The sequence below is a fragment of the Acanthopagrus latus genome, chromosome 1 (assembly GCF_904848185.1).
Source record: "Acanthopagrus latus isolate v.2019 chromosome 1, fAcaLat1.1, whole genome shotgun sequence".
In the NCBI taxonomy this organism is placed as follows: domain Eukaryota; kingdom Metazoa; phylum Chordata; class Actinopteri; order Spariformes; family Sparidae; genus Acanthopagrus; species Acanthopagrus latus.
The window spans coordinates 9,323,922-9,607,802 of record NC_051039.1 but is presented as its reverse complement, the minus strand read 5'-3'; the positions used below and the strand labels follow the sequence as shown (position 1 = coordinate 9,607,802).

Genomic DNA, 283,881 nt, shown 5'->3' with positions numbered 1-283,881 from the left:
GTATACACACATGGGAGTGGGGTGGGGGGTCTTTTCAGATGAGTGACTGCTATGATTAGGAGCAGGCCTCCACTCCGGTTTAGACACTCAGCAGACAACTACAGTAGCTGAGAAGGGTCAAAGGCACAGCAGAGAGGTGTGTGGTGTGCCTCGTGGGAACAGGTGAATTGGAGCATGTTAACTCCGAAACAAAACACTCGTCAACTCAGCAGAAGACCCTGTCTGTCCCCGTCGTGTGTTGTAATTACAGAGGTAGTTTTAATCAGGGAAGAAGTCCGTCACCAAACATCCTCCCTCAGCTGCTTATTGTTCCAGTTTAGAAGTCATTCACGAGGGCCATTCACATATAAAGTGATAATGAAGCTGCGTCAGAAGCGAGCCACTCGACTGCCATTCCCTCTTCTTTGTTCCAGCTTTTGATTAGCCTGGTTAAAATGTTCAAGCGTTGCCTCTAACTAAGTCATTCTCACAACATATTTTAATTGTTGCTGCGGCTCTTTTTTGTTTCATGTTCTCGCTTTTGGAGCTAGTCTCATGTGACCATTTGAGGAACTACAGTTGTCTGCATTGGCTTCATTTGACTGTAAACCACTGACTGTAAGAAATACGGATTGAGTTTTCTGTCAATGTCTTAAACCTGCACTCTTTTCAACGGCCAGCAGGAGGGGACCCAACTGGTTTCAAAAGTAAGCATGACTGTCTGTAAGCTTATGAAGAAATGACCTATTTCTCAGTTGATTTAGTACCTCAGCAGAGTCTTCTCATAGGTTTTAATTTTGAAAACATCATGGTCCCATGTAGAGTAAAATAGATGATAAAGATACTTTAAGGCATGACTACTTGTGACTGGCAGTCCACCACCACTTCATGTCTTTGAGTTGTCAGTCAGATCCAATCAGGATATCCTCCCAGACTCCACCCTTTCGTTTAAGTTTGGTCGATTCTGGCTCAGGAAAAAACAAGATGTGCATAATGCCAAACTGGAGGCTTCAAAATGGCCGTCCAAAAAATAAAACAATGGGTGACATCTAAGTGGGTTTAAACAAGTTGATACAATGAACCTGATAACAAACTTCACAAATCCAGCAGATAGAGAGCAACATTTGCATTCATGAAGAGTCGCACATCTCCCGATGACTGCAAGTTCAAAATTCACTCTTGTTTCCTATCCACCACCAGATTGTACAATCTTTCCTTGTAGCTGCTAACCATGTTTACCAGCTAGTAGCTTTCCTGTCTGTTGTGCGGTGCTGCCTAGGTTGCCTACTGTGTGTAACAAAGCTTTGTCTTGAATCTGACAATGGTGGTGAGAGTGAACGATATCAGTAAGGCTGCAGGCTGAAAGACAAAAACAACAAGCGAGATGCTAAAACTCTCGCTGTAGCGGTGAGGGGAAACTGCAGAACAAGTGATAACTCTCAGAAGGTTCATCCCTAACTATCATGCACGGTTGCTGTGATTAAAATATTGATTTATAAGCAGCTTCGACAAAACGTTTAAATCACAGCTCGTTTCGTGACACATCCCTGATTTGAATCCCTTATTGAACTGTGTTGGCCGACTGTCCAGTAACATGGACGATTGCTGGAGTGAGATCAAGACACACACACACATCATCACCACCGACCCCCTGCCTCTCTGGCCTGCACGTTTTTTTGTTGCTGCATGTGGTACATTTCATGCCTATTTGTGGCAACTTTGAGCCCATCTGTGCAAGCATCTCTGGCCTGCTTTCATTAAATGTGTCTATCTGAAATAATAAACCATTTTTTTCTAGTCTGCTAGTATTTGATGAGAAACCCGCTCTCGCTCTGTTCGCCTGAGACAGTCTTTAGCATGGCCAGAGTACGCTGAAGTGAGCGGCACACGGAGTGAATAACCCCGCAATTGGATGACAAGACTCTTGGCTGTGAAGGTCAGGGATGGGGATATTTCTATTGAGTTCTACCGAGGGTTACTATGGGAACTGGCCTGTTGTGACACCTGAACTCTGGTCAGTGTGGGCAGATTGCATATAGCCTGGAGCCGTAGCAAATGTTAATAAAAATGTAAGTGATTATTGTAAAGGAACTCCCTCACATTCAGCGTTCATCGGAGATCGTATGCAAAAGGAAACAAAATCTCTTTTGCTATCATGATCTGTTTTTCAGATATGATCAGATATTATAGCTTCTGATGTCCTTGGTAAATTAAATAGTCTCCAAAGCTACAAATTGCACTGCATCTGTTAATCCAAGTCAGGTACTTATTACATGATCTAAAATAACAGATGGTGATAATGTTAGGTATGTTTGTCGGTACAAAGTCAAATAAATAGAAAGAGTTGCACAGCCAATCACACTTATGGGTTTAATAACAGATATTTGAGTGTGACTGCATCAGTGTGAAAATGTACACACTTATACATTTCAAATAAAGGCATATTTAGCTGACTTCAGATTAGGAAATGAATATATTAATCCAATTTCCTTGAGGGAGTCATCTCAAAAGGATCAATGAAGAGAAGTCTTTTATAATATTATAATCATAGGCAAAAATATGCATATACAACTGCTAACAGAAAGCATTATTGATAACATTCAGACACTAAATGTGACATTCTGTCTTCCCCCGTCCCCTGCATTCATGCCACAGCACGGCTGTTGTTCAAATCATCTGCCCCCTTAAGTGGTTGCCAGGTTGTTGTATTGGCTAACGTTGCCAATGGTAGCTTGCAAACATTAATGTTATATGGGACAGTATATGATGCTTGTGGCACACCTCAGAAATCAGCCATTTTTTTCTTTTTTCTCCCACAAGCTGGCAACTACCAAGACTCTCGATCGCTGACAAAACACACATACCACGTGACACCGCTGACTTTATACTATTGGCTCACAATCCTTGTTAGAAAATGGTACCAAGCACTGGAGTTCTTACACAGAGATAAACAAAACAAATAATTACTCACAATGCACAATGATATTATGGATAAAATACTTGTATTCTACACCTTTTTATAAGCTCTGTGCTCAAGATAACAGTTAATAAACAGCATGTTATGCAAAGTCGTTGTGTGTCCCTCGTGAGACCCCAACAACATAAATAAGTCCTCCTTCCTGTCTCACATTTGACACAGATTGCCGTTCACCTTAAGCTGCCCTACTGCACGGCTGGCACGTAACTTTAAATGCTGAATGATATGCATTCAGCCTGCCTCCCTGCAGAAAGTCTCTCATACTATGAGTACACCACCTGGGGTTTGTTCATCCTACTTAAGCAATGACGAATGAAAACATGTTGATGATTAAATAACATGTTTATCCTCCGTGCAGTCAGAAATACATATTCAGTGGGAACACTGCGTATAGGCTACAGCCTGGCTTCAGATCAGATTATTAACATGCAGAGAATTATCACTAAATGATGTGTTGTTCAACAAAACTGTGTCAAGTACATTATGAATTGATATTCCCGGTGTCTGCTCGCAAACCCTCTCCCCGTCTAGATGCCAAGGTAGTGTGCGCTTAAAGCAAACAATCCGATTGCATTTTGCACATCTAGGGATGTTTTGATGATGAAATGTGACTGCATTTCATTTTGTTGCTCGCAAAGTTTGGAACAGCTTGAGAGCACACTTTTTATGAATGTGTTGCAGGTTATTCGCTCAAACTTCTTTTAACTTCTGTCAAATCAACCTGCTCGGATGGTGTAATCGTTGGCAGCCTGTGTATGTTTTAAATCAAAGATGGTATGAAAAGTATAGCTACAAGAGTTCGACTTCACTGGGTTCGAGTTTAGGCGGCTAAGCTTTGGTAGATAGATTAAAACTTAAATCAGTGCAGATGTTGTGCCAAGCGAAGGGACTGATCTGAATGCACACAATTTGCTTGAGCAGCCTCAATATTTCTGTCAGTTGGCACCTACTGGAAAATAACACCACTGCATTTATCCAACAGCTATTGTTTCTATTGACTTTCAGGTGTTGTTATTCACATTTGATGCCTTTCTGTAAATTAAACTACTCATCAATATACATGGTTGTTAAATTTAGCCCAATCTGACCAGTTACAACATTAAAATACTGCCTCGATGTTAATACATCTGTAAAAATGGCCAATACACAATATTCCAAAATACAAGAATGCAGTGCACTGAAGAGAGCCGTGCAAACTTTGATTTAAGCAGTGGTAGATGATACATTAACTTCAAGAAACAAGTTTTCGACACATGTCATTGTTACGATGATATGACTTTTGTTAATGACGGTTGGGGGCCAACTAAGAGACAAACAAATAAGTAGCCATTTTCATACTGGGCAGCGAGCCGCCAATTTGGCTGTGCTGTTTGTGGCTAGGTCCGCGGATTTAAGCCTGAAACACACCGGGCCAACCGTTGGCCACCTGAAGCGTTTAGGGAGACTCGGACAGGTTCGGGAGCAAATCTGAAACGTACTGTACCAGTGTTACCTAAGCATAATGTACATTATGAACATGACATATCTTCACTACATAAGTGAGTAATAAGAACTTTACATTTGCTCCTGGTTTCACATGCGAACAGTGTTCTCCTGAAGGAAAGTTCTCTTCACAGACTTTTTCCTCCTCAAACTTTCATCCTCACTTCCTCCTTTGCAGCTGTAATAATTACTGCAGCCGCAATAATCGTTGTAATAAGCTGCTTTAATGTTGTAGATTTCCTGACGTTTTTTTTGGTGAGGACCGGTTCACTCCCGGGTAACAAGGCGTTGACAAAACACCAAAGTGTAGCCTGTTAGCGTGTTAGCAAACAGTTACCTATTTACACATCCAGCTGACACAGAAGAAAAACACAGTGTTCACTAGAGTTTATGTTTATGGACACTTGACCCCACTCTCCTTTTTTTTTAGCTCTGCTTTGGTCTCCACCAGCTCTAACGCTGCTGTAACGTCATCAGCTGCTCCCTTGAATTCACTAGCTTGTTGCTAACATCGTCTGTGCCTGTCTGCTCACAGCAGCTGGAAGCATTATGAGAGAGAGTGAACCAAAACAGTATAACAGAGCTGAGTGATAATTCTCTGTGGGTTTATCACAGCAAGACACCACTTTGACACTACACATCATCATCACTTGATCCATTGTTTGTAGAAAGTATCGATTAAAGCAGCTTTAAAGAAATGGTCAGGAGGCTTCCCCCACTGCTGATACGCCAACATTTCAGCAGCGGCCTTTTTTTTTTTCTTCTTCTTCTTTTTTTTTTCTTGAAGCATCCTTCAATATAGTCATCTTGAGCTGAAAGAGAGAGGCAGGTGAGAGACAAACAGAACGTCAGAACAGTAGCCAGAGAGACAGCCAAGCTCAATGTGTCACTCTGCCAGGGATGAAATGTAGCGATACAGTAGAAAAGAGACCAGACAACAGGAGGGGAGAGGATTAGAAGAGCCACCTTTACTCTGATGCACTGTCTAGCTGTTTGTGTGTCATTTATAAAGGTTACCTTCTGCTCCTCTGTCTGTCACATACGGTACACACATCAGCGTGTACATGGGTACAATCTCGCCAGGAGATAAAATAGATTTTAATTTTTTTTTTTTTTTTAGTATAGACAGCGAAGCAATATGAATCCCATCTGAAGCTTTGATCTAGTTTTAAGCGTCTGGGCTCTGCATATGGATCAACTGTGGTGTATAATAGTGGGTCTCTGGTGACTTTCAGTGTGTGTGTGTGTGTGTGTGTGTGTGTGTGTGTGTGGTTTATGGTGTTTGCACATATGGGTCTGGGCTGATAATTTGTGAAAACATATTCAGGTCTATTTTCCAGCTCCTTTTTTTTCTGCAACGTGTTCCGTGTGACCTTTGGTCAAACAGACTGATAAAAATGTTTACATGATCATCTGGACCTTTCAAATGCTTCTTCTTTTGTGTGACAGCTTCCGTTATCTTTATTTGTTTTTGTCTTTTCCTGGGATGCAGGTCTTATATATTTAGTGTACAGACAGTACATAACTAATACAACCTGAGCATTTAAAAGACATTTTCCATGGGAAAACCGTTTTACCTACCAGTATAACCAAATCACACATTTTGCATCCTATCTCCTGAACTAAACATGATAACACTGAAGAGGGGATGTCAGCCACTATGATTTGATGGTCAAGTATTATAAAACACCATAAACTGTTCTGATGAACATTCAGTGGTGAATTCAATGATGTTGCACGATGGGGGAAAAAAAAAATCACAGTATTTGAGAACCTAGACCAAACCTTAGACCATCCTGTTTGTTGGCATGCATGTCATGTTTTTTTGAAAAGCTTAAGGATCATTTCACCCCAAAAATGATAATTCAGTCATCATCTATTCCCCGCAACGCAGATGGAAAGTCGAGTGACATCCTTCACAGCAAAACAGAGTTGCAGCATTCTCCCTAAACAACAGAAGGAGATGGGGACTTGTTTATGAAATTGAAAGATCCACCTGAAAAAAACATAAAATGACCCCGGATGGCTCGTCCAGGTCTCCAGAAGCCCAGAGATCCAAATATTTTAGACTTCAACTATGCCCTTTAAAAAGCTAAATCTTCACTGTAGTGGCTAAGATAAAGATTCAAGATTCAAGATTCAAGAGTTTTTATTATCATTGGACATTCACATGTCAATCAATGAAATTGTCTTTGCAACCCCCGTGCATAAGGTAATAAAATAGTAAAAATATAGAAGAGCATGCAATAAAAATAGAAATATTTGTAAATATAAAGCATGCTCATTGTTCGAAGTGGGTGCACTTGCTCAATTGAGGGTGTGAATGTAGTCTTTGCAAATCAATTGAGTATCTCGTGGGCCTCTGGAGACTTGGATCACACCAGACTAGCTGCCCGGAGCCATTTTATCGGTCCCCATGGTCCCCATATGTTTTACCTTCTTACAATCATTAATAAACATACTAAATGTTGTCATTGTGAGCTCCACTTTTATGTTTGGGAACAGTTTAAAGGCAGAAATTGTAAGATTTTATTGTTGAGTCTCATTCCCAACTCATCACATGCTGACACTTTGGGTTGGTCAACAACTATCTTACCAATTGGACCTTTAATAATATGATAACAAAACAGGGAAATACAAATAAATCATTTAAAAGCAAACAGGGGGCATCTTGGTGGACTTTTGGTGGTTTAAGATGCTGACCATGTATTTGCCACCCTCCCCCGAGTTGGAGTCTGGCTGAGGGACCTTCGCTTCAAGTCCTCTCTCCCCTCATTTCCTGTTATCTCGCTACTGTCTGCTATGAAAATAAAAGGCAAAACGCCTGAAAAAATACAACGAGTAAGTAAAAGAGGGAAATGTTTAAATAGAAAAGAGAGAACAACCTCTGTTCATTATTCTCTCTCTCAGTACTCTTTGACTGCTCTGCAGTTTCCGTCTCCAGGTGCACTCAGTGACCCGCCACAGCCTGAGAGCTGTTGGGAGGACTCGGCTTTGGAGAGCAGCTGAAGCCAAGTTGCAAAGGAGCCTGCAATGATATACGTACAGATCATAACTGCTCCCAGAATAGCTTAATGGTACACTTTGCAAGGAATGCATAAAAAAACACTTCCGCACCAATTAAAAACTACAGGAGCCCTGACACTATTCATAGTTCTGTTGTTTCTGGAAAAAAAAAAAGAAAGAAAAACATATGTCTCAAATGGGAAACAAGTTTTCTTTGTGTTTTCCAAATGAACAAATTCGTATACATTGCACTTTGAAGGCGGCACAAGATCAAAGCTAATCACAAGTGCGCGGCGGGAAGAAAAAATATGGCTTTACGAGAGGTAAACAGTATCCGAATCTGATTTCAACAGAAAAAAAAAATAAAAAGCAAGTCGTCAAATCAATTTGCCTGCGTCTTGTCCCAAACTGTCTGCCCTGTGATCATTCGCCACCGAGGAAAAAGACTCTAGAAAACGAGTGCGCGCCTCTTGTAGAGGTTTGCGTTCTGATGAGCTGCATGTCACATTAATTATGCCAGATATGGGTGGGCTGTGTTTTTCTGGAGTCTCACTTCATCTATTTGTAATAATAAAGTAACGAGCGAGGTTTTTTTTTTTTTTCCCTCCTGCTAACTGAAAAGCAACTGTTTATGTTATGCATGACTGGACATACTGTAAGCGCTTTCCAGTACAATGCTATGATTTATAAATAGCAGTGTGGCCCACTAAGAGCCACTGTGGACCCACTGCTGTTCAGAATTTGTACATAATGTAGATGCATTCATTTCAGATGAAACTGTCTTTCATTATCTTTTTTCTATTCTAGTCCACAGCTCATCAAACTCCAAACTCCAAACAGCCTAATAGTAAGAAAAAATAATTTGTTCCAATTTCTCCCCCTGCACTGACTTTTCCTCCTCTTATCTCTTCTCCGCGGCACCTGGCATTGCTTTTAAGGGTTTGCCTGGTTATTATTAAGACATCAGTGTCGGCGTCTAATCAGTATTTGTGTGCATTTGGTTTATTAATTACATCGGCTGGTACGAACTCAGAGCACTTGGCGAAAAATATCAAAAGCTGACGCCTGTGTCATGATTAATTTCACAGTGAACAGTCTCCGCGATGTCAGTGGTAATTAGGCATCACCCATTGCATAACACACCATGTGTCAGGGTGGGTGGCATGTGTGTGCATGCGTGCGTGCTTGTGTGCTTGTGTGTGTGTGTGTGTGTGTGTGTGTGTGTGTAAGTGTGTGTGAGTGAGAGAGAGAGAGAGAGAGGAAGAGGAGGGGGGGGAATGGGACGAAACAAATAGAGATATGACTTTAAATACTTCCGTAGCTGCAGTAAACTAAGAGGAAGTTTAGAAGTAATGGAGCTCTAGAGATGAACTCTGTTGTCACACCATGTAATTGAATGTAGTGTCTATACATTTGTCTTTATCTTTGAGGGCTTAATATCTAAGCTCCAGATTGGTTTCTGTGCAGAAGGGTAGCTGTGATGGAGATAATGGGGATCTGAAAAAAAAAAAAAAAACAACTATAAACATCAATGGGAGCCTTTGGCGGCCCAAATGTTTCCGCCAGGTGGTAGAAACAAACACAGCACGATTACTTTTATCTGCGCAGCGTGATCGCTGGCCTACATAGTATTCTATTTTATTTATAAAAATGTTCCATTTATGCGTCTCTCCGTCGTTCCAGCAGCATCCACGAAGTCTTGTTGTCTGGTAGCTATATTAAATCTTCATTTTGCCAGGTTAGACACATCTAATTTTCAGCAGTGACCCGCAGTGTGCCTGGCATGGCAGCACGTCTGCAAAAAAAAAAAAAAAAAGAAAAAAAACAAACTTTGGTTTCAAACTTTGCTTCAGAATTAACTACAAAAGGGTTTATTAATCCTGCAAGTGAGGCTTTCTTTCCCCCCTCTCTCTCTCCCTCTTTTTTTTTCTTTTTTTTTTTTCAAAAACAAACAATGGCCCTTAACACTCAAATTAACACAGATTGGGATTTGATGTGCTGTGCAGCCAGATGGCTTGCTCACTCACTCTCTGGCGGGCTGGCAGTGCAGCTGAGGACGAAGGCACTTCCAGAGCGGATTTGAAAGAATCTAGGCCAGAGAGAGTGGGGCTGCTCTCGGAGACTAGCCGCCAGAGCTGTCATGTTTTAGTGCACATTTTCTATTTGAGGAAGAAGCCGCTACATAGAGAGATGTGCTCTGTGTGTGTGTGTGTGCGCGCTTGTGTGTGTGTGCGTGTGCGTGTGTGTGTGTGTGTGTGTGTGTGAGCAGTCACTGGAAGAGGAGGAATGCCTTGATAAAAATGAAGGGAAAGAGGACTCATCTTAGAGCTTGTGTAAACAAGCGTGTGGAGAAAAAAAAAAAAAAAAAGAATTCCATCCAGTATTTTCCTCCTGTCCACCTACAGTCTACAGTATCTACATACATCACTGTAGATTTGACACAGTGATGCTTTGAGGGAGTCAAATATATTCAATTAACCGAGGGTGATGGATAATAGAGGTAGCTCCAGTGATTCTGAACAACAAATTACATGAAAATAGCTGACAGAATCCTGATCTTTGGACCCAAACCTATATTCAGTGAAATGTAAATGTGCCTGTGATTGATGTGAGAGACAGTGCATTGTATGCACAGCATGCATCGGTGCACCGGTGTGGAGATCAGCACATTTGTAAACAGTGTAGCGCAGACATTCAGATGCAACTTTTCAGAGCGAGTCATTATTCAAAAGCCTAGCCTCCATCTGGAAAGTGGCAAACTTGGCTGTTTTCCTGGTGTTGCTGTGGAGGAAAACTGGGTCTGTGTGAAATTGCAGGACTCATGATACTTTGCTAAGGTGTAAATTTGTCTGGCTTTGATGATCATTTTCTTCGCAGCGTCGCTTTTGCCAATGGGGAAGGGTTAAAGTTGTTACAAGACTTAGAAACTTTTCAGGTTTGTGAACACGAATCCTTCAGCAGCCGATTGTAAAAGAGGGAGAGCAGAGAAAAAGGGGGGAAGATTAGGAGAAGTAATATCACACAGGCCCGACAAACTGCAGACTGCACCGAGCAAATGTCAAGATTTAAGACTGTTTGACCGTCGCACATTTCCTGATAGCAGAAGAAATTATTTTTCTAAAGCAGTCATGGGTGGATTTGAAATATCCTGAACATCGCTCCTGGTGTCAAACTGGCATGTTTTTTTTTTTGTTTTTTTTTGTTGAACACGAAAGAATTCTGTTATTCTCATTTTCAATAACACCGTTTATTATTTTCTGACCGGGTCGCCACAATCACGGATGGAAATGGCTCAAGGTGTCCTTAAGAATATTCACAGGTCTGACTCTGTAGCTTTCGGTCGGCTGCTTTGGCTTGTTGTAACGCCACCACCATCCTCTCCACCTCCTGATGTGAAGCCTCAGCTAATAAGCACGTAATGTGAGCATGATATGCCACGTTTGGCACAGATGTCAACCTTGAACTTATCTGTGGATTGCAGAAACGCTCGCTGCCAGCATTACGTCCTGGCGACCGGCCTGATCAATTAAATCTACGATGTGTTTTGAGCCTCATCATCCTATGTAGTGATCAGATTCATGGAGAGATACTTTTATATTCACAGGGCAAACCCGAGTGAACACACACGTGGCTCGAGGATTAAATGAAAGCATTTTTGCAGAGAGTAAACATATTTCTGTGTGACATTTCATACAGTGAGCGCAGACTAAATGTGCTGAAAACGAGAGATCACATATGAAAAAAAAAAAGACACACAAGGTACACACGAAAACATTAAAGAGCGCAATGAACAGTCACAGGATATGGAAGCGTGCTCCTGTAGGATTATGGCGAAACATCCTAGATAAAACTATATCTAAGTCTCTCTAAAGGGTGGAAATCTATAAAGAACATTTAACGCCTGTCCTATCATGAGGTCCTTTTGTCTTCAGAGAAAATATTCCTGCAACATGTCAAAATGGCTCCACAACCGTAAAAACAGGGCACATTAAGCTCAACAGCAGATTCACATTAATTACAAACTGGCAAAGTTGTTAATATAACTCTGCACTCAAAGCCAGGAGTCTGTGTGAATGGCCTGAAGTGCCAGACAACACCTTCTGTTTCGATCGATGGCCATCAGCATGCACACCCCCTTACACCATCGAGGCTGCTCTGCTATATATACACACACCAGCCTCGACTGCCTGAGAGGAATCTCCTCTCATAAACTAACTTTTTTCTTTCTTTTCTTATTTTTCTATTCTTTTAGCAACCTCATTATCTCCCTGTGTGTTAAGGGCTGCAGATGTGCTCGCAGCCTCTCAGAGGGATTTCGTTTATTTTTAAGATTAGAATTAAGACAAAGTAAGAGGGGGGGGCGGGGGGAATGCTCCAGCGCAAAGTAACAAAGGCGAAGCTCGCATGTGTCTGTTTGTTTTTTTGAGGCAAATGAAGTGAAACTGTGATGCGAAGGATAAATTAGGAACATATGTGTGTCCTGACGGTGTGAGTATCAAACGCGATTGAATTGGGTTATCTGTAATGAGTAAACACACTTCCCCCCAACACAGAACAATAGCTATACTTAACTGAGCTGTAGCTGCTTGTTTTGGCGTTTCATGTGAAATAAGGGAGTAGTGGTTAGGCTATAAAACTGTTCATTAGCTGACCACATCACAAGACTGTCTCCGTTGGCACTCTATCTTAAAAAAACAAGCTCGGTCGGGTTTCCTGCGCACTGACACTGCGAATAGCGCATTATAAATACTATCAAAGGTTGACCAAAAAATCCCACCTCATTCCCTTCTTACAAGCTTTTTTCAGTTGTTTGTTTTTTTTTTTTTTTATCAGTCAAACATCCTCATCAGTGGAGCTGGTAAAGTTAGAGGCATTGCCGACACGCACGGTACAGAATAAACTTTTACCCTTCATTTCCTTAAATAAGAACAGCTCCTGATCCACTTTGTCTGCTCGTGAAGACTGCGCTGTATGACTGGAAGCGCTGAACAAAGCAAGTACACCTGGTAAATACACGTAGTTGTGATTGATTCCATTTCTAGCTTACAGTATGTTCAGTGTTAAAAGACAAAAATCGTATTCTTGAAAAGGAAATTGCAGAAAGTTAGATGAGAGGATCGGGCCCAATCTTCTTGACATGAGCATAGCAACATGCCTAGATACTAAGCAACAGTCATTGGCCGCTTAGCTTAGCTTAGCATCAGAATGGTTTTTAGCCAAGAATGCAACCAATAATAATGACTGAATTCAAATAAAGGTAATACTTTGTTTTACATGGCAAGAAAGTAAATACCAAGTAACATTCTTGACATTTCTATGAAATTACCTGGTTACCACAATAATTACCTTGAAATTCTTTGAAAATTACCCCGTCCTGCTGAGGGGAAGTTAGACGGAAACTAGTTGGACGTTAAGCTGCCATGACAAGCAGATGGTAAGCAGAAACCAGCTGGAAGTTTCTTGTTTGTTGGAAAAAAGAAGAAAATGTATTATTAGATAATATTGGTGTAATTTTTAAGGAATCATTAGCTAAGCATGTGTCATGGTTTGGATTGTGTTTCCTGTTTTAATTTGTAGTGTGTCATAATTTGCCTTCCACTTCCTCTCTTTTTCTGTTTTCCTGCCCCGTTTCTACATTCACTTGTGTCTCATTAATTAGCCCCTGTCTTCCCATTGTGTTTTGCTTCATGCCTGATGTTATTCTGGTATATAATTTGTTTTTATTTTTTTGGCTGTTGATTACTCTTGTTTTATCATCTACTTTTCACCTGCCATTTTTTGCTTCAGTGTCCATGTTTGGGTCCCTTTGTGTGAAACCTGACAGTAGTGTAGTCAGTTGAGGCTTATTTTAAGCAACTTTTGATCATACAAATGTTTGATGATTCCCACCTACCGCACCTGTTTCTGAATATTATTATCATTATTTTCAATCTAGAATGTATTTACAGGCAGTTTTAAAATTGATTTTACAAGTTAACAAATTAAACATGGACTGTGCTGTGGAAAAAGAAGTGAGTTGTTCGTTATATAACAAAGCTGCAAGAACAAAAGTTGGATGACATCTGCAACAATAATTAAATTGTTTACCAGCTGAGTTGGAAGCTATTGTAAAATGTTAGGACCAGTTAGATAGCATATGTGAAATTAAAAAGTACAAAGAGGGATGCTGAACCAGTAAGATAATTGTATAACCATGGAGGTAGAATGTAATGTGTAATGCAGCTTACAAAACTTCTGAATGCAGACTGTGAGCAGGGGGAGCAGCTAGCGAACTTAAGATCTCTAAAATTGACAAGTTCATGTTATATCTTGTTTGTCTGATTCTGCACTAAACCTTTTTTCGTTCCACTTTCTTGACCTCCTGCCAGTTTTGTTACCTTTAAACATAGTCAGGCAATCTGTTCCCCTTTACTTCCAGTGTTTATGCTAAGCTAAGCTAACCAGATGATGGCTGCACTTTCATTATAAACTGATGTGTTATCAATCTTTCACTCTGAGCAGGTCTCCGAACAAGACAGCAAATAAGAATATTTCCCAATTAGCAGTTTTTGACTTACTTTATTATAGTTTTGTGAACGTATAAAGGAAATTGCTTAATATATATATATATATATAGCAGTTGCTTTACCATCACAGAAAAGACGAAATCTTTACGTTTTCTTCTTCAGATTGTTTTTTTCTCCACATGTCCTCATTTTTAAAATAGTATTCCCTTCATCCAAGTGGTTACTGTTTATGTTTACTGAGCAACATGCTTTACTAATACCATGTTATCTGAGGATTAGAAAACCTGGCAAACTCAGACATCTCTACTTTTATTATTAAGTATTTCCTTAAAGCCCCTGAACAGTCTGCTGGGTTTGTTTGATCAGACAGTGGTGTAAATGTGTGCCATAAAGAACAAAGCGAGAGGGTCCCTTTGAAAAACAGTTACCCTTTCATTCTCTCGACTGTACAAACCCGGCACTGGCGGAGTTAGCAGACGGGAAAGGATGAAAGTTTTTTTCACTTTTATGTTGATTGTTTGGTTGGTGAAATCCACAGAGGGCCGGGCATGGCTGCCGATGCTGATATTGAACATATATTGTGTTCAGTGAACAACATAAAGGAATACTTTTGTGAGAAAGTTTTAAAAAGTAGAATAGACTTCCTCCTTTGGTGGAAGCTGTCCATCTACTCCACTCTCAGTTCAGCTCAACTTTCCCACAGGCAGGCACTGTTGATTAGAGGAGGTGGAAGCTCTGAGGGGAAAAATTGTACCACTGGTGTCTATTAGCAAACATAATTCACGGGGCCGGGCCTCAAGTCCTCCCAGCAGGGAACACTTGTTGTGATTTGTGGAGAGAGTTTGGTGGAGTGAGAGTAACAGACTCATCAGTTGAAGTGAAACTCTCGCTAAATTGCAACCCAGGGTCTTTTTGTGAATGTACCCGAGTCAAACGTTCGTTTAAAAGCATAATTACAACGAAAGCACCACTGTTAAGATTGACCGTATTCATTTTCAATGGAGTGCTAGGGGCAAATGCTATGTTTGCATCAAACATAACATTTGCCCCAGCAACGAATGTTTGACTCAAGTACATTCACAAAAAGACTCTGGGTTGCATTTTGGCGAGAGTTTCACTTTAAAGTCACCGCTCTACCAGAAATAGTCTAACTCGAGAGTGCACCTTGTACTGTAATGTGCTTGTTAAAGGATCTGTTTGCACAAAAATTACGAGAATTAAAGAACCTCCAGAAGCCGAAATTGCCTTTATTTGGCACAAGTTGGACTTTAAAGAGCTTCAGTAAATGGTGTTTCTTATATATGCTGCAGAAAAGTAGAACCATAGGGATTTAAACACATTTTCTGTGCAATGCTCAGTGTTCACCATTTCAAAATGCAAGTACAGTGTAGATATAGTGCAACTCATTAGATTGAATTTTTTAATATATCTTAAAAAATTGGATTTTCTGAAGTCTTGAGTGGATCAAAGGGATTTCAGCCCAACCCTGAGTATTTTTCACACTGCATCTATAGTTGTATGGAGCCAGGCATTTAATTTTGGATTTATTTGTCCAGGTTTTTGAGATATATGTCTCTCAGGTGTCTTCTTGCATCCCAATACAATGGAGATGAAGGCAATTTAATGATGCTGGAGGCCTCTGCATCCAGCGTTTTCAGAAAGAAAGAACATTCTACCAAAGAAATAGTTTGGGACAACATTCGGCACCAAAGCAATAGTCAGGACATCTCCAGTCGTGTGTGGCGACCAAAACAGGTATTTAAAGCCAAAATGGGATCTTCTCCTGACCCTAATTAAGTTATTTATGTGCCTTAAATTAACCAGACGATATGAACAGTGCTGTTACAACATAAGATTGAAAACTGGACCTGAGTAAATGTAAAACTGCAACATATAGAAATGTCAAGTTTGAACATGTGTTGTGCAGAAACGTACATTACTAGCCTTTTATCTGCTTATTGGGTTAACTAATGGTGAGTGAGCATTCAAAGTGAACTGTCCCTTTAAAGCCACCACTCTACCAGAATTACTAGGGTCTCTAATTCACACACTTTCAGTTTTCTTATGACACATACTGCAGCACTTGTAGACCCGCGGCCAAGAATGCAGCACTTACAAATACAAGAGCCTCTTTTTTTGTTGTTGGTGTTGATGAGAGATTTTGAAGGTGCATTATTTTACATCATTCACAGTTTTGTATCTTATACTGTACTTTCTTCATCTTCTTCAGTAACAAAAGAAAGGCCTCCTCCTCTTCCACATTTTGTGCATCTTCAGTCCCTTTCTGACCTACAGGAGCATATTGCTGTGTGAATTATCTCTTTGATTGCCTGTGTAGGAGGAACATTTACAGTAACGAGGAACCTGGGAACAGGATTTACTGTTCCATATGCCCTCCAATGACATTACTTGAAGTGATGATGATGACAGTCATAAATTGGTCCTGATGGCCCACAACAGATAAAACCTGCATGGGATGTGTTTTGCACACTGCAGGCCCACCAAAGGCCTGCTTAATGCACAATTTCATCACTTTCAATTACACAATTTGCCCTGTTCCTTCTGTGATTTCAAAAACTACAGCAAATTGCATCAAATGATTTCGACACTGATTTTGCCAGCATGCGCTGTCAGGGGTTCCATGTTGAATCCTCTCTAAATATTTGGGAGGAATATTCATGGGAATATCCCCCTGCTCTACTACGTTGTGTTCAGCCTGTCACTCTCCATCTCCTGTAGAGGCATCGCTCCTCATCTACACTGTCATCCCGGCACATGTTCCATTTACCACACATTAATCTCACTCAGCTTCACATCATTCTCTCCTGTCTCGTCCCTCGGGATGCAGCGACAGAAAAACATGTTCTGCTTGCCAAAATGCGCCGTGGCTGCGCTGCTAAATGGGAACTTATAACAGCAATCAACATTTTTTTGTATCGCACAAATCAGCACTCCGAAATGTGGTGTGGTCTACCCCGAGTCCAGTGTAGCTGTGTCCCAGCAAGGCCTTTATAAACTCGTCCCAGTGCTCCTGAGCTAACCTTTTGATAAGCCCTCGAGACACTGTAAATTAAAGGCGTTAAATCATGATTTGGTGGTGTGTGAGGGTGCTCATGGAGACATCCCCTTCACAGTCTAGTGGTCAGGGTGGAGGTGTGTGGTGGTCAGTGCAGACAGGTCATCCCACAGCAGTGACGGATGGCTTTCATCAAGGGGCCCATGGACTCACTGGGGAAATGTGCATGGAGGCTGCTGCCAAAGGAGCTGATATTTATCTACCAGCAGCCCCGCCAGCTAGCCAGGGCGCAGGAAGAGAGAAGCCGAGATGTAGACGAAACACGGTCAGAAACTTGTATTCCTACAACGCGCCTCACAGCAGTCCCAACAGTGACATACTGAGATTGAAATGAAGCCAATTAGCAGAGGCACAGCTGATTTTAAACTGCAGACTAGCTTCAGATGTGCAGGCGCTGTGGTTCTGAGATCTATTCCCTCATTGCAGACCTGCTTCGGCTTGGGCTGCCATTAATATCCCATGAGGCATTGGGGCATGCTCCTGGCCAGCAGCCAGATTCCCAGTTATCTGTTTAAACAATTTTGCAGGCTATTTCAGGAAGAGGGAACTTGCTGGCCATGCCTCTTGGCGCTGTTATGGCAACAGCCCAGTTCATCTTAAGCATTACATAGCTGGGTATCCAAAGCCCTGCTTGGTCAATACTTTGCAAGAGAAGTTAGATATTTTGTGTTTATTGCCGGTTCATGATATTGTATTTGCAGTATGGCCTTGAACTAAGCTCGTGGCAGTAATGACAAGAACCCAAAACATACATCACCTAAAGCTAAAGATCCTAAACAGGTGCTCTGTAATACAATATCTATCATTTTATCTATTAGCAGGCTTCAACATGATCAAGCTGTTGTTTTATCTACCTCAAACTGCACCACTGCAAGTATTCTGCTGTCAGTCTGATAGAATAGAATCATATGGTCATTAGGAAAGAGGTTTGCACGAGTGACTCTAATTTGAATTTGTTCAATCCTAAAAATAATTGCTTATCTCTGTAACCGCTCCTAAATATAGGATCCCTTAATCCTTGATAACTGTGTAATTGTTGCAGGACTGGAAATGCTGGGAGTCCAATATAGAAATGCATATGAATAATGTGATGTTAATGAATGGCACCTAGGTTAATAAGACGTTTTCAGGCTGCACAGCCCACAGTCGTGTGAAACTTAAAGGAGACAGAGACTCGACTCTTATCATTCATTTCATTCACTTTTGTAATTGCACAAAGTTTGTTTGGTTGCGTCATTAAATGGTGATTTACGGATACGATTTATGATGGAAAGAGAATCATTATTTATGAGCCAAGGTGTTCGTACCAATGTTATGTCCAAGATAAGACATACCTCTATTCAGTGTATCAATGTGTGCTACTGTCAGGTCAAACACTTATGTTGTCCAATACTTTGGTTTATGACCAAATGCCAGCAAAAATAATGAGATTCCCATCAGCCTCAACTGCCAACTGCACTTTGTGTTTGGTGCCCATTAGCTCGTTTACATGCTAACATAATAAAACTAAGTAGACAGTGAACGCGGTAAAGGTTATACTTGCTAAACGTCCATTTTCATTGTGAGCATGTTAGCGTGCTTACATTAACATTCAACTCAAAGCATAACTTTGCCTGAGAGAGCTGCCAGTCTGCCAGTAGATTCTTTGTCTTGCTGCTTTAACAAAGGCAAAGAAAATGTGCTTTTGTGTAAACGTATACGGGAACCATGTTGGTGCCCATCTCTCCCTGGCTGTCAACCTTTACACCTAATAACTGTTATTCTTTGCTGTTGCAGTTTGTCATTTGATAATTGAGAGTCACGCTGCTTTAAATACTTTTGTAGTTCTTGTAATTGATGTGCCTGCAATTCAGGCACAGGCTCTGTGACCACTTTTGAACTCCATTAGTCGTTTCGTGTTGCTTTGAAAAGTCACATAAAAGTGGCAATTGTCAGACCTCTTTTAAAGCTGACCCATAATGCTAATTGACTTCCATCTTAAAATGACACACCAGTGTAGCTGACTCTGTGATTGGGATTTAATTGCTTCAAAGTCCATTTTACATTTGGTGCTCACAATATTTTGTCCAGACGCTGCATCTAATCTGATCTATCGTGAATGTTGCTTGACAAGCCCTGAAATGAAGATGCACAGTAAGTAAAAAACAATGTAATTGATGCCAAACATCTTTTTCATATTCGCTTAAGGACGGCTGGTAGTCTAATCATGTCATGATGTTATTTAGATTGACTAAAGAGGAAGACAGGTCTCAGATCATTCCAGTTTGATATTCTGCACTTTGCTGTTTCCCGAGGCATCGCTTACAGCTGTATATGTTCTACGCTTTTTTCTGCAACCAGTGTGAAAAGTTGCACCTTACAAAAGCTATTAAAATGGATATGTCACTAATTAGCTCCCAGCAATACACAACCTGTGAGCAAACAAAGTTGAGAACCACTGTGTAATCAGCGGATGAATATTTCATTTGTTTTAAAGCAAAAAAAAAGGTAAGAATATTGAGAGCTTGAATACAAAATGCCTCTTGATGAATGTGTTGATAAAGAAATGCTCTCAGTTCACTGTGCGGTGTAGCCGACACATGATATTTTCACAGTATAAGACTTGTTTTTGCAACGCTCAAACAAACAGTAGGAGAACAAAACAAAAATGTAAAATCAGTATAAGCACAGAGATGTCTTCACTCTGTAATGATATGGGGAGTGATAAGGGGGAGTGCATATTCTTGCAGAGATTATGCATAGTTATTGTAATGCTAACATTAGGAGACACACTTTGCGATGCTGCTGTGCCCTCGAGAGAGTTAACATTAATGCAAATGTAATGTGATGATGAATATTGTATCAACGTCTTTTTAAACCAAATGAAAATGGAGAGATGTTCGCAGTGCCAGAAATCTGAGCCCGGCTACCCAGACAGAGCAGGCGATGGATTTTTTTTTTTTTTTTTTTTCAATTCACTCTCTATCGCTATAGCTGAGTTCCAGCAGCCCACACATGCAGAGGAATACAGTAGTAGACACACAAATACACAAGCACATCACACACACACACACACACACACACACACACACACACACACACACACACACAGCAATGGAGAATAAGAAGCTACCTTGATATTGGGACACACACAGAAAGACAGATAGAGCAGACAACGTGCACGTCTTGTTCTGAAACAGATTCAGAGGCAGTTTTCTTTTTCTTCCCTTTGAAGACATTCTTTTCTAATGTGGGGCCAAAAGAAAAAGCTCAGCCTCATAGGTTTAAACATTTGTGAGGATAAACACTTTGTTTAAAAGTTTAGGTAAGAGCTTATGACAAGGGTCAAATAAGATCAATCCTTCGGGGTCCTCACAAGCATACTTGGGCAGGTTTTGTGTGTGTGTGTGTGTGTGTGTGTGTGCGCGCGTGTGCGTACCGCGCTTTAATATGCTGGCTGGTGTGTGTACTGTACGCGTCCATGCTGGTGGGTGGCAAGTTCCGCATTCGAAGCCAGAGAGTCTGCGTGCCCACTAACATGATCACTTGACAGGACATGCAAATTTTATCTTCAAAGGGACGTTAAGATCCTCTGAATCACTATTAAGTCGTGTTTTTCTCCACTAATTATGTCATCAGTGCCAACACGGTGAGGTTCAGTGTGGCTCCGAAAAAGATTAGAAAAGACGCCGGGAACTTTTCACAAAATAGCTGCCGTTGTTAGATCTATAATTATATTCAAAACATGGGAATATATTAAGCAGCAATTTGCTTTAAATTGACTTCACCGCATACCATCAATTTACCTCAAAGGACACGGACGTTTCCGTATAAGAGGAATGAGAAAAGGACTCAGCTGCTTTTATGGAAGCAGTGTGATCATCTCAATACCCTCACAACCTGCCATGGCCTTTGGAGTTTGATTTTTCTTACTCAAGATCAAGTATTTCCTGTATTAGCGTCTTCCTTTACTTCCTTTCTGTTTGTCTCTGTTGGTCGGTGCAGTGAGTTTAGCCAAACTTAGCAGAATTCGTGGATACCAGTGGGATCAGTAACACACCTCTGGAAGAAACGGCAACTTTTTCAGCAGACCGACGACTCCCTAAATCCCCGTCTTGGAGAACAATTGTCCAGTCATAGCCAAGTAGCCATTAGCTAGGAAATGACTGAATGCCAGCTTTAGCCAACAGGCTAGCAAATATGTTGTTTTACCCTGAAATATGGTGCAATGTTGCTCCAGATTTTCACTATCCATCATCCTTTCAGTCGCTGATCAATCAGGAAGCTGCGATATTATAATACTATGTCAAACAAAGCAGCAGCATAACATTGTTCCGGCATTCCTGAACGTGACGTCAGGGGAGAATGGCCATAAAGCATCTGTCCAGTAGGAAACTGAGATCACAGAAGGTTCAGTCAGAGGTTATAGGTTGAAATTGGTTGATTCAAGCTCACACAAGCACACATGATATTTAGTTTGAGGTAGACATTATGACTGGCTTTTGATATAAAACACAAAGAAATCTATTTATTTACTGGCATATACTGTATTGTTAAGCAGGTGAACAATATGACTGTGGATGGGATCTGAAAGGGTTGAGAGGGCTTTTTCTCAACTCAACTCGACTTTAAGTTAAGATAGGACAAGTGTTTAGAATGTTTTTCTGTAATGATATATCATTTAAGAATTATAAAACTCATAAATTCTACCATACAAAAAACTGATGTTCATTTTGGGTTAGTATAACCATCATTCAGTTCAAACACTAACAAGCTACAAAAGTGTTTACATCCGAAGTCTGTGGTGTATCACAGACACACATCTGATCATCACTTGCCGCGTTATTGACTCTCTCATGTTACCCCTTGCTGTCTCAGTGAGACCTTGAACGGACTCGCCCAATAACAGGAGGCCATCTCCATAATTACAGTAAAGAGGAAGAAAAACCTGTGATGCATCAAACTCCCAGCCCTCAGATTGTTAAAGCACATATGTCAGCTGTTGAATTTGACTCGGATCCAAGGCTTGCCGGTAATGAAACGGGGGGATGAGGGGTGAGTCAGCCACTGGCCTTTGTTAATTGCATGTCTCACATCGTCCTGGCTGGGACAGTTAATTGGAAAAGATCAAGGGGATTTGCAGTGTTAATGAGCTTCCCGTGAACCTAAGTCATACTTTGGATACCAGAGGAGCCTTTTACTATCTCCCACATTCCACCGACCCTTCTGTTAGAGCAAAACTTTTCATATCTGGAGCGACGTGGTCGCGTCTGACTACTGCCTCATCTCCTGTGCTCGGTAGCGTCGGCTCAGAGGGGAATAGATGGTCTATTATCAGCACAGCGCCGTTTAAGCAGAAGTAATCAGTCATTCATCTCTATCTTGATCATGTTGTGTTCCAAGGTGCTATATGACTTAGAATACAGGATATTCTTGTATACTTTGTAAGGGTGTAAGCTTATAATAACGATATTTGTCATGTTTATTCTTGTCATATGATGCTGAAATACCATTAAACACAATGTGCTTCCTGGAAACCCTAATTTAAGTTTCCTCCCAGTGCTGCTCTTACCATTAAGAACCCCTCCTCGGTGTGTTTTGGTCATACATTTGTCTGCTGTGATACAGAGACCACATCACAGATAATGAAGCATATCATTTCAGTGGCCGAACAAAAGGGAGAGAGAGAAAAATGCTTACCCGTACTTTCCCAGCGAATAATTGCGCTTGTGTCTCGAATTGTTTTTTGTAGCACCTCGTGTCACAGCCATTTTTTTTTCCTTGACATCGCCTGACACTTTCCAAACGAGTACTTGTTTCTAAAATAAAATCTTTGCAAGAAATCACAATTATTATTCACACTGAGACACCTTATCTTAATTATTATGCAACACAAAAATTACCAGAGGAGAAAATTGGCACATGCAGTGTAAAGAACAATGCAATTCAAGTGCATCTACAGTAAAAAAAAATAAAAAATAAAAAATTTGATGATCGCTGCTACATTACTTTGGTTTTTCATATCAGGGGAAATAACTCAAATGTGACACTCACAAACAGGACAACTACAGTTTTCTCTCAGTCTAATATACAATCTGTAGGTCAGGGTATGGCTGCATATCCAGGTATAAGAATGCCATTGCTCCACACTGCCCTGAGGGAGACACAGTGGTAATATGCAGTTGGCCCTATAAATCATACAGCGCTCTGACTATACAATCAATCCACAGCTCAGTGTTTACTCAAACTATCACCTCCATGCTGAGGCCCACTGTATCAAACAAGGTATCAGGGACAGGTCTGCTTGATTTTGGTATGCAGTAGAGTAAAATACTCACATCGATGTTCAAATTACAGGCTGAAATGATTCTTTACATCTATAATATATAGCATTCCACTCTACTTTTTGCTCTTTTCTTTTATGTCGGAATCAAACAAAGAAAACAAACTTTATCTATTTATCTGTGTTTGCGTGAAAGCCTAAATGTTCGACTAATAATCTGCATAATAGCCCGTTTAGACTAAAAAAGCCTCATGTTACCACATTAATCAGACGAAAGTGATCCAATCTGAATGACTAACCCTGATTGTTACCCACGGTTTGGGATAAATATATTCTTTCTGCACATGTTAACCTCACGTTGGGGTGACAGCAACTATGTTATCTGGAAGGAAGGCAGACGGAAAGTAATCTGGGCATATCGTTTCAACTGGTTTATGAAAAGTTTTGAACTACCCCTCTGCAATCGATTTTCATTTTGTTTGTTTTGGGTCTGTTGTTTATTCTGATTGAGGTGTTTATATGGAGCATTTTTATTCTGTTTGGCCTTTTACACCAAGTGTAATCAGAATATGAGGCCACATGTAAATGCAACAAGTGCCTCTGAGAGGGGGAGAAACATAGTGGTGGAGAAACAGACCTGGCCTGAGGCCAAAACAACTTTTGTGTTGGAGATCTTAGAAGATTTAAGGATTTGATGCCTCAGTGGTCGAAAGGCTCGAAACAATAAGTTATCCAAACAAGTGTTTGAAAAGATCAACAGAGCCGGAATCCACTGAACCGGTAATGCAAATGCTGTTCACACATGATGTGGGCTGATCTTGAAGACTGTATGAATATGTATGAATGAGTTAGTGAATTAATGAATACATTTAATTTTCTCTATAAAGTTGGAACAAAATGTCGTAGTCTTGTTCTATTATTCTATTTCCAGCAGATTAGTCCCTTTACAGTGTGCTGAACCACTTTGCACATGTCATAAAAGTAAAATATTAGGATGAAATGATTTGAAAACACATCTCATGTCAGATCCCCTTGTTGAGCTTCTATGTAAACAGCTAAACTGGAATTTCTTATTGGAATGGTTTCGATCTGGTTGAAGAAATATTGTGACCCTAGCTGGTGTTGTCAGGGCCTTAATGCTAGATTTGGGTCAAACTAGCGAACCAGATTCATCCTGCTGTCTATAACTCAAGTCCAACTGAAATAACAAGTGTGGGTGGCTATCTGTCATGCAAAAAAAAAAAAAAGCAAGAAAGCTAAACAGGCCAAACATTTAGCAGGAATCTTCGAGATGAAGGTCCACAAATCGAGCCTCACTGAAGTAAAACCTAAATCTTGTGAGCTCAGCTTTCGTGTTGAGATGTAGGCCGGCTTTGCAAGGCTGCAGCAAATTAGTCCTTGGTGTAAATAGCAGTGCTCCGAGCAAGACGTGGAAATCTCTCCCCAGCACTCCAAAATAAGAGCCATAAAACTCTGGCAGCACCTTGACAAAGCTGACCATAAGTCTGTCAAACATAAAGCTTTATTCAGCAACACCACATCTCCTAATAAAAACACTCTAACTCAATTTGCTTTGCATGTAAAAAACAATGCTGACATCAGACACCCGGACAATAACTCACTAGCACAACAACAATGAGAGGCATTGTGTTGAATTGCAGAATTTACCACAAAATTACAAGACAAACAAGGATGTATTACACCCAACAACATCCAAAAATATATATTTAGCCCATTCTTTGTAACAAACTTGTAGTTTTATCTGTGGCAGTGGCGCTGCAGAGCAATGTTGTTACCATTTTCTTCTGTCTGCACACACATAAAGATGCATATATGTTAACAAGTTTGGGGATGGTCATCAGAAACAATTTGGCTAACTGCACTGGGCAGTAATTTAAATAAACTGTGAGTCATGTTACACAGAGGTAAAGGTGACATTGCCACTTAGGAATAAGAAGACGATCATAGGTTGATGCAAAAGGTCTAACTCCTAGTGATGAACTAACAGAGAATTACTATTTACCTCTGCACTTACCCTCGGTTCCACAAAGTGTTTAAGCTCCTTGTTTTAGTTTTACAGACTGGACCGTGACTGTGTCATTTGAACCCAATGTACATTATTTTCCAGCACTGCAGACAAAGTTCACAACAAGCTTGTGGACAAAGCGAAGCAGTCAGCAAGTGAAAGGCAATCATGAAGTCAATTATAAAAATACGGTGGAGGTCGCTACACTGCAAATGAATACAGTAATGCAATGGTTTGATAGCATTTTTGTCATATCAACCCCAAAAGGCAATGAGATTTCAAATGGGTGTGTGATCATCAGTCTTCCCTTCTTGTAGACAAAAAGTGTGTCACCTTTTTCTTTTCTTTTTTTTTTTCTTTTTTAAAAATGTATTATTCACAGCTGTTACGTGTTTGGTCACTTGTTAAACAAGCTAAGGTGCAGGACAAGACATGTTTTCATGTTCTACTGTAAGACGGAGACATTAGCAGGAGAGCTAACATGAGTTGTTGTGAAAGTGTGAGGCTAGCAGCTGTTGTCTGTCTCTTGGCTGTAGCTAAAGTCAAGGCAAGGAAAGATTTGATTGGCTGGGTCTTGAGGCAAGGCAAGGAAAGTTTTGATTGGCTCTGTCTCAAGGCAAGGAGAGATTTGATTGGCTGTATCTAAAGGCAAGGCAAGGCAAGATTTGATGGGCTGTGTCAGAGGGCAAGGTAGCTTTATATATATATATATATATATAGCATATTACAAGCACACAGGCAAATCAAAGCGCTTGACAAAGACAAGGTCTCCGTCTGCGTAGACGGACGGTGAGTTATATTCCACGAAATCCATGCAAAACAAGGAGGCAGCGCCACGAAGCAAAAAAAAATGGAACATACAAAATGTTACATTCCAGTCACCAGTCTGCCTAAATGTTGGCAGTAAACATTTCTGCAAAGTGCTGATATTTTCACATTTGTACATGACATAGGGCTATGTACCATATTCTTATAAACCATACCACTTTCATAGCAGGAGGTGGATGGGATGGCACTAGAGTTAATGTGAGGCCAGTGACTATAGTTTGGGACTGTGTTTCAACACTTCTAAGTGTTGGATGATTGATATTTTTAAGGAGACCTTCGGGGCGACAAAAAAGATATTTTTTGATGGTAAGTCGTGACATCTCAAGCTGTGTTTGTGGCTACACAACAGGTATTTTAAGCTGAAACTGGATCTTTTCCTCACCTTAACCAAGTTTTCGTGCCTTTACCTAACTACACCAAAAGCACAACCAAAATAACAGTCTTCATGTTAAAACATTTTAACAATGAATACTTTCAGTGTAACGATAAGGACGGTCACATGAATCCCATCTGCGCCCTTGATCTACATGGATGTAGCATTTATTGCTTTAACTTCATTATTTAGCCTTCACTGATCCATAAGATATCAGCCCAAAAGAAATATTTCCCACTTTTTATGAAACCACAGTGACTCTGATCTCGAAGCCAACTTTTCCAGGGGAACTCACACTCACGATATTTCCATTAGTTTAAAAACCACCTATTGTAGAAACTGCTCAGTAGACAATGTGCGTCTGTTTGCCTGCCTACAGTGGAGCGCAGAGGTGAACATCAGACAGAGAGTGACACAGAAACTATTGATACAAAGTCCTTTTCAAAATTTGGTTCGTCTCTGCCCACGGTAATATAACCCGCGGAAAGTCAGCTGCCTGTGAGGAAACACTGTCGGCTGAGATTGCCAAGACAGAACTGTACTCCGCTTGGTGCCGCTGCCCTGGGGATGGCTGTAGTGGAGAACATAGCTCTAATGGATCGCAGCGCACAGGCTTGGACAGTCATACCGTACAGCCTCTCTGATTTGAAATATTCAAGCCAGCGCTCATGCCTGACTATTAATATTTACTTCGGCAAGCGCTACACACAGTCTGCTCGCGGTGCTCTGGGGATGCATGTGACTTTTACTGTTGTTGGCTCATTCAGATCCAAGATGGCAACAAAAGAAAAGGTACAGTAGAAATAAATCATATGGCTTAATGAGATACATAGACAGCAAACAGTTTTCCCCATAGTTGCACTGTGTGATCTTACATTATGTGAATGGCAACGGATAATTAGTTGTAGAACTCGGAAGATTAAAGGGCTGTTCCACCTAACGCGCATTTGATAACTAGTATGTTATTGCAATTCATTAAACATGTTAAGAATTCAGTTTGGAGCTGTTGTAACTCAACCGCTGTGAAAAATGGAGGCCATGGGTTACCTGGCAGCATTTCTGGACTGCCTGTCCCACTTCCATTATGCTGACATGGGTGACAGATGCCAGCTCTCCTGCCAAAGGCCACATCACTCCTTGCAACCCCCCCTCATAACTGCCAACCAACCATTACTGCTGCTGAAAATGCAGCGTACATGAATCACGCCGCAGCTGTCACAGCTCCCTGGCCCCAACCTAATTAAACAATTAGGGCATTTGGTTAACAATCATTCACCGTCGAAGGACAAATGTGGGCTAAACGGAGTCAGTCATGTGGCCGTGCAGTGAACGGGAGGAAATTTATTTCAGATAAGATGAGGGAAAAGAGGTCAAACGTTTTTTTTTTTTTTTTAAACAATCTGACCATGTGATGCTGCTGTTTCTGCTCCAAACAACCCCTAATGGCTGAGACATTAAACAGGATATAGGCATCATTACGTCTAAAGTAAATCCTGAACTATTTGCACACTGTTTACAACCACTGGCAAATTGACAAAGTGAATTAGCTAACGTGGGATGGCAGACTTCTGCGCAGATTTGTACATCTGCTATACTGTTATTTTTCAAAACCACATTTTCAAGTTGTTAGAAAATAAACGCTTTACAACAAGAGGGCACAGGTTTTGTCAATCTCCCAAGTTAGCTGATGCTTCCTGAGTCAATATTGTACCACAAAATTTGGAGGGAAAAAAAAACGTAATAAAGCAGCTAAAATGTGGCCTGATGGCGCTGACAGTGGAAAAGGTCGTGAGGCCACCAAAACCATTAAGTATCCTCCTCTCAGGAATGCAGAGGTGTACAGCAAAAGGGTGTGTGCTTATGACTGAGGGGTCAGGAGATACACGTGTTTGAAAAAATTGAAATGAAGGCCCAGTGGGAAGGTCAACAGAATCGATATGTCTCTCTTGTCAGGAGCTTGAATGTGCACGGCAAAATTTGGACCAGTCATGTCGGAAGTTGTCGAAATATCTTAGTCGGGGTCAAGTAAAGCACAGAGGGGTGGAGGTGATCGCACGGCCTCCACTCCCCGGCAGGAGTGATGAATAAAGTCCAATGATGTAGACATGCCATTTGACATAAAAATTACAATTATTCGGTGTGACTTCAATTCAAGACGTTCACAAGTGCTTTAACCGGACTGTTGTCCTTACCACACGGGCCTGAACTCAGTGACCCATGTTTCCCTGTGTGTAGGTCAGCAGAGGTAAGGAGTGGGTGAGAAGGAGAATGACGATGGAGGCAGAGAGGCAAACAGTGATAGTGTGGGAGGGGGAGAGAGAGAGACAGAGAGAGAGACAGAGAGAGAGAGAGAGTCAGAGCCGCAGAGAGAGAGATTTTTTTTTACTGCAAACAGGCCTGGGGGATTTAATCACAGTAAAACACTGAACTCTTATTGGGGGTATCAAAACATTTTATGAGAGCAGCTGTGCCAAACTGTAGCACCACAACAGTGTCCCAGTCCAAGATAAATCAGCAGTAGTCCTCCAGATCACCTTATGTGCCTCATTTAAACTCCTTGTCCTGTGCAAGCAGCGGGAAATATTTATTAGATCATCAGAAGTAAAGAATCAGTTACTGTGCAGCATACGGCCTCGTGGGTAAATGCTTAAAGGGTCACTTCATTCAAATTGCAAAATAACATATTCCCTCACTCACTTGAGTCAAGTTGTATTTGTACAACCCAAATCACACATTTGCTCCGAAGGCCTCTGCAATATACAGCATACAACACACTCAGTCCTTTTACTCTCGATTAGGGTAAAGAAAGGCACCCAGAGAATGAGAGCAAATCAGATCCAGACAGACAGTAAGAACAGGGGAAGAAAAAAAACCTTATCTTAGATGCATCTTAATTCTCTCCTGTGAGATTATGTCTCCATGCAGAAAAGTCATTGGAAACTTAAAACCCCTATCCTAGACATTATGACCAGTAACGTTTTTTGCAAAGGGGGGTACGTTGCTTACAGCTGAACCAACTGAATGGTGAATTGTTACCTGACATAAACATGTACAGTATGTCTTGTTTTTTTGATGAGGATAAGCCCGTCCTCATCAGAAATGAAGCAGCCATACAGCCATTGGGTTAAGTGCAACTAAGTGGTTTTAGTACCTAAACCTGACCTAACCAAACGTCAACCATACCATGAAGGCCAGGTGTGCCTGTCGGTGCTACGCTACCCGTTTTGAGGGGCGCTGGCAACCGACCTATTCAATCGCTTTTATATGAGAATGTGTTGTGAGGGCGGCTCAGAACGAGCAAAGATAATAGGAATAAATTAATCTGTTTCTTTCAATTATGAATCATCACAAATATTGTATGTTAAGTAGCAGGTCGTCATTTAGTGAGAACAAATAAATCATGGAGGCAATCGTGCAATATATATATAAATGTTGTATGTACAGAACTACAGTAAAAAAATAACAGTGGTAATATTGAACCACAATATGAAATATCTGGATGAGAATATTATAGATGGAATGCAAACACATATGGGTGTCGAGCAAAGAAGAGGAGACGATGAAGCCGTAGACGGACAGGGAGAGCGAGGCGAGGGGTGAGGCTGAATCTCCTGGAAGAAGACAAAGAACATTCAAAACTTCTGGAATGAGGCACCAAGCCACGAGAGACAAAGACATCCTGGCAACATCTCACTTAGAAAATATCTCTTTCCAGACACAATGTTGCCATTGCCATTGGGTGGATAATCCACAGGTCTCACAATTGTCACTGGACTTCCTGCTAGAGAAACAGCCCCTAAGAAAAGTGCTCACAGTGTGAACTGGACTGCATGGTGACACATTCTGGAAAGAGGTGAAGTCACTGGGCTGGATTCATGCTATTTTCTATGTTGTGTACAACAAAAGTTTGATCCTGTTCTCCTCCACTGTGAAGTGGTGATGGCAGAACTTTCAGAGACAGATGTCTGAAAAATCTGGGCAACATTGGGCCTGCATACCGCTGGAGAAAAAGTGAGAAATGTGTTTGGGGGGAGCGAACCCTTTGAATTTGCAGCGCTACGAACTCTTGTGGCATTTGTGCAACTTCCGTCGAATTACTTTCTAAAATGGTGGCACCGCTTAATATTCTGTGATGGCTGATTATGGCAAACTTGCATTCGAAATGGATAAATGAATATTTCTAACACTGATACGAAGCTTCCAATCTTGCAAGGGTTCCAGGGCCAAACTCAGATGGACAGATATGAAATGAGCAACAGATGGCTGGAATTGATGAGGAGAGGAAAAACGACACTATTGAGTGGAGCTGGAGAGGCCATCATAATAAACCATTCATTTCACTATTCAGAGGAGAGCACTGCTCAAAAATAAGAGCCAATATCTGCTCATCACAGAGAGATTTACCACAGATTATATATCCTTTTACACACACATACTCACATCATGTTCACTTCACAGATACTAAGGAGCTCAACTGACTGCATTCCTCTCCTAAAAGATGAAAGCAACGAAAGCCTTGTCTTTATAAGTACATGGCTTAAAGCCGAGCGATGTAAAAAGGTGTCGCTTCCGCTTCCAGTGACAAACCCAAAGAGAACTGTCACCCAACTGTGCAGTTACACTCAGTTTTATGGAGCATTTTTAGCAGCTTTCAGCATATTGTTTTGACCTGCATACGTATTGTTCTGCTTCGGTCTCTGCGTTCTCATCAGCAGTGTTTTCCACATGCAGTCAGCAGCTGCAAAAACAAAAATCTCTGATAAACTGGCTGTATGGCCTCAGTCCACAGCAGACGGACAAAGTTAGCACCTAGCTGCTGGATAAAGCGGCTAAAGAGCTAGGTCTTTCTTTTTGGCAGCAGTATAAGAGGTTTTCAGATGCTTTACTCAAGTAAAAGCACACTGCTGTTTTTAAGACGTCAAAAGACAAAAAAACAATGGAAACCACTGGCCTACTCTTTGGAAATGTGTTGTATTTTAAAATCTTGTCACATTATCCGTTGCGAAAAACATCTGTCTTACAAGTTGCTAGTGTAAAACAAAAGTGTCAGATAGATGGAGAAGAAAGTATGACATAGAGTTCAAGTATAAAGTAGCAGCACAAGTACAAGTACTGGAGTTAATGTACTTTACTTTATTGTCCATGCAGACTTTTAGGTGTTGGTAGAGATCAAGAAGTCCAGCCGCCAGAATGAAATGTACATACACACCATATTGACATTTCTACACTACATGTCGTGCCAGGTTGATAATACATGTATATGAGCTAACTTTTAATGTCAGGGGGGTGGAGAGGAACCACTGTAGAGTGTTAAACGAGACAGGATGTTTTTGTAGCAGGTATTATTAACATCATCAAAACATCATCTTTTCCTAACCCTAACCAAGTGGGTGTTGCGCCTAATAATAAACCAGGCCATGAAAACAGTTTCACTAAGAATATGACAGATTTAAATCATTGCTAATGTTGCCTGCTTGATGGTTAAAAAAAATGTAGTGTGAACTGGTTAAATGTCTGAACACTGGGCGATTTTACTGCAGCAGGTCTTTTTCACAGCGGATAATTTGACTCGCCTCGTCATAGCGCAAGTGTTGTCAATGGCATTGACAGTGGCTCTGTTTGCTTCGAGCGTTCCCAGTGAGGCAGCGCGCACAAAACCGGGAAAAACTGAAAGGAAAGCAGCGAGATGGAATTCAGCCATTTCTTTCACGAGATGAACGTGTGACATGTCAAAATGGCTTCCGTGGGAGAGGACTGCAAGTATTAAAATATAACTTTACACTCAATAAAACCCCAAGGACACACACAGATACACACACACACACACACACACACACACACACACACACACACACACACACACACACACACACACACACACACACTGTATCTCGACTGTATATGGTCCACTCATTGTCATACTCACTCTCGCATCAAGTGTAGGGAATGATTCACTGAGCAAAGCTCGGTTCTCTGGAAGCTCACAGCAGAGACCATGAGGAGACCCGTTACCTAGCAACCACTGTGATTGTCTCATGCTCCAGGTGTAACTTCCGCGAAGAAGGTAGCCCCATGTGAACCAAGTGGGTGCTACGCTATTTGAAACCCCTGTTATTCTTGTATTTCAAGAAAAACAGTCAGGAACAAAAGGACGCTGGAACACGCACACACACACACACACACAAAAAAAAAAAAAAACAGCTGGTGAGCTTCAAGGTTTAAGAGAGAATATCATGAGCCCGAGTGGTATCACACTGACTCATCAATCAAGCTTCTGTCTGTCTCTCTCCGCGCACTTTCACATCCTGTGATCAATGTTATAATTAATCAAACGGCATCACACAGCGCTCTAATTAATCTTATTTCGTACTGTAAGTGTCAAGCCAGACATCTTTGCAGCGAAACAGCCAATCATCTGCAGGGAGATCAGCTTATCTTCTATACAATTTCATTGACAATGTGCATTGCTTATTTAGACTCAAAAATATGGTTCTTAGAAAATCATGTGTGCTTCTCTCTCCTCCTGTTCTCGTATCACAGTCATGATTACATAAGAAAATTATGCTTTTTAAGACAGTTTACGAATGTTAGCGAGGGCCACAAACTGAGAGCTTCTATTAGATCAGTTAAACTTTTATAATATTGTTTCACCAGACAGGAAATATGGCTCCCAAATACTCACTTTCATATGCTTTCTATCCCTCCCTCTGTACTCGTGTGACACCCAAAACTGCATTTGAAAATGGCCTTTTTTAAGTAAGATCTCTGTTCATTTACGAATAGTTAGCTAATGCCACAAGGGCTCCTGTTAAAGTAGTTAATGCTTCATAATGTTTCATCTGGTACCTTTTGTAACTTATTTTTGAATTATTACAAAAAAAAAAAAAAAAAAGTAATTACATATCAAGCTGGCCGTGACAGCAGACGTGTCATATTGGGTTGGCTGCCTTGCATGTAGCGGTGTGAGTTCTCAAAGCGCCAGGTCCGTACCCACGTGAAGAACCAATTTAAGTCAGGATCATGGTGAGAGAGTTTACTGCAACCAGTCATTCACGATATGTGACATTGCTGCAGATTATTGTCTGCAAGCGTGAGTATATGTAGGCCACAGCAGAAGGTAGAATGCGCTGTGAGTGTTCTGCATGTTTGGAAACGTGTCATCTAGCATTATGTCTCATCCCCATAATGCAAAATCACACATTTTCACTGCAAAGCCCGCCTAATCTTACATATATACGTTTCTTTATATTTTGACTCCCACCATCTGTCTCATCCCGGTTATCACATCCTCAGTTATACTTTGATACAGTAAGCCCGATGATGTTTGATTCTCACGGGGATTCTGCTTGAAGTGGCTCCAGGTATACTTTGGCCAAGAGTCTGTTCAACATTTAAGTGAAGTGGGTTCTAGACAGAGCAACTATAGGCTCCCCAGAGGGGAAGTAAAGAAGGGGGTGGGTGGGGGAGGTGGGGTGTTGAAGTGGTGCTAGGCGAGAGGATGAGGGCCAAGGCCTGGGAAACAGTGCCATCTATTGATTACACTTCCTGCCTACTAAAATGCTGCAGCGATGTGTGCTTGTTTATCAACACACATGTCTGCAAAGGTTTAACCGAAGCCTGTCATTCCCCGGACATCGTGTGTGTACGTCCTCCTGTGTGTGATTCCTCTCAGACACAAGGGTCACTCAGCGTCACTGCAGGTGCTGTGGGTTCGTTCAGCACAGGTTTCAGGATGGTGATAAACAGCTCAAGGTCGATGTTGGTCGACACATATCTATGTATATATTGATACGTGAGGACACTTAAACAATACTGACAATATCTGCCACAACGCATCAAAATTGGTTATTTGCATTTGTATCACTACTCTGAATATGCAAACTGAATGTAGTGAATTAAAAGGTACAATTCTTCACTCTGAGATAGTGTGGGGTAGGAGAATAATGCAGCATAAGATAAAAATACTCTTAGTGAAGTACAAGTACTTGATAATTGTACATTGATGGTCTTTTTACTGTTATTATTTTGTATTATGATTACTTCATCAGGGAGTTTTGTTTAGCATTCCTGCTTTGTGTTTGGTGCTTGATGTCTAAACTAAAAACTCTTCTATGCCGACAGTGTTGAGCTTCGGGAATGTTTTCCATGATCATATGTGGCAGCGTGTGAACCGCATAAACTGGAAATGTAATGTATGAATGTTTACTTTTATAATATTTATTTTATGTATGTATACGGAGGACTAAATATACCCCATGCACACAACAGTGCCTCTCTCCTCGGTGCAGCTGGTTCAGGGTTATCTTGAGGATGTTTATGTACTTGATAGATATATTCATGATATCTTATTGAATTGTATGCATTCCAATTTGTTCTCATATACGTTCTCCTGTTTTCAATCAGTTTGATATGTGTCTGGTGATATCATGTACTCTGTACGCTCGTAGAGACGTATAGATGATATCCTCAGGAACTGTCTGTGGTCTGTATCTATTAGTCCTCTGTAGTAATGTGAATAGTTGCGTAGTTCAATCCTTGGTGTTTTGAATATAATTCTGATTGAAATGGTTTTAATCGTTTTTATCCTCCTGTAATATTGATTTGTTTTGTCCACCGAAATATAGTTTGTTATTAAATGGTTTGTAACACTCTGTTATCTGATTGCATGCTGGTATATCTTAACCTGTAAAGACACTTTTTTGTGTTATTACACTTGTGTTATACTAGATTGCGTCCATCATCCATTTATACACAAACCTGAATGTACTGGTGTCCACAGAAAGAATTACTATTGTTGACAACTACATTAATAAATACTTACATCTGCTTAGAAATGCTTTTTAATGTGTTGTTAATGATTCAAGAAATGTTTTAGGCTACTTGTAAGGGTATATGTATATGCTACATATTTTCTGTAAACTGTTTATTTCTCTTTTCTTTCATTTGTTTATTTATTTATTCAATGATGCTCTGTTTGTATTTGTTCTTGTATTTTATGCTGAGCTCCATGACCTAAAGTATAGGTTATTTTATTTTATTTTTTCTACACTGGTGGACAATAAAGTTATATTTTTTCTGTTTGCAGTCCAGATAGAGGTATCCAAGTCTGCAGCAGAACTTTTTTTTTTTTTGTAATGTTTTCCAAAAACCTAGACAACAACTGACCCCAAGCCAAATGCATTTGACTTCTCTAATCTGTCATAACCAGATAAACATAAACCTCAGATCTGTAAGATACAAGCACCACTTCACAATAACATCACGCTGGTATTAATATGTGCCCATTTGTACATGTTTGTTTTTTAGATGACATTTCAAAAAAAAGAAAATATTTAGTTCAGAAACTGTTGAATGATGGAGGGAGGATTATTCAGCAGGTCATCTACTCCCTTTTTAAAAAACCGAGAGCAGAGGGAAAAATGTGTCATCAAAGCTCGCTCACACCACACAGTCGTGGAATATTACCGTGGCGATTCATTCATCAACTGCTACTGCTGCCCACTGGATCAGCGGGTTTACTGGGAGCCTTTCAGTCCGGCAGCTGTATATTCAGCAGCAGACACGCTCATATGGCAGCGTGAACTTACAGACTGGCTCTGACATCACAGCGGTCTGTGGGAGTTTGTGACAAGATTGGATGAGAAAGGACTTATTCACCAGTGCCGTGGTTGATATTCACAGTGAAAGACATCCGTCAATGCCCAACTGCTCACAATGCTAATTTCTGACACATCTCTGTGAATTATATGCCGGATCTTTGGTGACATGCAAGTGACCGGTGTGACTGCATCATAGTTCACATCAGATGAATGCCGTATAGAAGGTGGTAAAAAGCACAGTTCACACTTGCGATGGAGTCACCAGCATGTAAACACGCTTACCTCGCCACACGGATAATCAAATTTACAAATTTATAGTTTGTATTGAGTGTTTGTGACTCATTTCACACCTGAAACATATCGTCACCAGCCGATAAAAACCATGTAGTGTCATCTTTTCATGAGCTATGAGAATAAGCCGATTTTAGCTTTATAACACTGCATTTTTTTCAGATAAACCAACGTGGTTTTAAAAGGTTTATTTCGACACAGCATCACAGCAGCATGTGAATAATCTATAATCTATATAATATAATCTACAGGATTCCCGACACACATTTTATAATGTCAGGGTGGGTGGCTGTCCAGAATCCAGGTGTTTCGCAACCAGTTTGTGGTTAGGTTTAGGTAATAAAGCAGTAGTTAAGGTTAAGAAAAAAATATTTTGTCATGCTGAAACAGACACAAAATGTAGCCTATAGTAATCACTTTTCTTAAGGTAAGGGTAAGCCGGTCATTTCAGTTATATGTCTGTAAATCCCTTTGAAATTCATCCTGAGTGTCCAAAAAGGGACAGACTGTGAAGGAAATGTTATCTAAAAAAAAGAAAAATAATAAGATAAAAAAAGATGGATTTCACTGGTCAGTGATGACATAAACATTCTGGTACAACTTTCTAATATTGCATTCCCTATTCAGGATTTATAAGTCGCTTTATTGATGGATAATAAAGAAGTTACTTATGATTCATAAATGAGCTTTTGACACTAACCTGTTGACGTGTCTAGTTTGGTTAACGCAAGCTGCTAACAAAAGTCAGATACCCAGAGAAAATGCCAAATGCCCACTTCCCTCACCATGGAAAAAGTACACGAAAGTCAATCACAACTGTGTTATTGTTAAAAAAAAAAAAAAGGAAAGAGAAACCAGGCAACCAGGCAAATCTGGCAACCCAAACCTTACAATTGTCAACAGTTTATAGCTGATATGTAAAGCCTTAGTTGACGATTACTAGAAAGTGGAACGAAAGCATGCTTCTTGTATCAATTTTTTTGCGTCAGAGGATGATGAGGAGTGAATAATAATAACATCTAAACGTATTTTCACCCCCCATCGCCACTTTAGCACCACCATGAAGCGCAGTAATGTTGTCAGATAAGCTAATCCCTTTTAATAGCGGCAGATCAATGCCGTGTGTACAGTACTTGTGCTCTTTGATGGGTTAGTGTGTGCTGCTTCCTTCAAAGATAAGGCCACGGGGGCCACAGATCTCTCCGGGGAGGAGCAGGATGTCTTGGATGAGATCAGGCCCGAGCAATGCCTCGCTCTGACATGTGTCAGCCTCCATTAGTTTTGACTGTTCAATGCGATGACCTCTCCAACTGTAATCTACCAGGAACCAGCTCTGACAGATTAACAGTGCTATTAATGTCTAGATGTTTGTTGCCCCCTGCAGAGGACTCATACAGAGTATGTTATTGATCGGAGATGTGTCTTTCTGCCATCGGAACTCCTCGACAAGAGTGTGTTTCATGTCACGTCAAGGCCATGAGGTGGACTGACACATGAGAGCATGAGGGTGGTGGTCCGAAGTTGGGCATTGTGATAGAATCAATTTTGGGAGAGTATACAGAGAAACACGCCTTGGTTGCAAACTCCGCGACTTTTCAAAGAAGAAACATCTCTTCTACAGTTGTCTACTTTTTTGAGCAATAATTCAGCTCTCTCTTCTCTGCAGTCTGTTCATCACCCCACGTAGACTGAGCTGCTCTCCATTCCTGCTCTTTTCCCTGATGGCAGGGAGATTTTTTTTTTTTTTTTTTTTTACCTCTCCAGTTGCTCCTCACTTTCTTTTGGAGTCTGAAAACTCATCTCTTCAAGAAATACCTCATGTCATCCTCGCCTCACTGAATCATATCCCCCTTCCACACACGCTCTACCTTCTTCCTCCTGTACACTCTAATTTGTGCTCCAAAGAGAATCCCTTCCCCTTCCCCCTCGCTTTTATTTTTGTCTCCGTTCACATTGCTTCCCTCCCACATGTGTCTTATTCTCTGGTCGCCATAATGGACATATGCCTCTGAATCAACCACTCCCATGTTTATGGTAATGAAGTTGCTGGTGCTCATCACACTGATGCAATTTATTTAAAGTCAAACTCAGCAAATCAGCTAAAAACTAAAAGACAACTATTTTTTCTCGATTACCTGAAGTACATAAACTAACTCTCTGAATGATAAGGATGTTTAAGATGAAAAATAATTCACCCATTTTTAAGCAAGCAGGGCAGCTGCACTGAAAGTAAGTGTATGAGCCCCATCTAGTGGTCCCATGTGCATAGTGGTGCTTAACAGGACTACTATAACAATATAACACTATTCCTTGGCTTTTTTGTACTATTTGTTTTAAACTATTTCAACTTATTTCTAATTGAATTGTATGTGTGTCTTTTGCTGCATGGTGTTTTTACCTACACCGCTTTCAATTTAGTTTCATTTCTCATCAACAACCTGCTAGGACACCGTGAAAAAGTGACACTGTTTCCCCATGTTTTTTTTGTTTGTTTTTTTTTCACACTCACTGACACAGAAATATTTTTTTAATCTTTACACTTTGAGCTGTGATTTTTAGCTGACACTCGTGGCCTCTAAGCAGAAGCGCACCACCACACCCATTCTTCTTTGTGCACTGACTTACCACAAATGACACTGATGGAACAATAGTGGCGATGGTGTGTTAAAAAAGTAACACAACACACCAACGTGCGCATATCTCTGAGCTGGGAAACCACGTATTTTTAAAGCAATCTTGAAATGCACAAATATGTAAAACAAGAACTTATAACTTGTTTAACTGGACTGTGTAACTTTAGTGAGAGGGTAGGATCACTGAGTTACGTGCTTGTTTACTTCAACATACAAGTTTTCAGACACATAACACTGCTCTGACGTAACAAGTTTAGCCCCTACATTACATCTGACAAAGTGATTACAATAGTGGTGTTGCACTCAGAAACTGTAGGCGACACCAAAGCTCACGGAAACACCCATTTCTACGTAATGTTGCTTTAAATATGAACGTATCACACTCAAAAAGAACACAAAGGCAACACAAAGACTGAACTCAAATACCCCAATTAAGATCAAAAAACGAAGACACTACATGGTTTGCCATTTTGTAGGCAGGTCTTGTGCAGGTTCAACTCAGTTATATTCTGCCATTGATTAAGATGTGTGTCCGCCGGCTACCCCTGGACTTTCTCATTCATCGCCGTGAGCTATTTCACTTGACCGATGAAAACATCCCTCCGGAGTTTTAGTTTCCCTCCTCATGTGTGCTACACATTTGATAGTTATGGCTGCTACATTAAATCAACTGGATTGACACTGCAAAATATGGAGCATGGATGTGAGATTAAAGCTTCCTGATCAAAATCCTTCCTCCTCCTTCTCGATGCAGCCTCTGCTCACTTACAGCATCATGCTAGCTGACCTGGCAGCAATACCGGCTCCTCTACCTTTAACAGAATGTGAGAGAATTGGGTCACTCTGGGAAAACATGGCCCCTCCGAGTCACCGCTGCCAAACGGTGTAAAACCTGAAGTGACCTGTTATAATTCAATTTGTCTTTGTACTGGAGGAAGTGCTAGGTTCACATCATAAGGTTTCCAGCCAAGCTGTGGCGTGCCCACATCGTCTGGCACCTATAACACCCTTGTCTTTGATCAGGCCAAGGCTTGTGAATCCCTGCTGTGTGGATACAGTATATATCTTGCTGTGGGCAAAACCACCTGGTTAAGAATAAAAAGCAGAATGTGTTTTGCGGCTGCTCATTTTGTGGAGAGCTTGGAAGCTGTGGCAAAAGGGTTGCTTGGTGAAATTACAATGGCAGTGTGTGACTCTCATTTTTATTATCCTCATAAAAGTTGTCGGGGGGGGGTCACTGCTGAGAATGATTGCAGTCGGTTTATGGTTGTCGCATTTTTGTGCACCTTTCCTCAGACAAATGCATGGAATTGTGCTTCATGTTTCATTCAGAGAGTTTCTGAAACACAACAGTTTCTTATGGCATCGGTCATCAACATGTGTTTATCTTTTTAAAAAACCCCACCTTAACCTCTGATGAATCATAGATACTGTATTGGAAGACATCATAGTCCTAACAGAGGTGATGGCATCTGTGTAGAAAAGGTCCAAACTTTCAATCCTATGAAAAACATGGGACAAAAATGCAGTCTGATAGCTTTGGACTTTTAATTATACGGCACACTGCCAACTTTCAAATCAAACCCTGAAACGTAATTATTCTAGTTTTTACTGCATTTCATGCTTTGCTGATTTGCACATATTTGTTTGTCATAACTTCCTGAATTGTATTCCTGGTGCTTGTAAAAGCTGCTAATTGGCCTTTGTCCTTTTGGTGTCTCTGCACCCCTCTGAGACCTTATTATAGTCAGTGGGTTTCCATGCCCCTGTTATCCAGAGAGGTGTGTTGTCAGAGGCAACAGCCCCTGAGAGTCCCCCCCAAGGCAAATTAGTCCCAGGTGAGGGGCCAGACTACAAGCAGCAGTGTCTTCAGAAAAAAGCCGCCCCTGCCAGGACTAAGCATGCATACAGCACCAAGGCCTCCTCGCAGAGCCCGGCCCAGGAAGGCAAAGGTGTGAGGATGCTGCTTGGGGACTCCATGGTGGTGTTCAGGGACTGGTGCATGCTACTCAGAAATGTAGGAATAGGATGACTGAGAGGCAAATATGATTCAGTCGTTTGGTCCAAGTCTCAAGCAAGTCATTTTTTCTCGGGTAAGTCCAAGTCACAGATTGTCTCAAGTTGAGCTCTTAGTTCAGGCAATTCAAGTCCCAAGTTAGATCAAGATATCGGTCATTATGAGGCTAATGTTAGCTAGCTGACAAGTTGCAAGAGAGCAGATTGCATCTGGCTTGTCATTCAGGTGGAGACATTTTTTTGAATCTCGGGAGACGACTCTTGGCACAGGCATGAAGATGATCTGATTTATTCCGTGGACAATCAGGTAGCACTGTGAGGAGTTTGAGTGACAGGTGTAGTCATCCAGTCATGACCAGGCCATTTCCAGCCTACACTTACATACTGGGTAACATTCCACAGACACTTGCCATGTCAACACTGATGACTTTTTTGAATATTTTGAATTATCTATATTTGATTTTCTGACATAAAACAAACAGAGACAAGTCATTTGAGTCATCATGTCACAGTTCAAAGCACCACTCTTTAAATCCCAAGTACAAGTCAAGAGTCAAGTCTTTTATTTTCTCGCAGTTCTTCTCAGTTCACATCTCTGTTGGAGGCGACGGAGGACGGAGCTATTCATTCACTTGTGTTGCAAATTAAGATTCTTGATAATTGTACATAATACCAGAACACCGACAAGTGTTCGCTCAGCTTTTTTCCGCTGCACTTTTTTTTTTTTTTTTTTTTTAGCTCTGCAATCATATGTTTTGGTCACATGCATACACAAACAGCTGATCACCATCTGGTGTTGAGTTGGATCACATGTTGGGAAAATTTGCTGGACAAATGCAGTAAACCCATATGTGCAGCGAGGATGAAGGGGAACATCTGGCCCCTCCACAGGATTGTTCCCCCTGCATCCCAGTGATTATGGAGGACATGGAATCCCAGTTGATTTCGTACGAGCCTCCACTGCAGAGGTGGTTGCTCTGAGTCGTGGTCAGAAAGTCCTTGCAGTTCTTGGGTCATTAATATGAGCCACACGGTCTTGTATAACCTGAGTTATAGCTGTGCGCTGGCACTGGGTCCAGGGTTGTGCTTTGTCACCAATTCTGTTTGTGATTTTCTTAGTCAGAGTCTCGAGGTGCAGCCGGAGAGGAGTGGAGAGTCTCCGGTTGGCTGAGCTCAGGACTGCACGTCTGCTTTTTTTTGCCACCAATGTTGTTTTGTTGGCAGTTTACAGCCAAGTGTGAAGCAGCTGAGACCCGAGTCGGCACCCGTCGAGTCTGTAGGTGATGACATTCTGCCACCGTCACGGGTTACTGTCCCAAGTGATGGGGTTCAAGTATTTCGGGGTCTTGTATCACATGTGAGTGCAACTGTTGTGCTGCCTCTTCATCAGCACTTATTTCTTAAACTTATACTTTTCATTATATTGCATTCATTATTTTGAATGTTATTGGTCAGTTTCTGCGCAGTGGCCAAAATGCAGGTCTATATATCTCTGCACTTTTTCCTCATTAATGAAACATAGCCTTTCTGAAACACTGCCTGGTTAAAAAGTTTTGTTTCGGGGCAGTCAGCACTGTGCACACAGCGTCCGCATCAACACTAGAGGGCGTTGGAGTATTCTTTTTTTTTTCTGTCATATCTTCACCGGAGCCGCAGGCATTACTTTGAATTTGACCTCATGCAAAAACACAAAAGAGTCATTTATAGATTTAAAAGATGATTATTTGTACTTATACTCATTATTTAGTGAAATATCTACAACGATTGTATGCTTGTGCTTTGTCTTGAACGCAGCTCTCTTTTTAACAGATTTTAAACATCTGCTCACAAACTGGGGTTTAAAACATTCTCTACATCTGTGACTGCAGTGCCTACAAGATGTGATAGGAGAGCTGTACTACATCGCCTTTACTTAAACTGCTGCCTTTTCCTCTCTCCCTTGACCTTTGACCCCAAAGCCATATCCTCATCTTTATTGACACGTTCATCTGAAATTGTGTCCGGGTTGTGGCACCTGGTGCCTCACACAAAAATGATCCAGAGACCTACACATGCTGGAGCTACATCCTATGGAGACTTGTTTTACAGCGTGTGTAAACTGTTGAATTTCCATCCCACATAATAAATTGTAAAAATGCAGAGATTACAGCAACGTGTTTACATTTTAAGACACAGATATGTAAACCACTTGAGTCAAAACACTGTACTTTCAATTCTCAAAATAAGTAGCTTATAATACTCAAAAGGCATGTGATTTGGTCCTGAAACCAGCGACGCTTGTGCAGCCGATCACATGCTTTGTATTGTCGCCTCAAGAGTGGATTGTTTTGCTAAGTGATTTTCACACAAACGCCTGAGGAGAATTATTCCACAAATCCCTGAAAAACTGCATTATATTAGTAGCTTAGCAGAAGTACCAGAGGAAAGAGTCAGGGGAGGCTTAAGCCTTATCGCCAACCTGATTGTTATTTTTATTTTAGAGCGAAGGATTCTTGTCATTGAGGGATTTTCTGCTTTGTCATTCCGTACAGGATTTCCCTCTGCCGGGGGGGGGAAGAGTACTCCTGTTTGCTTTCTGCTAAAGCAGCTTCCTCCCTCAAAGGCCGCTCAAACAATGCATCCAACACAGGTGGCTTTTCAGTTTGAAGACTTCCTGAGACGCCGCTGTAAGCTCACTGGTTGAACTGAAATAGATTTTAAAGAAATGATGAGATCAATAATTCGTCAGTGCACAGATGAGGTCACTTCCATTAACGTGTTTCTATTCAGTGAAAATGTCATTTCCTTCCTCAGATACACAGTCTGTGACAGTGTAAACACAAGGGACTGCCCGCTGCCAAAATAAAAGAAGAAGAAGGTCTAAGATTGACTGACAAATCTTCTTTTGGCTTTCCCTGTCCTATTAATACTTCTGATTCTGTATCATATTATCATCATCTCTATAATTATCATCATTGTTATTGTGGAGCCCAGAAAAAAGTTGCGAACATTTATGTGAAAGCAAATTGTCATCCATATATATAAGATAAGGAATGAGTAAACAAAATAGCTCTGCTGCAAGGTTATTATTAGTTGTTCTGATGTTTTGTCTATATAAGTCAGGTTCATTAAAACAGGCAAAAGTGGCTTAATCAGTTCTAATTTACATGCGACTTTGCCTGTAGATTTTTAATGGTCAAAAGTTACTGAAGGGCCTTTCAAAACTAGCTCGTCCCTAATGAAGTGCGACAAAGATAGAATCAGTGGTTTCAGTTGCGTTGGCTTCAGGAATTAGGCTATTGAGTTGAAAAGTGGGTTAACTCATCCCCAATCTGCCCATACTACTGTTTGCCCTGCTTTCTGACAGGCCGCAGTGACAGAGTGGCTCAGGTCTGAGCTGTGCTGCGCCAGCTGGTGACGCAGGAAGGTAAGAGCCTGGCAGGGAATGGTGGTGAGGAACCCACCAGGCGGTCAGTAAAACTGGCATCGCCCCGTTTATAATCCAGGCTCGCTATTTGGCAGTCGTGGAGAGTCCATCTTAGCAGGCCTATTTGCTGCACTGTGCAACACGGACATCCTGTATTTATGTCCTCAGAGACTACTGTCTATCTCTATGTTTATCTTTCTCTGTGCGATGAAGGCTACTGTTTTCATATAGGTTACTGTGTGCCAGGGCAAGTGATTAATATAGCACAATACAGACACAAGGCAACCCAAAGTGCTTTACAGGGCCATAGAATTACATTACATTACAAAAGACAAGTAGGAAGACATCAAGAAACAAAACATTGAAACAAGTTAAAAAAAATAATTTGTTTTAAAGACTAAAGAATAAAAGTAACAGTGCAGTTCAAAGACTTAAAATAGTTTCAATGAAAGACAGTATCTTACAGAACAGTGAAGAAGTCCATCTAGCAATTATTGCAATCCATCTGATTTGTCAGCTGACAGAAATCAGTTTCATTGTAGGGCAAACTATTCTTTAGACTCACCTATGTTTTATTTCAGCTGTTAGAGTCGGCCTGTAAAGACGGACAATGATGATTGTTTGATGTCCATGTAGTTTCATTCAGCCACTTGTCAGCAACTCCTGTTTTTAAGACGCTTAAGCGATTCATAATTAAACTGTGAAAAATGTAATGATGTGTTTTATGTTGTAGAACAAAACTTTATAGTGTAAATGTGTAAATATCTTAAGCCTGTGGAACACAGACCTAATTTCAGGCATTTAACCGAGAAAACAATTAAAAAGACTTCGAGACAAAAGAACTGGATGTGCAAAAATGCTAAGTGATTTCTGTACACCTGTACCTCATAAAGTAAACAGGCTGTTTCCATGGAAATAAGTCAGGAGATCAAGAGATGTCCATATATCAGAAGTTAAATGACACCCTCCAGCCAATCAGAATCGAATATTCACCCAGAGTATGGCACAATAGTGATTTTCATACTGGTATACCTACAGCCTCTGATATTGGCATACCTAATAATAAAAACCATAATTAAAATAATGTCATTTTTCATTTATGTGTGCTGGAAAAAAGCCCCTGCAGAATAAATGAATGTACGCTGGCTAACCTAGCATGCTAAATTTAATATCTGCTAATGTAAAATATTGCTAATTGTCCTATAATATTCTTACTCAGGGTAACTGTGTTGTTTCTAAACCTTGTTTTGTTGACCCAGGATCAACAAATCTAGAAGTGTTGATCATTAAAGGCACACTATGTCATTCACAGTCAGAATTTTAATATTTACAATAATAATGAGGTGATAATACAAACTCAGATATATACATAATTGCCATAACTGAATAAACAAGCTGTTCTCAGAGGAAAATAAAAGGTTCTCAGGAGACTGTTTGAAGCTAGAAAGGTGGCAGGGTCCGCCACATGCAAACAAAGTGAAAAAGTATGAAATTGTGTTGAACTTTAAGGTCTGTTATTTTATTCAGTCATGAAAAACGAAGAGATTTTGTTTATTTAGTTTGTTCACGCATTTAAACAAATTCAGTCAATCGTTAGTCGATTTTTCTCGTCTGATTAAAAGGTTATAAAATTCCTACCTAAATCTACATAACGCACCTTTAACGCACCAAATAAGTTTCTCTGGTGTTTTTCCTACAGTTTGAACACATTATTGGGTCACTGAGGATGAGTGTCAACTTCATTGTTTCCGGACCCTGAATAAATCGGCGGAACAATAGAGAGCATTAGGACCCTGGGGCGGGGAGGGCTTCCCCGCTCTCATTATCCATTGATTTGACAGCTCGAGCTGCGGACCAGTCACGGAGAGGATGTGAGGTGGAGAAGGCGGCGGCTTGCGGTCTCTGGTGCGGTGCGCCGAAGTTTTGCGAAATTTCTCCTCTGTTTGAATCCCGACGGCAGGTCCAGTGCGATGTCTGTCAAGCACAGCTGCTCATCATCCGACACGTTTTCGTCCGGATAAACCCGAGCCGGCGTTTGGATTTACCCGCTCCTCCTCCTCCTGCTGCTGCTGCGCGTTTGTAAGGTAGACGGATCGATTCACCGGATCAGTCAGGCAGGACGCGGAATCGGTTCCTCTGTGGACTTTCAAGATTATTCCCGGACTTGTTTCTTATTTTCTGGGAGCTGTACCGGTGCAGCGAGTAGTCCCTCTCTGGACTTGGAAGTGAAGGAGGCTGGGGACGCACACGTGTTACCCTCTCTGTCATCCTCCTGCGCTCTCTGGATAAAAAGAAAAGTTGCCTCTTCTGTTTTGGGATTTAGTTTGAGGCGTACAGAGAAATAGTGACCGACAACATGTCGCTCAGCAGAAGTATTGAGTTTGAACACTTCGAGGAGCGAGAGAAGCCGCACCGGACGCCGAGGACCAACTCCGTGTCCGGGTCCCACTCGGGCTCCAGGGGGAACGGTCTGGTCCCCAGCCCGGCGCACAGCGCGCACTGCAGCTTCTACCGCACACGCACCCTCCAGTCCCTCACGTCCGAGAAGAAAGCCCGAAAAGTGCGCTTTTACCGCAACGGGGACAAATACTTTAAAGGTCTGGTGTACGCCGTGTCCAGCGACCGGTTCAGGTCCCTGGATGCTCTGCTCATGGAGCTCACCAGGTCCCTGTCGGACAATGTCAACCTCCCTCAGGGAGTCCGGGCGTTATACGCGTTGGACGGAGGCAAGAAGATCACCAGTCTGGATGAGTTAGTGGAGGGTAAGGGTGATGATGGATGCAATAAATCACCACCTTGTGTGACCACAGAGCACGAGAGAGGCTCAGCACTTGATTGTATTGCTGACAGATAATGTGCATTGATTCAGACATGCAATTGATTTCATAAAAGCTTGATATTTGCCTTGAGCGTTGGCTAAATGACCCATGCAAATATGCACGACTCCAGCCTCAAGGCCAGTTACACCAAAAAAAGTCACTCAGAACATAGTCACAGGCACATAATGGCTCTGGATGCTGTCTGCTTTGTGCGTTTTTAATATTTATGTCCAGACAAAAAAGTTACTCTGACATCACTGAGATCCTCTCTGTCCATTAAACTCTGGAGGGCATCACAGTGTAATGGATGCAATGCACGGCTTCCCTTGCACCGGTTCACATCATTTGCATCATTGACATAACTGCTCTGACATGTTTGACCCAGTGCCATGGACCCCCTCCTCACACAGGCTTCTGTTAATGTGCATCATTGATCTCAGCTGGACTCTCGTCTTCCACTCTCCCCCTCTTTAGTATGCATTTGTTAGCCAGGTCTGCGTGGGCTGGAAGGTGCCTTGAGTACCTTTTAAGACCTCTGGTTTGATGTGTGTGTGTGTGTTTTGTTGTAGGGTCAATTTGTGGTGCATTGACTGTCTTTAAAAGGATTTCCCCCTCGGGACTCGAAAGATGGAAGCTCCCCTCCCCAATCCAGTATCTCTTTATTGCTTGCAGGATAGGAGGTGGCTTGAAACACATAACGGGTTAAAGTCAATGTGATAAAAGTTTGGAAACTAATATGATAAAGTCGTCAATTATAAACTGACAGCTTGATGTGGAAAAACAAAACAAAAGAAGCTACTTAGGAACATCCCCCGCAGTCACAGCTGTATGGTTTAGTCATCGTAAGGGAATCTTACAGAATCTCTAAACAAGTTTACTGTATTCATTTTTTCAACCCACAGTCTCAAAGGCAGTGACACAATAGGGCACAGTCCTCTCCTCCCCTCTCACTTTCCTGCAGTGTTATTCACCCTGCAGGGACAGTGACCTCTCAGTAATAAGTTAATCTTCATGTTCAGCCTCTGTGTGTGTCTGTCTGTCTGCACTGTGACCTGCCTGCAATCCTCTTTTAACACGATAAGTTACTCCTCTGCCACGCACACTCAGGATCCACTGACCTCTCGCTGCAGACATTATTCTCGTACACTGGTCTATTTTCATCTCACATCCTCCTAAAAAACTTCAGACTCCGTGCTACGCTCATTTCCTATGGCTCCCATCCCCCTGAGTGAGCGGGGAAGATTTAGGCCAGCGCATGATCTGAATTCTGTAGCAACGCTAGTTTAGGCAGTTTGAGCAAAAAAGTTTGTTTTGGTGCATTGGATCTGGTTCAAAACACTCTGCCACTGCACTTCTGCACTTACATGAACGGGACGTTGTTGTTGGATGAGGATCCTGGGCATTCATTAAAAAATCATTAGTGGGGTCCAGAGTACTATGCTTCAAGGACCCATTTAGCTATTGATTTGTTGTTGTTGTTGTAGGAGTTGTTGTTTTTAAAGGGTCAGTTCACATTAATATTTCAATGCAGATGTCTGCAGATGTTGTGTTTAGCGTCATATCAAAGTTAATGTAATTACCAGTGTTTGGATTGTTAATGGCATACAGGTCAACATCCAAGTCTCGGGAAGTGGCAACACTGACTATTCTGACAGTTTCAATATGTCCGACTTGGCACATGATGGTATGAAAGTGCCTAAAGAGCAAACAAACATGGCCGTCTAAAGTCAGCCAGCCCAGCATTCAAGGTGATTGAGACCAACTTTAATACTTACACTCTTGTATTGTCAGTTCCCAATGATTTTTTAACCATTACACTACCAACTCTGCAATCACAAGTCTTGAGTTGACCAATGACTTGATCTCAGGGAAGTTACAAACATGGGAATGTTTTTCTTCCCCCCACCTACCATCCAACTCATCTGACATGAACATAGCATCTCCTTCACCTTTCCTTCATAAACGTCCAGTTTGTAAGACAATTGATTTTTGAGGTTTGATTCCAGCCCCTCAAATACTGATGCTTAGGGATTACTGGTCGGGTCGGCTGCCATACAAAGTGAGTTAGGAATTCATACAAATTGGACCTTTTTGAAACACTGAGAAATTACCTTTAAAACCAACAGCAATTATTTTTTCTTCCCAGAGAGAATGTCTCAGTTGCTTTGGATTCTTCACTGACCTGAGAGGTTTTGCCATTTTTGTCCTTCATTAAATGCTTCTTGACAATAGACGGTTTGTGGATGATCCTGAGTTACCTGAGTGTCTGGAAGGTTACAGTTGTATTGTGGTAGTTGCAGGAGTCTCAGAGGTAGATTAAACAAACTACCTGCATGGCTTTCAAACATGAGGGGTATAGTAGAAAAGTGCTTTCGTGATAAACTCATATGAGATGTACTGCAGGTGGGCCAGGCGCTGGTGTCTTCTCCTTGTGTACTCACCCCTCTAATGGACAGAGAGTGGGAACATTACTGCACAGCTCAGCAGCCTGCAGCCCATTGATTGAAGCCTGCTGGGGCTCTTTTGTGTGGAAACCTAATAAGCGCCATTCACATATGTGCCCCTTATGGCTGGATGGGATTACTGAGCCGACCGGACAACATGTAGGGTCTTTCCATAGTGGGGGAGGAAGTAGCACTGAGCGTGCTTTGAATGGCTGTCAGTTGCAAATGTTGTCCCACTGCACAGCACAGTACGGTAGAGCTGTCGACCATGATGACATGTTGGAGGTACGCAGACCGCCCAAAGCACAGAAAGAGCCTGGCATAGAACTTGTCCATATCTAGGTGATTAGGCCTGTTTTCATTGGAGGATAGCTGCTAATGACGCTCTGCTATATTGGTGATCAACACGATGCATTTCCTCTTCTTCACAATAAAAGCATCCTAATCGTTTTGCAATAGCAGCGACTTAACACACAGCTCCAAATTAAGTAAAATATCACTAAACAGTAAAATGAATGTATAAACAGGAACACAGACTTAAACTATAACAGGCTGACCTGGGGCCCATTAGAAAAGCCTTGAACTGCTGTGCTTGTGGAAAACTACACAGGGAGGTAGCAGATACGGAACTGGGTTTAGAAAGAGCTTTGTAGTTTAGCATGTCTATACGTGGGGGTGAGTAACATGCTGACACAGGGACTCTTGTCAGGACAATAGTGAGTGTGCAAGCCAAAGGGTGTATTAGCAACATGGTGAAATTAAGCCTTTCAAGGTTGAAAATGGAATATATGAAAGCCTTAGATCAGAAATGTTGTGTATGTTTACTGATCAAAGTTCGGAGGAAACCTCTCGTATTCGGATTTCATTGCTCATGGAGTTTCTTTAACTCATTCTCAAAAGGGTAAAAGTCTTAGTGATGTAACAAACAGAACTTCCTCTAAAGAAATGTAGTGCTTTATAGTAGCATTGCACTTTCATTAAGTCGGGGGACATCCATTAGCATATGATTCTGTTTGACCCTCTCTGGCTGGTATATGGCCTCATCTTTCACACTCAATACCTCCAGTCATGTAAGCATTATTGTATCATTTATTTAGCTTCCAAAACTATACAACACTGATCTCTATCAGCAGATATCTGCATGTGAATGATATCAAAAGCAGTCGAATTGACCAGTGAGGTTTGAGCAGGCTTTGGCTGCATGCACGATAACAGTAAAAGAAGCAGAATGCATTGGCCGAAATGAGGAGAAACATCGACTATCATGCTGTTAATTGGACTGTAAGTGATGGCCGGTGTGCAAAAGAGAAAGACTCTGCCTAGATATGTTATTCATTTATATCCCTGGGCTATGCTGGAAAAAACATTGGCTGTTGGCCGTAGAGGCTAAATTCTCGGTAGACAAGAGCCATCGGGTTCAAAGATTGATGCCCTGCTAACTCTAATGGCATCATTCTCAGCCACAGTCGAGCACTGGTCAGTGTTGGCCAGAAGCTATATGACAATAGTATTCGCTCCTATATTATTATTGTCGTAAACTAGTTTATAGGGTTAGCTGACAGTTGAGCTCTTGAAGCTGACAACTGTTTTGATAGAAATACCTAATAAACTGAAAAGATCAGGGTTTCAGTGTCTTTACAGATTCACTGTGTTTCGGTAATTACCAAGATTTGTTAGTGCTGGGAGAATTTCCACTTTATACCATCAATTATCTTTGATTAATACATTAACAGTTTTAGAAGCCACTAAGCCATAAGGCCTGTACATTTTTTTCAGATGGAGGAACTAACAGGACAATGACAAATTTGACATTTTTCTGTACCAATTTTGCATTGCGGTAGACCATCAAACATTTCACTTACAGTACTGCATAGGCTGCCCAATTGCTTTGACTATAGTGTTGAGTATGATGTCAGCAGGACAGCCATACAGATGCGTCATGATGAGAGAATACTTTGGATCACGGAGTCACTTCATTGTTTTGGTGATGATAGGTTTTATATGGTCTTATGTTTAGCACTACTGTACGATTGCTGTTTACTGCCATTCCTTGGGTTTTGGATTGGTGACAGCTGTGTGACTACTGCAGTTAATAGCTGCTGCCGGTTAGACAGCTCTGTTAAGGTCGACCTCATCTGTCGTCCACATGGGGACCAGTGGCGGGGTGGCTGGGGCTCCCCTTCACATCGCTGACGGATGTTGCACCTGAGATCTCTGGACCTCGGGGAATAGACTTGTCACCAGTCACCATCTGAGGGCATCTCAGTATTCTGCCGTCGTCCCCCGGATTAATGACAAGCCCCCGTTTTTTATTTTGGTTTAGTTTTCAGCCGTAGCTCATTCCTCCCAGCTGTGGCCTAGCCTTTTTAATTAGCCTTTGGTTAATTGCAGGCTTAATAAATCCAGGTATCGTGGGACGCACCGTCTCATCTGGCCTTCTTACCCTGCAGCGCGATTCATTTTTCTTGACACACATCAGGTAACTAGAATGTTTTATAGATTGGATTTGATTCTCAGTAAATAAAAACAACTATTTACCAACAGAAATGTAAGTGTCACCAATGAAATTTACAGGATGTAAAGTGTGTAATGTGTTTCCTGAAGTTGATCCCGAGAAATGTTTTTGTGTTCGCGGATCCTTGAATTTTCAAGTATTGGATGTAGCGTGAAAAGCAAAGCATCCGTCACTCTCCGTCTCTGACTCATTTGAGCTTCTCATCCGGCCTTCGCAAAAATCACCAGACATTCTTTGCTGCGGTTTTCATCTACCGGCCAAGCCCCTGTAAATGTCAAATGACTTTGTTCTTAAGGGGAAACGTTTGCGTGTTAACTGTTCAAATGGAATGCTGGCAGATAAAACAAAATGCTTTGTGTTGGAGGGAGGCCAACGCAGCAGCTCAACAGCTGAAAAGGGAGAGAGGACAGTGTTACACTGGCCCGGCCTCTCAATGTGCCTTTTTGTTTCAGCCGAGGAGTGTTAACTCTTTGCTGTTACACTGCTTCCCCTGGTGTGGATGAAATATGTTGTGGTGCCTTCTGTATGTGTGGGCTGGACGGATCCTTGTGTATCGCATGTGCAGCGCGCGTTTCATATTAAATAGCTATTTATGACCGATATTCACACAGTGGCCATTTTCCTCTGACGTCAATCGGGGTGAAAGCTCAGGGTGGCAAGCTCAAATTCTTGGATAGTGTTATGATCCTTGGATAGTGCGTTCCACTTAGAGGTTTGAATAATAAATGTTTACAACATTCTAGCATAAACTCGCTGCTTTCCTGTCATATTGTGTGACACTATTGAATGACAATGTTTGCTAGGACCTGGGTGAGTACTATCTTAAGCTTTTGTGTAACGGTAGCAAACGGTAGCTGTCACATACGAGTTTTACCTCAAAACATGGCCCATGTCCCTCAGGATTTTCACCATTCATTGTCTTTTCAGCTGCTAATCAATCGGGAAGTGGTCCAATTATGATAATGTGTCAAATTCTCTATCATTATAGGGTTTGCAACCTAGACAACAGCAGTATAACATTTGAGCCTTCCAACTTCAGGTTGTGATATCAGGGGGAAATTGGCTGCTGTGTGAAAATGGGCTTTAGATGTGGATACGGTTTGCAAAGGATGATGTTGTCAGTGTCTATTCTACTGGGCTGGGCTGGATGATATGGACTTACAATAATATTGCAATATTTTTAGGTTACATCAGCACACACAATACATTTTTCCTAATATTCTGATGCCTCCGTCAGAGCACTTCATAAATGTTAGAACAAGGAAAAGAAGATGCTTATGCTACAACATGATATAATGCTATCCAAAATTAAACACAATATCTCATCTCATATCATGATAACGATATATATATCGTATTGCCCAGACCTAATTCTACCAACCAATTTCTTTCTCCAGGCGAGAGTTACGTCTGCGCCTCGAATGAACCCTTCCGACGGGTGGACTACACCAAGAACGTCAACCCCAACTGGTCGGTGGGCTGCAAGACCGGCACGTCGCGCTCCCTCTCCTCCCTCATCCCGCTGAAGAACGAGCTGCAGCGCGAGTCCAAGGACTTCATCAAACCCAAGCTCGTCACCGTCATCCGCAGCGGCGTCAAGCCCCGCAAGGCGGTGCGGATACTGCTCAATAAGAAGACGGCGCACTCCTTCGACCAGGTGCTCACCGACATCACAGACGCCATCAAGTTGGACTCCGGAGCTGTGAGGAGATTGTACACTTTGGAGGGCAAGCAGGTGAGTCTTTAATGACGCATGCACCTTTTTTTTTTTTTTGTTTTTGTTTTTTTTTGTTTAGTTTTGAAGGGTGATGCAAGCTCATGCAAAACCAGTCCAGTGTAAGAAGGGGATTCTTTTTCTTGCCAATAGCCCTAAACTCACTGACTGAAATGACACAACATGACAGTTGGAGGGAGTTAACTGTATTGTTTTCAGGGAGATGAGATGGGATGATGTGCATATGAAAACCAGATGGAACGGCTAGCCTGAGCTCTTCAGCTGAAGGTTTTATCTCCCAAAAAACGCTGTGATTTATAGGCTTCAGCTGTGTCAGCAGTCTAGGTAATTACACCCCATTTAATCATCCATACATAATTACACACCACAATCATTTCAACAAGGCACTAATGAATACATTTTACAGTTCAGGCCTTTTTTTTTCCATATCCATCAGTTTAGCTCCTTTCCCAATTCATCCACCTCTATTGAGCCGCGTGAGCCTGTTTTTGCTATAATCCTATCCATCTGGGACACATATATAGTAATGTTTCCATCTGAAAATCTCATTGAGGGTCCCGGGTGTTGTGAGATGAGGTGAACTTGAGCATATGGTGCCCCCTAATCAAAAAGATTTATATGACATTGTCTCATCTGGGGGAGGTCTTAGACCATTATTATCACTTACAATGTTTTCATTTTTTTGTCTCTACAGCATTATTCAACTTTGCTGATTAAAATAATGGGATTAAAATAAAAAAGACAGAAAAAATCCTGTCTACTTAAATAAGTTCCCCTGAAGTTTTTAACAGCTTGACAGGAGCATTAATGCTAAAGCTGGGTCACCTCAAATCTGAGGGTTGATGGCTTGAAACATGCAGTTAAATGGCTGCAGCATGTGATTTAGTCAAACAGAATCATTATTTTGAAAATACAAAAAGGTGACCCTGAACAGATCACTGCAAAGGTAAATAAACTGAGGCAATTTTCCATCCGTTGAAGGTTTAACCCAAGACATTTTACAGACCCCAGCCTGCTCACAGGCTAAAGGTTTGAGGTTGTTTAAGAACACAGAAAATAAGCATGAATTACTTTGTCTTGATCTGTAAATAATAACACATTTTCTTTTGTCCAAATAAAAAAACAAGTGATTGTACTATTTACAAGTAAAAATAAAAGATTTCGCCCCTATGTTTCAGGCAGCTTGCCTCAAATGGGCTTATATGACTTCTGATTTGTTTCACTTCAGACGCAGCTGACTGTGACAAACTTCACATTATTGAAACATTTCTGAAAACCCTTCATGCTGTTTTAGCGCTTATTTGCCCATTTAGCGTAGCAGTGAAGGCCTTGTGGTTATGATGTCAACACAAATGCCAGAAGACATAACTCTGTATATATAGAGTATTGGTAGGGGTGAGGAATTTCAAGAACTCGGTGTGTTCCAGTGTCAATGAGGTGGAAAATTGCTTTCATTGTCTTTGAGTGTCAAACGACTGCACTAAAATTAAATCCATTTGCTTTGGTTGCTTGTATGGTTTTTATGAGGGCAGTCTCTTTGGTATGCCGTTGCACCAAGCACAGCTGTAGCTGCACAAATAATGTCGTGTTTATTCATAAAATCATCAAAAAGTGTTTGCAGAAGTTGGAAATAAGTTTTTAGAGAGTTTGTGACTCAAATATGTTTTCATTTTCGGTTGGATTAAACTTTTCAGTTTAAGTGATGAGGTGAATTTCCTAACAGTGACAGCTGATGTGAGGCTATAATAACCGAGAGATCTTTGCGTCTCTGTTAAATGTTTAAGTTGAGATCTCAAATCTGACAACCGGACTAGCTGATGTTTGCTCCCTGTGAGCTGACGGGGAATCTTTCTAGACAGTCCGAACCAAATGACTCATCAGAATACTGATCACCTCTGACGGGGCCAGGCCAGCACCCTTTCTGTCAAATCAGCACTGTACAGGACGCAAATTCGTAAGGACGTGTTAGGATTATATAAGAGTTTGCAGCACGGTACACCCTCTTATTTATTTACATTGTCTTAGCTTAAAAGTTTTCCTGTGACAGATGCTTTTCAGAATTGTCCACTGTGATTAAGTTCTGTCCCGTTTGTGACGTAAAGCCTTGATGCGTCTCTATTTCCATCACTTAGTAGATTCCAAGTAGATCAACCATGCAGACCAGCTGCTCCTTCCAGGAATTATACCCTCTGGAATGCCATGAGGAATGTAGCATTACATGTTATGGGCTACATTTAAGTACAGTAACTCTGGAGCCTGAGGAACATCTGTCCTCCCAGCTACCCAGCTTGTGTGTCTGTAGGGAGTTAACAGTTTGACTAATCATTTGAAGTGACCAAAGGCTGGCATATTGTTAGACCGATTGATAGAGAGGACCTCCTTACTGAAGGGGTTTTTGTTAAAGGTTGTAAAGTCTCTGGAAAGTTAACTGAGTGCTGAACTCAAAGCTGAGTGTTTGAGTGTCAGCGGTGCTTTACTTGCCAACAACACTCTCATTCAACACCTGTACCTGCAAAGATATACTCTTATTTAGCTCTTACAATATGATTGGTGTGATACCTGAATATTGAATGACCCGCAGGAATATCTTACGGGAAAAAAAACAGCCTCATAAAAGGTTTGAATCCTTGACTTGGTTTGTTGTTACATGAGTTGTGTTACAGTTCATACAACATGCATAATTTGTAGTTAAAAGTAGTTATTTAAACTGTTTTACAGCAAATAATCCCATTATTCAAGCTATATTTTTGATTTAAATAAAAAAAAAACATTATGCCTACAGTCACCAATCACTGTACTGTTGTGCTTTCAGGCCAGCCTAACTCTTTGTTATTGGATTAAAGATGGATGCCGGTCAGTTAAACCTCCAACATCATGCCAATATTTATGCCACAGGGATTCACCGAGTTCACCGAGTGATTTCTTTGTAGATGTTTGTTTTCGAAAATCATAAATTTGTCATTTTTTTTAGTCGTGATTTAGGAAATGTACCACACAGCCTTTCGGAACACATTGCAGATGTCACATTACATCTGTCACGCTGACAACTGTGTCGTTTAGCTCCCATAGATATTCACCAAAGAGTCCTTAATGACAAACACATCAGCCATTAGTTTCAGCAGCCACCGCTTCTTTTTCTTTCTTTTTTTTTAAGCTTCCTTTGATAGATGATTTGTTGTCTCATCTATGTGTGCATCCATCCCCGTAAACTTCCTCTCCATCAGATGAGCAGATGAATGCTGAAAGACATTAGAGCGTCTTTTATAAACGAGCTGTGTTACAGCGTGTCCTGACCTCTAAAGAATGTCTTTTGGATCAAAATCAAAAAGCTCCCTTCTCAGTTTTGGTGGTTAATGTGTATTTGTTTTTTTTTTAATTATTTATCAGCTAAGACAGCGATGATGACATAATGTGGCAGCCGTGGTTTATCATTTTAAGCACAGAAATCGTGTCAGAACAAGCCTGTTTGGGGTTTTTACTCCAGTTGTTTCAATATTTCCAAGGCAGTCATAGGCAAGAGAAATGTTGCTTTCATGCATCTAATTTGAAACATTAAGTTTGACACGTGTTGACATTCTTTCCAGAAATATCCTGTACAGTGGTGTCTTTATGGACAACACCAGTGTAATTTGGTTAGATCGTGTTTCAGAAATCAAATTATGTTTTAGGTTTTCGACTCGCTCTTTTAACCTAATCTGGGTTTGCAGAGTAAAATCAAGATCAGGCTTTCTTTGAAGTGATCGAATGTCAGATAAATCAAACATCTACAATGATTTTATTGATTTCTAGAGCAAATGACATCATCATTGTTAAGGACAGTATTTTCAGGAACTGCTAATTATCACCTAACAGCATTTGGAGTTTTAGTCCCATCTGCCAGGCCCTGGAAAAACCAGCCAGCGTGTTCTTGACATAGTGTCTGATTCCCAGTCTGACAAAAGGACTATTTGCTATGGACTTGTGTTTCTCTCTTGGCTTCAACAGGACTGTCTCGGAATTAAATTAAGAGACTAATTCAGAGGTTGAACCCATTAAGCCTGTAACCTGATCCTAAGACCAGAGCTGGACACCTGACAACATCCTGTCCATGATAGCAGAAGTCAGCTCAGTTTGAATGTCAAAGTCAATCTGGGCTTTGTTTAAATTGCCAGTGCGGAAAAACTTATACTCGACATATTCATCTTGAAATACTGACTTCTTGGGAGAATCGAATGGAAAAGCATTAGCTCTAATCATCTCACTTTCTCCTGCCCCCCTCTGCTGCGGAGAGGAGGCAACCCTCTCCCAGACCAAACACGTCCCCATAATCTGACAGCTTGACTTGTTGGAGCCCTCCGTCATGCAGCCTCTCTACCCTGATAAGCCTCTTTTCACATCCTGAGTGGTGCCATACTGGTGGCTCAACAAAAACTGTTTCCCATATTGTCTCTTCTGTGTGAAACTCATGTATCTCATTCAATTTCTCTGCTCTTCCAGTTGATATCTGAACAGTTTACTTAGCGTGGCGATACGGATCATTTCCTCAAAAACGTTTTTATATATATATATATAATATATATTTGTTCTTTACATACTGAATGGAGCAGTGTTTATGTGATAAATAGATTAATACAATTTCCCTAAAGTCAGTTCCTTCCAAAAGAACACTAATATTTGTGGCAGCTTGTTTGCTTTCAAACCATTAATCCACACCAGAGGATCGATAGCAATTTCAAGTTCCAGGGGATAGTTAGCATACAGCACATTGGACTGGAGGCGAGAGGGAGAGTCACCATTTAAAATTTGCTGTCCAGCAACTCTGTCCAGTCCGTTATCAAACAAACTGGGAGTTCCTAAAATGAGCATCAGACGTTAACACTTCAGTTTGAACAAAGCCCGGTCGACTCTATAAGCTTTACTTTTCATTCCTAATGAGTGGGCCCCATCACTCAGTCACTTACACACCCATCAACACACAAACACACACCGCTAACACACACACACACGCACACACACACACACACACACAAACGTGCTCCAAATGCCTTCCAGCAGCATCCTGCCATCTGCTACTCCAAAATCAAATCGCATGTCCCAGCCACCCGGTCTGCAGGCGATGAAGCCCCCTCCCACTGATATGCATGTGCGCGCGCGCACACACACACACACACACACAGTGTTGCTCACACACAGCGTCACACACGTGCACTCAGAGGCCCCCCACCAGGGCCTGGCCACCACTGAATAATTAGACCTACAAGCTGGAAGGGAGGGTTAAAGTGCAGCTGTCAGGTGTGTGCGTGTGTGTGTGTATGTGTGTGTGTTCAGGGTCGTGCTCGTGTGAATGAGTGTGCTCACTAAATACATCTCTGTCCACTCTCCCTCCTCGATCCAAAGCTGCTCTTCAGGCTGAATGTTAATTGCAGATCTTGGTTATCAGGGCCAGAAGAATCAGCTGCTGCCTTTGAGCGAGGACCCTGTTTTACATCTCAAAGCTGACTGGGCAGGCAGAAAATAAGATTTCTCTAGTTTTTATTGTTTAATCGATGCATTCATTAGTTTCAGGGAACAGTCAGAGGCCCGGTACGTGCTAAGTTGTCTTTTTTTATGTAGAAATCATTGATAAAAGATTCAAGGGAGCCATAGAAATTGTGACAAAGAGGAAGAGGGTCCATTTGATAAACAGAAGGAGAGAGAGAGAAGTTCCAACCCTTTACTCTTGTCTTACTCTCTCACAGCTGCCCAATCACAGTGTGAGGGAGGTGAGACTGTACAGAGACGTGCACTGTGTTATACCTGCTGTTTTTGAATTGCAGCATTAGCCTCACTTTAGCTGTTATAGTCATATCCAGATCCAATAATTGCACCATCAAGAGTAAGTGACCTCTCTTACTTTCACCAGTGCAGTTTTGTGGAACTGGATGTGATCCAGGGTTCCTCTCTGCCTTTTTTTTTTTTTTTTTTACCCAACGTAGCCTTCAGCCCACTCTGACCCTGACACATCATATGTGGGAGAAGACAGTCGGCGTGTGTGGCACTGCTATTAAAACACTAGTGATCGATGAGGCACATAGAGATAAGTGGAAATCCCATTTTTCCATGGATAAATACTCAGTGGGTGGTGTGAGCAGATGATCAATTATATTTGATCTGACATTCACAATGTTCGAGGGCAAAAAAAAACAAACTTGAATGCAAAGGTGGTGCATTATGTCTTATTATAGGTATTTAGATTAAAAAATCCCACTATTGGTACTGATCCTCAATACATTGTTTTTATTAGTAGCTCTCCCAACAATGGTTTCTTTCAATTTCCTATGTTTCAAGTATATTTATTGTATATTAAAGCTCGTTAAGGACTACAATTTTTAGTAGTACAGTTCTTGGTATACATTTCTTACACTCATTTACGACCCAAATGTTCATGTAGAACAAATGTTTGGTAGATTCAGTCCGTATGTCCGAGCTGTCAGCTCCCACAGTCCGTATGAACTTAAAGGATAAGATTGTTTAGAAGATGACGTCTGTTTATTTTGGCCCGCATTCATCATTTTGTTAAATTAGAGCTTGTCATACTCATTTTTGAGCTCCGTTTCATATGTGAATTGGCAGACTTCATACATGTGCATTGGTTTTCAGAGACAGCATGTAGAGATTAGCTATAGGTCTCTGCTCCAAACTGGATTCAAGTTTAAATGAGCTGAAAATTGTTGTCTCTCTCTCCAAACAAAAAAAAAACATCTGCCAAAGAATCCTGAAATGCGTTGGCTCTACACAATCCTGTGCACTCTGTGATGTTATCGGGATGACAGTCAGTCTGCCCATTAACCAGGGGCTGGAAACCCAGACCCAGACCATTAAGACCGCTGAGCTGCAAGGGCTCAGATGCTCGTCTCTCGGACATCTCTAAAGGCCTCTCGGTGTGCACAGACAGAAAAGCTGCAGGAATGAGAGGGATGGAACTCCCTGATAACTGGGCGGTCTGCTCTGATGTAATGTTTTTGCTGAAGGCTTAGCAGCAGTTAAGTTAATGTGCCGTTTCCTCTGTGACGAATTGAGGACACTCACTGTATATCTTTAATAAAACAACATAAGCCGTGTTTTTTTTTTTTTCTTATTTTCTTTCTTTATCTTCTAATTTTGGCAATGTCCTCTGTCTGAAATTCTTAAAAGTGCTTCTGCATTCATACAGGGTGCATAATAAAAAAAAAAAGAAGAAAAGTTGAAGGTCACTCACAGGCCTCAACACTTGCGGCAGCTTATCGGGGCACGAATAATTTGATGCCATGCTGTGGAGAAAGGCAGCAGGCGGGCAGACTGGGACTGCTCCCAACAAACTCCACTTTTAGAGAGGTAAAATTGCAATTTTTTTCTCCCTCACGGTACGTTTCTTTCTGCAGATAACAGTGCAGTAAATGGAAAAATGCGCACCAACCATTAGCATTTGTAACAACAAGCTCCTTTCTGTGAAATTGTTTTTCTAACCCTTTCACTTTATAAATCCAGCTTAATTCCCATGATTAAATAATCAACTCACGGGCAATTACTGCAAGTGCTGAAGCTCCCCACCCAGGACAACACATATACAAACAAACAAATCAATTATGAAGTCAGATAAATGGAGGATACAACTTGAACACTCAGTGCAGAGGGGGATACAAAATTCTGAATAACAATTACTTTTGCAAACAGTTTCCACAGACATCTTGAAGGTTATGTCTGCTCAGTCTGGCTCAGTGTGATATCATTTTTTTCTATGGTGGTTTCTGAAAAATAGTCAGTTCTGGTGTCCTTCTCATTTTTAAAAGACATATGATCATTTTTTTGCTTTGAAATGTCACAAACGATTAGACCTTGTTACATTCCGCCTGTCGCAACTCCTGGGAGAGAGTCAGCGAGTGAGGAAGGAAGTTGGCGAATGAGACTAAACACAATGCGATCAAAGCATTCAAAAGTGGCTGCTTGAATCACGTACATAGATCATCATTGGCAACAGTGCTTGTTGGACAGTGAAAACAACGACACACTCATGACCCACGCAACTTACTGTACATCTTTTGTTTTGTTTGGATTGAAAGAAAGACCCCTAGTGGTATAAATGACATACATCGGTGAACACAGCAACAACATTTGCTCTTCCTAAACTTGTGGACATGTGGAACAGCAAATATGAATTGATCACAAACAGGACAAGATAATAGCCAGCTCGGTCATAGTTCCTGGATCACTGATTTTTGGGGACACACACACGCGTCTGACAGAGCGGAGGATTGTTGTTAGCGTGACACCGATTCACATGATGCGCTCCAGCACTCTAAACCAGCCCCGGTCGTACAATACATGTGTTTAGCGGGGGGGCGTGCCGCTCTGCTATCTGGTGCCAAGAGTTAAAAGGTTTACATTCGTTAATGTGTCTGATTTCTGCCCACCATGTGATCATCCTGATGGGGATGATACCTTGTCATCTGGGCGCCCTCCTGGCAGGACGGTGAAACCTGCCCTGGCAGTTTCAGACAGATTAATGAAACTGTCTCCCTCCTCGACTAGCTGGGGTCAAGGCCACACGAGGGCTCCGGCTGATTGTCAGACACGAGCTGTTTTCGGGGCCAAGTCTGGATTAAACACCGTCAATTAGGTCAACAGCCATGAAATTTGCATGCCCACCTATTGTTCTGCACCATCATTAGCATGCAGCGCCAGCTGACAGCCGTGCAACCACACCATCCAACCGGGCACCAGATTCACTAACATGCTATTGTTTAATCTGATCTCATTTATGAATGAAACTTGTGTTCTGAATTCCTGGTAGAGTTGGCGATGTTCCAGGTATATAATACTTTGGGTTAGTAGTATTACCACTCTTTTAATTCGCTTGTTAAATCATATTAATCTTATCGGGTTATACTGTACTACTGCTAAAAATGTATCCACACCTTCCAGCTGATACCGAGTAAGAATCTGAAGTTAAACTAGGAAACTTCTTCTATTAATTGATTTTGTTCTGTATGGAACCTTTTGCATGTCCGTCCATCCTGGAACTTTCCCCTATTGTTCTGATGTTTCGTCAGATTTTTGTTTAGTTCGGTTTGTGTTTATCCTATTCAGGGTCTAAAGCAATGCAGGGCGTATCACATATTGTAATGTAAAGCCCTTAAAAACAACTTTTGTGATATTTGATTGACTTCAAAGCTTTTGCAATTATTCCTTTTTATTAAAATAAGTGTTAAGTAGCTTTATATTCCAACAGCAATCAACGTTACAGGGTATTTGTTCAGTAACCCATGTATTCTTTCCACCTGTAAGTAAAAAAAAAAAGTGGTCATTTTAAGGTATCCCTGCCCACTTTCTCCAATCAGGACAGAGAACCCTGCACTTTCATGTGGTGACACAGAGATGCAGGAGGTTACTGAAACGGTCAGGAAGTGAGCTAAAACAACTACAATACTCACAGCGGCTCTAATCAACTTCACAGATTGAAAGCAAATGTCTGCAAGTGACAGTATAATGTAGTGGTTGTCTGTCCTCTGGAGATAAAAACCTACAAATCCAGACCCCCTCTTTCTTGTCGTAGCAGATGGCTTACACACATGCGCGCGCACACACACACACACACACACACACACACACACACACACACACACACACACACACACACACACACACACACACACACACACACCATCAGTGCTTTCCCCCAGCCTTGGTCTGCCATACTTCATTTCGTATATAAAGCAAAAGTGCCTCTTCCTCCGTTTCCCGCGTGCTGCCATGATACCTGCACTGGGGACAGGACAACAAAAAGCCGGCAGACGACAGAGAGCGGGGGTGTCATGAGGGGACACGGAGCTGTCGGCTGTGCGGAACGTGTGAAGGCCACAGACGGGGGCGGGCGTCCATTGTGTGCCGTGTGATCTCAACTACTTGTTTTGTTTCCTTTGTCCCGGCCTGGCCCTCATCCATTCTTTGCAGCAGGCCTTTCACTCTCCCCGCAGGAGAGTTGACATCATGCTATGGATAAACTCCAGCCCACACACTATTGTTTGTCTACTTGAGTTTAATCATGCCAGCGAAGCTCAGATTGCCTCAGCATGTTCTGGCAGATTGATGTGATGAATGTTTTTTTTTTTTTTTTGCACAGGGCAGATCTGGAGCTGTATGTCTAAACGATCCTGACAACCGTAGCACGTATCTGAGTCTGAGGGGTTGAGTTTAATTTGCACATCACACAGTGTCTATTCTTCAAGTGTCTTGAAGTGTATCCTGGATTAACAGTGTTGATGTTTATGTAAGTGGACAGCTTTATTCTTGTTTATTATTTATTTATTTATTTATTTATTGGAACAGAGCAACCATGAAACATTCAGCCCAGTTGCCAGAATAAAATGCTAAGAATTTCCATTTCTTCAAACCATGGATAGTTTACATTTTACGGTCATTCACATTTTTATAATATGTGTCATATCACAGTCTCCAGTCCATGTATATAAGCTTGCCGGTTGATGGAGGTGATGGTGGTGCCATTACAGCTGAGCGAATTGGCTGCAAATTCATGTTTGAGATGACGACAACATCTGTATGTGTAGAACTAGTAGGTATTTTTAACGTTGTTTCAATAATTTTAAGTGTTAAGCTGCTGAATATTTTTATAGAGATGCTGGGACATTTTCCAGTCATGTTTGTGGCAGCGAAACTTGATCCAAAACCAGATATTGTTGATGAGACGTCAGGACATTTTGTGACAACAAAAACAGGTATTTGAAGCTAAAAGATGATCTTTTCCAAAAGCTTACTAAATGTATTCGGGGACTAAACCTAATCAGGCCATAAGCACGAAAGCATGAAATTGATAACTGAACCCACAGAAACATAAAGCCAACTTTTATTCTATCGACAGGGATTGAAGACATTAATGTGTGACTCCAGGGACTCGTCCTGGAACTGCAATATTATAATTTGAGCATTTATTGCCTAGTAGCCACTTTAGGTGCAATAATATGTTGATTTTTAATTGAAGACTGAGTATTATGCTAATTGACAACAAAAAACAACATTTTATGCATCTCCTGTGTGCCCCAGAGCTCCTCAGCAATTCTCTCCCTTTTCTAAATGACTCGGGTAATCTGCTGAGGCTCATTTGAGCTAAAAAGTTGTGTGTGCATGTCGAGGCTCACGCTCCCACTCTCTTCATTCCTTCTTGCACGGCTCCGATTGAGTTTAAAGAGCCCGGCGCTGATGTACGTTCAGGCAGCCCGAGGTTATGTGCCGCAACAGCGCTCTGTCTGTTCGTGAATATGTATCGCAGTGAAGGAGACAGAGAGAGCCAGGCGGCTGTGTAACGTGTTGTAGAGAAAGCTGCCACTGGCGGGTGCGAGGCAGTTTCCTTGAATTGATCTAAGCATTTTGGGAAACTGTCAATTTGAATGTGTGCTTCTTTTCGCTCTGAAGTGCTTTAGCCTTCAGTGTCTCCAGTTAAAAATGTGCCTCATGAATTAATGAAATCCTTTTTATAAAATAATCTCGTTTCTCCTTCAGTTCCTTCAGTGAGCGGTGGTTTGGTGGTTCTTTTACATCCGCGTGGCTGCTGTCGAAAGTTTAAGCGACTGAAAGCAGCTTGATTTCTTAGTAAAGCTCTGTATTCAGTAGCGAACGGTTAATGCAGCTAATGCAATGAATCCACAGCAGTGAGTTAATTATGAGACTTAGCTTTCTCATTGCTCTTTTTTTTTTATGCCGCCGCCATCGCCTTGTCTTGGCTGTCACATGTGCCTGAGATTTACCGCTCTAATCAGGAAGAATTAAAATGTCTCGGGAAGCGGCCTCTGTCTGCGAGTAAGAGTTCAACTCGAGCTAATAACCTGGTTGGCTTTAGCTTAAGCATCGCCCTGACAAACTTAATTGGCGTCTAGCTTTCTGAACGTTTAAGTGAGAGTTTAAGCTTGTGTAAGGAATGCACATCTACTCCGCCATCCAAGGTTATTTTTCCTTTGCAGCAGCAGGGGTGCTGTGGAGGCTGACCTTCCCTGAGGCAAGATGCAGGGATCTCATTGTTTGGTTTTTATTTTCTTCCCCTCAGGACTCCAAACATCTTCTCTGCCTCTTGCACATTTGGCTCTAAGTGATGAGCAGCAATGAGGGGTTTGGTGACGCACAGGGGCCGACGGTACCCAGCGATTACTTTGATCATTGTCCTGTCAGCCGTTAAAAGAAGAGCCTTTACTTTCTTGGGTATTTCCACTACCCTAAATTCTTAACACCTGCTGTTGTGTGACATTGTATCTTTGGAACAGAGCCCTGATAAGAGCATTTCCTCCCCCCCTAAAAAACCTAGAGCAGTGTATTCATACTGTATATGTTGGTGGCATATTTATATAATCAATATTTTGTTGGTTACATGTCTTGAAAATCAGAACCACCAGGATTTTCCTTAAAAAATAAAAAAAACTAAGTAATCCACCTCAGTCATCACTTATAACCCAGTAGAAGTGTGTGGCAGTGTCTATCTGCAGAGACTCCGCCCTCGACCTGTTATTGTCAGGACATTGTAGAGATGATTCTGGGCATCATCCATTCTGTCAGAAAATAGCTTATCTTTTAGAATGATCAACTGTCCAGTGCTTTCACCAACCCAAAGCGTCAGTATTTGAATTTTGCAGCAAACAACAGATCCTGAGTAACATGCCTGTAAGGGATCCACAACCTTGACTTACTGCCAGTTTTTTTGTTTCCATGAATTTCGTGAAAAGTGTGATCAGTTTTTGGTGGGCACGTTCATTTCGCACTTAGCATTTTAATGTTAAAAAGGTGGGGGTTCTGTCGTTGGTCTAAGAAACGGATTCCCTTTGATTCTGTCATATACAAGCTCGAAGCCCTCGGCCTGTATCTCCCTCTGTTGCTGAGCCTAGCAGGGCAGAAAAGTACAGCAGGCAACACCGAGAACACAGACGGATGGTGAGTGCAATAGAAGGTCAGACGTACAAGAGGAAGTGGGGGTGGGGGTGGGTGGGATTGTCGCTTCGTGGAGGGCAAACTTCAGTTTACCCTCAAGACACGTCACCCGGCCAATGCAGAACCCCTGTGAACAGTTCACTTCACTGATTGGCCGAGACAAGGCCTAGCAGGACGGGTGCTGGCGATGGAGTGCCATTGGCTGTTGATCCTGGCAGTGGCTGACAAGAGCAAGGAAAAACACGGACAATGCGGACTGACATTCATACACCCCTTTTACATCTTTGCTCCAAGTAATGTGCTTTCTTTTGAAGGAAAACACCCTGCTGCGGTCACATTTTTCTCATAAAAAATACACGTTTCAAGTTTCAAAAGCAGCGTCATGATTTGTCTTTTATCAGAGGATATGGATCAATTACAGCGTGAGCATGCATGTGTAAACCTTTCATACGTCGACTTTGTAGAACATTCTCCAACACACACACATTTCGGTGAGATGCAGGCTTGTGCTAACGAGATGCTGTTGTTGGATAAGGCAATAACAAACCAGAGCAGCGGGAGAGCGGGCCGACGGAGGGAGAAATCAATCCTCACAGCCAGCACAGCAGCCAGTAGCTGGAGGGATCAAATCATAACCATCAGCGGTGACATGATGAGCAAGCGAGCTGGTGAGTGAGGGAGAGCTTGGCAGATTGTCAGGACCTCATCATCGTCACCGTGAATGTTACTGGTGAATATGACCGGAGGTTAGTTGGTGGCAATAGGCGATCTGAAAGCCACGATGTGCAAAGGTTTTCGCGTCACTGTAACGCCTGTGTGTGGTCGGACCTTGTGACTCGTGAGGCCGGAGATATATTTGCTTTTTAATAATGCTTTCTCGTGATGGTGTTCTGTAAGATGCAGTACTCCCATGAGCAGTAGGGGCAGTGTGGTGCCAGAATGTGATGGGGGCCAGGGGTCAGGTAGCATGTCCATAGCATCGGGGTCTACGATGACGGACTGAGTTCTCTTGCGTTCTCTTTTGAGTTCTAACCTCTAGTAACACACCTAGTATACAGGCAAATATGTCAGCAACTACATTCATGTTATCTTTGTAAACGCAGAACTAAAAATAGTGACATCAGAATCGATTGAAGGTGAGAATTTAAACCAGAAAAAAAAAAAAAAACAAGATTTCCAACTGCAGTCTGGTTCTGCTATCAGTGATTCTTGTGGTAGAACCTGTTAACCCTGTTAGATAATGGTACTGTAATATGTGCGTAGTGTTGCTTCAGCAAAATGTAAAATTCACTGATAAGACTTCCTCTCTTACCCCACATACTTCCCCCTCATTCAGTTCAGGAATGTTTCCTTTGTTTAAATATAAAGCTATTTCAAACAGGGCATTGTCAATAGTGCCACTTTAAAAGTACATCCAAGTTATAACGCCGTGATTTAACGGACTTTGTCATTTAACGTAATTTCTCAACCACTTGACCTCCTTTCAATTTTTGCCTTTTTAAAACCTGTGTCCATGCAGGCGCCATTCGTCTCCATTTCCCCACATTCCCCTGGGTGTCACAGGCCGGCTGAAAAGTACTTTATCACAGGCCACAGCAGTGCTAACCTTGCAGAGAGGGAGGCGTGTGTAGGGGTGAAAGTAAATGAGAATACAGCCGGGGGCCTTCTCGACAAGGATATATAATATCCCAGCCACGAGTTCCCCTTTTCTTCACAGTGAGCCTGTTGCCTCAGGTGGAGCCAGGGCAAGTGTGTCCCGGGGCAACAGGAAGATAACTCGGTGATGATGGCGCATGAATCAAAAATGGAAATTAAATGAAAGTAATTTAGTTAATGTGAGCGCCGTAGCTTGTTTGGGGCTGAAGTGGTCATCTCACAGTGTAACATGACTTAAATCAAAAATTGGGCTTTCTGGGAATATTGCTTGCTTGTTAGGTTTCTGGCAAAGAGATCAAAGAAGATTGATATCACTGTTGTGTCCTCTTAAGTCAAGAGATGCACTGTTAATGTAGGCTACTATTTTAGATCTTAGAATGGTCTTAGTCTTCAGGCAAAGTCTTAGTCTACATGTTAGCTTTAGTCACAATTGCAACCAGAAAAAAAACACATATTTTGTATATATATTTTGGGTCATCACTGTTTCATCTTAGTCATGACAAAAAGGGGTTCATCAAACATTTTTCATCATAGGTTGTTTAAATTAAGTTAATATCAAGGCGATGGTAAGCTGAGCTTAGCACAAAGACTAGAGACGGGGAAAAGTCACTCCGGCTCTGTCGGAAACAAAATCATGCCGCTGGCCCCAGATTATTGTGTTATGTCACCTTTGTTTAATCCAAACACAGGAAAAAAATGCAAATACAACAATTCAGCATGTTACAAAAAAAGGCTGGACTGTTGATGTTGTCAGTGAGGAGTTGCTAAGCTAAGCTAGCCTTGTATTTAATGGACAGGTATGAGACAGGTATCTTCACATCTGCTTTGCTTTTCCCTCCAACCTGTCACCAGTGTCCTCTGACTGCTGATGTCATCACTGTTGGTGGCTTCCCTGCAGGGGACAGCACTCACTTAGGGCAGCGTCTGTGCTGATGTCTGACATTGTACCTCAAACAAGTGACCGAGCACGCTCCACACACGTCCTGCTGAGTGGATGGAAAAACACAACGCCGAGCTCTCAGTTATAATGTCCACACGCCAGAGGGACCAGAGCGTGGATTAAGGTTAGGGGTCAACGAGAAGTCGCATCTTATATCTGTGCGTAATCGTCTCTCACCGTCACAGCTCGGCACCACAGTCCATTTCTATCACATACATCGGACTACGGCTATCCACGTGGGCCGTTGCTATAGTGATTCTACCGCCTGGGTCCTTACAGTATGGTGTGATGATCAGCTGCCAAATTCCAGAGTGAGAGCTCATGTAAAGAATCCACTCCAGCTATGTCAAACCTTTGATAACCAGCCACAGCTCAGCGTGGACAAATATGACACCCACCCACTCAGATTCTTTTCATGTAACTCCATGTAAAGACGAGTTTGCTTCAGCGATTGGACAAAAAAAAAGGGGGGGGGGGGATTAAGGAGGGTGAAATACTGTTTTTGATTATTTATGGGTATGTTACAGATACTGCATCCAGTTTCATTTTTAATTCATGCCGTCTGTATGTAGGACATGCAGAAGTGTCATGTGAAGTGTCTCATTTATTATTAATGGATGTGTAACTATATATTTGTTGTGTGTTAAATACTCCACTTCTGCTAATTTAGCTGTGAGATGTCTCACTCCTGCTCCACTCCTCTCCGCCTCCAGCTCTTCTTTTTTACCGCGCAGCATCATTTTTTTGTTGTTGTTTTTTTTCTTTTGCGTTCGTGTTCAGTAGCCATTTAGCTTTTCTGGACCACCGGTTCTTCTAATACCCATCTTAGACACACACACACACACACACACACACACACACACACACACACACACACACACACACACACACATACACACACTTTCCCCCACTGTGTCAGCCCCCAATCTCCCCCAGAGGATCCATCTGCCCACAATCTTCAGCCATCCACTACTCCTCCTCCTACTCTTGTTTCAAGTGTGTGTGTGTGTGTGTGTGTGTGTGTGTGTGTGTGTGTGTGTGTGTGTGTGTGTGTGTGTGTGTGTGCATATACTGTGCATATGCCAGACAGGCAGTGTGTGGGTGCACTTGTGTGTGTGTGTGTGTGTTGGTGGGGAGATAATGAGTGGATCTTTACCTCCTTTGTCTTCCTACTTGTCCACCTACAGCAACAGAGGGGTAATCTGAGTGTGTGTGTGTGTGTGGGCACAACTCACCATATTTTAAAAGTAACTCCTATTTCCATCTCCAGGGGTGGGTCGTGGGTGGAGAAGTAAAATCGGTCGGATCTGCAGAGAAAATGACGATCACAGCGTGAGACAGAATAGGAAAATAGGCAAGATAAATGACCCTGCGGCACGGACGCCACACGCTCTCCTCCCGTGACTCCACACTGACTCTGCAGTATTCTGGACGTCGCAGTGTGTTGACCTTGTGCTCTGTGCTGTACATTCAAACACACGTGTGAGGCGCACGGTTACACTCCTCACCGCACCGCGCGCATCACACAGACTGATTTTAATTGGCCTATTTCACTGAGCAATTATTTCACATCCAGAAATACCGCGGTGACATGAATGAAATGAAATGAAAGTCGGTAGAATCGTGCTGCAGGATCATGCGAGATCCCTGGAAGTGGAAGGGACGGTGATGAACCAGACTCCATCCTGCATACCCTCTGAAAGAAACCTCTAAAAGTTACAAAAGCTTTAATATTAAGTAAATAAAGAGCGGATGGGACCTTCTACCTCCGAGTATTCACAATAAGTGATTGCAGCCTTGAGCAGTGCTACTTTTTGTCTACATGAAGGATCGGGTGACTTTTTTTACCTCTGCTTCTGAGTACTGAAACAAGTAAACGAGTATCATACCCGTCTGAATACTCTCCATCTCTCTCCCCACCTGTCTTCCTACAGATTACCTGCCTGCAGGACTTCTTCGGGGACGACGATGTATTCATAGCGTGCGGCCCGGAGAAGTACCGCTATGCCCAGGACGACTTTGTGTTGGATCACAGCGGTAAGGCTTCCACAGCCTTTATGACTGGTAGGCCTGACTAAGACTAACTTAACATCTGTGTGTGTGTTTGTGTGTTTATGTGTGTGTTCTTCTCAGTGTCCTTCCTCGCCATTCTTCTCTGACTTTTGTTCGCATCCCTCTTTTCCCTTTGGAGAGTTGACAGCAGAATACTGTTACCTCTCAGGATTCTCTTCCTAATTTAATTCTGACTATTTAACAGTTTCAAAGTGTGCTTTTATATTAACATAAAGTGGATTTAGTTGCACGTACAACATCTCACCATGTTAGTTTTACACATTTCCACACACATACTCTTGCTGTCGGGTGAAGACGGGAAGCGGCGCTCCTGTTTGTGTGAAATTCAGTTCTTGTTTTTGAATGTTTTTGTATTCATGTTCTGTCCTGTACATGCTGTACATACAGTATAATAGTCACACCCTCTGTTTTCTATTTATCGTGTTGAAAGTGTTGGAGAGCACACAGGCAGGATGTGACCTCTGTAAACCAGCAGATCCATTCGCAGTCAAAGCTGCAGCACGGAGGACTTCACCCAACTCTGGATGACCTTGTGGGAAGGAAAAGCAGTTTATTATAGTAACAGTCCAACGCATTGACATCCGGCTTCATTTTTTTTCTGTGTGTGTGTTGTTTTGTCAGGTTAGGTAACAACGGGGAGGCCTTTCCTAACACACACTGCGTTTGAGGACGAGCGATGGTTGGATCGGCCGTATTCAGAGATAGTTCAGAGCCCCCGTCCCACTTGCGCTCCTGTGCTCTACTTTTAAGAATTAGGTCTTTGAAGGAACAAAAAAGGCACACTGCACTCTCTGTTGAGGGGACTGAAGCTGCTCTTGCTCTTGCGAAAAATGGGTCCAGACACTCAACTGTTGAAACATGGAAAGAATAAAAACGGCCTGCACGATAGATCAGTAGAGCCCATCACCACCACCGCTGTTGGTTAGTGTTAAAGGTTCCAGTCTTTGTTGAAAAATACCGCGTTTGTTTGCTTTTCACACATGCAGCAGGGAAGAAGTTGTATTATATTCGAACCCCATTTTTTTAATCAGTCAATGAAATATGTATGTGGTGATAAACAGCACTGGGAACACATTAGGAATGCGCTGTGGGTGTGCTTCTGCGGGCCAGGTTCTGTCATTACGTTATACCTCTCTCCGCCTACACCCTCATTAACACAACCCCGACAAGTTTACCACCAAGCCTTCATTACTGCATCTGCGCTTACAGCAACGCCACTAAATCAGCGGCGGCGTGGAGCGACCCATATATAAAAATTTAAAAAAAAAACAAAGCCTGCGACTTGTCTTTCATGTGTTCAAAGTGTGCTGTGATCATTTCAGTCCATACGTTTCATTCCAGTGGAAAACACGAGCCGTTATTGCCTTTGCTTTGCTTTGACAAACACAAGATCATCACCGATGTGTAGCAAGTCTCGATATGAGGGTCTATAATTAAATCTTAAGGTGGGCCGTGTAGTTATGGGGGAACTGACCTACTGTTTTAAGCCTAAAGAAACTAAATAAACTCTCTTTGTTTTTCATGACTGAAGATGCAAACAAAGAACAACACAGTTTCACACTGTTTTACATACTTTAGATTTAGATATTACATTACATTTATTGTTACAGTAGGTACAAACTGAGTTTGGTATCAAACCTCTGTGCGTGATTCTCTGTCAAAGTTATTTTTTGTAAGGCTGCTTGATTAATATACTTAAGATCGGAGAAGTTTGTCCTCTTTCTTTATTGAATGTTATTGTATCCAAAAAGTATATTTATTTGTTCTTCTGTGCTTCTCAATCCGTTTTGACTAAACACCGTCCACCTGTGTGTTGCTGCCTCTCTGTCCTCATAAACAGCTCTCACCAGCGTTCATGAACTCACGCCTCATGAATAACATTACCTGTGGGCCGCGCTCCTCCCTGTGCAGCAGCTTGCCGGGCATAATTTTTATGCCACTTAAACTCCGACTGAGAAGAGAGGAGAAGTTGTGTTGATAGAGGAAGGTTAATATATTCGACAGTGACCCTGAGTGTGGTTGTCTCCCCAGAATGCAGAGCGCTGAAGTCGTCCCACAGCCGCTCCGCCACTCCGAACCGGTCTGCTAAGAGCCCCGCGCGACGCAGCAAGTCTCCCGGCGCAGGTAGGACACATGACGGCACTTTGCTGCACATAGTCTAGAAACTGTTGAGTGATATTCATGGATATTTAGCATATTAACTCCTAAATAGACAATTTGAAAAGTCTGACCCTGCAAATTATTTCTTTATATGTGTGAAAACATGTTGCTCAAATATATATTTAAAGAGAAAATCCTGTATATCTGATGTCAAAGTAACACTGTAAGCACATTTGTGGTTGACAGGCCGAATTATGGCCTTTTTAACGCGTCAGCCTCGTCCTCAGCGCTCAGCAGCTGTGATGAGTGACTAAGCAATTTGCGTGGTGCATTGAGAGACGGTGACATTCAGCTGAGTAATTGGTGCTCCACAAGGCGCTACGTCGAGACGAGGTCATTCAGAGGTTGCCAGTTTCGGAGAGCTCGCAGTCTTCATTCTTCAGTTTCACAGTGGCGTTGTGCTGCGATTTCTAGCGAATCGCATCTGCCACATCTGACTGTTCTTTGTTTTGCTCCCGACGCATGCAGCGAGGCAGCCCGTCCACTACTCCACCAGCCAGTCTCCAATCAAATCCCCAGGTGAGGCTGGAGATGGACGTCACACGGTTTGCTTAATGAAACACCTGTCGTGTTAACGCACGCCGGCAAGTCGGGGTGAGGTGGCCAAGAAAAAACGAGCTTCGTGCAGCGTTGGGGTTCTCTTTGTCTCTCATCTGTTAGGGCTGACTCAAGAGTTGCCACTTAAACACCATGAGTCAGTGGGTCGATGAGTCCAGCCCGGTCCAGATAGAAGAACATGATGGATTTTAGATTCTGTGCTGATATACTTAGTCCCCAGGTTATGAAATGATATTGATTTGGAGGTGAAACGCCTTCAGTGACATGCTGCTGAAGCTCTTAAACAATCTCATTTTCGTTGTTACATAATGTTTCGCCTTCTCTTTTGGCTTATTTCCTTCCTTCCCTCTCTCTTTCTCTCTCCCCCCCCTCCTCACTCTCTGACTCAGACTTTACCACAGGATACCATTTATTATACACATTTATGTGATTTTGAAAGCCAGCTGCCGCAGAATCCACTGACTCAAAAGCCACGAACTGATTAGGCTCACTCCTCAGCTGTGTTAATTAAATCCCGCTCTCGCCCCGCAGCTGAATCGCGCTCCTCTGCATCTGCAGTAACCGAGGTACAAAGTTAAAGCCATACTTTGAAAACATGAACAGCTAATGTCACGCACCGAAGCGTGTTTGAGTTTTTCCCCCCCTAACGTTGCTTCAAACATTCCTTTATGAAAACAAGTTAAATACCCAGAGGAGGGAGAAGAAAAGAAAAAAACTCTCAGTGATTTGTACAATGGAACAAAACTCTGAAACAGGAGTGCAAAGACGCAGCCTGTAGGCAGTGTGAAGTGATTTTCTTTCAGCTCAGCTGGGTTTATGCAGATGAAGAGACTTTGAGTTGAAGTTTGACGCATTATGTCTCTGTATTTGTGCCAGAAAACCAGGAGAGCAGGAGGCAGAAATAGTCTCTTCCTCAGAATGAATCACTGAAACAACAGAAGCCCTCGTTCCTGCTGTGTTCCTTTGCACCTTGTGTTACAGTCTTGTGGATAAATGTCGCGCAGTGGCACAGAGGAATTGCTCTTTTATTTGGATGTTTACAGTGACAGCAAAACCCTTTGTGATGTAAACTGAACCAAAGAATATTTGAGTCATACTGGTACAGGCCTGTAAATATAGCCAACGGGGACTTTTTTTGTCTAATGGCGTTGTGCACCTGGAACACTTGGAAGCTAGAAGCTGGAATTTCTGACCTCAGTTTAAATATTGCATTGTTTGCCTACAAGTGGCATATAAAGTCTGAAATGATCATACAGCTGCCTCTTTGGAAGAATCTTTAACTTGCTAAACTTGAATTTGAGAAATACTAAAGTGTATCTGGAACAGTAAAGGAGGCGACCTTTGAACTATCAGGTCTCAAACAACGAGTCTTTCCCATGTTCTTACACATTCCCCACGTTTTTTTTTCCTCCCGTGTAGTAAACGGTGTCTCAAACAGCCAGATCTCGACTCCAAGATCCACCAAGTCCTCCACCCCCTCTCCCACCAGCCCGCGACCCCTCCCTACTTTTAAGGTAAGACGGTACATCACATCCACGCGTGTCCCCGAGTTAAATGCTGCAGATGAAGTGCACACAGACCAAATGCACCATAGCACCATCTATATAGTGCAGTATATGTGTTATACAGTGTATAGTGTTTCGGGTCTGCTAAATGCCCTAAATGTAAATATACTGTAGGTATGTATTCACATTGAAAATCCATCTCATACAGACGAAGGAGCAAAATAAACACACCAGACGCAGACAGCAACAGAGACTGTACACTTCTATTAACAGATTTCTGTGAATTGGGCTCCATTTGTAAGTTTTCCATTACAAGCTGTCTCACTAAGACGTAACAAACATGTTGAATTTCCTCCCGTAGAAAAACTTTGCAGAACCTTTTTTCTTTTATTCAATTTTGAAATCTACATTGTTTACTTCCTTGTTTGCTCACTAACTTCCCTTTGCCGTGTTTCTGCCACCTCTTGATTATTGGAGGAGCAGGACGTCTTGGCAGGAATAGAGTATATTGTGTCACCTGTGTGCTAAGGTTGCCTTTGAGGTTTTGTGGTCGGACGCCAGGCAGCATCTGGCCTCTTAAAAATGTCCCAGCTGTACTGGACTTTGCTTTGATGGCTGACTTGATAAAGTGCAGGTCTGCCGCCTCGGAGACCCCGCAAGCATAAATTTAGGCAGTACATTACGGTGGGGGGGAGAAGGCCAAATCTTATTGACCTACTAACCACAAGATGATGAAATAAATCTATGTCAAGTCACCGACTGACAGCCCTGTCTGACCTGCAGGTCTGTGTTCAGCCCATGTTTCAGTTATGTGATGTATTTTCCTGCCGGAGTTTGAGATACTAATCTGATTTATCGATGGATTCTTCTGTAAGCTGCGTGTTAGTCCTGAACTACAGTTTCTAACTGCTCCAGCCAGCTGGCAGTCCTCCTCGATGAGTGCCACTGTCCCTCTCTAAGCCCAGTCAAAGACTTATCCATCCACATTCATTTGGCAGGATGTTAGAATTTTATGATTTACTGACAGCTTTAGAATTAACTGGCAAAGAGTGCTGAGAAGAGCGATGTGTTTTGAAAAACTAGATGAGGAAGCACAAAGATGTTGCTGGCATCTCATCTCTCAGCCGTCACATGGAAGACGTCAGGTAAACTAAAGTTATTTATCAGAGGGAAAAGCTTTTTTATGTATCCAGTTGTAAAAGAAGAACTAGAAGGTGTCGCCTTTCTATTTTGGTGCCGAGGGCTGCCCTTTTTAGACTGAATAATAGATCCTTACTGTAAAGTGACGAATGTTAAGGTACAGAACACCACTGCACATGATGGAAGAGATCACTGCTCTGATTTTAAAGCTGGTGTTGCGCATTTAAAGTGTACATTTCCCTAAATATAGCCAAAAAAGTAGCTGCGCTCTGCAGAAATGGCGCTCTTGAGAAATGAATCATTCATCTGTGGCCATAAAGGTTTTATGTGCATCGATGATAAGTGGGCGTGGACGAGGAGATCTGTTGCAGCAGCTCTGACACCTTGTACACGTTGAAGGACAGAGACCTAGTTCACTATTTTTACAGATTATTATTGGGTTGAGGTTTTTATTGGTATGTCTTGATAAAAAAGAAGAAGCAAATAAAAAAAAAACTGTTGAACATTTTCAAATCTTAACTCTTCACTTCAGTCAAAGCCACTCAAACACGAGTTGACCCACCGATGATAAACCATCGATGTTTCGTCCGTGCACAGGGTGTTTTTGAGGGCGCCTAAAAATGTCCACGGTTGCTATGGCGACTCGTCCGTGGGTTTTGTTTCAGGCCAGGCGCCTCATCTCTGTTTTTTTGTTTGTGTTTGCAGATCCCCGCGTCACATCACGTCTCGTCGCCAAATGTAAACGGCTCGTTGAACAACCACCAGGAGCAAACCAACCGACTGAGTCCAGAGGGTACGTCCTCCCTTCTCCTCCCCTCTCCTCCCCTGTCCTCCCTTCTCCTCCCCTCTCCTCCCCTGTCCTCCCCTGTCCTCCCTTCTCCTCCCCTCTCCTCCCCTGTCCTCCCTTCTCCTCCCCTCTCCTCCCCTGTCCTCCCTTCTCCTCCCCTGTCCTCCCTTCTCCTCCTCTCTCCTCCCCTCTCCCCTGTCCTCCCTTCTCCTCCCCTCTCCTCCCTTCCCTTCTCCTCCCGTCCTCCCTTCTCTCCTCTCCTCTCCTCCCCTGTCCTCCCCTGTCCTCTCCTCCCCTCCTCCCTCTCCTCCCTCTCCTCCCCTGTCCTCCCTGTCCTCTCCTCTCCTCCCCTGTCCTCCCTTCTCCTCCCTCTCCTCCCCTGTCCTCCCTTCTCCTCCCCTCTCCTCCCCTGTCCTCCCTTCTCCTCCCCCCTCCTCCCTTCTCCTCCCTTCTCCTCCCCTCTCCTCCCCTGTCCTCCCTTCTCCTCCCCCCTCCTCCCCTTCCCTGTCCTCTGTTCCACTTTTATGTCCGAGTCATTCTACTGATCTGCCAACTAAGACAAACACTGCTGCGTGGACTCCCTCACCCTTTAGCACGTGGAAGTGACATTGACAATCACAGTTTTTTTAAATCATCTTTTCCCATCAGGGCCACACTTCAGAATTTGCTTACCCACCAGAAGTGGCAGAGAGTCGGCCTCGTGTGGAGGATAAGAGCGAAATATTCCAGTGCTGTGTTAGCAGATACTTAACTAAATGATTTTATGGCTGTGTGTGTGTGAATAACACTGCTGCTCTGCTCAGTAATTTGCCACAGGAGGACAAGTAGAGATCCCTCTGCAAACTGGTGTCTGTGTTTTATTTTGCGGCCCAGCATGTGGGCCCTTAATTCAGTCTGAGAACTGGTTGAGTTCCTGCCAGAGCTCCTTTAGATTTATTAACCAACAAAGCAGCTTGTCCGTCGCCTGTTGTAACCCCGGTCTCTCCCCGGCAGTTAATGGCAACCGCTACCCACCCGCCTCCTCCATCTCGGAGAAGTACAAGATCGGCAAGGTCATCGGGGACGGCAACTTCGCCGTGGTCAAAGAGTGCGTGGAGAGGTAGGTGAAACGCATCCAATCAGACGGGAAGTGTTTAGTGCACAGTTGGCAGCCGTCTGGAGCGCTCGCAGCGGCAGGTCGCCGTGTCGTGCAGCTTAATGAGACGCGCATCACGTGCAGCAACTGCTCCATCAGGGTTTATAAGTCCTGGTGACAGGCATTGTGGAGACAGAAATATCCCGTGGATTAAACCCAGCGGTGAATTCACTTCATTAGCCTTTTAATCTCTGAGTCAACACTTTGGCCAGGCAGACTGGGGAGATGATGATGATGATGATGATAATGATGATGATGATGATGATGAGAGGAGGCCTGTCCTGTGTGTGTGTGTGTGTGTGTGTGTGTGTGTCTGTGTGTCTGTGTGTGTGTCCGTGCTCATAATGCAGGTTACCTTCCTGGAAAGTACTTAAAGGTGCCCTGAGGAGGAGTATCTTGTAAACAGGCCGTTATGTTTACAGTGGTGACTTCTTACCAAAATACACTCTGTGTATCTTTGAGGCAGAATAAATATGTTGAATTAATTTCCTCCCTCAAAAAAAATATTTACAAAGCTAATTTCCTGAATCTGACCTAAGCAAGATGTGCTCCGAGGTTGACTTACTAAGCAAAGTCTTTTTTTTTAAATCAGGCTTTTAAGATTTCATCATTGGTTTTGAATCATTTCGTCCCTGGTATTTGTTCTTAATATTGTTTAATCGACTGTTTATTCATTGATCTGATCCACGATCTGCATTGTTTCATTTTGAGGCCATCTGGGCTGCACGTTTGTTAAGAAGGCGCTCCATACTGTGAATAGAGTTGAGTTGAGGTGTAGTTGAAAGCGCAATCTGACATCACCGCGTCAGTGCTGTTTACTGGAGCATCTTGCTTTACGCAGTGTTCGCATCGTTTTTCATGTCAGTTGAAGCCATCCTGGAGCTGTATCGTTTAAGGTTTAGTGAAAACACCAACACGAGTTGCAAAGTCATGACACCAGAACGTGATTGGTGAGTTTCAACGATGGCCCTGGTACACAGCGATATCAGACACACAGAGAAATGAGCTTTATTCTCACGAACGAGCCTCAATTCTCTGATGATTATTTTAAAATCAAACATTGCATCGATCCATCTGCTTGATTACAACAGCTGTCGCGTGTGAACAGGTGCAAGCAAGCAAGACATTAAGTTTTGTTGCTATGGTGATGTTAAGTTGAGTTTTTGCTCCAAGGGACTCCAGGAGCATTAGCATCGATCAGTGGAATCTAATAAAGAAAAGAACAAAAACAGAGACCAGCTCATCAAGATATTGCTTAAGTAACTCCAGTTTCCCGTTATCCCTTTCAAAATGCATGTTTTGCAAAATGAAACAAAAGAAACAACACCCCCCTTTTACTTTTTGTTTGTGAACACCAGCAGTTTATCTTTTAGAGGTGAAGGGACACCGTGACACCACCGTCCGATGTGGTCACAGGTGCTCCAGAGCTCACTTGAAACTATCCTTGAACGTGGTTGTGATGGCTGTGAAATGCTGCTCCTCATCTCAGTGTGAAGTTACTCTTTCCTCTCGCCGTCCTGTTGAGTCTGCACTGCGTCTCTGCTCATTGTTGAAAACTTGGCCCCGGTGCAGCTGAAATACCTTTCCAATAACTCTGTGGCAGCGCTCCCGCTCTCTGTAAACTGTGGCTCTCCTGTGAGCACTTGATTTGTATTACAGACACAGTTGCAGCGTCAGTGCTGTTTTTCTTTTTTTTCTTTTTTTTATTGTTCGCACTAATTGCGCTGTTTCTCTTCAGGTCCACGGGAAAAGAGTTTGCGCTGAAGATCATCGACAAGGCCAAGTGCAGCGGAAAGGTCTCATTCTGTCTTTTTCCCTCCTCTCTGATTACTCCTTCACTTCTTCACTCTTAAGGAAGAGTCACACGATAGCACTCCATCATTAACACCCATACACACACACACCACCAGAGCTCCTGGTGTGTGTATGTGTGTGTGTGTGTGTGTGTGTGTCTGATTCTCTTATCCCACACAGTTAGATTAGGCTGGCAATGTTTAATTCATCACCTAACTCAAATTGTCTTCGCACTCTCACACGCAGACAATGATTCACACAATCTTGACACCAACTCAGATTCACTCAACAACGCAGCACCTTTTTTTTTTTATTATCATCATAATAGCTCCATGTGTAAACCCCTGCGAGGATGCAGTAACAGAACTCTCTCGGTGTTGCTTGTCTTTGGCGTTGTTTCCAGGAGCACCTCATAGAGAACGAGGTGGCGGTGCTGCGGAAGGTGAAACACCCCAACATCATCATGTTGATAGAGGAGGTGGACACTTCCTCTGAGCTCTACCTGGTCATGGAGCTTGTCAAGGTACAGTGGAGGCTAATGGGGGGATATCAACGCACAATCCTCATTTCTCTGTGTGCATGACCTCTTTCCTGATGTCGGCACAGGGAGGAGATCTGTTCGATGCCATCACCTCCTCGGCGAAATACACGGAGAGGGACGCCACCGCCATGGTGTACAATCTCGCCGGAGCCCTGAAGTACCTGCACAGCATCAACATCGTCCACAGGGACATCAAACCAGAGAACCTGCTGGTATACATCGACACCTGCATCACTTCCTGGCCTAATAATCCAGCTCACAGCAGGCTTTGACTACGCTTGTCTTTGCATTTCAGGTGTTCGAGTATCCAGACGGCACCAAGTCTTTGAAACTAGGCGACTTCGGTCTGGCCACCGTGGTGGAAGGACCTTTGTACACCGTATGTGGAACTCCAACATACGTGGCTCCAGAAATCATCTCAGAGTCTGGGTGAGATACAGATTGTTTCTCTGGCAGGAACCCGTATGGAGGCTTTCAGGACCTCTTTAGTTTTCACCAGGGACGCTGCATTTTTTCAGAGAAGCATGCCCAGTATTTTTTTTTACTGCATTGTGAGGTTTAGTTTAAATGGAAACATCTGTTCTGAGTACAATGGAAGAGCAGAGATGTGGTTCTGCAGTACTGCTATGCTGTAATCAACTGTATAGACATTAAGCAGAGATTTTCACGTATGGGGTCACTGGATAAACTAACAAAAACAATGTACATATATATTCTACTCACAGTTGTGTATATATACTCACATATCATTACGCTCAGATGAGAACTTTGTCTTTGCAAAATGTCGTCCACCCTCTGTGTCACACTGGGATGATGGATGATGGAAACGCTGTGAGCTATTTAGCTGCAGTTAATCCTCCGCTGACCTTTTCTGCCTCCATGTGTCTCGTCTGTGTCCACAGCTACGGTCTGAAGGTGGATATCTGGGCTGCAGGTGTCATCACCTACATCCTCCTGTGCGGCTTCCCTCCGTTCAGAAGGTATTCGCTTCGCACCGTCCAGTGAAGCTCACGGTTAAACTGGCTTGAGCGCCACTGGCTCACGGCGAAGAACCTTTGCGATCATTTGGAAGAGTTGATCAAAACTTTTGAAAAAGAAACACAATAATGAAGTAGAGGTGTTTGGCAGTTTGTTTTTCACACCTGTCACCTTGTGCTAAATAGACAAACTGTGATGAGGTTGTCAGTGAGCGTGCGAGGGATTTGATACATGTTTAATCTGAAGCACTTCACAGTTGTTGTAATAGCCACATAAATTAAGGCTAGGTTAAAGGTGGAGCTATTCATCGCTGTGCAAAGTGCAGCACAGACGGTGCAGTATGTGTTTGCTGACTTGTGTCTGTCTGTGTGTCTTTCTTCCTGTGTAGTGAGAGCAACATGCAAGAGGATCTGTTCGATCAGATCCTCCTGGGGCGACTGGAATTCCCCAGTCCTTACTGGGACAACATCACTGACTTGGCCAAGGTTGGGATCCCACACGAACACAAACAGGTTTATTGACCCCTCCACTGTCCTCCTGGTGGATCACACTAAACCATGCAGGGTCATAACCCAAATAAAATCAGAAACGAGTGCACCTTCGACTTAATGCAGCATTAGTACGAAGTCTGAAATAGGTCTCCAAATGTCGTGATTTAATCTCTCTCGCCCACACACACACACTCACACACACACTCACACACATGAACCCACACGGCTCATACTCCTTTAATGACTATTGCCTGCCCAAGGACACAGAAACCCCTCCAACCCTCTAAATTAATGTCATGTATTAAAGTGACAGCCCACGCTCAGCATGCAAGACTAAACTGCTAATTAAACCCACTGCTATTACCGCGGCCCTGTCACTGTAGACAAGTGTGCCGCTACAGACGCCGCAGCGTGAGGCGACTTGCAGTAACGCTGCAGCACAGGTGCTCATTTGAGAGAGTTGACTTCATGGCTGCGCGTGAATACAAGCATGTGCACAATCTGTACAGTCTGCTGTATAGAAAAGAAGAGCTACGGTGCCGCCCTGAAGTGTTTTAAACGTGTTTTTGTCGCAGGAGCTGATCGGAAAGATGCTGCAGGTCAACGTGGAGGCTCGATACACGGCCCAAGACATCCTCTGCCACCCTTGGGTCACGGTATCTCACAGCACTGTTGTTGTCTCTGTATTTGCATGCCCCGTAACATGTGACTTTTGTGATTCATACATACGTGAAGTCGGGTTTGTTGTGTCGGGAAAGTCATCGAGCCACTCGACCTCATTGCACGTTTGTACGTAGGACGACGCAGTCACCGGGAACAACATGAAGATGGAGGTCACAGGTAAACTGAAGACGCACTTTAACACTGCGCCTAAGCACGACAACACCACGGCCGGCGTGTCGGTCATCATGGTAAGCACTGAGAAGCATTCACCAAAAGCAACATGGGAACAATCCTTAATTTAGCAAACATCACTTGTGTCTTTTTGCCAATTCTGTCTGTGATTTACCGCAGTCCTCCTCAGAGAGCGATCTAATGACCTTCATGAGATTGCTAGAGGGGTATTTTTAAAGCCGCACCTATGTTTACATAATTCGGTGTGTAAATGACTAATAGGATTTTAAAAAGTTTTGGAAACGATCCAGTAGATCACCTCAGCTGGCAGCCACACCACGGGCTTTAACATAATCCTATTGAGTAACTCAAAGTGCGTCCACTGAAAGCGATTTTGCTTTTGCCAAACTGACAGGCTCTGATCGTTATTCTGACATAAGTGTCTGACAACGTTCCGACAAGGATCCCTGCAGTTTTTTAAAGCGCAAAATGGGTTTTTGGGTTAACCAGAAACAGCCGCCACGTCGTTCTCGCCAAAACCACCAGGCTCCATTTACAGAAAGAGTAATTTTATGATTGGGAAACAAACTTGATTCAGACTTGAAGGAATGCAAAATTAAAAAAAAAAAAAAAAATGTCGTTTAGTCTTTTGACAGCTCCATGAAGTCAAGGATAGTCAAGGATATTTATTAAGACAAACCAAGGTGGTTTTAGCTAGTTTTTATTACGTTTCTGTCTACTTTGAATAAAATGTGTTTGATGAGGATGATGATGATTATTATTTCTGTAAATGGAGTCTGGTGGGCAAAGCGGCTCGGAATAAGAATCTGAGACTGTCGAAAACTCTTTCAGCAGACTCACTTTGACGGTCAAAGCTGACCTCAAGGATTATGTTGCAGCCCGCGTTCTGGCTTCCGGCTGAGCTGATCTCCAATCTTGCCAAACTTTTGTATAAAACGCTGAAAATCCCCGCTGCTGATCTCTTAAATCTGTAATATTAAGGTGTGGACACAGGTAAAATAGTCATTTACAAAGTGTCTGAGGGCAGCTCGAGCATGTCGGGCCCTTATCCAAACATTCACTGCATGAGGGTGAATGTTTGACCCAAATACAGAAGATTGAGCTCTTTCTCATTCACTTTTTATGAATCTTGTGCCCATTTAATCAAGCGGGCCAAGAATATCTGGCCTAAATCATCATCATCCGAGGCGACATGAAAGAAAACTTCTAAACATGTCGGACAGGATTTGAGAGCTCGGACAGGGCAGACATTCCCGCGGCAGTCACATCCTTCCTTCCTGTCCGTTTCAAGCCTCACCTTGCATCATTTCCTGTCGTACAGTTCGACTTCCTCCACCCCTCATGTCATCAGGTCACACCGCCCATCAGCCCACTCTCCTCAGTCTGTCTGTTCTCAGCAGGGGAAAAAGGGGGGGAAGGGAGGGGGAAGCGTCTGATGAGAAATTTGATTTGATCTTTGCTGCAACGAGCCTCATTTTCTGTTCTAAATCTTATTTGACAGTTTGAGGTGTAATCGTTGGGCCCCGGCCTCGGCCCATCCTCCTCCTCCTCCTCTCCATCCTCTTCCTCCTCCCTCATCCTCACCCCTCCCTCACACCCCGACCCAGGACCACAGGGGACGCCTGGAGCTGAGAGCCGGGTACACTCTCTTCATACCCCAACCTCCCCCAACTCCCCCCCACCCCTCGCTGCCTCCCTTCTTCCTCTCCAGCCATCGCCCTTCCCTCCATCAATAACAAACTCTCCCCCCCCCCCCAACGCCCTCCATGCTCTCCCTCCCATTCCCTTCCTTCCTGTTTCTCTCTCCGGCCTCCTGCCTCTCTTCTCCAGCCGACCAGCTGCAGTAACTGCTCTCAGTAACCGGCTGATGTGGAGCTCTAACACTAACACTCTCCCAACATGCACTCCGTCCTGGGTTTTCTCCCCCCTCGACTGTTTCCACACTCGCCATTCTGCTCCCTTCGCGCCCATTTCATACCATTCGTATCGACAACACTTTTCAGGGGGATGTGTAAATAATCGTGCGTGTTTTGAAGGATGTTTGTTTAATCATGTCGCCACTGAGGTTATTTGGCATGTTTCACAATGCTAACGCAAACTAACGCAAGAGTAGAGTCATTTGCCTCCGTCTCTGCCAAACTGCTCAAAAATGAACTGGCCAAAGCTTTAACTGGTTGCTCGACAGGGTTCCTTTTTATAGTGGTACTGTGGCGCCACCTTGTGGATAAAGTGAAGAACTGTGCCGGCACAATTTGCAGAGATGGACGCAAACCAAAGTGGCTTTTATTGCCTTGGATAGAAGATTCTCCCCCTCCCCGCACATTTTTTAAAGGATCATTCTGATGTTACTCAATATTTTAATTATTGTCAACAAATTCCATGAAAAGATCAAAACCGACATTGTGCCTCTCCGCCTTAGTCCTCCAGCCTCGAGCCAGGTGGTTCATGTGGAGGGATGAATACATAAAAATGGGTCATAAATATGGAGTAATTTTTTTTTTTGCTTTTATTGACGATTAATATGTCAATAATGTTCTGGGTTCCTATAATGCCTTGCTTTGCTCGCAACCCCGAAGATGTTCAGTTCACTGTCACAGAGGAACAAAGAAACCACTGAATATTCACATTGAGGAAGTTATAATCAGAGGACTTTGACTTTGAGATAAATCAAATGTCGCCCAGTGCAACAGTGTGGCTCGATGTGTTTTCCCAATAGTTTTAGGACAACACTGGAGCTTTGGAGCTCAGAGGAATGAGCTGTACGAGTAAGCAAATCAACATCATATTCTTTTATAGAGCACTTAAACATAAAAACAAACATTACGACAAAAAAATGAAAGAAGCAAAAATGATGTCCGACGTCAGGAAGTCAGTGTTGGTTTGAGTCTATCCTGGATTTTGTTGACAAGAACAAAGATATCGAATAATTCCAGCCTGTGCGTTGAAACAACACCTTCACCGTTGCATTCTATTGAGTGGTCTGTAAATGTAGCTTAGCACTCACTGTGTTTCTGCCTGTATTAGTCACTTACACGGAGTCCTACAGTTTGTTCCAACTCAGCCCTCTCCGGCGCAAAGAGCTCGCTTGGTTCGTACGACTGTTTCTAGCGATCTGAAAACAACAGATCGGCTGCTGGGCTGGAACAACGACTGTCCACTTTGGCCGTCATGCTTGATGTGTTGACTTTTATTTTGTGGAGCTGTGAGTAAGACTAGTCTCTGTCCCTCTTTGCTTCCCCCCCCTCTCCCCCCCGCATTACGCCCCTCTGATTTAGCTCCAAGGCAATGGTATGTACTAACACTTAACGCTACGCCTCGTCTTGTTCTGCTGCTGAGCCTCAGCACAAGGGCAAATGAGGAACACGACATTTACTCGATCTTTCTGTCCCACGTGTGAACGACATCATTGGGTTTACTCCAGACAAAGGCAACCGTGCACGTAACGGTATGCGTCTGTTGAATGAAAAAGTAAAGGTTTACTTTCTCATTTGCCCTTTTCTCTGCACATAGAATAGCACGAATGAAAGGGTCAGTGTCCCGTGTAAAATCATACTGTCTTTTTTTTTTTGTCTGATCATCTTTCAGTTATTTATGTCCATTTTTCATCAGTGTGTCCATCACGTGTTGTTCATTCATAGAGATCATAAAGAAAACACAAAAATTGGGTCGACAGTCAGTGATTTCAGGTATAAAAAGACGAAATTCAGTTGATAAAATGACTTTGATCACTGCAAGAATGATCAATTTGATGCTGTCTGTCGTAAGTTTCCTGAAGTCAGCGTAGATCTAGCTGTAGCATCTCTTCTCTTTCTCTGCTCTGATTGGTGTTAACTGAACTTCAGAGGTGCCCAAATATGAAGATGACCGTCTGTCTGTCTGTTTTTCGCCCAGAACACAGCTCTTGATAAGGAGACCCTCAAGATTCGACGTTGTCCAGGGCCCCAAACAGCGCCGTGCCCACCGTCATCGGCCGGCAAGAAAGCCCCATCTCCAGCCAAACAGCCGACCAAGTCAGGACCAGCTTCTCCAACCAAACGGGCGTCACGCTCCAAAGAACCAAAGTCCGCCACGCGTGCGTCACCCACTAAGACTGCTCTCCTCGAGGCACCCAAGACGGCGAGGACTGCCGAGCCCTGCTCTCCTTCCCCAGCTGACGGTGCTGATCTCCCTCCCCCTGCTCCAGCCGGGTCGCTTCGTTTCTCACCTTCACCCTCTGGCGAAACGCTCCCCGTCACAACTGCTGAAATAAGAACATCACCCTCCGACCCTCCTGCTGTTTTTACCTACGTAACTCCTTCTACACCTGTCTCCTGTCCTTCCCCAGCTTTTCCCACTGAACCAGCCTTTCTTCCTCCATCTTCTCCCACCGAACCATCTTCTCTTCCTCCACCATCTCCCCCCGAATCAGCCTCTCTTCCTCCACCCTCTCCCACCGAACCAGCCTCTCTTCCTCCACCCTCTCCCACCGAACCAGCCTCTCTTCCTCCACCCTCTCCCACTGAACCAGCCTCTCTTCCTCCACCCTCTCCCACCGAACCAGCCTCTCTTCCTCCATCCTCTCCCACTGAACCATCTTCTCTTCCTCCACCCTCTCCCACCGAACAATCTTCTCCTCCTCCATCCTCTCCCACTGAACCATCTTCTTTTCCTCCACCCTCTCCCTCCGGACCAGCCTCTCTTCCTTCCACTCAACCAGCTTCTTCTCCTCCATCTTCGCCCACCCAACAAGCCCCAGTCTCCCCTCTCACCAAAGAGGCAACATCCCCTCCTCTCTCTCCCACAAAACAAGCTACCCCGCCCCCGGTCTCCCCGATCCAACCGGTCTTATTCTTCCCTCTCTCTTCCCCGACCAAGCAGGAACCTTCCTCCCCTTCTTCCATCCATCCCACCCTGTTTCCCTCCCCTCCCTCTACACCCACGAGGTCGACAACCCCGCCCTCTCCTGGCCCTCCACCAGCTGAAGAGCTCATGGAGACAATTTGAAAAAGGGGCAGGTGGATTCTGTAGCCAGTATCACGACACTCACACCTTCTCTCCTCACGAATGTTTGAGCAGAGGAAGCTAGAACTCCACCTCCAGCATTTCCAGTAGCTGTAAACTGAGCCAGTGACTGCTGTGTCCACATCCTTCTCTTATTTCTCCCCCTCTCATGTTCCTGATACACAAGGCGTTTTCTAATGGTTTGTTGATTGTATATATGTCTGTATTTATTAACGGAGGATGCGGAGAAAGGGAATGAACTGAATATATCACTGTTCTGAGTGGTTCGTCTTTTGAAGTCTCGCATCACTACTGTTTATCACGTTTAAAGGTGCAATACGTAAGAATTCAAGTTTAAAGGGGTGCCATGTAGTTTCGGAGAAGAACTTCAAACTCAGAATTTTAAGGTGATAAGACAAACTCTGAACATATGTATTATTTCCGTAACTGAATGAACAGAACACTTCACTGTCTGAAGCTAAAGAGGTGGCAGGGTCTGCCACATATAAACAAAGTAAACACAAGTGTTGTCCTTAAAGGCCAGATGGTTTATTCAGTTTATTCTACTACTACTACTTTTTCCTCCCCAAAATGTCAATGTCCACCCTTTAAAACATTAAAAAAAAAAAAAGAAAATTAACAAACTTAAGTCTACTTAAATTAGCATGCTAGCCAGCTAGCCTTGGCCCATCTTATCCCGTAATACCATTTTGTACCTCTAGTACAAGGTCTAATATTACAGCTCTGGCCTCTGATCATCAGTACCTCCAGCTTCACATTTCTCTCATCTCCACCTGAACTCGCTGTAAATCCCCTCAGCACTGTACTTCCTGTCTTTACACTGGCCTCAACAACACCAACACACCCCCATAGCGGTCTGACGTCTTGATCCGGGGCGGCTAATAGGACGCTTGCTGCACTGCTAACTGAGCTCAATAGCTAACGACTGCTACCGTACCATTAGCAGTTAGCGGTTGCTCCAGTGTTACGCTAGCTTCTATTTGTTTAATTCGACGAGTAGCTTATTCTTACGTATAGCACCTTATTTTTTATTTATTGTCCCATTTCAACTGCATGTGGCGATTTTGTAAATAGTTATTCCTCATATACACACACACACAACATTGTGAACTTCTATTGCATTAGCAGAGGGACAGCATGTCCATAAAACAAATACTTCAGCATATCAGTGTTTGAACTTGCTAGCCTAGCTTCCTGTAGTGTAATCCAACTACTGTATAACCTCTATCAGTATTCTCTCTGACCACAGCCATCCCTCTGGTAACTGCAGATCTACTGTTAAAACTTAAGGTTCCTATTCAGTGTTACTATAGACGTACAGCGGGTTAACAAAATAAAAACACCTACCAAAGTTCCTAGTAGCTAAAACAAATTAAGGTAGTGGAAACTGCTTCTGCTCTACTTGGAGATTCTGTGTTTTTGTGTGCAGCTTGAAATCACGCATGCAAGAGAAAAAATAATCCGACCCGTTAAAGGCGACTCGAGCGGCTGTTCACGTTCTATTTAAAGGGTATGTTCATCCAAATTACAAAAAAAACACTTCCTTAGTCAAATCCCAGACTTTTTTTGCAGCGTATTTCACACACAAAGATGTTAATTAGGTTATCTAATTATGTTTAGAGACCTGATAATATAAAAAAATATCCCTTAATTCAAAAGCAAACATCAGAAATATTGTGTAGCAGGAGTCTATTTCTGCTTCTCTATCATGTCATCATCTCCCAGTCACCTAGGTCTATCTTGTAATTTCTCAAGGAGTCTAGACTTGACTGGAAAAAAAGCTTTGGGTTCATTTTCACATTTTCAATTAATTAAGTCAAGGTCTTTGGACAGGTCAGGACACTGTTGCTGTTGATTACTGTAAATCCACTGTATTGACGAAGCAACTGCAGCCTTACAGAAACAGATCCCAAAACTGGAACAAATTAAAAAAAAAAAAAAAAAAAAAATATTTGCATGTTGGCAAAAGTTATTGTTTTTATAATTCAGGTAAACTGACCCTTTAACATGACCTGCCAGTCGATTTTGGTAGGTTATTTTGTGGACCCACCGTAACCGACAGACACGTCAACGCATTCATCCAGGCGCCGTTTGTATTATTTGACGTGAACATTTTTAGTTGTACATAAGTGTGAAGAACTTTAGTCGTCCACCTGAAACTTGAAGGTTTGTTTCTTCTGCCCGCGTGTGACCGCCGTACATAAGAATAGAGACCACAGATCCAACAGACATGAAACCTGGTGTGTTTCTAGTGAACTGTAAATGCTTTCTGCAGCTGAACTGTGCACTTGACGGTTGCGTATCCACACGATGTTTTTTTTGATTTGTTGGATTTACACGAATGAATGAATGAATGTGTTGTCAAGGTGACGGGTTTGTGCCTGACCACTAGCTAGCAGCTCATAGCTTAATGATGCCTTTTATCAAAACCAGCTTGGATGAAAAATGGGGGTTGTCCCTAAAAAAATAAGTGAACAGTTTTTGGGTTTTTTTTTTTTGCCCCCCCCAGTTTTGTTTTAAACTCCACGGCATTTATCCCAGCTGGTGTTCGTAGGGCTAACTCTCCGTCAGTGGTTCAACATGCCGCCTCTTTACCTCTTCAGGACTTTGAGCTGCATGCATACTGCTCCACCTCCACCTCCTCCTCCCACTTCCTGCCTACCTGTAAGACAAAACCCTCACACATACACCACATCGAGTTGGTACCATAATGTCATTTAGTTCTTTTCCTCTTATGTATATGTAGGTAAAGTAGATTTTCATATGCAGTTTGTAAAAGGGAAATTTGTAACGAAAAGACCGTTTTAAAGCAGGAATATCATCTGTGTCACACTGGATCTTTATTAGTTACATAGAGTGGCTGCTTTTAATGTCCTCCCGTTTTTGAAACAACTGTGCAGCAAATAAAAAAATTTAAAAAATGCAATAAAGACTTCAAATCAATGTCTGTGTGATGTTTGTGTGTGGCCACTAGAGGGGGCTACACAGTCATGGTGGTCCCCAGTCAAAAGTACACTCATGAGGACAGTTCAAGTTATAAAATTCAGTTTTATTGTCAGAACTCAGCACACAAAACACTCCAAAATGATTGCAAAAAAAAAAAAAATTGGTTGATAACAGTAGTTCTCATAACTGGATTCAAACCACATCAAAGCGCAAACTTTAAAGGAATGTTTCCTCAGAAAATCAAGATACAAGTGGACGTTTATTTTACTGAGGAACAAAGGAACATGTCTCATCGCCATTTTTTTATTTTAGTGCTAAATCACATCTTATCACAATCACTCGATCCTGTGATTTAGACTTCTGTGATGGAAGAAGAAAAACCAAAAGAAGTAGAGTTAAGTCCTTCCTGTCATTGCACATCTCACTCTGCTGTTAGCTGCTTTGGAGAGAGGACTCAAAGAAGACTTTGAAAGATGCTAAGCTGGCTCGGGGCACGAGGTGTGATGATATGATTTTTATTTAGTGATTTGAAAAAAGAAAAAAAAAAAGGTCTCATACACCCTGTTTTTCCATCACAATGATTAAGAAAGAAAAAAAATGATTGACTGTTTTAAGAGTTGTTTGCTTGATGAGAAATTAGAAAAAAAAGCAGAACTGTTACACTCTTCTGCATAAAGCTCATCTTCAGGAGTGGGAGGTGTTTAAAGTATTAAATGATGATGCAGTAGGTCTTCACTGATATGTTTTATGAGTAGTGAGCCATGCACGGAAAAAATGCAATCTCTTAGCAAGCAAAGAGGTACAAAGGGAATGACACATTTTTTTTGTTTTAAATATGGAGGACTACATTTAAACAGAATATATAGATATTTATATATGTACTGTATATTCCCTCTTTGTTTATCCTTCTGTCCAATACATTTATTATTTATTCAAAAAACATTTCATATCTACCGGCTGTGGTGCCAAAAAAGGCAAAAAGCTGTGGATGATAGCTTCATATTTATTCCCCACATACACGCCTATGGAAAGAAAAAAAAAAACAAGAAAAAGAAAAATCACTCACCCTAAAGTACACAAATATTTGGATTTTTAAGTCAAGAGAAAAGGTTGTCACTAGCTCCCCATAGATCCCGCTTCTCTTTTCCGGAGGAGATGAAAATAGACTCTTAACAGCTAAAAATAGATTTGTTTTTTTAACCGTACAGTAACATAACCCCCACCCTATGATTTATATGAAAATTCTTCTATCTGATCTACAAAATATAGCAATGCCCTTTTTAAAAATAGGTTGTTTTTTTTTTACTATAACAGGACAGATTTTTTTTCTTCTTCTTCTTCTTTCATTGAGATACATTCAGGATATCAGGATATAGACAGAATAGTGCTTTGTTAAGAGTTCACACTTGAAACAGTTTGGATCTTCAGTGTCCAATCGTTGTCAGTCAAGTTACTGCTGCTGCTGCTGCTGCTGCTGCCGTCAGGTCAGTACCGGGTCTGGTACTCGTGGTGCCATCTGTTGAAATCGTTGTAGAACAGCACGATGCTTCCGGATGCCATGCCGGTTATGATGCACCTTCGAGGAGTAAGGAGGGAACGTCATGACATTTGTACGTCTACTGAGCATTTTTTTATTTGCTGTGAATTGAACTGGAGGCATCTTGATCGCAAAATATGCAACAGATGAGCCAAATGTAAATGTTTGCATGCACAGTTTTAGGGAGTTGTGGAGAGAAAATAACAGAGAACGTTTACAGAGCATTTTACTAAACATTTTAAAGATTGTACTTTGTTCTGTAAACATTTACTTAAAAGATTCAGATTGTCCTTGAAAAACACACGATCGGCTCATAATATATGATATAAAATGTCAGATTTAAGTATTTATGACCATTTCATCTTGAACAGCAACATCCAAATGCTATAGGACTGCAACTAACAATTGTTTTTAGTATGCATTAAATATTACAAATCTTTTAAGTGTAAATTATTAGCTTCTCTGTCTTTAAAAATGTCAGAATTGTCCATCATATTTTCTGACAATTAAGTTATTTAGCTCAACCAACAGACCAAAGCTCAAAAACATTAAATGTACACTAATACTGAAAAGGGAATCAGCAAATCTGCACATCTCATAAAGAAAGACTGAGCAAATATTAAGCTGTTTCTTTTTGATACAAAATCTGAATATTCAAACTTTCTCATGAACTTTTGTTGATGGACTCAATGTATTCATAAATAAACACACAAAAAAAACATTTTGCTGCAATATTTCTGAACTTTAACTCAAGCGAAATTTGGAAAGCTGGACTTTATTGGATTTGTCAACTATTATTGTCAACTGTTGGAGTAAATACAACAAATACAAATACAATAAATACTTTTTTTTAATCAGAGAGCAGACTAATACTAGCTTATTGTATACGGTTACTAGTGTTCATGTCAGCTGATAAGTATTACTGGTATACTCGTCAGGATTTGTCAGTTCCTGTTTGTAAACACTAAAGAGCACTACGTGAGTTTGGAGACAGAGAAGCTGCATGCCAAGCGTCATCAAATACTGCTCTGTTCGCAGGCTACAAACCCAGAGCTTCTGTATTAATGGACCAGAATGACACTCAACAATGATCTTACTTTTCACCAGAACTGCTGATGCCCACATTCATCCTGAATACGGGAAGTGATGAGAAAATACACCCAGACAGCAGCGTCAACACCACATACTTCTAGTAACCACCACTGAGGGATGGCAGATTTCTCACAAGACAAACTTTAAGGATCCATACTAAAAATGTTTTACAATATTCACTGTGTGTTGGCCTAAAGAAAACCACTAGTGGTCATCCTATATTTTTTGTGTGTTTTTTTACCTTTGGTCATGCGATATGGCCATAGAGCGGATTCCAGCGTCACAGCCCGGGTAGGTGAACAGCTGTTTGAGGTTGTGGACCTGCCAGACGGAAACTACACCTCCGTCACCACCTGTCAGCAGATACTGACCATCACGGCTGAGAAGCATGGCCTAAAAAGAGAGAAAGAAAACAAATAGATTGTTAACTTTCTTTTTTTTTTAACCACTTTCTTATGTTCCAGTCACTAAATTTTACAGTAATGGGTCAGAATGTGGTGTAGTTTTCCTTTGGTGAAGCTTACTGTACATGTGAGATGACTAAGTGACTTCATTCAGTGCTCCACACACACACACACACACACACACACACACACACACACAAAAAAAACCCTGCAGCAAAGCTATTCAACCTGGAACAACATGCATAAATAGTCTCGGAATAGGACTGGAGATCTGGGACCAGTTTATCTTTAACGTCAAAGTAAAGCTCATACTGCGAGGTCATGTGATATGACAAAAGATCCCAGGTCAGCGCTGCCATCCTCGGGGGCTTTCTGTACACAGACCCTGACTTGCTACAAAGATGGCTCCCCACAGCGAGGCCTCGGAGATTTACTCGTCTCATCTGCTTTTCCTGCAAACTGTAACAGCTGAATGGGTCTCCCGGGAACGAGACGTACACAAATCAGGTCGTGTGTTGGAGTCTATTATGGCCGCAGTGCATAGTGGAAGCTGAAACTGAAACAGTCAGGGGCATCAATCAGCTAGTAACCGTAGCTGATGAAATGACGAGGCAGAATGTGAGTTCTAAAAGCAGCGAATGACACTAATTTAGAGCTTTTCTTGTTTGTGGTTTTATGACACCGAGGTTCGGCCGTCTTTCAGCTGCGGCCACTCTGCAGTGATTCAGCAAGAGACACTTCAATCATCTGCAGCATGTGTGTTGAATCAGGCGCGTATTAAATGGAAAAATGAAACTTAAACTTCAGTCCTGAAGTTGGAAGTCATTTTCAGGAACTTGACTTGGGAAGGAAAACATAAATAACCCTTCAAGAGCTGTACACAGTGGAGGGACGGGGAGAGCACAGCCTAAATTGGGCAAATGTTTTGTATAAAAAAAAACAACTTTTGAACGAGCTCTGTTTCTCATTCTCGTCACTCACGCACTTAAGATAGGCACAAAAACTCGCATGTGAAGGCGCACACACAGACGCACAGGACGGGCACACAGCGATGCACTCGCATGCTGCACGCTGGCGCGAGGCCTCGAGAATCAATCCAGCTTAATTGCCACGTTAGATCATCATCCAAGATGGCTGGGAATGGAGCATGACTGAGTGCAGTGCTGGTTTGATCTGTCTGTTTTGTGTCGTACAGTAATTATCTTGTGTATCAACATTTCAGAGCTAATCTGACAACAACGATAAAGATAATGTTCAATTGAGCAAACCATGATCATGTACTCAAACTGCTACACAGTGCAAACCATTGACTGTATAAAATATGGACAAAATGTCCAGATCTGAAAGGAGAGCGCCTCAAGCGTGCATTCTTTGTAACGGCCAGCAGGGGGACTTCAAAAAGAAGAAGTAAGCTTATGAGAAAATGACCTGACTGCTCGAGCAGCACTTCACTTGATTTATTACTGCAGTAAACAGTTTCCTGTTGAGTTCATGGTGTTGATCATTAGTCTAGAAAACATGATGATGTTCATTTAGTAAATTATGGTCCCATTTAGGGTAAAATAGATGAAGAAGTGAATGTTCTAAGGTGGGGTTTGGCACTACCATGATGTGTCCACTGGACTTTCCTCAGATCCAATCTGTGACGCCACAATGACAAAACAGTCGCACACAAACTTATGGGTGATGTGATGGTGGGTGCAAACGAGTGCACTTGGGGGAAAAAAACAACTGTGACTTAAACCTTAATTTAAATTTTCACACATAACATTAGCATTGATTTGGAGTTGTATCTGTGTACACCTTATGATCTTAAAGCAATATTATGTAGACACTAGGCTCTGATCCTACTCTCACTGACGTTGCAAGTTTTTTCCTGAAAACAAGGTTGATAAGAGCTGAGAGTGAACCATAACAGTAAAGTTGCATACTGTAAAAAAAACAAAAAAAACCAAAACAACATGCTGAAAGACACCAAACAGCTTTGAATTTAATTAGCAGGCAGTGCTTGTTGTTCCTGAGGACTATTCTGCACAAACAGTTTGCAGAAAAACTGTTAAAAAAAGAATCTAAGAAGAACTATTTACCAGCCACTTTTTCATCTTAATGTACCTGTGTATCTACTACTGGAGTCCATGACCTCACTGAAGCCCAGCAGGAGGCCAGAGAGCTGGCAGACATGTCAGCCAAGCCAGGTAGGAGGCTGCAGACAGACATTATAAATCAGGCCTTTGCCACTGGGCGGTCAAACAAGATGGCCGATGGCTCTGTGGGAGCTAAGATGGCTACTGGGGCTCAGATGACTAAAAAAATGACTCCAGCAGAAACACATGCACTTTTAATGCCCATATTTCCTACTTCTTTCGGGGGAACGGTGGGTGGATTTTGAGGCTGGGGAAGGTAAAAAGTTTAATTTATGGTGCTGTTAATCCCCCTGTTACACGGACGAAGGCAGTGAAAAAACTGCTGGAATGGTTACACCGCCCTGAGTTATACTAGTACTTAAAAGACTGTAATCCATTCAGTATGGCTTCTGTCACTTGATTCTGCTATTAGACGAGGATGCCGACTGTTAGCCTGTCATCTAACCTCTGACTCCAGACCCTTATAAATTCACAGAGCAAACATTCCCCTCTCTTTTTCAGCCTGACTCTCTGTTTCTAAGTGGATACTGCAGGCCAGGACAAACACTTATTTATCCTGGAGTCATACCGCGCTGAGGCTCCGAGGGCTGAGAAGATTGATTCTGGTATGTACATGAGTGCACTAAATACAGTCTCAGACCAGGGGCGTGGAGCTGAAGGGGGGAGGGGGGTCGAGACTCTCACAGCCTCACTCAAAGATGTTAGGATTTTCCTAATGCCATCTGACATGGCTGGAATTTACAACAGCGGAGGAGAGCTGACACTGGCCCACACTGTTCCCAAGTTACAGCCTCACGGAACTCTGGGAAAAAACCCCAGAAGCATCTAAAAACATCATTAGTTCATCTGAAAGACACAACTAAGTATTCTGCAACCTGCAACTTTCCCAGTGATGCTAATATAATCAATCAAAATTTGTCTGCATGTGCTCATTAATCACATCTTCCATAGCTTTTATTTGTGGCCTTGTGTAGGAGCAGGCTGGCAGGCAGGTTTGGAGCCCGGGCACAAGAGGTTTTCTTAATAGGAAACAGGCGTGCGGCTGTCTGTCAGAGCCAGCTTACATTTCCCAGGCCAAACCGGAAACAAAGGGTCGGGAAACCAAAGGCAGTAGCCGCTATCTTGTGTCGCTCAAACCACGAGGGAGGAAATGTGGGAAATGGGGAATGTGTCGTCCTGCGCTGGAGGGTGGTTAATGGTGTTGGTGTCCAGAGCTGACCACTCCTCAGGAATGTTCTCCACCACCGTCGCTGACGCAATTTGACCTGACAACAGCGCTGCGGATCAAAAGGACCGTTCCCTCTGTTGCATGCGTGTGAAAGAGACGTGAAGCCACGTTTCGCCCCGAGGCGCGCCGACCCCCTTTTTTTTTACCTTACTCGAACCTCAAACCGTAAGAAAGCCTTTAATCAGTGAGACGACTTCTCTGCGCTGATGTATAGCAGACACACATGTGCACTTTCACATGCGTGCTCACGTTTCCTCACCTTGATGCTGTCCTCCACCTCCATGTGTCCCAGCAGTTTGCCGTTGACACTGAAGAGGCAGAACTGTCCCTTGTCGTAGTAGATCATGCAGTTTCCCTCGGTGGAGGACTGGATGAGGCGAGGCCGCAGGCAGCGGTCGGGGCCCTCCAGGGTCCGCAGCAGGTCCCCATTCATGGAATGGATCAGACAAGGACCCTCTGAACAAAAAACATGATGAGCGAGGTTAGAGGAGCTGAACTCTTATTATTTGATGAAACGTGCTGATTAAAGACACAAAGACAAACACACCTTTGCAGCCGCTGATGACGAGACCCAACTCTGCACACACACTTGCGCATGTCACCTCACAGTCATGGCCGGTTAAGATGGCCCGCGGCGTTGTGAACTCTGCTGGGAAAACACAAACCAAATAGTCAAAAAAAAAAAAAATAAAATCTGATCACTAGAGGGAGTGAATTGAAAATATAGAAAAATGGAATTTACTAGTTTTATAAAGCACTGGTCAATGCTGATAAATAGAGAACTGAAATTAGAATTAAATCCAGAAAATAAAACAATAAAAAACAATTCTAGCAAAATCATGAAAGCACAAACATTGATGTATGAATTACAATCAAACAACATTAAAAGGTTGTTGATCATTTCCTTTTTTAATATTTCTTCATGAGGATGCATATATACTATAGCTTGTTGCAAATTCACTCTTCCTTTCTAGCACTTGTCACCCTCCGCCTCGTCTCATCTTTAAAACCTCCTCTCCCCCCGCCTGCCTTCACTGGATCCAGATGTTTCTGCGCTACAGACGGAGAGAGAGAGCGAGAGAGCCTGAGCCAGAGGGAGCGAGACTAAGTTATGGTCCAAGTCATGAAGTTTGTGTGATTTTGTTTTGGTCTGAGCTGTCAGGGCGCGCGACAAAACAAAAATGGCCTTTTTACTTCTCCGTCTGTCTCCTCCATCTGCGAGCAACACGCACGCTTGTGGGGAATTTGCTTTTTTTTCTTTTTTTACCGAATGTAGATTAATTGCAGACAGATGCTTTGTTGAAACATTTGGTCATTATTTGGAAGTGTTGAGCTGCACAGCGTGTCAATAAATGTGGCTGTAGTTGATCCATGTACATGTAGTGGACCAGCAGTGAGGCAGCATCCCTGAACCAGAGTGTGGGGTTCGTTAGGGTCAGAGAGGGGGGGCTCGTCTTTAATCGCCCCCTTTGTCTTTGTTGTCACAGGTCAAGTTCAGCTCAGGAAGGGGAAGACAGGGAAACGACGTTCAGTGCGTGATTCATGTCTGAGGGTTGATACACAAAATAATATCATCTAGCACTCCAAGATAATTCATTTCTTACAGTAAATGCCAGAAATGTACAATACCTTCTGTGACATATTGCAGTAACTCTGAAAAAGAAGTATAGTTTCTTGCTGAATCGACAAAACTATTCAGTTGGCAGTCCAGTTTCTCTTCTTTAATTCAATTAGATGACATAAAACTGAACACAGGTTCACTAATAAGACAGATACTTTCTACCAAAAAGCCACAGCTACTATTAAACCTTAATTAGATTTAGGAGAAAGACCATGCTGCTCACTCAACCCTCTTGTAAAAAAGCCAAGTGGAGGACAAGCTAAACTCTCGTGAGGTAAAGAAAAAAAGACAGCAGCAGGAATGTTTCAAATCAAAAACACAATCATATCAAGTATACAGTAGTGAGAATATTACAGAGACAAAGGTCGGTAAATGGATTCTGATTGAAAACATATTCTCTGTGCATGTGCCATAATTATGATGATGATAATACAAACAGTTAAAAAATAGAAACATAGAAAACCAACAACAAAAACCCCTTAAATGTTTCATTCCAGTCCCTAAATCCAGCTCTCTGTCCACGTTGCAAACACGTATGAGCTCTGATCACACGCCAGGTCGGCAGCCTAAACATCTACATTTCATTTACTTAACTTGTTAACATCCTCGACGTCGCTAAAAGCAAACGAATGACCTACAAGCCTGTGGATTAAAGCACGATGTCCAGAGAAGATCAATAACGCTGATATATTGGTGTATCAGTTAACCTTTGGAGCCTCTACCTGCCATTTGGTCTGAATTAGAGCCACATCTGAGTGCAATCTTGTACCTGTATAAGACTGAAGCTGGGACACTGAGGAGGGTATCAACTATCTCGACAAGTGTGGACAGGGTGTGTGTGTGTGTGTGTGTGTGTGTGTGTGTGTGTGTGTGTGTGTGTGTGTGTGTGTGTGTGTGTAGACTGGATCCATTTTCAGTCTGGATTCAAAGTTGGTAAAATATCCAGATTTGTTCACTTTCTTCTTCTAGCAGTAGCGTTCAAAGCATTCAGGTATCCATTTAGCTACATGGCTAATGTATAATGTAGCTGCAAATATCTTAAGTATTACAATGTATTAAATATTTGACTTTTAATATTTAGCTTTTATTCATTAAATGTCCATTGTTAAATTTAAACATAAACATATTTTCAAAGGGAATAATGAGGATTTCAGTTTGAGCAGATTTGATGAATCCAGATTCAATTAAACTTCAATGAAGCTTAAACCTCTATTTATTATTATCATTATTATTATTATTATTATTATTATTATTATTATTATTATTATTATTAGTTAATGTATGTTTATGATAAAACATATTGATTATTTGATAAGTGTGGAAGATTATAGAATTGGGTTAAGGACCATGTGACAAATTGATCTGGGATCTTAATGGGAACATTTCTGGTTTAATAAAAAATAAAATAAAATAAATAGAATATAGTATTTTATACATGTTGGTATGTGTATTTTCAAAATGTCTGTGTGTCTGAGAACAATTTACATCAATCACAAGATAACTCATTTACAGTTATTCTTCAACTCATTTCAGAGCAGACACAAATATAACTTTACTAAATAGACGTCTCATTGAGCTGGTTTCCTCTCTGTGACCAGCAGATGGCGCTGGCGTCTGTCGAATCCCTGCTGTCGCGCCCGACAACAACATGTGAACCAAGTGTGCAGAGGTCAACGTGTACATGTGCATGTCAGCCATTCAGAGGCATTTGTGTCAAGCTTATGAGGTGCGCAGGATGTTCACAGGGCATGACGCACGAAAAGGAATGTGTGTGTGTGTGTGTTTGCACTCTCATTCAAGTGGCTTGAAAGTGTTTTGATTTTTGGAAGAGGAATAAAGAAAAAAAGTCTGCTGTCTGTATGGATTTTCTGAGTAGTTGTAACTGTGTGTGTGTGTGTGTGTGTGTGTGTGTGTGTGTGTGTGTGTGTGTGTTCAGAGCTCCATGTCTGGGAGAGTCTCCTGCGGTCTGGGGCAATGGAGCATCACATTGTGGTGGTGAGGAGTTGGGATGACGACTGCTTTGTCTGCTCCTCCGACTACAGTGTGGTGACTGCACTGAGCCGGCTGACGTAAGACTGACACACACACACACACACACACACACACACACACACACACACACACACACACACACACACACACACACACACACACACACACACACACAGATCCCCTTTGGGCACACAACAACTTGATAAAACAATCGAGACACAGTTGATTTTATATTTATAATTTTGGATATATATTGTTAGATTTATCATAAGAATAAATGGAATGGATTTCAGTACTTGTTTCATAATGTGAATCCTCATGATTTCTTGCAACATGCATTGTTATCCCATAAAGAAATTCATTAAACAACAACTTCTAGGCATTGAAGGTGATTAAAATGAAGCTTTAAAGAAGTCACAATTTGCTGAAACATCAGCTAATAGAATATTATGCTCCTATTTTTTGTCACATTGTGTTAAATATAAACGGTCAATAGTAGAAAAATATGACATTAAAATGAGAGAAAATAATTTTTAAAAAGGTGATTTATGTTCTTCCATATCTTTCATCTCACAAAACTTAATATGAAAAATAAGAAAATGTGTTCTCGAATGCAACATCCCACATCAGTGATCATGAGGTAAGTGACAAACAATCGTCGACGCTCTGTCCCCCAAATCAAAAACTAATGTCGCTTATTAACCAAATCACAATTTGTCATAAATTTCAGCCCATTTGTAATGGATCACTAAACAACATGTACGCCAATCTAAGCTGACCAAATTAGCACTGAGCGGGCTGAAGGGCTGAGCAATGTGTGTGCGGTGCTTTGATCATGGCTGATGCCATATGTTATGGAAACGTAAGAGAGGCCCCGTGACATTTTTCACTTTTATCGACTGCTGTGACCCCGCGGCCCTCGGATGGTGGTGAACTTTCATGTGCCGGCCGACGACCCCCAGCGTCACATTTAACGTCTCTAAGTGGCCCTCACTTTCACTCACATTAAAGACAGATTCTCACACACACACACGCTGATCTCACAGAAACTCGCACACCATCTCAAACACATTATCGAAAGCTGTTGCTGGTGTGACGGTGCCACGAAATCCAATCTGTATGCAGGAGGCCTGGCCTGGTCAGACGAAACTAGTTGTTACTTTACAGAGGGAGGCCGTAAATCACACAGTCACAACTGTCTGGGAGAGTGAGCACTCAGAGATTACCCCGAGTGCATGTATGTATGTGTGTGTGTGTGTGTGTGTGTGTGTGTGTGTGTGTGTGTGTGTGTGTGTGTGTGTGTGCTCACACATCAGGGCTGGTTTGCCCGTGTACTTACTGCCTGGGCTCTCTCCAACACTGTTGTGCTTTCCGTTCCAGTACCACAGCAGCAGGGTGGCATCTCTGGAGCCTGACAGGACGTAGCAGTCTCCGCCGATGTACGACTCCGAGCGAGCCAGACACGTCACCACGTCACGGTGCCCGAACACGATCTGAGTCAGTTTGCCTGCAAAAGTGTACAATTATATAAACATGTTCCTAAATACATAACTGATGAACAAGAACAATAATTTTGTTCTCCAATTTTTCATGTTATTTTAATGTATTTCCATGTGTCTCTAAAGCACTTTGAATTGTCCTGTGTCTGAATGGTGTTATACAAATAAACTTGCCTTTAAAAGGGACAGTTCCCCCACAAATAAAAAAAAACAACAACATATTTTTCCTGTTATCTGCAGCTCTAGTTGATATCATTGTGGTGCAAGTTGCCAAGTTTGGAAGATGTCAGCTGCAGAGATCCCTGCATTCTCTCAAATATAATGAAACTAGATGGCAATCGGCTAATAAAAAGTACATTTGATAAACCTAACCCTCTCTTTGTAGAAATCATAATGCAGTAACCCGAGGTAATCCACAGATCTTGTTGTGAGCGGTTTCATGTTGGAACTATGCTCTTTGTACCAAACCTCGCCTGCCAACTGTGACACCGAGCAGAAGGAAAAGAGCATCCTGTCATGGACGAGAGGCTGATGCTCATAGTTAGCTAGCGTAGCCGGCTAGCCTCTGGCCCATGACTAGATGCCTTTTTTCTTCTAAGCAGTGATGAGGAAAGAAATACATCCTCCAAGAAACTGCTCAGAATGAGGTCTGTGGATTATCTCGATTAACCAAGTCTGGATTTCTGGAAAGAGACATTGCTGTTGAGTTTTTCAGATTGTATTCTTTGAGCTTTGAGCAACTTAAGCCAAGTCTTCAAGAGACAGCAGACATCTCTCCAGCCGATATGAATCTAGATACATAAACAGAACTACAGGTAAGAAGAAAAATAGCTATATTTGATTTTCAAGTGAACTGTCCAAAGAATATGAATTTATTCATAGATGTAGTTCTCTGGAAGCTCCTCCCATGTGTTTGTTGATCATCTGTCTGCTTGGCTAGTAATTTTACAATATCCACACAAGATCAGACGTCTGCTAATTCCCAGACAAGAATAAATATTTGTTCCAACTCCGTGTGCATGAGTGTGTGTGCGCACATGCATCGGGCTCCATGTGTATATATGAAGAGGCTAATTGCTGTCAGATTTCCAGACCACAGCTCCACCGTCTAGCTGTCTAATGCTCATTACGCTCCTCATAGTGTGACCTCTGCAGTCAAACACTAGATAGTTTTCAACACATGACATTTCTGTCTCGGTGTCAGAATCACCAGCCGTCAGGTAATTAAGTTGTATCTCGCTAAAAACGATGAAGGTTGTTATGAAACTGGGCGGGTCGGTGACTAAACTACAAAAGAAGAACAAAGACATCAAAGATGTGAAATGTTTGACATCTTTATAAACACTGAAAATAGCTTATGATGGCTGCTGCAATAATGGCTACCATGCAATTCAAATCGAACACACACTCTGCTGCAATCTGCTCACACACACACGCGCGCGGTCAAATTAAATTGGATGTGTGTGCATGCAGGCGTATGAGGCTATGTGTTTCGTGCACGTGTACCAATCAAGCCTTGTAATTGATAAAACCCCTCAGTTCTTTAACCTGGGGGCTTTGGGGACCTCGGTGGCAGCTGTTGAGCGTGTGTGCGATTAAACCGTGTTCACGTTCCAGTCGCGCACCCCGGTGGCAGTCGCACAATAGAGCTATCTCTGTCCTCCCCATCCCTCCGTCCCTCCCTCCACGATTAAAGGCAGAGAGGCCCTGGCCCGCAGAAATTGAATTGGACTCTGTTGTATAGATGTGTGGAGGATTCCGAATGGGGCCGGGGAGGAGAGCGGAGGAGCGAGGTGCACAGACGAAGCTTCAGACAGTTTCATTCAGGACCCCTGACCTGATGGCGTCGGTGTGCTTGTGACTGTGTGTAAAAAATGTCTGCAGTGTGTGTGTGTGTGTGTGTGTGTGTGTGTGTGTGTCTGTGGTACAAGGAGCAAGTCAGCGATATTTAGGTCCACAAAACCCCACTGTGAAAGATTATACAGTATATTTACGTTAAGCTATATTGATGGAGAGTAAGATTCATTAAGATTAACAATAATTCAAGATATTTAGGAGAAGAAATCTAAACTCTACTAAATAACAAAACACTGACTTGACGCAAGGATTTAAAAGCTACAGAGTTTGGTGCAACAATTGAAATAATCTTATAAACATGATTCACTTTAGCTGTGACTGCACTGAACTGGCTAAAAAGAGAAAGAGAAAATAAAGAGATTCTATTGTCGCAAGTAATTGAGGACATTTATGACAATTCCAGTGGTGCAGCTACAAAACACTGCAGCACAGTAAGTGGTGGGAGAAGTGCTCAGATCATTTACTTACGTAATAGTAACAACACCACAGTGTAAAAATAGTGTTATGGATTTGAAATTCGATTTGAGTTAAAGAACATAAGTTATACCAGCAGGATGTATTAAAAACAGCAGTGCTCACTATGCAAAGGGCCCCTTTCAAAGTGTTTAATCATGGTGCACTCACTTGACCTTTAATCTAAGACAAAACGTCATATTTGACAAGTTGATGGTACGTTTTGTTTGTAAAATAAAATTAGCTGGCCACTAGTTAAATAAATGTGAAGTAAAAGTACAATATTAGAGTAGAGTAGAAGTAGAATATACAAGTAGCACAAATTGGATATACGGGTACTTAAATAATGGACCAAACTGAGTACATGTACTTTGTTAATATTCCACTACAGCAGAACACATCATCTGTGGAAACAAACAGCTGAGTCTGTGTTGCTTATTGTATTAAATTAAAATCTGAAGGTTATCTCAGCTTTCCACAATATAAGGTGAAATAAAAACACGTACCAATGTTTTTATAGGGGTCTTACTAAAGCTTCACTAGTGGTGTGGCTATAAATGAAAAGTTTGTCCTGAGGATGGTGCTAGAGGAAAGGCCATGGGCCTTATTAACATTAAGAGGTTGATCTCTTTAATAGCGTGAATGTGTTCAGCAAATTTTATGGCAACCTGCTTCTTTGCCCATGAGACATCTAATGTTCAGAGTTGAGATTTTGATTTGAGGGTAGAAAGAGGAAACTTTGTGTTAGAGTGTCTAATGAGAAAGACTTCATCATGTAGGCAGTATGAATTTGCTCAGGGATTTCATTGCCACGTGGCCGTTAGATTTCGATATTAGGGCTATAATTACATCTTAAGAAAGCACACCCTGATGTGGCTCATGGGTTTTGTGCCATCACGTGCAAACCCAGAGACCGAGCAGAGAGTTAGAGATTTAATAAAATGCATAAAAACTTTTTAAAAATAAATAAAAAATCTATTCTGTTCCAACCAAAGAGTGAAGTTAACCATATTTGCCAAAACTAGTGGTGGCAAGTATTCTTATTTTGACAAATGTAAATATACAGTGACATATTTACAGTTTGCAAATTTAGGTCTAGGCTAATGCGTCTACAGAACAAAACTGTTTGAATATGATGTGGCATATTTGAACACAACAGCTTTGTGTGATCCTGGTCATGTGGGGGCTAAGAATGATTATACTGTACCTGAGTCAGTGGAATAAACCCGGAAGCTCTTGTCCCAGAAGCCACAGAGCAGGATGAAGCGGTTATCGGCCGTGATGACGAAACACTGCGAGCTGATCTGGATGCTTTGATCGAGCAGGTCTGAGATCTGACGGCGATGGCTGCCCACGTTACTGGCTGGAGGAGGGGAAGGGGTAGGAGGAGGAGAAGGAGAGGAGAGGAGAGAATAAGCAAATAGAAGTTAGCGGTTGGGAATTTTCAGATGTACACAGAAATATCAAATCTATTTTCAAAGAGCTCCAACTCGAATGCACCTCCACTTGAATTTCAGCACAGGGCGAAAAGAAGATTTGTAGGAGAATACATAAAACGTCGTGGAGGTTAATTTTATGGGACTTCACATGTTCCGTGAGAGCCTAAGAGTGTTGTCTGAGTAATGACAGAGGTTTTACAGTCTTTACAAAATACGCACCCCACTCAAGTCAGAACACACACCGCAGATTCATCCCAGTTGTATAATTTAGCCGCTGGTTGGTTTGAAAAGCAAATTGAATGACATTCTCTCTCCCGTAAGTGGTATCTTTTTTCTTTTCTCTAGAGATATGTCCACTGTGAAGTACTTCTTATTTGTTGGGGTCACAGGCCCTGGGGAACAGGTGTCGGAGGAGATTGTCTCGCATGCAAAGTGAGAAAGTCCAGCTTAGCTGCTACAACCCATATTTCAACCCATTTTTAACGTTTCCCAAAGCCGCAGTTGGCTCAACACTCATCCTCAATTTACTGTGTTTAGCTCTGTCTCCTCCTGGAATGCAAACAGTGTAAATATATTACTGACAAGCACAAAAATCCCCTCTGCCTCCCCAGAAACATATACACGCACACCCACAAACATGAAAATACATTATTTAGTAGATTATTTATGCTGAGGGGTGAAAAATGTGAGATGGGGAGAAAACAACGTCAAGTGATAAGAGTTAAGGGATGAAATTACCTTGAAAAGTGTGCTTTCAGTGACATACAACACCCACACACTATAAAGCTCTCATGTAAAAATGCACCGAATGTACAAAAACTGATGCACACACAAGGATTTCTTTTATTCTGCCTGAACAGAGGGGAAGGGCTGTATGAGCAGATAAAGATGAATACGTGAGACTAAACCCTGGTTATTTTCAGTAGTCAAGTGTGAAAATAAAACATCTGTGGAGATGGGCTGCTGAGACTAAGAGTGACCACAGCGTTCACAGAGAAAGAACAGCCCCTCCTTTTGCAGATGTGCTCGAGATTGTGAGAGGCTGCAGGGGAGCGATGGAGGCGGAGGAGAAGGAGGCGGAGGCGGAGGCGGAGGCGGAGGCGGAGGCGGAGGCGGCGGAGCAGACAGAAGTGGCTCTCCTCTCTCTGCTCCACCACCAGTGCATCCCCATACATCACTGCGGCTCGGCACTCTTCTCCTGCTCATCAACAAGTCGTGAAGGATGAGAGGCGCCCATATTGTCCTGACAGCCGTCCGCAGTGCATTCTCAATCACACATTATTACCACATTCATATTCATTTCCATTGACACGCGTCCTTTCCCTCCGCTCAAATTAAACCAAAGAGGATGCAGAGAGGGAGGGAGGGAAGGGAGGCACGATGGAGAGGGGAGAAGGAGGGGGGGGTCGGGGGGAGTTGATGATGAAATGCCGGCCTAGGCCACAGCTCATTGCATTCCAATTTGCATGCAAATGGTTTAGTGTGAGAGCAGGGCCTATATCATGAGGAGTGAACTGGGGCAGAGGCTGAGAAACAACTCTAATCTACTGTCCAGGGACATGGTGCTGCAGATTGCCATGAGTCACCAAGATGGGGAGCGGGATTCAAACACAAATCCACAGCAAAAAAATAATTTCATGCATATATGAGCTCAGAGTATGCAAAAAAAAAAAATAAAAATACACATGGGTGCGCGGACTCTTTTACAGTCATGAATGACAGCATACCTATCAGAGGGTCAATTTCCACAGGAAGTTGGTACTGCTGGTCTTGCACCGTTGAGCTCTGATGACCTGACAGAGAAGAAGACAGATTGGATTAATATTGTAATCATGTGGCCTTGTGAAGTAGATGCTGGCTTTCTGTCCATTATAACACACTGGGAATTATAACCATAAAGTCACAGTGTCACCTGCCGGCCCAAGAGTTCTCCAGCAAAACAGACATCAATTATGTCAGAAAAGATACCAAGGCCACGGAGAATATGATCCTTCGTGTTCTTTGTTCATCTTTGCTTAAGATAGTCACCTGAGCTATAAGGATTGATGAGTTAAATAGTTTCACAGCTTGAGGAATAAAGCAGCTCTCTAGTCTGGAGGTACAGCAGCACATAGCAGCATATTTCTGTATTGCTTGCCAGACAGCAAACAGGCTGTGGATGAACTGCAACTAACAATTACATGCATTACGGATTCAGCTGATGAATATTTTTGTGATTAACATTTTATTCTATAAAATGTAAAAAACTAAATACTGATTTGATGAATGTTAATTTAGTTTGTTTAGGCATAAAAAAAATAATCTGTCAATGAAGATGTTTCACTTCTGATTAAAATTTCCTCCCAGAAACCAAATCAGAAAAACATTCTTGATGAAAATCGTGCATATCTTTTATCGTTTATGCTCCAACCGCCACATGCAGACTTTTATAAATCCATGCTATTAATGAACTACTCCTGCACACATCTTGCTTCGAATACCAGCTCACTAAACCAATTAGGTTAATCAGTCTGGTCTGTGGTGCGCATGGATGAGGTCGTATTCTACTGAAAACCGATCAGTCTTCATCGTGATAAATTCGGAGATATCAAATTTAATGTTTCTTCCAGGGGCAGGATGGATGTTGAGTAAATAAGGTTTTGTGAAGTGAGAGGCTGATGTATGGAGGTGGACGTGAGACCTAATGCTGCTGCTGCATGTGTCACATTTGATACTGCTATCCGGGAGACACAGTCAACTGTCTCCCAAATCAACGTCCATCCTATAGAGACAAGACGGGTCAATTCTTGGCTCGGATAAATTAGACTCCAAGTGTGGAGGAGAGAGCTGATCCGAGGAGATATGACGACGCTCTGATGCAGAATCACAGTGGTGTAAAATCACAGAGCAAAGGAGTTCAGTGAAATGCACCTTTACGATAACACAAAGATGATATTGATGATGATATTATTATTTCACACAAATGTACATGTGCGCGTGGCCACAAATCTCACACCTGTCAAGCCGTGCCACTTGTTAACAGCGAAGAGGCGGTTGGCGGTGACGGTGATGATGGCGGGTGATGTCAGACCCGGCTGGGTGTTGGCCGCCACGTGAGTCACGGGAGAGTTGGATGGGAACTTCAGCACCATGATGACGTCCTGCTGCATCTGCTCCGTAAACATCAGCGGGGTCTGCAGGAGAAGATACTGTTCAGGCCACCCGGGGATGGACAAACGCGATGCGGGGAAGAGAGAGGGGGAAAGAGCAGGGATACGGAGCGGCGGACGAAGAGCAAAACGAAAAAAGACAAGTGGAGAAGCCACAGTCAGTGTTAGCGAGGAGAGAACAGAGGGAGAGGGAGGAAAAAGAAGCAAAGAGAAAGTTAGGAAGCTTGAGCAGGATAGTAGTTATTAAGCTATACAGGCAAGAACAAGAGTTAAAGGCATAAGTTTGTACAGAAAAGGCAAGATAACCCTTGTTGAAAAAGAGCTGCAGGAATATCAGGAATGGAGAGAATCTCTAAAAGGAGGAGCAGCTAGTGGTTGTGTAGGCTGACTTTGCCTGGAGAGAGGACTCAGGGCTCCAGGGGGATCAGACTGTCACCTCTTGAGGCACAGTGTGGCTAGGGGCTAGCTGATTAGCATGCCAACTTCAACAAAATATGTCTGATAGCATATCCTCTGCAACATAATACATAGACGTCTACATAGATAATTCTAGTTATTTTACACATTGCACCTTCTGGGTATTTTATGTGTCTTGGAACATGACTGGAAGGAATCTTGTCCAACAAGCCACTCAGCAGTAAGATAATAGTTTGGAACTAAAAGTTTCTTTAGACAAGTGAAATCCTCATTATTAGGACTGCAACCAGTCATTGTATTTATTATGAATAGATCTCCTGGTTATCTTCACCTTTAGTCAGTTGTTTATTCTATAAAATGACCAAATTGAGATTAGCAGAAGCCCCAGAAATATATATTTTTTTCAATTACATAAAGTATAGATAAAGGAGCAGATTCTTGATTAATTAGCTGGAGCATTAGTCACAAAAACGTTAAGTCAATTCATTTTCTGTGGTTCAAAATCAGTGAATCATTTCAGCATGACTTCTAAGTCACAAAAACGTGTAAAAAATACAGATGAATTCAACCTGCTTTAGATTAAATGTATTACTTATACATTCACAGTGAGAGAAACTATATACAGTGCAGTCATAACAAAAAAGTGATGTCACTGACCTATCAGTTTCCTTTGTTAGACAGGAGCTTATATAGAGTGTTTGTACTAAGCAGCTCTAACACGGAGCCATTTCCCTCCTTGCGTGTAAAGAAGAGGAACATCAGTGTTAACATCAGGAATAGACCTGAGTAAATCCGGTGTGTCTGACAGCTAACCAGACGCACTGACAGTATCATTACCACCGGCATGGGCAGATGCCGACACTCTTGACAACGCACTCGCACGAGGGGAGGATGGAGAGAAAGTAAAGAGCAAAAGAGAACAGGGCGTTCTGCGGGGAACATGGAGGGGCTGGGGAGGGTGTCTGAATAATGGCGCCTGAATATTATGTTTGAAAGCTATATACTGTGGAGTAAAAATAAAAACATTTCATAGGAATTTTGCGCATAAGTGAGGTGAATTCAAAGGCTGAGTTTGTGTCTGCGTGTGCATGTGTGCGCTGGGTGGTGGTCTACAGCCAGCTGTCAGCGCCACAGGGACACCACACTAATAGGGACTCATGGGGCCTTGGTCCATCACAAGCAGGCACACTGACTGCACTCCTTGGCCCTTAAAAAGCCGTCACTTTCAGGACCGCTGCTCCGCTGCTCTCCTTCGCTGATCTCCTGTGCTTCCAGCTCAGGTAGAAAAACCTGGCTCGGGCCCAGGTTTCCAGCACAAAGCAGTGCCTTTCCCCCGGCATACCGCTTACTAAACACACATGCACACAAATGCTTGTGATCTTTCCCCTTTCACACACACCTCTCTAATGATGAGAGAGGAGATGCTTTCAAACCCAAGACTTTATTTTCCCACAGTAAGACGTGGATAAAGAGAAGACAGGAGGTAAACGGAGGATGAAAAGAGTGAGTCGAAAAATTAAAAAAGAAGAGTTTTGTGAAGCTAAGCAGAGCGCAAAACATCAGGGCACACCAGAAGTCAGAGACAGCTTTAAACCAGCAGAGGAATGGTTGATAGTGTGGCTCAGTTGGCTTCTGACCCATTTTTATATCATAGCAGTTTTAAGGCTGAAGGATTACACTTAAGTCTCTTAGACTGTCTGTTTGCATGGATGTGCGTGCATCACTTACCACTTGCATGGCCGAGCTTCTGGGTGGGTGTGGCTCGATGAGCAACTGGCAGGGGGTCTGTCCAAAACTCCTAATTTGAGACTCCACAGCCTGGAGGGGAAAAGCAGAGAGGAAGGAACAGCAAAGACAAAGAAAGGTGGTGTTATTCTTGCATCGCTGTGTTAACAATTAACAATAAGGCCTATGTCACATTAATATAAAAATCCTTCAATTAGTTACCCAAAAGGGATAGATAACTCAGTACTAGTACAGATTTAATCAGGTTGACAAACTGTTTTTATCTCACAGTTTACATATCATATCACATCATACTGTTTATTCTATGATAAAATGCTCAACAAGATAACAGCATCTCAACAGAAAGAAAACAAAGAAATGAGTGCAAAAGCCAAAGCAGAGTGGATAAAAATGCATTGATTTGAGCTCATGAACACATCATACACACATACTTTTCTCACTGTCCGACATGTTCACCCTCACACACACACACACACACACACACACACACACACACACACACACACACTAATTTATCCTCCACAACCACACACAGAATCAGAGGAGGGCTGGGACAGGCGGACTTGTAGGCTGGTTAGGTGGTGTTAATGAAGAGGTATAGGACCATAAATGTCAGAGCAGACGCCGGCCGAGCGGCCTCTGGACATCATCACACAGCTCACTGTCAGGCCAACTAGTACGAGATGGAACACACCCCACAGCAGTACGGACACATAGACCAACACCAATGTGTCCCAATACGTTACACTAGCATTGTATAATTATGTAGGATAACTTTCTTTTTTTTTTTTTTTTTTTCTAAAGATGACTGGAAATGGTGGAAAATGGTAAAAAAAAGAAAGAAAAAAGACCATCAAGAACCACAATGGTTGTTGATGAAAGTTCAGAACTCAATGGTATTTAGTTTGTAATGACATAAATAAAACTGAGAAAAGGACCAAATGTTTATACGTCAGAAATGTTTGTGATACAACAGGACAGCTGACAATAAACATATAAAAATGAAATGTACAAAATACAGAAAACAAAAGAACATGAGTGTCAGTGGGAATCTGAATGTTATAACAACAAGCAGAAACTGCATTGAGTAAGAAAATCTCTTATCCAGCGTGATAGATGGTTTATAAAGGAGACAGGCAGAGAGAAAATGGCCAACACGAAATTATGACAGAGCCGTCAGTATGTTGGTGTGCACTGTGACTGGCCGTGTGGGAGTGACAGCTTGTGTGTGTAGGCTGAGACGCTTGAGCCTGACTTGGCGAGGCCTGTGAGAATGAGCTCATGGCTGAGGCCTGCATATGGTATTTCCATGAGAAAAAAAAGGTTGTGAAGTTAAGTCTGCGCACAGCCATTGTCTGAAACTAACCAGAGACCAGAGAGGCGTGGAGAAGGAGCGATCTCGACTGTCTATTACAAGGTTTCATCAGATTGTTTGCTGCCAAAAATCGTGCACCGAAAAATTCTGCATACAGTAAATTTTTTTTTTTTTTTATGTGAATGTCGAACTAAGACAGCGAGGTGATCGTATCTATTTCACTCTCTCGCTTTACAGTCAGCGCTCTCACGTTTGCAAACTCAATACACACTTTCTTCACTCTGTTAACACTTTCCTTTTGCTTTCACCTCCTTCACTTTCAATCATTCTTCTGTATTTATGAACAGATTATAAACTGATACAAATGTATCACTGGTTCTCATGATAGACAATAACTATTTATAAGAGTCTGGATAAAACAGGAAAGAAGATGGTGTGTTGCTTGTACATCTTTATTTCTATTGTGTGGGTAATACATAGATTAATAATAATTAATTGAATTAAATGTCCATGTTCACAGTGTTTTATGTTGAGTGCCATATTTTTGTGGTTTGGTACATGCTCAACAGATTGGAAACTTTAAGAAGACAGTGAGTGAGAAGCAGAAGTATCTTTGGTTTTGAGTTTAAGCCAAAACTGCATTTTCTAGACCTAAACATGGACGTGTGTGCCAGGTGAACACACTAGTTTTGAGAGAGATACTTTCATCATCCAGTGTGTAGGATTAAGTGGCATCTAGTAGTGAGACTGCACAATAAAATCAACTGAACACCCCTCATCTCACCTTCCCCTCTGAAGAAAATGCACCTTGAGCTGTCGTGCCAATGGAAGCATCGTCCATCGATATTTGATGAGCTCTGGTGGAGGTCACGGGATAAACTGGCCAGTTGTAGCAGCATGCACGCAGCGCTTTAGCACACAGACATGGAGGACTTAGTTTTGCCAGCTCATCAGTTTGGCAGTATTTACGGTTTAAAGTGGGAGACAATGACGAGCCAAGGAATTTGAATTTGAAAGGAATTTGGGCGGGGAAAATATCAGGGAAAATAAAATTTGGGATGTCGCCTAAGTGCTGGCCACTAAAAACATGAAAAACAGCCGGTGTTTGACTGGTCTGTTCTGGGCTACTGTAGAAAACATGGCAGACTCCATGGAAGAAAACACGTTAACTCTAGTTATAAAAGGCTCATTTTAAGGTGACAAAAACACAGCAACTCTTAATTTCAGGTCATTATACTGTAATGAAATATTATATTCCATTTCTATCAGAAGATCTCCATGAATCCTACACACACGACCTTTAAGATTGGAGTGTAAGCCGTATTAAAATGTTCCTGAATAAAGGACCTCTGTTCTTATAATGCCATCGAAGGCCAAAACACCTTTGTACATGACCTCATTACTGATCGTGACCATAATCTTAACATTTTCCATCTCATCTGCAGTTACTTTGGTAGTGAAAAGACATCAGTGCATCATTCAAGGTCAAAGTGCCTCCCCTCTCCTCCGCCTTCAGAGCGAGGCATTTTGCTTAAGCTAATGTGAGGAAGACACTCTTCAAAGCCACTCAACCTGTCTTCATTAAGTTCAGCTCTGACATTTATGAGGCAATGGAACGTTGGAGAGTGGCTGAGTCTAGGTCAGCATGTCCTATCCCTATATGCCAATGCAATGCTCAGGTGATTATATGAGGGGGCATCCAAAAGGCCAATCTCTTTTGGGGGCACTGGCCCATGTCTGATGAGGGTTTTCTATATTCTATACATTTAAATGGCTGAGACGCCCTCGGCTCAGATGTCCCAGCCGGCCCTTTGATTTACTCAGCCACTTGACAAGATGGATCTCCATGTAAAACATGCCACATTTATGCAAATTGAACCAATAACACTCTCTATGAATAGAATATAAGAATAACTACAATGGCCTTGTATAGTTCACAAGCAGCTTGACGGGATCCTCTTTATCTTTGGAGCACTATATTATACTAAATACAGTGAAGGACATCTTGTCCAAAGAAAATAAAACAGTTGGCCTTGTGTTTGGTGAGTGACTCTGGCTGACTGTCAAATCAGGTTCACTTGCGTGGGTATATTTCCCCGTTTTCTGCCGAATTACGCAAACGCTGTACAATTCAGACAGTGCTCTGTGTTTTGTCGCTGGTGTGAGAGGCTGTGGGATTTTCCATAATCACATGTGAAAGAGGGGAAGCCCTGTACAATGATGAGAAGGCAACACAGCGTGTGTTTCTCTTTATACAGCAAGAGGCAACACAGATGTGCATGCATGCCATGCACACGGGTGCACACCCTTCTGCACACACACACACACAGCTCTCTTAGAGAGAGAGAGAGAGAGAGAGAGAGAGAGAGAGAGAGAGAGAGAGAGAGAGAGAGAGAGAGAGAGAGAGGAGGTGAGTTTTGACTTGCGGCGGAGGCAGGACAGGAAGTAATCATGGTTTTGAAAAACACAGCAGTGGTCTCTACAGCGTTCCCTAATCTGTGCTGAGATATTCCAAACTTTCTCCCAGAACAGAAACGCACACATAAACACACAACCGTGTGCATTTATGCTGATGAGTGCACGTAAATATACAAAGGTATGCACATGCCAATGGATGCATGCATATACACACGTGTATGTACAAACATATCAAGGTATAATCCATCCAAATCTCTCCGGTTTGTGTGTGTGTGTGTGTGTGTGAGTGTGTGTGTGTATGAGGGGTTGGGTCGGGGCGAGCGAGAGTTAAGTTTTGCCAAACAGCATGGCAGAAATACAGAACTCTTTGCCCCATCTACTACCTTTTCCGACCAAGAAATAAACACCCACACATATAAACACAAACGTCTGTGTGCACACAACTAACCCCAACACACACACACACACACACACACACACACACACACACACACACACACACACACACACACACACACACACACACACACACACACACACACACACACACACACACACACACACACACGTCTGCGACCCATCCCCCTGACAATGAACAGCCCCGGAGCCTGTGCTAATGCAGCCTAGCTTGGCCCAGACCACAGCTCAGCCTGAAACAGTTGTCACTCAGTAATGGCAGACTCTGGGGACGTTTTCAGACCCAAAGCCCTCCGTCTCAAAGCTCCTGTTGCCATCAGCCACCCCTAGCGCCCCGCCGTGACGAGGCCCAGGCCTGGAACTCGGTTTCCACCTTCTGCACAGACGGAGCACGCTTCCTTCCGCACAAACAGAGTTGAAGGAGAGCCTTGGCTTAGCTCACAGGTATAACACTGCTTTGGTTTATTTAACTAATTAAAGCGCTCAGACGGAGGGTGTTTTTGAAAGGTGAACGTCAGCAGATCGGACTCACTGCATCAGAGGGGGAGTGGGAGGAGAAAATAACAAGCTCTCTTTTTTTCATCTTAAGGGAGTAGAACAAACTTCTTTGCTTTATTCCTAATTGACACATATACACATAATATGAACACTTTACTCACCACTGAAGGTCAGCAATCTTCCTTGTACTGGTCTGGTTTATTCACTGTAGCAAGACTAATGGCAACAAATGTCTGACTATTTAATGACAATGTAAAGTGCTGTACATAGCATAAAAACTAAATAATAAAGGCCATATATTCAGAAGTGTGCATATCCAAAATATGCATACCAGCAGCCATGTGCAGGAGGGAGGTGTTATTTCATGACCACTCAAATCCCATACACCTGCCCCTGATGGTGTCCAGTAGGTGCTTAGGTTTATCAACCCCACTGTCACTGGTACAGCTTGGCAGACATAGCGGCCTGCTATTGGTCCATTTTAGTGGTTGTGTGTTAACCAGAAGAATGGGTAATGGGGTAAGAGTGGAAATGACCACTGCACCCTGGTAATGAATCTGCATGAGTGTGTGTGTGTTTGTGTGTGCATGTGTGCACGTGTAGCTAAAGGCCAGAGCACATCTGGATGGGAATTAGGGTGAATGGGGTGATAAATCATTGATCTGCCCCGAGTGCCCGTGATGATCCAGTCACTGAGCATGAAGGGCAGCAGAACAGTGGAGGCAAAAGGCTGTTTGGCCGGTTGATGTACTCTGAACTCATCTCCATTTAGACCTCAGTGCTGTGAGGACTTCTGCTTAAAGGGACAGTCCGCGTAAAAAATAAAAATTCAGCTACCTACTTTCACGTTTTAAAATCGAGGGTTTAGACTCAGTTAATGGTCACATTTCTTTTGTCCCTCTTATCACATCTTTTGATAGCAATGAGAGCATGTTTCCAGACCTCAGTTTTATAGCCAGTTGAAGTGAAACTAGGAAAAAAGAGAAACAAGCTGGACTGTTGTTCTAAATGTGACATAATCAACATAATCCTGTAAAATGACTTAAAATACAGTAATAAACTGGAATTATCTGTTAGGAGAAACCCTGCACAAGGCCTAGACTTCGACTATACTCAGACAAGAATAAAAATAGGAATTGTGCCAATTTTGGCAACACAGCTTAGATGTGAGCAGGGTCAATTGGCCTGCTGCTCGCCAGCTGCCTTTTACAGCAGATTGGTGAAGTTGTCAGCCTGTTGTTTGGCTGTGGGGAAGATAGCTGTGTTTTTCTCTTCAGCACTGTGTTTTGTGTGGTTGCTTTCGGGCAGGCCGGTGTAGCTTGTGTGTGTGCAACAGTTCAAAGTGAAGGGAGATGAATAATGAATGAAAGCCGAGGAGGAGCCTTTAAGGCGTTAAAGTGGAACACTTGGTGGAGTGCTTTCAGAGGTATCACACAGGCGGGAAATAGGCTTTGCTCAGCAATACCTGCCAGTAGATTTTTTAGCTTAGCTCTCCCATGCCATTCAACAACTAATTTAACATGGCTAATGGCATCAGAAATACCCCTGAAAAAATACAGAAGCGGTGACTGGACAGATGCTTTTATAATGCGGTCAGACTGAGCATCCATTTGAGAGTGCTAATGCTCAAGTGTACTTACTGTAATATGGAGTTTTTTCCACTTACTCAGCATTATCTGCCAAGTGAGTTAAATCAGCCGTGCAGTTAATGCGAATCAACATTTGTGTGTACTGTATCAGGTGTCAGCCTCACCTCTCTGAGCATTGGGTCGTTGATGGAGCTGAGGTTGACTGCACCCTCGTAGGTCAGATAATAGAACACATTGAGGGCTCTGGCGGCTTCAGGTCCCTGCTGCTTGTAGCCAAAGATCAGATCGATCCACTGGTGGAGCTGGCAGGACACAAACTCGCTCTCCAGAGCCTGTAAATAGAGAGAGGACGGGAGGATTATTACGAGTATTGTGAATGTCAACAGATGCAGGCCATTTAACACACCATGCTCTCCCCTACGCATGCTCCTCAACCCATTACTGAGCAGCAGTTATCACATTATGCCCCTCAAAGACAAATCCCTCAGAGAAAGGGGAATATTCTGCTAATTGTTCCTGTGACAGAATCTGCCAATGATTTTCTATAACGAGCAAAAAAAAAAGAGAAAAACACAGTAAATCCATATCTGATCATATGGGAACATCAAAACATTACAGAAACTCGTGTAGTTCATTAGGGAGCCATATCAGCCTCCGTCTTTGTTCTTTTCTCTGCCAGTTGCAAGCGGATAAGAGCACTGTGTTGCTCTTCTGCAGGCGTCTCGGCATCGTCATAACGCAAGCCGTTTTCTCTGCTCATTAGCCGGCAAAGGAGGGAAAAAACATTTATGGTTTCCTCATAAAAACAGGCAATTGTGTTAATTTGTGTAAAGCTGTCGGCTCACAAAAGCCCTCTAAACACGACCAAATTAGAATGAGGCAGCCCTTGATTGTCATTGCTGCCTGGTGTCACATTAATTTGTGACAAAACATTAGCCTGCGCTACACTTAAATGGCAATTTATATCATTTAAATTTTTACTGCAGAGACCGGAGCATCCCTCACTTAAATGTGACTTTCTGACAGCTCATTCTGCATCTAATTCTTCCCCACTCTCTTAATTACAACTTTCAATCAGGGCGGAAAGCTCCGGCATAAAGGGGAGACAGTTCGCAGCTGAGGTATGATGAGGTTTTTTTTACTGCAACTTAAGCGGAGACGGACTTTTTGTTGATGTCGTCACAAATTCCATAATCTGAACTGATTAGAGGATGAACAATATAAAGATGACGATGACAGGAGAATAGGAGTCATTCAGAGAGGTGTCTAGAAAAAAAAAACAGCAGACGACGATATAAAAAAAAAACATTAATTATCAATCGAATTGTATCTTTAGCCACATGTAGAAAGATAGTTCTGACCGGAAAGTCATATGTTCACACAAACACAACAAAAAAGCCTAAATAAGAGTGATTATCTTTTTACACGAGTCATGCGTTCACACTCAGCATGCAAACATCTGACCTATCAGCTGGAGCCCTTGATACATGGATACAATGCATTCATATGATTTTGGCCAATCACAAGAAGCCCGTCAGCTACCCTCTGATAAATTGGTGTCAGTTCAGTGGCGACAGTGAGGTTAGCTAACATGATGGCTGAGGAAGGAGGAAAAAGTGGGTAAATGGGAACTTCAATATTTGTTTATCTATTTACATGTAATTTCAACATTGCAAAATTGAGCAATGATATCAAACAGTAGAGATTTTCTTCACGTCGTGCAAGTCTAATAGTTGATTTTTGTCAGTGGTCCAACGCCAATAGAAATGGAAGTTAGTGTATGTTCATGGAAAAATAAGATGCATATCTGAATAAATTGATTGTTAGTATTTTGTTAAATTGCTTTATTTTTCAAGCCAAAATTACAAACATTACCTGGTTCCACCTTCTGAAATATCAAAATATAAAAAAAATAAAGATTGTGCCGCTTTTCTGTGTCTTTTCTGATATTTAAAGCCTCTTAGGGGTTTGGACTGGTCAGACAAAAGAAGCAATTTAAACTCATCACTTTGACATTGTTTGGACTAAACTGATAATCAATTAATCAGGGAAATAATCACAAGCTGGGTATTTTATTTGCACTAGTATCGTATTATTTCAAGCAAATCTAAAGTCTACTATTAACAGGACATGTCTGGTTCATTGTTTTTTGTCATAGCAATGGAAACTGGTGTATAAATTGGTGTATAGTGTAAGTTCATGATCATTACACACATTGGTATTTTGGACAATGCCCCACTCAGACACAATCACTGCTCTGAGAGCTGTAGACTTGACAAAATTAGCAGATGGAGAGAGATTTATTTATTCTTTTCCCCTTTGTGTGACTCACTTGACAACAGTTTCTGTTAATGGCTGAACTACTGTGTCAACTAAACTATGCTAACCTTTAATATGAAGATGAAACAGAACAGCACTAAAGTCTACAACAGGCTAGACTCCATGTCTATGTGTCCCTCTGGCATCAGCATGTTCACAGTGTTAAGTGTGTTTAAAGGCTTGTGTCATAAGGCAGTCCTTTATTTGAATGTTACATTATAATCCAGGGTAACCTTCTTTATTCAGACTCACTTTAATATCAGGCGGCGCGGGGTTCAATTGTGTGTGTGTGTATGTGCGTGTGTGTGTGTAGGTGTGAGTGAAAGAGAGAGATCAGTTCATTATGCGTGAGGATTGACCTTTGACGGGCCCTGCTCCCCTATTCCTCAAACTAAAGCTGGACCTGATGGGCATTTAATGTGCACTGCAATCTACTGTCAATCAGCATGGGGAAACAAAGAGCAGCCATGTTATTGCAGCTCCCTCTCCGGAGGCCCGCCTTTATGGAAATCACTTGCATGTACCATTTGGAGCGGGAGAGAGACAGAATAGGAGAGAGTGCGCGGATGCGTGTGCGCTGTGTATTATTGTGTTTGTTTGGTCTGTCACCGTCTGTCTGACAGAGAGCTCTGCAGAACTCTGCGACTGAAGCGTAGCTGTAGAAGTTTAACCTCGGCAGACAACTGCAGATCTCAGAGATTCAAAGAGTATCCGTCTCTGCCTGTGGGGATACAGTAAGCTGCCTTGATCGAGGCTCTTCACAGCTCTTTGAAAAAGAGCACAGTGTTACTACGCCACTCAGAAAACAATCAGGTTAGGATTTAAGTTCCCAGCTGCTTCAGGGAAATTAAACCTGGAGATTCAAATCAACCCCAACCACCTCAACAACTAAGGCAAGGATTTATTATGGCTTGAGATCACCCAGTAGCTGATATTCAGTTGATTATGTTACATGTTAATCACAGAAAGGGGCTTTACCTACTGGGCCTCAATCATGAAACTACCAAATCTGATTGTGAAGTGTACTTATCAACATTTCCGTGAACGACGCAGATGGAGAACGGGAGGAAAATGGAACACAGCACTGGGAAAATTTGCACGCACTGCATGTTTTCATTGCACTGGTGGAAAAACGGCTTTAAAGATTTTATCGATTAACCATAAAAAATAATTGACAGATCGAAAATGAAAATAATCATTAGTTGCAGCCCTGCCTAATACCCTAACATGCTAAATTTCCAAATACAGACAATAGCATACACATTTAATTTCAATCATACATGAGTGAGTGTTGTGATGAAATCAACATACACATCTGGTCTTCTGACTTACATCTAGGAGACTGCATGTAAGGGATTCGAGCAGCTTGATGGACAAGCAAAACAAGCACAGTGCAGAAACCGGGCTTGTACTGATAAGCCATCAACAACGTGCCAGGTGAGCAGGTGTGGCAACGTCTCCTTCTGTCGCGCCACAATGTGGAAATCGTGCAGCAGAAGGTTGGGCCAGATAGCAGATTCCTGAGGTGGGATCTGGTGCCGCTTCAGGAGAACCAGGCAGTATTATTGATGGGCCAATTAGCAGCCAGTGTGTGTGTCATCCTTATCCACGGGGGACTCTCTGATAATTAATGAATAATTTAGCATGCCTTTATGTAAATGCTGATAGGGGGTAGAAGTCACTGGAATCCCACATTTCTATTGTTGTGGATTTGACAAAGTACACCTTTGAAGCATAGGGGTTCCCCTTTGTTGTGTGCTGTGACTTGTTTTCAGTGGCAACACTAACTTGGTATATTCTCCAATGAGGGGAAAATGTAATCATTCACCTTAATCAGTTTTTCGCCCTTCAAAGCACCAAAGTATTGCTGAATTGAATGTTTATTTTGCTCGTCTGCCAGCTTGCAGAGCTACGACATGAATTCCAATGAAAATGCATCATAATGAACGAGTCTCAGATTACTTTAATTCTTTCCTTTTTGCAACATCTGTAGCTGGAGTGTGAAGTTAAAGCCTTAAAAAAACTCTGCACGAACACTCAAAGAATGACAGTTTGACTATGTGCCTGTTAATATGTTACTCTTCAGAGGGAGATATGCTCTCAGGACTTAAAGGCATGCGATCCTTATTCGAGACATCAAGACCGGAGACACCAAGTGATTGCAATTAACCAGCTGGTGGACATTAAACTGAGATTACTCAGAAGTCCTGAGGAGCAAAACCGAAAACGTCTGATCTCGACTCAGTGGCTAGCCCCTCATCCTGGAGTGCTTTTGTTGCTTGCAAGTGGGTGTGATTTTTTTGTTTCTTTTTTTATCTCCCTTTACCAGCGGACTTCTTTTACTGATTATCTTTCTTTGCTCAAAAGTCCTTGCCACAGGTCTGCAGGGGTTGCACTGGGCCTATCTGTGAAGTTTCTGTGCCTCGCTGTGGTTTGCGGTTAGCTTTATGGTCTGGATTGAGCTGGATTTCACTTCAGCTTTAACGAGGTGACACTGAATGCTCTCCTCTTTCCCCTCATTGGCCCTAAAAAACCCTTTTAAGGACTTACGGAGAGCTGTCTGTGAGGATGTTAAAATGTCACTTAACAAATCAATGTCCTCATTTGCATGCCAACCGGTGATGCGAGCGTACGTGCATGTGCCCACGCGTGTGTCACTCATGGTGTGGGTGTGTAATCGAATGCACATGTTGCACGCAGGGTGTTGTCAGCGGCAGACTGTTTTCTTTTGTATCGATTACGGATGAATAAAGCAAACACTTGTCAGGTCTGTATATACTGAAATGACTGTTTAAGCACAAGCTGATCAAAACATCCTGAAAACCTCATTCAGTATGTGTGACAGTGAAACATTATGCCTTCTCACATGAGAAAAATTACGCTGCCGGACCGCAGAATTAGTAGTTCAATGGAGTTTTTGTTTAGTGAAACGGAATTCTTACTGCGCGTTTCATTGAATCAAACTATTAAATTTGTGTGTTTCCAAGTATACAAAACATAATCACCCTGAGCAGACTTTACTCTATTCTTCTTACCGTATTTATTATCTCTCTCGTTTCGATTCATTCTTCTTCCTCCAAGTTCAACAGCCTCTTTTCATTTTCCCTTCTACTTATCCTCTCACTATTAGCACAATTCCTTTTTTCCCCCTGCTCTTTCTTCCCGTCATCTGATCCTTTGGATCAACTCCTCTGGAGTTGCCTTGCCCCGAGGTTGACAAGCACTCTGATTAAAGGGCTTATTAGCTCGCTGTAAATGAGAAGCCGATTGTCATTTTGAAGCAAGGAGAGGAAGCCTGTTGCCAGCCAGGGGAGAGGGGGGCCCCCCAACATGGAAGGGGAAAGAAAAAAAAAAGAGAGAGAGAGAAGCAATGGGTGACGTAAGGAATGAGAGCCTTGGAGCAGCCGCACAGCTAACAAACCATTTCCTTTATTCTCATATTCACACACCAAGAGAACCCCAGATGGGTTGTGTGTGTTACTTCAGTCCCCCCCCCCCCCCTCCTTCCTGCTCTACTAATTAGACAGGTCACAACTGTGAGAGTTCTGGCTATGGGTCAACAGAGGCACTCGCTGGCAAGTGGAACCTGAAACTTCAACCCCGACTCTCTGCCGCTCACTCCTCCCATCACTCTTATTCTCCCTCAACCACTTGAAAAGGAGGAATATCATGTTATGGGGAGAAAAAAGAAGCAGAATGAGCAGTGATTGGGAAAGTATCTCCCCAAAACAAACATGTCATGGTGGATTTGATCTTAGTCAGACAAACGGCATTGTGTAGACTACAGAAGTGCCCTAAGTGGCCCAATTTACAGCACGGACGATGGAGTAAACAATACTGATTGAGGAGTAAATGGATGAAGTAAATGATGCTGAGTCAAACTCTGACGGCAATAATGCTTTGGTTGCTGCCTTTTCACTTTATGCTTGTAAAAGTGGAAGCCTGGTTACAAGAAGTTCAGACAATTTTAAATAAGTTTTTGGTCTGTTGTGTATTTTAAAGAAAATATTTTGAGTGGAAAAATCAAGCCTGAAGACGACTACATCAAGAAAATGGCTACATAACAAACTGTCTACTAACGGCTAACAAGCACCTGCAGAGAATCTAACCAGCTGTCCGCCTCCGTACAGAAAGGCTAACAAGCTAGCAAATACATCACCAGTGCCATAAGACACATCCACAATAGGTTCAAGTGAGGAGAAGCTAAGTCAACAGTCAGAGCTGATTAAGTTAAGGGCCACTGAGGGAGGGGGAGCGTGCTCAAAGAGAGAATATTTGGATAGCTGTTGGAGGAGCATTGTTGTCTCTGATGATTATAGAGTCGGCTGGAGGACTGGACGCTATTCTCTGCTTGTCTGAAGGTGTGGAGGCCTCTCGACGTGGAGTGGAGATGATGAGGATGGATGACCCAACTGATCAGCTTGAGAGTAGTTAGCCTTCAAGGAGAGATTGCTACGCTGTCAGGTTGCGTGGAGCTGCAGCTTGTTAGTCTATTTCTTTGTCTGTGTGTTTAATGTAGGAAGTAAAAAGGAAAAAGTATGCCCACCCCAAAGGGCAATTTCATCCAAAATAACATCAGCAATTTGATGGTTGTGTCTCTAAAATTACAGTAAATTGATCATTTTTGGTGACATCAACGATCTTATGATAGATATCATCAGTTATCAATCCTCTTAATCGTATTGCAATTAAGGGCAACAATTAGTTGATTAATGGACTAATTAATCGAAAGTAGATTTGTTACCTTTTTTTGGTCATTTATGATGGTAAATGAAGAGTGCTCAGGTTCTGGATCATTGGTTGGACAAAGAAAGCAATTAAAGATGTAATTTTGGTTCTGGGACATTGTTTTGAGCATTTTTTCTGCAATCTCTTGACATTTAATAAACTAGGAGATCAATTTATTAATCATGGGGATTGTTTGATAATGAAAATAATCATTAGTTGAGGCCCTATTGTGATCCTTCCATCTCATTCTACAAATCCCTGTTGTCCAGATTAATATTTTAAACACGCTTCAAGTAAGCTTTAAGCAAACCATATGAAGAATTTACATTACGAATACTCTGGCAATGATTTCTACCATGCCGTCAACCTCTTGTAATTGTTAATGCTGTTAAAGCTTGACTGAACACATTGGCTTTGGACAGGACAGAGGTCTAAAACAGTTTCTTTAAATAGAGCAAACGTGACGACATGAGATTCAGAGGCAAAGAGAGACAAAGTACTGGAACGAAGGAGCAAAAAAAAAAAAAATAAAACAACTAATGCTGCAAAAAAAATCATCTCAGTAGATTTTGGCAGAAGTAAGATGAGAGTGTGGAGGAGCGCAGGAAAAGGGAGAAGGACAACATTAGTGAGTGAGTGTGTCAGCGGCAGTAGATCATCCCATTTCTCAGGCTCTCATCGGCCTCCTCCATTACGTCATTGAAGAGGAGGACGAAGAAGAGGAGGGGGAGAAGAAGGACAGGGAAGAGAGGGAGGCAGTGAAGAAGGGGGGACAGCTCGTAAAACACTGAGCACACAGTAAACATGTCTGCCCTTATGCGTGACAATACCCCTACAGTGAGAGCTGCCTGACATTAGCCAGATAACCTCCCCTCTGCCCCACGTGCTCGCTTCCCATCCAACAACAAGGCTCTCAGTGGAGACACCAGGGGAATAGATTAGCGCTGGGCTAACATGGTAAACTGTGTTCTGCTACACGAGGCCATACTGGGCCAGACGACGTTAAGATTTTCACTCACTCAGTCATTCGCGAGTGCGTAAGTATATCTCAGCGGTTACTGGCCGGTCCTTGCCGTGGTTTACCTCAGCTCACACATGGGATTCCCTCGGGGTTCCTGTGAGGATAAAATGCGGAGGGCTTGGTGGGAACGGCATCGTGCGCGCCCCAGTGGCTGTACGATCAGAGAGCGCAGTGCGGATGAGAGGTGAATGTAAACAGTCGTGATCTGTGACTCTGTGTAGCTGGTGGTCTGAGCTGAGGAGTTATCACGTCTTGTGGGAAAAAAAGGGGGACAACTCTTTCGCCTTCTGTACCCAGCCCTCCCTTTTGTAGACCACACACAATATTTTGAGCGCTGGCAATATTTCTCACCATGCAATTGATCTTATCAGATGTTGGAAATAGTGGCCGAAACACCCTCCCTCAGACTGGTTGGATAATAGAATTGTCGGCCATGTTAACACAGTTTTTGTAAGTGTGAAGGCCTGTCAGCATATAAAGCTGACAAACTTCAGAAAAGGACTTTCAAAGACGTTGACAGTGTGAGTACATAGGCTTTTGGGAGGGGGTAAAGGTGATTTGGCTCATATTAATATGACATTTGTCTGTTAGCACTGAGCAGCCATGTAGATGTTTACCTCTGCAGGCAAGATTACTGTGGGGTGAGCACATCAACAGCTGTAAGGTCAAGTGTGAGACTCAGTGAACAGACTGCCATCAAAGTTAGATGTCAGAAAGAAGTCTGATTTTAGCAAAGGTTAACAAACACATGGCGGCATGAAAAAAACACAACATACTAAAGGCTAATCACTAACACACAATTGCCTCCTGACAGTTTCAATACAATCCCTGTTTAGCAAGCATTTTTAACACAGCGCCTTATTCTACTGTGCTGAAAATGGCTGCACACTATTCCATGATTTTACATTTAAAGAGTGGGGTTGTTTCAACCACTGATTCAAAAATATACGTGTGAAGTAAAACAACAAGTATGAAGCACAACGAGAGCTGCTCGGACCAGTAAATTTGGGCGTTGATTCACAGTAGAATCATAGGAATTACATTTTCAGGTTACAGGGAGTATTTGAGTCACTGTTGATTCAATGAGTCATTTGAGTCAATGAAGAGTGAGACGGAAACATCAAAAAATCTGGGTTTCAGAATTACATTTGACATTTGACAAACTATGTGTCATGCAGACGACCACAGAGAGCCCCGTCTTTTAATGGAGTTCTGTATTAGTCACAAAAGTTACAGTGTGACTGCCAAATTACTGCTGAGTAATATGGGTATACAGGTGTACAGCCCTCTGCTTCATGAGAGTGAAGGATTGTTAAAGATGCAGCCACAGTTGAAATGATTCGACAGGCTCTTGATGCAATTTTGGGCAAACCTCAAACTCTAGCACATCATTGAGGAAAATCACACATTCCATGCCTGTGTTACTGGCTCTGATCTCTGTTGCTAAGGCCTCACAAAGGTATCCAATCCTGTCAATAATTTGAGATGTTACACACAGTAAGTACTCCGAGTAGCACAAGGACTACTCTGAACACAATATACTGAGCAGCATAATGTTATAAAGGATTACTTTTAAGAATCACACAAATCATTTTAACTTTGCCCACAGAGCAGCGATGTGTTAGGTACTTACAGTTACGGTTCACCACATGTGGTCGCCCTTTCAGTATCAACTTCTGACCCATCACTCAGTTGGCTTTGCCCATTCAACAAGGGGAGAGTCTCCCGGTCTTTCTGTGAGGGCAGTTTAACTGATGTCTCTGTCACTGCTTTGAGTGAGCAGATGCTTTATAAGGGGGGAAACAGGCCACAAGTAATGTACTGCCCGTCTTTCCCGTGTGTGTGGTTTGCAGGTCTGTCAGCAGCGCTACAAGAGCACAGATGACTGAAAGGAACCAAACATGTGAGCTATAGAGAGGCAAATGAACCCTGTGGAGATCAAATGGGTCAGAGGACGATTGCACTCCACCTTTCATGGAAAGGAAAGGGGAAGCACTTCTTGTTGGTTGTGATCGGTCATATCAGTGTTGGCAAAATGTTTGTTGCCCTTCACCCCTGTTAAAATGTGTCATTGCTTGGACCTTTGACCCTCCTAGCACAAGGGGCAGTCTCCTACCTCACCGATTTATTCATTTATTAATTACAGACTTTTCTTGGCAGTTTGGGATCTGAATACCCCATCTTTCTGTTATTTTGTGGGATGATATGGAGTGCTTTTTGCACATTTGTTTTGTTGTACTAAAAAAGAATAAGAAGGATAAGTTGCCTCCAAACAATTTTATCAGTAAAAAAAAAAAAAAAATAATTTTTGCCCACGTTGGTTGAAAAATTATCCGAAACCACGTTAGTTTGATTATCACATTTTAGTTATTGGGGTTATTCTTAAAATTAAAAGGAAAATATAAGATATGTTAACACTCTAGTTTTTAACAGTGTAGCATTAATAAAAACACAACTTTAGAGTTTAAACCATGTTATCCTGAGGATTGTGCCTGCTTGTTTTAATGTGTGTATCACAGCTGCTTAAATCTACCACTGGACTATTCACAGTAGAAGATGGCTGGGCTGCTCTGTATCAGTAGCTCCAGTGACTCCTGGACACATGACAGCACAGGTAAACAGCGATGTGCACACAAACACACACACAAAACTCACACAAGCATATATACAAGATCACCTGCTATCACCGTGCTAATGGTTAGCAGACCCGAGACGTGAGATGTGGTCATATACAGTGGAATGTCAGAGAGGCTGACAGTGCCCAGAGACATGTAGTTATCTGGTGGAGGAGGGATCAAGTTCTTAACCTCTCCTCTGACCTGCTGGTAAAAACAACAAGCAGCCCCTGATCTCTGTGGCATGCCGCCTCCAAATCCCGGTGTGTTGTGTGTACACGTGTGGGCGCGTGATGGACAGAGAAAAAGGGAGTGTGCCTTCGCAAGCAAGGGTTTTATACTGTAGCTACCTCGGCACAGTGAAGGTGCATGCTTTTCTTAGGGCGCTGAGGTTCTTCGACCCCTTCTAAGTCCGTCTAAAATCCATCCAAGCTTCGGCACATCAAACCAAAAGTTTTTCAGCTGGAGCCTTTGAGCCGTCTGTATTGTGTGAGCCAGAGGTTAAACAACAATCTGTGTAGGCGCACGCTCGCAGTTTATCTGTTGCCATACAACACACGTTTTGCTAAACATTAGTGATGAACTATGACATTTCCAACAGAGTAATATAAACCAGGCTGCAGTTTGATGAAATGTTTATATCTGCAGCTGGACTTTTTTTTTTTTCTTAATTTTTTTTTTTTTTTTTTCACCAAACCATCCAACTCTCACTCACAACAACAAAAACAAGCTGCCGTTTTGCACAGCAGCACAATCCTTTACTGTGAGAGGATTTTAATGGCCTTTCCAGATTGGGCCCTAATTAGCTGTTAATCATCTAGGGCTCATAACCAGAGTGGAGACAGCAGGCTTGTGTGTATTCGTAAGCATGTGTGCGCATTTTTTGCGTGTGTTTGCGTGTTCGCTCCTGCTGTCTATCCTTGTGTTGCGAGACCATTAGCGGCAGACAAGCTAAAGAGCGCCAAACAGCCCATTAACTCTTTCACTCTTCCTCTCTCCTCTCCTCCGTGCTCATCTCTCTCCCCGCAGTACCACAGTTGCCAGCTGACACCCTCTAATGCCAGCTATCTGTCATGACCAGAGACCTGTCCACCCACACGTCCCTCCCTCTACCTCATCCTCGGCCCGTTCTTTCCTTTATTCCTCCTGTCCACCCTCCTGTAAGCCATCTGATTTTGTCTGTATGTGTTGTGTGGTACTGAGTGGCTGTGTCTATTGAAATGGTAACATTACAGAAGACAAATTGTTATCGTATACTGACGATGTAGAGTTAACTGACAGAATCTCTACGAGACATAATCTTGGTCTGTACCGCTATTCTAATCATATTTGCTAAAAGTCAAGTCTAAAGTTTAAAGAATTCCTTGTTTTTCCTTTTTTGAGTAGCCATTCATATCAGCTTTGGTTGTGTGATTGCTTAGTTATTACTATTTTCAACAGACAGACAAATATGACGCAGGACTGCTTCATTTGAAATTTTTTGTGATTTCGTTGTTGAAACATGAGATTATATTTAAATTCAAGCATTTTTCAAGGAGTATATTCAAATTAATGTGTGTCTGTGTTCTCATGAAGCAGATATTCAGTCCCCTTATGAAACCTCAGGAAGTTCCTTTTTTTTAACAGACCTTGCTATGTTTCAGTGCACCTACTTGTACACCTGCCCGCTGGGCTCAGCTGCACGCTGGATCAATATCTCAATTTGCACACAGTAGAGAAAGAAACCGCAGACGGAAATTTTATCAGCCTGAAAGCAGTAACTAGGCAGGTAGCTGTGCACGACGAGTCTGGACCATTTGGATAAGTCCAAATTGCCTCTGCTGTACTAAATTGGGCACAAAGGAAAAGGACCAGAGGAAATTGAGGAAGCAGAGGTAGATGAGACTGGCGCGCTTTAACAGGCAATGAAAAGCCGCTTTGTGCTTCCAGCAGCACAAAGCACATTAAGACACAGATGCTAACAAGTTGCTTTCTTCACGATTACTGTTTGAAGGATTTTTAGTGTATACAATAATATTATCCAAATTATTAATATTTTAAAGGTGAGTATGCTCTACTTCGGTATATAAAACAATATTTACTCAGAGGAGCAGTACTATGGAAGGAAAATTATACCTACTGCTAAGTAAGAAGGCAAAAAATGGTAAAAGCTGTAAAAACATGACAGAAGTATAACTAATGATATTTTTAACAAACTGAATTCTGAAGTTCTGAATTCCCAAAGCAACATTGTTAAATTACTTGCCCATCTGTCCAAAACACACAACTATCTACTTTAAATTGATATCAAACAAAGAAAAACCATAATCCTCCTATGTAGAGGGTGTGAAAAATGCATTCATGGTTCAGAACACTGCAAACAGCACGCTGCCGCAGCTGCCGCCACCACAACAAGCTTCCCCCGATACAGCCACCTTGGCCAAGACCATGCTGACAGCCGAAGAGAGAGAAGTGTGTGATTAATGATAGGGGCCTGGTCATATCAGCAGGCTGGTTAACAGAGCCCACCACAAGACTACACAGGTCACAGAGCACACCCAGCCTCATCAGCACCCATTACAACTGTGGGCACACTACGCAGAGGAAGCTGCATCTGTGTTTATCCCAAGCATTTGACTGAAAGGAAATGTGGCCTGACCAAAGACTTTTAAAGCAACAAAATAAAAGGGATAGTTATTTCCATTTGAACCCATGATTTGGTTTTTGTATATTTTTTGTTCTTCTTTAATTTGACCTGATTTATGCATAAATCAAATTTTAATTTCCAAGGACAGCCTGGCCCACATGACTCCTGAAGTTGAAGATCTAACAGTACGAAGCAACAAACAACTGAAACAGTAAATCTATCCGGTGCTTTTCAACCTTCTAGAGCAGAATGAGGTAATCGGATCCGAAGAGTTTTCCAGCCTTGTGTGTGTGTGTGTGTGTGTGTGTGTGTGTGTGTGTGTGTGTGTGGAAGAGGAGAGATCATCTACAATGAAAATATGACAGCAGGTCTGACAACATCCGACATGCATATACACAGAGCATTTCTGCTTTGGGGCTGAGCGGGCTGGAAGAGAGGAGATCAGAAACAGGATACCTCATCATTTCTCTGCACACAAAAACCCCGTTTCGATCAAACACACATGCACTCACACACATACCCACACACACACACGCACGCACGCACGAGATGCATGTGTGGACAGAGCATAGCGGACGGAGAGATGGTGAGGTGGATAGGGAAGGGAGGTGAGGTGATGTTGGATCACTCTTGCCAACACAGCAATCTGAAAGCCGGGGCAATGTCGGAGGAGCGGGAGGCTCAGGTAACAGGAAGAACTGTGAGACGATCAGGAAATAACACTGTCTCTTTGAATTAGCATTTCCAGCCGAAATAGGAGGGGCAGAAACCTCTGGCAAGACTTCAGTTGGTCAGGGCCGTGTGATATATGAGGCAGAGACAGAACTGTGTGGGTATGTTTACAATGTGTGTCAGTGACTTGTAGACACTACAAATAAAAGAAATGTCCATCATGACTATAATAATGACTTAACACTTTATATTGATGCCTATAGAGCGTACAGTTCAACTCTCACAGTCAGTAAGAAACTGCTAATTGTTACATTTTCTGCTGTTCGACAACAATGTAGGATTTCAAATATGTGGACGTCTGTCCGCATTTCTTACCAGGCGATTAATGCGCACAAACTCCTCCGGGCTCTTGGCCCAAGGTGGCAGCTCCACATCGGAGACTACAGTGCCGTCCTCCATCACTCCGAGGTTGTAATTGTTGGCGTTGACAAACATCTCGGGGAGGTAGTAGAACTCTGGGATCAGCTCCTGCATGGGTACAGCACAGAGACAACGTACAGGTCAGGACTCATCTTTAGGGTAACATGACTGACGACGACTTTTTTTTTATGTGAAATGCTTTGTCATGATTGCGATAAAAAAAGGATCGTTTTATCTTAAGGTGTTTCTGGATCTTTGACTTTAGATTAATCTGTAAATGTCATGTGTTACTGTCTGTCCTTTTTACTTAAATAAGCCCCTTTTACATGTTGTCCCTCTGACTCATCGTCTTCGATATCCATAATTAAAATCAATCACTGAATCAATACACTCAAAAAAGAGAAATGCAAAGCCCTGTCCTGGCAAAAAGTTTTAAAAATCTTCTACTCAGGCTTTTAATGCTTAAGTTTTTTAAAACATAGAAGATGCATGTTTAAAATAAGCTGAGCGACAACCTACGCATACTGTAGTGGTACAAACAGTCAGATGAGTGCAAGAAGCCTGGATCTTTCTTTTCCGAACTGTTGTGTTTCCCACCAAAGAGCACTTTCATCACATTATGTTTGAACTTTCCGAGCACTCAGGACTCTTTCTGAAGCTACAAACTACAGGAAAAAAGTGATGATATGAACATTTTTTTAAACACTGTTAGCATTTGCTGCGGTTAAGAGTTCATCTAAAAAGCTGACACAGGTTCAGTTTCGGTTAAGATGATAATGCAGAATGAAGGAAGCCAAGACGCTTCTAGACTACAGAGGGCTCACTTAAATTACCAACCATCCCCAGTGAAGGGGTCAGCTTTTTGGAAGCAATGAATAGAGAGTTAAAGAGAGCTGAAGAAGAACAAAACCCAGAAACAGGTTTGAGTAAAAGTAAAGGAAGGGCTCTCTGTTTAAATCCATTTCAGAATATTTGTAGGGATTGCTTTGTGTGCCTCTGTTATGACAGATAGACTGTTAGACAGCAGTATTTACTAAATTGTACCTTTATTCCTGGAAATTACATTTCTGACTGCTTGTCTGCTGCCCGAATTTGTGCGAATTTGGCCACTACAGAAAAAGCTTTAAAAAAAAAAAAAAAACTCTGAGCGTTCACTCAACTGTGGTTTTTCACTGTTCAGATGTACTTGTTTGCTATGTTTGTATCTTAGCAGCAGAAAAATGGTTTCTATTCCCCCCTCTCCCACAACAAGAAAAAGTCACGGTCAGCCAAATTCTTTCCTGACTATGATGATTTTATTTGGCTGTCCTAAACAACACAAAGTATTTTCAAACTGGCGGATACTGAGCAGAGATGCAGTTATGACAGGAGCTGTAACCCCATATGTTTAGTCATTCGTCATTCTTAACAAAGCAGAACTCGCCACAATGAGAGTAAATATTGAGACTGAGTTTGAGCCTTAAAACATGTAGATGAATCCATACTGAAATCCTAAACGCTTTTATTTCTTAAAAAGGATGGACCAGAATGTCTCTCACTTCTTGGCTGTTAAATGTAAATAGTAAAAAGAGAAGAGTGTGAAATGTGACCTGTGCTGTAAACTTTTGACTGTAGAAGTGATAATATATTGTTTTTTGTCACCGAGCACCGAGCATGGCTTTATTCATTATCGCATTTGGAAACATTTTTGCATAAAAGGTAAATAAACACATACAAGGTTTATGTTAGCATTGTATTTTTCAGTCAAATAAACTCTGATACTATAAATATATACTCCGATAGCCGTAAGGTACGATTAGTGGAACACTGGAGTCTCACTACAGAATTTGTTTTGGGATTTGATGGCAGTGTTGCTGGATGTAGACAAAGCTCCTGTGACGACGAGTGCTGACTGGTCCTCTCGAGAAGGACAGAAAGATACAAACATGTTGACAGTCTGACATCAGAGATGAACAGACCAGCGCCAACACCAAGCTGACATCCCCCTACTGTCAGGCGATGCTGACAGCATGGAAGCATGCAAATACTCCGAGCTAAAACTTGAGCCTGAGTAGAAGGTTTAGTTGTTTTTTTTTCTAAAGCAGATTCCAAGATCCAATATGCAACACGCATCTCTAGAAAATACAAATGTATGAACTCAAATAAAATGATCCTTTTTTTCTTAGATTAGCTGCACGATACATCCACCTCTCATCAACGGGGTGAAAACATCCAATCAAATGAGCAAGCAAACACGCAGGTTTAAAACAACACAGCACTTCCTCACTTCTGAAACCTCTTCACTCCACAAAACCTGACCTAAAACTAAAGGTCAACCTCTTAACGAGTCCTCCGGCTCACCCAGGTTCACTGGCTGCAGCCCGCTGTAAATTTGAGCTGGAGATGGTGGGTTGCACACACACACACACACACACACACTCACACACACATTCACTAACAAAACCTTGAGGGCTTCGCTCCCCAACACTCAAGCCTGCCTTGCATGGACCATTATGTGCAGTGGCCCCTTTGCTCCGGCCTGGTCAGAGGCCAGCCCCTCTGATCCCCAATCCTGTCCTGTCATGGGTCACTGGAAGGGGCTCTGGCCTCTGGGCTCCTCTGCTACACTTCCACTGTTGCTACCTCTAACCCCTCCACTCTTCCCTCTCCCCCCTCTGATGCCTTTAGGCTTAAGCCAGGGGTCAGGGGATTGGGGACTGGGGGTCATGCTAGCGTCACCCAGGCTAGAGACACATTGAATCTGGGTGTTGTAACCTATTATCACCCCTTCTTTACCAGTGGGGTATGAAAACACTGGGGCGTTTGGCCTCTGGCAGGGACACAGGGTTGCTATCAATAGCTCCAATGCAAAAGCTAAATGGTGTACTTAGCATACTAAATTGATACATCTCGTCCCTAATTCCTCTTTTGCCTAGAACAAGAATATGTGCGTCGAAGTGGATAAAGTCGACGGACATTCATTCAAAATATGCTAAAAATTCAGACTGAACAAGGAAACAAAGTGATGTGGACCAGATTTCCCCTTTATTTTGATCTGAAGTTGAGCTCTCACAGTTTGATCCACATTGACAGGTCCAGACCGAGAGAGCAAACGAGGGCTCTTGTTGGGCTTTCACAATCAAGCATTGGCCAGCTACGTAGTAACACAATCCATATGTTTTATCGGCGGGGATGTGAGGGGGGTGGTAAACGCAATCAAGCGTCAAAACCCCCAACACCACCGCTGTTCCCCCATCCAGTGACCCAGTGCCAGGAGACCAAGCAAAACCCAGCTTTGACAGAGAATGTCTGACTGTAGTCATAAATGTTTTAGGAGCGCAGTTAAAGTGTGCACTGGGGGTTCGAGGGCCCTCAGTATGAGAATGACCTGCGCTGTTGCAGGGCAGATCCAACAGCTCAGCAGAGTTTGGGGGCCCAATGGGCAGGGATTCAAGTCCAGGTTATAGCTGGCTGAATCTGAGACAGACGGCTGGGACAGATGAGGATTAGTCTAACGCTTTGATCAGAAGACCAGGAAGCTTTCATTGCATAGGGACAATGATTGGTAGTGACTGGACATTACTCTTTTGAAACCTTTTCTTCTTTGTCTGTAAAGATGTGGGATTGGGATTTATTCTCTCCTTTATCTCTTTTAACTTCTAACCTTCTTACAAGTCATCTTAAAAGGAAAGATGGTAACTTTTTTCTTTTGGGGAAAGTATTTTTGTATCATGTGTGAGCAGGCATCAGTGTGTGTAGAGCACCTTAACATCAGATGTGTCTCTCTGGCAGTTCCTCCAGGCCCGGGACACTGAGGAGAAGGTGCGGTCAGCGTGGTCAAACTTCCCTCCTTGGAAGTTGAGAAAAAATGTGGTGAAGGGTTCCTGTTTGAAGAAGGGAAAAAAAACAGGGTGATATCTGACTTCAGGATTCTGTTGCTGTACACTGGCACCAGCTATAGTGATAGTGAAAAACAAAACCCCTTGTTGTGCAATAAAAACATGCAATAAAAGCCTGCGTTTGTCTTTGACTATGTCAACAGATTTACACCAGAATCTACTCTTTTTACATCCTTTAACAAGCTGGAATCTTAAAATGAACAAGTGAAATAACAATAATCCCATTGAGCTACTAAAGCCAATACACTCCTGCTACTGATGCATTTCTAATCATGTATAATCTTGTTAGGACAGATCAATAGCTGTCTCTCTGACGCAATAGCCCCCAAGTGACATGGACACAATATGCTGGGCCACAGCAACAAAATACTACTGTAGATGGCTAATTAAGTCCAGCCTGAAATGACGTAAGCCTCATTTGTTTAAAAAGTGGGTTTTAACCACATGGTATCCCATAATGCAATAAAACCAACAGAACAGGATTAAGTGCACGGTTAAGTCCCACAAATAAACACAAAACACACAAAAACTGTTCACATTTATTGCACAAACAGTTTTCAGTTACTCTCCGATGCTAACTTTGGTCTGTAAGCGAGGGTTTCTGGTAAAGTGGCTTTAGAGTAAAGCCAGCTAATGATGTGCAGGGATCAATGAGGTAACTCTACTGGGAGTCACTGAGACAGTGAGCTACTGGGACAATAACAGGAGAAAACTGCACGTTGGAGAAACTTAGTAACCTCCCTCTCCCTTGAGTGCCGTATGGAAAGATTGATGGCATCCATTCAACAACGGTATCGAAAGCGAGAACGCCGGTGCACCATGCGCACTGCACATATTCTTCAAAAGCAAATCACACATGATACCTGGTATTCCTCAGCTTTGCTTGAGGTTAGCATTTTTGTCATGGCAGACATTTAATTGCAGTGCTTTTGTTGTTGTTCTTTTATTATATGGTAACAGCACATATATTAAAATCGTGTGCAACAACAAATGAGGAGAAAGATTCACGTGATGTAATATTCAGCATACACTTACTCTTAATTTGATATAAATAAATGTGTTTCTAGAAAGCAGGTGCGTAGTTCAGAATGAATTAATGAACAAATGAAACTCCGAAAACCATACAATAAATTTAAGTGTTAAAAAAAATACATTAAAATGCATTTGATGAATATCTCAAATATGCATGTGGGGCCTTTTTACAACTAGTGTATGAGCTTCTCATATGTATAAGTTTATGTTTATAAGTTTATGGTAATATCCTGGACTACTCATATGTGCACAGAGGAGAGTGTGAAATGTATATTGTGTTGAAAACCGTTAGCATTACAAATGATAATACACAATATTTCATATAGCCTTGACATGACTTTTTAACACAAAGCAGTTCTTCATTCCTCATTGCATTGGGCTGGGTGATCTGGCCTGAACATAATATCGCAATATTTTTAGGCTATGGGGAACCAAATCAAATATCATTTTATTTTTGTTCAGATATCTCAGTTGCCAACTATTGGTAGTATTGGTAAAATTAAAAACGAGATTTTTGACAAATACTCAGTTGTTTGAATGCATGTAATGTGTAAACGTTTGTGACAAAAATAACAACCAAGCATGTCGAAAATGAATGTTAATACTATGAATGTCTTTATGTACATTGCACTCACCACACGCAGTAGCCACATCAGGGTGAAGCTGGAGGTGGAGTAGTGGGTCCCATAGTGGAACTTCGGCACCTGATCATCTTCCCACGACTCGTATCGATCTGAGAAGAATGCTGCTCTCTTGGGGTTCAGTGCACCGATGGGCTAAGGAGAAATAAGAAAATGAAACGTATTGTAAACGATGTAAAAAGTGAGAAAACACAAACACAAAATGAACAGATGAACACAAAAAAAGACACATATATTGATGTGCTAGCAAAGGGAAAGCAGGAAGACATTGGGGAATTTTCCTGTGAATACATACAGGGACCACTATGCTATATAACAGTTGCAAGGCAAATGAAGCTGGTAACCTTTGTGCAATCTCAAATGAATATTAGATGATGTTTCCCTTCAGACAGAGATCTATCCTTTCCCACAGAGTGCTTTTTAGAGGCTGTGAAACTGAGCCCCTGCAGCTGTAGTCTGTCAGAGAAAACTAATGTGTTCCAATGAAAGAGCGCCTACTAGGAATATCAATAGCAAGGCTGCGGGTTCCTTTAATTTCTACTTTTATTAATCTGTAACTAATACACTGGTCACCAGCCCTATTTGTAGTCTGGAAAAATGGTTAAGTTGCATTAATTTTCCATCGCTCTGCAAAACCAATAACCCCGAGCTGCATGGCTATTATTTAAATACTCATTTATAGAAATCACTTTCAGGCTGGTTCAATTTTTATTAGTCTTCTGCTGGCTGTGCCTCATTCGCTCAAACCCCCCTTCATCTCTCTCCCTCACACACACACACACACACACACACACACACACACACACAATCAGAAACACACAGCGGATCAATGGTAATGGAATGATGGCCTTTTGAGGATGAGGGGCTAGTAGGGCGTGGATCAATTGGATCTCTTTCATATCACAGGGTGCCTGTCACAGCAAGACTCATCCAGGGCCAGTCACTGATATCGATCTGCACTATGGCTACTGTTTTGTGTTGGTGTAATGGGGCATTGCTTGTGTACATGTATTTGTGTGTCGTGGGAGTGCAGCACGCAGGATTTGTGCAGAATCGGGTGCTTTTCTCGGTTTAGCGCGAGTGTATTTTTTTGATTTAGTAAACAGCGTTCCATTGCATGTGCGTGAGGATTTTTACACGGCAAAACGCCTCGTGCCACCGCACCGTGCAGCTCTGCTTTGACAGTGATACACTGTGGGCTTCCTCAGGGCCACTGGGGGTGGGTGAGTACACAGAGTGAATTATACATCAAGCCCATTGGTCTGATTTATAGCCCTAATAACAGTCGGCTCATTAAAAAAAGAAAAGGGAGAGGAGGCATATAAAATAAAATAAAAAAAGACTGGAAGTGCCACAGTGACAGAGAGAGAGGGAGAATTGTGTGTGAGTGCATGTGGGGGCTGTTGGTTTGCGCGAGCCCGACATTGTTTACTGCTGTAAATTACTGTGGGGCTCGCGCTCTCAGCTTACAGTAGCTACTACAGAGCGGCGGTGACAGTGCTGTACATCAGAGCAGAGCAGAGCAGAGCGCCCGACAGAGGGCTGATGGAGCACCTGCTGCCGCCTTACCACAGATTGGCCTAATATGTCGTGGCGAAGAATAGCGCTCTGATGAGGACTCAGACAAATGAACCAATCTTGTGGTTTTAATTAGACTAGAGAGGAAGCGGCAGAACAAAGATGTGCCGGTGCTTTGAAGAGGTAAACATCAGAGAATGAATCTTGGATTAGTCCTAATCAGTTCTTCATTTACAGTGAAGATGGTGGTACGGAGCCATTTTAAGGTACTGTGATAGAAATAATTACAGTTACTACATGGCAGAAGCAGCTATTTCAAGAGAAATCAACACATCTTGTACATCAATTGTTATTAGGCTTATGTTTAAAAGCACAGTTGTTGTTCTTATTATGAACAACCACCATTCCTGATGGAAATCTACCTGACCTGACTCTGAAAGTTATGTTCACGACGAGGTAACGTTTTAAAGTTTCAGTCATGTTATGTGTTGTCACATTTGGCGACTTCTAACCTCACTGTCTGATGTTTTCCAGGGTTAGGGTTAGGGAAGTTAAAGCTGCAGGCGATCAAATGAAACACGCCACTACCTCGATCAAATTCCTCCATTTTAGGAAACAAATGGGACGATATTATTACCCAAATCAACAAAATATACAAATAATGGTCGAGTCATTTATATTTATTTATATTTATTCATATATTGAACTGTCCTTTGGCTGCTGTTTGCAGAACTAATAAGGAATTTCTGATCGGATTCTGATTGTATCTTTACAAACTGTTTTGAGTATTATGACATCCACCTACTTGAGTGGCACAGAAACATTAAATGTTAGATGATATCTAATTCTTTCTGTATGCCAGCCTACCTGAAATATCCTCCATGGAGACTTTGTTTGATAACTAAACTTGGTAGATTTATCCTCAGATTGAGAGCACAAATATTTAAAGAATGTGTTTGTGTACTTGGAGGAACATACATCTTATGGAACAACAAAGATCTTCCTGAGAACTATTAAAAGTACATTACCCAGTGCTGCCTTGCTTTTAAAACAATAATAGGTCACTGGTGATGAGGTATAATGGCTTACCAACGATTTGAGCATCACTTGGGCTTCGAGTCATAAATCAAAAGAGCCTTTTGAAAGGAGTGTTTATGTATAATGTCCTATTTAAACAGTGAAAATGGTGTGGAGGGCCTGGGGGATAAACATATGGGGTGCGTATGGTGAGATCAATACACCATTAGCTGATGTTGGCAGTGAGTAGTAGTTTTATAGCACAAAGGTGCAGGAAACACTCAATAAATCCTCACCATTTCTGTTGCTATGTAAACGTAGACTACCTAATCTTTGATTAGGGGTCTGACAATTCTTTTAATTGTTTGTTGTGCTTCATTAAAGAGCCGTACAACAACTACAATGACCAAGCTTTTGCCTTCGGGGGAATTTTATGACCCGTCTGACCAATTCAAATCATCCTACAGACATCTACTATGTAGGGCAAGAGCATGTTTGTGTGACAGTGTGTGGAACTTGCACGATCGTGGTTGTACGAAAGCGTAAAGGAGAGGAGAGTTACAACACTTGCAGCCGGTCCTTCCGTGTGCTTATCGTGACTACAATGTTATCTCGGGGGTCGGCGTTTGATGTCAGGTTGAGGTTAGAGTTTATGATAAGAAAGTCCCCGGGGTCAGAACGGCTCTGGCAGCGAGGGAACATAAATTCTGTGTGGCCTCTGTTGTGCCGGGGATGATGACAGTGTGTGACACACACACACGTTCATGGCAATTTGGCTCCTCAATGTCACTGGAGGCTTCTCAGATGACCTGTTTCTATACGAGACAGCCACCAACGTGACATAAAAGAGGAGGGGGATAAGAGAGATGTGGATGGTGAGAAAGACAGACAGAGTGAGAGGAAGAAACAATAAAGGGGAAAACAAAGCAGGAGGTGGTGAAGGATGGAGACAGCTAAAAAAAACAAGACAAACAAATAAATAAATAAATAAATAAATAACTGTGAAGGTCAGAAAACATTAGGATGCAAAGAAAAGAAACACGGAGCACAAATGATTGCGGGTGCAGAATGGGGCGGTGGGGGTTTATTTGGGGGGGCTGTATGGTGCCACTCGCCCCTTTTTTTCCCAGACATTGCAGTCTGCCACGGTCCACTGGTCATACACTGATATCACACGTGTGTCAACGACATGAATAAAACAGATGTAATAAAGATTGGCCCCGCTCCCTCCCTCCCCTCCCCTCGTTCCCTCTCGCCTCCACTCTGAGGAGAGAAGAAGCACAGTAAATGATGTTGTTCTCCTTCTCTTACACTCCTCCTCTCTCTTTTTACTCTCAGACTGTCTTTCTGTTTCTCCTTCTTTCACCCATCTCCCCTTCATTCGTTTTGGTCCCCGGGGCTGCGAGGCTTGACTGAGCACAGGGGCTGAGCTGTCCAAACTCCAACACCAGTGCAAAGGGAGAGTAGCAGGGGAGGCAAGAAACGCGCTAAGAAACTGAAGGAGGGCTGTGCGTTTGTGTGAGTCCGTGCATGTGTGTGTTTGTGGGCCGAGCGCAACTGTCACATTTCAGCCTACTGGGCAACATGAAGCCAGATAAACAGAGGAATTATGCAGCTTCATACTGCGGGGAGAGCTACACTGGGAGGGATAAAAACAGAGGATGGAGACACAGAGGAGCAGATCGGAAGTGAAAGCAGGACTGGGGAGAACCTAAGGGACAAGGTGTTGACTGTTGGGGTGTTTGAATCTGTATGACAGGGCGGTGTGAAAGAATGGAAGTGTGAGTGGATGGTTCATGTGTCTGGAGCAAAAGTGCAAGGCTACCGTATTGGACTGGATTGCACTCTGCAGATATTTGGTTTTCTACACTCAATTTCAAAGATTTAATGCATTTTAATGAGGTTTGGCTAAAAGCTAATTATTTCAAAGGAATCGCTGATATCAGACAATTTGCTTCACACTCAGTTTCTCACCATAGAGCAATTACAAACTGCCAGGTAAGCTCAGACTCAAAAGAACGGACTTAGAACAAACCACTGGAATATGTAATAAGACTGAAACGACATAAGGGGGCAATGCAACAAACTTATTTCACACAGCACCTGGTTGAGAATGGAGGAGAACCAAATGTCCCATATGCAGAGCTCAACAGCTGTTCTGAGCTCTAAACCCAAAATGTTTTTCAGCACTTTTTCAGAAATATTATAACGTGAATGTTGGACAATATCACTCATTCCAGCTTCCTAGATCGTATTTTATCATCTCTGCCAAGCCCCGGAGTAATTTAACTCAACACTATTTTTTGCTGGCTGCTAAATGTTCCATTCTGTCTCACTAGGTGAGTCCTCCCCTCCTCTTCCTCTCCCTCACCCTGCAGGAACATGGGATGCTCCCAGGACTTGAACAAATGCCTTTAAGTGTAACTCTAAAATGCATTTCCTCCGACGTATCCCCTGTCCATTAACACATGCCTTTTTGTTTCCATGGCTGATTTATTCAGTCATTTTGGTTCCAGCAGCTCGACAGTCGCTCAATCATTTCACTCTAAAACTAATCCTCTGTCCTCCCACTACTGGACAACATTACGCACAACTGATGTGCAGGCTGCCGAGGGGGGCTGGCAAGCTAAGGATCATGTTTTTTAGCTTTTTGTTCCGTGTGTGTATGTGTGGACCAGACAGGGAGTTCATGCAAGTAAATAACTGCATGTCTACTTATAACATGGGGGAGAATCTTTTAAGCAGTTTCAGCTGCGTGAGTGTGTGTATTTATGTGCCAGGGAGCATCTTAGGGCAGCTTTCATTGTTTTAAGCCCAATCACTTGATACCTGGAGCTACCAGGGAGAATTACTTCACTTCCTGGGGTGTTGCAGAAGGTCAAACTTGAAAGAATTCAATTATGAACGACAGCTACACCGGAAAGAGAGAACATTAGCAGTTTAAATCTTCTTTGACTGCAGCGAGGCAGGGCTGCTGAAACTAACAAAAGTCAACAACTGAACTAGATTATCTGTCATGTTTATCACCTGAAACTTTAGGAAATCGATCACCACAGAGTCACAATTTCGTACATTTGCAAACAGACAATAGATTAGCAATATCCAAAGATACACAAAACGAAAAAACATTACTGTAATTGCTTTTAAACTTTGCAGTAACGTTTAGCGTTTATTAGTTGAATGAGAAGGATGGAGCTGTACTTAAAGGCAGCAATCAGCCACCGCTGACTAAAGAGCTGATTTCCTAAACTATGATCAATGGCAATTACACAGCAGCTAATTGCCCCCCCCCCCATATGTTTCTTCCTAACTGCTCTTGCTAAGATGAAGATGAAGATCTGAGTATTCTACCTTCGACAGATCTCTAAAGTTGCTGGGCAGAGTGAGGTCAAGTTCCTCTGAGTCGTAGTTAGTGATAACCCAGGGGAAGACCGGGTACTGGTTTAGGTCATTAAAGGTCCGACCTGGTGGAGGGAAAAGAGAGGGTGGCAAACATGAATTAAATCATGGCATCAAGGATGAACAAGGCAAACTCATAATGATTTCTGAAGCTTTTGTGTTTGTGTACATTTACGTTTACATTTTCCATTTAAAAAAACGCTCACTTTTAACTTATCTTTGGCTTTGCAGAATCGTATTTAACTAACATTTATTCTGGCAATTGGGCTGACATTTCTTGTATGAGGCACAATCTGCTGTAACATGGTGTTGGGCGTGGTTCTCACCAGAGATGGTGTTGAGAAAGATGAGGTACTCAAAGTTGGATATCTCACGGCGTTGCCAGCGTTGGGTCATGTTGGCTGCCTTGAATAGCTGCTTTGGTGTGGCCAGAGAGATACGCCTGTAAAGTGAAAGATAGAAAAAAATGACATGAAAACATTTGTAGACATTCAAGTGTTTCCTGCCCTGATAAGAGAGCAAAAATACTGGGAAGTGGTCCAGAGACGAAGTCAGTCACCAGAAGAACAGACGAACAAGCCTCAAGTTTCATTAGACTTTTGCAATACATATGTCATTATATGAAAAATCTATTCTTGCTAAGTTACAGTCTTACCAATTAAGAAGACAAATATGCAATACATCTGGTCGAACACGTATATTTGCGTGCATGTGTGCACACAGACGCATAACCCGGAGCATGATATATGCAGCAGGTCAAAAACAAATGACCCCCAATCCAATTAAAACAAAGGAAAATGATGGAATTAATCACTGTCAGGGTGCGAAATTATAGTCATTAGGCCGCTCAAAGGTGAAAATACGACTTTCAAATACAAATGAACTGCAAGACACATTTTCTTTAATAATCTGTGTCGTCACCTCGCATGTGGATTTGTCGCACGTGTCTGTATTTTCTGATTAACCCTGATAATCACATCACAGTTGCATGTAAACATTTGAGAGGAGAAAAGACAGAAGGTACTAGTTTCAAAAGCAGTGCGATTATATGCAATTATGAGCAGCAATTATTAAATGGATAATGAAGTGTGGTTGTGTAATTATTGTTGTGGCGCTCTGGACATGAAATAATTTGTGCTGCGCTGGCTGTATGAGCCGGTGTGTGTGCTGCCCCGTACAGCTGTCCTCAGGTCAAAGAGGCAAGGTGTCCCTGGCCTGCAAACTAGCTTGATTAATGAACCCAACCCAAACACACACACATTCTCTCACCCCAACTCTGTGTCCATGTGTGTTATGTACACATACACTCTGTATGCGTCCAGGCTGACTCATTACTGGATGCACTTTCTCACTCAGACTGATTACATAGCCCTCAGTGTTCGCAGTTGCTAAGTGCCGATTTTTATGTTTCCGAACATCGAGAGAACATTTCCCATAGATCCTAAATCTTATCCTGACACACATGTGTTAACTCCCCAACATATTCACAACTGTCATAGATAAGTTCAATGAAGACAAAGATTTCACAATATGCAGAATGATACTGAAGCAGATCTCTGCTGTTTTATACTTCACCGTGTCTTTGGATTTGGTTTGTAGGATTTGATCTTGCCAATTGTTTAAATATATTTCTACTTTTAGAAATGGGTTGCTGGTTACCATGTATAGTATGAATGAACTTTTAATGTGAAAATATTTTACTCTTTCTTTCAGTGTTTTTTCCATGTTAATCTTTTTTGGGTTAAACAGTATAAATACAATCAATAACAATTACATATTTACCACCATATAATGCATTAAGCTCAAAACTTAAGCTGGTTTGCATCACATACTGTAAAGTATCTTTCATGGCATATTTTAACTAAGACTTCCTGGCCATGATCCTCTACCGGGAACACACATGCCAGTCGGTGGGTTGGGCCTCAGCAGAGAGCAGACATGATGGGGTGGAGGGAGGGCGTGTGCCCTGCAGGCTTACATGTAACTATTTGCTCCACACTGATGGAAATAAATAAATGAACTGGACTATGTATGTGTGAAGCCAATTATGTTTGGGCGGTGAGGGTGAAGTGGGAGGGACGGGCAAATCAGTAAACCAACCCCCTGCGTGCATGTGACAGCAAGAAGGGGAGGAGGGAAATAAAGTGTAAAAACGAAAAAAAAATTGGTGGACAAACAGTCCAGAGGAGCATTTCAGCTCAGTTTCAGGAGTAATCTCATAATCTCATACCATGCCTATTCATGTACATGGTGCATGCATGTGCTTGTGTGTACACTTATTACATTGTATTTTAGTTTCTATTATATGTGTTACAGCTTCCAGGGCTGGTAGGAAGGCAACAGGTAATTCTTTCTATAAACAGGATGAAATGATGAAGCAGAGATATTGTGACTACTCTTCACGGAATCATCTAAGTCATAGCTAGTATAGTCATAGTGTGCGAAAGGCCAAAACGCAAATAAATAACTGTTATGATAAAAACATTGTGTAATACTGTTAATGTTCCCAAGATGTGGTGCTGCATGTGTTGCAGCCTGCAAAAAATAACACAATAACATTTTTCAACAGGATGTCTGTTTCATTGTTCGTCTCACCTGGTCTGTGGAAGACCAAAGTTCGTGCCCACCCCAACGCGAGGAAGACTGTGGACCACCTTCTTTACTGTGGCTGCATCTGGGAAGTTTAACATGACCGCCGCTGTAGAGAGGCACAGAGAAACATCTAGTTAAATCAAGGATTATCTCCAGTATTACATGGTACAAAATCAACACACTACCACTCAGCTCTTGTTGTCTCCTGTATTATTCCATGAGAAACACAAAAAAATATGCATACACAGTCAAAAGGCTAAATGGGAAACTAATGGGTGTTGTCTTACTTCTGTTGGCCATGAAGATTTCCAGAGCTGTGTTCTGCAAGAGGTAGCGTCTGGAAAAGATGGCACGGATCTCTGTGAACAGCCATTTTCCATGTAGACCTTCTGTATAGGCTAGAATCTGGATGGCAGGACAGGAAAAGAGACACAGAAAGGACAGGGGGTGAATTAAAAGGGCATCATGAAAATATGTGTTTTTTTCCAAGAAAGAGACCAGAGTAGGACAGAAAATATTTGAGGAAAGGAAAGGAAGGGAAGGGAAGAGGAGCAGACAGAAGGCAAGGTTAGTTCATTTTTCACACAGCGATGGCACGACGGCCTGAGCAGCACGATTAATGTCTTATATTGATCAGCCTCAATGAAAAAGAGATTCCTTCAGCGAGAGAATGGGCCCCATTCAGCTGGAAGGAGTGAAGGAAACGTTTAGTCCACTAAAAGATAATCCATATTACAGCATGCAGCTGAATGGGAATATAACAAAAATGTATCGTTTTAAAATATGGTGATGATTTGATGTGACATGGACGAGGCAAAGAGCCCAATTCATGTGGCTATTTTCTGTATAACGAGCTAACTGACACCGGGGTTTAACAATATCATGTTAGCTAGCTCAGGATTTACTGTACGTCCATGCCCCCATGAAGTGGCTGTCAGAGTAACGTGTCCTGATGGCTGTTACAGTGCCTGACAGACCTCTATGCCTGGCCCTGCTCCTGTGATTCGTGCACCTACTAATCCGGCATTTAGGTTTGCTGCTAACCTACTTAGCGCCGCTCTGTTAACGAGGCTTTTGCTTCAACCTCTGCTTTTAGTTTCAAAAGCGTCCGCTGACAGAGGGCGTACAGGGACATGGCAGAAAGGTAAAAGGGACACTTTAAAGGTTGTCACAGCATGGTTCAGAGACCGTTATTAATCAAAAATATTCAAATATGAGCGAGCAAGCTCAGCCTAGAGTTAAGTTAAAGGAGCTCATTAGAGGCAGGGGGACAGCGGAGGCGACCAGCTGAGGCCTTTGCCAGCCAGCTGAGGACGGCCTCTCCCTCGCTGTCTCTATGAGGAATAAGACCTGCCTGCGTCACGGACTCACTTCAAAGTCTCTGGAGTTCAATTAAATGTGGATTAGTGGCTTGGAGAAGCTCGCTGGGGCTGCATCCACGAGCCTCCTATCTTCCTTAACAGGGGCTCAAGATGGCTATACCAGTCACCGCCAGCCCGTAGCAAAGCCCGCCACAAAGTACAGCACCCACAGGAGTAAACAACACAATTTTTCATCCTCAAGGAAATAGCCTCTCATACAACAGACGAATATATCCACAGGAAGTGAAAGTCTTAAGTAAAGGTGCTAATTTAAGATGTTTTCATCCACTTTGATTCATTTTTTGTAAATAGCTGAATGTAATAAAGTCATGTCGACACAGCAAATATGAAGCTGAAGCCAGTTCTGAAAATCAATTTTCAATTTTTAAAAATGTCTGTTTAAATGTTATAAGCTTTAAAGATGCTGGTATGCAGCTTTTGTTATTTGTAGACACATCCAGGCTAGTTGTTTCCCTGTTTATGGTCAATATGCTAAGCTAAGATAGCTCGCCACTTGCATTAGCTTCATACTTAGCATACTAAATAAGAGAGGTGACATTCTTCAAATCTCATGGAGAGATGGCTCCCTTCCCAAGTTTCTTAATATCTGGGGACCCTTTATTAAATGTATTTAGAGGGGGAGGCGTCGACCTAATTCTGTCAGAGTTACAGTTTTCTGGTCTTTGTCTTGGACCTTCCCTCACCTCACTTGGTTTCGGTCACATGGATTCCATCTCTGACCATCAATCCACTGGGCTGGACTGCAACAGCAGGGCCAGTCCTACAAATGTGTCTGTCCGTGATTGCCTGGACCAGTGCTGTAACCTCATCATTCACTCAGTCAGTCGAGTCTTAGCCTTTCCCCAGTAGCCACTGCCCTTTTACCAAATTCCCTGCAACTCATCTCTTAAATATCATCCACTGACAAAGGAATATTGTGCCAGTCTAAGACACTGCTTCACCAGATCATTCTGCCCATCTGTCCATGTAGGTGAAATGTTTCATTTGACTGACTGTGATTTAGTTGAACATAACAATTGTGTTGCATTGTTGTTGACTGGCAGTCACATCTATGACATTTTTATTTAGTTTAGTCTACTTACAAGTGTATGTGTTTGTGCTGTGAAAGTAAAAAATCCTTTTAAAATGTTTTTAAAGAATGGAGAGGGGTTAAATTGAAGATGAAATTGTGGTTTAGATGTTTACAATTAAATGACCTATTATGGCATATATATATTAGAAGACATAGTATCTAACTGTATGATAGTCAGAATAAAAACAGCTTCCCCCCTCTTGGTGCAACTGAATTTCGATGACAAACATGCTTAGACACCTGATTACTTTTTTCTTTCCTGACAGACATGATGGCTGGATGGCGATGAGATAAACATGTCAAGGACCCTACAGAAATCCCAGTATGTATCATCTCCAACCACGGAACTTTTAATACTACATAGCCTCTACAGCTTCCATCTGATCAAAAATGAAATCCCTGTTTTCAGGTGTGTGATGAGTGACTGCTAGGGGAGTAACCTTTCACCTCCAAAAAGGGAGTGGTTGACTCATTTCATCCCCAGGAGTACACTCATAGACCTCCCGACGGATGTCAAGAAGATGCCCAGGGCTGATGTGATGAAGTTGCAGTCTCCGATTCCACAGATAGATATGACACCAGCGGAGGCAGCCAGATATCATTTTTCCCTGGACCGATGAATCTCCTGGAACGCTGTAAATAGCACTGTATGTTCCCAAGATCATTGTCCCTATCGGCAGCGCCCTTTCCCTTGCAGATGAAAAAGCTGAGCCGGTGACAAGGAGCGTGACAAACTATCCGTGCTGTAATGCTCTAGCTGCTCTGACCACGTCTGGACAAATTACAATGGTGTGGAGGTTATTGTCCGAGCTGGAATTATGGCTGCGCCGGCTTCCTCGGTGATATATAGTAAAGGTGGGACCGAATCATTCAAGCTCAAAGAGATGATAATGCTACAGAAACAGAAAGAAAAAAAAATCATCAAAAACCAGACTGTGCTAGTCTTGCGTCACATTTACATTTTGCTTTCTGAACAAAATAAAAATGATAAAAATAAAAATGAAATGACCGAGGTTGAGAAGATTCCAGACAGGGAACATAAAAAAGGATCAGGAGCTTTTTCGTCAACACCATGGGTTGAGTTTCAAGTGCAGTTTTATTGATGTTTCATTTCACGTGGAACATTATCCATGGATTCAGGTCTGGTGCGTCCCGAGATCAATTTCACAGCGTCACGCGGGAGGACACGGCCAAACAGAAAACAAAGGAACTAGTCCTGATTGCAAAGCTTTCTCCCTCTCTCCATCTCTCCCTCCTCCTCCTCCTCCTCTCTCAACCTGTTTGTGCGCCGGGCTGCTGCTCATTTCTGAAGCACTGTCGTTTGTCTCTGTCAGATGCCCAAAAGACTGCGGAATGAAGAGGGACACATGAAGAGGGGCCTGGTGACTGTGGTTACGGTGTGTAACCACACATGCACACACACACACAAAAACTGTCACCGCTGAATCTCACAGACAGTCCTTGCCAGTGAACCCTCGCCATCCCCCCTTTTTTCCTTTGGAAACCCGGTTTCCTCTACCCACCGCTGCCTCTTTAGAAACATGGGTAAAGTCAAGCAGAGGAACATGGTGACAAGAATGAAATTTAATTGAAACTGCACCAAATTGGTGGAGAGTTAGGGAAGCAACAGACCAACTATCAGTAGCGTGGTTCAAGATAGATGAGGCTCTCAACTGCCTTTCCCTGTCGCCAGGCTGAGTGTGTGTTTTGGGGCTGATAAGACCCTTGAGTTGAAGAGGACGGAAGCCACTGCCAGTTTCTAATAAAGTAAATCCCTATTTGTCATAAAATTTGCAAAAAAAATTTTAAAAATCCCACCAATGGCGTTGATTCTGTAGAGGAACAGCGGTGTTTGATAAGTGGTATATGCATATTGGCTCGTTGAGTTTAATGTGCTGTGCATCCACGAAGGAAAATGCGGTGATTGAAGTTCAATTTGTTGCCTGTTATTAAGTATTTCCGCATGGCTGCCTCAGTTAAAGGATAATGGATGAGGGATTTATTATTACCTTTTGGTCAAATGAAGTGGTGTGGGAGATAAGGTGATGAAATTAATGAGCGGGAGGAAGAGAGGTGATCCATCAACATCAAAATGGAGACGAGGAACAAGCGGCATTGGGAGAACTTGATAGAATTCATAATAAAATTTAAAAAAAACAAAAACCTGTGGACATATCAGCGTGTAGGGTTGCTTATTGCTTTTCATTTCCCAAAAGCTGTCTACCTCCCCAACACATCACAGAATGATTTTACATGCAAACAATGGACGCAGGTTGCCGATTCCAAAAACTAATTAATCAAGACTCCATTTCCTTTTTATAAAGGCACGAACACAAAGAGGACCACTGCATGAAAGTACATCATAGCCACAGAGTTTGAGACTCATTCTCACTTGACTGATCCCTGAATCAAGCCATCGACAATCACCAGACTTTCAGTGGGCTGAGACGCTGACAGCACTTTTACTGCAGCAGCAGAAAATGAGAAAGAAGGCGCAGACAAACGCAAGCTGACATTTCAGGGCTTTTTGACACTCTCATCTGGTGCATCTGCAAAATTCATCTTGCATCTTACAATCCTTCCATTCCTCGCCCATATTCCTGTTCAGCTCCTCCCACCTTCCCCTGTTCCACGCTGGTAAACGAGGACTTGTCACCCCCATCAGTAAATGAGTTCATCGGACTAACGAGCAAGCAAAGGGCTCCGACACACTAACAAGGGGTCTGTTGGCTGCCTGTGCCTCTGGACCAATCAGGACCCTCATCACCGTTGACACAAAGCCTCCCCAAGCCCTCTGGAGCCAATTAAGACAGATTTTGCTTTTGAGATTGAGTGATAGCCGCGGAAAAAAAAAGGTAGGAGGAGGGAGAAGGAAGGACCGGACTGGAAAGAAAGACAAAAAGATGCATCAACATATTTTCCGTGACAAGATTTCTTCAAGGTAAGTATAAGGTTTTAAGCAAGGTATATGGTTTGTGAGTAGTTGTTCGGAGGTTCTGCTTGGGGTAAAATCAGCAAGTCATTCAAGAGGAAAACAAAGCTCCCTCACCACAAGAACCTGGAATCATATGACCTTAAGACAGTGGAGCCACATGACTCTACTTTCACACTCCAACAGTTATCCTGTAGCCTTTGTGCCTCAGCAGGAGTATGATTTAACCAACTGGTTCTAAAACCATCTCTGTTTCACATGCTCCATGATTGTTGAATTATGGGAGCGGTGTAGCGGGGCGAGCAGTGAAAATACTGAAATATAAAAGGAATAAAAGAGATATACCTGACTGCAGACCAATCAACAGCCAGTATGACAAACAAAAGGACCTTTTTCCATGTACCTTCAACATAGAAAAATGGAATGGAACGGTCATTCAAATCGAAAAGTCAAAAACTTGGGCCAGATTCACAGAACCTGAGATCACTGACATTAAGACAATATGGCAGTGCACACAGTGAACAAACTGTGGAATTACATTTCTGTCTATTTTTTATTTTACGTAGCTTTTCTGTCATGAAACATGCACCAACAGCTTCGTAGCTGACATTCATATTCCTATTTGGTTGATTTGTGCTTGAAAGACATCTCTGTGAGAATGCATTACAAGATTACTACTCCTATATTTGTGCCATAAGTGTGCTAATCAAAATGGTCAATAGATGTTTGTTAAGCTCAGAGATTTGCCATACAAATGTCAGTTACATCCACGTTTTCCAGAAGGATGCATTGGGCTGGGCTTAGATTGGAGGACTGATTATCGACTTCTGACCTGATTTCAACAGCAAGGTGTTACGAGAAGGTTGTTATCACTCTCATATCTTTCATGGAGCTTCCTGGCCTCCAAAACTACAGGAGGTCACTGTACACAGCCAACACATAGTTCATAAATTGTTGTTTTCACACCTTTGATTTGGTAACGATTTAACAAGATATAAGGTGAGTTTTAATCTAACATAATCTAACCAGCTGCTGGCTCTGCAAGAAGGCAAATAGGCACATTTTCCTATTAACATAGAACTACAACTCAAAACTCAAAAAGAACAGACACTGATGACAGAATACTGGACACATTGGCAACAAGCTTCAGTATATTAGTAAGGACCATTCGTGTTCACCAATAATTGATAGGCACAATTGTTCTACCATCATATAACTAATTCAAGATGTAATCACTGTTCACATATAAAGGTCTATTTGCCTTGAGGGAAGTAAAACAAACTACAAGTTCCTTAAAAATAAACTCAACTAAGACGCTGCGCTGGAGTGTGAGAGAATTAAAGCAAAATAAACAAGCCCAGCTTGTCGCAAGTGTGAGGTTATGAAGCCTAAAGGCTCAAAGCATTCAGCCCCAGACGTCACCCAGTAAGAGTTTGCACTCCCTGAATAAAGTCCCCCTTTGAAAGGATCTTTGGGGCCACTTAGTCTGAATTTAGCCTAATAAGGATTAAACCCCTTTTCGGCCTTTTTTTTCTGTTTGCCAACAGGTTAGCCTTTTCTTTTTTCCTTTCCTTTGCCGCTGAGCCTCTTGGAGTGGGAACAAAAAAAAAGGTCTTGTGTGGATTTAAGGAGATGCTGCAATGGTCTCGGGGGTTAATTGGTAGAGAAGTGAACGCTTCAGTGTAGCAACTCATTAAACATTCCGCCTTTGGGCATAAGCTATAAGGATGAAAAGCCTCAGAAGAGCCCTGACACATAATAAGATACTATAGCGACAATACTTAACACTAATGGTGGCCGTAGTGGGGATATACATAAACATGGAATTCATAATTAAAAATATGACAAGTTTTAACCTCAGTAAACAAGATAATGTGAGATTTTTTTTTTTTTTGCTTTTTCAATACAAAGGGGTAATATATCTTTAAAATTACACAGATATAGTATTGAGTAAAACAGTATCAGTAAAACAAAATAAATAGCCCCAGTTTTTTTTTTTTTTTTTATATTCAAGATCTCCAGCGCTTCCTTTTTGGCACGATCACAGCTTAAAATGGGGGCCACAAAGGGCAGGGTTAGTGGCTCAAAGGTGACGGGGAACAAAAAAAGGATAAGGCTACATAAGTGAAGGGAAGAGGGGTGTGAAATGTAGCAGACATCCGTATATTGAGAAGATCCACTCTGCAGTCTTTGCATTATCACGATGCACATTTAAAACCACTTTTCTTTAAAGATCTACATTCAAAACTGATTCACTCTTGAATCTAACTTTACTCATGACAATGCAATATAGAAATGTCATGGTATAGATTTGGACAGCACTGTAAAATTTAGCAGATATACAGTGCATATAAAAACACAGACTTAAGACACCAGCCGCTTCGCCGATGCGACCTGAGTAGTGTTGCAGAGCACCTGTAGAGATCGCACTCAAAGGGTTTCATACATTCCTTGATTTGTCAAGCTCTTCAGTAAACACTTGCACATCAGGAAAAGGAGAAAGAAAATCTATATGCTTTTCAGTAATACTTCGAAAATCAAGGAGACAGCCCAGAACCACAGCTGAAGCACAGGAGCCATTTTTGACTCAATGCTATTGTCCCCCCCCACCCCACTCCCTCTATAAGCCACCATGGCAAACATCAGACAGGTTAAGATCGCTGACCGGCTCCTATCGCATTCTCCCCGCTTTCCTTCAATCTCTCATTTTGCTGTTTAGTGATGGATAGGCTTTTTTGGGGTTGGTGCGAGGCTTCGCTGAAGTAAATTCTTCTCTAATCCGGCTATTGTCACCAGCTTAAGTGGGTGTGGGGTGAAAAGTACACCCCTCTCGCGGAATTCAGAGTTGGTTGTCCGAGGCGAAAGAAGAGGGGGAGAATAGGACTCGAATAAAGGAAGGGTTGAGGAGACTTCTGAGAATCTGAAGGTGACTCAATTGGAGCTACAGGTTTATCAGTGACAAGCACTTTGAGTTACTGTAAAGGAGTGAATTGAATTTGTAGCAATTTTGAAAATGTTGCTGATCAGAGCAGGGAGAGTTGCGAGCTATTAAGGCAAAACAGCAAGCTAAAAGTAGCTAAAGTGCTTCATATAACAGAGGAACTGCAGAGATAGTAAGAACTCAGAGAGAGTCACTATAAGCCACCACTTTGGCATTACACATGCCTCATTTGAATGCTTGTTAATATACAAACTTCAATTATTCCAGCTTTATAGGGTTTGGACATTTTACAATTCAATTTAACTCGGACTCAGCACTTCATTTTACTATCCAGACTGGATTTGACTGTGATTGCTGGTGTGAAACAAATTAGATGTGCATCATATCTTGTTATTGAGATGTAAAAAGATGGATAACCAAAGGTTTAGAAAAGTCACCAACAGACTGCTAGTATAACAGATCATCTGTGTAGTAGAACTGCATTTGTTTTTGTTTGGTTTTTTTAATTTATACTGCATTTTATTCGACAGTCTTGCTTCTATAGAGCAGAGGCAAAGCTCTGTTGTGCTGATGTCTGCTAGAAAGGAGTCTTGGATGAGTAAGTAATCTGCAGAATGTCCCTATGGAGGTGCAATTTCAACCAGACTGGAGGGGTCATTAACCATAATGGCAATGGAGGCACCAGAATTCAGCAATGTAACATTCTGCTCTCGGGCACATGAGATGTCTTTACAGACAGAGTGCATCAATCCTATCGGCGAACCTTATAAAAACAAATGCATCTGGTCAGAATTACTCTTGATTTCTTTTAGGAATTAACAGGTTGGGTGTTAAGTCCCCATCCAGACATTTTATCTTTGTATTTATGAGGTATTCAATGATTAGAAATACAGATAAAAGGAAGCTCAGCAACACACATATTCACTCATATTGTACAACATATGGATCTAGTTTTATCATCTGAAATTCAGCACAGACCTTCCTGACACATCAAGACCGCATTTACAATTCCAATTTCCAATACGCCGGGCTGGACATCGATCTTTCAATTGGAGTCGGGTGTCTCTCTGACCTCAGCTGAATAACGGAGGCTTGTGTGAACAGCAGGTACACAGGTGCTGATTGTAATATCAGTAGCCTACCAGGCAGACTGGCATCCATAAACAGCCCTATCCATCAGGCTGCTGTGTTGCCTTTGACACGTGTGTCAGAGGCAGACGAAGGGAATAAATGATGGAGAGAGGGGATCAATCAAAGGAAGGGAGGGGAGGCACCTGCCCCCTGACTGGTCCAGTCAAGCCCAGAGATGGAACATGATGGAGGGGCTAGGCTCAGGTGCAAAGAGGGGGTGGCAGCTCTTTGTCTGGGGGTGCTTGGTTAAGTGTGAGCCAGGTCTCAGCCACTGCGGTCTGTGGTTTTGTTAAGGTCCAATGTCAGGTCACAAACAGAGCGACAGAGAGAAGCTCAGCATGTTTATTAGTGAAAAGAGATGGTGTGGTTATTTGTGTGCTTGTGCGTGTGAGGGAAGAGCAATTGGAAGCGAGACATTAGTCATCATTAGGAGGCGTGATGACACTGTGTCTAATGGTTCTTTATGTGACTGCTAATGTGGCATTTGTCTCTTTACGCCCTGTCCTACCTGGTTACCACTTGGTGCAGAGATTCATCGGCCTGCTTTGCACAAGAGTCACAGTTTAAATCTAGTCAAGGGGAAAAGGAACATTCCACTATCTACTAACTGAACTGAAATGGTCTGATTAGAATTGAAAAATAAAGCCCTCGGTGCGGGACCTACATATAGAAAAATCAACAGCTACTGAGCAACAAAGGTGCTTTGAGCTGAATGCTAAAAGCAGCATGCTAACATGCTCACAATGACAATGCTTAGATGCTTATGTTTAGCAGGATTGATTTCTTCCATGAGGGGAAGTTAAATCATAACATTTCATCCTGTGGAGGAGACGAAACGATGTGCAAAATTTCTTGATCCATCTAATAGTTGCAGGGATGTTCAGTTCAAAGTCATGAACCTTATCAACCTCATGGCGACCAGTCTAGCCTCACAGCAAAGCTTAGGATAGGAAGGCAGCATGTGAGGGTGACGGTTTGGCTGTCCTAGGTGTAAAAGTACGGGTGTGTATGAAGTTGCAGTACCAGCAGGGGGCAATAATGATGGAGGCCAAACTCGACAGTGACACAGTGGACTGGCAGGTCTATTGCCAAAGTTTAGTGCGATACCGGGTTGCGATGGCACTAGGGGGATGGCACAGGATCATTCAAGTTAATTAAGGTTCACTAACTGGGAAACATGGATGTCTGTTAAAAGAAACTATGCAAATACATGAAATAAATGTTGTGATATTCTATTGGAAGCTGCTGCTTACATTGTTAGCGTACACAAATACTCAAAGTCGGTAAGGTTCATCCTCTGGGGACCATGAATGCCCATCCCATAGTTGTTGTAATACTAAAAACAAAGCATGACCCTCGTGGTGCTGGAGGAAAAGTCAGAGGATCACTATTGTTACTTTGATTTCTCATCTGGGGACCATAAACACCTCTACAACATTTTATAGCAATCAATCCAGTAGATGTTGAGATATTTCAGAACAAACCAGAGTGGTGAATCAACCACTGACAGAGAAACCGATCAAACGACCTTGACATCCCTGGGGCCGTGTTGCTAGCATGATTTAAAACAAACAATAACTGAGTAGGAATGATTGCGAATTCTGCCCGCTTATTTCCCCTGATCTCATCGTATGGCAATGGCTAAAAGAACAGCAGATATGGTCCATAAGCTAAAGGAGGCGCAGTATCTTTGGTCCTTCATGGCTTTGAAGCCCATCATTAATAAGTCTCTCTATGTCACTCTTAAACAGACCACATCTGGCCAGGGGAGCGCTGACCTCATCCCTACAGAATGATCGTTGATATAACCTCACTGCAACAACTGGAGTGAAATATGAGAGACTGCATCACAACCGTTGATGCAGTTTGAGACTCAAAGGAGGGAGGAATTAGAGGTGGAGTGTGTTTTGTGTGAAGGAGACAGAAGGTAACGAGACTTAACTGCTCGACTGGGGAGCAGAAATTCACTTCAGGAAGCTTTAAACCTTGACATGGCCTTATCTCCTCTAATTGGCCTATATCATCATCGTAATTGTTTGCACATGTCTTTATGTTGGACTGTGACTTGACATAAGCAGCGAGGCAAAACAAGTGGAGCAGTATGATGATAATTGGGTGTCCTGATGACTGGATGAGCCAAAGTGGGCCGCGAGGGGCCGGGGGATGCTTGAGATTTAACTGACCCCGGATGTTGAGAATTCAAGGATGGGGGGGAAAAAAATCCACAATGTTTCTGATGCTAACAAGTTTGTCTGTAGTAGGGAAACGTTTCATGTCTCCCAGGTGCTATAATGACTTTACCTGAAAAGCAGGGAGTGGCATATGGTGGAAGAGTGAAGGAAACAGTAGAAAGAGGGAGAAAAGAAGGTCATCCCAACCCATCACTCCGCCAGTTGTTGTCACGGTGTGGCTGAGCGATTTATTGACCATCTCAGGATGCACTCCGTCAGAGCGGACGAGGTGGTGGGACGGCATGAAGGAGAGACGGAGGGAGGGAAGGAGGCCAATATGAATGAGTGAGAGTGAGGGGATCCGTTTCCTTGGCCTCATTGATAATGACATACCTGCTTGGGCTGTCCGTTAGTCCTATAGCACACACTACTTAGGCTCTAACTGGAAAATCAATAGGCTCCTCTCTCAGAGACCTCTTGCTGCCATGGCTCTTTGTGATTGGCAGCTGCAGCCGAAGGTCGTCCCTGGCGACCATGAGAGTTTGGCGGAGCGAGCAGGAGGGGAGGGGAGGGGGGGGTTCAGTCCCAGCAGTTTGACACTTTAGGGAGAGCTTAACGATATGGGACTGGCCTCTACATAACACCAGGGTGGTTTTCCTTGACTGAGTGACCATCCATTCAGCCACTCCAGCTAACCCCGAGGAGCCGTCACCACCCCACTAATTAGAGTTACCAATGTCTTCTCAATGGGGGTTTTATCAATGCACAGTCCAAGGTTGGACACTGACCTTTAGGAAAAATGTAAAGGCTATTTCCAAAAATAATTTCCTACCTGGCCTTTGGCTAAAACTTTCTTGGAAACCACGGGATGCACAGGATTTGGAAAAGCAGCTCAATTTAACCGTCTCTTAGTTTACAAGACTTAAACTGTGCAGATTCATGTTTTTTGTATTACAGTGGGCATCTGCACAGAAACAGTTTGAGGAGTCAAAAATCTAAGTTATTAAGTTAGCTATTTGGTCCTGTTAGTGATCATTTAATTCAATTTCATCACTCAGTTTACCAATATTCAGTGCATATAGACTGCATTCCAATACCATACTATATATTAATAGTTTAAATACTAATCAAACTAAACTTAATTAAGTATATTCAATGTATTATTGGTGACAATGCAATACTTTTACAGTTCGTCCAATTACAAGCAATGACCTGTACTATAATGTGGGTACTATTATATGTACTATTACCATTTTGGGTGTGTAAAAGTTGTAAACAATCTTAATCTGTGTCATTTTAATTTACAATTACAAATTTGAAAAATGTTTTCATAAAAACTTCCAGGTTTATTGTTTATAACTTAATTTCTGTATTCTTAAATCCGTAGCAAGAGCTGTCACACAGTTATAATTAAATTATTTAAATTTTCAGCATTTGCATTAAGATTACGAGGATTCCAATATTGATCCAAACGTTCAGCTTCTTCATTTGTTTGTGACACGTCAATCAGAACCACTCAAAAATAAAATTAATATATTGTGTGTTGTAAAATTTTTAGGGATGTATTTGTTATAAACGTACTGCAAGCTCAGTTAAGATGTGTAAGTACTTTGCTATAAGGAAACGGAAACAGCCTTGAATACACCAAGATTGCATTAGGGATCCAAGGAATGGTTCCTCCAATCAGGTTTTTGCTGGCATTTGTTTTGACCAATCAGCTTGAAGTAGAATGAATTTCACTTCCTCATTCAAGCAATATTAGTAGTCTCCATGAGTGGCTCTGCAACAATAACTCCACATGCAATATTGATGACTTGTGTCTAAACACAGAGAGGGTGCTGCTAAAGGTGCATGCACGCGCGCGCACACACGCGCGCGCACACACACACACACACACACACACACACACACACACACACACACACACACAGGCAGACACACATCTGCTCCGTGACTTCATCAGTTCTGCTCTCTGCCGAGCAGATGCAGGGGCCTGCCAGGCAATTAGTTGCCTGCGATGATTTTCTTTGAGCTCTCTACGGAGGGAGCAGCTGGGTCCATCCGGGTTTGGAAGACAGCGACAAAATGTGTGAACAAGAGCATCAAAAATGTACTCACTTAGTTTACGTGCGCACATGTGCATGTGTGTGTTGTTCGGCTGTGAGCCACTTTTCCTTGACCTATCGTGTTTCCAGTGAAAGAAAAAGGAAAAAGGAGCACCACTTAAAAAATGCCAAGCCACGACACCGCCATCCCTTACCTCTTGGAAATACAAAGCACACTAACTTGAGTAGACAGAGGGAGGGGATGGTTGCACCTTCGGTTGCAAAACAAACTTTTTTCTGTTGCTTTCTTCATATATCAATTCTTTATCATGCCATAAATGTAGCCATAACATTAAGAGATGTATGATGAGGACCAGCGTCACTGTGCATCACTCTACTTTACATTTCTTTCCCAATACTCTGCATTTGTACAGAATATACTGGCAATTCAGACAGCCGCTTCAACAAGTGAATGAATCAGACCGACCGAATTATCACACTGAAATTTAATTTTATGACAAACATTTCATGACATCCATGAAACGAGATCCTATGAAAAGGAACCAAACATGTTTCAAATATGTTTAAAAGTCAAATTATGCCTTTGAGGTTGCTTTCTTGAGCCACCTGGGGGTACCCAGCGTAATCTGGTAGGAGAGGGGAAAGAAAAGAAGAATAAAGAAGAGGCCGTATTAAAGACAGACAGAGCAAGGACACGAGAGGAGGAAAAAAAAAAAAAAGTAGTGAGGGGTTACTCATCAGCTGGCAGAGATTTGCACAGGCATGGACACTGTTTTGTGCTCGTGAGGGGATCACTGTGGAGTCGTCACACGGCCTCAGATCAAAGAGCGCCCTGACAGGCCCCTGATCTTTTCTCCAGTCAATATAAACCAGGGGGAAACTCTTTAGGAACCACAGATAATTCTGAATGTTTTCAGCAGATAAAGGGCACAAAGAGGTAGCAAGAATAGATGAATGAGCGAGTGAGCATTAGGTGGCCTTATGTTCTTTCTATAAGCTCCCGTAAAGTGTGGGGAAAGAAGTACATTTGATAAACTAGAGACTATGACACAAGCTTCTGGAGTGTGTGTCCCAACAGCATGCTGACTTTACTTCTTTTTCCACCTAAGACTGTAACATGCAGTTGGTTAAATGAAATGTCCACGCACACATGGTAAATGTTCGCACAGTTTTCCAAGATGTGGCTGATCTTTTCATTTCAATAGACGGATTTCATAAAAATCCGATCCACTGTACCCAGTATAGTCTACATAGCAATAAAAAAAAGAACACAGTTGCTCAGAAGCATGTGGTTTGATAAGCGGGCCAAAAAGGATTCATAATGTCTTTATAAAAGCCTTTTGTCGCCGTATATTTCATTAAGCTACAGTTAGCATGCCCTTCATAATATTTGGACACTTGCTCTCCAAGTGGTGTCGATTAATCTCTCTGGAGCTGTGAGCTCGATGATAAACAGCCATCCTGGAATCACACGGCCAGATATTTCTTCTCATTTCTATCTTTTTGCTTAATTCCAAACATGAAGATAATTATCGCTTTACTCGAATACGACGCTGCAGAGAGTCAGGAGAGGAGAGTCAAACCTCAGTTGAATATTTCTTCTAAAATCTCATAATAAATCAAGGTTGACAGGTCAACTGTTGATCGTCATTTCTACGCACTCTGGGAAGAATATCTGACTGGATGTTGTGTGTTCATTTATCCGCATGTGCATCGCATTTAAATGTGATTACACACCAGCAAATGCTACCCAGTGATGTTTCCCCTTGAACGTTTTGAATTGGACGCTAAACTTCTCCAACCACGAAGTCAGTTCAGCTATTCTATGCGACAGGACGAGCCCAGCTCAGTCCTAATTATAGAAAAGTGCGCAAAATGTTCATCCACGAACAGTGCGATTAAAATACCGTGTACAGTTCCAGCGACACATTTCTGAAAGACCTCGATAAAACAAATACGATCCCACGTGAATCTAAATTAATGCGTGTGAACTCGTGCCTCCTGCATTTTTAATGTGGGAGGTTATTAGTTCCACTGACATGAGCTCAGATATTTAGCAGGTCTTGCACACTGAACTAAATACTGAGCTCCTTAATTTTAATCGTGAGCGTCTTTACACTCCCTAAAGTCCCATCAGCAATTGCAAAAAAGGCTACATGATGAAGTCCAGAAGATGTGGCAACTATGAAGAGGGGCTCATTAATCTTTGCCTTTTCCTGAAATGTTTGTGGATTATCTCAGAACCCGTTGCATAGTTGGCTACTTCGTATCAGTAAAAAAGGAGTTTCTGGAAATCGGTGAGTTTGTATTCTGCATTATGTAAAACTGTTCAGTGACAGGAGGACTTTATTTGGACAAAAATAGCCCAAAGTTTGCTTTTTATGGCTTTTTGAAATAAAGCTGTGCAACAGGCATATACAGCCATAATGCAGCTATGCAGACAATCGTCCCGACTGTCTCTGATCAACATTTCAAGCGGAAGGAAAACCTGTGAGATCTTTCAGTATTGACGATCTCTGATTTTTACAGTGGGCTTATTTATTTTCTGAAATTACAGAGCATGATTTGACTTTACAGAACAGTTATAAGTGAGGAAATGAGGAGTTTTATTCACAAAAGATAATTAATGTGAAATTAAAACACGTATTTAACTAAATTACCAAAGCCTCTGAAACAAAGCAGACTTGAGAAGAGGCCAATTAAGCTGCGTTTTAATTTCAGGGCCTGACGCAGATTAACGACCTCGACCTCTTTAAGGGGAAACCAAACGGACACGTGGAGCGATATTTCACGTGGCCTTTACTGCGGGGTTTTTATATTTTTATATTTTAATTTTAATTTCTGACACCGTGTTTACGTGTCTAAATATGTCTCACATGGCAGGAACATAATGGCTCCTTCAGTCGGTCCAACACGAAGTCTGTGTGACGAGGGGGCTTCAGTTACAACCGAGCAGAGACCCCCGGTTAAATTATTCAGTATGGACAAGGGTCACGGCGAGAAACCCGCGGGCACATTAACGCGCGCGCGCGCGCGCGTGTGTAGTGTTTAGTTATTTGACTCCAAACCAGCGCCTGTTTAAATATAAAATAAATGTCCGGTGCAATTTTAAATCAATTGGATCGCGTCAATATGTGTGATCAGTTCTGTTTTACACACTTCCGGTCGTTTCTACCTGACGCTCTTCTCTTCAGAGACTAAAAGCTGCAGGTGCACTCAACAAGCACCGAGACTCAGGAAAAAATGCTTAACACCATTCAAAGGCGTGAAATATGTGTTGTTTATAAAAAGAATTAATTTCGCATGAATGTGGTAATAAAAGCATATATACACACATAATATGAAGGATTTATCATAAAATCAAATGGAATAAGAAGGTAAAGAGAATGACTTCAAGCAGGTTAATTTCATTTAAGAATATTATAACTGACTGATCATGCATCTTGTCAGAAGTCAAATTTGAAGAAGGGAATATCACTTTTAAATCCATAAAAAACAGATGTATCATTTTTTTTCTAGATTACGCCAACAAAGCCCCACAAGAGTGTTATAATAAAAGTAGGACGTAAGAAGAGATTATGTCAGTTAGAGAGCAACGCTGCAATTACCGCACCTTTACAAGACGAGAAAAAACACGCAGAAACACATCCAATTAAAAACTGAAAAGAAAAAAAAAACAAACAGGGAGACTTATCTGCAGAGCAGGTTCTAAAGTTAAAGGCTGTCACTCACACTGTCTACACTCCTAATCCTCGAGCGAAAATTACGCGCGAAGACCAACGCTTTTCCTTAAAAATAAATATTTCACCGCTGTGTCAGAGGAGCTCACGCTGGAATTCGCCCGTAATAAACCTGAAGGTTTGTGTTTTCCTGCGTCGAGCCCGGGGAAGCGGGCGGACAGCTCCGTGCGCACCCAAGATGCTGCCGAGGCGGACTTGGAGCTGCTCTGCGCTGATTGGCTGCGCGCACTGACAGCTCCGCACATGATTGCAGGAGGACAAGCCCGGCCCCCTTCTCACTCTTCCTAAAGGAGCCATTCATAAACTACACAAGTCCAGCTCACAGCTGAGTGTGGACGAAAAGTGAGCGGGGCCACGGAGGAGAGAGTATTCAGGCGAGAGGAGATGAGCGGTCACAGACGATGTTTTTAGCCTTTTAGCGCCTGCAGCCCAGGACAACGGATGGTGACCCGCAGCCCCTGAGTATGAGTCTGCCCTAGCCGCGCTGGAAGTGCTCATGACTTGGGACTGATATTTAGCAGGCTATTACGTTGCATCCCTATCCGTTTCCTCCTCCTCACACTGACGTCCATCCGCTGCAAAAAAAGCAACGAAAAAAAGAAAAGAAAAGAAAAGAAAAAAAACTTTTGATTACACACTTTTCCTGCACGGGGAAGCGCTTGCCTCTGGCTTTACCGGTAAGCATTGGATCCGTCAACTTACTGCGACTCTCCGGTGTACAGCCCGGACCTCTGCCCAAACATGATAGCGACGCAGGCAAAGCTGGTCTACCAGCTGAACAAGTATTACAACGAGAGATGCCAAGCGCGCAAAGCGGCCATTGCGAAGACTATAAGGGAGGTTTGCAAAGTGGTGTCGGATGTCCTCAAGGAGGTGGAAGTGCAGGAGCCCCGGTTTATCAGCTCCCTCAGTGAGATCGACGCGCGCTACGAGGGGATGGAGGTCATCTCCCCCAATGAGTTCGAGGTGGTGCTGTACCTCAACCAGATGGGGGTGTTCAACTTCGTGGATGACGGCTCCCTGCCCGGCTGCGCGGTGCTGAAGCTGAGCGACGGCCGCAAAAGGAGCATGTCGCTGTGGGTCGAGTTCATCACCGCCTCCGGCTACCTGTCAGCCAGGAAGATCCGCTCCAGGTTTCAGACGCTGGTGGCGCAGGCCGTGGATAAATGCAGCTACCGCGACGTGGTAAAGATGGTGGCGGACACCAGCGAGGTCAAACTACGGATCAGGGAGAGGTACGTGGTGCAGATCACCCCCGCGTTCAAGTGCACTGGGATCTGGCCTAGGAGCGCAGCCCAGTGGCCCATGCCCCACATCCCCTGGCCCGGTCCCAACCGGGTGGCAGAAGTGAAAGCCGAGGGTTTCAACCTCCTCTCCAAAGAGTGCTACTCGTTGACGGGGAAGCAGAGCTCGGCAGAGAGCGACGCCTGGGTCCTGCAGTTTAGCGAGGCCGAGAACAGGCTGCTCATGGCCGGCTGCAGGAAGAAGTGTCTGTCCGTGCTGAAGACCCTGAGGGACCGTCACCTGGAGCTGCCGGGGCAGCCGCTCAACAACTACCACATGAAGACCCTGCTGCTGTACGAGTGCGAGAAGCACCCGAGAGAGACCGACTGGGACGAGTCTTGCCTCGGAGACCGACTGAACGGCATCCTGCTGCAGCTCATATCCTGCCTGCAGTGCCGCAGATGCCCCCACTACTTCTTGCCAAACTTGGACTTGTTTCAGGGAAAGCCTCACTCAGCCCTGGAGGCTGCTGCTAAGCAGACGTGGAGACTAGCGAGGGAAATCCTCACCAATGCTAAGAGTTTGGACAAACTATAAAGGCGATCGTCGAGACAGAGCTGAGAGACATTTTTTTTTGGGATAAATAAAAACAAAAGAAAAACGTCAGAGAAGGACAAAGACGATTCTGCAACTGATTCTCCAACAATGTGAACAAATCAGTAAGAAAATAACGCAGCGAGCAAAAACCACAAAACCCCCCTTTTCTTTTTTCTTTCTTTTTTTAAAAAATGGAGCAATTGGGCCACTGCCAGAGAGAAAAAGGAAAGTGAAGGTACATTTTCAGATAAATGTAATAACTTTTAGTTGTCTTCTTTAAATGTTTTCACAAAGTGAAGAACCCTTTTTATTTAAATATATGCACAAAATCGTAAAGTGAAAGAATAAGATGTAGCGTGCCAAGTTCAATTTTTTTCATTATGTGACTTTAAAAAAAAAAAAAAGAAAGAAAGAAATGTTAATAAAATGTTGCAAATTAAATTACAACTTGGCCTCGTGTCTTGACGTGTTTTGACAGCTGATATGTCAGGCTAATCTGTTGCATTCTCTTTTATTATTATTTTTTTATTCTTTGCTACTGTCTGGATGGAGAGAATCATTCAAATATTCATTTATTTTTTTCCCCCCCACGAGGGGAGGCTGAGCTGTGACCAACACTGACTAAACATTTAAAGATTGGGACGTGTACAGTGGACTTTGAGGGCCGTAAGTTATTTTTACAGTGCGTCTCGGGCTCAAAAGGATTTTCGTATGAATGTAAATCAGCGGGCTCGTGTTATTATATCGGCCTGGGAGCATCTCTGCAGCAGCAGGACAGGGCCTGCAGCTCCACTCTCATCCAGTCTCACTTCACACTGTCGCTTATACCGTCAGGTTTATTCTAATACGCTCAGATTTTAAGTTGCATTCAATTGAATGTGGGTGTTATTCAAATGAACACCATCAAATACACGTTTAGGTGGGAGAGAAACGATAATTGCATGCATGTGCAAACAACCACCTGTGGGGTCAGCGGTCATCTGAAGCTACAGCCTATGAGAATTAGTATAAACAGTCCACATTTCATTCTTTATTATTATGTCTTTAAAATCAGGCGTTATATATATATATATATATATATATATATATATATATATATATATATATATATATATATATATATATATATATATATATATATATATATATATATTCTACACATCTATAAGGTGATGATTGTCGCTAATGTGAGGGCCTGTCGTTATGTTCAATCGTTTATCTATATTCAAAATTAAAAAAAAAAAAAAATACTCAAAGCCACTAAATAATATTCAGCGCAGTCTTGGTGTTAGTTTGTTTTGTTTGTTTGTTTGTTTGTCTTTAACTTAAACGTTCATTAAGAAAAAAAATAAAAATAATACACGTTTTAATATACGTTTTAAATCCTAAACATATTGTAAAGAACGAATATATAAATAAATAAATCACAGTTTATTTGCAGTCGTAGTGTAACTTCAACAGTAACATCAACTCTTATTTGACACAATATCGCTTTGCTCATTTTAAAAACAACACACTTGTAGACATTCACTCAGCTCTGCAGTTTAAACTCCAGCTCTGCACGGCTTCAGTGTGCCAGTCTGAGACGTGATCAATGGATCTCGACTCTCTCTCCCTTTTTTTTTTTACCTTTGGATCGATGGTCTTGAAGCTCGGCTCGTCTTCATCCACCTCGAAGTAGAGCTCGGAGGCGGTGATGGACAGAGTTCCTTTCACCACCGCGGCCGGAGCCACCAGCTGAGCGCTGGTGCTCAGGTTCACTGGGCCTGCAGGGAGACACACACATGCCGGTCAGAGAGAACAAGCGCGGCGGCTCTTCCTCTCTCCAGAGTGGCTTCTCTCTTTCTCTTTTTTTGTCTTAAAAAAAAAAAAAGTCACCAACGGGTAAAAGGTAAACTTATAAAAGTTAACAAGGGATTTCACTGAGCTGATGAAACCCAGTGTGGCCCTTCAGTCCTGGACGGGGCTTTTTAAAAATGTTATTAATGAGGAACACGTGGTGAAGATAAACGATCATTTGAGTGTTTTGTTTTTTTTTAAAAGTTCAACCTGTTTATCAGGAGAATTAATGCGCATGTAGAAGTATTTTTGTGCACTGGAGTTGCATTATAATAGTGAGGCTAAATGCTACGGCTAAACACTGCAGTTTCACTAATGTGCGATTAATCGATACTTCAAGATCAACCAAAAAATAAAAAATAATAGGCTGAACACTGTATCAAATATGCACTTAGATCACAAAAAAATGAAAGATTATAGCAGGGAAGTGTTCTAAAACTAGCGCTGCAATAATAATAAAAAGTGTGGAGAGAAAAAAAAACAAAAAAAACTTCGGAGACATACTGGTCAGAAATCAGCTGTCAGTCAGGAGTCATTGATCGCGGCTGTTTAGGTTGAAAGCTCTGTTTAATCTCTCATCAATCTTAATTTATGCCAGTATGACAATGAGAGCCCGGCTCAGGGGAGCTGTGGGTGGAGGCTCTGCCCGGGCTCGGCAAACATATGAGGCATTGTATTTGCAGATGTGCGCTTGCGGAGAGAGGAGGCTCGCAGCCCGGCTTGATTTCCCAGAGCGCCCTTTGCGCACAACTCATGCAAACGGATGGAATAAACAGATAGATATTCATTCCTCCCTCTGCCTCTCCGTGAACCCCGCGAGAACTGACATGTTATCCGAGGGTTGAAATAACATTTTTTTTTTTTTTCTGTTCCATCCAGTCAAAGACATTCAATTACACCTGGAGCAGACAGCTGCTTAAAGGGGAGAGAAGCTGCAGCTCTGTGCTCTGCTCGGTCCTCTGCTGTTGTACACATCACTTTATTAGACAGGATTCAATGTTTAATCCTATTGTCATCCAGTAGCATTATTTTAATAGGACTCTGAGCACCCCATTAATGCAGCTTAGTCTGCTGGGCGCTGCACATAAAAATGAGGATTAGGCTGCAATCCGATTAGCAGACTATATGATATTTAATTAAGATTATTTTAAATAACAGATGTATGGAAGGCAACAAAAGGGGGCTGAACAACTCCAGCTTGTGCTTAGAGGATTTTTACTAAAAGGCGATGATGCTTTTTCTTGAATCAGATAGCAGGATAAACAGCGTCCTGGGATAAGCTCTGCTACTGCTGGATACAAAAAAAGAAATGTTTAGAGAGTGCAGCTCAGGCCAGTGTGTGTGTGTGTGTGTGTGTGTGTGTGTGTGCATGTTTGTGAAGCAAGACCTCCAGTGGCAGGCAGAAAAGTGCAGATAGTGTGTTTTCATGCAGCACTCTCTTTGGATAGTAGTGCCACAATGAACAAGCTCTGCAGAGGTACACGTAAGAGGTCTGCACTTTGAAACAGTTAATACGTCAAGATGTGTTAGAATAAACAGCGACGTCACATGGGAAGATCACTGACAACAATTACAGTGACCTCGTGCCTTTATTTTGCCCGGGCTTGCAGGGTTGAGAATGACTGAGAGGTGAAGAGGACGAGCCGTTTTTCGTTACCTGTTAGGTTCTCCAGGTCCTTGTCTTCTAAAGATGACAGAGTGTCATCGTCTCCGTCAAGTAACGTCTCACTCTCCGAGTTTTGATTTCCCAGAGCCTGACTCCTGATGGACTGCTTCCCTTTGAGAATATCCTCCTCAGACGCTGCAGGGAGGGAAAAAGGGGGCTTTTTTTATTTTACCTTAAAATACATTTCAGTCACAGATTGTGGGTTAACACAATGAAGCTGTTGAATTCTGACGGCTTTCCCAGTGTCAATGACGAGAAGTTGGAGATGATTTCTTTTAAACCAAAATAAAAAAAAAAACAGTGAAAAAAGTTATTTTTACTCCCTTTAACAGATTTATTAAAACTGCGGCTGTGCCTAAATTTGAGACACCAGCTTTTTTCCCCCAAATGCTTCAGTTTAAGCTACAAGCTGTAAATAAAACGAAGGCTGTCCGTTCAGATCAACAACTATTAGAACAACCTCATAAAATCAAATCCGAGTATAATCTCTGATCTATTTTTAAAACTACATTCATTTGCCACTTTTACCATAACTTAGCTTGTGTATCTTTAAAACATTGTCAGTCTATTTTCTTGTTTTTTGTCAGCTTACCAGCATGAATACAAACTTTGTTGTTCCAACAGAAAAAAGGCAAACTTTTGTCGAGTACAGTGGATTTACTTTCTCTCTCTCTCGAGCCAAAGTATTTGCAAAGTTGATCAGCAATGCTGTTCAGCCTCAGTTCTTCGGCAAAAGAGCAAATGCTGACTTGTGTTGGCGTTTTCAGACTCGCAGAGCTACATGCAGGCAAGCAAACCAAAAACATGAAACAGAGACAAAAGGCTCACATAATCAAAGCCCTGAATGCATTTTGCTCTCATACATACATCAAAGCAAAAACACCATTTCACACAAAAATTCAAACACTTTTAAAGGGGTCACACACCGCTCATTATGATTTCAACTGAACATGACGTGGGGGTTCCAAGTGGATTATTTAAGAAAAATGGTAATCTGCAAACATTTACAGAGCCGTGCATTCCCCGGCGGTGCATGTTGAGGATCCACAGACAATGAGTGGCTCTTCTCTCGCTGTAAACATAGCTGGCGTTACAGCGAGAGCTCTCGCTGCTTCTCGGTGCACGTTTTCTAATCCAACACAGTTTTTTCAGTGAGACGCTGAACACCGGTGGACTTCTTTCTTTAACATCACCTGAGGGGGAGATCGATTGCACTTCCTAAATATGCACGGCAGCGTCATGTGGCTCTATGCTTTGAAACTGCTACGAGAGCCGGGATAAAAAATCTCTTGTCATGGAAAATATGCAGCTCACTGATATTTAGAATGGTCTTCCTGTAATTAAGCCTCCCAGGAGGATTCTTTAGTTAGCAGCACCGAAATTACTACCAGCTCCTCTAATACGTACCACATGCCATTGTATTCACACCAAAGCAAGTGGACAGGAGGACTGATCAGGAGCTTTAAAAACAGTTGCATTTGAACCTCGCTGCATTTAGCTGTAAACATGCTCCCCGACTCTCACTCTGATATACAACTACTGCTAACATGGAGCACGAAGCCTACAAACACAGTCTGACGCAACCGCACCTCGTGACTACTGGGCTGACCTTAAACTATGCTCCTTTCGTTTACCCTTAAAAAACAAAGTTATTAATAGTACCTCAGTATATTATACTCTATAAGGACGTCAATTAAAGCTATTTTTGACCAGAGTTGTGTCACTTATCAGCAGACGCACATAAAAGAAATGTGCACATAAGTGACGTGCTAACTTCTCCCGCTTTCTCTTCCTTAAGTAGAAACAGTTTTTTTTTTTTACTTCTTTTAAATTTGACAACTCTGAGGCTTCTGTGGTGTGTGTGTGTGTGTGTGTGTGTGTGTGTGTGTGTGTGTGTGTGTGTGTGTGTGTGTGTGTGTGTGTGTGTATGTGAGTGTGGAAAATCACATATGGACAACCTTAGAAAAGAAACTTGCATCCACTACACTAAAAATAAGTGTAGAATATGAAATTAGCCATAAATAAAAGAGGCCTGAATACTACTAATAGCAGTGATAATGAAAAATAGATCTATAAAATGTAGATGTAAACTCCCAATTTTACGGTGTCATTTGAAATTAGAATATAACTCAAAAAGATGATAAACAATCTACGCAAAGAGCATGCGGTGGCACATAAACAAAGAAATCCACACTTCAACCTCATCACTCATCACGCGGGGAGCAGAAATGGCGTAAATCCCGACAGGTTAGACTTTTTCTTTTTCTTTTTTTCCCTGAGTCCCCCATTTCCCCCCGACCGAGAGGTTCAACTACCTGCTTATACAACTCAAGGCATGCATGGTCACAGCAATTAAATTGTCAAAATTAACAAATTTGTTTTTAACGGGAACGTAGCCAGGAGTGTGGTCATGAGGCGAGTATTGATTACCCGAACAGAGACATTAGTCTTCAGGTATTTACTCTGCCACCTCTGCTACACGGGCCTTGGACCAGACCAAATCAATCCCCAGAAAAGATGGTTCTTTCCAGCCATAAATACATAACAGCCTACTGAAGGCTACTGGCAGCCACAAACTCTCCTGTGGAAATCATCTTGGCGCAGTATGAATGATAACAGTTATCCTTAACACAGAAATGCACATTTTTTTTCACCGTGTTTAAAAAAGTAAAGACATACATTTCCTTCTTCTTAAAGAGGAATCAGAAAAAGAAAAATGTTGCTATAGATCACTCAGTAAAAAATGCTAAATATTTTCTACTGCCTCTAATTTTATGACCATGCGTGAGATGTGAAAAGTGCAGCCACAAGTAGCTAGAAAATGAGGGTAAATTCAGACTTGATCTCATACTAAATATTTTCTTAAGGAGTGAGGCTGCATTTTCTCCCCTGCATCTGATGAATATAATTACAGCCAGATATGACCTTTGTGCCCCGTTTGGAAACTCAGCCCATGCTTTCTCATCTTGAGCTGCACTTCCGTAACAAATGTCGGGTCGACTAAAACAAGACGAAAGGTTACATCAGAAAATGGATGCCGTCAGGCTTCAATGTCAAAGAGTTATTTTAATGATATATTCCCATACTTCAGCCAGGCAGTATACTCTCTTGAGGTAGCATACCCTTGCCGCAACTGGCTGCTGGCTATTTTTACACAGACTTGACTTTGAAACCAAATGTTGTTTGCAGGAATTTGTCTTTTCTGCCCCAAGTGATGAATATATGCAGCCGAAATGCTTTTGAATAAAACTGAAAAAAAAAAAAAAAAAAAAAACTAGACAAAAATGCCTGAACAGCTTCAACAAATTTTCATTAGCTTAAAGAAGTCATGACAGAACATAAGTGATGTGTCTGTTCTGTGTCATGAACTAGCTGAAGGGAAAACGAGGAGGCACTGAGATGGAAACAAAGTAAAATTCAGTTGCTCGCTGCAGAAGAACAGCGACCAGCTGGCTTCGGCCTCGTCCTCCAGCTGCCGCCACAGTGCAGCCATTACCGCGGACCAGGAGTCTCCCAGGATCCTGGGATCCCCAATGCTTATTGCTTTTAGATCACATTCGTATTGACTCCTGTCACACCTGCCATTTGTCTTTGGAAATGATGTCACATTTAAGGGGACTTTCGCAGGTGACACATCGAGGACGCTTTTGGGCGTTTATTGGTGAGAGTAAATGATTGAGCGGGTAAATGTAGGCCCAGCATGACGATGATTGCAAACCCTTGTGTGTGCTGGATATTTGCAGAAATGAGGGATTACATGAACTCTCGGGGAGAAACGCAACTCCAGGTTTTAATGCAGAGACATGTGTCATTTAGATACTCTGGGTCTAAGCGACTGCTGGGAGTGTTAAGTCCCTCTCAGGCGAGGTTTATTGAAAATCGGCACCTGTCTTTATAGAGAAGCCCACAGAAACAATGAGATATTGATCTGACCTATTCCAATACAAAAGAAAAAAGAAATCAATGTTGTTAGTTTTAATGACAACTCTGCACTTCGGGTAATAGCAGAGTATTTTTTCCAAATCCAATTATATGTTCCCTGACTTTTAGTACAATGTGGACTCTCTGTTCAAAGAATTTGTGTTTCACTAGCATAATATTTAACCTGAGGGACCAATGAAACGTGTAACTGTCGAACATTATAAGACATTAAAGCAATAAATTATCCATGTTAATTATACATCTAAAAATAAATTGAATTTTGACAACAAAAGGTATGAATTATATTGTGTTTTCCTCTGATCTTGCTAATTATCCTGCAAAGGAATGCATCAAAGGTATAAATGATGCCTCATCGAGAGCTGAGATCTCAATGAGGGAAGAAATAAAGGAGGGAGCAGAAATGTTACTCACCACTGATATCAGCCACTGTTGGGCAGCAAGGGGGGAAAAAAACAAAATTGCACATTTCATCTCATTCATAGTGTCTGCAAACTGAATTTTGAAAGCATGCTAACACTCGGGCCGCTTATTAGCTCGGCTTTGCATAATGGGTGGCAGGGTATGAAATTACCTTTGTGAAATTCAAATGAGGGTGCGATTTTACTGTGTCTTGTGGTACAATAAATCTTTTATTGCGACGGGAAGACTAATTTTTATTACCTTGTACCTGGCGCTACCACCAAGTGAGTGAGAAAAAGGGGGTTGCTAATGACAGGCAGGGGCCTGGAGGATGGGACTGACCGTGTTCGGCTGCCGCTTTGAGCGTAGCCTCTGAGTGAGTGGATCCGGAGGGGTTCCTGATGAAGCGACGTCGCCTCCTTAAATCGTCCTCCCAGTAGTCCAGGCGCCAGAACTCCCTCGGCCGGCTGCAGCGAGACAGAGGTAGCACATGTGTTAGCAATTACCAGCCAGCATGGTATAGCAGCCCAGCATTAGCACTCGGTCCGAGCGAGCATGCATAAAGCCAGCATTGTGTTTGGTGTGTTTTTTTTTTTTTTTTTTTAAAAAAACCTCTGCATCACTCTTTAAAAGAAAAAGAAAATCAAGATTTGACCCCAAATAATTGTAGCGCTGTCCTTGACAATGACAGCGTCTGCATCTCAGAGGATAAGGCATTCGCTTTATTTCACTTTCTCCTCACTGTTTCGCTCTCTCTGAAAGGTGAACTGAGCACTAAGTACATCACGGTGGAATGAGCAAAACGACAGCCTGATCATTTTCCACACACTTCTGTGGCACGTGCTTCCATTCTAGGCTCATTTCAAGCCCAGCAGGATACCTCTTGTCAGGGCTCATGGCTAGCAGGATAAGGAGAAGGCCATTACAAACACAGAGGTGGGGGGGTGGGATAGCATTACCAATATTAATCAATGTCTACAGCACCCATTTTTCTTTCCAATTCACAGCTCCCTTTACCAGAACCGGTCAGTAAATCATCTTGCTCCCTGGGAAAAGAAAGTGTTAACTTTTAATGAGGAGCCACTGCCACATAGCATTGTGCATGTACACAGTGTACCTGTCTATGATGAAATATCACTTCTATTTCTGAAAGTGATTTTAATTAAAATATAATCTAAAATATTCATTACCCATAGCTTCGAGGCTCAACAAAGTGTAAGGAAATCATTTTTCTCATTCCATAAGCAATTTTTTTTCCTTTCCGGTTTGAAGAGTTTTTCATCTGAGGAACTTTTCCGTACACAACAAAGCTGTTCATGTGTTAATTACGCAGCACTGAGATCCACTTTTTTTTAAGAAGTAAAAAGAAAAACAGCTCATGTGTTAATGATTAACAACTCAGGTGGGGAGGGAAAAACAACACGCAGTTTGGTCTGCAGTGAGACTGAATCCTGACTGTCTGACTCGAGTCGATGTTCTCGTGAGAAAAAACACTTTTAGGAAATTAGAAAATCTTAGTCAAGGCTTGTGCTGGAGTTAGTTTTGTTGGCTTTTGTTCACCACTACACGATCCTAAAAACCCATTGCAACAATTTACCACGGCTCATGAAATACTGTAAACGTCTTTAATTCTGCTGTGCTGCGTGAAAAAGTGAAAATTAGGCCAGAAGGATCGACACTCAAATTGAGAAATGTGCTACCTTAAACTGCATGGGTGCACAATGGTTTTATATTTCACAGTCTTTGGATTATTAGAATAGGTTTTTAAAAAAAAACGATCGCATGAAAGATACACCAAGGTTAAAACCATACAAACTATTTCGAAAATAATAAAAACAAAACCATGACCAGGTTAGTCTTAAGTGGCTGCACTGTATCCCGTGAATGTGTAGGAAGACACAGTTTATGGTTTCAGTGGCATAAGCTATGACGAGAGAACCCCAGCGTACTTTATGGGATCTACTCTTGAATGCTGCTCTGGCCGGGGGCTCCTCACAAATCTTCAGTCCAACACCAATGATCACACAGGGGCCTCTAAAAGGGAAAGGAGCTTTACGCAAGAAAATAAATACAATTTCCAAGCGGGTCCTTTAAAACCCTGTACGTCCTGGGTAATGAAAACCATTGATTATTTGATTTATTTGGACCGAAAAAAAAAAAAATCTGTCTCAAAAGGCTGACGAGTTGAGAATGGCTGCGGCTCATATCTTGAGTCTGGATGTAAAAGACTCTGCTGAGGGCATTTAATTCAGTGCACAGCAGACAGCCATAGAGAACGACTACAATATGAGAAGCTGTGAAATTTAGAATGTGGCATGAATGGGAACGTAGATTTTGTATATTCAGAGGAGTGAATCAGGAGAGAGAGAGATAGTGTGTGCATGCGCTAAGAATGCAAGTTGGAAAAGACACATGGGACGCAGGTCTGTGCAGGACCAGATTTCTCGCTGGTGACAAAGACCCTGCTCTGTGTTTGCCTGTGATAGTCTCCGAACGCAAATGGCCACTTCATCATCCTGCCTGCAATGGTATTCATCTATGAAAATAATTATCAAGGTTGTGCATGGCGCACTGCTTCAAATCAGGACGCACTCGTCTCTCATCTCATGGCTGAGGGGGGCGGGGGGGGGCTGCTGTCCGACTCACACAATACACATTAATCCATCAGGAGGGGAGCCATTGGCTGGAGTAATTAGTCACGGCATGGGGGGACCACCTCTGCCAGTCATATCCATCCAGGACGCCATGAACAGGCGACAATGGAAGTCCTAATGATGGGGTGCTAGAAGAGGTGGACGCACGATGAAAGATACCTCGTCATCAATCCCCAATGAGAGGGCCGCCGTAACAAGAATGGAGATGTACGGCGCTATGCAACCCCCCCCCACCATACCACACACCGAGTGTGTTTCCACAAAGATGATAAATTATTCAGAGCTCATCCATCCTCCTAGGGCATCCTTGGCAGAATTTACTGAAGCGCCATTCTTCAAAATAACAACAATTAAAATAACAAAGGGCCGGCGTTGTGCTGTGGCTCACGCCAACCACTTGTGTAATTAGTAATTAGTTCGGTCATAAAAGGTGTCTGGAAGGCCCGCTCGTTAAGCCTGAAGTGACTGTTGTCTGATGATGAAAGTGGGGGAGAGATAATCTGACAGAGGGGAGTGTGTGCTCTTTTAAATCCAAGCAGAACCTGAATATATATCACCGCTAGCCTCACTCTGAGTTTGTGTGTATTAAGGAGAATTTGTCTAATGTAGACCACATTGGCTACTGATGAAACAGAGTCCGGAAGAGTTTTATTTGAGGTAGTAAAGAGTAATTACCTTTTTTTCTGTCTTTTTTTTTTTTTTTAAACATCTTTTGGATTCTCCCCAGGACTCTGGAGTTGTAAATTTAAGGAAGTTTACCAACACAGAAGGATGAATGGAGGAGCTCGAGTTTCTCCTTTTTTATGTGGCCCTGATGCTCTTTCGCCCAAATCAGTTAACAAAACAGTCATGCCTTCAACTTTATAAACTCTACACAAACCACCAGCACACTGAAAGCAGATATTTTACTGGTGGGCTCCTTTAAAGATCTCAATTGTGCTACTAAATTGTCCATTTACATCAAAACAGAGCAGGCGTCCAAGTAGATCTGGCATGCTTAGGTGACATGCAAAATAAATGGTTTAATTGTGAGGAGTGCTCAGTATGAGAGCGGGTTCGGGATTAATGAAATGCTTATTCAGAAAGAACAGCGTTCAGAAAAGTGGAGGGCCGAGAGAACAACATTAACTATGTCCTCTACAATAAACTATTCACTGACACGCGGGTGTGTTTTGTTTTTGTTTTTTTTTTGCCAAATAACAAACGAGAAGCACATTTATTTGCAACAGAGTGCAAATGACAGCGTGAAATAAGGAGAGTTTAAATTTGTTTGTGTCATACGTACCATAATGACATTTCAACAGTAGGTGTCATATCGTATTGACGTTACATGTATATGAGCTGACTGCCATGTCAGGAGGAGAGGAAGGTGGTGGCATTACAGCTAGCCAGAGGCCGCTCTCTGTCGTTTCAACATTTGTAAGCGTGAAACCACTTGATAGTTTGAGACAATTCCAGCCATGTTTGTGGTGGCAAAACCTGGTATTTAAAAGCCAAAAAAATGATGTTCTCCAAACCACAATCTAGTGGATATTTCCTAACAGGTCTTGTCCATAACCACAGCACCGTCACAACATAAAACTTAAAAAAATAAACTATAGAAACATAAACTCGCACCATAAAGAAAAGTAAAGGTTTCAACATATCTATGGTTTGCAGAGTTGCGCCGTATACATTAATTTTGGTAAGTGGGCTGCTTAAGCCAATGTGAAGTATATAGCCAAAATGCTATGGTAACAGTTTCAACCAAAAACAAACAAAAGAAAAGGGTAAAATATTTCTCCTGATCTTGTTAATCTTATACACGAGTCTCGATGTAATTTTCTTTACTTTACTGTATTGAATATTACAGTTTTCTGCTGTACCAACCCAATTTCCCTAGAGGGGCATTAAGGTTTAATCATATCCTCGACATAATACTAATCTAACATTAAGAAACTAAAATTAAACAAAAATGAACAATTTGATGATGATAACCACTGTGTATCAACATCAAATGACCAGTTTGAAACATGTTAATTGATTCTCTCTGCAGGTCTTGAAGGTTTGATAGCGCTGCTATTTATATGGCACAACTGTTCATTTGCTGACAAGGACAAATCGCCATCCATCAGGATTCAATCACACAGGAGCATCCAGAGACGGATACAGCACAGTTGTTTCTGTTTTTTTCACAGTTTTCAGTCTTAAAAGTTATTTCATTTTTGAAACTGACATTAGAAACAGTTTTTTTAGAACAGGAAAGCTTCCAGTTTTCATCATTATTATTTATAGTTACTTTAAATGTATTCAGCGTGCTGGGAAAGGTGGAATTTACCTTGAGTGGCGATGGAGGTAAAGAAAATATTACTGTTTTTGCATGGTGGTGCTCTCCAAAGCATTTGATAATATGTAAATAACATGACCTTTATCATACGAAGCAGGACAAGCAGAGTGAATATGCTTTCATATATCACTACAAGCGCCTGCACTTTGGCACAAACAGTCATTCATAACCTTTCTGCTAAATTAATTTGGGTACAGTCAATGAGACCTGGATATGCAGAAGAGATTTCTCTCCTTGCTTATTTTATATCAATGCCAGTTCCCATTGGCGGCCCTCAAATTGCTCAAACATTGCTGCTATCCCGAAGATCATTTTGCTTTGATTTGCATAAACCATGTGTTTAGAAGAAACGGGAGAGCAGGAATAGATTGAGGATTTGTCATGTTGAGGACTGGTGGCTTGAGCGCAGGCTCTTTGTCAAACGGTGGCAGCCATGGCTACGACGGTATCTCCAGACTCAAATTAAAATGAAACAGGACCAAATACCTTCCCACAGAAATTGTTTGGCATGATTAAGTCTTGCCAGAGTGATTTTCTACATGTGCATTAATGCTTATCCTTCCCATTCCAATGAGGTTCATGGGAGACCATCTACATGTGTGTATGTTAATTCACCTCAGCTAATGTTGTTTACAAGATTTACCAGAGGTAATGTCAGGGTCACAGACCTGCAAACATCTCCATCTTATCCCCTCAAATGACAGTCCATATGTAATTGTGCACATCCTTATTATTAATCACAGGATAGAGTCATTTAATTTGTCTACTTTTAATAATTATTTAAATGTCGTGCAATAAGGGATCGAAACAGGACACTGCATTGAAGCATAAAGAGGAGCATATTCTTACTTATAGATTTAAAAAAAAACATGGGGGGAAAAATGAATTCACTTACACTGAAACAAAGTCCATGTACATTTACATGCTTTGCTTTTAAGTCCCTTTTCACTGAATTTGCTGTTACCACACAAGAGTGCACACGCTCTAGTTACCAAGACAATATGAGGACCTACCACTCCTCCCAATTAACTCCAATTTATCCAAGAGCTTTCAAAAAGAGATCTGCGGGGGGGGGGGGGGGGGGAGTTATATTGCATCTCTACAACATCACTGGCTTGTGAGGATGAAAGTACTCCCATGGGTAGGAGAAGCAAAAGGCTTCAGACTCCCCACAATGCAGTGCAGCCAGATGAAATAATGCAAATCGAGCCCTAATTACCAGCAGCTTAGTGTGCAGCCTCCAATTAGCAGCAATTACACTCAGTGTAAATTCACCAACAAAAAAAGCCAGACTAATTATATTAGATTTCATGGGAGGTAAAAAGAAGAATGTTTGTGTTTAGTAAGGTAGTAAATATTGACCAAATATAGGAAAGCTATTTAAAAAAAATCAAATGGAACATATTGCCTCTATTTGACTTTATTGTTTAATGTTAACATAGCTTCATGGTTTATTCAAATTATCTAAAGCATCAATTACATAATAAATAGTATATACAGATTTCCTCTGCTACATCGCTGAAGTGGTACCATCTGTATTTTTGATGAAGGGTCACATTTTTCCTGTGATTTTGACAACATGCATTTAAGGCCATTTATCACCACTACTGCGAGGTAATGAGGGCATCCACTGGACCGGAGTTGCATAATTCTGCCATTACTGGCCCATTGTAATAATCTCCTGACCTCTAGCTTTCAGAGCTGATCTTGAATAGTATGACAAATCTGAGCGCACGTACCCGCGTTTTCCAACACACCCCAAAAGAAAAACACAGTGGAGAAGAGGCTCAAGGTCAGCCGAGATTGGAGGTCTGTGGAAATTTTATTTCTTATTTTTTAATCACCTCAAATGTGAAAACCAGTAAGCGGCAGGTTTGTCACAATATTTTGTTAGGTGATATTAGGTCTCAGAAATAATTGCAATAAACCATATTGTCATTTTATGCCACTGATAAAATTCTATGAACTTTTCATTCTTAATATTAGTATGTTAGAATTAGAATGTGGAAACATGAAAAATAATAAAAATAATAAAACATGAATAACATAAAACCATACACCAAAAACAATAAATAAAAAAAAAGTTGTTAAATGTATAGACACTGTGCTCAAGTTTTACAGTGTCGGGGAAAACCCTGCAACCCTGCAACTGCAACTACTGGCATTGTGTTGGTGACATTAATATTCAAACAAACCTGCATGTAAACAGTCACGGTCAGAAAGGTATGTACGGTGTACGGCGCGGTACAACATAATTATAGTGAGAGACATAGTAAGGGGTCTTATATGAAACCTCACAGAAACACTATTTTTGAAACATACAATTGTAAACTTAACAAAAAAAAGCAAAACGTCCTAAATGTGATGATAATTTTGAAAATATGCAATATTGGCAAAAATTCTGCTCATCTGGCTTGTTAAGCTACACAACAAACCGATCGGCACTGTGCCCCTCTCCCTTAAACTCCGAACAATGGTCTGTTGTGTTTCCTGCTTCAGCGTTGATGCAGGACTACAACGCTCGGCAATCTCATCTAGAGAGGCTGTCTGCAATTCATGAGCACCTCCTCCTCTCTCTCCATCATACGGCTGTGCCCATTATACAACACTTACAGCACAGTGTACGTGCCTGTGTGTGTGTGTGTGTGTGTGTGTGTGTGTGTGTCAAGTGCAGCAATTCCACTGCAAGGTGATTGAGACGATCATATAAACAGAAGTCTGACTAACTATAATGGCCATGTAGTTATCTCTTCATTCAGGGAAAAACCAGAAAGCATTATGCCCGATAAAAGTCGCCGTCTTGAATTTTAAATACAACATTTTCTTTTTCCAATGATTTATTATGTTACTCATATTATACCTCACCTCGTCTGAACATCTGAACTTCAGTCACTGCGCTACTGAGCCAGTTACAGCTGTAACCACTTCTTTTATACTTTTGCTCTATAAATTAGGCTTTCTATAGAGGTAAGCCACTACACAGTATAATAAATTGTGTGTTTTTGGTTCTCCTCCTCATTCTGTTTTCCATTATTTAAATCTTTTCTGTACCGAGTGTTTTAATTTGAGTGAGCTCTTAATCACAAATCAAAAAGAGCTGTAACGATCAGTCAATTAATTGATCAGTCAATTAGCCAATTGAAAGAAAATTAATCAACAACTACTTTTTTAATCAATAAATCATGTCAGTCATTTTTCTGAATATAAATGTCAAACATTTGATGGTTCCAGCATCTTAAATGTAAGGACTTGCTGCTCTTCTCTGTCTTTTCTGAAGGTAAATGAGCAGTCTTTGTGTTTTAAACTGTTGGTTGGACAAAAGAAGAAATTTGAAGACGTCCCGCTGGGCTCTGGGAAATTATGACAAGCATCTGTCACAATATTTTTTAGGGGCGTTTTTACAGACTAAACAATTATCATGAAAATAATCAGTAGATTAATAGGAAATGAAGACTGTTAGTTGCAGCTCTTGTCACAGAGCTTACATATTGAATTCCCCTGCTCTATCCTCTTGGGGTGGTACTGAACCTGAACTCTGTGAGGGGGGTGTAAAGTAAATCTACAGCAGCTATACAAGCTGAAGATCTATGAGTAAAGGATGATCTTCAGTCTTCCGCTCTCTAAAGCGAGGACCTTGGTATTTTATGTGGCTTTTTTCCGGGTTTGGTTGCACAACGTAGTGCTGGCTTCTGAAGATAAAGGCGATTTTTTGGCAAATGGCGAAAGTAGCAAAATAAATGACCTGCTGGTACCATGGTGTAATTACAGTGGCTGGAAGCATACCAATCTATCACGAGGAAGAGTGGGGGGGGCTGACACGCTGCAAAGGGGTTAGTCAAAGGAGATAGCCTTTGACTAACTACTGGCCCCGGACAATCGATACTGTGCAGATATTGCATCCTGGCAGAGAGGAGAAGAAAAGCCCTAAAAACTTCCCAAATGGTTTTTCATTCAGATATTGATCAGCACCCTTTTATCATGACCTTGCTCCACCAAGGCCATATACTTTCTTAAGGGTATATGAAACTCATAAATCTGAGAGTTGCTACAGAGTCACACTGGGCTGTGAGCAGCGAGGCAGCGAGGTAGGATGGTGTAATTGGTCTTTCTGGGATGGTGGCCTTCTTTCATACTTCATAACAAGGATCCCATTACATTTCCAAGCTGCCGGGAAGAGGACGGACAAAACTGGTGGCGTAAAAACCCAAAGAGGATCTCAAGGATGTAAATGGCTTATGGTTAATTGGTTAAACTGAAAAGCTCTTGTAGATTTCCTCCTTCGGTTTTAGTGACACGTTATAGTAACCTATCATTGTGAACTCCAGAGGGTGTTTCTGCGGTTGCTATGATTACATGGAAGGTTTTAAAAGCAGCACAAGTGATTTGAAGAAATAATAAATTATCTGGTTAAAATAAATGTCTACAAATTAGATCACAAATTGGTGTGTGGCTGATCTTTACGACATTTATTGTAAAAGACAACAAAAACAGATTTATCGGAATTTAGTGGCATCTAGTGGTTAGGTTGGAGATTGCAACCAACTGAACACCCCTCCCATTTTATCCTCACATACAGAGGCCAAAAAAATTAAAGGCCAGCTCGAGAGCCAGTGTTTGGTTTGTCTATTCTTACTTTCAGGTGATTATACACTAATGAAAATATATATTTCTGAATATTATATTTAATTCCTCACCCTAAATCCTGCACACTGGGCTTTTAAAAAATGAATTGTGATGACAACCATCGACTTTAAATCAATTCACATGAATATATTTGCAACATGACATAGCATTAAAACTAAATCTATAAGTTATAAACCATTTCTGCACTAATGATTAAAAGTACCAGTTTTAAGTTAACCACATGCCTTTTCCTTGTCATCCTAAACGCCCCACTGAGTGTAATCTTTTGAGTCTCGGACTACACTGCAACACTTAAGCATGCTAACATATGGACATCATCAGCTGTTAATATGTTCCGCCATGACACTTTGTTACTATTCCTTACAGCCCCAGCCACTGTACTGTATATACAGTCGGGGTAAATGTTATCATTAAGGCCATATTCTAATTCATATCCATGAGCCAGACTGCACGGTAGGGCCTTCGTGGCACGTTATTTTATGTAACTGATGGAACGCGAGCCTGTCAGACTTTAACAGTCACCCCAAGAGATTTAAGGAACATCCTTTTTGTCCCCGTCGCAACTTCTCTGTCCCAGACACATGTCACTGTGCATGATTAATGAGGTGGAGGGTTTCACTTTAAAACCGTTTATGGACTTTGGCGTTGGCGATACAAAGAGTCTCGTTTACACAGATGAACGTAACCGAAGGCAGGCTCGCATTGCTTCGTGCACTATGTTTATGCTATATGTTTATGACTGTATCAAGGCAGATAGATGACTACAACCCGAGCCCCAGCTAATTGGTTTTGAAGTAGTCGGGGAATCTGGACTAAAGGAAACAACTGTCTCCGCCTCGGATGAGACGGGAGCTGCGGACCGCTCCAGCTGCCACTGCGCGGTACATCGGGTCATGTTTGTGTTTAGACGGCAAGAATTTATAAGCAAACCAAAAGCCATTATCATTTAAAAATGACCTGTTAAGTACTGTACATGAACTTTTTTTTTTTCCAATGTACAGAAGAGCTAATGTCAGAGATTACCCACTGCAGATGCACGTTAATAAACATCCTGAAACAAAGGGATTAGCTACAATGACTAGAATGCAAATAATAATCAATAATGCAGAGTGCAGAAATGAATCCAATTGGATGATCTGGTGTATAAATCAGAGAGATCCAGCAACATTGTTTATTCTATTCCCAAATGCAACAAAGGCTATCTGATGGTCAGATAAATCAGCAGCTGCAGAGTTTTCCAGCAAACAAGACACGCTCTCAACCTTTTACATGCAGATTTGTGCAATCACTCATCACTATGGTTTAGTATATACTGCAGCAAGAGGAAAGGATGTGGAAAAGAAAAAATGTCCCTGTCTTGTCTTTGCCTCCATCTCAACTTTTGATGCTTCAGTAACAAATATCCCTCTCCATCCTCTGTTCCATCCATCTCCCTCTCTCTCCCTCTGTCTTCCTGCCCCCTCTCGAGTCGTGCATTTCCGAGAGCCAGTGTACTCTAAACAGTTATGTTCTTGTTTCCTATGGTTATAATCTCCGCTGACGTGCCGGAGTCCCATTTCCTTTTTCAGCTCTGCGTGCACAGTACCAGCGCAGCCGTAATGTACGGCGTGTTCATAAAACATGCACGCAAAGGCAGCGCGGACACTGTGCAGGCCTCGGCTTTAACACATGCATTACATTCAGTATTATGTATCATAATTGTGATTTAAGTCTGGAACGAAAGCATACTAGTAGAGATTAATCTGGCCGTGGCTGCTTCTCGTGCAGCCATTTATCTAAAAAAGTGCATGTGAACACGGATGCCGTCTCTGTAGCGAGCACAACCACATGGTATGTTCGGAGCATAATTAATGGATTACTTGGGAGGGTGACACAGTTGCAATCCAGAGGAGGAGGCTCAATGAGTGGGACACAACTAACAAGACAGCCAGCTACAGGACAATGGGCAGTACAGCTGTAATCGTATGGTTGATGAATTGAAAATTAAAATGAAAATTAAAGGCTTTGAAATCCAGTTTGCTTGATCAGTTTAATAATATGAGTACTCGATTAAAAGAAATTGCCACAGTTTAAGTTTTGTCTATTGCCAGAATCCTGTCTTCGTGTTTTTGCTGGCACTATTCTCAGTCGTTGATAGTTTGTGAAGCTAAATTGAAATAAAAAGATGTCACGCGTCAGGACGTCAATCAGAATTCAGGAATGTCTAATTATGATTAAAACTGAGACGTCGTTTATGATGATTTCTCCTTTAAATAAAATGTGATCAAACCGCATCAACGCATTTAAAATAAGCTGATTATCGAGGGTTTTGAATCTCAGACTTAAGACAAATAATATTTGATTGTAACATGTTTAGTTAGAAATACTCAGTGTTAAAACCTAATACTTAAGATGTGTAAGTTTTGGGGGGCTTAAACAACAAATTTGAAAATCAACTCATCATTTAAGTCATTAGACAGGAGATCTTCTGGTTACGCCCATGTCTAAATAGGCATAAACTGAATGCTGTGGGGCTGTTTGGATCTCACAAGTAACTTAAAGGTGTTACATTGGGCACTGTGAAAGTGTGATGAGCAACAACAATTATATGACATTTATAAATAAACAAGAACACATAGTAAAAACTATTTCTAGTTGCAGCCCTCATGAGCCAGGGAGATTAGTAGTTTTTCTGCACTTACTCTGTAATTAGATGAAATGCTGTATGTTTAATGGGGATATCATGTAAAGGAAATATGATTTCCTTGAATAAAATAAAATTTAAAAAAAAACAAACAATAAAACTGATAAGTGGTATGACAAAACCCCCCATAGTATTTGTGTAGACACCATTTCACACTGTCTTCTGTATCATTAGTGAATAAGAGAGTAAAACCTTTTCTTACAGAGGATGTTCTGCTCTGGCTTCTTTCCCTCAATAGTGCGCTGGAGAAATGACATAACACAAGATAAAATAGTAATGCTAATATCAATAGTTTGTCCATTACAGGTCAGCTAACTGTCCAGCAGAACAGTTACAAAGCTGTTCGTTTTCGATCTCACAAGGCCGATCAATACGGGGGCATACTGTTTCAATTTTGCCGGCATTGATTTTCTCTATAACACTCCAACCCTAAAGCATTCGTCTTTCTGAAGGAAGGATGATTTGATTTACTGAAGAAAAATTGGAGTGCACATCACAAAGATTTTTTGCCGGGCGGGAGTGTGACATGCCAAAAGATGGATGTCCCTTGGCTGGGAAGCCTCTAGCCTAAGGGCGTCCATTAGAGCAGTGGTGCTGCAGAAAATGAGCTGCTTATACGAGGGAGGAGGAGCAGAGGGAGAGGAGCTGGTGCTCGAGGTGTGTGTGTTTTTTGTGTGATTTGGGGGCGACTAGACCAGGACTAAAAAAAAAAAAATAAAAAACATGCTGATGCAGCTTTAACAAGGACAGAAGAAGACAAAGCAGATGAACAGCTAATGCTCGGAAGCACACCCAAACCTCTGCATCTTCCGTAATGTTTCCATTTTCCTCCAACAGACTGGCTACATCACGAGTCAACAACTACTCTGGATGAAAAAGAAAAAAAGAAGTGTGCACACCACTTCTATATTCACACTTCAACCTTTTCTCAGCCGCCACCACCTTCCTTTTTTACTTCCCCCGCTTCCTGCATCCAGAGTGAATTTCCATGGTACATTAGTCAGCCCATTAGAATGCAATAAAGAGAAGGTATGAGAAGAGGAAAAAAAAAAAAAAAAAGAGGACAGCAGTGTATATGTCCCCAGAGACTGTGAGCTGGCGTTCTCAGTCATCTGCCCTCATCTCCCCTCTCTGTCCGTCGACTTTGTCTAGGTGTCATATACATGAAAGATGATTCCTGACCCAAATAAACACAGCGGAGGTCTGGATGCTCAGTGGACCCGGGATCACAGAAAAGAAATAAAAAAATGGAGCGATGTGGAGAGGAAAAAAAATGACATCTGCCAGTTGTTTCATTTGTGGCTATCTCGCTGGCTGTTCATTTACTTCTCTCCTCCTTTAAAAAGACAGCAGGTTGGCATGTTGTACACCTGAGTCTCAAGACGCTGGGACAGACACGTATGGATGAACAGGTAGTCGACCTATCTGTCTGGCTGTGAATCTGTCTTTGTCTTGACACTAGATGACAGACAAGGGCACAAAAACGATAGATACCTGCCTCTGTCTGGTGGAGGGAATCCTCCCTGGACGCTCGGCGATACAACTGAAGCCGGTAGCGAAACGAGAAAGAGTAAAAAGGACAAGGAGTGAGAAAGAAACCAGAAAAGAAATTGTATGTTGCGCCGAAGAGAGAGAGAGAGAACCGCAGATGGAGCAAAGACGAAGCAGGGGAATGGGAAAAGGGAAAATCACCTAACACCTCTTTCCTCCAGAGGCCAGGGCCGCTGTAAGCTGGATATTAAGACACAAATTGCATTCAGGCGGGTCACACTATGTCAGAAGATATTAGATGCCTGCCGTGAGGAAACAACAATTCCCATCAGCTTGTGAGAAAATAATATTTTCATTTTCAGAGTCTTTATTGAATGGAAACTTTGGGGAATACGTTTTTATGGCATGTGAGCAGGCAGGCTCGGATTTTACACCCGAGTAACAAAAGGTCGTAATCATAGCAGCGTATTGTCTTTGTGTTCCTGGATTTCATTTTCACAGCTGGAGAAAGGTTGCCGGTTTCATTGTGTGCATCCGTCCTTCCCCTCCCGTCTGTATTTACAGGCAGCACCACTGCTGCCTGTGAATAATTAGGAAAAGAACATCTCTTGTATTAGGACGCCTGCAGGTACTCAGGTGTGCTCGTGACCATTTTTTTCCCCCTTAACTTGGTTCTTTTCTGGGGTTTGCAGCACCAGATGTTTCTCCTACGCCTGCATACCGCGGGATCCAGTGCGAAGCTGCACCACCTGACCTTCACAGTAATTGACCAAAAATATTGATGTAATGGCACAGGACTGATTGTGATTTATTAAAAGAGCGCTGCACTCCAAGGCCCGGTGCCAATGGCTCCCTGCGCCCATCGGCAGCCATTAGGAAAACCATCAATAGCGCGACGGCATAAAGGGCCGGTAATGGGGGACTTTTCTGGCCAGGGCTCGTAGAACACAATCTCCATAGTAAATAGCTCAGCCTTGTGTGAGTACACATGGAGACTAACAGAAAAAAAATAAGAAAGGGATGCAGATGGGATCAAGGGAAGAAAAATATGACAAATAATACACCGCATCCTGATATAAGAGAAAAGGAAAACAAAGGCAGCCAGAGATAGACTCCTGATCCAACAGCAAACTAACCCTCGCCAGACGAGTCTCTGGAGACTTGGTTCAGCCTAACAAGCGTGAGCCAGCGGCCGTCTCTCCAGCTCACCATTACACACTACCTGCACAAACAGCCATCATTAGGGAATAGCTGCGCTGGATTCTGCTGCCTATTTGGCGAAACAAACACAGAGGATTGGGTTCCCTCTGTTCTTAATGGGAGCGGAGCTGTTTAAATGGCTTTCATCTCTCTCTCGAGTCAATGCATCATTCAACCCACAGCTGACATTTTCACCTTTGCAAATCTAATTTAATCAAAGTCATGAGTATTGGGGGATGAGAAAAGATTATGATGAGATTAAAACGATTACAGTGGTTTGAATAATTTCAGGCGGAGAAAATTACATGCGATGAACGCGGTTCATAAAGAAAGAAGAAAAAAAAGAGACAGGTGCGTCCTCTTGATTAAAGTCTTTTCTATACAATATTTCACCTACCGTCTAAAATATCCTGGTGAGAACAAAACACAACCGTGCATTTACAAAACAATTCAGTAATAAAAAAAGTGCTATGTAGTAAGGAGTGATTAAACATGGGCATAATGTGAAATGCATTATTTGTATACGTGTGAAAGCCATGTCATCCTCAAGACATGATTTTCCCCCACATTTTTCGTGATAAAGTCTGATAATGTTGTCGCCATCGATACTTTGGTAACACTTTCTGTAAAGCCCATGCTCACAAGGCATTATGGCACATAATGAACATACACATAATGCACTGTAATGTGTCTATAATGCTTTATTGTCATAGCTATAAGCACTTATGAATATTCATAATCCTTTCCAACAATAACCACGACTCATTGTTATGCTAACATCTTTCATGCATTAAAATATAGTCAATTCTATGGTGGTAAAAAAATAATAATTACACATTTTGTGTGCTGTTGTTGCGTTGACTTTATTTAAAGCAAAATATGGCAACATGTACTGACTTAAAACCAGCTTGTGACCAGCAGTTATGGTGGATTGATAACTGACCTTTAAAGTACAGCGCTATAGGCACATTATAACACATTATGTAAGTATGTTTGTAATATGTTAAAATGCATTACAGACAATTCATAGAAAGTGATACCATTAGCTTTCTGATATCAAATCTTAAAATTGTATTATTTTTCCAATTCCAAAAAACACTAAATTAATTATCTAAAAAGCACAATCCTATGTTGTGGGCCTAGGCCTCTTTTCTTTTAGCCATGGTATCAAAAGAAGTAACAAGTATAGCATCTAACATTAAAATTCTGGTTTCATGACAACCATAAAGCCTAACGACCATCTTACCTTAAAGTATGACAACTCAATAATGTAAGAATGTCCCAAATTAGAATGGTTAAAAGGTTCTGTTTTGAGTGTTGGTTTGGTTTTACCTTGCAGCAGAGCTTCCCCAGGCTCCGTGTTTGTCAGTCAGGATGTTGACGATCTTCTGGATGAGCTGTGTTGCTGTCACATGGTCGCGGTACTTGGCGGCTCGGATCAGGTGGTCACACATTTTCTCCTCGTCTCGTTTCTCCGCTGCGTACTGAGCGCAGTTAGACTGCAGAGGAAAGAGGGACAAACACATGACACATTTTGCAAGTGTATACATCGCAAGCACATGCACAAATGTTTCAAGGGAATGGATTTTACAGTACATACATAAATCATAAAATCAGTTAGCATCTTGAAACCAACGTGTACAAAAACAGATCTATAGGAAGGAACAATAGAGTCTCGAGCACAATAGTGTTTTCACGTACAGAAACTCTGAGTGGAACCAAATGAAAAGGGTCATTTCTGTCCTCATGTCATGTTGATTAATAACAGTGGACACGTATTTACTAATGCCCTCCGGCACACCAAATCACACGATACCCACAATGCACAGGGAGGACATTTTTCTCTGTCAGAATTTGTTATCAGAATGGGCCTTTGAACTCTGCGGCGATGCTAAAAGTAAAAACACCTTCTGAAAATAATACAGATAATTTGAGATAGAGTGCTGATTCCCAATCTCTGCTTCAGATTCAATATCAATTGCAAACTCACAGCTTACTTTGAAAACAAATGTTTCAAAGTTATATTCTTACTGAAGGTGAGCAGGAGGAGAGGAAGAGGGAAAAAAACATGTGCTATGTATAGCACTGAGAGCTATACAGATCATCAGGCTTGCAGTCGTGTATTTGTATTTGCTCCTGTAGCTGAAGTAAATGGCTGCGGTATTAAGAACAAAACCTCATTCAATTATTAACGCTGCTTCAGATGTGTATTACCCTCCTTATCAAATTAACCTTAAACTCACCCATTGGTACAACAGTAACACAGTAAGTATTAACTGAACAAATGCAACCTGCTTTTCCAAAGTTACCAGTAAAGCGCTTTATAATGGGTCCTCCTCTTCAATTTGAACGACAACATTTCATATCTGACAGAAAATCTATAGGTATAAATCACATTAGAGGGGCTTTTCTGCAGCCTGCCGGGCCTTAATTATCAATGTGTGTCTCTTTGTGTGACATTAAAGTGGGCCTTGACCTTCCAGCGGGATGACCCGGGAACGAGCAAAGTAAAGGGAGTACGGAGAAGGAATTTCTGAGTAAGTGTTTGAAATGTTCGACCAGAGAATGCTTTGCTTTGCTTTGCTTTGCTGTGTGTGTGAGTGTGAGTGTGAGTTGCATGTCCATTAATCTTGATCAGTGGCACTGAAGGCTAGCCGGAAAAAACCCGGACCAAAGGTAGGGGACTGAGACGATGGTGTTCAAAATGCTCCAATTGCAGCTATGCTCAGTATCATGTTATTGCGTAAGACACGGTTTGTTATATTTCATAACGGCTAACAATACGCCAGTCTGGGACAAAAACATTTTATACATGTAGTAAAAGTAGAAATGATCCATTTGCTTATGTGGATTTCCGTCCTTTAAACAGATGTAAGTAGCACACCTATAAAAAGTCCATTTCCATCTGCCCCTGTCTGAGACGCGTAAAGTCTGCAGTACTAATCAACAGCGCTGGGTTCAAACTCATAACCATAAACAAACACTTCATCACCTGTGTGTTGAGCCTGCCCAAACACCCAAACCCTCCATGCTGTAATAGGCTTTCCTCATATCCCAAGCCAAAGTCGACGGCAGGAGAAAAGGCCAAATTCACAGTCTCACCCCTAAAACAACAACCAAAAAAGCTGAACACATAAGTAGTGCCATTAAAATCCAAAGTTGGATTTGCTTGTAAGTGGAAAAGACAAGTCACTGTTAATTCTGGGGGTCATTCCGTTGATGTGAAGTCAGAGAATATGCAGGGCTATTATGAAGGACTTATTATGTTATGTTATTATGAAGGTTAAAGCGAATAACTAAATCTCCCAGCTGGCATCGGCCTATGTTCTCTGCCATCAACAGACAGGATAAAAGGCAGAACCTAAATAGGAGCCTTTGGACTATTTTCAAACAAACTGCTCTCTCTTTCCTTTCAAGGAATGCTGAAGAAACATAAGAAGTAAATTAAAACGTATCTGTTCCCATTTGCAATTAGAAACATGCCTCTTCTGGACTGACTGAAGAAGTCCGTGTGCATATTTTGACAAGAAAACAGCCCTAAAAAAGACACGCGAGCACTTTCATTCACAAAGTTAAACGAGGGCAGCTGAAGAGAAGGGGCTGTGCTCTGTTAGCTTCCTACCCAGACAGTCACCAGGGCACAACTCGCTGGCAGTGAGACCGTTATGACTTGCGACACTGTAATCATGGGCAGCACCTTCCATTACATGGCCTGGCTGACAGGGTCGAGCCGGCGCGAGTGCCTGCTCTGCCCGAGGAGACAGCTTGGTGAAGACGAAATGATAATGGCTGGCATTAATCGAGTCAATTACACTGAGTCGTGTCTCCCATAATTCATCAACGGTTCAAATAAATAACTATGGATGTGTGTTGAAGTTTTGGGAGGAAACGGGTTGCTAAGGGAATGACTAGGGAGTGGAAAGAACCATAATCATCTCTAAAATCACATAATGGAGGAAAACGGAGACGTTCAGAGACAAAGCTTTTGGAACGCATGCATTCTAATAACATTACTGAATCTCTTTCAGACAAGAGCATAACACGCAAATGAGCTATCTGTTAAATCTCTAAAACTCGTTAGCACCATCGCCGGCTCAAGTTTTTGCTGTGCTGATTCTACAAATAATAAGCACGGGAAACGAGGGGAAGAGTTTCACAATGCCGGTGGTGTTGTAACAGTGTCAGCCTTATCTAAATGCTGTGGTTGTTGTCAGACGATGCCTCGGCTCCCCCTCCTCCTCTCCCTCGCTGGGTTGAGAGGGTTAACCAGTGTAATAGGCTGGAGAATGGAGGCTCATTACAAGATATCAGCCCTATGTTTATCAATTAGAGTGACAGAGAGAGGTCTAGCGGCGGTGCCGCGCCACAGCGAGCCTTCAACGAGCCAACTGACAAAACCAGGGTCTCGAGGTTCTGTCGGAGAACAGGGGGAAGAAACAAAAGCAGCAGAGATGTTATTAAAGTGTTTGATTTGCAATGTCTTGACACTGGTGGCACATCAGGGCTGCACACTCTCCAAGGCTGGGCTATCGCTCTGCGAGAATCTCCAATTTCTCACATCCGTCGACAAGCGCTCCCAGAGGGTTTCATTTACAAACGGGCAGAGAAACTGTCCAGAGGAAGGCGAGACATCAGGCTCGTCCTTGTCTGGTATCAAAGAATGCAAATACACTACAAATAAATTCCTCCTGGAGCACAATGGAGGTCTAGGGAGACAAGAGGATGAAATGAGAAAAAGGAGGATGGGGGTCGCTAAACAAAAGTAGATGCTGAACCAGTCCACCAATTGGTTTCAAAGAGATTCTCGTGCACTTGATCTCTTGCCCTCGAGTTTTCAAATTGCAACATAAAATGTCACCAGGGGAATTCAGACAATGGGCTAGGGAAGAAACGAGTGAAGGGAAGAGGAGGGGGAGAAAAATGAGGGCTTAAAAGTACAATGGCGAACAAAAGTCACCAAATGACAATGCCTGACAGCCACTTCAATTCTGAAATGATGCCCCTGTCATGCCGTGCTCCCAAGTATTGATTTTTTTTTTCCCCTCCTCTCTTGGAGCACAGACGGAAAAAAAAATAATCTAATCCAGTTGAAACAGATCCCTGCTGCTGGCACCGGCCCATTGCTAGCGGCCATCAAGGTTAACGCAGGCGCAACACTTATCAAAGTATCTCTCTCCTCCTCCTCCTCCTCCTTCTCCCTCCTCCCTCCTGCTCCTCCCCTCACACAGTCTGTGGCTGATCTTTAATGGACTGGTCACCCTGCTCAGCTGGCAGCCTCTTCATCTCTCCTACCCAGAAACCTCTTTTCTCTGCAAAACCGCATCCTCCTCCCGCCACATCACACTCCAGCTCAGCTTCAAGGTCATGCCACAAGAAAAATCATACGTGTTAAACTGTCGTCTGGAGGTGAAAAATAGTCAAATGAAGGAAGGACGCGACCAGATGAAAAATACACGTCCCCTGGATTGACCGTTGCCTGAAATCATGAATACAGGGTAGTGACACCATGCTCAGGTTGTGGGAAATGCCACATAACACAACACACTTAAGTCTGCTCAGCGTGAGCTAAAAAATGTGTTTATTCTGAATTATGGGCTTAACTTTAGCTGCTCATGGGAAAAAAAGAAATAAAATAACAAAAGGCAATATTTTCCTGCTCTATAAAGAGACTGTATCAAAGCAAACTGTCGGGTAAAGTCATTTTTCGAGGTTAGCTGGTCAGACATAATGATGGCAGCTGCAGAGGAGGTGCCTAGGGACTTCATTACACAGAGAAGGGAGTGGGACTGAGACTGCTGTTCCAACCATCTTCTGCACCAATTCTACGCTTCTTCCTCCTGGTGTCATCAGTGAAACAGTCTAAGACAGTCAAAAAATTAATAAATAAGTATCTACCAAAAAGGTATGTGGACTACGGAAAGAGCCAAACTACTCATACACCATCGCCAGTCTTTGAACTTAACGGGCACCTTCATCATCCAAGATCTCAGGTGACACAGGAACATCAGCTCCCTCAAAGCCCAGTACAGGATGTGACTCCTGTGGTAGCTGAACAACTTCAACCTGCCAAAGACTGTGATGGTGCACTCTGCCATCATTCAGTCCAACCTCACCTCCTCTACCACCATCTGGCACACTGCTGCCACTGCCAAGGACAAGGGATCAGCTGCAATCTGCCATCCCTCCAGGACCTGAAGGCAAACGGGTAAGACTCTGGCTGACCCCTCCCACCCATGAGCACCAACTTTTGGAGACATCTCCCTCTGGCAGAAGGCTCCAGTCCATTGAGACTAAAATCAACCCACACTAACATCTCTAGGACTCCATCTTGCTCATAGCAAAAATGTGTATTAAATTATTACAGTGAATGCACATGCTCTGGTCAAAATTGTCCGCATTCCTGCAAAACTGTCGAACTCTCCTTAATTTAAATAGTGGCCAAATTGTACATATTGTTTTTTGCTTTTTTTATTTTCCGTGCCAGTGTGCATTTGTTGTTTGCTCGCTTTGACAATGGTATTAAACTTATTTCTACTAATGCATGGATCTTGATGAATAAAATCTAGCTTAATTGTCTGGCTGGTATCTATGAGTGAGTATTTGATTCAGATCAAAATACAAAATAGGTCTAGTGGATTTTTTTTAAATACATATGTATGTTGGATTAGGCTTGATTGAATTAAAGAGAACTGTTTGGCCTTGGCAGAGGTATGCTCTCTACTGAGTGCCATTCTAGTCTCAAATGTTATTCATATCATTTTATCCATTTATGCTTCTCAACTTGCACCGCTTGCTTTCATCTTGATTTATATTTTTTCATACCGTGTTTTTTGTTAAGCACCAAAAGACAGAGGCAAATCCCTTACATGTGAAAACCTACTTAGCAATAAACATAATTCTGATTCAGTCTCGAGGAGTTCTTTCCTCACACTAGATGATATTTCTTACTCTAGTTTGCCTTTTTAAAAAAGGACTGACATCCTGGTGGTTTGTGCAACAATGCTATAACAAATATAGACATGTTCCTTGTTTTTTTTCTTCTCTCATTCTCTTGACAGCAGTTTTGCACATAATGAGGTGTCCGGGCATCCAGCCCTGCTGACATACTACATTACAGTTGCGACAACTACATGACAGCAAGCTACAGTTGGTGGCAGCTATCACTCCGAGTGCTGTGATGTGGTGTAAATAGCCTTTGGGAGTTGTGGTTCTCTGGCTCTTCGTGTGTGTGTGTAACCTTTGTGCAGCAAATTGCTTCTGTTTTAACAATAAAAGTAATTCTCTTTAAGAGTTTTTTGTGGAGTAATTCAACTGATCTGCCTGCTGTTTATATTTCAATCAGGATGTTTTGTAATATCTTAAATTGGGTAATCTCTGGACATAACTTAAAGTATTACAGTACAATCAAGCCAAAGCTCTCCCTGTGATACTGAGCTCCGTGATGCACAAGTTTCCAGAGACTGGTGCTATGATAATAGAACATAATGAGCATCAGCTCAATGTTAATGTCATTAACGTGAGGAGAAGGACCGGATCGTTTTACAAGCTCAGCAGAGGGGAGACAATGACGCCAAGCGCTAATTAGCTGCTATCGTCTGGCTTTCACGGGATCTCTCAGACAGTCAATTCAATTACTCCATATAACAGGAGGGGATGAATCAAGGGGGTATGTATAAAAAAAAAAGAAAAAGATTGAGCAGAAGGAATGAGTAAGAAAGAATGGGAATGACTTGGGTCTTGCTCACTCTTCCCTATCTGGACCTTCTTATCTGCCCTTGTGCCCCTGAGCCCACCACATTTCATCCCTAATGAACAACCCCATAAAAAGAGGGAGTTCGATTTCTCTCTCCTCCTTTCTATCTCTCGGGCTCCATCTCCTTCCGTCTCCCCTGGAAGATATCAGAGTCTATCACTTGCTGTGCCGGGCAGCAGCATCCGATCTGCAGATCTCCTTCACATTAAGGATCCTCTTAGATAGAGAACCCTAAAAGGTAATTGGATTTCTCCCTAGTTATCTTCATCTGTTTCACCCTAAGCCCACTGTAATAACTTACTCTCAGGGCCAAAGATAACTCAATTCTGTCCCGCAGAGAGCTAGTGAGAGTGTGAGGGAAAAGAAGAGAGAGACGGCGAGACAGCGAAAGCATATGTTACGTCTCTGAGGCAAAGGGGTATCTAAATTCTCCATCACTGCCTTCACAAGGATATGAAGTCTGACAAGGAGCAAACATAAATTTGCTTTTATGTGCTGAATTATTCCCCTTTCTGGGAATTTGCTGCTGAAGATTAACTACAACAGCAGCTACCTAATGCAGAATAGCGTTGTGAGGGAGGATGCAGCTGATGCTGCGTGATTTAGCAAACCTCCTCTCTTCCAGTCGAACACAATGACATCCTAAATGAGTCATTTTAGACGCCTATTTTCAGCTTTATTTCTCTCAAAACAATAACCCAACCCAGACTGTCACCACAACACAATACAGAGGAACAACACTTAAAAAAAAAAAAAAAAAACTAGGACATAGCTGAAAATTATTTCAAAACCCTGCACCCCCAGCCTCAGGGGGGATGTTTCATTGGCCTGTTATTTTTATTGTGGTAGTGCAAAATGAAACCGTTGGCTCCAGCAGGCTCAAGCAGAGCTTGTATGGAGGCAAAAATCAATACAGCAATATCAGAGCAAGACTTATCAGGGGTTCACTCCTTCTCAGAGGTCACTGAGGAGCAACTGCATTTAAGTGGGGAATTCAATTGGGAAACATAGTTTGGGACGAGCTGTGGTGGGTATCTGATTAAGGGAGATTGCAAAAGGCAGAGCAAGTTTCAAATAGAGAGCTATAACTTTCCATTAGTTGTATTTGTGCAGCCAATTGAGTGACAGTCCATGAAACTAATAATGCTGCTTCATTTGGAAATGTTACAAACTGAACCTATTTCACTGCATACAGTATTGTATTAATATAGGCCCACAATGACATATAAGACAAATGACTCTGCAGAGAGCAGGGTTGATAAGAAGAGCTCAGAAAACAGATGATGTCTCCCTCTCAGCTGTCATTTGCACTATTTTACAAAAAAAATCCATCCATCATTCCCTGAGAAATTAACACAAATGTTGCAGACATTCTTCCTCACTTTTTTTTTTTTTTTTTAACATTGCATGATGGGGCATTTGCATCAGTAGTTTTTTTTGTGAAATTCTGCTGACAAACCAACCAACCAACAAATATACAGGCGAAAAGCAGAAGGTGAAAACAGGACTTGAATTATTTTAGTTAAATAGCTTATGTGCAGTTCTTGTTGTCTAGACATAAGGTAGATTTACGAATAAGGATGGGTAGAGTGGTCATCCACCAATCAGAGAGGCAGTGGTTCATCTCCCAGACTCTGCAGTCTACGTGTCGAAGCGTCTTTGGGCAAGATACCAAAACCCAATTTGATTCCAGTGTTGTATCGGTATTTACCATAAGAGTATAGAGGTTTTGTTTTTAAATAACCTTTGTAGAGAAAATTCAGCTAGAACAAACAAACTGGATTTTAAAAAATTTTAAAAAATCTAAACAATGAATACAATTTGGAGAGCTTGGGACAATCAGTCTGTTACCTGCATTGCCAAATGTCAGAATGCTAAGAGTGGAATCAGGGACTCATACCTGGGATTGTGTGTAACCATGTCCCAATCCCTTCTCCATTTCTCGGAGAGTGTTTGGCCTGCAGCCACAGCAAGAGGCCGCGGCAGAGCAGGATCATTCGAGGCTGTTGTGTGCAAACTGGCTGCCAAGTCTGTCTGTCTGCCAGTCAGGCAACATACTGAGCCATTTTTACTTGTGTCAGATGAAGACAGCTGTCTAACCCCGACATAATGTTAACTTCTGCAAGAGCACAAATGCTGTGCTCCATTTCTTGAAACGGACATGCAGCAGAAAAAAAGGTCTAGTAGAACTAAATCGTACTCCAACAGTCTGTGTTGATAATGATAAGGACAGATCATGTCAGATAATACTGGTCAGATGACTGACACTGGCTTCACAAGAACAAGATGACGATTACGCAGAAAAGCAGCCCATCCAAGACAGAGAGCAAAACATAGCAATCACTGACAAAACTTTGATGTGCAAGAGTTGTGCCTCCAACCCTCTGATTGACTTTCAGCACTCTTTAGGGACTTCACTTTACCCGAATGTAACAGAGACCCTTCCTTGAACCTTAAAAAAAAGCATCACATTTTTACTGCAAAGTGGGGGCCGAGGCTCGGGGGTGGAGGTGGTGGGTTTACACACAGTCGGCCCTTCAGGCCAGCACCTCTCAGGTCTGTCTGCAGCTTTTAGTGCTGGCAGGTTCCTGAGAAATGAGGGAGAGAAGGAGGGAGGGATGGAAGAGAGGGGAGAATGCCATATCCCTGTCACTGGCAAAATACACCCCCAGCGGGAGTATAATGGACAGGATCTCAGCAGGACAGGAAATGATTTTGGTGAGATCTAGAAAGCAGAGAGGGGAGGAGTTCAGCAGAGTTTGACTGGGAAAGGGGCAACGAAGGGTGCCCATGGGTCAGGGTAGAGTTGGCCCGGCAGTTATACGTGAATGGCAACATTTGTGCTGAGAGCTGGTAGGAAGAGGAGGGGGAGAACTTATGTTTCAGGGGCAAGGCAGCAGCTAGACGGAGAGGCACGGGGATAAATTAACACTACATGATGTTTGGTTAGTCATATGTGCCAAGCGTGATCTCCAACCTCAAACGACTTCAGTGAGTCCATGTGTTTTTTGTGTGTGTGTTCACGATTAGCACGGGGTTATGTTTGAAAAGTAAACATTTATCCTCTAGGTCTGCTGTGACGGATCGCAAAGCTTGACGGACAAGTTAAAAGTAGTCATTGGATCAGCTCCTCTGTGCCCTCACTGACTGGAATATCAGCGATTCAACATTTCCATCAAAGGAGTCAAAGGTGCGATGGACTCAAGTCTACAAACAGACCTGATTGTCCAAACTTAGCAAGCATCAACTCCCAGTGGATCTCAAAGGATAAACATTAGACGGATAAGGTTATGCTTGATGAACATTTTCTTTGCCACAAAAATCCTGCGCTGGAATACTTCACTGATCGCATTATCTTTGCTCAATCTTCTGAGGGGCTAGCACCTGTCGGGAGAACCTGCACCTGGGAAGGGGAGCTCAGGCATAAATTAGCTAAATCCCACCAAAAGTAAGGGTAACAACTGCTAGTTAGGGTTAATACTGCAGACAAAAAGCTTTATCTGCATTCATTCATAGAGCATAGAGTATGCCAACTGGAATAGTTGGCAAATTTTAGGCTCATATGCACAGCCTATATCTGGTGAGTCAAACAAGGTTGACAACAGCATTACTGTCTAACTGACAATCATTTTTTATGCAATCTCATAACCTGGTCTGCAGGTCACACCAGTTTGTAAAGTTACAAATTTCAGCCTAACGTTGCAGGGTATTGTTTCTGTTTGCATCTTTAGGCTGCAATCAATCAACTGTAAAACAATATACATATATGTGGATCAACTTTAATGTTTTCCTACATCTAAAATTATGTCAGTGGTCATTTCGTTCTCATGTTCGTGTGTCTGTGCCAGAACTGTGCCGCGTCTTACCTCAAACTCTGCATGTTTATGGATGTCTTCGGCCCTCTGTCGGCTCAGGATAAATTCAGCTTCATTAGCGACGCGAACCAGGTGGTCCTTCATGGTGTGACTCAGCAGCCTAAGGAGAGCGCAGATGGACATCAGCTCACTGGAAAAACTGCATACATGTACTTACAATCATTATTCAAACTTTTTATACGAAGGCATGTGGATGTCAATTTACTTCAGTCATAGTTGGGGAAAATGTCAGACAGATGTTTAGCAATATCATAAAATCTTGAGCTTCGGCGTATTTAAAACATCTGTTCAGCAGTGTGATATCTGGTAACCTGGGGAAGGAGCAGCCATGTAATATCCATAAAATGCTGAGAAGGAGCCGTGCAAAATAAGCAGAAAATCTAATTTGGAAAACCAAACCGAACCAGATAGACCCTCTAACTGGGGTGCAGGTGCTAATTGATTTGTTAATGATATGCATCTGACAGGAGGGAGGATCTCTGCCCATGTTGTTACATATGTAGTCTACCTCCCTCTTCTTATCAGCGTTGATGAAACATGCATGTTATGTGTGTGTCTGTGTGTGTGTGCAGGTCAGAGAAACGTCTCTACAGCCCTAAAGGTCAGGACTGTGCAAAGTGGAACAATAACAGACTAGGGGCCAGAGAGGAGGGATGGGGCAGACCGGGCCTGACTGTGGGGTGGAGGGGGGTTTTGGGGCCAGGGGATGACTGTAACCTAAGCCTGCTGTTTCAGCACAGGGCAGCAGGGGAGCGGAGGTACTGGGGCCTCTGTAGCCTATATGGCCCCGTCGAGGCCCCGCTATCAATAACCGAGCCACCGACCTTCTTTATGGAGCTCTGCGCTTAAGACTGTACATATGGACAAAAAAGACTTATGGTATTTTTAAAAGCCCTTTTCCTGCTTTTAAATCCTCTCTTAAGACCCTGTGAGAGAAGGTAAATAAATATAGATTATATCATACTATATTATATCATAAAGACTATAAACTATTATAATGACTTTTTAAGACCTTTTTAATGCTATATGAATGTCTTTTAATACCAATTGTGTCATGAATCACATAATGTTTGTCCATTTAAAAGATCATTTTGCAAGGCGAGAAAGTTTACTTTGTTTTAAAGATACTAAAATACCATTTAGTTTTGCTCTGTGAATGACACCGCCTCGCTCAACATGTCAACAACACAAACATGGCTGTCACCTCAGCACAGAAAAAGCATTAAAAAGGAAGAAAATCTGAATAAATCTGACCACACTGACAGCCACAGTTACGTGAAAAGAGAGTTAGTCAGTTCTGTGAGCTAATTAACATACAGGAGCGGCTCTACAAGGTGTCAGTTATGGGTTTTTGTGAGTTTACCTTGAGTTCAAAAATAATCTTTTAAATTGACAAACATGTTTAGTTCATGGCACAATTCAAACAGGATCAAAAAATGATTTGTCTCTTGCCTTTCACTACCAAACATATGTCTTCTAAAATAAGGTCCCATGGTGGTTATCCCTTTGCAACACCAAGGCACGTAACTTATGAACATATCCAGAGTCAATTCATTTGATTACTGTGTGGATCCAAAGAAGTAATAGAAAATGAATGGACGGACTAACCGACAAAATACTATCTAATCTAAGATTTTGTTTTAAATAACTTCAGCTGCCCAGGAGACGATGAGCTTCCTAGCTACTGAGGCTAAATGTAGAGACAGATCACACAAACAAAGATGGACGCCTCTTGCATGCGCAATCCACAGTGATTTATATGTGTATAACAGGCCAAGTACAGTTGCTGCCTAAGGCAAGTAAAAATATGTTAGACCATTATTAAATACAATTTAAGACTATTTAATACCTTCAAATGCCTTTTTTTTAATGAGTGCTCATTACTTGGCGTTGACAAAACACATTCATGGTGGATTGCTTGTGTATAGTATAAAAATCTGGATTTAATCAAATAAACGATCGCTAGTTAGACTGGTAGGAAATCTGACGTTCAACAGATCATGTTGTAATCATTTTTAAATGACTGTTTAATTCCCACAGAGAGACAAACCAGACTTGAGTTTGCATACCCATGTATGACCCTGACTGAAGTCATGGTTCTGTAAGATCAAACCATTTAAAGTGGATTACAACTATCATCCCCACAGAACTCAACGGACTCGCTAGCTAGCTAGCATCATTAGCATTACTGTAGATTAGCTCATGCATATTCTTTAAACTGAGGATCAATAATGTAAAACACAGCCCTCTAAATCTGAAACTGATGAAAGTTCCAGGACTAAGAGGATCTGATGTGGAGAGCGTCTTATTAGGAAGAGATGGGGACGCTCATATGTCGGGATAATTGAAAAACAGACACAAAACAAAAGACAGCAGGAGACAGAGGAGATGATTACAGGCAGATAAAGGCTCAGCCAGAAAGGCATAAACTGACAGAGGGACAGCGGGAAATCAAGAGCGATTTCCCAAGTGTCACAGAGGAACCAGTGATCACAGGCCCTGTCACCTTCTACCTAACCTCTCCCCTTTCCCCAAATCCCTCTGGGATGGTCAGGTATTGAATGGAGCCTTGAACTCAAGGATCTTCCATCCTCACTCCACCCCCCCCCACGATTATTGATTGTTGTCCACAATCTTAAATAGCCACCCCATCACAAGGGCCTTGGGGATCTGCTGTGCCTGAGAGACTGTGACGCGATCCAGGAATGGTGAAATTGGAAAGTGGCTCGAAAGATAATGAAGAAGTGCCGCTGCACGGAGAAAGGACGACGTTCAGCAGGTCAGAGTTACCCACCTGCCTTCGTTGACCAACTCGATAAAGGCGAGACCTGCATTCTTCTGGATGGAGTTCTGCCATTCCTGCAAGGGAAAACACACGATATCCATGACTGCACTGAGACAACTTCACACTCTCTTATCGCACAGAATTAAAAGTTAGGAATTAAGGCTGTTACATTTTGCGCATCTGGTCCAAAACCTCCTCTTGAATGCGCTGGACAGTGTTTATGATCAGATGATTAGCAACTTGAGGGGAGGGCTGCACAATTATTTGCAACATATTCAAAAATCACAATAATCTCAATACTATTCGATCTACAAATGCTTCTAATGCCAAAAATCTTCTCCTTTGCATTCATATTCACAGTAAAGACAAAACAAATATTTCAAGTTTACAATTGCATAAAATCACCTCCAGTGAAATTCTTTATGAACTCTAAACTATTCATAAATGGACCCTGTAGAAAACCACACTTGTGTACACTTTCCTTTCACTACGAGACCCTACTATGAAATGAAACCTCATAAAACGGCACACTGACTGCTTTGGTCAGCACAAGCTACATAATCAGCTGGCAAACTCGTGGAGAGGAGTGAAAGAGCAGTGTTGAGAGTACATTTATCACAAGTAAATACACAAATTTCCTCCTCTTTGACTAGCGTTATGGTTCAAGGTGTCAGTCTAAACAATCCAGCCGCAGCCGCGTGTGACTTTAAATCCTCGACTTCGAAGGGACAACGAGAGAAGGGAAACTCAGCGGCCATCGTCTCTCATGTTCTGTTCAATATTTCAACACCTCCAACACAACCGTCAAAAGAATAATAAAGCAACAAGGTCATGGGGCCTGTCTGAACCTCACAGCGCTTTTTCCCCTTCTTCCTCTCAGGGGAGATGGAGAAATATGCGCGAAAAACCTCAGGTTGGAAGACCTAAAGTACCGGACTACTCTTTAAAAAAAATCATTAATCACAGCTTGAAGTCACGGTTACATTCCACATTATTCAGCTTTTATTAAAATGTGTCATTTTGTTGATGAATGTGCGACAGTTATTTCAGGAGAGGTGACATCAACCATTTTTACACAAGCTTTTAGAAAATCCTCATTTTAACAAACTTGTTTAATCAAGTTAAGGCTCTAATTGAGTTGCGAAACTCAAAAACCAAAAAAGTGAAAGACATGCATCGCGTATCCGTGCATGCGTACCCGAGCGTAAACGTTCTAACTCTGCTGTCAACGTCCGTCGAGCTGATAGAGGAAACTGCGTGTTTATGTAGCGACTGGCCTCTCAGTAAACCTATAGAGCCCACAGGGACGAGGATATCAGCGCTACGACGAGGAAGGAAAAGATCAATTTACAAGAACTTCTAATACACATCCAAACGTATTTGTACATACGTGATGACTTTCAAACCTGTGAAGCTTTTTTTTGTTTTAACTTTTCAGCACGACAAATGTACAACCATCGGAACCAATCATGCGCCGAGCCAAGACAAACCATTCTTCTGAAACCGCCTGCGCACCGTCACTCTGTAACCAACTTTCACGTCATAGAGACAACAACCTAACACTTAACCTCCATTCAGAGCTGCTTTTTGTCCTGGAGGACCATATTGGCATTGACCGTGTTTACAATACATTCCAAATAAAGAGGGCACAGAGGGAATAAAAGTCCGGGCTTGGGAGTGGAAACAGCGTTTTGGAGTTGAGTACTGGCAGAGGGTTTTTGCGGCTCAGGCTCGCTCTAGAGGAAATGTGTGAGAGTAGCCTCGGGGCCCTCTAGTTTAAGCATAGACTGTAGTTGAAGGACATTAAACATGAGTGTTAGCCTGTGGCTGTGGGGATATTCCAGAGCGGGCCAGACTGTGCGAGCTGGATTTCAAATAAACACCACAGGAAGTGAGGCCGTAAATAGAGTCGTACTCTCTGGAGAACCAGGAAACCAGTGACATTAAAATTTCCTCCGTGTGATTTCTTTCAAAAATACTTGGGAATTTGCAGCGGGAACGTCAGGATTTAAAACTAAAAGCTTCTTCAGCAGAAATAAAAGGATTATCGCAAAACTGCAGCTCGGAAGGGCTTCGGCTCTAAATTAGGTTTGACGAACGGCCTGGAGGCCATTGGCGTTTTGGTGGACGCAGACAAAGGTGATAGCAAGACTAATGGTGTCATTACGGGCTAAGAAATGGCTCTTCTAGTTGAATTAAAAAAGCAATGACCCTGATCTGAGGGACATCTCCCGGCGACAAAAAGGAAACAGGGACAGGTCAGTGATAGAATATTGGATTTTGGCTGCCCTGGTCAGCGGTGTCACAGCTTTTATGACCGCAATAGGGGCCATGACCACAGCACTCCTGATGAGTAGATACAAGAGGCCATTTGTGACCCCTCACCTTTAACCTGACCTCCTAACAGACGATAGCAGGGTGAGAGAGGGCTGCCCCTTGATCCTGATCGGAAATTTTTGCCAATGTTTAAGCTAGCAGGGGCTACATTTGGTTACTTTTTTTTTTTTTTGCGCGTACGAACGAAAGTTTGAATCTACTCAAGGAAATGCCTGTCTCAATCTGAAGTCAATAAGACAGCTCTGTTTGGTCTGCGTGTTCCATGATGATGGCATTGAGGCTAAACACACATGCCATGCACTTCCGTCATTACAGCTGATTATCCATAATCAACATCTAAATATACCACTACCGCTGGTGAGAAAACACAGACCTCCAGAGCAAAATCGCCTTTCAAACGTCAGGCTCGCCACAACACAAGGAAAACATTTTCCAACACCGTAAAAAGAAACGTCTCGGCTCGCCCGAAATAATAAATAAGTCAGTAGCGCTTTTCAGTGGCATCACTCATAATCACAAGTATTTGTTGATTTGAAAAAGGCTATGGGAATACAACGTTAGATGAGACGACAAAAGCATAAATCCTCGTGTCAGACGTGGCAGTGAAGCAGAAGCAAAATTAAAGAGGCTGAGAGCTACTGATATTTTTTTTTGAACAGTATCACAGTTTGATTACAAGACGACACAAAGACAAAGCTGATGGAAATAAAATGCACATGTTTTAAACATCTTAAATGACTTTAAATATTTCTGTCACTGTGCTATGAGGTTCCTGCGACATACCAATAGCAGCTGGTGGCATATCTTGACACTCAGAATTAAACCTTTGTGTGCTGAAGACCGCAAAAAAACTAGAGAACAGACAGAAGAAATTGTTTTTTGTAGCTGTGTGATCCAAATGTTTAAAACAGTTCATATACAAAGACCAAGAAAAAAAAGAGCCCATGTGTACGGATGAGTAGACAAAACAAAAACAAAAAAAACACTTTTAACATTAAAATCAAATATGTTACTCATCATTGTTCTTTTGAATGATCGGTGCAGGAGTTCAGTATTGTTTTGCTTATTCGTGCTGCTTTGTCTGTGTGTGTGTGTGTGTGTGTGTGTGTGTGTGTGTGTGTGTGTGTGTGTGCGCGCGCGCGCGCGCACGCTTAACAATCAACAATCCACATGTGTGTTCAGATGGTATCTGCTTAAAGAAAAACAGACACTCGTATTGGTGTTTGCGTGATCAAATTCACAACTGGGCGAATATTTACCGATGTCAAAATATTTACACTGCGGGGTCCCCGACAGCTTTATGGACTCACACTTACATGGCTACACTAACACAGAGTGAAAAAACAGGACGTAAACCCCCCCGTACACCAAACAGACAAAACCAAAAACATGTTAGGAGACTTGAGCTGGGCATGAGAAGTATATTTAAGTGGGATACAGTACATTTGAGCCTGCAGTATTTCATCCCCTCGCTTTTTAAAGTTTAGTCAGTTTAATGTCAGTGGATTTCAGTGATGCAGGAGCATGAGAATACTGAAACACTGTGCAGCCGTTTCTGCTCCAAAAGAAACAGATGTTCAGCTCTGATTGAAGAATGAAATCATCACCTCATCCAATTTCATCACTGGATTTTTCTTCTGTTGTTATTTCATCATTCTAACGAGAACCTTAAACTTTTTTGTGTAATTTACTATAAGAGAACATTTCGTATAATTTTACAGCACAATAAACTGTCATTGAAAAACTTGACCTATATAAAGACTTTTTCTGAATAATGTTTATTGACAGTTGATCTCTTTTTTTTTAATTCTAGCAAAACGTCATCATTGGGATAATCATCTCTCTTAGTGAGAGCAGAACAGACATGTTTGTCTCTTGTCTTGTCCTTTATAAGTTGACTTCTTCCTGCTCCTGTTTTGAGAATGGACTGTATGATCGTAGGGTGGGTAAAAGTGTATTATTTGTCTGTTGGGAAATTATACACTGTTTTAAGGAAAATAAAAATGTGAATATGAACAAGACATCTAATTTAGAAGACTAACAAAATAATGCATAGTGATTAAATCATTCAGCTGATTCATAGAGATCAATGAAAACACTGTTCTCATAACTGGGATGGAGTTTAGGCTATTTCTTCTTTGATGTTACAAGTCAACAGCATGAAAACATTTCATACAGCAGAAATGTTTGGATATCATAGCACATATGTTTGGCCTTAAAGTGAAACAGACAACTCCCCCCCCCACCCCTTGTGTTTTTGAGTGTTATTATTGTTTGTGCCACTGCTGCAAAGACAGCTGTCTTTATTCTATAGTCATTACATTGTCATTATTTATTATGAATTAAATATTGATTGCACAAAGTTTCACTTGCCTCCCAGATCAGATCAGGTGGCTTGCTGCCACGTTGGATTAACTACTTTGTGTGTGTTGTACTAAGTACGTTTAAAAATCGGTGTCCCATTGTTGTGAATGTAACACAGACAGGTGGGGAAAGATGCAGCAGAATCAGACCGTACCAAATTTGTCTTTAAACGCTGTACTCGTCAGACAGCTTTCTGTCGAATCATAATTTCCTCGAAGCAAATGTTAAATATTTTCTGCAGGCAAGCGGTCGGCATCCTGCTGGCTAGGAATGCGGGCTGGGATTTAGACCGTTCAAAAAGCTATATTTACAAAAAAGAAAACAATCATAACGCAGCGCAATTTTTCCCAGATGTATAAATATTTGTGAATGTGCAGCGTTGTTTTTATGTCATTTGTTTTATAACTCAGAGATTTAATAATGATAAAAAAAAAAAAAATCTTCAAATGACATGAGAGCAGACACAGAGCTAGAACCAGGACAGACCTAACTGTTAGATTTCAACAGTCATCTTTATGCAGCTAGATCGAAAATACAGGGAAGTGAATGCTCACTCCAGATTTGTGGAGTGGGGAGAAGATAGTAGGGGGAGAGAAACATAAGAATACATTCCAAGATCCTAAAACGTGGGACCTGTCAGACACCGTTAATGTAATGCTTCTTTACCTGTCAGGAGGAGAGGCCTCTGTCGGGGAAATTCATTCATTTGAAACATGATTATATGCTGTGTATAAATAACCAACCATCTATGCCACTTGAGGCCCTCCAGTCTCGAGCCACTTGAAGCCAGCTTGTAGTAAAAAAACGGCCGGGAGCCAAATTAAAAGCCACTCACTTTTTCTTTTTCTTTTTTTTTTTTGAGGAGTCTCCCGTCTGATTCTCCCCTCTCAGTTAGACTCCACTTCCTGTCAGGAAACCCCACTGACCCCCACCACCTCCGACACAATACACCCCCGCGGCCCCCCTCTCTGGCTGCATAGTTGGCAACGATAGGGAGCCTGCAGAATTAAGTGCCAGTTGGTGTTAGTGTGTTTTCTCTGCGTCTCACAGGAGAGTACCTTTTCAAAGAATAAACAGCGTGATATTATCCTCCGAACTGCAGAGCGATGGCAGGGACACTGAGCCGCGTGGCACGGCTGTAAAGGGGCACTGGAGCAGAACACGGGGTGAGGGCGAGCAGGGTGGGAGGGGGACAAAATAACACTTTGATTTGCACTGATCTTGAACCTTGTGTGCCTGTTTAACTGCACAGTGGGGCGGGGGTCTGACTGTGAGGAAAAATGATGGGGAAAGTATTTTTGTCCCCTGGTTTCATCACATTCCTCGCCACTTCTCTCACCTCTCTCAGCTCCCCGAGTGGTTCTTACAACACGGTCTGCTCTTGATCCATCAAAGCCTCACTTACGGGGGGGAGAAGAAGAAATATGTCCGCTGACAGATATAAATGACTGTTTAGCAATTCAAACATCAGAATTCTGTCCAAAATAGCAACTTGATAAAACATACAAAAGTAACTGTGACTAAGGTTAAGCTTGCTGGTTGTTTTCGGCGGCCACTCCGCTTCCAACTGGTTCCCTCGTTTCTCAGATTATGCTATTGATTGTGTGAAGCATGATGAGCGTGCACTCACGACCTGTTCCCTGACTGCAGGGGTTTAAACTTCTATGACACCGCCACTCTTCCTTCTAACCTGGGGGTCAGAGGGTCAAGGGTCAGGGGCAGCCAAGTGTTTGGGGAAGTCAATGTCTTTCTCCCCACTGACTTAGAGAGAGAGTCGCCCATCTGTTAAACAGGTTAACTTTGATGAGACTGGCTGGGAGCATATGATAATGTGTGGATACTGGATTAGCGGGTTAACACTGATGTTATCGAATTACTATCAAAAAGATTACTTGCATCAATGGTCCCCAAAATATATACAGATGTGTATCAACTGCAAAGGCACCACACATGCAGTGGTGCAAGAGAACTACCACAAAATAAAATTCACCACTTTTGTACTGGGGTGGAGGCGGATATTTCAGAGACTGATTCATCTCCACCTGGGCATATAAAACGATTTCATGTTATATACCATTGTAGATGAGTCAAAAAATGTTTGCTGTACTATTTGTGAACAGTTAAAGAATATAATATGGCTATCAATGAGCAGTATTTTACAAGTCTAAAAGGTTTCTTTCTATCTGTCACCAGGTAAAGACGAGTGGTCTTTCCTATCTAGGCTTGACCATCATGAAAGCAGCGCCCCTCCACCCCACATATCTCTCCCTTCCTTCCTTCCACTCCATGTACAGGATGTATTTCTGATAAATGGCAGAAGGATGGATGGGCTGACAGAGGGGCCAGACAATAATGGCTGATCTACAGGACACAAATGCAGCTACTGAGGAGATTTATGGGCCCCTGCTCGTCGCAGACTGTCCAGTAACCGATGAGATGATTTCTCAAAGCTCTGGACGGACTGCAGCAAGCGCGAAGAGAAAGCTCTTTCTCTTGTCCCGGCGCATTATTTATTAATCAGATGTTTTGGGTGAAAGCCACTTCAAGAAATGCACCCAGGAAACAAGCTGGCTGTAAACGTGACATAGATGGGAGCAAACAAGTGTGAGAGGGAGAGTGAATCTGTCAAGGCGAATCAGGGGCAAGAGCGTACAAGAACCTCAGAGAACGGCGTGGTTCACGGGAGAAAACTTCATGTAATATGCAAGAGCTACTTCGAGGAAGCCAAGACATTCAACGACCTTGAAAGGCTATGATATCTTGATATCATTAATTTTACAAATATCTCCTCTCCAGTTACATGAAATCATCTAATTAGCACAACTCAACTGACAGGAAATTGATTTGTAAAAAGTCACTGGTTCCAACTTCTCAAATTTCACAGTTTTCCTGTGTTTTCTAGGGTAGTAAACTGTGTTTAGGATTGTTGGTCGGGCAGGAGAAGCTGTTCAAATATATCAATTTGTGCTTTGGGGAAACGATTTGAGAAATGAACCTGCTGATTAACTGGAAAAAAAGATGTGATTTCTGGCACATAAAACATAGAACATCTTGAATGGAAAACAATTCCAGGTGCAGATAAATTCACTGGCAGCTCTTTCCACTATTTTGATCGGTAGTCTGTTGCAGCTACAGCATTTGATCATTAATCCTCATTTTGTATATTCAGCAGTCCTCCAGGATCAATATACAAGGCAGCATGCCACCCCGACAGTTAATGTCTGGTCAAAATGGTCCTTTAATTGGGAGTGCCGTTGTAGTTGTTTAGAAATGGGGCACTATCAAACAGCGGTTTACAATCCCCTCCTCAATGCCAAGCTGATGTGGCCGCCAATGCAACTTTCATGGGATCCCTGATTAAAAACTGCTCTGCAGTCCCTTGCCTCCTGACCCTTCACCCTGGCTCCACTCCATCTCAAAGCTTGGGAAATTAATTAAAATTTCACAGAGATGCTATCGCATTGTATCTCCAATGAAGGTGTGGGGGGGCGGAGGGAGAAAAATCAATCAAAATCATCTCCGTCTACTCCCTCCACCGGTTGGCTTGAAGGCAGGAAGGACTCACAAGATGGCCACGGAGGCACTTCCTGTGAGAGAAGTGAGCGCTTCCTGTGCCGGAGGGCCCGGCAAACTTTCCTAAATTATGTCATCAATCATGGCGCTGGCTCACTCTCACTGCCCCACAAGGAGAGCAAACACACAAATAATTATACGTTGTAATTTAGCCCAAAGGAAAGTCTGTCCCTGTTTTCCTCTTTTCCCCAGTGGAAAGCAGCATATCACCCCTACCTTTCTCCCCTCCTCCCTCTACACAACAATAAAATTACATTTGCATTAGCTGTGAGAGAATTTGGTTGGATGATTTATTGAAGCAATCAACACTACGCTGGCCAATCCCCGGTCCTCTTGCTCTGTGCGTGTGTGTGTGTGTGTGTGTGTGTTTGGGTGGGGTAGCTTGGAGCTCAGGGAAAGGAAGAAATAGCTTGGGCTGGGGACCAAAGGGGGAAGCGAGGTATGAGCTGTGCAGCGGAGCAATCACCAAGATTCTGCCTTTGATTAGATTAGCATTAAACAACACCCTGACAGATATGACAAATAGGTGCATTAGAGCCTGTCATTCTTCTCTCTTTGGTTTTCTATCTAGCTCTCACTCCCGCTACTCCTTCCTCTGTGGACATTACCGGGTTCGCATTCCCTCCATGTGTCCCACTAGTGCAAATCTATGCGTGGCCACTGACATCCAAACAGATGTGTAATCTGACTGTATTACCTTTTTTTTTTTTTTAGAGATGAAGCGAAGTGAATAATGGGACCCAAACAGAGCACGGGGGTTAAAAGGGGGAGAAGGTGGAGGAGAGGAAGCCAGATGACGGGCGCTATTTCTCTGGGAAATAAAGCTGATAAAAAAAAATAAATAAAAAAAGCCCAGCGAAGTGGTGAGAGAGATGTCATTAATCAGACGTGTTTTTCTATTATTGGAGTTCTTTGTTTTTTCATGAGGGGTTTTAAATGGTAAAGATGCAAACAAACAGGGCCAGAGGGGGAGTTATTATCTGTTGTCCTTGTCACTGGGTGTGTGTATATGAGGGTTACGCTAAATAAATGAGCGCTTCTATGGGGAATAAATACACTGCTTATATGAGATTCATTTACACACAATGTACACAAAGGGCTAGGGTGAAATTCAAATAATATCACAATATTTTATGGCAATTTGCTATACACAATACAAATATGTTGATATTTTGAAATCTCCTCAAAAGCACCTCATAACTGTTACAAGGAGGCAACCAAATACCTTGATACACCTAGTTAACACCTGTTTAACTTCTGTGTTCATCAGTTTATGATGTCAGACTCTATTTCTGACCCACCATGCTGCTGTTGGGGCACTGAGACGAGCCACTTGAGCACGTGCATAAAGTCACATCCTTCGGACTGTCGACCAAAGTCCTTCACAAAAAAAATCCACAGTCCAGCAGCACTGAACAACTTAAACAGATCATTTAAAGGGTTGTAAAGACAACAAAGAGAGAGACGAGGAAGGTTTCATTTTTCACTTTGCATTACAATCCGCTCACATACGGCCAGTGAAAGTGATAAATACACAAATTGTGACACATTTCGAATACAGCCCCTTAAACATAATATTTTTGATAAATAATCATCAGTATAGTGGATATAATGTGTGGGTATTAGAACACTCTGTAGTGCAACCTTTAAAACCAGGAAAGGATGACATTTTCATATTATGATGTACCAATATCATTATTTTATAAGTATGACAATATAATATCGATGAATAACACAGTCCTACTGTATACTGTGTTTTGGTCCACATGCAGTAAATAAACAGCCATCAGTAGGTTTTCTGTCTGTTAATGCTAATCAGCCATCCTGGAGTGATCTATTGACATCTCCGATCATTGATCTGCCCACGCCTGCTTATGATCCCGGAATTAGTATTCATGAATCCGGCAGCAGCTAAATAAACTTGGCAACAAAACACCCACAAGACAACAGAGACTAGAGAGATAATCAATGCAAAGCACCATCAAATCTACATTATCCCTCCTCATCAGTTTGGCCTGGCCACAAGGGTCCGGCGCTCGGGTCAGAGGTGACGCGGACAGGTCGGCCACCCTTGACCCTCAAACCAATATTTGCGGCCGGAGATGCCTTCTATCCGGTTTCTCTGCCCTGACTCGGGGACGGGTTGAGCGTGGAAAGGTAGACGAGGTGGTGTGGAGGAGAGATAAGGCGCTGGATAGCTCACTGTCCACTCACGGCTGTGGATTTACTGCACTCAAGGTGAGCCTGATAAATCAGATCGGTGCGAAAGTGGAGGACGGGGGTGAGTGCAGATATAGATGCTAGACTTGCCTGTGAACACAGAAGCATGACGAGCTCCACCACTGAGCTGCTGGACTTCATACACACCAGGCCTGGGGAAATGCATGAAAAAAAAAAAGATAGTCAGACGAGAGATGTACATTTGACAAAAAAATTGCTAATTTTTTGTGCGTTCTATTTGATAAACCTGCTTCTTGCCACACACAGAAATAGACAGAGATTACCTAACCTTGTGCCATCTGCAGGGGAGCAGATAGTATTGATGCGCCTAATGAGCCGACATGATGTTACTGTAAACTAATACATATTTGGACCTTGTATTACAGGCCTCACTTGGCCAGCATATGTCCCATTGATCCCTAATGGCGAGCTCTGGGCTTTTAGGGGGCAGGGGGCCACGAGAGTGTCCAGAGGCTGCTGCACAGGCACAGACGGGAACAAGGCAGAGTAGCCTTTGGTCTTTCAGTTGCTCTTCATATGACACATGCATGCAGACGCACACACACATACACACACACCTCCCCCCCCTTGCCTTCTCTTCAGGCCCCCCTGCAGCTATCAATCAACTTTCCATTTTGTTTGGTGGCAGCAGACATCCCAAACACTGCTATTAGTGGCCTGGCCTCTGACCTGGCCCCCTAGAAACCTTCAGCACAACTACCAGCTCTTGGCTCAATGCACGCTCATCACGCTATTGGATTAACAGTAGCTTGGAGATGTTAAACAGTTAAAGTTTTTATTTTTAAAAAAATGTTAAAAAAAAAAAAAAAAGACACTGTATCTGTAATGAGTCGTGATGATGTTGTACTTACTCGTGCCTTCAATGAGGAGCTCTTGTCCGTGGCTGCCCAGCAGTGTCCGAGAGAGGAAGGGGGCGAAGTCGACGAAGATCTCCCTCAGAAGAGGAGCTGCCTTCTCTAGGGCATGCTCCAGACGCTCTGAGATACTGAAGATGTGATCCAAACAACACACAAGCACAGTACATGGCAATTAAATCAAATCGTCGCGCAGCTCCACAATAAATCTAGAACATGCCATATTCAAAAATAAGTAAAATATCGTTTTTTAATGTGAAGGAAAACTGGAATTAAGACAAAAAAACAAACCATGGATATGCATTAATAACTGATTTTGTATGCTTATGTGAATAAAAAAAGCTGACTCTGTGTGTGTGTGCTTGTGTGTGTGTGTGTGTGTGTGCGTGTTATGGGAGAGAGAGAAAAAAGAAGATGAATCACCTCATATTGGGGGCTGTGTTCTGGGTCACAGGGGAGAGTGGGGGGACAGATGGCAGGCTAGCGCTGGCTGGAACCTGGCCGCCTGCTGCAGGGAGAAACCAAAGAACTCTGTTATTAGTCTGGACGTTGGACAAGAATAAGACGCTACATACACACACACACACACAAACGTGCACACAGAGCAATACATTATACGAGCAGGGCAGCACCATAAACCTGTGTGGAAACATGCCTCTTATGAAATAATACAATGGTCTTCATTCTAATGTACAGAATAGGGGGGGGGATTTATGGCCAGATAGGGCAAGTGGGGGTACAAGTATAATTTTATGGTCAGATAGTGGATGATGTACTCCGAGCTCAAAATGTCTTCCTTATCAATTTACAATTCAGACATTCTCATGATGGAAAGCTCTAAATTGTGTAAAGGATGGTAACGTTTCACTGTCTGCTGCAGTCAGTGTGAAAATATTTGGAGGTGTTTTTTTTTTTCCCCCCCCCACATTATTTCGACTATATATCAAACACATGCACAACAATATTAAGTATTTGTTATAAGTAGCAAACGTAGTATTTCAGTCGTACACCTGTGTGACTGTGAGATGTAAAAAAAAAATGCTACTGTTTTCTCAAACTGTTAAGTCATTACATACCAATTTACCCCTCTGGGCTGTTTTTGTGACTGTTTCATTATACAACTAAAAGGTGCTTTACGACTTCATTCTGGAGACAGAGGCGCACAAGGTACAAAGTCCATGTTTGATTGATCTGGCAGTAAATTCACTTCCCTGTGGCTCATAAATAAGCTAATGCCCAGCTGAATATGGAGGAGGGGGATTCCTCTGGTGTTTCAGCGGGCTTGTTTTTCCAGCCAGGACAGTCTCCAAGCAGGGATAACTCTTACGGAATGACAGACAGTGTAATGTGGGCTGGAATGTGTGTTCTTTGTGTGTGCGTGCATGTAAGGTGTTAAGCAGCGCCATGTGGGCCTGGTGAGAGTATCCCTCTCGAGCTGAAGTAGCTCCTTCAAACAAAGAGGAGTAAATGAACGTCTCCATTAGTCCTCCCACTGCCCCACTAAAAACACACACACACACACACGCTCACAAGGCATATTTACTCAACACCGCTCGCTGACACAAAGCACCCAATGCACACAGTTTCAACACTTATCGTTATTCACATGCACACACACACACATACAACCACATACAGACACACACACCCTCTCCCCAGCCTGATTTTATAGTAAATGCTCCCAAAACACACAAACCCCATTCTCCTGTCTCTCCCTCCTCTCTTAAACACACACACACACACACGCACACACGCAGTCCTTGATGAAAGAACAACACACTTTTATACCCACTCACACATGCAGAGAGGTGACAAAAAAACAGCTGGTCTTCTAATCACAATTTACTGCGTGTGAATATAGGAGAGCTGGTGTGCTCATAAAGTTGAGGATCATTAAAATAAAAAATGATTTTACTTATTTATTTATATCAATTTTTTCTACAGATGAATATCCATGGATAGTTTACCTTTCTTTTCACATACCATGAAAACACAACATATGAGCAAAACATACGCAGACATAAATGTCACAAAATAAGTTCATGATGTGATTGTACTATTTGTATACAAAAATGTTCTTATAATTAATAATATTTGAACATCGGTCACCGTTCAGAGAATTCCATATTTTCACCCCATATACTGAAATAGACATCAGTTTTAATGTGTGCATACAGACTTTTGAAATTAAATTTCCTTCTATAAACTCCTTCATTCAGTCTTACTATAAACAACCTCTGGAGATTTCCAGGTTACAATCTATTTCTGGTATTGATTATTTGATAATAAGGCCCTTATAAGGCCCTGAGTTTAAAACATGTTACTATGTGGTTATTTAATAAAACATAAAACTTACAACAGATTGTTCACTCATAGTCTTATTAATGTTAATAAGCACCTTCTAAGAATTTATTAGCTGACAAAACGCATATTACAAGCACATAAATAGAAAGTGTTACAGAAATCACTTTAATATTAGAGGGCTTTAATTTTTACTTTATTTCTATGAATTCATTTACAACTGTAAACATCAATCTAAAATTCATCCTTCTTCTGATTCTTCTGAAACACAACAAAATTATTCTTCCAGACACACAGAAGAGAAAAATCTATCTATAAATATTGACTTCCTCATAGCATCATCTATGCTTTGACTCATCAGCCCTCGCAGAAACACTGCCTGAACAATATTTGAGTGTGTGTGTGTGTGTGTGTGTGTGTGTGTGTGTGTGTGTGTGTGTGTGTGTGTGTGTGTGTGTGTGTGTGCGTGCGTGCGTGTACGTGTACTCACTAGCTGCAGAGTCTGCAGAAGTGCTCTGGGAGGCGTCACCAGAAGATACCACGGCAACACTGTCGATGGGTGTCGCGCCAGACACAGACGCAGCAGTGGCTGCTGGGACGGGAGTGGAGGTGCTTGGAGACGGAGTCATGCCAGCTTTCTTGGGTGCGACGATGACACTTCTGTAGGAGGACAGGAGATCAATAATCCATGTTACTGTCACCTAGAAGGAACTATTGTAAGAAATGCTGACGGTGCCGGTTCACTACAAGCCTCATTAGACTTTTATGTACACAGTGTAGAACAACAGTAACTCATCAATCTGTAAGACCAGTAGATTTAGATTTTAGTATAGGGCAACTTTACTGGCTAAAAATATTTAGAAATAGTCACATTCATCGTTTTTTCCATTTAGTTTTGCTTGATGAAACACAGTATTGGGCTTTACAGCATATACTGGAGGAAAAGTGCATTACATACATCCATACAAGAGAAAGTTGGAGCCTACTATTAGTGTGTTTTCTATAGCACAAACCTTTCATTATTAAAAGCAATCACTCTAAATTGGTAAGCACATATTAGGGCTGATGTATTTGCCAATTTGATGTGCCACTGTGTTTTAGTATCAGGGCTCCAAGGCTGTGACTATTTTGGTCGACCATGCGCCCAAAAGTCTGTCGAGTGTGACTCAACGTTTCCATTTGGTGGCACCAGAGTACCTGAAATTTAGCTTAAGGGCTTATTACAATTTAATGTTGCTTACATCAGATTAAGAAAAATATGTCAAATTTAATCAAAATGCTCCTCGATTCTGTGCTGGTGCAGCTAAATGAAGAAATCTGGCCCCATCAGTACAACCAGTGTGAAAAATTAAGAGCCCTGTGTATGCATGCCAAAAGCAATAGTTGTTTTTTTCCTCTCAATACCTTCTTTTGGATAATAGTCTCATACAAAACCCCTTTTTGTCTATGAGCAAGATATGTAAAACTTCAAAAGGTTGTTATTATCATTATTATTATTATTATTATCATTATTAATTTTAGTTATTTTATCACAAGCAGCTGTACAATAATTTATAAAATACAGTCTTCTTTTACTACACATATTTCTGCTGGTATACAAAAAAGATTTGATATTCAGCCACAGCACACAGGCTTAGTTTTAGCTTCAATCAAGTTTTACATTCACTAATCTGAGCACAAATCCTTGATCACCGACAGCCAGCTTAAATTTCTAAACACAGCTATCTATGTAATGATAATGCCGCTGCTTTAGACGGCCCTCCTGTGAAGTAACAGGAAGTGTTTCTCGTACTGATGCTGTACAACTGAGTGGAGTTCAATTCCTGTCCGCCGAACAGCAGATGGGAGGAGAGCAGCATGCAGATAAGCTGTCAGTTTAGACCAGGGCTCTGACAGACCACTGGTCATATCAAAGAGAGCCTGGCCCTGCTTATCAGTGCTGACACAGGGGGAGCAGGGTCTAATCACTGGCTACTGCTCCCTCTCAGAAACACAAACCAATGCAGGGTTACACAGATATGCAAGCATGCATCAGATGCACGACATTTGAATATAGAAAAGAGTAGTACAGACAAAAGAGCTAACACACATTCCTGCACGTTCTCAGGGTCTGTTTGTATGCAGGCTTTCACACACACACACACACACACACACACACACACACACACACACACACACACACACACACACACACACACACACACACACACACACACACACACACACACACACACACACACACACACACACACACACGAGGGTAGTTGGGTCTGGCTTCCTGCGGTGCCGACAGATACCTGGCTGCACTTTCAAAGGCTGTTCTCGGTTGATTTAAGGCAGCTGATCAGATCTATTAAAAGTTACTGTGAATGTTAAACCCTGACAGTTGACCTTTGCTTCGAGTGATCTATGTTTTCGAGAATAACAGAGCTGCATACGGATCCCAGCGGCTTGACAGTTGTGTTTGAAATACAAACACATACTGAGAAGGTCCGGAGTGATGCATAAAAACTGAGGTAGTGATAGAACAGAATCAAATCTGCCAACAGGGGCAGAGATAAAAGATTCTGGTAACTTCTACTCTGTTCTGATAGTGAGCGGCCTGGATGCTGGTATCAGGGAACGAGGGCGGCACTGACGTGAAGCACCCCAAGGTGTCAACAGCAGGAGAGAGAGGGACGGGGAGACAGAGGCCCCCCCCGGAGTGCAGAGGCTGGGAGTGTGTGCATCTACAAATATTTGAATATATGCATACCGAGTATACAAATAAATGCATGAGGGCACAAGTGTGTACGAGTCTGCCAGTGAACATGTCCGTGTATGTGTTTGGCCTTCCATCTGTTCCCCAGCAAAGGCCCAGTGAATTATTCAGCAGGTCATTAGCCACACTTATCATGAGTGGGCCGCCCCAGTCGATTAATCAGCCGTCAGCGGCCCCACTCAACCCACAAACAGAAGCCCAGGGCAGAGTGCGTATGTGTGTGTGTGTGTATGCTGGTCCGAGGCTGAATTATTAAAGGCTTTAACCTATAATGGATAAGTGCAGTAAACACTGGGATTCCAGTAATCTCTGCTATTTAAGGTAAAAACAAGTGCAAGAATGAGTGAGACAGTGTCAGTGGTGTGTTTGTGTGTGTAAAAATACCACTCTCTTGAGTGTTAACCACATGTGAGGGAGGGGAGTGAACACCCTAGCAGAGCTTTGATCTCTCCTCTTTCACTCCCATTTCATGCAACCCTGGACATGTGAATGTTCCAAGTGTTATTCATTGACCGTACACGCTGACACATTTGCATGTACGCACTATTTTTACATCAACTGTAATAAAGTCCACAGCATGTGAGAGTTTCTCGAGCTGTGATTGGGCGATGACGGCTGGTGTGGGTGGGGCATTACATTGATGACATCAGTGATTAATGGAGCGGAGCGACTGGGACCTAAGGGCCTACAAAGTATGAGAATAGCAAGTGTTTTTCATGTGTGTTTGCAAGGGTGTGTGCACGAGGATACTGCTCTGGGCTCAAGTATACATCCATGATGTATGTGTCGGACATGCACTGGATGGATGGTATTTATTTTGACCAAAAGGCAGCTAGACAACGCAGTGAAAAGGCAGGGGATGTTGACGTTTTGTCTGAAGTGGTTTTATTATATACTTTCTGAAAAATGTGGACAAGTACGCATTAATGGGCAGGTACATGTATTGCACCGTAGTGCAACCCCTTATTTTGTAACGTCGGGAGGCATCTTGGGAGCTTTGGTGTTTATGTGAATTCTGAGTGTTAGTGTCTTATAAGGCTTGTGAATGGCTATATTCTTAAAAGGTTATGCTTTGGAAATGCAACACATAGTACTAATACCAAGATAATACTTGCCACTATGTCAATAGGGCCAATATTGGCTTGTTTTTTTAGAACACTTTGCAGACTGCATTAAGAACGTGCACTACGCCAACATACTTTCTTACTGGAATTGAGTCACACTGCATAATTTGGAAAGTGTCTTTCAAACATTTGTGTTTCAAACATGAGCAGCTCCATGTGAGTAATGATAGAAATTGTATGAAACAGTACTGACTGTATGTTTAAAAGTACTTAGTAGTTAGATCTTATTCTACAATTGGGTTCAGACCAACTTCAGCTTTAATATTTTTTAATACTGTGCTTTGGTCTATTGTACATCGGACAGTAAACATGTCAAATGAATGATTAACTTATATTTGTGATATCTGAAAGAAAATCTAAAAAAATTTCTGCCAATTACGGTATGATGAATAAGCAAAATCAAAAATCTAAAAAAGCTGATAGCCATTAATGGTTTATTAATGATTGGGTTTCCAGTTGGAAAGTTATCATCATCTTAAAATGTATTATTATGGTAGTATTTATCATCATCTTTTTGTTCCAGTGGATATTGGGCACTCACTGATTATTTTTAAAGGACTGTTGCCAAAAATGTTTATATTCAGTGTTTGTTTCCGGTTCCTCCCAGAAGATGAACTTGTGTGAATCCCAGCTTGCACTCACAGAACCTCACTCACTTCACTTTCAGTTGTGTTTGTGTCTGACATGATTACCCCCCCCCTTTCCTAAGAAGTACATTAACAACACTTCACCATCAACAAAACTCATCTGTACATCAACTTTCACATGCATGCGGAGTCTGCCTTCAGGAATGCAAACAACTGCACCATGTATATCCCAACGTCTAACACACACATTCTGCTGAAACATGCAGACTAAATCACCGGCTTGTACAATGACACTGTTTAGTTCTGGTTAGTGTCAGCAAATATTTGCAGACTGGCTGTCATAACAGGGGCATGGCTGAGAAATGGATGGGAGAAATCCAGCAGGTCTCCACTAGTAAATAAATCAGCAGGGATACTTCACCCCCTGACCAGCCTGCAGTTTTTATCTGGGCGATCCCAGCTTCTTTCATACATTGCCCTCGTAAATCCAGCCCCCCCTGGGTAAGTGGAAAGTGGCCATGTTTTGGCAGGAGATGTCAGTGTAGAATGTCAGCTCTGGCTTGTACTGGTGTCACTGGGAGGCTTACTGGTTAGTGGGAGATGCTGAGCAGTGATAGAGTCATTACAACAAGATAATAAACACAGAGCATGTCTACATGCGCGGTTGGTAGAATTAGTAAGGGTAAGGACTAGAGACAGCTGGCTGATAAAGAGAGGTAAGCTGAGGAGATAAGGGAATAAATATAGGAGCAAAGCCAGTGACTGATATGCAAATAAGGCTAGTTTTGACCAAAAGACATTAAAATAATATTGGCCCCCTGACGGTGAGGTCAGAAGAACAGTGGGAATCTGGGTCAAAGAAAGAAAATATCCTTGTTTTATATCATTGTAATGCTCTTATCTTTAGGTTCTGGGCTGTTGGTTTGATAAAAGAGCCAATTTGAAGATGTCACCAGGGCTCTGGGTAATTGTATTGATGTACATTTCTAACTAAATTTGATAAAAAACAATAATTGGAAGAGAACAAAATGCTTACAGGGTAAAGGGCCGTCAAACCCAAGAATGTTTACTATATGAAAATTGCAATCAAAGAAATATCTAAGCAATGACATTGATGATAAGATAGCATTCTGTAAACAGTGATGCCAAGCTTCAGCTGCGTGCAGAAAATCCCTCAAAGATGAGAGGAGTTAAGAGCTTTCAAAAACATCTGTTACAAGCGTAAGCACAAATTTTATTCATTCTTTCTTATGAGTCAAAATTAATAACCAAGTATGCATACGTTACGTTTGGATGGAGGATGGGTCTCAGCACAGAGTAGACCTGATATATTCTGACTGTTTAGCAGGATGTCGAAGGTACAATGCGTTATTTTGGTGTGTTATTTCCAGCTTGACAAAATGTTTAACTGGTTCAAACCTTAGATTCAGATTTATTCCAGTTGGCTGTCAGTGTTTCAAGCATTAATTAAATCAGTCTGAAAGTGTTACCATTTGCTTCTGTCTTTGTCGTTACAGATAAGCATGTTATAGCATGGATTCTACCATCCAGTTTATTTATAATGTCACAAATTCAGGTCAACCTTAAGCTTTAACTAAAATTATTATTAGTTACAGCCCAACAATGTGTTAATGTGCGAACACCCTCAGAGTGGCTTTTATTTCCTCTTAAAAAGGAGCTTGGGTAAAGTTGGCCCACTGTGCCGGGCTGTACACCTCCCAGAGGCTCCTATACACAGCGAGAGAGCTGTTAGTCTATGTTCTCCAGCTCTCCTTACATCCTCTCTCCCTACTGAGTGTGCTCAGCGGACAGGAGCCAGTCTAATCCCCCTGATATGAGGAGTGCCCTGAGACCTGACAAAGCATTCCTCAGATAAAGACATGCGATCACAGAGATGCCGTGGAATTCCCACAGTTGGGGGTAGGCAGACTGACTGAGTGCGTTTGTGAGACGGCGAAATGGAGAAATGTTTTCTTCAGACCATGAGAACCTTGACTTGACATCGCCCCCTTGGAGACTTCTTTCTCCCACTTCTCCCATCTCTCTACCACCTTCCCCCCACCCGCCCCCCTTCTGCCGTTTGTGAACGCCTGTCTCAGAATCAACGCTCCAAATGCAAACCAGACCAGTGACCATCCTCTCTCACCTGGGCCCGTCTGTGGCTACAGTACCCGGCGCTGCGTTTGAAGCCTTATTCCTGACTGTTCACCCCTGCACCTCCAGGGGTAATGGCAAATTATATAGCATTTATGCCAGAAAAAAGGGGGGATACCGCTTGGAACGTAAGACGGGGGGAGACGAGCAGCAGCAGAGATGAAAAAGAAAAGTGACATGGTGAAAAAAAACAGCTTCCTGCCAGCTTCTTCTCTTCATCCCAGACATGACTCCTGTTTTCCTTAAGACAGGTTCTTCTGTGAGGCGATTTGCTCGGGATGAAGATGCACAATAGAGAACAAAAAGAAAGAACAATGGGAGTAAGGGGGAAAAAGTGGGAGACTAAGATTCTCCCCGGTTCAAAAGGGTTTCTGTTACAGAAGGTTTTTCAAGATCCGCCAAAGCCTCCTCTGAGGATACCACTGGGAAATGTCTTCAAGGTCTGACTTTGAAAAGTCCCCTGCAGTCATGGTTGGGTAAATGACATGAAACTGTCAACTATGAAGCTTAAGAATCGGATGTGTATATACAGCACACCATATGGGCTTTTCAGAGAGAGATGAAGCTGTCATGTCTGCACCCATGTCAACACAGATGGAATTTTAGTCCAGATTGTTTTCCACACAATCACAAATGTGCAGACCAGAAAAAAACTGATTTTCTATGATTAGTATGTGCGTGTATGTCAAGTCATATTTTGACCCCAAGTTCTTACCTATCAAACGAGCTGTACTGCTCTCTGGCTGTATCGCCCACACTTCCTATAAATGATGGCGGCAGCAGACTTGGATCCACCATGACGTCATCAGGATTGCTCACTAAGCTGCGTAGGATATCCTTCACATTCTTGCCCTTCGAATCCGCGGGCTGAGAGGGTCTGACCTCAGACGACAGCGTGGACAAGGCCTCTGAGACTGCGTCTGGGCCGTGAGTAACGCCAGAGGATGACAGGTCTGCCTCGCTCGCTGCAGTTGAGGTGTGGTCATCACCTATGCCGGAATCATACCGCCGGAGAGAGACGCCGTTCTCTACTTCAAGTCCACCAGAAATGGCACCGCTATCTAAAGAGACACAATAATGAGGAAGAGATGTGAACAATAAAGTTACAGCAGTGAGATTAATTACGAGAGTTTCCTATCATAAAGTTGGGGCACCAACTACAGGGGAAGAAAAACAAGACGAAATAAAACTTTCCTCTCATTCTGTGGTTTAATACTGTGGAGTGCAATACTGTACAGTTACAATGAACTCTAAAAACGTCAAAGCAGAAAACGATTGGGAACAACTACATGACAGATTACAGAGCAATTTTTCTGTGCAGATAAATATTTCAGATGTTTGTTTTTTTCAGAGCTTCTGTATACCTGTGCTCCTGGCAGACTGCGACCGTTGAGGGTGTTTCCTGTCATTGTGGGGCTCCAGGATGTCGCGGTACTTGGACACCATGAGGACTGAGATGAAGTAGACAACAGCAAGTGCCAGAAACTGAGCCTGCTTACTGTCCTCCTGAAACAAACAATATACACTAAACGACCTGAGTGTGTCTGATCATTTGAGTAATTTCATGGGTTTTGCGCACGTTGTGTTTTGCCAGCACGTTACAATGTGTTTTCTGTATAACTCACGATATCTCTGAAGACGACAGCCCTGAGGCGGTTAATGTCCATGTCCTGAAGAAGCCGGTCCAGGTCTCTGATTGGAGACATGCCACCTGTCACTGCATCAACAGGACTCTGCGTGCATGCAGGAAAATCAAAACCATTACCGCAAGAATTGGATCATTGTCTCGAAGTGAAGTGCGACCGCACGTGTACTTTACACCAATCGGGATGTTTATTAATCCATGTGCACTTCATGGAGCAGGGTAAGGTTTCCCAGCTTAGGGAAGCCATCCCTCCTGGGATCATGTCCTTAACATAATGGCTTTTCTATGGAGCCACTGCATTATAAATGAGCTTTAACACCCGGTTCAGGGAAGAACAACATGACTTTACTGGAAGCCACTGTATCAAATCAAAGGGGCAATGACACAAGGCCTTGTCTAGTGTCACAAATAGCAACCAGTGCGGTAATATAATAAGATATGAGATAATGCAATAACACTTGGCTGTTGTTGGCGAGCAGGGTAGAGCACAAAGCTCCTTCAGGTTTTGTTGAGTATGGGAAAAGAGCAAAGGAAGATGAATTTTCAAGTGGAAAAAAAAGAAAAACTTAAAGAACAACTAGTACAAGAGTGAGAGATTAAAGAGATTTACAATGTGAATTTGAAATTGCAACATCAGATGAAGAGTGTGTGTGTGTGTGTGTGTGTGTGTGTGTGTGTGTGTGTGTGTGTGTGTGTGTGTGTGTGTGTGTTTGTGTGCGCGTGTGTGCGTGTAGAAACTAAAGTGAGGAGATGATTTGGTTCACTTGCCTGCGCAGCTGCAGACTTGGATGTTCCCATCATAGTGCTGGGCATGGCTGTGTAGCTGCGTGCTGAGCCTTCTGTGCCATGCTTGAATTGGGCTTGCTGACACTCCAGACAGTTTCTCACTGCCATAGCACACACTGGGGAGGGATGGAGAAAGAGATATTATGTGACATCATAAATAAAGTCATTCTAGGAGAAATATGTAAAAGCATTATGCCGAAGTCCCCAGAAAGAGATGGTATCCAAAGCAAATTTACAAACAAACAGATAAATCTCTGTGAAAATCTGGCTCATAAACTAGGAGAGCCAGAACAGGAGCGGCTGAGAGAGACGAAAACAAAGGAGAAAAAGTGGGGCCATGACAAGGTCAGTGCTCTGGCCAACTCTGGCAGCATCGTTCACTCTTCCCTGCTCCACCTCTCCTCCCAAGGTCACAGTGCAAGGGTGTGCTCTTGAATCACACCCACTGTGTGCAGCTCCCATAACAAATGACACTGCTCGGGTGTGCACATGCTGAGTAGGCAGGACGATACGTCCTTTGTCGCGAAAAAACTCTTGCGGTACGACAACTTTAGGCGGGTCCAAAACTGGCACACTTACCATTTGTAATCTAATGTGCGGCTCCTCTGTTGGAGACCCTCCCAACCCCCACTGCTCCGTACTTGACAACTGACAAATGTTAACTCTGAGCCATTTAGATTACGAAGGAGGGAATTATTCTGTCTGGAAATGGGCTCGCTTTTTCCATTAGGACTACTCTTTCATACGGCCATTTATAAAAAGAGAGGGGGGAGGGAGGGTGGAGATGCTAAAACCTTGTTACAGTCTTACAAAATCAGATTAGGTGCCAGCAATGGGGAGCGCATACCTCATCAAATATTCATTTCATAACGGCTGCTCTCTAAATCCGGACCTGTAGTACGCTGGCATCGCTTTCCTGCGAAAACCCCAACAGCAGCACGGGGAGTTGGATAATATCTGAGAGGAGGGGCGCTCTTTGTTTTAACAAGTTTGCGTTTTTCTTTGTTTGCAACCTTCAGCGTAATGAGCATTTAAAAGCCAAAACCGATACCTGGATATGCACCATTACGTATCTGGAACAAAGCATGAGGAAATTATTTAAATCAGTGTAGAGAGTACTGCACCGCTTCCACGCTGAGTGAGAGTGTTCACTGTGTTGATCTGTGTTTGCTGAAAAGGTGCGCCACATAAAATGAATAATGTAAGAATTTCAATATCTTTTATTCAGCTGGAGCGTGGCTTGGCCTTTTGATGCTGTCAGAGGCAACTGTAATAGCCTGGAACAGAAGGTAGGAAAAGGCCTCAGGCTACGCTGCAGTATAGTACCGCCAAGGCCATTAAGGAGAACTCACTATATCACGATAGCAGCCATTTTAGAGCGTTGCCATGCAGTGGGGTTATAATAACAAGATAAGAGAGAGCCGATACGAGCAGAGCAAAAAGAGGCGAGGGAAATGAGAGCGGGAGATGGAGAGGAAGACGGCGGAAAAGAAAGAGAATACAGAGGAGAGGGTCAAAAAGACTACAGGGAGCCATGACTGAGGCTAATACAAGAGGCTACAGCCCGCTGATATGAGGCGGATCAGTGAACAGGGGAGGATAGAGTGCTTGGTAAAAGCAGGAGATAAAGACACAGATGAACAGAAAGCTAAAAAAATATTGTTAGAAATTTTAAAAAATCAGAAAATTAAAAAATTAAAAGAACAGGACGGACGAGAAAGAACAAATGAGCAATTTTAGCAAATAATGAGTCTATTAAAAGAAAAAAACTGGTGGAGAAAAGTGTGCGTACCAAGGCGAAGGCACTGTCGGAGGATGCCTCCTGAAGACATATTTTTCTCAGCTTCTATCTCGGTGAAGTTAAGGGAGCTGGCAAAGATGAGAACATCAACGAGGTTGATGAGGCGCTGAAGGAAGGTGATGGAAGCCTCCACAGTCAAACCTTGAGATGGTTCAATGTTCTCCAGTTCATGCTGGTTATAGAGAGAGGAACATGTTCAGTACTTAATATATAAGTCATTGTAGAACTATATAAACAGGATTAACATTTTCTATATTCTTATAGATTCAGTATAGATTAAGCATGATTTGTAACTATGAGAAGGGTTTTTCTCTGTGCAAGTAATAAGAATGCTTAAAAAGAAAAAAACAATATCTTATGTAAAAACAAAAAAAGCTTTGGTCACATAAGAAAACTTAAAAATGTTGCATGTCATGTACACTACAGAATGTACAGGAGTCAAAACAGCAGCATCGGATGAGAATTACAAAGTACACCAATGAAACGACTGCATGATGATAGAGAAAAGGCTATTTTTTGTTTCCAGCCAACAAACATATACGTGAAAAAAAAGAAATAAATCCTAAAATTATTGAATAAAATGCTTTTAAAATTGTCATGTAAACGCTACAGTATACTCACGAAACATCCTGATAGAAGTATTTGTTACATCCAGATTTAAATGTGGCTTAAGACCAACAACAACTGAATGCAATACAATTATAATGGAATTGAACATCACCTAGTTTCACTGATAGGCCAGTAAACTGACAGGAGCAAAGAATCGCACAAGAGCCACAGTGACCGAGATCAGACGACACAAAAACAAACTAACAATGTTAGGATGCAGCTAACTGTAGTCTAATGTGATTGGGAAAGGTCAATGTGGATGGATAACTTCCTGTGAGTGGAGCCATCAATTAGATACACAGCCACAGTTAAGGACACACACATAAAATCACTCTCTCTCACATGCACACACACATATAAGAAGACTCACTGAGGATGAGGTGGCAGCAGAGAGCAGAGGTAAAATGCCTCCACAAGCCATGATGAGGTTGTCCACCACCTGGGAGATGAGGTGGATGCTGTTGTGGACGAACACGACGTTCTCACTGCTGTTCACAAAGTCCAAAATCGTCTTTGTGGAGTGGCTAACAGGAAAAAGAAGAGAAAACGTGCTTTGTTAATAAACCCCACAATGTAGAATATAACCAATTTAACCTAAGTGAGTGTTTTTTTTGACAAGCTAAAATGCATGGCATGTACTTTCTAATGCCAGGGATCATGGATTTGGATCATGGAAGCTGTCATTTTAACTTTTGAACAACCGCGACTGCAGGTGAACACATATCTGCGTAACTCAGGGAGAAACACAACGATTTGTGAAGGGCTTTTTCAGACCCGTGCACCACTTCATTAGGAGCAGGCTTGTGGGGTGGAATCCTCTTCTCCTCAGAGGAATAAAAAGCCAATAAATCGCTATTCCATTAATCAATTAACTAAATGATTGTTGGCTAAAGCATTAGCAAAGTCAGAGTCAGCGGTTTGGTACCCTACCTCCTCCACATCTGAACATCTGTCTCAATAGAGAAGAGCAGGTCAGTGAGGAGCCGCTGGTGCATGCTGGACCAGCGGAACTCTGGGATACGGAACATGGTGGAACGAGGCGCCGAGGAGCTGCTCTCTCTCTGTTGACCTGAAGGTCCTCCTGCTGCCGCTGCTGATGCTGCAGGCTGGCCTTGGCTTGTTTCCTACAGAGAAACACCAGAATAATCTTTAAAACGACGATCAAGTCTATACAACACGATTTTTGCGAGATCAAAAGTAAAGAAAGTAGAATCGTACTGTTGCAGAAGTCTCCTTCAGTTCAAGTCTTTCTGTGTCTAAGGCCACATTAGAAACATCCAGCCTGGCGATTTTGATCTCTTTGGTCTTGCTGACAGAATCTGCGCTCTTCTGGGTGCCAGGTTCGGAGGCAGAGGAGGCGGAGGCGCTGCGGTCTGCTGAACTGGACTGGTCTTCAGTGGTGGTGGTGGTGGTGGTGGTGGTGGCGGTCTCTGTAGGCTGGATAGGTGAGATGGAATCTGATGCTGCTGCAACCTCCTGTGCAGCTGTAGAGGGCAGTGTGGTATCTGAGGGCTGCTGGTCTGCAGTAGCGGTTTCAGTTACGGTGGAAGACTGTTCCTCTTTAACTTCTTCTTTGGGTGGTTCTGTGACACTTTGTTCAGGTGGTTCAGCTGAAGGAGTCTGACTCTCCAAACCAGACACCTCTTGAGTTTCACTCTCTGCAGTTTCTTCTTGTTCTCTGACCTCCTGTTTCTCATCTTTTTCATCGTCTGTCTTCGTCTCTTGTCCTTCCCGATCATTTCCCTTGCCTTCATTATCTTCATGTTCATCTTCCTCCTTTTTATCTACCTCCTCTTCCTCTCCAGCAACAGCGGATACATAAGAGGACTCCTCTTGGCTATCATCAACATCACTCTGGTGGATCTGCTCACTGGCAGCCGACACGTCCACCAGGTCTTCGTTGACGATGGAGGCTCCACCCAACACGCTGTTCTCCAGACAGGCCTCAGTCTCAGGGGATGTTTGGTCGGTCTTATCTTTTTCTTCTGAAACCACTGTCAGTTCTGTATCTGCTTCATTTAAAGAGTCGTCTGTCATGGAGTGTGATGATTCACCTTTGTCAGGATCACTCCCAGATTTTTCATCGTCACTTACAGTTGTTTTTGCATCATCGCTTGCAGATGTTGCAGCGGTGTCACTAACCACTTCCACTGCTTTCATATCATCCGTTTCAACCTGGTTGCTAACTGATGTTTGTAGATTATCGGTGTGCTTGTCAGTGGAGGTCTCAGGCACTGGTTCCTGCTTGCTGGTCTCTTCGATATGCTCATCTTTTATGTTTTTTTGTGTCACAGTATCTTCATCTTTTCTTTCACTTGCAGCCTCAGAAGACGCCTGAACCAACTTCTGATCATCTTCTTCTGCCCTGGCCAGGATGTTGGACACGGTGATGGCTGCAGGCCCCGTTCCATCAGCAGCCTCCAGTGGGCTGGAGGTGATAGTTGAACTAGATGCTGAGTCAGGAGACTTCGGGCCGTGCTCGTCCACTGTGAGCTCAATGACAGTAGAAGGAGCCGTCTCCTCTGCAGATGGCCCGTTTACACTTTCCATGGTCTCTGAGCTCTGGCTGACACCAGAGATGGTTCGGATGGTGCTCAGGGAGCCTGCAGACTCCTGACGCTGGTACTGCCGGAACATACGGGACAGATTTTCTTTGTGCTGCTCAAAGGTTACCTGCAAAGACAGAAGACGATAGGTTCAAATGCATGAAATACCAGTCGTTTTGGCACCTTCAATCTACCTTATTGGTCCAGCCTTTTATCCAAGGGTAAATGTGATTTCTCACAACTCAGGTCTTACTTTTTTAGATTTGGAGATCATGTCATTCAATTATCATGAGATCTTGAAACATCTGTATTGTGTATATGTAAATACACCGTTAACTGTGCACATATACACATGTAGAATGAGCTCGATTAACTGGAAGTTAACCCAAAAAAATTAGATGAAAATGTCTTAATACCCCCCCACCCCAAAATGGGTCTATACCAACGACTGTATTTAAAGATACATGTCATCCACCTATTAAATAATACACTTAAACATGTGACACCATTAAGTAACAAAAGTTAAAATTCCAAAGAAATCCATGTTTTACCATCTGATCAAATAAGCCCTCCCTCTCTCTTACTTATATCAACTGATGTTTACTCATCAACCCTTTTAATTATCTCACATTGTGCCCGAACATCCTGTTTGATGTGGAAAGTTCTAGAGGCAAGATATTCTCAAAATGCTCTTTAGTTGTGAGCGTATTACTATATGTACCCACTGGGACCATTTGTGGCTAACTGTGCCATATTTAAAACTTTTCCTCTCTCTTATGTGCCGCTGCCCACAGCCTATTAACCTCCATCAGTCTTCTTACATCTGATATGGGTAGACTAGACTGCTAGTCTATAACGACAATGGTCTGCAGTGGCATTTGAGGAAGAGCCCATCCATGTAAGCAGTCATAGATTAGCAGTAGATACTATTAGTGTGTGTCTGCTGGCTGTGCTGAGTGCGTGTCCAGCATCGGCAAATCCTCCCACGCCTAATTTAAGACCCTGCATTAATCACTGGGCATGGAGGACAGAAAGTCAAAGATGGGTTTCAGTGGTGGAGGGAGGAGGAGGAGGGGGGGTGAAACTAGACCCATTTTTGCTGCTTTTTCACCTGAGGCTATTTGGACTGAAGGAAAGAGAGAGAAAGAAACAAAGAAAACGAGAAAGCCAGAGATCAAAAGGGAGAAAAATATATATATATAAGAAATTGCAAAGGAGGGCGAGGAGGAACGTGAGTCATTGAGAGTGGAAGAAAGGAAAGGGAGAGAAAGAAGCTGATTATTTGTAATTAATTAGGCGTTATTGTTCTAAATTAGCCTGCTACACGGGTGCTCATTAATCTTCCGTAGTGGGGAGCAGTGATTGGTAATCCATAGCTGTTTTCTGAGTGCACAGCCTGTTTTAAATGCGCCAGTAGTCCGTCTCTTTCTCTCTTCTCTCCCTCTTTCCCACTGATCACACAGCAAGACCTTCTACCCCATTAGTTTGAGCTTAATTTGACATTTAGCATTTTTAGCAATTAAAAGGCTGCATTCAGAGTGCACCGCTATAGAAATTATGTGGGAGAGTGGCGCAGAACATAACGTCATAGATTCAGGATGCAGTCTGTACATTAAGATGATGTATGTTGGCCTTAAACGGGGCTCTGTAACAGATCCAGTTACCATTAGGCAGAGGTAGTATATGTCTCTGTGGTTTTTAAAAGAGCGTTTAGCCTTGCTGCAATATATAGAAACTGCCCTGGGTGGCTAAGACATCAGCGCTGATCTAATCTAATTTCATTCTACTCCATGACTCGGCCTGGCCTCAGTGGGGTATGGAAAAATGTTATGGTAATGTACAACAACATGGTGGGCTTTTCTAATGTGACAGGTAACATGGTATTAACTGAACGCAGCACGGCCAGATCACTGGAAAGACTTGCTTTGGAAGGGGACACACTATCACAGACAAAGAGACATTGAAATACGTCAATAGTTTGAAACAAAAAATAATTAAGAAAATAACTCTCCTCTTTCCTGCAGTCAAACAATACCTGTGATCACATTTCCAAAACAATGTAAACCTTCAGAGAACCTACAACTGATCCAGAATAAACCGAGGCCCCACACCACAAACTGTTAGGCGAGGGTCAGGGTGGTGAAGCGCTGATCTTGGGAGACCCCCACAGTGGGAGCCTGGGAGTCCCCATTTAGATAAATAGATAGGGACCAACCGCAAAACAAAGGGGGAAATGGGGAGGGCAGCATGTCTCTAATCCGATTAGCTAAATGCAATTCCTCCTCCAGAATCAATGTCGTCTGCTGCTGCTGCGCTGGCTGTGCAGTTTTCGCTCTTGTTCACAATATCTTCCTTTCTCGCTCCTTGTAAAAACATTTTTTCTTCGTAGTTTTTCTCCCGCCCATCTGATTCAGTAATATGCATGCAGCCTTTATCTGTAATTTCTATCACAACCATAGGAGGACAAGTTTGTGCAAGGATCCCTTCAGGCTACTGTTCACTAAAATAGTTTTAAGCCATGGGGTTTCCATTCACTGCGAGATATTTATATTTCTTTGAAAATTACAAGATAAAAAGATCCAATATGTGGATACAAGCATGGCCGACTGGCTTTCTACTGGGCAGTAAAGACAACGCTTGATGCATGGCTATTATCTAGGATTGGCTTCTCGGTGTTCTCACTTTCTCCTTCCTTTGTGCAACTGTCAATGCATCCATTTGAAATGCCAAGAACCACAGCTTGATTCTTGTGTGTGTAATGTCTCAATTACCCCAGAGGGCAAAAAGCTGCATGGCTGAACTACTCTGCATTTGACCCATGAACTGAAAAGGGGTCGATTAACTAAAGTTAAACTAAATTATTTCTTAAAATGTATGATATATTTTGTCAAAGATCTCTTGGCTCATTTCCTCTCATATTTATCTTTGTGGTTAACTGTCTGACAGGTATAATGAAGTTAGCTGACAGTGGGAGTCTGAAGGACAGAAGGACCTTCACGCCCCACATTCCTCCTATTTTGGAGATCTCCTTGTTCTCAAACTGATTTGTGTGCAGAGATGGACGAGGGGCACCTTGGGTGAGTGTGTGAGCTGAGGGTGGGAGGGCTGTTGTGTCAGCGTGCCCACCTGCAAGAACATCTGTCTATTCGCGAAGACACATACACTTACTTCCTAATGACTGACAAAGAAGGATATACACGCAGAAACACACACACAACTCGCAAAGCAGCCCAATGCACATTGTCTTAACCTCTCAAAAAAAATCATAACCAGGTGGTTAAAGTAAAATAAAATATTACATTAATGGTTTTGTCATCCATTATCATGTTCAGACACAGCAGCAGCTTTTTGGGCAACACCTAAGCCAAAAGAATGTATAATCAATGCAGAGAGCATCAAAAACTAACCAAATGACAGATCTAATGGTTGCAGTTGACCTCTTTTGCAAGTTTTATCATTCAGCTTTCTGGATGTTAATTCAATATTATCTGCTTTAGCTTATCTAACTTTCTAAACAAATACATTTTAATAAGAATGGTTTGATCACATACAGTACACGCACACCTAAGCCTTGCACAAACCTATGGAAAAGACTGAATTTATGGCAACAAGAGCTGCTTGTGCAGTAACGAAGCAATTAGAGCCAATCCCAGTGCACAAATCAAGCACCACTCTACAGTTCCAAGCGAGACAAAAACTAAACTCTTACACTCGGAACCTTACTATTTTGTTCAAACGACATGACAGAACATGAGCCTTAAATGAAATGTAGGAAAGCATTAGACACAAAGAAATAATGCAATTAGAGAAAAGGCTTCTTAGTCGACGACAAAATCTCCCCTAGAAAAAGTGTCTTTTCTAGCAAAGAGGTGAAAACATGCATTCAGCACGTGGCATATCATCTCTTAACTGACAACGCTACCATGGTTGACAAAAGGCAAACTAAATCATCAAGTCTGTGTAGAGAAGAAGTGTGCAAATATGTATTTGATTTGCGAATGCATATATGCAGTTATCAAGAGGCTCCCAGTGGGCTGGTTGTATTTATGAGGCCTTGTTTCTCTGATTGTTCTTGCACGGTTCCGATGAATATTCAATGGGCTCGGAGAGAAGGGCTTCCTAGAGCCCAAGAGAAAAGGAGGGCAACGAGAAAATGTGCCTAGTAACTCACACTCGCACAGACACACAGGCACGATCAAGCGCACACACAAAGCCCTGCAGCAGTGGGAGGAGAGAGCAACAGTGACAAACAGCTTTGGTGCTACAAAGGTGGCAGGAAATCTATCAAACGGGACAATAAAATTGCAATTGAGTTTCTTTAGCTTTTTTATAGCAGATGCATGTATCTTGGTGGCTAGCACCCGCTGCACCTATCCGAGTCACAGGCGGTGCCTGAATGCGTGTATGTGTGTGTACGTGTGTGTATCTCACATCTTACAAGTGCATTAGTTTGTTTATACACATGTGTGAGATTCTGTTGTTAGACAGAGTGCTGGTCAACGTTACAGGAGCCAAGAAGAAACAGTATTAATCTTGTGCAATTAAAGTGGGAAAAAAAGGCTTCTACAGGATGATCGGGTATTAAGAACAGTACATAATTTTTTTGCACAACACCGATCTAGACACTTGGCTACAGAGTTAGACCCCGACACACTGCAGCTATATGAGCAGACGAAACAAGAACAAAAGGTTTGGAGCCTGATGGATATATCGTTGTTGTTGCCTATCACATAGGCACTGAAATGTATGTTGTCTGACATCCACTGGTATGAAAAACATTTTTCTTTGTTTTAGAGATTGTAATGCTAAAAAGATTCTTGGAGAATTTTGAATTCTTAAATCCCATGAAGTTTTAGGTGCACTAATGTAATTTCAGATAATAAAGTTTATTGTTGAACTGTAAAATATCCTGCGTCCATTACATATCTTTATCACAAATGTTCGATGTCGCCTCTGAGGGATCCTTAGCATCTAAAAATATTTCAGCCAATGAAATCAAATTTACTGGTATAGTCTCCAAAAATCAAGTATCGGCCAGGCTCGGATTTTTGCATTAATATTGCTATCAGTACATTTTTTCTTTCCATCAGAAGATACTGTGCAATGGAATTGTTAGTTGAGCCCAACCTACATGGCAGTTTGCCGATATTGGGCTATTACAGATATATCAGTATCAGTGTATAGATTGTCCAATATGCAACAATATTATAATTTAAAAAAAAATCTTCTTAGGTTAATTTATAATTATTAAACGTCCCAGTGATATAAATGGATGACACAGATTTTATTTTAGACAACAAAGTTCATTGCTAATCCATAAAATATCTTGTCTATCTTGTTTATCAGCTGATGTATCAAAATTGGAATTAAGAATTTACTGCCCAATATCAGCATCTTCCCCAAAAACACTGATTATTAGTCAGGTTCTAAGTGTTGGATTTAATTTTGCAAGAAGAGAATCGTAAAGAAAGAAAACGTGATATGTTTTCACTGTGCCACAATGTGCCCTCATCTTTGTGACTATTTTACATCAAATACTGTCCTTGAATGTGTTACATCTCCTCAAACCTTCATTTGTACATTTTCACTGCAGGTTAGTTCTACAGTGTTCAGAGGTGTGGAGAGACACAGGAGGCGCGGAGCATCAAGTATACAACACACACAAACACAGCATCCTGCTAACTGCTGCCTTCATGCTGATCGTCTCCCCGGCAGTCTGCCTGTGCCCCCTACTGGACGCCAGCGCTCACAGCACCTTCACGCTACAGTGAAGCGTCTCATATCACAAGCACTTCTTTAACTCAACCTTCAAACTGCCAGGCTTAAAAACCCCCCAGACCACAATCTGACACCAACCTCAATTACTTCACTGCATTGGAACAGAGTAGCGTAATTTGATATCAACAGTGAATTACTAAAGCAGTATTTTGAATTCAGCTTTTGGAAATAAGAAGTGCCAGAAGTTTATTTTTATCTGCGCAACGTGAAAGAAAGAGACTCTGTACGTAAATAAAGAGTGGAAGGGCTGGTGGACTGATTCCTATTGGTTTACACTGCAACTCGCTTTTAAATTATAATCACTGTACGGCTTCCATAGCTTAATCTGATGGGCACAGAGAGGCAAGGTTCAATTACTGCGCTAGTCTGCACTGAGAGTTAAAGGGTCAGATGATATTGCTCTCTAATTTCTTACTTGATGAGCTGCATTATGTCAGATTCAAACTAAACATGTGGGTGACAGAGATGATGGGTTTGACTGAATACTGCCGTCTGTATTGGTTGGGATCAAACCAGGAGGGTTTGCAGTCATGTGGCAAATGTTCAGAACGATTAGGCTGAAAATACTGGAGCAAGTTGTGTGTGTGCGCAAGTGTGTGTTTACTACATAGAGATAAAGAGGGTGCGAGGTAAAACGTGGAGAAACAAAAAATGTGAAAAACTAAAAATGAAACAGATGAGGGGATAGAAGAAGATCAAGATATGAAGATAAATAAAGCTGTGTCTAACCTGCGTTTGTGTGTGTGTCATGCATGGTTATAATGAGCGCTCTGACCTTGGAGTGGGTGATGGACAGGGTGTCCACCCAGACGCGCCAGCCGCCCCACTCGTATTTGATGGCGTGATAGAGAAGGATGCGGAAGATGGCATACACCATCTCTGTGATTTTCTGCTCTTCGGTGTTTCGCGGGTTGATGAAGCACAGGGAGAGCATCCACTCCTGCCACACCGAGCACTGCAGCAGGCTCCTGAAACGAAAAAAAAAAAAAATGTAGTGCTGCATGTGAATCCCGCTGGCATGTAAACACTACGCGGACTGGTGTGTGATGTAGATCTATGTCCTGTGAAGTGTTCGAACTCTTACCTGCGGTTCTCTCGGCTGTTATTGAACAGTTTGATCATGTCTGACAGGAAGACCCTGCGCACCTCCATGCTCTCAGGGGATGGAGGAGAGTTCTTCAGCAGAGCAGCAATCACTTTCAGAATTTCTAGAAAAATATTGAGGAGGATTGAGGTAAAAAAGGCAAAAGGTTACATTTCTGCAGAAATTAATGTGCCATAAAATATAAAAATACTCCTTTTCTGCATCTGTTCAGAATATAGGTCTGTGTTTTTGTAATATGATACGTTCAAATGCGGCAAGTTGTATTTTTAAGGATTAAAGTGAAAAACTTTGGATTTGGAAAGATCCAGCATTTTGCTTGGAAATAAAACTCGCTTTGAGGGGCACAGAGGAGGAAACTGCACAACTCAACAACTAAATCATACATTGGTTCCAACATGTGCAAATCATTGTGTCACAAACTATCTGGACTCGCAGCTGTACACACCTGAAAATCTGTGCCTGTGGTAAGAAAAACAGGACGGACGAAAAAAAAAAAAGAAAAAGAAAAAGAAAATTCTGGGCCATTGATCTTTATCACATTGTAATGGTTTTGGTATTGTTTCAAACGAGAGAGCCGGCGTCACGGCCCCTTCTGGAGGACTTGGCTTGGGTTAAACCAAAGAGACTGACTGTTTAGATGAATTATCTAGACAATGTCAGTGTCCATTTGCATTGAGTAGTGAGACGGCAGGGCTTGGATTTCACTTGTCTCTTCAGACCTTGGCGCTAACCGATGCCCCCTTGCCCCGGCAGACGGTTGTGTTGTTTCTACGCCTTAGTCACTCAAATTATGAGTCGCTGAACCTTTACCGCCAGAAAATTACCCCAGCATGTACCGGGAATGAGGATGGAGGGATGGCGTATTCCCTCCTTTTTTCCATTTGCTCTTGGTTCCTTTCCCTTGAGTTAATTTGAGGGAAACGGTACTTCCTCGGTTTGTTTGATTGGCTCTGACGTTGCTAAAGACTGCAATCAGGGGGCCATTTTTGGGAGTTTGTCGCAGATTAAATCAAGAGAATGCAGGGCAAAGGAGAAACAGACCACCGCTCTATGTTCCATAGAATGTGCTCACATGTACGGACCCGTACTAGGTTTCTATGATATATACCGCCTGTCGAGGATGGTTGGGCAGGAGAGTTTTTAACACAATAAAGGCTTTAGATAATCAATGTGTGACTACAGCAGGGCCTTGTCAGATTAAGGGTGGTTGGAAGTAAACCTTGGTTGTGATTATACCAAGCATTGGATTTCAAACTGATTAAAGCACAAAGGTGCACGTATGTGCGGGAGCAGCAGTATAAAAAGAGAGAGGGATGTTTTCTTTTCTCTCTTGAAATGAATACTTAAGATTTCAGCGTATGAATAGATCTTGTGAGCTGACGTGAAATTGGAGGTAAGTAACAGCCTGAAAATATAAGATGGGAACACTGATCAAAGCCAGGAGTCGCAGTTTCAGCTTATTATGTTGCCGCGTGTAAAAAATGAGCCTGCACCTCCTGCGTTTAATGATGCACTGGTCGAAACTGTTTTGTAGCAGTGCTCGCAGGAGGGTCGTCTTTGGTATTCCGCCTCCATCCCTGTTGGACTTACTTTTGGTTGTAGTGCCATCATTGATGCAGCACTAAAATTATTCATATTTTGTTATTTGATCATGATTAAAGTTCTATTTTGTAGGCTGTATGCTTGTTTGTGAGCAGTGTTTTGTTTTGCTTCGATGATAAATGTTGCATCTTATCTAGTTTTGATGTAACATTATTACTTTGGTGGTCCACCACTCCTAAATGAATATAGACGAAATAGTGTAGTAATACAATAGATATAGATACATATGGGTGGATTTAAGTATACTTTTATTGGACATTTAGTCATAAATAATGTTATTTGAATCTATGTTAATTATTGTTTTAATTATAAAACCCATGATAATATAAATATTCACATGATACACTTAGTTTGACTATCAAAATATAAACATTTACTTCAAGTGCATTTAAATACTAAACAAACATTTTATGACTCAAGCAAATATATTTAAACAAACTCCAAATGTACTTAAATGCAATTTAATAATTGATTAAATTTAAATTATTTGGATTTAAATTAAATAAATGCATACAAAAACATAACACCTTTCACACACTGAATTAAGTGAAGTTTTATTACATGAATCACTCCTCTATGGGAAAATTAATCCTGACAAAACATGATACAGACTTCCAATAAAACTAGCAGATGTGTGTACATTTGTCACTCAAAGCGTTTGCACCATCCTCGTGCTAGGTTTATATCTGACACTCGGTCGTATGAAAATACCCTCTGGCTGTAGAATTTATGACGTTCATTTGTTTGACTGTATGTAGCGATCGCACGGTTCCGTGGGGAATTATCCTTCAGTGCTGTATGGAGCAATAGGTATGTAGAGAGGGTATGCTGCAGGGGATGATTTAGGAGAGTTGTGTGCCGCAGAGGAGGCACTTACGTGGGTTGAGGATCTTCACAGTGGAGTCGGGGTCCGGATGCTGTTTATGGATCACTTGAGTGCAGATCTGTTCTGTAAGAATCTACCCGGGGAGCGAGAGGGGATTCGAGTCGTAAATATCCATGCTGGTCTCAACAATAACAGAGAAACAAACCGCACTATGGATACACAAAGCTGTGTATATGTTTCACCCTCACGTCGCATATGGCTGAATAATTGTTAAATCAAGTTTCTTTCACGTGGTCAGCCATAAAATGTATTATCTCAACAAACTCATTAACTTGTCATGTTGAATAACAGAGGAAAAAATGGATAATTAGAGACAGAAAGGTCAGTTAAATTGCAAAAAAATATATAATGGCAGGCAGCGGGACACAGAGGTTATGACTGTAAATTCAGCACAGGCCGGGAGCATACGCGTATGCAGAGGACTGACCTCAAACAGCACGTTGTAGGTTGTCATGGTGAACTGGTTGGAGTGGAGCATCAGCCGTTCAGTGAGCAGTGAGAAAAGACCATGACTCAGCATGACCTCAGCTCTCCTCCTGATCAGGATATTAAGAGGTCAAAGGTCAGTCAGTAAACATAAGCGTTTGCCAGACAATTGTTGTATCAGAAAGCAATGCAGCACCTCTTCTGAGCTGGTAAATGATATGCAAGTGCACTGAAATACCTCAACTATGATTTTTATTTGAAAAGTAATATTGATATAGAAAATGCCACGGAATATCATAAATCGTGAGAATTGACAAGGGCAAAATCTGGGGTTTCTGATGAGTCAAATAACTGCAGAGGTTGAAATCTGTAACAGTATAAATCAGCTGAGCTCCAGCTGATTTTTGACATGCAGGAAATGAAAAAGAGAATCCCTGCTGACTAAGTAAAAGCAGTTCTTCACAGATGAGCCTTCATCGCCTTTTATCTGTGATCATGGATCAGCTCCAATTTTAGCATCACAGCTCAGCTAAAAAACTGTGGACTGTTTGCAGTCAATCTTGCATCTGGATCACAAGGCTTATTTACTGCTGCGGCGACAGGGATAGCTGTTGGTACTTCTAGTTCAGCTTAAGTTGTGCAGACTGTAATCAGTCATCAGTAAGTGTTTGCCCACTGGACATTGGTGCAGAACTGGACATTTGACTACTGATTAAACCAAAAACAGATCAGAAGTGGCACATGTACATCAAAAGAATGTTCTAAATGAAAGGATGAAGAAGGGGTGGTGAAATGTCTGACAGCTCATGTTTTCATTTTAGTTTAGACAGAGTATTAACATTAAAAGAACCTATTGTGATTTCATTAAATGTTGCTGTTTAATACAATTTTTTTTGCGCATGTACAGCTGTTCTGTCACCATAGGGGACAGTTGCCTTGAAAACAACCATAAAAACTACATAAAAACGTCACAATGAGCATAACCACAAAAAAGATTTTGGAGAATGAGCGCTATAGGATTAATAATAAAAATGTAATTCCCTTTCAGTTATTAATCATTTGATTACCCTCAGAAGTAGGGGATGGGTATCATTAAATAAGATTCAATCCTGGAACCTTGACTTCAGTACCGGTTACTGAATGTTTTTTGATACCAATTTCATGAAATCCATTTTAACGAAAGATTACTTAAAACAGATGTGTGTGTAGAAGTCGGTTTCTATGTTAAAACATGTAACTGACTGTGTTTTTCATGCACAGCCAATCAGCACTGCTGCATGCTTATTGGCTGACTGACGCTAATGAGGATAACTCCTGAAGTATTGAAATTTGGCATCAAATGACAAGACATTTTTCAACACTCAATTTGGTGGCTGCCATAAAAGTATCACAGTTAAATAACCTGCCTGAATTGTACATGTGTGTGTGTTAATACATTTGTATAATGTACATTTTTAATACAGACTGAGCAAAATACACATGAAAGCAAACAACAACTTTATACTCTCAGTGGAGTGCCAAGATTTCAGCTTTGTGAGGGTACTTACTTTGGTGTCATGTGTTTGAGAAAATAGCCCATCACTTTGAGTGTCTGGACTCGTATTCCTTCACTTTTTGAGGCCAAAAGCTTGTAAATCACACTGTGAAAAAGGAAAATCCAGGTCAATGAAAGCTATCATCAACTAATATTTCACATATTTTTAGCATTAATCAGATATTTTGCTGCATAGTGTGTACCATATCCTTGCAAAAAAATACTTTGACAAAACAAAAATAAATGTGTCCACAATATAAAGTGCTGCATAGAACTACACTGACAGAAGACTGAGGCTATGAAATTTGAAATTTTCTGCTTTAACTCCAGCCATTTTTGCTCTGAGCATAGCAGACAAACAAAATAATGAGTACATCTGCAGATAATAAACACAGCGATGCTTACCGAATGCCGTTGCGCTGGTCGAAGGCCTGGACCATGGATCCGGGATGTTCAGACATCAAAGCCACCAACAACTGCAGCACATCCATGAGGTTGTCATCCTGTGGAAGAGAGGAAATGGGATTTGAGTTTATTGTGGTGTTTGAGGAGGGCAGTGGGAACATTCTGCATCTATTGATGCTGAACTTTAGAGGGGATAGTTTAAATCACGAGGCATTCTTAGCTATACATGCCAATACAAAATACACACTAATACATGCATCATTCAATAAGTTATTCTGGGGATGTTTAGCAGTGGCAGTAGAAGCAGTAATGGGAGAAGGAGAGACAGTCAAAAAAATCCAGTAGAAATAATGGAATACATCACAAGGATCTGAATTGAAGAATTACAATAAGAGCTCTGTACAAATGAAAGGCTGCTACATGTCAGCGGTTTTTCCAAGCAATGCTGTAATCACCCCTCATTCTGACAGGGTTCACTGCAATTCTGACGGATCTGACTGATTCAGTTGTTATGCATCACTCCACTGTAAACAAAACCACGTCTGTCAAGACTGCTAACTGGCAGACTTGGAAAAATAACAAGGAACAGTGATGCTGCCTTTAGCAACAGCTCTGCGTATCAGATGGCGGAAAGCACAGCGCAGCACAGTAGTGTTATGTTGCCATCTGGTGGCGAGTTTGCCGCTGGTCGGTGCTGCACGAACAACAGCACACATGCCTACCTCGTGCATGGTAAGGAGGTAGTTGAGGATACTCTGTAGTTCGTCTTCCTTCACTCCATGATCCTAGAATATAATAACAGATAAATGCACACTTGTTTCACTAAGATTCAACATTTTAAGTACCCAAACCACAGACAGTACATGTAAGCCATCACATCAGCTCGAAGCAGCGTATTTAACTTATAGCATTTACAGATAGGACCCAATATCTTGATGTCAATAACTGTACGTATTTTGGGGCAGATTCAGTGGATTGCACAAGAAAACAAGTATTGTGCATCTGATGAACAAACAGAGACTACTTGTCATTGCTCATTTAACTTTAGGATGAGGAGATCAGGACATGACAACATCAAGCAATATGAAAGAAGCACTATAACCAGGTAATATATATTTTCACGTCACTGTAACTATAATCTATATACTATTTAGAGGCTTTATTTGATTCTACAAAGAGAAAAACACTGTAAAAATAAAAAATCTGAATGATTTTAGCTGCCCTTTTGAAGGAATTTATAGATGACAGACTATAAGGGCACAGTTGCCATCTAAGATGAATAGCAGTTTGACTAAAAGTTAACACTTTAATTGAAACAGCTCCCATGGTGAGGCATTTGTAATAAAGGGTACATGTCTTATGAAACAAATTTACAGTGCACAGATGAGTATTCACTAAAAAAAAGTATTAAAAAAAACAATTTAGATAAAGAATGAGACTTAATAAAGTAAAAAATAAACAAATACAGATAGAAAATAAGTGGCTGTCTATAAGCCTTATCCAGCATGAGCCAGGTACTGCATCTGTGAGGCTCTATCCTAATTCTGTCACTAACATAGCAGGTAATTTGCTCCTAGGCAAAGTGCACATCATTGCCATCCACAACAAGACCGCAAATCCACTTCAAACACAGCGCTCCAGCAACTACACATTTTAGATATTACCGATGGAACCACAAGTACTCATCATTTTGGCCTTCAAATGTGCCACTTCCTCGAGTGAGTCAATATAAGTCTATTTGCCTGTCTTGTCCGTTTGTAGCTGGGCAGCTGGCTGGCTCTGGCATCATGAACCTACCTTCATTATGAGTTGCTTGACAAACAACAACAGAAACGCTCGCAGTGAAAGGATCTCCTTGTGGTTTGGCCTTGGACCATCTGAAAATACAAACAGCAGAATGAGGAAGAAATTAAAAGATGGTCATACTGGTCTTTTTTGTAGTAGTGTTCCACCGCATTTATCATTTGAAGGACTTAGTAAATACTGTGCATTTATACGTGTGCATCTATATTTCTCTGTGCATGTGAAATCTACTTTTCCATGCATAATCTGCACATATATTTGAAGAGGAAAGGGAGAAGCATGCATCAGTAGTGTATCATTATTGCACTGCATTGAATAGGGAGTATGCTTCCGCATTTGTTTTGCACACTCACCAAGGCCTTTGGGCACGACTCCACTGCGGTCCTGTGGGTTCACAACCCAGTAGTAGTATTTCAGTGTGTGCATGACCTGAAGCACAGTGCCCACCCTGCGGATGGTGTTGTAGATAGTCACTGTGCTGATGAACTCTGTTGCCAGGTAAGTGTAGAGTGTCAGTTGCACCTGGAGAAGATAGAGCACACATGAAAATACACGCTCGATGGTTTCGAGTGGAATAATCCAGTTATAGTGTGTCCTAGCTTTTTGTTCCTGTGAGAAGAAAATGGAGGATTCTAAGCCCCCTAAGGGCTGTAGGCAAGCCGTTCTCATTTAAATAGCAGCCACTGAGTCACAGGTGGAGGGATAACCTTGAACTCAGAGTTGAACTCTGAAACACTGAAAATAAAAAATAGGGCAAGACCGTACATAGCAAAAGGAGGGTGATTCTGATTGTGCATGTCTGTATGTAGTAACCGATATGTGTCTGCCTTATCTTCACAAATGCAACCAAATGCAAAAGAATGTGCTGCTGTGTGTCCATGTTACCTTGGCAGGGGCATGGATCCAGATGGCAGGGTTGAACAGAATGTGGTCACACAGCTGCTTGAGGAGCAAGATGCCATTCTGCAAGTTGCTTAGGTATCTGGAAAAGGCCAACACAATGTCCAGGACGGGCCGCGTCACGTGCACCTTGGAAGACTGCAGCACAGACAGTGCCACAACGGGAGGTGAAGGAAAAGAAGAGGATGATATGTCAGTGAAGGGAGTCAAAGACGTGGAAAGCAAAAAGGGGAGGGAAAGGGCACATGCAGAGAAAGATGAGGAGGAGCTCCTCTTCTGCTTAACAAGCACACAAGCCAGCCGTGACCTCCAAAATACGGCGGAGGGGAAAACAAAGTCTGTCTCATATCAAGTGTTGGTGTGTGTTTGCGGCGTTAAGGGAATCAGGATGAGCCTTATTACTGCCCCGGGTTCGTTACATGCAGCCACTGGTATGGTACGAGGGCTCTCTTGTGTATTTCTCTGCCAGCTGAGCCAATTTGTGTTTGTCTCACCTTCTCCAAAGTGTAGCCAATGACGAGAAAGCCTTTGCAGGCCAGGACCTGCTCTTGCATAGCCACTGAGTTCTTCAAGAGCTCCATCACAAAGGATAGCAAAGTGCAGCTAAAAGGCCAACAGACAGACAGCGACAAAGAGAGAGAGTGAGAGAGCCGTGAGTTAGACAGTGACAATAATCTATGTAAGCTGCTGACAAAGCCCTGACTGTGAAGGGCACATCCTACATGAAATGTGATTGAATCAGGGTGTCGTGTCCCCATTGTGTGAGGGCGACAGTTAGCATCACCTTGAGGGCAGCAGATGCACCGACGATGCAATTTTGTGCAACTAAGTCCACACCCTGAGTTTGTAATGCAGGCTTTCCTAAGGATTTGTAGTCTCATTTACAAGCTTAAATAAACCTGATGATATTTACATAACCACTCGGTTCATGTTCTCAGACATGACTTGGCCCAACAAGCAACAGAAGCCAACAGACAACTGTTTCGTACTGCCCACGAAGAACAAACCGGTCGTCTTGTGTTAAAATAGTGGAGTAGCTCTTTAATAAATATACTTTCCTTGTGTATAGGTTCAAGATCAGTTAGCTGTTCTAAACTGTAATGCAATAATCATGAACAGTGTTAACAGAATTTTCATTACACAAGCACATGAGGATTACCACACAACTTCAACGCAAACATATAACATCATGATCGTGCCAGTAAAGTCAAACTACCAGCCTTGCTATTTCACTTCTTGCGTTACATACGATGAGAATGATGCAGCAAAACAAAACCTGATTTAGTGAAGGTAAACAAATCCTAGAAAGTGTTTCACATTAAAGAGTGTGGGTGTGTCTGCGTTTACCAGACGGAGGTGTCCAGCTCGTGGCTGGAGGGCTGGCAAAAATCCAGCTGTGCAAACAGAGGGAAGAGGACCTGCACGCCTCCGATAGAATGTATGCCACTCTGGACTGAGTGAGTCACCACGGCTTTCACGTCCTAAAGAAACAAACACACGTGGCCACATTTGACATGTAACACTGTAAACATATAGCCATGGTTCACAGATATTTGCACTTTGTACACCAAGTTAGATCGATCCTTCTAAGTATCTAAGTATTTGCAAGTAGTTGCATAGTCATGACTGAATGATGATTGTTATTTAACATTTATTTAACCAGGAAATAAAGTCCTGGCCAAGAGGAGCAGCAGCACTCGCAGACATAAAACAAACACATAACAAAGTGAAAACAGAAAGCTACCAAGTCATAAAATATCAAAACATTCATCAACATTAAAAACATCTACAGCCAGATGTACTTTCTTTCCAGTCGTTTAAAATCACTTTATATGTTTCCAGTGAGACCGGCTCATTTGTAACTTGTCCCGAGCAGAGAGAGCAGAAAATGTAAAAGCTCTTTTTTTCAATAGTTCAGTAGGGGCTTTCTTTATCATACCACTACAATATGCTTCTTTATCATCACTGACATGCTGCCATTGCCATTTGTACCTCCTTGATATATCCAAATTGCAGACATGAATATGTTTGAGAGGGTTAATGCTCCTAAGTGGTTGTTTCTTTCATTGTTTAGTCACAACATGTTGAAAACAGATGGTAAAGCAAAACTGATCATATTTTGTTTGGCAGTCTGGTGCAGGAGCTGGTGTTGCTGTATGTTTACGAGACAAACAGTGGCTTGGCAAAACTTTTTACGCTCTATAGGGTCAGAATTCTTGAGCAGGGCACAGCGAAGCAAAATATAGGTCACATATTCATTCATATTTCACGTATTGTGTGTGTGTGTGTGCTTGTGTGCACGCGTGCGTGCATGTGCATGTGTGTGTGTGGGGAGCATATGTCTGAGTGGCAGCAAAAGCCTCCCTCACAAAGGAAACAATGCCTTTGCTTTGATGAGAGGGCATGAGAGAAAACTCAATTAGTGCTTGAGAAAAGAAAACCCGACAGGAATAAGGAAACGGTGTCGTGGGTTGTTTGTGTGGGTGTGTGGATTTGTAAGCAGCATATGGAAAACTTCCACAAAGTTCACCACCTACTTCTAACAGTAAAAATGCACAATTACTAGAATGTGCTTCCAAACTAAATCTCGGAAGGCTAATTCCATAATTAGAGCACCAGGATGGCATTTTTTCCGCAGCTGCAGCAGTCTGGCAAGCTCAACACATTTGCACCTCTGACCTAATGAGGATATTAAAATGAAAAGATGCCAACTGGGCCACTTTCATTATCGCAAAGGTAGAATGAAAGAATCACGAGTGGCACATATGGAACAGTGGGAGGTAGGAGAAGGCATGCAGGCGCTGAAAGAATCTGTTCCAATGTTGCTTTTATGTAAGTGCAGCATAGTGACTTTAGGTCCTAGCAATGTCAATTTCAACTCAACAGGAAACAGCTATCACCTGCTATTAAACCAACATGTTAGATCAAAGGCACAATTACCTGCAGCATGAGCGCGTGGGGTGAGTGGACAAAAATGGAGGCGTTGTCCTTGGGGGAGGACTCAAGGCAGAGCTGGGCATCTGTGGCGCGAGGGTTATAAGCGAAGGCAATACTAGTGGACAGCTTGCCGTCGTACAGTAAGGTCTTATGATGCTCTGCAAACAGCAAGTCACTTTCAGCCCTGTACTTGAATGTGCCCTAAGGAGAAGGAAGAAGAAGAAAGGAGAGACATTTATTGGAAGAAAAAATAATACACCAATGGAACCACAAAGAGAAAAACCAACTAACATGTGAGCGTCTAACAGACAAAATACCAAATACGAGCATTTTAAAGTCTTAGCATGTTGATTTCTGTGACCCTCTTATGGCTCATTTTAACTGTTAGTAATACTATACAGTAGGCTACTCATATCAGTCATTTTATAGTTGCATATTAGCATGCATATTAGTAGAGTATTAGATCATTATTAGTCATTATAAAAGCACTAATGCCACATTCTGCACAAACATACAGTGTTCTACAAAACCATTAACTAAGAGTTTTCCTATTCTCACTGGTAACGCCTTATAATAAGGTGCTTATAATAAGCCTTAGTTTAGAGGCAATAAGGGCCCTATAAATGCATATAAGATGCATAAGTTGATAAGACTTTTCATTCAGAACTGTTCATAGTTGCATGAAAGTCGCACTCATTGTTAAATTATAAGCCCTTCACAAGCACTTATAAATTGTTTATATTAGCAATGCAAGCACAGTTAATGAACTTCACTACCTCAACAACTACGTCACTTGTAAACCTTTACTAAGCTTGCACTAAGATTAATCCACATCTTATCAAGGCAATAATTAGCAGTTAATTATGCATTTTGCAGCTACCGAATCTTAAAAAAGAAAAATGCATTATTAAGAGTGATAAATTCATTATCATGAACTCATCAACATTTCTATAAATATTAATTTATATTGATTGTTATATATAGTTTCTCTGGGCATGCACAGATAATTATTACCTACTCTGGACACCTGTTTGTGTTATTGTTTTTGCAGTTTACATTGTATGTGGATGTTTTGGGCTGGGGACTTTATGTAGCTATCTCTGTTTTTTTGGATAAACCTGTTCGCTGAAATACATGGCTTTCCATATGTTGTTGCCCATAAACTGCAGCACATAAAGCATCAAATGTACCCGACAATGGTATTCAACTATCTAGAAGAAGGAATAATATCAAGGACTGACTAGGTAAATCGAATGTGAATCATTCACTGTAAGCTGCAGGATGACAGCCAACAGAGAAAACTCCAAACCAGCACAGAATTTATCTTTAGTTGTAGTCTGTCTCTTAATATGACACAGACATCTCATCAAGGATCATTTTAGACCTTCGAACCTGGTAGCCCGGACCCAGCTGATAGATAGCCAAGATCTGAGCAGCACTGAGCGCCTCTCCAAACAGGTAAACTGCCCCCATCTGTCCGCAGAAAACACGGTTGGCATCCGCAGTCTCTGACGATCCCAGGAAACACTTGTCAAACGTCTGCAGCAGGAGGGAGGCAGGCAGAAGATGATAGAAAGACACCAAAAAAGATGAAAGGAGGAATGGAGAGAGAGGGGGGACGGAGGGAAGGAAATAAGAAAAGAAGGATAAATAAGACAAAAATAGCCAGAAAGAACAGAGAGAAAAGGCACGTTAACACTAGCTATAAATGGCAACACACAGCCTGAAACTATGAGCATACTGTCGCTAACATGATAATGTTCCGTCTTCCTCTGGTTATGGTCAGCGAGAGATAAGCAGAAGTGTTGACAATGATGAGGCCACATCTCAATCAAGTTGCTCATTTGCTGTCTGACATGCTGCCACTTCTCGAGGATTATACTACACTGTGGAGGCATTTTCATTCCTAACAAAATTTGATTTAAGAATCTCATATCTCAGCATGACAGAAAGCAATCCTGGGGACTGTGACAGGGTTCATTCTGTGATGTGTGAGAGGTTCAGGGTGTGTGTGTATCTGTAGTCATTCTCCACTGTACTATCCATGCTAAAGATGGAGAGAATGGTTTCACCCCTGAGCCCTTGGAAAGCAAAAATATATCTTTGAATGAAGAGGGCATGAGAAGGTGGTGTGTTTTGTTTTTTTTAAGGTACAGCTATATCTGCTCCGGAAAATTGATATTTGATAGAAACTATGTTGCATGTACCCACACACCCAACACCAATATAGAAATATACTAGTCAGTAGGAGGAATAGTAAATATAAAATCTTGCCAGAGGGTTCACGCGGCAAAATGGTTTGGTTTGCAAATACACACCGACAACACACCTCCATACAAATGGTCTACATAATCAAACAGTTTGACCAAGATTGTTTTAGATAAGAAGATCAACTTCACTCTAATGGTAAATATTAAGCTGTAACAAGCAGCCACCAGTTAGCTTAGCTCACATTTACATTTTAGGGCATTTAGCAGACGCTTTTGTCCAAAGCGACTTACAGTAATTCATACATTCATTAAGTGATGGCGGTGGCTGCCATGCTAGGTGCCGACCAGCACATCAGGAGCAGTTTGGGGTTCAGTATTGTGCCCAAGGACACTTCGACATGCAGACCAGGGGAACTGAACCTGGGATCTTCCGATAACAAAACGCTGGCTCTACCCCGTTTAGCATAAAGACAGTTGTCCTCAGTTTAGCATAAAAACTGGAATCAGTGGGACACAACTGGCCTGGCTTTGTCCCAAGCTAACAAAATCCACCTCCTGGCACCTTTAAAAGGCCACTTATCACCACATTATGTCTTTAACAGTACAAAAACCAAAGGGGGGCATTCCTAGATAACAATTTAGAGAAATGTCAGTGTTCATGCGCACAAGCCCTCAGATACTGGGTGATACACAGACAGCATAAATCAAAATTGTTGCTACTTACGTCACTTGTATTGACAAACCAGGCGATGTCTCCAAAGGAAGCCAGTTCCCCGTTCACATAGCAGCTAATTTCACTGTTTTTCCAGCGGTTGTAGATGTGAACGAGAGTCACCATGTACCACTGCAACAACAAGAGGAAATCTGTTACTGTATATTTGGAGCATCAATCACACAGACACACACACACACACACACAGACACACACACACACACACACAAAGATATCAACCAGTGAGCACATGGTGAGAATCTTCCTGCCTGCTCAATTAACCTGCTTCCATGATGTTTCAGGAAGCAGTCCCCTCAGGCTACAATCTCACCTACATAGATTTTGTGGTTTTCACCTCCTCTTTACAGCGAGTGAAAAAGGTTACCAATGTTACCGCAGTAAAAATAGGTTATTATTGTTTCCTCCGGACATGAAAAGGGAAGGCATTAAAAATAGAGTGAAGCATCAGCTAAAATGAGTACTGAGTCCCCATGAGGTTTATTGAGGTACGGTGGTGCCTTCATGCCCAGGGGACGGAGGAGGATGTTTCAAATTGTCCACAGGAAAAGCATCTTTCTGACTGCAGTGGTCTCCTGTGCCTGGGAGGGACTGAGAATATTGGATAATCCCCCTCTCCCATCGCCCTCATTCCTCCTCCTTCTGGTTTATGCTCGTCCCCAGAGTCAGGTAAGATGTGACACTCACACGCAGGTCTAGATGTATTGTGAGTACATGCGTGCATGTGATTGATTATGCGTGTGCCGACATGTGATATCTGTGATCTATTTGCAGAGACGTTTTCCAGGATTTAGTTTGCCTGGGTTACTAAACCAGCTTCCGCTCCTTCCGTACCTTCTGTGGCTTGAAGTCGTACTTTACACAGTGCTGGAATCCTTTCCCCTTGGATTTTAATGAGGTCACTATCAAACAGCCGCCCACAAAGTGTGCAGAGTAACCCAGGCCTTTACTTGTGCGGAAACTGAAAAAAAATGAAGGGGAGATACAAACACATTAAGTGTCTCAGTGCAGATAGACATTTTCATGCCGACAATATTCAAGGGCAACGTGGGTTATAGCATTCAATATGAATCAAATAAACACTTTAAAAAGGGTCTCAAAGTGATAAAGATAGTAAACAATCATTTCTCAATTTCACAGACTCTTCGCATCGTTCTTCATGTCCTGGCGAGACGGGGCCCCTGCATGTGATTTAGTGAATTAATCTCGTTTTAGAAGAGCGCAGTGCTGAAGAGGAGCTTTTATTAAAGATTCTCTCAAGCAGCTCGTTGGCCATCCAGCTAGTCCAAACAGATCCCCGTTGTATAAATTAGATTTCTGACAGAAATTAATTATTGGTTGAAAAGAAGATGATCAGAAGGCCTGATTTATTCGCCCCTCAGAGAGGAAGCAAAGGATGAGGGGACAGGAAGGATGGAGAGGGGAAGCATGACTGTATGTCAGCAGTGAGGCCGAAGGCTGCCGCAGATTTTTGGGATTCAAATGGTTGAAATTAGTGCATCGATTTAACACCAGCTTCGATGTATTCCACCTCTCTTTGTTTTATTACACCACAAATGTGCACTACATAACTTCCTTTCTATTTTTGCATTGTATATACAGTATGTTCAAACACATAGAAATACTCAAATGCCAAAAAAATGCCAAAGGTTCAGGATTGCTGGTCAAAGAATGGTGTTGATACCTACCAGTACAGGTAAGGCTTGTCTTTGTCTACATTGATGTTGTTGAGAGGATCCATGCGGAGCCATGTGTGGAATGTAAATCCATTCTGGTATGGCCATTTTGCTATAGGAGGCAGAGCTATAGCCTGTTAGGAAAGAAATAACACAGAACACACAATAGAATCAAAGGACATAAACAAAACACGGTTTGCTAATGCAATAGGTCACTCTTGAGAGCAGAGACATAAAAAGGGTCTGGGTAAAGAAATACCAAGCAAACAAGCTCCACAATGAAAAGTCAGAAACATATTGGTCTGAATAACGTTTCTGTGCCTGCACGTGTCCTCCCTGACATTCTTATCCGTCTTATTATCAGGACAACACAGGAAAGGGAAGGCGCATGTTAACCTTAAAAAAAAAACCACAATGCTGACAAAGAATAAGAAGTACTGATAGAGACCAAAGCAACCAAGTCAGACTCAAACATACATGGCGGCTCATAAAAGCAGCATCGAGCACCAAGATGGAGGATTTCATTCGAACACTGACAAACACGCAAATATACTATGTAAAGGGAGGTATAACAACATGTAAGAGTTATACTTGATGTAATAAAAAGTATATTCATCCTCAGACTCCAATGCTCTATTCTTTAGGCCTGCACACAAAAGAAATATTATAAACTGTTTAGTTCAAATGATAAAGATCAAGGAGGCTGAGGTTTCAAATAAATGACTTTAACTACGTAGACCTAAATTGCACACACATCCAGTTTCATGAAAAAGTGTGCTCGTGGCTTCATTTCTGGATACTTAACAACAATTTAACAAGAGTACAATCGCCTTTGAGTTGAAAGATAGAGAATTGGAGAAGAAACGTACGGGTCAGTGAAAACTGATCACATTGAAAGAATTCGGGATAGATCATCGTGTAATATTCAAAGGAAAATGGGACTTATTGTTATTATTAGGAGGCAGTCATGGTGGAGTTTTGCATTAACATCTACTGAGAAATCTTGCTGCTCATGTGCTGAGACAGCACTCCAACTCTAACCTCAAAAATGAATGCAAGTCAGCTCATCATCCGAGTGTAAATACACCAGAGGGGATTTTTTTTTTTCATTCCATGGTGCAGTGGTGGACATTATGTAGTTTACTCACAGCTGCATTTTTCCCCGGGAAGCTGAAGAAGGAGTCGGGGCCGGTCCTGTGGGCCATGTACTTCAAAACTGACAGAAGCTTCACTGCATGATGAGGCTTAGGAGAGAGCACAAGAACACACAAGGATCATTTTGGGAAACTGATAATGTTGGCGTCTAAACAGGCAAACTCATGCAGACAAAGATGTAAGAACTCTAGTGTGAGACTTACAGCTCATGCATGCATGCAGCCACAAATAACTGAAAGTCTGTACAGCTTTGGTTCTGCTTTTGCTAAATTTATCAGACTCTGACATCTAGACAGCTTTTCTCAGTAGCACGCTGAGAATTCTGTATCTTCACTTGCTTCATAATGTACTGATTACTGTGTACAAGCGCCATCAGAAATGTGTTGCTCTATCACAGATTTCAGATAATGGAAACGGATCAGCGTGTGTGATAAAAATTCCTATACATTTGTAGTTGTAGCTCAATACTAGTTAAAACTTCTGCACTGGTCCAACCCACCCCGTCTCGCCGGATGTTTCACAAAAATGTAATGAAGAGAGGAGCGGCTGCAAAAGTTGCATGAAAAAAGGGAGAGTGAGGTGAAATTTAGAAGCATAAAAGCAACCTGCCCTATTTCCCTGACAGCTTGATTAGTGTCAGTGATCAATGGGTTTCGCTGCTTCTCTTCCTTCGCTTCATCCGTCTCCCCTTGTGTGCCACTGGTTCTGCCTGGATGTGGTAACTTGTCTTCTCTACATGTATCATACATCTTAAGTTCCCTGTGGCTATTCCCTTATAGCCATACTCATTTCAGGAAGTCTATTTTTTTTTTAAAGCTAATGTTCTCAAACTAAGTATCCTGGCTTACGCAGTTTTTAATGTTGTAGTTATTTTCGCCTGGAAAAAAAAGTCAGAACTTGTGTAACCTCATGAACCAATATCAATAATGCACAGCAGCCAAGACAACTGTAGAGCAGCAGTCTGGTTTCATATGATTTATTTTGTCTATGTGAAAAGAACATTGGCCTTATAAAGTGTTGCTCGCACATTCCTCATGCAGGTCCCAGACAACCAAGACAGATCACCGTGGCATGACTCTGACTCACCCACTGGCCTTTCTCCCCCTGCAGTTTGCTGAAGAAAATCTTCAGCTCTTTAACAGTGATGCTGTAGCTGGCGAGCACGCCCAACATGTCCACCAGCAGGTCTGCAAGACACACAGAGGAGGTTAAACACGGTAACATGACCAGTAGTGCTACAGATACCGCACGAATCCATCTAGATGATTTTGCTGTGAGCTGCAGAGTTTTGGAGACATCAGCTGTGCAGATGTCTGCCTTCTCTCTAATATAATAGAAATAGATGGCATTCAGCTTGCGGTGCACAGTGTGTCAAGTAAATACATTTGAAAAACTTAACAGCGATGTCTCTTTCCAGAAATCACAACTCAGTTACTCAAAACAATCCTCAGACTTCGTTCTGACCAGTTTCATGAGGAATCTACATCCACCAGCTGTATTGCTTTGCTGAAGGAAACGTGCATATACACGTGGACAAGAGGCTCTTCATGGCACAGGATGGAAACGTCAATGAGCTCTGTGCTCAGCTTAACTTAGTCAGATTAGATAGCTTAATTAGCTTGTCTAGCTTGCCTCTTGCCCATGAGAAGATGAGTGATTTCTACTGCGCAGTGATAGAGAAAGAAAATAGTTCGACATGCAACTGCTCACAATAAAGTCTGCACATTATCTTGACTAACCTGGTCATGATACCTGGAAAGAGACATTGCTTTTGAATTTGAGCACTGTTTGGTTCCATTATATTCAGAGAGGACAGACATCTAGGCCAGTATCTCCAAGATTTGGCAACTCGTATCAAAATAATCTAAATGGAATAACAGCATTAGTGGTAAGAGGAAAAATTCGTATTTGTGTACTTTAAACATTGCATGTTCAAACAGAAAGACTGACATAATAAAATAATTTACTCTAAAAGTGAAAGTAAGCTCCAAATGAAAAGAAAACAGGGATGTTCACAATTATTACAATCTTTATTGGCATTTTGATGCCTCCACAAATACCAGACAAACTGCAATGTAGGGTGAGCTACACCCGAGTTTAAAATAAAAGTGGGAGACTTAAAATAGAGAGGACACTCTGGGAGTCCCAGCTACTGTGCAGCTTCCTTCATCAGTTATTACTGACTAATGCTGAGGCATAGTCTGACAGATCTATGACTGGTGTGCCTGTACACCATCTTTGGATTAATCCTCCAAGTATAAGGATGAGTGGCAGCTACATGCGGCAGGTCTTTATCCACCTAAAGCTCGGCAGCTCAGTTCTGACTTACACAATCCCTTATTTCAGAAAATTATGTGATGACAGACATCTGAAAAGCTACATTATTATAAGTGCACAAAAAAAAGGATGAAGTCACTCAGTTTAAAAAGAAAGATATATGAGATATTTAATCTGGAAATGGTTGTACGAGATGAAACACTATACACAAGTTGACAAGGATTTGTAGTGTAGTGAATATTACTATGACCAATTCTCCGAGCTGCCTGGTTACCGATGGCCTGGGTTATATCACCCTTGCTTGACTGCGCAAACCCTCCCGGCCAGCGCTGTTCTCGCTGGCAAAAGTTCACTGAGCCGAACACTGTAGGAATTAATTCGTGCTAATTTGCAGATGGGCAACAGACTAAACCGAGACACGGGGGAGACTGTACAGGATGATCGTGTCTGCCTTAACTGCAATACATCACAGTGTGTGCTACAGTGGAGGATGTGACCATGAGGTGACTGTACACAAAAGAGCGGACGTGAGCATTTGGAATTTGTTTGTTATTTGTAATGCTCGACTGAGTTGGAGTTCCTCTCTTTTTCCTTCAACAAGAAAATAAAAAGAAATGATTTAAGGTAGGTTTGAGTTTAAAAATGTGTCCTATGCCTTTTTTCCCCCCCCATCACCTGCAATCATGCTGTCAGTGGTGGATATACGCTGGAGCACCAGCTGGATCAGCCCCACATCAGTGCACGCCTGCAGGTTGCGGACGCTCTTCTTAAGGATGGCTGTGAAGATGCTCCAAACTTCCGCCTGACACGTGGGCTCGCACTTGTCCAGCAGCTCCACCATGCACACGATGCTCTCGGGTTCCTGGATGATGAAGTTCATCTCCAGGTCAAACTGGCCGCCGACCAGCTGGGGGGAGGGATACAAAGGGAGAGGCGAGGGAAGGAACGGGAGGAGAGAGAGAGAGATGGATGCAGAGGGAGACCAGGGACGAGTGTTCAGTTTCAGTCGTTACGTAAACACAACAAAGCAATAAAAGAAGTAACAACGTGGCTATAAATTCTTCTTTTATCATCAGCTAAACATAAGCACGCGTATCTGTTCGGATTACGATGTGGGTGCGGAATCCTAAACAGATGATTAATCATGCATCAAAATGCTGCTAGCCAAGTGGATTAAAGGTCAGAGGAGAAACACGGGTCTCTGTCAGTCTGTCTGTTTGTCTGACCATTGATTCAACTGTTTACAGATAGCCTCGAGACACTGACGAACTCAGGGGGAAGAAAAAAAAAAAAAAAAATCAAACAAGAAGCCACGTCAGGAAAACTAACCAAGACATCTAGTCAGACAAAAACAGTGAGAAGTGTATTTAGAGGTCTTTTGTTCCTCCAGGAGGCCCTGGAATACTAACAGCATCTGACACAGCCTGGCAGACACAGTCCTGGGTTGAAATTAATTCTCACTTATGACAAGCAAGATATTACGCTGTGATTTGAACCTCCATCTAGCATCAATATTTAAAAAAAAAACTGCATGGCTACCACTGTGCACTGTTTGAAAAGGTGACAGCACTGTTTTCATGAGATTTTTTTTTTTTTTTTTTTTTACCCTCAAGAATGTGTTTAATCGTGCGATGAATCAAATTAACACATTTTCCTTCACAGCCAATTACACAAACCTGTCTTTTGAATCATTAACGTGAAATTTTATTCATGGCAGCAAGAAAGAATGCATCCCACCATGTTAGTCAGCCATCACAGTGATCTGCAGCTAAAGGTAGACTGCTTTCTGTCTTTCTGCACAGGAGTAATGCTCTTTGTGTGTGGAAATAAATTGCACGGGCCGTAAATGTCATAATTTGTCAATTCTTAATAGTTGTGATGACGTTTTTATTATTGAACCCTGCCTAATAGAAAAAGATAAGGAAAATAACAATGTTGAAGTCAAATTAATATAGCGAGAAAGGCTGTCGTGTTTGGAATCGGGGAGGTGTGACTGGGCGAAAAAAAAAAAAAAAAAACACGAGCATGTGATAGTCGTGCTCGGCCATTAGACAGGCTGGATGTGAAAACAATATGATTTGGGGCAGGGAATGGAAACTGTCCCATTAAAATGAGTGAGGTAGGATTAACCGCTGTGTGTGTGTGTGTGTGTGTGTGTGTGTGTGTGTGTGTGTGTGTGTGTGTGTATACAGGGGTAACGCTGCTGCCACATCATCCTTAAAGATGGGGGATGCAGTGACGATAACGTTGACACACAGCTCACCTACCATCCCTTTAACCTTCTCTCACAGATCTCGATTTTTTTTTTTCATTTTAAGTATCAACATTAGAACGATGACGCCATCCATCCTCACTGCTCAAAAGCCTCTCATTCATTCATTCATTCATTTAATCTATCCTTCGCCTTCATACAGTTACTTGTCAGATGTAATGTAAAAAATATGATGTTTTCATTTTCAATAACAATATTCACAACTATTACGAAAAGAGATAATAAGTGCCTGAATGTATATATACACACATTTAGCATTTTTGGCCTGTGACAACAACCCTGCACACTGTGTCAACTTATAACTCAAGAACAGACACTACCAATTAAGCTGAACATGACTTTTACAATCAACAAATAATTTCATCTAACACACCTTTAATTTGAAATTACGTTATTATTTTGGGGGATAATTTAAGAAAGTGTCCCTGTCTAACTTGGAGGTTGACCACAAACGGATTCTAATGGCTGATATAATAACAACAGCCGATTAAACAACCGATATCACCTCTTCCCCTTGATTTGAAAATGGATAACTGTTGAACTGAAAACTAACTGAAAAGTAATACGTACCTTAATACCTTGATTTTGTGTATGGAGCCTTTATGCAAATCAGTGATGTACATCTCTATATGGACTGTTCATCTATTAGAGCTAAGTTCTCCCTATATAAATAGTTTGTAAAATGTCCTATTGGCATCAGTGAATCAGCTGAACCAATTACACCAACCAACCTGGTGCTGGTGGATATTTTGACAAGAGGTCGACTACTCTTGTCAAAATATCCACCAGCACCAGGGCAAAAAGCCAGCGCTGAAGAAACACATGCACCAATAAATGCCCCACTGGCAACCTGTTTTCATCCCTGTTTTGTCTCTTAGCAAGTCACCGATAAATCACACGGCCCTCTACAGCGTAAAACGCATTAACTTGAGGGGTAGGTGCCGCCGATTGCAGCCAGGTCTGCCATTAATGGATGTTGGGTGCCATTTTGCCACAGTAACTGATGATGTACGAGCCTGACACTGTGTGTGAGTCATTGCATCCATCAGAGCCAGTTGGCCGAGCAGACAGGGAACTCGTATGATGGAGACAGCGAGCCACACTACAGTGACATGCACCTGGCGCTGTTGTACAGTGAATCAAACAAATACCTGGCCTCAGCCCATTTCTAAAAATAATGTAAAAATACCAACAAATTGCTTTTTACTTACCCTACAATGAATTATTTTTGGAATGTTGGGCAGACAAAATAAACAATTGGACAAAGTTTACAGAGCTTAAAACACATCAGACAGATTGTAAATGAAATTAGCTAACCTAAACAGCGGCAGCGTGAGGTGAAAACACAGCTTCTCATTCATTATTTTGACGTTACGTGTGAAATAATGATAGCCGGGCGCCCATTAGCTTAGTTGGTAGTGCGGGCTTCAGGTAACGTGTGTTATTCTATGACTAAAAGGCTGCAAAGTCTGCTGTTATCTGTCGTTACACAATGTGTTGGCTCGTTCAACATCAGCTGGGACCTAAAAACAAACAATGACAAGCACTACAGTCCGTAATTCACAAGATTGTTCTAAAAACTCTGCTTCTACAGAGTGTGTTTGGAGAGTCGGTGAATGTTTTGTCCTTGCCCGCTACAAATACAATATTATCCAAACACTCAAATACAGATCAGCACAGAGGTGAGTGCACCTGCCCCAGTTGTGTATTAATGACAGTAATGAGTCTGGGGAAACTAAAATTCGACTCTCGAATGTATTTTCTCTCAGGCAGCACTCTGCTCCAAACCTAGAAACTATGTACCACTTGCAATTTTTACAGCTAAACTAGAACACAAGTGTACTGCTGGTTGATTACCTCATCTCATTATTGTTACTGGGTAAAAAATATAGCACCAAAAAAAAAAAAAAAAACCATTCAGTATCCCATTACATCATACACAGACTGAATCATGCCGCCATTAATCAACTTTGATACTTTTAACGTTGATGTAAATTAAGAGCTAAATGTGATTTGCTATAGCAGAGTGAGGAGATTTGATGCATCTATTGGTGCGTGGCAAAGAGGTTTACACTATTTCAATTTCTTAAATTGTTCAATTCAATCATGTACATCGCTCTATTTCAGGAACAGGTGTGAAAGGTTGCCAGCTCCAGCCTCGGCTCCAGCCAAGGAGAGCTGTGCAGCCGAGGCTGCCGTAAAGCCACTGCCTTCATAGCAGCTAGACACCAGATCCCTGGCTGGGTAACCTAGCCTGGCTGTTCTCCCCCGAGGCCTGCCTGAATTAATCATGGCTGAGCAGCCAGGCAGCCACTGGGCCGTAACACAAAGCACAAACAGGCTTCTATGGTCTCCATGGAGAATAACACTGGAGGATGGCAGGGCTAAATGGTACGCCACAACTCATTCATATGTAGGGCTTCAGCTAAACTTGCATTTCAGCTAAGCCAGGGTGATGCATGAGGATTCTTGGAAAGCTGCATTCTTAAATCCAATGTCAAAAAAAAAAAAAAAAAAAAAACAATGGTTGAGGTGAATATTTCTATTACATGTTAACAACCTAATTCAATGCAAAAAGTTCCATCCATATTCATGTAGCGCTGCAGGCAAACAATGACAAACACTTGGAGAAGAGTAAAAAGCAAAGAGAGAAAAGAGAGAGTGCCTCAACAGAAAGAAAAGAGTCATGCAAGTGTGGTGATGTAGAGAGAAGGGAGGATTGATACCTTCAAAAAAGACAGGAAGTTTGCTAAAACGGTTACAGTTCTCTGATTCCAGATACTTAAATGTGAACAATTTCTCATTTCTTTTCTTTTCTGTGACATTTAACTTAATATCCCTGAGTTATGGACAAACCAGGACATTTTTATCAGTTTTTGGGAAACTGTTAGTTGCAGCTCTTTGTTCACGGACGACATAATGGAGCTTAAAAATAAAACTGTTGTCATGTTCATTACCTCTTCCATTCACCTCTTCATGCACATTTTCAATTTTGAAAAATACCTGAGGCAAGGAGAAGCCTAAAACAAATTCAAAGTGATGCCGAAATGCTTTTCACTTGGCTGAGGAGTAGGAAATGGCATACTGAAAAAGAGAAAACACAATAAAGCCCGATGGAAACTCATTTTTTGGAGACGACCTTGAGGTTGCGGGTGCACATTTCTGCTTATTCTGCTGCACACAAAGCATTCAAGTCTTGCTGCCACTCATCGTTTAATGACTCCATTCAACGACAGATCGCAAAAAAAATTAAGAAGAGAGACGTATTAAGCTTGAATGCAACCACCGCATCAGTGTTTTGAGTCAGTACAGGGGCCCTTGATGCAGCCTTACTGATGATGGAAACACCACAGGGGACTTGTGATGTATTAGAGTTACTGCTGTTCAACTATGGAATCATTCTTACATACGTTACATGCACTGACTGACAACTTCTTTAGCCATGCTTTGCTTAAAACCTGGATAACAATTTAACAGGAACAAAGCATGCATTTATTCAAACAAAAGGTTATGAGTTTTGTGTAAATCATTTCAAGGAAACTAAGACTGGGAATAGAACAAGTAAAGGTTTGCTAAAAGAGCCGAGCTATTTGAGGTCTGAGCTAAAAAAAAACAAAAAAAAAACAATGTCTAAATCAATTCAGACAGCAATGTGATGCTGTAGATGAAGAGAAAGCCCAAAAAAAAAAAAAAAAAAAAAGATGGCTGTTTTGTACCAAAGGGGAGGAAATTACCCGGCTAAAAGTAACAGGCAGAAACAATGATGCTGCTAAAGCCCCGGCTCCGGGTTACGAGACCCTCCATCCATTGTGTACAGCGTGTGTGTGCGTGTGTTCGTCCTTCAGTTCTCTCCCTAATGAAACTGCAATTAACTCTATGGGTGAAATCATTTGAATATAAAGTAATTTGCCTGCAGGAGACAACAGCAGACGTGAACAATAGGAGAACGTCCGTGACAAATCTGTGCTCATGTCGCGCACGTCTCCAGTTTGTCAGATGGATTTGAATAGCTCCCAACAATCGCTACATCTATCACTTGATATCAAATGTCAGTTCGGACTGAGTCAGACAAGAGGACGGTTCTGTGGAAAGATATTAATGATCCGATGCTTGATTGATTTAAGTAAAGTGCCGGCAATTAGTGTTTCCATGACAGAAGTTAAATTAGCCCCTTACAAGAGGCCTGTAAATGCCAGCGTATGTGCGCCGCTCATTTTTCAATCCATTTTCAAATAAAGCAAAAATACAAAACCAACAGGCTGTCAGAGTGACCACACTCTCACGGCACATCCGTGGCCTACTTTTTCAACAGCTCTTCTAACTGGATATCTTTTAACGAGCCATCTTGTCAAACCAGAGGCAGTTTGGTTTATTCATCCACGAGAGCCCCCCTCCACACTTCCCCAAACTGCAAACATCCATCACAGTGACCCAAAACATGATTCGTGATATGACAACATCTTATAATCCCGCGCTCTTCACCGCTGAGGGGAGATGCTGAAATGGCTCCAGCCGACAGCGAGGTCAACCAAATAATCGGTCGCACTCAAATCCCTCTAGTGCCACGCTGCTGATAGGAGAGAATGAGCTTCTGATGGAGCAGATGAGAGGAAACAGTGAGACGAGAAGCGTGCTTTATACCATGTTCTGGTTATGATGGAATAATATCCCCAAAATAGTGCAAGTGAAAATTTAGATAATCCATATGTAAGGGCAGTGATGATCAAGTTGAATCTCTTGAGCTTGCAGGTGTTAAAGTCTGTCTCATGCACATTGTTCATTTAAACAAATCTCTTATTTCTATGGAACGTCTCTGTTGATAAATCAATCAGAACCAGTTTACAGCAAGAGTCTGAAGGATTATTACAATTGAAGGCGTTTTAACTACAGGACTGTTTTATTACTGTCACTAATTTATTGTTCTGCACTGTGAAAATGAAAGGCTAATCACTTGGATAAATCGTAATAATTATGAAAATGGTTTCTACAAAGACTGAGCTGGTTGGAAAATCTAATATTATCACCTGGTGTGCACGGAAAAATTAAACTGCTCTGAATAAAGACACAATATCTGCAAAATAAAAAGCCCTCTCAAATAACGCCACAAAGGCCAAAAAAATACTTAAATAAATAAAGAAATCAGGTTTACAACATAGGACTGGACGCAAGCGAGCTAGACAGCTTTTTCAATCACTCACAGTGTAGGAGGATATTCTCAAATATCCCAATATACGAAACTTATCCTGAGAGGTTTTTTCTTATATTGTCTGATCCCTATTTGATAAGATCCATCAAGGTCAGAAGATCTTCCTACCAACAGAGTGCTATAAAACGCAGCTTTGAAACAAAAAAAATAAAATAACTGCACTTAAATGGAACGACCCATATTTTGAAAATCCTTCCATGTCCTACCATTTTTTTTTCTCTTTACGTTATTGTCATACATCATGATAAAATGTGTCATGTGGCTCTCTACAGTCTGCAGCAGTCACACCTCACACAGACTGCCTCAAGGCTACCGAAAATACAACAATACAACAGAACTCAGAGGGGGTTATGGATCACTATCAGTTTTACAGTTTTGCAACATGGTTGGTTACTAGCTTCTGTTGACAATATTCACAGGACACCAAACCAACATCCCGCCTGGTCGATGAGCTTGGCACTCTGCATTCGTCAAAGCAGGGGTAAAAGGTAAAGTGGCGACAATTATGCATGCAGTGACCGTGGAATACAATGGCTCAGTGTTTTGTTTTTTTTCCTCCTGACTCACTCACTTCATATATAACAAGCTGTTACTCCCAATACACTTCATGAATATTTGATAAACGTGGCACCAAATACTCTTTTGGTGTTGGAAGCCGACATTGAGATTAATTAACAAATGGTGATTATTCAGCTCTAACTAATAAATTATTCTTGGATTTCTACTCATTATTGTTGAATTAATATAATTGTGAATTGGAAGATTGATCATCTGACACTGTTGAGAACATTTTGTCTTGTCAGCGCCATGGCGCCGCTTTCCGCAGAGACAAACGATGACAGAGGAGAGGTACGGTAGGTGCAAAGAGATTTTAATAGCTGGATTTCTAAGAATATCTTCAGAAGGGCAACCTGCCAAGCTTTTTTTTTTTTTTTTTGGCTGGCCGTCGTTTTAACACAGCATTAGATGTGATAATGCCTCGCCAGTCGTCTGATCAACACATCTTTTCCTTTGTTGTCTGCTAGAGAACACAAGTTTGGTACAACATGCAGAAAACTGTAGATAACGGATGGACGTAATTGGCCTGCGTAACCCCATGTTGTTTTGCATGACATCAAATTAAACCCTTTTATGCAATCACATATCATTTATCCTGTACTATACCGTCTGCACGGTCTGACGGAAGAAAGATCATAAACAAGAAAAAAAAGGAAGGCAACTACATAACAAGGACCTTCAGAACAGACCTTCAGGAATTCGATGATATCACAAACAACAGCGTTCAACCTATTTCACTTGTTGACCATGTAACATGTGATGCTATCACAAATACTGTATATCAGCATTTCCCTTTAGAAGCTTGCTGCTAATTATGTTAGGACTGTCCTCCAAAATGTAATTTATAATTGGGTCATTCCGTAGCAACTCACTAATCACCACCTGGTTACTAATCTTCGTGAGCTCAACATGTGCATTGTTTCACCATTTCAAACTTGTCTGATTTGACAACATGAACACATGTTACAAATCATCCTTAAGGTTTGTTGGATGCTCAGGAAAAAATTCAACCAAATTCAGTAAAAAAATTGGTGAGGCTTACATACACAAAGAATCATGCAAAATAAGACATTTAGCCCCAAATGAATACATGAAATTTCATAGCTAATAGTATCTCACAACTTTTCTTTATAACTAATCTATAGCAACAGTATTCATCACACATGGTGATAACACTGATCCGGCACATACACAAACGTAATTACAAGCACTCGTGAAACTCTCTGAATAAATGTACAAAGATACCATTTTTTGGGACATTTTCAACATTAAGAAAATAAACCACTAGCCAAGTATTACTTAAGGAGGTGTAGCTGTAGCTGTAGCTTGTCCTGTCTATCTAGAAATCTCGTTCAAGTTGCAGGGTGGCTGCTACTGTCAACAAAAGGAAAAGGCTTGTCAGGAAATGGTCCTCATTAGACAGTAGAGTCCAGGCTTTAGAGCAATCTTTTCATTCTACAGAACAACTTTGACCAAATAAAGTCATCTGCTCATGGAATGAAAATGAATGTTAAAAATGAAAATGTACCTCTCATACGATCTATTGAACAAGTGGCTTTCTACTAGAGAAAGCCTTCATGTGGCCTCTGTCTGGAACAAGACGTAAATCATTAACAAAATTCATGCTGAAGAATATGTTTCCTCTGTCAGTGTGAGGCGACTGCCAGGTAGCAGTCATGGAGAGCGGCGTTTTGATCATGAAGTAAACAAAGAATTTCACTGTTTGACACAGCAACTCAATTGTAGTTTGCATAGTGGCAGTAAATAGGAGGCTTGGCTCGGGTACAACATGTTAAAAATAGCAGCTGGAACAGGGAGGTGAAGAAGGGAAGAGATGAACATTAGTGAGGAGTTGTAGTCGGAATGGTGGAGTGGAATGAGAATTGCAACATCATGGACCCACCTTAGTTAGTAAAAGGTGAAGCCTGGTGTAAATTAGCAGTTCATGCTTACGTACGTAACCTTAAAGGATAGGATCACAATTCTGAGCCTGTCTCAAAATAAAAGTCAGGGGTTCATAATAAACAAGAAAAGAGGTTTTTCTTGTGTAAAACTCCCTTTCTTTCCTGTAATCATTCTTTCTGTTCATGCTGACCACTGAAGGATCCCTTCATAATGAACTTTTAATGTAAGTGATGGGGGACTGAAGTTTATCTGAAGCTAAAACAATGTCTTTTAAGTATAAAATTCCACTCCTTGTCTCCTCAGACAGTGTATCCCCACTGAACAGCAGGGGAAGGACAGTAACAAAAAAGAGTGAATTTTGTATTAACACAAGTTGGTTTTATGTAGAAACCAAGCAAATGCACAATCTCATTTGCTTGAAAAGAAATGGCAGAGTACCTTATAATAACATCATGAAAAACGAATACACATGAATATAACCTGAACCTTTGGAGAGAAGGAGCAGTGATGCTCTTTTGTACAGCAAATGCCAGACATATAATGGAGTGCAACTACTTTTTACACCGTTATGTACTAAATAAAATTATCTAGAGACAAGATGTGTCAGGATCTGAGCAGTTTAGCACCTCAGCTAAACAATTTCCTGAGGGAAACCTTGAATGGCGAACCAGGAAACTGTCTGCAGCATATCCTAACGTCGTTGTTCCACTCTAACCTGCTTCCTGTGGTTTGTGCGTAGCTGTCACTGTAGCTTCCTACATCCATTCATTAACTCTGGTCAACAAAGGATGATGTTAAAAGCTATTGGGGTACAAATGGTAGTGAATCACCTTGAGCATACAAGTATTCTTTGTTTTGCCATCCAGATGTAGAGGCAATCCGTCAGAAAAGACATATGGGTTTTGTAGTTCATGTATGTTTTAGTGCAACTGTCTGAAGGTGGATTTTAAATACTAAAATGAATTCAAACTAATGGCAGCCAATAGTGTAAGACAAACATATATGCACCAATATCGTATATAGTATTCTGTATATGTTTATATTGTATATAATGAATAAGAAGGAGAAAAACGAGCAAAACCTCCACTTTGATCTTCAGAAAAGTTTTTGGATGTTTCACTTGTGGAGACAGTTGCCTCTGGGACACCAAAACTTTTACTGAACCTTGATGACTTGGGCTTGATTCAATGAAACATCCGTGAGGTGAAATGCCAAATTGATAAGCGCAGTGATGTTCCAGCATGAACAAACACAACCCTTTAACATTTACTTTCAGTGGTTTGGTGGTCAGGTGCTGCCTTGTCTGATGGTCCAGTAGATATATGATGGCATGACCTGATGTCGCGACAGGCACCGTTTATGGGCTGCTGCATCATTCTTTTGACATCTAAAAAGGGCTCCTGGATGTAAGCTTGACGTGGCTTGTGACGTGATGAGAAATATGTTATGTTTAACGAGATCTAATGTTGGTTTATCTGTTTATCTATCTGACTGTATAACCCATCCTCACACTCACATACCATAACTGCTCAGTTCCTAATGAAAGCACTGAGAAAATATATCTCGAGAACACAAAAACAAAACAGCTATTATATCAATTAAATGAAAAAATGCATGTTCACTTGTCTACATACTCATTACCAACACACAGAGAAATGCCTACTCTGTGGTTCTGGCACATGATCAAATATCTGGGTGTGCATTGCATGGCCTTCAACTCACCCTTATACCCAGACAAGTTCATTAATTTAGGCTCCGCAGTGTGCACACTCCTCCACCTTCCACAACCTTCGCACATCCTCCTCCTCCTCCTCCTCCTACTAAAACAGAGCCTGGTACTTCAGGGAAATGCAATCCAAGCAAGAAATGATCTTTCAGAGGGGGCGCATTACAGAAATCCAAACTTTCTTATTTTTTATGTAAATGAATATGCTTGAAGAATATTTTGTATTGTATAATAAATACTGTAATACAATAAAGTCAAAAGTTGTACAGTTTTGTCGAAGTAGACATCGCCATTGTGGGAAAATATTGAGAAAAACCTTTTTCATTTCTCTTTCAAACAGTCCAGTTCACTTGATACTGAAAAATCAATGTGACCCTGCCAGATCAAAAACATTAAAGTAAACTTCAGGTAAGAATAACTTGACATTGAGTTAAGTATGAATAACGGGAGCAAAGCTCTGCTGTTTACGAGGCAAAAAAAATGTACAAGGTGAAACTTATTTACTTTGAAATCATTTACGATTTAATTGACTGACATTATGCCAATATTACAACATCCAGGAAGTGGACAGCTTCTTCTTATGGTTTGCGTGACATGGCAAAGATTTATACAAAAGTTTAACTTGGGTAAAAAATGTCTAAAAGTTGAAAATAAAACTAATCAACTTGCAGTGTGTAACTGTGTGACATAAAGTTTAGAGACGAAGAAGAAAGACCTTGGTGGTTTGGCAAAAAAAAAAATGTCTGATCAAAAATCCCCCTCCAAGCTACTGAGACAGAACCAGAACATTTTCAACAGTAAACAGTGTTTCACATTTGATTGCGCAGTATTTATTTATGGGCTGCATCTCTTATGTGTTGCTTGTATTCCCTACTGGTTGCATGCCAGACCTTGGCAACAGATGAGTTGCTGATGCAGAGAGTGTGAAAGCAGGTCAAGGGTAGAGAGGGAACCATCTAGGGGTTGACAGTCAGGTTCAGCCAATGTTCACTGGAGAGCCAACATAGAGTTAGTGCTACGGTGAGGATACAAGCTTCTATGGCTACGTTCAGACTGCAGGGAAATCATATCTTAAAAGACAGATGTCGACACTAATATTTGTATATTTTATATATATTATGATCAGATCCATAGGTTGCTGTGGTAACAACTTAGGCACCTGTAACTACATATGGTGGTGACGCAGCTTTCAACACAGAAGTATGAAACAAACAGTCACGCTTTCAAGACATAGCTGAGAATTCATGTCAGCGAGCTTGTGCACGGACTGCTGTTCTCCATGTCGTAGCTGCTCTGATGCACTTCCCTGAGTCTGGATTTGGCATCCTTGTGTGTCACGCTGGGAGTGACGTAAAGTACACTTTTAAATCTGATGGGAGCGGCCAAAGCGTCTGGACTGAGGAAAAGCCTGATTTGAATCACATTTCGAACCAGCTCAAAATTTGGTTTGGTTCCAGTTGCAAAATAGCTTTTCATGTGCTCTAAATTCAATCCGGAAATGCCAATAAAGACAGATATGGTCTAGCAGTCTGAACACAGCCCAAGTTATGCATGTTTAACTATTTGAGTATTATTTTCATTCTTTGGTAATAAAATAGATTCATGAAAGTGTCCAAATTCTTGCCATAGCTTCACTGCAACCTTGGGTCTGTACAGCATGCTCGCCTAAACCTATATCCCTGTCAGATATTAGCTCGTCAGTCTTGTAAATCAATAAATCAGACTTTATTTGTAAAGCACAATGACAACACAGGCTCAAAAATTCTAGCAAAAAGCTGAATCACCAAAAAATGCACATGAATCTCTGAATGGCTCAGCAAAGAAGGCCAAGGAGCCTGGGCCGCCATCAACTGTGCTAGGCTTTATATCTACACTGTTATATCTAGATTACATTTCTGACACATGATAAAGTTTTGATGTAGCACACTGAGGAAAATGTCAGATTATATTGTGACCAAATAAATTCGGCAGAGGGCTAGGTTTGGCACACAGACCTCTTTCTGTCGACACATAATCTTAGCCATCGATCACCAGGCCCCAGTACAAGCTCACACAATCACACCCTCAAATTTCAAGCCACATTTTGATTGTTGTGCCATCTGGTTTTACACACACACACACACACTGTAGATCTGCAGGTAAAGCCTGTATACACAATGCATGCGATCAAAAGGGTGTGGTTTCTCTACCAATGTGAGTCTAACCCGACCTCAATCGAACCCAGTTTCAACATGCCAGTTCTATCACACAAATATAGCAGACTTATATGCATGGACAGACTAAATTACCAGACAAACAAGGGCTGGAGGCGGAAGAGTAGAATCATGCAGTGTATCTCAGGACTAATACAGACGAATACGCCACAGGCAAGGCTGCAACTAGAGCATTTGCTTATGAGCAGGGAGGGGAAAAAAAACTAAATGGTCACTATTGTGTCAGTATTCAGCAGCAGCAGCAGTGTAAGACAAAGGCGCATTTGTTTGTGGTAATATATACAGTAGTTTCAATGCATCTCTGAAATCATAAAGCTAAGAGGATGGCAGGATTTCAAGAGTATCCAACTGTCCCATGCCTGCGGCACGTTATGGACTCGACAAAGTATTTGCTATTAACAACTTCATCTGCCCGAGGGTCAGCACTGTGGGGGCTGGCAAAGAAATCTAAATACTTGGCCAAAATGTGCCTTTTTATTTCACATTCTTACAAAATAAACAATATTTTTATTAGTGTGGACAGACGAAAAGCCATGCCATGGGAAATCCATAATAATTACTAGATAGCCGACTTAACAAAAAAATGCTCTCAGACCAACACCATGGAGGCAGTCAGTATTCAATAAAAAAAAAAAACCTACAGTTCATGTACTACTTCAAAAGACAAGCTTAGTGCAGTCATTATTCCACAGGCTCTCACAGCTCCTGTTTTATAGATGTTGCTTGCTGTAAAGATGTACAAAAATCATAACAAAATTGATTTAATCAACTGGAGTAAAGGTTGCAGGGGTCTGGCATCAAGCCCTACACTGAAAGACAATGATTATTGCAATAAAAATGAATTTCATTTGAAAAATATAAAGCACAAGTTTCCAGGCTGTGCTGGATCATATGAAGACAACTTGCCAAATTCCCAATCAGAGTAAAACAGGTAAAAAGTGGAGATACAAGAACACTACAGAGGAAAAAAAAAATGTGTGTCACTCTGTGTTAAACCTGTTACAAGCTTCAGCGATCTCACTTAACAATTATATTGTGTTTTCACTGGAGCAAACTCCCCCACCGGGACTCAGGTGAGCCAATACCTTAAGGCTCATTCGTCTTATAAAAAAGAGCAGCTTTTCATATTATGTTTTAATATTCACACATTTTTCAGCATCCAACACTGAAAGCTGGCAAGCGAGTGAGCATTATTAGCATATCATTACACCCCCTACTGTGAAGAGAAGATAGCGGGCCAGGGGGTTAATATTGCCTCCAGTTTAGCCAAAAGCTCTGCACCAGTGTTCCAGCATGTCAATTTAAGCACCATGCTTAGCACATTAAGCTGGCAGGATTGATGTCTGCATGGTGTGTGCATGTGTTTCAACAGTGTGTGATATTAGTCAGTGGGTACATTTTTTCACAGTTGACATACCCTGTGAGTGAATGCACATTGTCTTCATTCAAATAAAACAGCAGTGAGCTTCATGACCCAGGTCAAATATAAAGTTATGCACCCAAGTACAAGTGCTGCTGTGGGATGGAAAAATACACAGACTTTGAACCGATGTGCTCAAACAAAAATAAATGCCATTCATGTCTCAGCAGGAGAACATAAATTTTGAGTGAGTTTCAGTTTATGGGTCAGTCAGCTAAACTCAGACGGTCAGGGATCTGTACACAGAATAGCACAACCCACACAGCTACAACATTACAATAATTGGAATTGCAGGAACTCTGGACAAAGAGTAGCGGATCGTTTTCTTTGACTTTAGCCAGAGCTGTGCTGTGGGTATTGCCGAACAAGTTTGTGTATGAAAAAAAAAAAAAAAACACCAAAACTGCCAGCTCATTGGTGACAGCATCACAAGAGTGTATCACAGGAGCTGAATAAAAACAGATTTGTTATGTGTGAAGTGATATTTAGGATGTGTTTTAAGTGACTCACTTACAAAGTCAAGCAGAAATGTTCCAGTCCAGTCATTTAAGGCAGTTTTGGCATCAGGTGCCCCGAGACATTTCCCTTTGGAGTTGGGCTGAGAATTGATTGGGTGCATCAGACCCTGGGGCATACAACAGATCTAAACTGAGGGAACAACAACTCCTCACTAGCCTGTGACAGATTCTATGGAAAGTTTTGGGAAAATTAATTCAGAGAGAGGTCCCTAGTGCCACTGTTGACTTGACTTAAATAAGTAGCTGAAACTGATGGCTGGGATGATGCAAGAGTTCAGTGAGGTGTACCTTGTGTGTGCATGTGTCTGTGTGTGCATGTGTCTGTGTGTGTGTGTGTGTGTGTACTTAAAGTTGCACTAGGTAAGACTGTGTGAAAACAAAGTCAAAATGGGGCTGCAGCAGAGAACGACATTCAGTCTTTGACAGACTACAAGTTTGTGCTTTTTGTAGGAGACAGTCATACATAGAAGGCAAAACAATCACATGGGAAAGCAAAGCTGGTTGATCGACAACCATGATGAAGCACTCTTTCAGGTGAAACCTCGAATCACCAAACATGGCTAACACGGCTCCAAAGAAACATCATTTCACCCAGGTACTGACTGGCATGCTGCTGCCAACAGAGGTGCATTTCCAATCTTCGCTAACATTAACATAGTTGTGGAAGACAGAATACGACAAATGGACTGACAAGAAGGTCAAGGCCTCTTTGCTGTAAAGTCACGAGCAAAGATTACGTCAGCCGTCACTTTTCAGGTGTCAGTCCAGAAAGATTAAGCAAATTGGTCATCTGCCTAATCTAATACAATAATAACAATATATCTATCTCTATATCTCTATAGATCGATCGGTCGATATCCAATATAATAATAATTTCTTCTAGGGAAGCAGTCATACCAAAATACATGTGTGACTATTCTTTGATAGGTACAGCGTTCATTTACATCTAAGTGAGTGGTTCCTAAATCTCCCTTGTGGCCGTTTCTGGAGAACCAGTTTAATTAACAGACTTTTGGTAACTGACAGTGTACACCAACAGTTCCTGTTCCCAGCTTCCCAGTAGCGCTCTGTTAAACTGGCTTTGTTAGCTGGCACTGTTTATAGAAGAAACAATAAGAGGGGAGCTGTAGGGCCAAGAAGCAGATTACATTATGGCCCTGTTTCCTAAAAACTGAGCATGTCGCTGCAGGAAGCAGACACATGCAGAGAAATGATTTGTGACTGGTTAATCCTTCAGTTAACACTTAGTAAATTGACCAGGCTTGAAAAGGAGAATTGAAGCCGACTGCTGTGAACAGAGAGTGGGAGAGACAGTACTCATTAGGAGAATTTGGCTTCACCAATTTATTGAAAGCCAATAATACCAAGCCACGGATTTAAAAAAAAAAAACGCCATAATTAAACAAGTTGTACTCTTTGCTTGATGGTTTGTCCCCTAATAATAATACAAATTGGTAGTTATTCCTTTTACCCAGACTTTCACGTCATCAACAGATGTGATTCAGTCTACAGGGCTGTGACTCTGCTGACACTTTGGAAAGCATAATGTCTGTCTTGTATTTATCTGCCATGTTTAATAACTATACAAACAACCCAATTAGTCTACAATTAAGTGAACAAAATAATTAAGTCTATAAATAAGTGCACTGAACTCAAGCAAATAATTAGAATTGTGTTTATTGGGTTGAAACACGTATAAACAATAAAGCTTAATAATTATACTGTGCTGTGTCAAAGTGACAGCAGAAAATAACCCTCACCCTAAAACACATCACGTTTTTCTATGTCCTTTGCAACTAGGATGGAAAAGACAAAACAATCCTTTGAGCTAGTGTCATATGGAAACAGGCTGACGTGAAAACAAACATACTGTGATTCTGTTGAATTTGGAAAATATAGAATACAACCACACAGAGTTATCCTCAAATAGTGTATGTTCAGTTTTTTTTTCACATTAACATCTCAAAATATGTGTTCCCTAAGATCTTACAGTCTCTTAGTTGACACTCAGCTTTTTCCCCAGAGGGCCTCTGCTTGTTTGTCAGCACACAGCAGGTGATGATGACGGGTACATTATCTGATCTGCTCGGGGGCTGAATAATGACACACCATGACTGGAGTGTCTCTTTTCTGCTTAACCTGTATAGTAAGCAGAAAGCAGGGGCACTCCAAGTGTTGGTCATTTGGAACCAGTTCAAGCAGCATGCTGGCCGGTCAAACCTGTGCGCTCACCCTCAAGAGGCTCGCTGTGTTGACATTGCAATAACTGTCAATAAGATGTTAGAGCCATAATGAGGCCAAGGCATTTGTTTTGGGAAATAAAAAAAAGAAGGTCACTTACAGAAACAACAAGCATTAAAAAGGTAAAGACAACTGCCCTCAAGGGCTTCAAACTGCTTCGGCACCAGTGGAGAAAGAGGGAAAAGGTGTGACCGTGGAATTGGGCTGATGCGACAGATAACTGAGAGAAGCAGATAGAGTTTCATTCATGTGTCAGATTAGAGGGCTCTTTGTTACTGCCAGAGAGGGCAAAGCATGCCTGGAGAGAGGACAAGGATCGCCCCATCGCTTGTGTTATTGTGTGCAACTGCAGGGATAGTGTCTTGTGTGTCTGTTGCATTCCTCTCGACATCATATGCACATGGGCAGGGAATTAAAAAGAAGCTGCGAGCTCAATCATCAGGGTCAAAGCTCAAATGTTAGTGAAGTGGTTATTGATTTGAAAGGCCACTTTTTTTTTTTTTAACCTGAATCACAAAACACTTTAACACATACAACCATAACCCATCTTCAGGGCCAGTTGCCAACATGTATGAATGGGAAAATACATTAATTTGCCTTTTAGGTCTTCAAAAATGACAAAAGTGGTGTATGAAACCTTGGGCTTTAAAACTCTCACAATCTATGCAGCCATCTTTAGTTTCTTCTTGGTAAAGTTAAAAATACCCTACATATGCTAAACCTAAAAGATAACGCTAGTAAAAAAAAAAAAAATCAATTTCACGATTTCAAAACCTGATACATAATAAATTCCAAAGCACAGCCACTTTGCATGATTCTCCCCTGCAGTGGTGTGCAGGAAAGGTACGAAGCAGACTATTTAAAGAAGCACAAGGAAGATGCAGCTTAGAACAATTAATTTCGCTTATGACAGACTATCTCAAAGGAGGATCCTCTGTGTCAACATCAGTATGATCGCAAGATAAAGTGGGCACGCAACTCACCATCAAACAGATACCGTGCATGTTCCGCTGAAGAATGATTCCTTAAAATAATACTGAACAAATATGATGAACAGAAAAAGCAAGGCTGAAAGGTACAACAAACTAAGGTGTCCACACTGTCTGCAGAGCCCCTTCACAAAGGAAACTAAAAACCAGCATATAACATGAAATATTTACATGCCAGAAACATAGGAGGACTTATAAGCTATAGCTCAGCCTAATTTTTATATATATATTTAGTTTTAGACTGGCAGTTACATGTTCAGTAGCTCAAAAGAGAGAAGAATATATGAATTAGACATCCAACACTAGGACCCTGATTATAAGTTTAGCCAAAGTTACATTCCTCTCCCCACACTCACTCATCTCCAGTGTCACCCGACAGAGGAGCCATGAGCCTGCAAGTCTGGCAGCTTTACATTCAGTCAGTGGTTTACAGAGTCCTGGAAGACTGAGTAATTATTTAACTTATATTGTTTTTGTTTGTTTTTTTTTTAAATACACACAACGTCAATAAAACAAACCATGCACAAAAGATCACGATGCACCAATAACCTTGCACCATGCATGGTTTGTGTAGTGGATCCTCACTGTAAATAGACTTGCATTTATAAAAGCTGCTGAAAACATGCCATATTTACATATTCTTACACTGATGCTGCATTGCAAGGTGCCAACACGCACAACAGTGCTTTCCATCCAAGGTGCCCGACGATATATAGCCGTTCACACATTGACTCATCAAGTCGGGAGCAATTTGGGATTCAGTGTGTTTTCCCCAGGACACTTCGTCATGCAGCCGGAGCCCAGGCAAACGACTGACCTTCCAATTAGTCGACGACCAACTCTACCACCTGAGCCCCAGTTGCCCCAAATATCAACACAATCTCAACTATCAGCATACACAGTACACAGTTTATACAGCAGAAGAAGATCTCAGTGGAGTAAATAAGGACTTTAATTGACCATTGAGCGTCATGTTTATCTAATGTTTATTCTCCTGTCCTTCCACATTAATCAAACAGACCCAAACGCCCTAACGTTGTTGTGTGGAAACTTAGTTCTGTCTCGCCTTTTTTTAATCCCACATATGGCGTGGTCATTTTATGTTACGCACTTTCAGCTGCCTGCTAACAGTTCACTTGCTAACAGCGCCTCAGTGCTGACTAAACGTGACATCAGAGTAAACGGATGCATCAATCAGTAGCATTTGCTGCAGACAGCCCAACTGAGAATTAACACCCTCGTCTGCAGCTCCTTGCAGCTTTCAGCATATTGTTTTCGTTAGCCAGACAAAAGAAACAATGCTGCTTCCTGTAAATCTGTGGCCAGCCACTTACAACACAGTAGCTCACACAAACCGACTGCATGCTGCATGCCTTGAAAAATGTAGTGAACAAGTGACTGGTGAAGAGAGTCAAACATTTACCAAGCCCAAGTTTCCCAGATATTTTTCTCAAGAGCTGGCAGACCGAACCAAAACACCAGTGACCATTGGACTTGAAGTCTGACGAGCAGCCAAAAATAGGTCTCTGGCTTGCTAGATGTTCAACTTTGTTCACTGCTAACTTGCAGGAAGCATGATGTATAATCAGTTTGGGTGATCCTGTGTGGTAGGAGCTGCGACCAAATATTTTTATCTGAATCAGTGTGGTTTGGGCTTTTTTTTTTTTTAGGTGCCACAATCTCAACAATTAGATCACTGTGATAGAAAGCTGCATTGTGCTGAGAAGTAGGGCATTGATTCTCAGTGGAATTGGAAGTAGCCCTTTCACATAGTTATTAGTCCTTCTGATTCTGTGTAAAACACAGAACCATTGCTTATTGCTACTCTCAAAAGGTCAAAAGAGAAAAAAAATATGCCCTTAAAGAGCTTTTTTATTATAAACTGAGTGCAGCCTTGTGTCAGTGTCATTGTGTGAATAGTAGTGTTTTCATTGAACTTTCTTTCTTATCCTACAATGACCAAAACCGTGTTAAATACTGTGATAAATGAAATCTTAAAGGCCCAGTAAAACCACACAGGTGATTTCAATTACTCCGGCTGAATGGACCTCAATTCGGGTTGAAGGGTGATGGAGCTGTGCTTTGTTGTTTATACACACCCACACAGACCTGGGAAGAGGTCTAATCAGACAACATAAGTGACAACACCTGTGTGGGTGGACAAATACAGGTCTATAAGGGCCTGAATAATACACAACTAGAAGGTTACGTAAAAGAAGGTCCAACTTTCCCTACATTGTCCTCCTATGCAGCAAAAATGCCAAATTTACTGAGGGAGGCTGTGTGTAAACCTGACATTTAATTTAATCAGCCACTGGGGGAAAAAAGCTGTAAAAATGCCATATCTTGAAGTGTGAACTACTGCACCTGTACTCGGTTTTAATGCATGAAAAGCTAAATCGAAATTTAGGAAAAATGTTGTGAAATTCAATGCCTCTAGTAAAGCAGCGCTGTGTAGTAGTATGCAAGATAGTCTTTAACTACAGTCCATCACACAGATAATTACCATTTCTTTTAATCAAAACCAGTAAAAACATTATGGACACCTGCTAATATTAAGAGATGTTCATGTTATTATAAAAAGAGGATGCCATTCTCTGGTTTCCTAAGCTTTACTTCCACTTTTAACTAAAGCAGATTTACTGTAGCACCTTATATAGATACCCAGCTGGCATGGACCAGATGTTCCGAGACAGAAATGTGTACTGTGAGGTACAGCTTCCTTGACAAAATGAGACTATGAGATACACTCTTATTCCCTCTTTAGCGACTCCAGGCAAAAACAAACGGGATATAATGGGCTGCTTTCTTTAAAACAAGGGCATGCTGGTGTTATTAACCCCCAGCACATGTGTCACGAGCCATGACAAATACTGTTCTGGGTCACATTAGGTCCCATGTGTTGAGAAAACTATGTTGTTGACCAAACACATTGTAGGACTGAAGAAGGCTGCAAAAGAGAGAAGAAGAGGTGGGGGATAAAAGAAGAATCTGGCCGATATATAGTAAATCACATTATCAGCCGGGTGGAGGGGTGAGCAGAGGACGCGGAGGGCGTGAGAGACAGAGTGCGGAGGGTGGCGAGCATAATGAAATGCATGGTGCCATTTCTCAAAGCCCTAAAATGACACTGACCGCGCCAAACATGGAGTCCCAGTGACACAGGCAGAGCTGCTGCAGCACTGATATTCCTGTCAAAAACATATGCCAGGCTGTCTCTCCAGCTCATTTCTGCACCACAATAATGACGTCTCCAGGTAGAAAATGCAAAAGACATATAATAATTAGTAGTCTGTGCAAGTGGAAAAACAAATCTTCCATCTAAAAATCACTGTTAACATTGTTTTTCCTGACTCTTAATAATGATAATAAAAATGACAACAACAACAACAACTTCCATCCATGTTTGTGCTGACGGAAGCTGGATATTTTTGACAGGAAGTCGAGACAAAACCAGGCGTTTCTGATGATATCTCTAGCCTTGCATGTGCCAACCAGAACCGGTGTTTTAAGCAAAAACATGATCTTCTAATGCTAACTAAGAGTTTTTGGTGCCTAAATGTAACCAGATCATGAGCACAAAACACCAACTCTTAACAATCATGAGCCATTTGCAAAGTTCTGACCTTACAGCTTAATTCCTGCCTTATTTTTTTTTTTTAAAAAAAGCTCCATCTTGTTTATTAGTATATGCAATAAAGTTGCAGCTGACTGAGGAACCACATCATCAAAACCATTAGTTGATGATTAACCTGCAACTTTTTTTGATAGAAGTGGTTGTCTCTCTCTCTCTCTCTCTTCAGATGATGGAAGGCTCTTGTGTTTAGCTGTGCAACAGCCTCGTGAGAAGTAACTCTACTCCAGTTTCACTTGCCTCCACTGTGGGGGTTGTCACAAATTTAAGTGACTACGGACATGGAGGATGAGCCTCCCTGTCCAAAAAAAAAAAAAGGAGTCCATTGTGTTGCCACAGTGACAAAGCAGTTTTGCAGGTTCCACCTTCACCTTTCCTCCCTCTCTCGCTCTTCCTCCTACCCAACCGGCCGAGCTCTGGTTGGGCACTGCTCTCTCCTTCACGCTAAACTTCCTTGTTAACCGGTAGTTTCATTCATTCTCGTGCAGGAGCTGCAAAGTCATTTCACAACACGTCGGGCAGCCAAAGGGGCCATCAACGCTGCAGACAGCTGTGTAAGGACTTCAGGGTGGCCAACAGGTAGTAGACAGATAAGGCACACACACACACACACACACTGCCTGACCTGGATATGTCACACACAAAAAAATAAAAAAGCAGCAGCTGATTTGCTTTCAACAGCTTTTCTGCCGTGATGATTCTTCAGACGTTTGTCTTCGTGTCATATTTAATTAAAAGATGAGGAGCGGTGTGTTTTCCATTTGTGCAAACCTAATTATTACATGTTATGTACGTGCAGTACCGAGACACGTCATTTAAATATAGTCTAATTTTTAAAAAAATAAGTGGGGGGAAAATAGGCTACTAAAGAAGTGTGGCACAATATTAAAGCCTGCGTGAAGGCACCACAGTAGTCCTGACACTTAAAGCTGCAGACCAGGACCATTAAAAACACAATAAATAAAGTAATGCTGTTTGAAATGAGGTCAGCAAGGACGATCAGGGCAACTAGTGAAAAAGGTAATTTAGCAGGTGACTCATGCCAGTTTCCAATGTGGGCCATAAAGTCACAATGAGACAACTGGTGCTTAAGTCGATCCACTAAACCTCTTAATCTCCACTTAAACAACAACAACAACAAAAACACTCCTAGATCATCGACGCCTTTTCATGCAGATGAGGGATGATGTCAGACTCTTTGCAAACGATAAATTAGGTGTCAGTGCCAACAGTGTGACAGGGCTACCTCAGGCCTATCCTGAGCTCTCATAATCAGCTTACCAGGTTGAACACCGTCTCCACAATGTCTCGGTTGGAAACTTCCCCAACTTCCACCAGGCCGGCGAGCACGGCGAATTTCATCCTTATCCCCCGGATGGGCACTCCGGGGTTGAGCGCCATGGCGCCCGGTCTCCCGTCCTTCCCATCACCTGGCTGCGCGGCGCCCGCCGTCTCCTCGCTAGCCATTGCTAAAAGGAAGCAAGGGGACGGGACAGGTGGCGTTCACAGGTAAGGCACCTGTTCACCTCCCGATGGTGACAGTGCAGCCGACGTCGGAGGGGGGGGAGAAAAAAAAAGGGATCTATCTCCCCTTCAGCTGAGTTGTTGACAGTCTACAGGCACACAGACCAAACGTTTTCCTCCCCATCCAAGACAGTTTTTACGAATGAGCCTCGAAAGTAGGCAACAGGATTTTAGCCGCTGACACACTGCGAGGCTGGAAATGTCACCGCTTCGCTCCACAGTGAACTACTCCTCTCTCTCTCTCTCTCTCTCTGTCTCTCCCCCCTGGTCCGTAACTTGATAGCAGACGGATGGATTAATGCTGTTAAAAAAAGCCGTGCTGGAAGTGTGCTGCAGGTAACGAGGAGAGGAGCAGGTGAGGCAGAGCTCGCCCCCTTAACCTGGTGTCTCTTCCCCCGCCGCTCGGTCAAACGGCAAACGAGGATACGGTGACTTTAATGCCTCCGCACAGCAGTGGAAGTTGCTATTGTCACTGAGTCCAGACACTTGACAGGTAGCGCGCCTGGCAGGAGCGAAAACTCACAAACTGGAGGGGGCAAGTCCGCCGGCAGCTCCGGAGGAAGTCGACGAAGGACGGAGGTCCGCTCGGTCCTCCCCGGCAAACTCCACAGACTTGCTTAAATGTCACCGTTCACCCAGCTGCGCTGCATTTCTCTTCCTGATCTACCCCGGTAGCTTCAGCTCGTCAGCGCCATGACAGTGTAGCCCTTGAGTTGGCGGAGCATGCGCAGTGGGGACCTGGGTCTATTCAGCTCGGTGGCAGGTGTGTCGCTCAGGTGACTTTGTAGCACGACGCGCTGGGACCGACTGGCATTCAACAGCGCTTCCTCACGGACTCACACACACACACACACACACACACACACACACACACACACACACACACACACACTTATCCTTCATCACTTTGACAGGGAAGTGATGGAGACTAACTCAAGCACTGTACTTACCCAAGTATTAATGCTGCTTCATGCAAGGACCACTACATATTGTGTTTTTTACTCCATCCACTACATTTACCCCACTGCCACCAAATTACTTTGCAGACCATAAATTGTGGGTTTGTGTTAGAGAAATTAAACTTTATTGTTCCAGTGCAGCTGATCAAGAGCCAATTGTAGGTTAGAGATGAGCTAAGTAGTTCAAGGAATAAAGGTAGCATGTGACATAGAACTTGAACATCAACAAGACACAAAATAAACCAGAAAATATGGGTTCGTGTCAGAGAAAATTAAACAGAATTGTCTCAAAACAGCTGAACAAGAACAAATAGTGGGCTAGAGATAGGCTAGATAGGCTAGAAAGAGAGTAATTAAAAGAATAAAGGCAGCATATAATATACAATTTAGACATCTGCCAGACACAAAATAAAAAACAAAAAAAATCAACGTTATTGTTCCAACACAGCTGAACAAGTAAAAGTGCATAGAAGGCTGGATATAGCTTGTGTAACTAGAATAATATGGTCGCATATAGTGCACAACATGAACAACTTGATATGATAGTAACTCAACATAAAAGCCAGTGTGAGGTAAGCTGAGGCTAAATAAATAAATAAGAAATGAAACACACAGTGTCCCCAAATAAAACAAGAAGGTAAAAAGTGGTAGCGGATGGGTCTACTTTCAGGGGATGTCACTGTAAGTGTCATGAAATATTATTGTAACCAGCTAAGACAAAGTGTATCAAGTTTGTGTCTCGTAATCCAGAGACAGTCGTGAGGAGGGTGAGTAACAGTTGAGTGTTGATTGGAAACCTGCGACAGTGATAATAATCTAATGATGTAATAATAGAAAAAACACTCTGTATTATGAGTGCGTTGACACTTTGAATACATGCTACTGGAAACACTTAAACTACCACCAAAATTGTCTTTCCACTGACATAAATATAACATAATCAGTGGCCATAAATATAACAAGTTAAACCACTTTTTGCCACTAATCTAAAATAAATGCGATAAATGTCTGTATATGTTGACTGAAGACCTTTTTATTGTTACTTTATAGTTTCATGTGGCTTTAATCACTGCAGTAAGGAACTTAATGCACCAGTTACAAAACTGAGCAGGGCGGTACTTTTACCTACTACTTCATTACAAAGGTGTGATGAAGAAATTCTGGAAAACTTTCAGTGTTGTAATGTTACAGGACTACATGTACTACATGATAGATTAAGTCATTAAGTTGCCCAATTTTGAGGGCAGACTTTATTTTCAGACGATATTGTGAAAAATATCGATCACTGAGATGAACTGAGATGAAAAATCTCACATTAGAAAAAATAACAGATGAAGACATAAATAGGCAACTATAAATTAAAATGTCATAACTGAAAGGGAAGCTCATGTCTTAAGATAGTGTAAAATGTTCAACAAGCACGAAACACAGCTTTAAGCAGTGAAAGAAGCAGAAAGTGGGGTTTAAGTCTATTTAGAACAAAAGCACATTGACAGATGTCTGCATCCTGAGGCAGGGGAAACCAAACACTGAGGCAATGTGACAGCTCTGCTTTGCTTGCCTTTTCACATTATCACCAACAACCCGTGCCATGTCAGAAGCTTACATAGGTGAACACATGAGACGTCCCAGTTTCATCCTTGTCTATTATTGCATGAAATCCAAATTAAACCCAACCTTGAATGTCATTACGTGTACATCCTCTCATCCTTTGCTCAAACCATTGACTTCATATTTGCTGTGCAGGATGGCTGAGCAACTACGAGTGCTGTTGCCACAGCGGCAGCTGTCGTCACTGACCTCCCACTAAAGTGTAGCTGAGTCCTCAGGGACCCCGGGAGTCATGGAAGCCAGCAGCACCACCCATGAGATGCAAGCGCCATCTCTAATGTGATGACCTGAGCGCATCAGACTTGTTCGCTGCAGCCCAACGGTAGACCTTCTTAAATGAGGCTTTGAAACGCTTATACTGACCTTTGAAATGAACAGGAACCATGCCTTATTAGTTTTGTCTAACCAGGCACCAAAGAGATAATGAGACAGGCATATCAACCTTTTACTGCAATAGTTTTTTGCTCTCTTCCACCTGTCTTGTTCAAAAGCTGGATTATCTGAGCGGTAGAATATAATTTCTGCAGACAGTTCAGTGTCGGACTTGACTGTGACAAACTAAAGCTTGCGAGATTCATAAACATACAGCAAGCAGCAAAAAGTACATTAATGATGATAAAAGAAAATTCAATAAGTTTCATGTAATCTCAATACTTGTTCAATCAATATATACAACATTTTAGATTAACTGACAATAAAAACTTCACATGTAAATAAGGAATTAAAATGTTGCGC

General features: G+C 42.1%; 3 protein-coding genes and 1 long non-coding RNA gene across 7 annotated transcripts; 2 read left to right on the top strand and 2 right to left on the bottom strand.

Moving 5' to 3' along the window:
* Positions 1-46,159: 46,159 nt before the first annotated feature.
* dclk2a (doublecortin-like kinase 2a) lies at positions 46,160-87,567 on the top strand. Of its 2 annotated transcripts, none has more exons than XR_005075206.1 (18): positions 46,160-47,222; positions 53,636-53,973; positions 71,428-71,557; positions 73,598-73,690; positions 74,195-74,245; positions 75,704-75,798; positions 77,635-77,722; positions 78,710-78,815; positions 80,590-80,647; positions 81,049-81,168; positions 81,252-81,398; positions 81,482-81,615; positions 82,089-82,166; positions 82,553-82,649; positions 83,231-83,311; positions 83,453-83,566; positions 85,012-85,149; positions 87,402-87,538. XR_005075206.1 is itself a non-coding variant. In XM_037099038.1 (18 exons), exons 1-18 carry the CDS (start codon positions 46,817-46,819, stop codon positions 87,413-87,415), a joined length of 2,163 nt encoding a protein of 720 aa, XP_036954933.1. In that variant the 5' UTR covers positions 46,160-46,816; the 3' UTR covers positions 87,416-87,567. The 2 variants fall into 2 exon arrangements, 1 of the variants encoding a protein (XP_036954933.1); XM_037099038.1 differs by lacking the exon at positions 85,012-85,149 and adding an exon at positions 86,786-86,798 and having other exon boundaries at positions 87,402-87,567.
* On the bottom strand, positions 63,130-73,673 carry LOC119020023. Its single transcript, XR_005075208.1, has 3 exons — positions 73,451-73,673; positions 70,729-70,800; positions 63,130-63,248 (listed from the first exon to the last, which is right to left on the bottom strand). It is a non-coding gene; the product is annotated as an uncharacterized LOC119020023 (long non-coding RNA).
* A 3,967-nt stretch (positions 87,568-91,534) lies between the features above and the next one.
* Positions 91,535-281,321, bottom strand: lrba (LPS responsive beige-like anchor protein). Of its 3 annotated transcripts, none has more exons than XM_037098981.1 (56): positions 280,334-281,321; positions 257,046-257,277; positions 255,180-255,280; positions 254,087-254,182; positions 252,951-253,072; positions 252,097-252,223; positions 251,257-251,376; positions 249,715-249,861; positions 248,326-248,523; positions 246,733-246,866; positions 245,880-245,988; positions 245,371-245,523; positions 244,839-245,007; positions 244,480-244,559; positions 243,405-243,467; positions 242,683-242,780; positions 242,291-242,383; positions 240,745-240,853; positions 240,309-240,390; positions 237,809-237,932; positions 237,500-237,692; positions 229,619-231,073; positions 229,331-229,524; positions 228,771-228,924; positions 227,783-227,963; positions 225,973-226,106; positions 225,185-225,292; positions 224,924-225,065; positions 224,275-224,620; positions 217,424-217,593; positions 215,056-215,140; positions 214,630-214,763; positions 213,848-213,909; positions 203,273-203,337; positions 200,470-200,578; positions 190,183-190,349; positions 174,195-174,319; positions 169,503-169,646; positions 167,636-167,772; positions 147,038-147,155; positions 146,754-146,856; positions 144,485-144,600; positions 144,111-144,223; positions 138,219-138,359; positions 136,417-136,536; positions 132,629-132,781; positions 118,437-118,604; positions 112,018-112,107; positions 109,719-109,896; positions 108,451-108,516; positions 106,492-106,647; positions 102,815-102,982; positions 98,410-98,511; positions 98,122-98,318; positions 94,328-94,479; positions 91,535-93,033 (listed from the first exon to the last, which is right to left on the bottom strand). In XM_037098981.1, the coding sequence occupies exons 1-56, from the start codon at positions 280,517-280,519 to the stop codon at positions 92,943-92,945; spliced, it is 8,880 nt and encodes a 2,959-aa protein (XP_036954876.1). In that variant the 5' UTR covers positions 280,520-281,321; the 3' UTR covers positions 91,535-92,942. The 3 variants fall into 3 exon arrangements, with proteins under 3 accessions (XP_036954876.1, XP_036954893.1, XP_036954884.1); XM_037098998.1 differs by having other exon boundaries at positions 98,410-98,508; XM_037098989.1 differs by having other exon boundaries at positions 224,924-225,062.
* On the top strand, positions 164,174-166,381 carry mab21l2 (mab-21-like 2). Its single transcript, XM_037099054.1, has one exon. The coding sequence runs from the start codon at positions 164,927-164,929 to the stop codon at positions 166,004-166,006; it is 1,080 nt and encodes a 359-aa protein (XP_036954949.1). The 5' UTR covers positions 164,174-164,926; the 3' UTR covers positions 166,007-166,381.
* Positions 281,322-283,881: the final 2,560 nt, after the last annotated feature.

Bases quoted from the DNA above. Each gene is read 5' to 3' on its own strand.
- dclk2a (XM_037099038.1), top strand. From the start codon at position 46,817: ATGTCGCTCAGCAGAAGTATTGAGTTTGAACACTTCGAGGAGCGAGAG. The intron at 81,616-82,088 runs GTGAGATACAGA...CTGTGTCCACAG, and splicing joins GAAATCATCTCAGAGTCTGG to CTACGGTCTGAAGGTGGATA. The intron at 83,312-83,452 runs GTATCTCACAGC...GTTTGTACGTAG, and splicing joins TCTGCCACCCTTGGGTCACG to GACGACGCAGTCACCGGGAA.
- lrba (XM_037098981.1), bottom strand. From the start codon at position 280,519: ATGGCTAGCGAGGAGACGGCGGGCGCCGCGCAGCCAGGTGATGGGAAG. The intron at 227,964-228,770 runs GTGAGTCTTCTT...CTCTATAACCAG, and splicing joins CTGCTGCCACCTCATCCTCA to CATGAACTGGAGAACATTGA. The intron at 144,601-146,753 runs GTGAGACGAACA...TTCACTTTACAG, and splicing joins TTTGGTCTTCCACAGACCAG to GCGTATCTCTCTGGCCACAC.
- mab21l2 (XM_037099054.1), top strand. From the start codon at position 164,927: ATGATAGCGACGCAGGCAAAGCTGGTCTACCAGCTGAACAAGTATTAC.